General features: G+C 37.8%; 8 protein-coding genes and 1 long non-coding RNA gene across 10 annotated transcripts; 4 read left to right on the top strand and 5 right to left on the bottom strand.

The window, feature by feature from the left end:
• Positions 1–14325: 14325 nt before the first annotated feature.
• Positions 14326–15960, bottom strand: LOC137234016 (uncharacterized). Its single transcript, XM_067757663.1, has 2 exons — positions 15889–15960; positions 14326–15489 (listed from the first exon to the last, which is right to left on the bottom strand). Exons 1-2 carry the CDS (start codon positions 15889–15891, stop codon positions 14485–14487), a joined length of 1008 nt encoding a protein of 335 aa, XP_067613764.1. The 5' UTR covers positions 15892–15960; the 3' UTR covers positions 14326–14484.
• A 30337-nt stretch (positions 15961–46297) lies between these two features.
• On the top strand, positions 46298–171732 carry Herc4 (HECT and RLD domain containing E3 ubiquitin ligase 4). Its single transcript, XM_067789604.1, has 19 exons — positions 46298–46431; positions 48414–48715; positions 48790–49079; positions 149092–149167; positions 149634–149742; positions 149818–149986; positions 152076–152312; positions 152380–152960; positions 153023–153165; positions 155827–156085; positions 156154–156468; positions 156537–156710; positions 156791–156910; positions 157904–158041; positions 167657–168117; positions 168170–168257; positions 168459–168596; positions 168665–168778; positions 169121–171732. The coding sequence occupies exons 5-19, from the start codon at positions 149674–149676 to the stop codon at positions 169271–169273; spliced, it is 3159 nt and encodes a 1052-aa protein (XP_067645705.1). The 5' UTR covers positions 46298–46431; positions 48414–48715; positions 48790–49079; positions 149092–149167; positions 149634–149673; the 3' UTR covers positions 169274–171732.
• Positions 169697–172925, bottom strand: LOC137253155 (rRNA N6-adenosine-methyltransferase Mettl5-like). The gene is made up of 3 exons (XM_067789607.1): positions 172328–172925; positions 171663–171889; positions 169697–171288 (listed from the first exon to the last, which is right to left on the bottom strand). The coding sequence occupies exons 1-3, from the start codon at positions 172400–172402 to the stop codon at positions 171126–171128; spliced, it is 465 nt and encodes a 154-aa protein (XP_067645708.1). The 5' UTR covers positions 172403–172925; the 3' UTR covers positions 169697–171125.
• A 16-nt stretch (positions 172926–172941) lies between these two features.
• On the top strand, positions 172942–176674 carry LOC137253156 (probable E3 ubiquitin-protein ligase HERC4). Its single transcript, XM_067789608.1, has 5 exons — positions 172942–173059; positions 173112–173199; positions 173401–173538; positions 173607–173720; positions 174063–176674. The coding sequence occupies exons 2-5, from the start codon at positions 173194–173196 to the stop codon at positions 174213–174215; spliced, it is 411 nt and encodes a 136-aa protein (XP_067645709.1). The 5' UTR covers positions 172942–173059; positions 173112–173193; the 3' UTR covers positions 174216–176674.
• On the bottom strand, positions 174639–178965 carry LOC137253154 (rRNA N6-adenosine-methyltransferase Mettl5-like). The gene is made up of 4 exons (XM_067789606.1): positions 178832–178965; positions 177270–177401; positions 176605–176831; positions 174639–176230 (listed from the first exon to the last, which is right to left on the bottom strand). Exons 1-4 carry the CDS (start codon positions 178961–178963, stop codon positions 176068–176070), a joined length of 654 nt encoding a protein of 217 aa, XP_067645707.1. The 5' UTR covers positions 178964–178965; the 3' UTR covers positions 174639–176067.
• Positions 178966–178968: 3 nt separating this feature from the next.
• On the bottom strand, positions 178969–179537 carry LOC137253157 (SOSS complex subunit C homolog). Its single transcript, XM_067789609.1, has 3 exons — positions 179395–179537; positions 179231–179337; positions 178969–179163 (listed from the first exon to the last, which is right to left on the bottom strand). The coding sequence occupies exons 1-3, from the start codon at positions 179426–179428 to the stop codon at positions 178969–178971; spliced, it is 336 nt and encodes a 111-aa protein (XP_067645710.1). The 5' UTR covers positions 179429–179537.
• A 1285-nt stretch (positions 179538–180822) lies between these two features.
• On the top strand, positions 180823–186782 carry LOC137253151 (uncharacterized). Its single transcript, XR_010953746.1, has 2 exons — positions 180823–180917; positions 186413–186782. It is a non-coding gene; the product is annotated as an uncharacterized lncRNA (long non-coding RNA).
• A 1446-nt stretch (positions 186783–188228) lies between these two features.
• Nedd4 (E3 ubiquitin-protein ligase Nedd4) lies at positions 188229–263020 on the bottom strand. Its single transcript, XM_067789602.1, has 16 exons — positions 262722–263020; positions 262030–262184; positions 220094–220176; positions 215614–215695; positions 215519–215557; positions 213530–213699; positions 212842–212974; positions 212653–212780; positions 210814–210916; positions 210509–210749; positions 209651–209775; positions 209433–209574; positions 209214–209370; positions 207479–207772; positions 206982–207380; positions 188229–189463 (listed from the first exon to the last, which is right to left on the bottom strand). Exons 2-16 carry the CDS (start codon positions 262072–262074, stop codon positions 189361–189363), a joined length of 2244 nt encoding a protein of 747 aa, XP_067645703.1. The 5' UTR covers positions 262075–262184; positions 262722–263020; the 3' UTR covers positions 188229–189360.
• Positions 263021–275653: 12633 nt separating this feature from the next.
• LOC137253147 (putative RNA-binding protein Luc7-like 2) lies at positions 275654–277877 on the top strand. 2 transcript variants are annotated; one of them, XR_010953745.1, is made up of 5 exons: positions 275654–277019; positions 277143–277176; positions 277248–277423; positions 277496–277571; positions 277627–277877. XR_010953745.1 is itself a non-coding variant. In XM_067789597.1 (1 exon), the coding sequence occupies exon 1, from the start codon at positions 275755–275757 to the stop codon at positions 276862–276864; it is 1110 nt and encodes a 369-aa protein (XP_067645698.1). In that variant the 5' UTR covers positions 275654–275754; the 3' UTR covers positions 276865–277156. The 2 variants fall into 2 exon arrangements, 1 of the variants encoding a protein (XP_067645698.1); XM_067789597.1 differs by lacking the exons at positions 277248–277423; positions 277496–277571; positions 277627–277877 and having other exon boundaries at positions 275654–277156.
• Positions 277878–285420: the final 7543 nt, after the last annotated feature.

The following is a 285420-nucleotide window of genomic DNA, read 5'->3' as shown; positions in this document are numbered from 1 at the left end:
AAATAATTATTGAAAGTGATGAAGTACTATGAGCACATACTTTTTTTTAATTGTAATTTGTGCTGCTATATTTCCTATGGTCGCTTCTCTATGATGTATATTGGAAAACAAAACAAAATGAATATTGTTCTCATTTTTATTACAAACTAGCAGACACGGCAGACGTTGTTCTGCCCTAAATTTGGTCTATCTGCATACATTTTAATAACCTTTTTCCGTCTGACTCTGTCCTCCCCCTCTTCACTTTTTCCTAAACATTTTATTCACTCCTTTCGCCGTCTTTTTCGCTTCATCTATCTCTATCTTCGTCTCATTCTATCTCTTTCGCAGTCTCCTTCTCCTTCTCTATTTCCTCTTCTCTCAAGTTCTTCCTCTTTCTTCCTCCTTTCTCATTCCTCTTCATCCCTTATTGCCAGTCCCAGAGGGGGGTATATATTTTGTTCCAGTCCCATTCCGAGTCCCAGTCCCAGTACCACTTCGCGTCTCAGTCCCAGTCTTAGTCCTAATCCCAGTCCCAGTCCGTCTATGGTCTACTTCCCGGAAAAAAGGATCGTAAATACTAATATAGGCAAATTTATATACCTAATTTCAGGCAAATCTAATAGGACGTATGTAAAGAGGTATGTGGGTATTATTAATTCATGTCTTTATTTCGGCTTCGCATGCATATTTATCAGTTTTGCCAGGTTGATGCGACTAAATCGAATATCACAATGAAAATTACTTTAAAGCTCTCAGCAAGAGCTTTTATTCGACATTCATATTACACACACAATCTGGGGGTATCCGGGTCCACGCTTTGGCCCATATCTCTAGACTCCGGTCACCCAGCAGTAAAAAAATACTCTGTACTAAAGCACACATCAGCAGCTTCAATTTGATACCCGCCGTGGTGTGATGCTAGCGTGCTCCGCCTACCACACCGTATGCCCTGGGTTCAACTCCCGGACAAAGCAACATCAACATTTTAGAAATAAGGTTTTTCAATTAGAAGAAAATTTTTCTAAGCGGGGTCGCCCCTCGGCAGTGTTTGGCAAGCGCTCCGAGTGTATTTCTGCCATGAAAAGCTCTCAGTGAAAAATCATCTGCCTTGCAGATGCCGTCCGGAGTCGGCATAAAACATGTAGGTCCCGTCCGGCCAATTTGTAGGGAAAATCAAGAGGAGCACGACCCAAATTGGAAGGGAAGCTCGGCCTTAGATCTCCTCGGAGGTTATCGCGCCTTACATTTATTTATTTTATTTTATTTTAATGTAAAAACACATCCTGTTGTTACCCTGATCCACGTTTTGGCATATATCTGGAGACCCTAGTCACCCAGGGGTATGAAAATTTCCCTCTACTAAAGTACCAGCATAAACAGCTTTCATTTGATATCTATATTGCACAAACACATCCCAGGATTACCCAGGTCTACGTTTTGATCTCAAGACCCTAGCCAGAACGGGTTAAAAAATATCCTATGTCCGTCTCCTGGTTCTAAGCTACCGCTCCACCAATTTTCAGCCAAATCGGTTCATCCGCTCTTGAGTTATAGATAGTGTAACTAACACCACTTTCTTTTATATATATAGATTTTAGCAAATTTTGGCTTTATCTAATATGTTTGTTATTTTAAAATTTCTATTATTTCAAAAATTGTTCAATAAATATCTCTGCTAAAAATATTATGAAATTTAAGAAAAAAATATTTTTTTTAAATCTTTTAACTCCTTTTTTTTGCGCCAAATCGTGTTTATTTTACATGTGCAGATAAGCCTCGGCAATCATTTTAAAATGTTTACATACTCATACATACATATGTACACTCATTCTCAAGCCCACATCCTGCCACCTGCTCTTCTCCTTTATAAGAGAAATCAGTAAACGACTCTCACAAAGCGCAACAGCTGTCTGCCCATTGTAAATAAATAATTCAAAATAAATCCTAGAATGTACTCTCTGCTGCTTCTCTAAAAATCGAGAGTAAAATTCAGGCGCTTCACATGTTGCGTCTACAAAACCACTTGAAGCAAAGAAATGTTAAAACCACTTGTTGAGCGAATTGGAAACTTTAAATACATTAAGTGGCTTTAAATTTATTTATTTTTTAGATCACGGCACTTTAGTTAAATTCGCCGGATATTTAGTTAAATGAAATGGAAATTTGTCTAGCGGCATATTCTTAAGGATTAATTTATAGTGACATAATTATATATTATGTTTTTATTTTATTTATTTTTTTATCGCGCCATCGATTTTTCGATAGGATTTGGGCTCGGGAAAAAAAGTTCCATTACGCATACCCAAAGAAATAATTTTCGAGCCTGCAAAATTTCATTTTTTTTACTTTTTTCGACTTGGATTTTTAAGGTTTTTTTCATGACCTATTAATAATATAATATTTTTTTTGTTTTTTGAACATTTTTTTCCTGAGCCCAAATCCTATCGAAAAATCGATGGCCCGATATCGGTTAACTTTCGTCCATATAAATCGACCCGGGTTAATGTACATGTGTAGGTGGCAGTGTTGATATGAGTGAAAGAAAGCAAATTAAGGCAAGGCAAGGTGTGTTAACAATTTCTTATCGAAATGTTACCGGCTTGTTATCGACGGGTTATGGGTATGTTATCCATATCTTTAGGTGTTTTGTCGACGAGGTATATACGAATCATCGATTTGTTATAGAAGTGTTATAAATTTGTTATTTTCTATTTTTTATCCACGAGTCATTGGGTGTTTGTCGACAAGCTTATGGAATGTTATCGTTTTGTTATTGAAAAGCTATGGGTTTATTGTCGAAAAGCTATCCGTTTTTATTGAAAAGTTATCGATTACATATCGAAAAGTTGTCGGTTTAATATCAAAAGTAATCGTAATCGTTTTTTATCAATATGATACCGACTTATAACCGATTCGAGAAATAATCGATATGTTGTCGCAAAGTAATCGGTTGACTATCGAAAATTTATCGATGTGTAATTGAAAATTGGTCGAAAACTTATCGATTTCATTAGCAAAAATGTATAATAAAATGTTCTCAAAAAGTTATCGATTTCTTATCGGAGTGTTTTCGATGACTAATCGGTTTGTTGTGCAGCAGATACCGATAAATATTCAATATAAAAATATCAATGACACATCTGGTACCGGTCGATAACAAGCCGTAAAGAAATCGATCAAAGGGCGATGATACGGTGATAACAAGCCGATAACTCGACGATAATAATACGCTATCTATAATTAGCCGATAGTAAAACAGTAACTTGTCGATATCGGTTGTTACCGAAAAGAAACCGACAAGTTCCTATCAAAAAGCCCAAAATTATTTGTTTCTGCAAAGGTCCTCTGTTTTGGTTGAACTTATTGTATTACTATTACAATAAAATTAATGGCAAGGATAGGCGGTAAATTTACGTAGGCTGGTATATTGTTAAACAGCATTGAGACAGTCACGGTATAATGTCGACCAACTTCATTAGAAAATGACTTACATAAGAAATTCAAGAAAACTGCATGCGCTACGGATATCTGCAAGATAACCAAACAATCTTCCTGTTTACGGTAATAATATGCAATTTATGTCACTTTTTTGACGACAATTAGAAAGCAAAGCAAATCGCAGGCAGAGAAAATATAAGTTGAGTGAGAAATAGGTTCTCATTATGCTACAGAAAATTCAAAACGCTTTGCTATAGAAAGTTAAAAAAATATTGCTGCATGTATTCCATCCACAAGAGATGTCTCGTGCAGAATTCGGCCGGGAGGAGACATAGGGAAGCAAGGGCTCACGTCTTTCTTTTTAAAAGCACTGGAGAGTTTATTCGACATACACATAAGGGAACTTCTTGCTACCCCTTTTCTACGACACAGCAGATTTAAATAAGGGGAAATCCAAAGAAACTGTCCTACATGAAACGGTGCAAATAATAGAAAAGCTTTCTTTACCGAGGGAGCTAATACTGGCCTCGAAAGCCGCTTTCACAACGTAAAAGCGAATGCAATATAAACTACACTCAACCAAGCAGGAATGGAAGAACTAGTAATGAATTACATTTCACCTCTTCTTCTTAACCTAGTTTCTAGACAGGAATGGATGTATGAACCAGTGATTTGCATCTGCTTACGTATGATGTTATGGTGAAATGGCAAGCTCTTGGAAAGATGTACTATCTGATGAGCTTACAGAAAATTCAGAGCGCTGCGTGCTTGGCACCACCGGACCTTTCCGCTCTTGAGTCACATCGGCTTTAGAACCCTTTTTAAACCTACTTCCGATCGGCTTGCATATACCCTGTAATCTGGGTGCAAGTCGTATGAAATGGGGAACCCTGCTACGCTCTTTCACTTTATAAATTATTTAATTTCCAACACTTCTCGACCGTTATGGTTTGTCCAATTGAATTTCTAATGATTCCGTTACATACAAATACCGCGTATTTTAGAAGGTGATGCACGCAAGATCCACATGTTTGTAGAAACAATCACGTAAACCAAAATCCAGGGTATATAAGTGGCGAATTACCGGAGCATATGGATTACTTTGGTTTAAGCTCATTCTAGGCGAGCTGCTCTAATAAATTATAAAGTGAGAAATTGTACTCTTATTATAATTTGTGAATGAAGAAATTAATGGTACGTAATATTTGTGGTTATTTATTTGACAATTCAGTGACACGAACCGATAACATATAAGCCAGAAAAACAAAATCGTCACATAAGCACACATATGCAAACATACAGTTATGCAGCTAATTATTGCAGTGAGTTCTTAATGATTTTATGTAACTCCAAGTTTCATGGCTCATTAAAGTAAATATTGGGATAATATTAATCTGGCTCCATACTTCAATATATATAACATATTATCATATATGCATGCCCTTCCCATCTTTCTTGCTAAAATAAACTCTCAGCATTATTTAAATAACATTCGCAAACATGTAGAAGCACTTTGTGCTACTTTAAAATTTAAATCACTTTAAAAGCTGTACGCTTAGAGCTAGAAACAAACAGCGCTAATTAAATTAACAATATCATATTCATGTAGAGAGTGCAAATCAACTGACACATAACAGTGAAACTTAAGCGCTTGTAAACATTTTACTATATAATATTATTTATTTATTTATTTAAAAGAAAAACAATTATGAATAATTGTTCCACTTACAAACTAAAGCGCTGGCTGCCAGGGCCTTCGGCTTACTTTTTAAGTTAACAGGTTACTAAATATTAAGTTTTTATAGTATAAGATACTGGTTAAGCTTATATTTATAGGGATATATATACCCATATACACATACATATGTATATGGGTATGTATAAACTACAAAAGAAAGGGAAAGAAAAAAAAAAAAAAGTTAGTGTACATTTGAATTTGTATATAATATGGATATGATATGTAATCTATATGTATAATGTATGTATGTTATATGCTTAGATTACAAATTGATATGAATTTAGTGATGAGATCAATATTACGGTCAACTGTGTGGCTGAGAAGGCTGGATGGTTTACTGGTGCCAAATATTGAAGTTCTGTGTCGTTGCAAGTTCGGACAGCTGTCTAAAATGTGTGTTATGTTTAGATCGTTGCATTCGCAAAATCGGCAGTTGGGCTTGTTGGAGCCGTTCAGGAGGTAGGAGTGTGTCAAGATTGTATGCCCAACACGAAGTCGCACGAATGTTTTGATTTTATTGGTGGGGCAGTTTGTTGGGTAATATGGTTGTTTGCCACTTGGATTGTAGATTTTGTAATGGTGGCTGTAATTTCTCCATTCCTCTGATTGGGTATATTCAATTGTTTTTTTAGCTAGTAGCTTTAAATCTTTATCGGTGAAGTGGTCTGATACATGTAGGGGCTCGTTTGCTGCCTCCTTCGCTCTCTTGTCTGCATTTTCGTTACCAGGTATACCTACGTGTGCAGGCACCCACATTATTTTTATATTGTTAGTATGCTTCATCAGAATATTGCGGATTTGCATAACTATTGGTGTGTTGTTCGATCGGTTGAAAACTGCTTCTATCACGGATTTGCTGTCTGAGCAGATAACATTCCTCTTTCCATTTATGGAGGCAAAACGTACTGCTTCAAGTATGGCAGCAGCTTCGGCTGTAAATACCGAGCAGTATATCGGTAACGAGTAGACAGCAATAGTGTCACCTAGTTTATTTGTCACTGCAAATGTAGGACTGGTGTCGGATTTGGATCCGTCAGTGAAGATCAACTCCCAATCTTTGTTGTATGGGTGCACGGCTTCGGCGTATAGCTGACTATATTCACTGTTGCTTGTAAAGCGTTTGGAATGATTCTGTGAAATATTAATAAGTGATGTCGTAATTGAAGCGCAGGGCGGGGCGATCTCAGTTTCAACTAAAGCTGGCGTTGCTGCAATTTGTAATTTCACAGCCATGTTTAGACAATGCATGATGGCGGATGGCTTGCTGTAAGTGCATTGCTGGGCAGACATTACTTCTTTGAGTAAGAGCTCGTTTTTACAATAGAATAATTTTGGTATGAGCATCATAGTACTACGAGCAACTCTCTTGGGTATTTCTGGCATGCCCGCTTCCGATAAAATTGCCTTTGTTGGAGATGTGGGGAAGGCACGAAGACTCCTTTTAACTGCCATGTTGTAAGGTGCTTCTAGAAGCCGTATGTGGCTTTTCGCACAGTGACCGTAAATTGCTAGGCCGTAATCGATTTTTGACAATAATAATGCTTTTACGACATTTAAAAGTGTGTTAGGATGAGATAGACAATGCTTAGAAGATAAAAATTTAATTATATTCAATCTGTTGCTTAAGCTTAACTTTACATATTTACAGTGTTCTTTATAGGTGAGCGTTTTATCGAAAATTAAGCCAAGTATTTTTAGTGTGGGATTTGGATGTTAGAAAAGGAAAGGGTGGGAAATGAACATTTATATTTTTTACAGATGAGGAACGTTGAGCATTTCTTAGTTGAAATATTGGCACCAGAAATTTCAGACCATTTTTTTATTTCGTTCAGGATTTGCAGGAAAAGGTTTTGGACTTTGTTCATATTTTTAATTTTTGTAAATATAAGGACATCGTCAGCGTAAACAAAATGTTGGACAAGAGGATGAGAATTTATTATATCGCTGATTTTGGTAAAGGCTAAAGTAAAAAGGGTCACCGATAGCGGGGATCCTTGAGGAATCCCATTATGTAAATTGACTATTTGGGAGTTGTGTCCATTTACGCAGACTGTAAATTTTCGGTTACATAGAAAAGATTTTACTATGTTGAACATTTTGGTGCCAATTTTCCATCGTTTTAGTTCGCTAAGTACGATGTGAACCCCAATCCTATCAAATGCTTTTTCAAAGTCTAGACTTAAGACAGAAACATGGTTACGTGTTGCGATCGCAGTTGAAGAGAAGTGTTCGAAAAAAAGAAGGGGATCCATAATTCCTAGTCCTTTTTGAAAGCCAAATTGGTGAGGCGAAATAAGTTTATTGGTTTTGGCGTACCACATAAGACGGACCGCAATCATCTTTTCTAGTATTTTGGACATACAAGGCAGGAGAGATATGGGTCGATAGTTGCTAATGTGGGTATTGGGTTTGGTGGGTTTGGGAACGGCGATGATTGTGGCCACCTTCCACTGTTGGGGATATATTCCGGTGTTAAAGATTTTGTTGTATAGGTTTAGGAGTCTGGTTTTTAAGGTGATGGAAATATTTTTTAAGATAGGGTAGGATATTCTATCCGCGCCGGGGGTTTTTCCTTTCAAGGTGGATATTGTAAAGTCTAGTTCGTTTAGTGTGAGGTCAGCTTCAATTAGATAGGCTGAAGGTGTGGGTGACGTGTTTATATATTTTTCGGTGATGATTGCGTTCCTTGAATTGATGAAACTTGTATGGAAATTGGAGTTATTGGAGTAAGCAGACCAAGTATCAGCAAACTTTTGGGATATGTCTTGAGGGGAATAGAGAAGGCCTTCTTCAGTATGTATGTGGGAAATAGAAGTCCGTTGGTTTGATCCTGTAAGTGTCTTTATATCTGACCAAATCTTCATAGGGTTAGAAGATGGATTTATGTTAGAAGTAATAAGCTCTAGTGACTGTCTCTTGGCAGACTTCAGTTCTTTCCTGAAAGTTGCGTTGGCCTTTTTATATTCAATGAGATTAAAGTCATTTCTGTTATGTTTGAAGTTAGACCATAAAGCCTTCTTTTTATTCCTAAGGATTGTGAGAAGATTTGACCAGTAGGGCAATTTTGCTGAAAATTTACGAGTATTGGTTTGGGTTATTGATGAGTGGGCTGCAGAGCGAATAATAGACTTTATTGCTGAGGCTTCAGCATTTATATTCGGGTGGGGAGGTTTATTATTGGACAGCGAAGTGGCGAGGGAGGAAAAGGTAGGCCAGTCTGCCTTTTCCGTTAAGAATTTAGCTCTGGGTTTGATATGATATAGTTTGGGGAGTGTGAGGGTGGTGATGATTGGGAAATGGTCGCTATTGTGAAGATCATCTATTGTACAGGAGGAAAACTTGGCGGCTATTGAAGCAGAAGCTAGGACAACATCAGGATGAGTAAAGGTGCCATGGGTAGAAAAATGGGTTGGAGCACCGTCGTTAAGAACGATGAGGTCATTTGAAAGTACTAGGTCTTCAATTTGTTCCCCTCTTTTATTTGTGGTAGGGGAGCCCCACAGGGGACTCCATGCGTTAAAGTCGCCCATTAGAACCACTGGGGTGGAAAATCTTTGCAATATATGCGAAATATCGCTAGTAATGAATGGTTGGTGGGGTGGGATGTAGCAGTTTATTATAGTTATGGTGAAGCCAATGTCTACTTCGACTGCTATGCACGAGATATTGGAAACTATTGGAATATGTTTGTGATTAATTGATTTCTTTACGAATACAGCCACTCCTTGCTTACAAGAAGTGTTTTGGGCGCTGTTGTGAAAGAAACTGTGGTATTTATTTGGGGCATATGCTGTTTTATTAAAGGGAATATGCGTTTCTTGCAGAGATATAATCTCAGGGAAATTTTCATTAATTAAAATATTTAAGTCTGGGTAGTTATTTATTAGTCCGTTAATATTCCATTGGAGAACTTTCATCATATTTGCTCTGTCATGTCAGAGTCTAAGGATAGGGAAGGGAAAAGGGATTGGTTTATGGAAGTGAGAAGGGAGGGGTTTGGGGAGGTGGTAAGAGAGGGAGTAGTGAGGTGTGAGAGAAAGGAGGAAATCATTGCGTGCGCTACCGAGTCATCGACTGATGCCATTGTTGCTGTACTTGTTACATTTGGTGTTGTGTTATTTTTTTTTGTTTGTTTCATTTTCTTTTGTGTCGTCATTTGTTTTTTGAACGTTGTTGTTTTTTTGAATAGTTTGTTCGTTGGGAGAATGTTGATCAATTTTATTGTTTTCTTGAGTATTGCTTGAATTGTTTTTTGTTATATTAGCGAATGTAGTGGAAGCTACATTGAAAGTGGGGGGAATTTGTGACCTGTGAATTCTGATTGCTTCGCTCATAGAGCATTTGTTGTCTGTTTTTATGGTTATTATTTGTTTCATTTGTACAAATTTTGGGCATGATTTGCTAGAAGCTGGGTAATCACCAGAGCAGTTGGCGCATTGAGAGCGGGTACAAGCTGTCGGATTGTGGGGAGGGAGGGCGCAATTATCGCAAGTAGGAGTTTTTTTGCATCGCTTGATTGTGTGACCAAGAAGCTGGCAATTTTTGCATCTCATTGGATTTGCGTAGTATGGCCTTACCTTGGTAGTATACCAAGAGACTTCAATCTTCTCAGGTAAATGGTACATATCGAAAGTGAGTAGCACTACGCCACTGGGAACTTGTTTGTTATTGAAGTTCTTAGTAAATTTATAAATTGACACTACACCCTGTTCTCTCAAATTATCAACAATTTCATTGTCTGGTACTTCGTTAAGGCATGGGGCGAAAATTGTGCCTTTTGAATTGTTAAGGTTATTATGTAATTCGATCTTAACTTCACAAATTCCAAATAGCTTTTTTGTTGTTAAGAACTTTTGGGCGATTTGTTCGTCTTTTACAAATAAAAGAAGATTACCATCTCTGAGTTCAGAAATATTGAGGATTTCAGAACTTACGCCTTTTAGGGCTTTATGCACGGCGAAGCATGAATATTTATTTAATGGCTTATCTGAATTCACTGCACTTACCACCAAATACTTCGGGTTTTGTTGTTTTTTCTTGGGTTGTAAGGGTGGATAAGAATCAATGTCATTTAGACATAGAGGTTGGGGGTTTTGTATTTTTTTTCGCTTAGATTTGGGGCTTGAGGATAACAGAGCGAACCTGTTATCCCCAAGAGGGGGTCCCAGCTGGGACATTGCTTTCAAAGTTTAAAGTTTTAATTTGTATGCACTTGCTTGCACCTGCTTAATTGAAGGAAGTTCTTTCGCACGTTTTTTAGTTAACCTATAAACGAAGAAGGTGTAAAGGAGAGTACAAGAAAATTCACTGAGCGCACTTTAGACACAACCGTTCACGATGAATATCAGTCGATGACTGCATATAATATTAAATTTTCTCCATTTTCTTTCCCTTTTTGAAATTTGAAATTGATGCATTAAATTCGTTCCTTTATAAAAACTCTTAAAGCACTGAATTGTATGTTGGTGTGTGTGTCCGTTAAGGCCCGTTCTTTCAGTAGGTGGTTAAGCTAAGCTTAAACTAAGTTTGCTTAAACTCTAGTCAAATTTAAACTCCAGTTAAACAACTGAGCAGTTTTTCATCCACAGTTTAAAGCCGCCTTTGGGGTTCGTAATAGCATTTTTCGTTTTATAAAAAATTCGTATTTTTCTGAGTACACTACGATTCTCAAGTTGAGCCACTGCTTCGTAACAAACAACTCTTAGTTATCAACATGAGCTCTAATAGTCATAGTACTGGTTTACAAGTATGATATGTATGAGAAGGAAGCAATTCCTTTCTCTTTCTAACACACTGCAGTTTGACACTTCGGTCAGTGTCAAACTATTGTGGAACTCAGTGGGAACCTGCGTGGAACATGCGTTTGACACTGAACGAAGTGTCAAAATTACCGGGGTTGCTGTCGTGGAAAGCGACACAGGGAAACAAAAAATGGAGTGCAATATCAGATATGGGTTTCTGTGATGGTAAATTTTTTTGAGCGAATTTAGTATGAAAATGTATGCTCTATATGGGTCCTACAGAAAATTATACAAAAGTCTTCGATTGGGGTATCTGAGGACGTGTAGTTATTCCAGTATTAAGAATACAAACATGGGTGCTAAGTTTTTCTACCCGCTCAAAAGTTCTCCGCGAAAAACAGTTTGAAACCGAGGTCGACTGCAATAAGCCGTCCAAAAATGTGGAAGGAGAAATGAAAAGACCCGTTTTGTCCTGTTATCAATAGTCCAAAGGCGAAAAGGTATTCGAATTATTGGAAGCGAGGCAAAAACGCGTTTATTAATACCTCCCCGAGACGGTTTTGGTCGCGTTTTAGCAATCGTCCCGGGTAATAAAGTATCACAATTTGTTAATTAAAATTGTCCAAAACATATGGATTTTAAAGAGAGATGTAATTAAGTGCTCGTTTCAAAGTAAATAAGGATAGTTCTTTGTAATTTTACGATGAAAATTTTACGCAATTTTCGTTAGCACCTACTACACTTTTCTTGGATCTAAGAAGTACAACAGTGCCAAATAATATCCACAAAAAAAAAACGAACAAAAACAAGCATTTTATCAGGTGAGCGTGGCTGTGTATGTGCGTGCTGCTACATATCCTACATGTAGACCTGTACTATGTCTAATGGTACTCAAGCCCAAATGCTTGTTGGGTATATTCGACGCCATTTCGAAAGAACGCAAATCACCGATAGGTTAACTATAGTTTAAGCCTGCCAGATTGACCGCTTAAGCTAAGCTTAAACTTCAGTTAAAGTAGATTTAAAATTTGCAGAATAAGTTTAAGCGTAGTTTAACTGACAAACTGAGTTGAACTTGTACTGAAAACCCGGGCCTAAATAGCATGCATGAATTTCGGTTTCGCATAAGCGTCAATAATGATTCATACGTATTAGCTGTTTATTTACTTTTTATGTCATTTTATGTGTGATTATAAAATCATTAAACTTTAAGTTAATTAACAGCCAACGTTGTACGCCAGTTGTATGTTTGTCTGTATGTATATTTTGTTTTAGTTATTAATATGCAAACAGTGATAAACGCCGGAACTTTTTGATCCCCTTTGGCAAGCGAAAATATGATTAAAAATAATGTGACAATTACAAAAAGTTCACAGCATTGATGGCTGTCAAACTTTACAGTTATGAAGCAGATAAATTTGTATGTGTGTATATTATAGGAAAACTTTTGGAATATTGCATATGATAAATATTTTTCCTGTTATATACGCACATACAAATTTCATTGCCCTAATATTTTTTATCTCATATTATTTTTTTATAATTTGTTTACTATATTTTATTGACTTAGACCTGTATATGAAGATCATTTTAATTGGCGCCTAAGCAATTTTTAAGAGTGAGCAAAGCAATTCCTCTTAGCGCATTTCTTCCTCCCTTCCCTCTATTGAAATAGTTTTTTTTTCAATTATTGTAACTTTGAGTCCATTTAAACATAGATAGATGTCGAAGCAAATTATCAAAGTTAAGCTGTGGCACCCTCTGTTTACCTCTCTAAATCGTTATAACTCTGAGTCAGCTTAAACTAGACCAATGATATTTGGTATATGGGTCACATAAATTGACGGCTCACCGTTCCACTGAAAAGTCGTCGGGTTTTATTTTGGGTTCTGATAGCGTAGTTTTGTTTTTCTATAATTAAAAAAATGTTTCCAGAACACTTCACGATCGCATCAGAGTTGTTTATTAGATAATTTCGAGAGTATTTCGCGATTTATTTAGGATTATATAAACAATATTTCGGAATTTTTTTCGGTGTCAATTCAGCATGAGTCAGGCCTACTGTCGGGACTGTGTTTGGATTACTTCGGGAGATCATTTCGGAACAATTTCCATATCACTCCTAACTATTTTGGAACTAACTTCAGATTTCGGGACTAGGTTAGGTTAGATCAGGCTGAACTGACCGATCTATGAGAACCTCACATAGACTGAATGAGTCCGTAGTATTACCAGAAGTTAGTTTAACTACCAAACTGAAAACCCCTATCAAAAACCAGGACCTATGTTATAAAACAACTCCGTATTCTTTGCAAATACTAGAAGCTTTCTAGGACCAATGCCACTTGTTGCTTCTAGATTGACAACGTTATCACTTCTTATAGCTGGAGTCATAACCTGGTAAGCATAGGGCACAAGCACAGAACATGCTCGATCGTTTCCTCCTCCAACCCGCACTTCTTACATCTACTATCACTGACCGAGCCTAATTTAAAGGCATGTGACACCAGAAGGCAGTGTCCTGTCAGTATACCCGTCATGACGGTAAAGTCCTCTCTTTTTAATAATTTCGGGACTACTTTGGCACCATTTCGAGATTTCAATGTTCCAATATTTTCGGTGTTGTTTTGAATATCATTTTTGGATCCGAAATAGTCCTTATTTACAATCGTTGTAGCACTATTTCATATCAGAACTATTTCGGGACCGTTTCAGAATTGTGTTTGGAATCATTTCGGGACTATTTTGGAACAATATTGGAATTTTCTTTTTTAATAATTTTGATTTGGGATCTCTTAATAACCATGTTCGAACTAGTTTGGATTATCTCTGGATAGTTTTACGATTATCACATTAAACATTTCGGATTTGTGTTTTTTTCCTTTTGCGATTATTAGGGAATATTTCGGTTTGACATTGTAATATGATCGATGCAACATTAAAGCGATGTCACACGATATTAAATGCATGTCATATGACATGATAGGATGTAGCATGACTTATCACGCAACGTAAAATGAGGCAGCCTGGTCTAATAAATATACAGATTTGGCTCTTCTGGTTATGTGTCTGATATTACATCTATCATGTTATTTTTTGTTAATTCACAGCCTGTGACTTTCTATGAAGCTGCTAAATTGAATATACACACGAGCAAGATATGCTATAACACGATGTGACATGACATCATGTGATTTTTTTCGAAATGTTAACATAAAAATTTCCATGCACTTTCTCATATGTACATATGAATACGAAATCAGGGTATTAAATGAAATGCAAACAATTTGACGCAATATGGTATGAATCTCTCGATTTCACAAGTCAAATTTGTGATATCATATCACATTATGTAATGCATATAACAACAAAACATTGACAAGGAAACATCGATAGTTTTAATTAATTTTTATTTTAATAAACCTTTATTTTAATAAATATTATTAATAATTGTTATTTTCTGTCAAGCATACAATTATACAAAAAAAAATAATCAAAAGTAAGAAAATATAAGAAAATCGACTCTTGTGTTTTTGAAAAAATCACTCACATTCTTAAACTAAATTAACATAATCTTGGTCACATTTAAACCATCACACGATAATGATTGCTATCATCAAGTAGTGCATATGTCTCTTCACCGGATCCATTGGCTTGCACCATAAAGAATTCATGCGGAGGCAAATAAGCAAGCTCAGGTTCAGCAAGAGAATTTTGTGCGAACCCGTCAGGTGCAAGCGTTGGTTGTAGTTCTAGCGCAGGCGGAGTCACCTTTTGTAACGGAGCTTCACCCAAGTTCGGTAACACTGCTGGTTTTCTATAGTGATAACCGTCATCAGCGAGAATTGCCGTTTCTTCATGTGTGACTTCTTTGAGAATGGGGGTGCGTGTAACTGGTGTATCAGTGGTTGGAATTAGAGTGGTTGCTGGTTCAGAGTTGGCGGTGGGCGCCTCTGTGGTGGGTGCTTGAGTAGTTGTTACAAAAGTGGTGGTCACCTCAGTGGTGGGCACTTCAGTTGTGGGTGCTTCAGTCCCAGACTCTTCGGTCACAACTGATTCTGTTGTTTGTTCTTTTAGCACAAATTTTTCATTTACGGGTGGCAAATATTCATTTGATATTTGTGGCATCGCCTGTGGTAAATCCAAATGTGGAGGCAAATAGTTGAGCGCTAATTTTTGTCCCGCTTGCGTTGGTGGCAAATATTCGAGACTTAAATGCGATACATCACGTCGCTCACGCAAGCGCAGTCTGCGTATGGCACGATACTCATAGCCACTTTCGCCAAGCACAGCTGTTTTAGGTCCAGCTTCAGTCGGAGTGTCGAGAGCTTCAGTGTCTGCTGACGTATCGGTTGCACTTGCTAGAGCTAATGATGGGGAGTCGCTTTTCTTTACAATGGGCTCATCTTGTGACTGTGGCTCTTCTAATGTAGGTGGTAAATAGATGTTCTGTGGTTCGGGCGGTGGTAGATAAATTTTTTGTGGTTGAACGTCTACAATTTCGGAGACATCCCTTATGTGTCGGTGTTGTTCGTTAAAGGGAAGGGCGGTAACAGCTGCCACGAAGCATAAGATGATGATTGCGTATTTCTATGGTAGGTAGAAATAAATACGAACAATAAGTAAAAGATTGGCTAATTTTTTTTATTATGTAAATGTGTAAGTAACTATAATTTTTTTTTTTTTTTTTTTTTTTTTAATTTTATAAGATTTTTTCATTTTTTATTTGTATAGGATTTCTTTTTGTTCTGTTTCTAGATTAATAAACACAGAAACGCAATTATGTATTTTAGTTTTTTAATTACAAATTTAAAATATTGTTTTTTATAAATTTTTTTTTTTTTAATTTTCAAAGTTGTTTTTATGTTATTTTTTCTTGTTGTTTATGTTTTATTTTCATAAATCAACATAAAAATACAGATTTTTAAAACTAAATATTCAACAGCTCATATGATGCCATTATTTTCACAAATTTTTATTCACAATTACCATTTTGTATATCCACACTTGTAATTACCAAATGCTGCTTCTAAGCTTGTTACCGAACTAACTAAACTCAATCGTATGACTTTGCTGTTAAAATGTGTAAATCTATTTATATGAAAAATTAACGCTTGAACGCAACTATGCAAAAATAAATCAAAATTCAAAAAGATAAAATCAATAATCGAACTCTTTTGCTAATATTTACCAGCGGCTCTTCCGCCAACAAACTGTCTACGCCCAATCTCTTATCGATCATCTTTGCATGGTCACCGCTATTCACTACACCGTCTTTGAGCTTATTTTATGCTTCAAACTGACAAAAGATAAACAAACAAAAACCAAAAAGACGATAAAACTCATATGGCCACATAAAGATATGTAGAGTCTACTGGCAAAGATACAAAGAGCATAACACTGGAACTACATTGCAAAAAAACTGTGCACATGCGCTGATGTTGAGAAGTTCGATCATCGTCCACGCTGCTTACATGGAAACATATGCACATACATACATATATACAACCAAACAATAGTTTCCTAATGCCCGTTTTGGTAATGACAATTATTTACTTTTCTATTGGTTGAGTTCGTTGGTACCTTTAATCATTTCCAATGCTCTGTGGTTATTTAGTTCAAAAACGTTCCAAAAAATAACAAGAAAGGAAGGCTAAGTTCGGATGTAACCGAACATTACATTCTCAGCTGAGAGCTTTGGAGACAAAATAAGGGAAAATCACCATGTAGGAAAATGAACCTAGGGTAACCCTGGAATGGGTTTGTATAACATGGGTATCAAATGGAAGGTATTAAAGAGTATTTCAAAACGGAGTGGGCCTTAGTCCTATAGGTGGACGCCCTCTCGAGATATCGACATAAAGGTGGACCAGGGGTGACTCTAGAATGTGTTTGTACGATCTGGGTATCAAATTAAAGGTATTAATGAGGGTTTTAAAAGGGAGTGTTGTAGTTGTATATGTGAAGGCGTTTTCGATATATCGGCCAAAATGTGGACCAGGGTGACCCAGAACATCATCTGTCGGGTACGGCTATTTTATTTATATATGTAATACCACGAACAGTATTCCTGCCATGATTCCAAGGGCTTTTGATTTCGCCCTGCAGAACTTTTTCATTTTCTTCTACTTAATATGGTCGACGGCGTATAAAAACTGGGCGTAGCTTCAACCGATTTCGCTCATTTTCACAGAAAAAGTTAAGGATTGGTAAATTTTTGTTGGACTTATGGCATTAAAATAATTCTAGACAAACTAAATGAAAAAGGACGGAGCCACGCCTATTTTGAAACTTCCTTTTATTTTTGTATTTTGTTGCACCGTATCATTACTGGAGCTGAATGTTGACATAATTTACTTATATACTGTAAAGATATTAAATTTTTGTTAAAATTTGACTTACACAAAAAAATTTTTTTTTAAGTGGGCGTGTTCGTCATCCGATTTTGCTAAATTTTATTTGGCACACATATAGTAATAGTAGTAACGTTTCTGCCAAATTTCATCATGATATCTTCAATTACTGCCAAATTACAGCTTGCAAAACTTTTAAATTACCTTCTTTTAAAAGTGGGTGGTGCCACGCCCATTGTCCAAAATTTTACTAATTTTCTATTCTGCATCATAAGGTCATCCGTTTTTGATCGCTTTATCCGTTTTTGATAATGAATTATCGCACTTTTTCCGTTTTTCGAAATGTTCGATATCGAAAAAGTGGGCGTGGTTATAGTCCGATTTCGTTCATCGGGATGAGATGAGTGCCCAGGAACCTACATACCAAATTTCATTAAGATACGTCAAAATTTACTCAAGTTATCGTGTTTACGGACGGACGGACATGACTAAATGAATTTCTTTTTCGCCCAGATCATCTTGATATATAGAAGTCTATATCTATCTGGATTAGTTTATGCCGTTACGGATTACCGTTATGCGAACAAAATTGATATACTCTGTGAGCTCTGCTCAGCTGAGTATAAAAATAATTGAATGAATTATGTATTCATCTCGAAATAATTTAACCACGTGAGTTAGCTGTCCCGATACGGGTTGGTCCCTTCAAACTTTGGGTTTCATATATTTAAAAATTTCCGTTTCTCCACATTCCCTTCCTCTTCTTAAACAAGTTCATCATTTCACGCCATTCTCCTCTGCCTCTCATTCCCGCTCTCTTTTCTTTCACCTTGGATTCAAACTCATTTTCTCCTTCTCACTGCTCCCATCACCACCAGTGTCGAACCTAAAACTACTGTTTTCCTATTTTCAGACTTCAACCATAAATGGTTTCACTGATGTTCAGTAAAAGACCCGTTAGTGACTGACGTGCCACGCTTAAGGCAACAAGGCTTAATGCCTCGGGGCAGCTTGAGTGCAGGTCCTATGGTCACAGCAATATAGCGCCATCTAATATCGGTCAAATGGATTATATGGTCCCGTGCCTGATCTTCGAAAATGATCTTGGGCCCACAATTGAGCTGGAGGGTTGGTGCGACGGTGCAGAAATGGCAGAACATTCTATATCCGTGTATACGGATGGTTCCAAATTAATGGCAGGGGTTGGATCTGCTGTTTACTGTGTCGACCCCGAAATAAGTAGATCCCACAGGCTGCCAGATTACTACAGCGTTTTGTCAAGCGGAAATTAAAGCAGTGGAGAAAGCACCAGATATTCTGGAAGAAGCGTGCTTAAGCTGCAGTCGCGTCAATATATATATTGATAGTCAGGCTGGAATTAAGGCAAAAATCGCACACAGTGCTTCATCAAGAAGTGTTCTGAAAGGCAAAGAAGCATTAGAAACACTTCGTTCATGCCAGACCATACATCTTTACTGGGTTCCCAGTCATAAAGGAATAGAAGGTAACGAAAAGGCCGATGATTTGGCAAAGGAGGCTGCAACACTCGCTGAGTCGACGATAGACGTCGCAATCTGTTTGTGAGAAATCAACAGGAGACAGGAGTTGCATATAATCCATCAAGCAGGAAAGGCGTGGACAAAAGCGCGGGGTTTCAAAATTTCTAAGGTCATGTGCAAAGCCCACGATATTAGGCTCACAAAGTGGATCATATCTCTGAAGATAGAAGACTTAAAGCTCATGCTGGACATACTGACTGGACACTGCCTTCTGGCGTCACATGCTTATAAGTTAGGCCCCGCCAGTAACAGCAAGTGCAGGAAGTGTGAGCTGCAGGAAGAAGCGATTGATCATGTTCTGTGTTCGTGTACTGCGCTCGCCAGGTCAAGGCTCCAGCTATTAGGGCGGCAGAGTTGCCAGATCTCGCGGCAGCAATTAAACTGGGTACTAGAGAACTGCTAGTATTTTCCAAGGAGACGGAGTTATTCTATAACATATATCATGATTGGGGTTCTTCCGACCGGCCAGTCCAACCTAACCAACTTAGGGGCTAGGTTTCTTTTTCCCTCATCCCACATTTTCAGATCATCCAGTTTCAAAGTGGTTCCTAATCAGTCCCGAAAAAATTCGTATAATAATTCTTAAATTATCCTGAACATAATCCCGAACGCTCCAAAACATTCCGGAACTAATCCCGTACCTGATGCGAAAAAGTTCAAAAATTATCTTAAACGTAATCTCGAAACGGTCTCGAATCTACCCTGTAATAGTTCGAACATAGTTTCAAAGCAATCCCGAGATGAATCCTGAAATTTTCATAAGTAATCCTGAAATGGTCCCGAAAACAATCCCGAAATAATCTGAGGATAGTTCCATAATGATATTGAAACAGTCACAAAATAGTGTCAATATGATTAAATAGAAATTATGAAGTGATTTCGAAAACTATCCCGACAAAGTGTCGGAATAATCTCGAAATTATCCCAGGTATACATATATTTATATAGTTCAATTCCCAATGAAAATATGAAGAGGTGGAGCACGGATAGGGTGTTTTGTGAAGATATGTAAAACTGAAAATTTTAGGGATCTTTACAGACCGTAATAAGAGACTATTTACATAGAAGTGCACCCAAAATCAACTACAAGAAAGGAAATACTTAAAAAAAATTTAGTAACGATATATCTTAAAATCAAGATCTATTCTTAAACGAATCAAAACCTCTTAAAGATTCATTAATGGCCCCAAAGTTTTTTCACATACTCTCGGATACGATTCCAAATAGTTTCGAAAAATATCCGACAATAGTTTGCGTAAGATTACCACCATTTTATGGAATTGCCCACTGTGCCCGCTAAGATTTCGGTTACAACATACCAAACGACGATGTGCACACAAAATTTGTTTATTCACTTGTCATATGAAGAGCAGACACAGCATCAATTATTTTCAGCTTCAAAGCTTTACGAACATTAGCTACGGCCGCGCGCCTCTCAACAAAATGTGCGTAATAACGTGATTTCCAATTATCTAATGTGTTGTTTAAGCATATTAAACTGAAAATGATAAGGATTAATCTTTTAGAAAGATTGGTATATGTATGTATGGGTGCAAGAAAGAAATTAACATTTGCCACCAAAAGTGTAACTTTTTCATTTAGTTTTGTGCTATCTCCGAACCGCTCCTCCGCATTCACGAAGAAAATAAAACATAAAAATTTCGTTGCCTATTTAAAATAAACAGTTCTCAGGAAGCAAGAGCAGTACCGAACTGATAAAATTTCAAAAAAATCACGAAAAACTTGTTTTCCGAGACCTTTGAGTTTCTTTAAAACAGAAACCCCTATATTTTATACAAGTAAATTTTCTGCATAATTACAAAAATATGTAAATACTTAATTGAGAAAAAAAAATTTCTGTGGCGAAAAATCAATCCTTTTTTGCTTGTTCTGAGTAATTTTTTTTAGTTTAAATAATCGCAAAGCTATAACAATTCCGAAATGCTGAGAAAATGAGATTATCCGGGGTAACTGAACTGATACCTCAAATATTCCACATACGCTCGAAAACAAAACGGAATGGTGCCCAAATAGTCCCCCTACAGTCCTTGAAACAATCCCGTAATTATCTAATGATAGTCGAAAATGATCACGAAATGGTACAAAGAAGTCCCGAATCATCCCAAAAACAATATAGACATGGTACAAAGGAGTTACCGGAATGATATCGGAAGGGTCACGAAACTACTCCGATCGAAAATCGGAGTTAATTCCAAAAAAAAAAATGTCTGACATAGTCATGAAAAGATCCCAAAAACAATTTCGAAACAGTGCTTGCATAGTCCGAAAAAGCTTCGAAACACTACCGAAATTATTTTGTTTATTTTGAAATAAAGTCTTTGAAATTACAAATTCTTACAGATTATAAAACGCCAATATTGCGAATAAATAATCGCTAAGAAAAGTAAGTTCTTAGAAGGGCAACATATTGGCAAGTGAAGTCAGCACCAGAAAAATAAATTCATATCGTCACATGCCGTAGAGATAGGAGCATTTCAACCAAAATAGCATCGAAAAAGTCCTGAAATAATGACAAAGTTTCAAAAACAATACCGATACAGTCGAGGTATGGTCCCGAAATAATCTCAAAATAGCTTCGAAATATACCAGTTATATGTAATATCGATCCTGATAGTGAACACAATACCCAGTTATTCGAAGATAGTGCGAAATGGTGTCCAAATGGTCTCGAAGTTATGAAGAAATTGTCACAAAAATATCCCAAAAAAACCTTCCCAATATGATTAGGAGGTACATATTCTGATATTAAATCAAAATTGTTACGAAAAAATATCAAAATGATGCCGAAAACAATTCCGAATATATTTTGAAAACAATGCCGCAGCTGTTTGAAAAAAATATCGAATAAACATTGAACTCAACCCTAAAATAACTCTGGAATTATCGCTATTCGAAACAGTTTCAAAATTATTTACAAACAACGGCATGTCGCAATCACAAAATTGCTTCAAAGAAGGCCCGAAATAATAATGACCTTGCTAGGGAAGCAATAGCACAATGACACGAGGTTGGTCCGAAATACTATTGAAATGGTTTCGAAGTGGTCACGAAATTACCCTGAAAATATTTCGAAAACCAATTCTGAATTGATACCGGAATAATCCAGAATTAAATCAGCATGGTTACGACATAATCGCCATATGATTCCAGAAACCTTTTCGGAATAATTCCGAAAACAAAACCTACTTTTTCCGATTTAATACCAAAATGGTCCAAAAAATTATTCTGAAATGATTGGAAGATAGTACCGATTTCGTTTTAAAAGCAAGCCGGAAATGATCTGGTGATAATGCCGAAACAATCTAGAAATAGTCACGATATAGTTTCGAAACAACTTCGAAATTATCTCGAAAAAAAACAATATCACAATAAAGAGGTGTTTGCCAATTAACACAATTCAAAAAATTTCTAATTTCAACTTTCGCTTGCATGTATGAGTGCTGTCGGTTAGATGATTAGTGCGTGCACCTTTCTAATATTTCCTAAGAGCGGCGCACAGTTTACGAAATAACTGTGACTTTGGGTAGTAAACTACTTTAAATTTTATCCGATTACAAAACAAAAATATACAATGGGCATCAAGTAAAGAAAACAAACATAAGCTAGAACATAATTCCAGATAAAAGAAGCAAAATAAAACCCCACTTAAATCTAATGGAATAAAGCAAATCATGATGGTTTGTTTGGTAGACAAACATTACATGTGCGTAAATGTTACTTATGTAAACAAATAGGTAAAACGAATAAGTGTAATAAGTATGTACATATGTATATAACTTAATAGATTGTACATATTAAGATGAATATTTAATAAATGACACTTCATTTCCACTAGTGGCATATAAAATTAATAGGAGAAAAGTAGAGAACAAATGAGTATTGGCAGAAACTTCAACAAAAAAAACACCAACACAAAGAATTCATGAACTTTTTATACCATTCATGAAAATGAAATGGTATATTAACTTTGGCACGAATCTCAAAATTGTAAGTCCTTAAAGGAAAATAGATCACCATTAAGTATACCGAAATAATCAGGATGAAGAGCTCAGTGGATTTAGTCATGTCCGTCTGTCTGTTTGTATGCAAACTAGTCCCTCAATTTTTGAGATATCTTGATCGGACCCCTATAGCATATATCCTCCATACAACCGAAAAAGGATTTTTGTCATATCTTCCTCAATTTATCAGATTGAAGCTTCAAACTTCACCATATACTTCCTATATTGCACATTTTGTTGTCTGAAAAAATTGGTGACACATGCTCATATCCACCACAACCGATTTTTCAGATAAGAAACTTTTCGCAATTTCTACCCCATTTCAACAGCTAGAAGCTTTAAATTTCACCAAATGCTTACGTATATAGTATATATTGTTGTGTGAAAAAATCATAGAGATCGGTGGTATATATATTATATACCCCATATAAACTGTCATTTTTGCCCCTTTTTTACAGCTAGAAGCTTCAAATTTCATCAAATACTTACGTTTACCTCATATATTTTTGAAATACGTGATTCGTAGTCATAGTTTGTACATGCATACCACAAAAAACGTGAAACTTTGCATCCTCACACAAAGTACCTAGCTATTTTTATACTCAGCTGAGGAAAGCTCACAGAGTATATTAACTTTGTTCGCAAAACGGTAATCCGTAACGTCATAAACTAATCGAGATAGATATAGACTTCTGTATATCAAAATGATCTGGGCGAAAAAAGAAATTCATTTAGCTCTGTCAGTCCGTCCGTCCGTCCGTCCGTAAACACGATAACTTGAGTAAATTTTGAGGTATCTTGATGAAGTTTGGTATGTAGGTTCCTGGGTGCTCATCTCAGATCGGTATTTAAAATGAACGATATCGGACTATAAGCACGCCCACTTTTTCGATATCGAAAATTTCGAAAAACTGAAAAAATGCGGTAATTCATTACCAAAGACGGATAAAGCGATGAAACTTGGTAGGTGGGTTGACCTTATACCGCAGAATAGAAAATTATTAAAATTTTGGTCAATGGGCGTGGCACCGCCCACTTTTAAAAGAAGGTAATTTAAAAGTTTTGCAAGCTGTAATTTGGCAGTCGTAGAAGATATTATGATGAAATTTGGGAGAAACGTTACTCCTATTACTTTATTTGTGCGAAGTAAAAATTAGCAAAATCGGATGACGAACACGCCCACTTAAAAAAAAAAACTTTTAATTGAATATCTTTACAGTATATAAGTAAATTATGTCAACATTCAACTCCAGTAATGATATGGTGCAACAAACTACAAAAATAAAAGAAAATTTCAAAATAGGCGTGGATCCGCCCTTTTTCATTTAATTCGTCTAGAATACTTTTAATGCCATAAGTCGAACAAAAGTTTACCAATCCTTGTGGTTTGAAGCCACGCCCAGTTTTTATACACAGTCGACCGTCTGTCCTTCCGCTCGGCCGTTAACACGATAATTTGAGCAAAAATCGATATACCTTTACTAAACTTAGTTCACGTACTTATCTCAACTCACAAATGGCCGAAATCCGATTATGGCCACGCTCACTTTTTCGACAAAAATTACGAAAAATGCCATAATTCTATACCAAATATGAAAAAAGGGATGAAACATGGTAATTGGATTGTTTCATTGACGCAAAATATAACTTTAGAAAAAACTTTGTAAAATGGGCGTGACACCTACCATATTAAGTAGAAGAAAATGAAAAAGTTCTGCAGGGCTAAATCAAATGCCCTTGAAATCTTGGCAGGAATACTGTTAGTGGTATAAATAAATTAGCGGTACCTGACAGATGATGTTCTGGGTCACCCTGGTCCACATTTTGGTCGATATCTCGAAAACGCCTTCACATATACAACTAAGGGGTACTCCCTTTTAAAATACTCATTACCACCTTTCATTTGATATCCATATGGTACAAACACATTCTAGAGTCACCCCTGGTCCACCTTTATGGCGATATCCCGAAATGGCGCCCACCTATAGAACTACAGCCCTTTTAAAATACTCTTTAATACCTTCCATTTGATACCCATGTCATACAAACACATTCCAGGGTTACCCTAAATGGTGATTTTCCCTTATTTTGTCTCCAAGGCTCTCAGCTGAGTATGTAATGTTCGGTTACACCCGAACTTAGCTTTCCTTAATTGTTTATTTTATCTTTATCTTAAAAATCGTTTAGGTATGTGCATCGTTTCAGTATATATTTCTTATCTTATACATCCGAATATTTGGAGATTACAAACGAGATAAGATTATTGTTCAGCCCCATTCATGAAAGGTATGAAGTCTTCGACACAGCCGAAGACAGTCCCGTCCTTACTTGTTTGAATGACACTTAAGCGTACAAAATATGAATGTCATTGATATGAACAAATTATTGAATTATTGAATTGAAGTGATACCACTTTTGGTTTTCTTGCTTAGCATTCAATTACGTTTACACATTCGCTTCCTGATTATTTCATCAAGTGATAAAAGAATCAAAAAAAAAAAATGTGTGAGTCATAATAAGTAAACTATACGCAACCACCGTGGTGTGATGGTAGCGTGCTCCGCCTACCACACCGTATGCCCTGGGTTCACACCCCGGGCAAAGCAACATCAAAATTTTAGAAATAAGGTTTTCAATTAGAAGAAAATTTTTCTAAACGGGGTCGCCCCTCGGAAGTGTTTGGCAAGCGCTCCGGGTGTATTTCTGCCATGAAAAGCTGTCAGTGAAAATTCATCTGCCTTGCAGATGCCGTTCGGAGTCGGCATAAAACATGTAGGTCCCGTCCGGCCAATTTGTAGGGAAAATCAATAGGAGCACGACGCAAACTGGAAAAGAAGCTCGGCCTTAGATCTCTTCGGAGGTTATCCCACCTTACATTTATTTATTTTATGTGTAACCAGTGTTGCCAATTTAGCTTTTTTTCAAGCTAGATCTAACTTCTTTTTCTCCGTTTAGCTGAAAAGTTGCTATTAAGCCTTTTTTCAGCTTTTTTTAGAATTGTTTTATCTGTTTTTAGCTTTTTTTTAAATTTTAGAAAACTTAGATAAACAGTTTTATGTAGATTCAATTCAATCCAATGAATTTGGGATAGATTTAAAAAATTCTAGGGGCTAAAAAACAGATAATTTTGGCATTATGATAGGCAGAAATCGAGGCGTGGTAACTTTATTAAGGCAAAATCAGCATAATATCATTTTCGTTCCATGTTTTGCCTCTCTATTCTATGACTGCAGTGGCGCGGTGAGGTTTTCTTGCGGCAGGGGAAATATTTTTTGGCGCCCATCCACTTCCACCCCCTCCCATATTACCAAAACAAGATAATTATATATATTCAAAACTTTTTAGCAGAAATAACTGAACTTTGCCTAAGACAGATAAATATAGTTCCAAACATGTACGGGAGGATACTTGATCTGGTATTTGTTGATGATACTTCAAAATCCATTCTTAGGAGGGGTGAACCTCTTACTGTACCTGAGGATCCTTACCATCCTTCGCTGGAAATAGTTTACGAATTGGAAGAAAGTTCTCGGAGTTGCACTACCACAGAAACCGACTCTAGTTTTAGATTCGAATTCGCGAAGGCTAATTTTAATAAACTCAACCAAATTTTATCTACAATAGTTTGGCCCAAATACGGTGCAGATATTGACAAAAACGTTTCTGACTTCAACGCCGTCATTCACGCTATTCTGGACAGACATGTACCTAAGCGTAAACGTGTTTTCACTGAGCTAGTCCAAATATGGTACACCAAAGAACTGAAATCTTTAAAAAACAAAAAAACGCGTTCCTTCAAGCTGTACAAGAAGACGGGGTCACACTCCGACTACTTGAAGTACTCTATATTGCGTCATAAATATTTTGAATTAAATAAAAAGTGTTACAATACCTATCTCTGTGCCATGAAAAAGAAAATAACTTGCAATCCGAAAGCTTTCTATAATTTCGTGAACTCTAAACGTAGGGTTAAAGGCTTTCCTTCTGGTATGAAATACCGTGATGATTTCTCTAGCGACGATCAAGTTATTGCTAATTTATTTGCACAATTTTTCAAATCTAACTATTCCGCTGAATTAATTTCTTTGCCTAGTGAATACCCGTATGAACTTGACTCACTTAACGCAATTAATATTCCATCAATATCTCCAGAAGAGGTTCTTACATATTTAACTTCTTTGAAGGAATCTTATAAATACGGTCCTGATCTAATTCCCACATGTTTTCTCAAAAGATGTGCAGAACACATTTATCTGCCCCTAACTGATTTATTCAACATGTCCCTAAAACATGGAGTTTTTCCTTTTGCTTGGAAGGAATCTTTTCTAATACCCCTCCACAAAAACGGCAGTAGGTCATGTGTAGAAAATTATCGAGGAATTGCAAAATTGTCTGCCATCCCAAAGGTGTTTGAAGCCATTGTTACTAATCAGCTAACATTTTCCATTTCTGCATTGATTGCAAACTCTCAACATGGATTCTGTAGAGGCAAATCTACCATTACCAACCTACTTGAATTCACAACGCATGTTTCTAATGGATTTAGAGAAAATCTTCACACCGATGTTATTTACACTGATTTCAGTAAAGCATTTGACAAAGTTTCCCATTCATTGCTTATCCACAAGCTAGATCGACTTGGTTTCCAACCAGGTCTCACTCAGTGGATATCTTCTTATCTCTGCGGTAGAACGCAACAAGTAATTTTTAAAAATACTCTTTCAGAGGTCATTAATGTTCCCTCTGGCGTCCCACAGGGCAGTCATCTCGGTCCAATTCTGTTCTTGCTATTTATTAATGATATTTGTACCATAATAAAATATTCCAAAATTTTAATGTATGCTGATGATGTAAAACTTTTTAGGTCTTATGAGTCTATTGAAGAACGTCCATTGCTTCAAGCGGATTTAAACTGCTTAGTTGCTTGGTGCAACGCGAATTCAATGCCGCTGAACATCAATAAATGTAAGTTCATGTGCTTCTCTCGGAGATCTTTGCCAGCAGCCTCTTACGTAATTGATAATTTTTGTCTTGCATCAGTAAATTATTTTGTTGACTTGGGAGTTACGATGGATGCTAAACTTAGTTTCAACCTTCATATTATGACTACTGCCAATAAGGCTAGAGGTGTTCTATCATTCGTGAAGAGATGGTCTAAAGAATTTAGTGACCCTTATGTAACCAAAGCCCTTTTTACCACATTGGTTAGGCCGATACTAGAATACGGATCAGTAGTCTGGAATCCGCGATATCAAGTTCATGCAGATAGGCTTGAGTCAATACAGAAGCAATTTTTACTTTTTTCTTTAAGGAATTTTCATTGGGACTCTGCATATAATCTTCCACCTTATACTAGTCGGTTAAGGCTTATCAATCTTCCAACTCTCGCTAGCCGTAGAGAAATGCTAGGAGTATTATTTATGGCTAAACTACTGAATGGACTAATTTCTAGCCCCTTTCTTTTGAACGAAGTAAACTTCAATATCCCATCACGAGCGTCAAGACATTACAAACCTCTTCTTTTGAGGCAGTGTAGAACTAACTTCGAATTAAATGAACCTTTCCGGTGTTTGTGTTATGATTTTAACTCTCACTCGAATTCATTTGATATAACGGATTCACTTTTTACTATAAGGAAAACTGTCCTATCCTATCTTAACTCGTAACAAAATAAAAATAAAAATAAAAAATAAAAATCTTTATATGCTAAATCCTTAACTTATTTAACAATTTACTATATGTATAATTTTCTACTGTTATGTATATAATACTCAGCTGATGATTTTTATTCTGTAGCTGAGCAGTTTTAGATCTCGACGCTTAACAAACCTCCGCCTATCAACAACTCGGCAAAAACAAAAACAAATCCGTGCGTCATGCGGATGCGCCCCTCGTGTCGGTTGGGCGGGCTTTGGAGGGTATTAATCCGTTGGGTTTATTATTATTATTATTATTATTAATAAACCAGTAAAGTCGTAGGCTGAAGATATCATCTATAAGTGGACTCAAATACATATTTAATAATAACAAGATTATAATACATTAGTAAAACGGATATCTACGTATGTGTAAAGCAAATATATCGATGATATCATCAAAATGTATCATCTCAAATTTTTCTTTTTCCACACTTCAAAATGTTAGGTCACTTAGGCGACCTTGTCCCATCAAAATCAGTTTTAATTTGCTGAATCAACGTTCGCAGCTAGCAATTGATACTGAGTTAGTCAAAAGTATTTGAAGTGCCACTCGCAAGTTTGGAAAAATATCTTCTCCATACGAGATTATAAAAGTAATTATAATGGAATTTCAGGTTAAATTTCTTTTCTACTGCGAAGTAATATTTTCCAAAAATTAGTTATAATAAAAATACAAATTATCCAGGAAGTTCTGCTTTGCGGACCATTTGGTGCGCCCCAGTGAGTAGCGCCCGGGGCAAGATTCACCCCCCTCACTACGCCACTGCATGACTGTTTCATCTACTTCGAAACCGCTTCTGAGCGAAATTGAATTTTTGATTTCAGAAACATTTAACTGGGTTTCTATATGCACATGTGGACAAAAGAGCTATGCAATGATACATATATGCTGCGTAAAACGACGGACTCAACTCGTTGCAAATCGCATTCACACGAATGGGATAACTCTTTGTTTTTCTGTACTTATGTCAACAGGCATATTTATTTAAAGCTTATAGCTCATATAAAGTAAAACTTACATAAGGAATTATTATAAAATATAAGGTAGAATATAACTACTTTATTATAAGGCTTATGGACCAACAAAAATAAGGCTTACTTACTTAAAGCCCTATTAAAAGAAACTACCTGCTGTATTAGAACCTCTTATATATAGCTTATATATAGCCCACGCAAAATCAGGCTTACTTATAAGCTATTATAATAACGAGGTTGAATAAGGATTAGTGTACCATAGTATAATCTTATTATAGGTTTTATTGCACATATAAAGTTGCTTGGACTTATAATAAGACGCCATCTGACTTCAAATTCCTTTATTCATATTCATAACAACCTATTTCAAAACTTTATTTAACCGAGGGTTACTGTTGTTGTTGTAGTAGCAATTCTTCGCCCCATCCAATAGGTGCGACCGATCACAAATTGTCATCAACATCCTCTAACGGGAATCCAATGAAACTTGCTGTTTCAACAGGGGCAGACCATAATGAGAGGGGTGTTAGAGGCGTTGGTTCCACATTACAATTACAGAGATGGTTGGTTTCATTTGGGGATACATTGCAAGCAGGGCATACATTTTTATGTCGGTGTTGATTCAGGATAAGTAAGAGTTTAACCTGTTACAGTATCCATATCGAAGTTGAGCTAGAGTGACTCGCGTTTTCCTGGGGAGTATGCGTTCCTCTTCCACAAGTTTTGGGTACTTTTCTTTGAGTACGGGATTCACCGGGCAATTCCCGGCATAAAGGTCCGACGACTGTTTGTGGAGTTCACTGAGGACCTGCTTGTGTTTTTTGACTTCATACGGCTGAGTTCTCAGGTGACGTATTGCCTCATAATGCTTACGGAGATGACTCCTTAAGCCCCTGGGCGGTGCTGGATCATCAATTAGATGTCTGTTGGGATGCCCAGGTTTCTGGGTATTCAACAGGAACTGTTTGGTTAGCATCTCATTTCTCTCCCTGATGGGGAGTTTTCTCGCCATAAGCGGGCATAAGATCACAGCCCGTGGCGGTTCTGAGAGCAGTATTTTGGTAGGCCTGTACCTTCTTCCAGTGAGTAGTTTTTAGGCTTGGCGACCATATAGGTGACGCGTAGCATGCAATCGGCTGGCCAATTGCTTTGTAAGTAGTAATGAGCGTTTCTTTGTCTTTTCCACAAGTATTGCCAGCAAGAGATTTGAGGATTTTTTTACGGCTCTGGATTTTTGGTACAAGCACGGCTGCTGCTCACCAAAATGGAGATCCTGATCAAACGTCATACCCAAGATTTTGGGGTGTAGGACAGTCGGTAGCGTAGTGTCATCGACGTGGATATTCAAAATGGTCTACATTTGGGACGTCCATGTTGTAAATATGGTCGCAGAGGATTTAGTCAGTGGTAATGCCAGGTTTCGCAAGGCGAAAAAACTGGATAGATCAGGGAGGTAGCCGTTTATTCTGTTGCAAAGCTCATCGATCTGTGGGCCTGGTCCTGTGGCCATTATTGTGTAGTCATCGTCGTAGGAAACGATAGTAAGTCCTTCTGATGGCGAAGGTAGCTTTGATATGTAGAAGTTAAACAAAAGTGGGGATAGGACACCACCCCGTGGCACCTCTTGTTTAATTCCTCTTGGTTCTGATGTTTCGTTTCTAAATTGCACCGAGGTCTGCCGACCACCCAGATAATTTGCGGTCCACCTTTTTCTACATGGGGAAAGGGTAGACCCTTCCAAGTCTTGCAGTAACGTGCCATGGTTGACCGTATCAAAAGCTTTTTGATAGGTCTAGCGCAATGAGTACTGTTCTATGGTGGGGGTTTTGATTTAAACCGCAATTTATCTGGTGTTTATGGCATTTAGCAGGGGGGTCACTCATCGGTAGTGGTTCGGCCAGCCCAGAAAGTGTCATGAAAAAATTCGCTGCAAAAATTAATTTGCCTGATATCGTTTGGAGTCGGTGTAAAACACATACCAAAAACTTGAAAAAGAGGTTCTTAGACAGTGTGGAATGTAGAGTTTACCGCTTTCATGGGTAAAAAGTAGATTTCCTTATTGAAAATAGTTTTATCGGCGTTCTTATTTTGCAAATAAAAAACAATTTACCTCAAACATATTACGAAAACTTATAGACCATATTGTAGTTTTATTTATCATGTAGCCTTTCTAAATTAAAACAAAGATATCATCTGCTAACTATTTTTTTAATTTTTTATAAAATTGGAGTAAAAATTAATTTCAGTTTGGTATTCTGTTATGTCTTTTATGAAAAACATTAATAACACTCATAGAAAGTTACCTTAAACTTTTTGCTTTTTTTCTTAGCGTAAAAAATTCTTATTTAGCCTTTTTTAGCTTTTTATTTTTGTCAGTCTAGCCTTCTTTCTGAAAAAGCTCTGGCAACACTGTACGTAATGGATTAGCGACACAGCTTGTTTACATCAATAGTTGTTTACATCAATAACACTGGTGTACAAAATAGCACTTTTTGTGCGTTGCATAGAGTTTTTGTCTTATTCCTCGCTAATTTGGGGTCGCTGATTTCGAATGTGTACTCGAATTTGTTCTAGCAGCTCGAGTTTTCGAAATACGGTTATCATACAAAAAAATACTTCTTAGTTGACATATAACCATAGTAGGTGTAGTAATTGATGTAATCCATTACTTTATTTATTATGAGTTCATCAAGAAGATTGTGTGTAAACAATCGAAACAGTTTTTGTTTTATTTGTTATTCATTCAATTAATATATTCACGAATTTCGTTAGAATCCCTCAGACGTAGTGAAGCGAGCTTATATGAATTTATTCGGCTCCCCATATGAAACGGATAACAGACCCTGGACTCCAAGTTTCATATTTAAAAGCTGTATTAAGTCATTACGCTTATGGGCAAATAAAAAAATTTAACTCATTACAGGTACCAAAATTCTGTGATATGATATGAACCGTCGCACCATCAAAGCGTCTGTTTCTTCTTCTTCTATTTCTGTGTGATTAACATAGCAAGAATAAGACGCAGAAATCAGTCTAAATGGGTCTATCCCAACCTACTGACTACTTTCGTATAATATTATCTCCTCTGGTTCTTATGAAACAGTATGTAGAGACCTTAGATAAAATTGGTGAATGCTTCATATACATTCCTAAATCATTTCCAAAACTGAGTTCTGAAAAAGTGAAAGCTGGGACTTTCGATGAGCCACAGTTTAGAAAATTAATTTGTGATCCAGAGTTCACTAGCCACATGAAAGCACCTTAAAAACCTGCATGGGACGATTTCGTTTAGGTTGTAAAAAACTTTTTAGGAAACAGGAAGTTACTTAACTTCACTGAGCATACAGACCAACTGATGCTACACTTTCAACATCTGGGCTTAAACAAGAGTATCAAGATGCACTTTCTTCATAGCCATCTGAACCGTTTTCCTAAAATTTAAGGCGATCTCAGTGAAGAGCAGGGCTAGCGCACTATGAAAGAGGTATATCAACGACACTGGAACACGTATATTTTAGCTGATTACTGCTGGAGCATTCAGAGTAGTGCTCCTGAATCAACTCAAAAAAGAAAAGTTTGAAAAGAAATTTTAACTCACTGTAATTGAAATAGCAATGTTTATTTATAAAAAAAACTATTTTTACTAAAAACTTTATTATTAAATATTTCGCAAACTAGAGCTGTTGGGGACAAACGGCTTTACATTTGAAATTAAGATAAAATTTCAGTCATGCATAAAATCACCTGCATCAAAATTTGTGTCGACCAGTGTAATCAGTATAACGGTTATAGCACTGGAAACATATTTTAAATAAAAAAGTAAACAATGCTGGTACTATAAAAAACCACATTTGATCTCGCAAATCTTATATATTATTTCTAATTGCTGTTTTTATGTGCAAGTCCCTTTTTCGCTCTTATTTGGAATCCAAATCTATAAAAAAAGTTTTGGTTGTAAAGATGGAGATTCGTGCTATTAGCGAGCTTTGGGCATTATTGGGCGTAGTGCTTTTGTTTAGCTATATTTTGTTAAAAAAATTTGTTAAAAATAAACGATTGTGAGCACACAAAGAAATCTATTTGTACTATGGCACTATTGTGAATATTTGATAAGAACTAACACTGCATTACCGACAGTTGCTAACATTCACCAGATGGCAGTGTAAGCGCATGTAAGTTTTTATTGATAGATGATTGATAGAATAGCTGATTTCTGTTGATATTTGATATGGGAATTTTATATTTGTTGCGCAAGAAAGCGCACTGGTCCGGCTAGTTATTCAAACTATTAAAATCACTGCTGTCAACTTGTTTGTAAACAGTTAGCAAAATTTAACGGAAATAATTTATTAAAAAGCAATAAGCAAATTCAAAAAATGAATACCAAGTAGATACTCGTGAAATAAATACAGGTGTATCGTCCAGAAAACTAATGTTTGAAGGCTAACTACAAGAAGCAACTTTATCAGAAACAAATAATTTCGGGCTTTTTGAGATAAGCCGGCCAACGGCTTCTTTTCTTTCATAAACCATACTGACATGGTATTGTTTTACTATCAGCTTATAATCAACATCGAATTATTGTCGTCGACTAATCCGTTTGTTAACGGCTTGTCATCGCTGAGTCATCGGCTTCTTATTGGTTGCTTATCGCCTTATTACAACCGTATGACAAATTTGTTTGATTTTGTTTCATAATAAAGCGATGAGTCGTCGATAATAAATCGATAGTACAAAGGGTAACACTACGATAAACTTTTCGATAACAAATTGGTAACTTGTCGATAATGAATTGAAAACTTTTTGGAAGTAAATCGATAACTTTTCGATAACCCCATAACTTGGCGAGAAAATTTAGTAACTCGTTGAAATCCTTAATCAAATTGTAACTGCTCCTCGGAGGCATGGAAACCAGACCAGTAGATCCTTCCAAACTAAAAGTTACTTGTGGAAAAAATCATATTCAAATCATATATTCAATTATCATGGATCGATTATGTAAAAAAATACATATCATATTCCTCCCCTACTCAAAACTTTTTAACTTCAGGCAGCGCCAAAATTTCCTATTACTCCACGAAGAACATAAAAAAAAAAATGTAAGGCGCAATAACCTCCGAAGAGATCTAAGGCCGAGCTTCTCTCAAATTTGCGTCGTGCTCCTCTTGATTTCCCTACAAATTTGCCGGAGGGGACCTACATGTTTTATGCCGACTCCGAACAGCATCTGCAAGGCAGATGAGTTCTCACTGAGAGCTGTTCATGACAGAAATACACTCGGAGTGCTTGCCAAACATTGCCGAGGGGCGATCCCCTTAGAAAAATTTTCTTCTAATTGAAAAACCTTATTTCTAAAATTTTGATGTTGTTTTGCCCGAGGTGTGAACCCAGGGCATACGGTGTGGCAGGCGGAGCACGCTACTATCACACCACGGTGGCCACCAACGAAGAGCATAACTCAGTATATATTCTCTTTAAAAGCTTTACACTCTAAAAAAAAATTTAGTTTCAATTTCATCAGTTACAGTTGTTTCTTAAACTGTTTTTTTCTTAATTTCAAACCCTCTATGTTACCACTAAATTTTTATTTAATGATTCCGAAATATGCCATATCTTTGTAACAGCTCCGTAACGGTTACGTAAACAATTCCAAAACGTTTACGGCAATAGTGACGAAAGAGTTCTTATATGATATTGAACGCACTACCAGGAATAATCCTGGCAATTATGCCAAAAAAGTCTCCCATCATACCTAGAATAACCTCGAAATAATCCGGAGAGGGTCCCAATATTCAAATTATAACTGAACCAATCCCGAAACAGTAATTGTTAGAGGCGACCGAAAATATATACCAAAAACAATCATAAAACCTTCAGGATATTGTCTTGAAATTATACAGAAGCTATAACGAAAACAATCCAAAAGTATTCCCGAAATGATCTAGAGGTAGCTTCAAAATGGTAGCGACAATATTTCCGAAACTATATACGCAGATAAGTTCGAACTGATCAAGAAAGTAATCCAGAAACGCTCGCCCAATTTTTCCCAAGTGATCTCTAAATTAGTTTTAAATGGTTCAGATAATGATCCGGCAATGATTCTGGAAAAGTTTCGAATTGATTTGGAATGGTTTCGAATTCATCTCGAAATGTTCGCCAAATCTTAGCTAACAATTCTTAAAATAAACCAAAATAATCAAAAACTTATCTCGAAAATAATGTCCTAAAGCTCCCGCGTAGTCCCAAAATAGTTCTTAATTGGTAGAGAAAACAAATTCGAAGTGCTTTTCAAACGATCAGACAATTGTCTCGAAACAATAGCGAACAATAGCCATCATCTGGTGGCAAAATCCTGAGCCAGATAAATACTTTTGCATGTAAATGCAACAACAACGATTTGATCCAGATAAATCCAGATAGAAGTCTGGTTCAATTTGTGAGCTAGATAATTTCTTAATTACTTCTTTTTAGTTTGGCAACGCTGCACATAGGTAGATTTTCAAGTTTTAGGCGGCCAAAAATATTTTATTGCCTATATCTTCTTAAAACTGTTTATTAAATGAAAAATTATAATAATTTGTGTAATTAATCGGTTATATTAAAAAAATAGATATTACACTGTGTCACACTAAAAAATTTCTGCGCAGTGAGGCTATTTTTCTTGTTGTACAGCAAGAAGTGTAATAACTTAGTTCTGTCTTTATCTAGGGTAAATTTTTTATTTGTTTTATGAAAAATTATAATAAATTGTGTAACTAATCGGTTATATTAGAATAGACATTACACTGTGTAATACCTAAAAATACCTGCGCATTGAGGCTATTTTTCATGTTGTACAGCAACAAGGGTATATCAAACCCTCTATCTAACCCCCTATCTGCAAGTATCTGCAGCTAAATTTAATGTAGTTGGCAAGCTAATTGTACCAAGTACCATGTTCAAAACTAATTTTCACTTGGATGGACTTGGAAACATAACAAAACTGGTTTTGAAAACCAAAAATAAAAAAATTTTAATAAATTTTTTTAACATCCTAAATAAAATAGGTTCCTTATCAATTTATAACTTCTAAAAATCACAAATACCATTAATAATGTTACTATTTACCTGAAATATCAGAAACCATCACAATTACTTAATTCAATTGTCTTAAAACTTAAAATATTCACGTTAAAACATGCGATTTGACATAGTTAAAAAAAACCATAACACGCGTTTCAGAAATAGCTAAACTCCGATTACTTGGCAGCTAACGCCAGGTATGCGATGAATGGGTAGGGGTAGAATTATTGTTCCCCTATCTATTCTTAAGCTGTGGGAGTCCTTTTTTTTGTAATTGTGGCAACTTTCGGAAATTCAATTATGGCCGCCTAAATGTCTAAAATCTACCTATGTGCGCTGCCTTTAAAAAACCTACTTTTTCAAAAATAGATGTCGCTACTTAGCCTTTCGCCGTATGAGTTAAATGAAAAACAGCAGCGACATCTGCCTATCACATTTCACGTGTGCAAAAATTTCACGACATCTACTTCTTAAGTCTCTCAATGATCCAGAGCATTCCCTTGCGAATTGAGCGTGAGCCGGAGCAGTAAAATTCACTGGATGGCGGCAAATGATTGCTAAATATTCCTTTGCCGATATATTCACGAGGGCAATACCGAAATGTTCTACAATTGTATTTACACCGCAGTTTGTAAGAAGAGGGGAGACAGGTGAAGGCAGAGTTTACCTCCCTTTGTGCCCCTTATTGGCGACAATTATCGTGAAACAGTGATAAATAAGGTGACTTGCTACGAAACAAGCAAAATAGCTAATACCGATTTCACACAGAAACTTAATCGAATCACAGTTTTGTTTAATGAAATTATTAAGTATTCCTTTTCACACAGGGTCACTTGCTTCATTAAGAGGACATCTGTTAACAGTCCCAAAAAATTTTACGTTTTTAGAAATAATTATCAAAATGGATGGCAGCTGTGTCCTCTTTTACTGTTACGACAATCAAATTAAAATACATGTGCAACTACTCATAGATGTTGCACCTAACCAAATATGTGCCAGTTTTTGAATTAGCCATTTTATCTTTCGCTGCACTTTTTAAATTGCAAAATTTTAAATCTTTTCGGTGTTTTCCTATTTTTCGTAAATTAATCAAAATAATTTATTTTTCATTGTCATTTGTTACATTAACAATGAAAACCGTCCATCAAGCAAAACGTACTCTATTTTTTACCTCATTGGGCATTCAATAAAGCAATAATGAGATAGTTAAGAATTTGTATTTTGTATTGAAGATTGAGTTCAATAAGGTCTTTAATGTAGCAAAAATTTAATAATTATTTCATTAACCCTCTGTATGAAATTGGTATTAGACGGTTAAGCGTCCATTAATAATGATGATGCAGTCCCCAAATAATAAGGCAATAGTTCCAGCTTGCACCAGATTTGATTCCTAAATATGTCGAAACGATCCAGAAAATAATTCCAAATTAATCACGAAGCAATTCCAAAAACGTATAGTTTGTGAATGTTGAAACTTTAAAGTGGATGAATATATAAGGAATTAATATTTGGCATATTTTTGAGAGATGAAAAAAAACCAATCAACTTGTGGGAATAAAGGTGTTAATTCAAAACAAAGGTGATATTGGCTGAAAAAATTTTTTTTTACAAGCGCAGTAAGGCTTTTTTTAGATATTTCCTCGGAATTTTGTTCTCGCGAATCTTTTTATTTATGCGGAAAAATTCCCCCAATTCTTTTCTCCGAGGGAGAACAATAAATCTGGAATAGGAATTTCGAATTTTCGAAGTCAGCTGTTTTGTCAATTGAAACTTCTTTACGCACTTCTTATTTTGTTTAAAAAATTTAAAAGCTTAATTATTGTTGCGAATTTGTTTGAAAATAAGAAATAAAATATAAACAATGCACAGTATTGCATTTCATGTGGTATTCACTGAAATGAGTAATGAATTGGTGCCATAGCAACATCAACAGAGGAGCAAAAGAAGAAGAAGACGGCGGGATAACACAAATCCGCTGGAGTTGCCTGCTTCCATTTAGCAAAGTAATTTTCTGGCGACCAACTCGAGTGAATGCGTCTTTCGTCATATGCCAAAATCTATTCAAGCCTTTTTAAAAAAATTTTGCGCTTTTCTGGATGGCTACAATAAATATACCAAGAACTCTTCGGTTGCTTATGATATACTTTTCGACTTAAAATAAAGAATATTGTGGTAGACTGTAAATATTTAGCACAAATTTGTACAAATAAGTGTTCTTTCTTAAAAGAACCAATTCACTGTAACTATTTTGACGCATTCTCTTTAATTTAAGAAGTGAAAAAACTCTTAAGAAATGAAAAAGAAATCTCCCTCTCACTAACATTCATAATACCTACTTCTCTCCCATAACCGGTCTCCGCCTTTTCGAACGTTGTTCAGAATAAGAGGAAAGGGAAAAATGAAAAAACTCACAAGGAATCTTTATTTAGAATACGAGGAATGGGAGAAGGGAAAAAACTCGCAAGGAATTTTTGTTTAGAATTGGGCTGTATATTTTCTTTTTCATTTGCCGTACGTAGATTTTGCCAATTTAGCTTTTAATCTTACTTCATTTTCTTTGTGGTCAATTTTTGGTTGTCGCACTTTTTCTCTGAAAACTACTTTTCTTGCAACCTAAGCTACAAAAGGTTTCAAGTTTCTTCTAAAGACTCGCTGCTAGCAAATATACATACTTTGTTACTTATTTTGATTTAGCTGCGTTTAGATATGAAAGTGTGTTTGTGTGTACATTGTTCTTGCTACATATGTATGTGGTTCAAGCCCTTACGTAAGCAGCAATTTGTTACGTCAAAGCTGAATATAAGACTTTATGGGTTGGACAAAACAGTGATTTTAAAGTCGGTGTTGAATATGCTACTGTGATTTTAAAATCACTGTGATATATACCGTTGATTTCAAATCACTGTGAACACTGTACCAATCACCGTTTGAGGCTTTTTGATCTCTGTACTTTTCTACTACGATTCCGCTTCAATAATCCGTATTCAAAATTATTCACAGCTACTTAAGTTAGGTTAGGTTGAATTGGCCGGTCCGTGAGGACCACACATAGACTGAATGTATCGGAAGTGTTACCAGACGTTTGTTAATGATCAAACTGAAAAACCCTATCAAAAACCATGACCTATGTTATAAAATAACTCCGTCGTCTTGGCCAATACTAGAAGCGTTCTAGTACCTATGCCGCTTGCTGCTTCTAGACCTGACAGTTGTTTCACTCCTAATAGCTGAAGACTTCGCCTAGCAAGCTCATGACACGAGCACAAAACTTGTTCGATCGTTTCCTCCTCCAACCCGCAATATCTACTTTCGTTATCACTCACCAAGCCTCATTTAAAGACATGTGAACCCAGCACACAGTGTTCAGTCAGAATACCCGTCATGAGTATACATTCCTCTCTTTTTAATGATACGCGTTACTTTCTTAGTATAAAGTTATAAGGCTTACATATGATCTTCGACACTTTGCATCCCTGCGCTTTGGTCCACACCTTTCCCGCTTGGTCGAACAAAAAAACAAAAAAAAATTTGTTAAAAACTTGAAATTTTTTTTTATGAGGATGTATTTGAACATGAAATCAGATAAACTTATGATTTGTATGAAGGAGTGTGGCTCTACCCACTTATGATTAAAAGTTTTGTCTTAGTAGCAAGATTATCAATCTCCACCAAACTTGATAAACGCATTACTTCTTTTAATATGTTATACTCTTATAAAAGTGAAATATGTACGCTAGGGGATAAGTATATAAACATTGTTTGAAAATTCATTGTATAAATTTACTTACATATTTTTGAAAAATTCAAAAACCAAATATTTTATTAATACTTAAATAAGAAAAATTATCAAAAGTTGTTCAATATTATTGTATTTGAGCCAAAGATGAACAACTAATAAATTTTTGAGCACTGCCCACTTATGATAAACAGTTTTATCTTAATAACCGCTTTACCAATTTTATTGATTTCTGTAAAAATTTATTACTCTTCTTATAGCCAAAGCCTAAGCTTTAAAATAAATATACATAAAGGGTGCTTCAAAACTCATTTTAAAATCATATGTATTTAATTAGCGAGCTTTGCTCATATTGCTTTATACAATGGTTTTTGTAATTGATATTAGAGAAAAATTGTAAGTTTATAAACGGCGATGAAATTCCGAAACATGTCATAGTAACCATCGCCGTTTGTAAACTTACAATTTTTCTCTAATATCAATTACAAAAACCATTGTATAAAGCAATATGAGCAAAGCTCGCTAATTAAATACATATGATCATATTGATATAATAGTAACAGCGGAAGTATTAAAAACAAATACTGTAAAAAACCCGAACAAATGTTTCTAAGCTTTCAAAAGCGCGCCTAAAAATCATATCCACACCATTAGGAATAAACTACATACAGAGTGTATGTGCCTACATGGTGATCAAAAGGAATATAAACAAAAAGGCAACTCTTAGAGACCAATTGTACAGCGAACAACGGAACATTCATATGGCTCAGCAGCTAAAGGCATCTGCCTTTGCACTGATATAAATGTTGGAGATTCGAGTTCAACGCTCAGCTCCCGAAAAGCTAGCTGATGAAGAAATGAAATTCCGAAACATGTCCTAGTAACCATCGCCGTTTGTAAACTTACAATTTTTCTCTAATATCAATTACAAAAACCATTGTATAAAGCAATATGAGCAAAGCTCGCTAATTAAATACATATGATCATATTGATATTATAGTAACAGCGGAAGTATTAAAAACAAATACTGTAAAAAACCCGAACAAATGTTTCTAAGCTTTCAAAAGCGCGCCTAAAAATCATATCCACACCATTAGGAATAAACTACATACAGAGTGTATGTGCCTACATGGTGATCAAAAGGAATATAAACAAAAAGGCAACTCTTAGAGACCAATTGTACAGCGAACAACGGAACATTCATATGGCTCAGCAGCTAAAGGCATCTGCCTTTGCACTGATATAAATGTTGGAGATTCGAGTTCAACGCTCAGCTCCCGAAAAGCTAGCTGATGAAGAAATGAAATTCCGAAACATGTCCTAGTAACCATCGCCGTTTGTAAACTTACAATTTTTCTCTAATATCAATTACAAAAACCATTGTATAAAGCAATATGAGCAAAGCTCGCTAATTAAATACATATGATCATATTGATATAATAGTAACAGCGGAAGTATTAAAAACAAATACTGTAAAAAACCCGAAAAAATGTTACTAAGCTTTCAAAAGCGCGCCTAAAAATCATATCCACACCATTAGGAATAAACTACATACAGAGTGTATGTGCCTACATGGTGATCAAAAGGAATATAAACAAAAAGGCAACTCTTAGAGACCAATTGTACAGCGAACAACGGAACATTCATATGGCTCAGCAGCTAAAGGCATCTGCCTTTGCACTGATATGAATGTTGGAGATTCGAGTTCAACGCTCAGCTCCCGAAAAGTTAGCTGATGAAGAAATGAAATTCAGAAACATGTCCTAGTAACCATCGCCGTTTGTAAACTTACAATTTTTCTCTAATATCAATTACAAAAACCATTGTATAAAGCAATATGAGCAAAGCTCGCTAATTAAATACATATGATCATATTGATATAATAGTAACAGCGGAAGTATTAAAAACAAATACTGTAAAAAACCCGAAAAAATGTTACTAAGCTTTCAAAAGCGCGCCTAAAAATCATATCCACACCATTAGGAATAAACTACATACAGAGTGTATGTGCCTACATGGTGATCAAAAGGAATATAAACAAAAAGGCAACTCTTAGAGACCAATTGTACAGCGAACAACGGAACATTCATATGGCTCAGCAGCTAAAGGCATCTGCCTTTGCACTGATATAAATGTTGGAGATTCGAGTTCAACGCTCAACTCCCGAAAAGCTAGCTGATGAAGAAATGAAATTCCGAAACATGTCCTAGTAACCATCGCCGTTTGTAAACTTACAATTTTTCTCTAATATCAATTACAAAAACCATTGTATAAAGCAATATGAGCAAAGCTCGCTAATTAAATACATATGATCATATTGATATTATAGTAACAGCGGAAGTATTAAAAACAAATACTGTAAAAAACCCGAACAAATGTTTCTAAGCTTTCAAAAGCGCGCCTAAAAATCATATCCACACCATTAGGAATAAACTACATACAGAGTGTATGTGCCTACATGGTGATCAAAAGGAATATAAACAAAAAGGCAACTCTTAGAGACCAATTGTACAGCGAACAACGGAACATTCATATGGCTCAGCAGCTAAAGGCATCTGCCTTTGCACTGATATGAATGTTGGAGATTCGAGTTCAACGCTCAGCTCCCGAAAAGTTAGCTGATGAAGAAATGAAATTCAGAAACATGTCCTTGTAACCATCGCCGTTTGTAAACTTACAATTTTTCTCTAATATCAATTACAAAAACTCATTTTAAAATTTGATAAATTTTAAAAAGGCGTAAAAACGGAAAGAATATGATTATAATGACTAAATGAAATAACTGTATTAGTTATAATAAATAATAAACTTGTATTTATTGATTTCTTTTTTTTTTTCAATAAAATAACAAACTAGGCACTAAATAATTTTTTTGTTGTGGTAGAAAAAGGTGGATCATTTATTTTATCTTAACGTAGTCTTCGTCACTTGAAAATATATCTAACAAGGAAACCATTTCTGAGCTATAGATGTCTGCAAGATCTTTTTGTAATCTTGCATTCCTCATGGATGATATGGCTGGATAAGAAGAGATGACCAACATGTTGAAAAGGTCCTCGTTTTGTCTAACTCGTGAGATTTTGTAAGTGTTAGTACTTCTAAATCTTTTGTAGTCCTTGTTTTTAGATTCTTGAGCTTCTTCAAACAATTCTCCTATTGGTAAACACTGGTATGCTATTAAATCTTTTCCATGGGCCAAAATTTTATATACCGTTGGTGTGAGAGTTTCAAAACGAATTCCATGCACCTTATCCTCGCATGCAAAAGAGATATTCCATACTCATAACTTAGTTCGTCAATAATTGAATCATCAAGTTTCAAAGTCTTTTTGACTCTTCTTACAGATTGGACATTTCAATGTAGATGGTATGTTTGTTAGTAAGTTTAAAACTTTCCCATCGACCATTGTTAGAAGAAAATCCTGCTTTATTGTAATAACATTCCCGTCTTCGATTTCAATTATTGTTGGTTCTAATTTTTTATATCACTCACTGTAGCTTTTATGAGTTCAAAAGATTCCTTCTCGTATTTAAATAATATCGGCCGGCACAATTTAACTGATGACGGCCGTGGATTTTTCCAATATTCTGAAGCTTCATCTTTTAAACGGAGGGGAACAATAGAAGCCATAAACATATTACCATCTGTAATTGTTCCATCGTCTACATTTATTCTTTGTTTATATGCGCTTTTTCCTGACCATCCATCACAGCCCCATTTATTTATCAATGTTATGCTTTTTGGCAGTGATTTAAGAAGAACTTTTCAAGAGTCGCATAGACGTATGATCCATTAAGTTTTGGAGCTCAACTTCAGCTGATACTTCGGTTATTTTGGCTCTTGGAGGAACTGCTTCTTTCTTGGCTTGAGTAATTTGTTTGTATCCAGGTAAAAGATCGGCATTATATTGCAATAATGACTCACGCAATATATTGTATTTATCCTTCGATAACCCGAGATCTATAAACAGCGCCAAAGACTCTTTAGGAGTATATCTCCTAGATAGGAGTGTATCTCCCTAACGCAACTGCTCCTATGATATGAGACTTGGTGTTTTCTTCGTCCTTTTTATATTTAATATCCCATCCTTCTAAAAGATGAGTCGTGGCGATAGTTCTAGTATAATCTGACAGCTTTCTTTTCCTTGTGTAGGTTGAATATTCTTCTATGGGTTTTGTTGGTCTTCCTCTAGTTCGATTGGTTGATGTGCTAGGCATTTCTTCGTCCAAAAAACTTTTACCAGCTAGACAGCTTTCATGCTTACTTATAAAGTATTAAGTAAAACGACCGACTGCTTGCCATTTCCTTTGTATTGGAATGTAGAGGAAGCTAATTTTTTCTTTCAAGTCTTCGTCTTCTTTGTTGCATGCTTCATTTGGTAATTCTGTCATAATACCCTCTACGAACACCGCTTTTGTCTTTGAAGTTTTGAACACCTCAAATAGTTTGGAGTTTTCTAGAAACATATTAAAATTTGCCATCAAGTATATCTTACTAAAAAAATATGTGAGGTATATTTATGTTTATTTAAATAAACAGAATACTTTACTCTATAGACTCCAAAAAACAACTGACTTTGGCGTTGTATTAAACTTTGCTTTATATACGCAAATTATGGAAATGAGTTCTTTCAGGTAACTGAATATTTAGCAAATACCTACTGTAAATTTCACGGAGACTTTTTTGGCCTTTTTTTCCATCAAAGTTCGGAAAAGTCCTAAAAATGGGCTTTTCGAAAAACAGGTAGATCTGACAACTTTTATAAAAAAAAAAACAATTTTATGTTTTGCTTCAACCTAAAATGAAATAACAAGAAAGCAGTAGCAGGCCGTTTTATTTAGAGACAAAACAATTTTTAATACAACAAAAAGGAACAAAAACCACAAATTTTTCTAAGTGTTAAAAGTTAATCAACTTTGAGTAACTCTACCTCCTAAAAATCATTTTCTGTCTAATAAGAGTTATATATTTATAATCCCTGGACAATTCTCTATTAAATATATTTATTAGGTTTATCGAAAGCTTTCATGAAATTTTTTATTTTTGCCAGGCTTTTCGGCAGAGGCGCCATAGTGCGACGGTTCAAATTATCTGCGAATGCGTCGCTCTGGCAAGGCAACGAGGTGGTGTGACTCTTAATCCCTATGTAATATGGATTAAAAAGCCTGAAGAGGTACTTAGATACCTTAAAAGCCTCCACATACAAAATTAGGCTGAAAGGTCATACACAATAGATCTACATAAAGGTCGCAGTGCTTCCAAGCCTAATAATAATAATAATAATAAATTCCCTGTTAATGTTGGTTCCCAAATAGAAGAAGCTCTCAGTGCCTCAGTTTATATCCATCAACAGTTACGTGGCTGCCACAACTGCCGATTTTTTCTTGGATGAAAAAAATACTCCATTTTGTACGCCTCTTTATCCAATGTGAATGCCAATGATTGTACTACGATCATTAATGAGGAATAAAGCGACTCATTGCACGTGGTATTGAATATGATTTATTTGACAGTTTAGGGATACGAACCGGTAACAAATTAGCAAGAAGCTATCAAAATCGTTACAATGGACAGCAGTTAAACATCTTCGCTTAACATATTGCGTTACAATATAAACACTTTAAGATTATTTTTCTCATACTCTTTTTACAGCATCATTCAGATTCCCACTCACCCAACACTCGCCTATACAACTGAAACTTTTCAATTTACACTAATCCACACAAACAAATTTACCTAACTAATACACATAAAAGCAAACAATGTGCACGACGAAATTCATATTTGTTTAACTTTTGCTTTCTGTCATTTTTAGTAACGTTGTCGCGGATAGGATAACACTTGTCCACATGCATTTGTGCCCTCCCCCCACCCCCGCCCCCCCTAAAAAACAAATAGACCAACAACAAATCTAAAGTGAAAAGAACATTCATATTCTCTTTATATTTTCACACGCATTACGCGGTCGTGAGTCGCATGAAATTTGGTGTCTGCTTATATTTGGTTTATTGTATTTGAATAAAATTTTTCTCGTACTTATTTCAATTTGCTCGTAGTGGTGGCTCGTGATATTTTTTGGTAAAATATTTTGTGTGCTCGGTGGTTTTCGTGACAAAAAACAGAAAAGTAACTACAATAAATATGGAAATCAATTCAAGGAAAAATTATGGCAAATTTAATCATCCAAGTTTTTGCACGATTGAATTGAAATACGAGAGGAAAAATAATGGAGATACTTTTAGATTGGAAGATAAAGGAGAGGCTGCGGCGAGACAGAATAGTATTGTATGAATGGAATAGTGTGGATCAAGGCGATATAAATATGTTAGGAAAGGAGAAGGAAAAAAGAGCTAGGCCGAATGAACAGGATTAGCCTGGTGTTATTGGGCCACTTGAGGGCAGTGCGCTGCCACAACGTCCAGTTATTATTATTAAATTGGGTGGATATTTACAGCATAGAAGTTTCTACGAAAATTTTAAAGGGTATATTGAGCTTGCGGCGCCCACCGTGGTGTTATGGTAGCGCGCTCCGCCTACCACACCGAAGATCCTGGGTTCGCCCCGGACAAAGCAACATCAAAATTTTAGAAATAAGGTTTTTCAATTAGAAGAAAATTTGCTAAGCGGGGTCGCCCCTCGGCAGTGTTTGGCAAGCGCTCCGGGTGTATTTCTGCCATGAAAAGCTCTCAGTGAAAACTCTTCTGCGGCATAAAGCATGAAGGTCCCGGCCGGCAATTTGTAGGGAAAATCAAGAGGAGCACGACGCAAATTGGAAGAGAAGCTCGGCCTTAGATCTCTTCGAAGGTTATCGCGCCTTAGTACATATTTATTTATATTGAGCTTGCTAGGCTCGGAAAAGTTCTCTCAGGGAATCGGACGGTAGTCGTACAAGGAACGGTGAGTAATCCTTAAAGCTTTTGAAGGACACCTACTTTTCCGATGTCCCCGTTACACTGATGACTAGTATTGCTCCTGAGGGAAAAGCGCTTTCATGAGCTACCCAATCTGTAAAGCCCTACAAGTCTTAGGTGTCCGAAGGCATGCAGTTCTGCCGTTTGAAATATCTCTACGTATTAATTGTTGCTTTCTCACTCCTATCTACGGCAATTGTTTGCTGTTAGGTGTTTCTCTAAAATTTCGGATTAAGGTTATTGTCGCATTTACTCCGAAGGCAAGTAACGGATCCCACCTCTACCTCGAAGATTCTAAAGCACACTGTCTCTCTTTGCGCCCATTGAAAACGTTGGAACGCCTGATCGATCTGTACACAGAGGAGGACTGTTCGCAATTATTGGAATCGCAACATGCCTATTGTAAAGCAGGTCCACTAAAATTTTATTTACAAGAACCTTGCAGTCAGTAGGTGATATAGACTGCCCGACCACTGCAATGAGTTTAACATCTGCTTGGACTCTCAGGGGGAATCAATGAAAATCCCAAGTTCCTCGTGGAAGCAGTGGTTTGAATGACATAAAAGGTTAAAATTTTTCCCCAAAAGGTCGGGCAAGTACCTTAATGGCGCTTTTTTCAAAAACCTGACGTATAAATATCCGACAAGATGGTGGTGTCACCTTCAGGGGTTTATGTTATTTTATTGGAAGTATATATTGCTTTCCAGCAATTCACTTGATAATTAGCAATTGGTGTCGCCGATAGTTTCTGTAGCATTGCGGCGGTGGGTTCCACTTAGTTGGCTCAGCGGCCACCTACCCTTCTCTAACCTTAGAGCAAGACTTCAGGAAAAAAAGTGCGGATGGCGATTATCGACGTGACACGAAAGTTCCAAAGGTTAAAAAAAGATAATTCCAGCAGCCGAAGTTCTATTGCCTAAAGGTGCTAGTGGCTTAATCGCAACACACCGCTAATCGTTTGGGGATGCCTTTTTTACGATTGAAAATTGAAAAGGGTAAACAAGAGTGGAATACAAAAGAGAAAAGTAGAAGAGGGTGAAAGGTAAATAAGTGAGAGGAATGAAGAGAGACAAGGGAGGACGGAGAGAAAAGGGGAGAGGAAGACACCGAACTAGAAGAAGAAGTTGAGGAATGGAAAAGAAATGATGATGTATAGCGAAATAATATTTCGTCATCACGACTCAAATTTGGTTTTAGGACCAACCGTGTTTAGTGTTGTGCCATCTTCAATGTCATGTTTTAAATAAAAAATAGAAAGGAAAACATTCCGAGTACAAAAAAGAAGCTGAAAAAATAGAGAAAGCTTTCAAACTGGACCTTCACGAATTGCTGCTGGTTGGGGCTTTGGTAGATGTGGAATTATGTGAGACTGCCATTGAAAGTGTAGAAGAGAAAGCCGTCATGCCCATAGATCAGCCATCGAGTTGCACCCGTTTACTCCAATACATTTTTCTAGCAGAATTTCGCTCTTAAGGCTCTTAAGTAATAACCCACGAAAGGTAATAAAAACTGGACTTTATTACGAAAACTTAAGATGTTGAGCAGAATTAAATATAAGAGCTTATTTTTACAGTAAATAAAAAAGCATATTTATAACCTTCATGGAAAGTCTGGCGTTAAGTGTCCTAAACAATGCCAAAAAGATCTCAACATTTCGTTGATTATAATTAGTTAACGGACTTCAGCACTTTTTTTTACAATGCCGTTACTTCTACTAAAGTAAAAATATGTTTGCGCTATTTTACGTACAGTTGAATGCATTTTAAAGTCATTAACGAAAACCTGAAGCCAACTAAAGGGGGAAGAACAAAAATATTTAAAAGTACTGAACCCGACGTTGCATGAATAACTTAGGTGAAATGTGTAAGTATAAAACGAAGAACTTAGAAATTTTATTAAAAAATTAAAAAATATAAATAAAATCAGCAAAAAAGAGGTATCCAGCTTGCAAAGTACAAGTGACCAACAAAAAAGCGACAAAATATTTTAAAAAGAAAATTTTACAGGCTTCAAGTAGTCAGGTAAAACTGGGGCAAAGGGTGAAAAGAGAATTGAAAATGAAAGACGAAAAGAAAACAACCGCAAAGCTCACTAAGACATTTCGAGCGGAAAAAATTATGAAAGCAAAAAACAAATGCGGTTTCCAGCTAAGACCCTGACCACGTTTTAGTGAGAAATTAAATTTTGTTGAAAACTTTGTTGACAAAAGCCAAGATTTTCTCAAACTTTATGCTCACAACAATATAAAGTGAATTAAATGCTTATTAACAAAGATCAGGTGGTTTGTATGAGTGTAATGATTTGTGCAGTCAACTTAACAGAATCAAAGCCCTATAAAGGAGCTGAGAAAATGTACAAAATAAGATGAAACAAGTAAGGAAGGCTAAGTTCGGGTGTAACCGAACATTACATACTCAGCTGAGAGCTTTGAAGACAAAATTGTCTTTTTCATAGATACATACAAATGGTAATACTAATAAATGGAGCAACTTGCCCCTTGCTATTTTTCTTCAGCTATCAATTCGTTTTATTTGAATATTTTTTTTTAATATGAAAATTTGGTTAAATTTGAACGAATTTCTTTATCATTTTTCTTAAATCACCCCTGAAATATTTTCGAAGCGCTCTTAATTATGAGTCCGAAATTGTAGACCAAGGGTGAGGTTTTTTGGAACGATTTTCCCTCATCCTTTGTCAAATAAGGGAAAATCACCATGTAGGAAAATGAACTTAGGGTAACCCTGGAATGTGTTTGTATGACATGGGTATCAAATGAAAGGTGTTAATGAGTATTTTAAAAGGGAGAGGGCCTTAGTTGTATATGTGAAGGCGTTTTCGAGATATTGACCAAAATGTGGGCCAGGGTGACCTAAAACATCATCTGTCGGGTACCGCTAATTTATTATACTCAGTTGAGCAGAGCTCACAGAGTATATTAAGTTTGATTGGATAACGGTTGGTTGTACATATATAAAGGAATCGAGATAGATATAGACTTCCATATATCAAAATAATCAGGATAGAAAAAAAATTTGATTGAGCCATGTCCGTCCGTCCGTCCGTCCGTCCGTCCGTCCGTCCGTCCGTTAACACGATAACTTGAGTAAATTTTGAGGTATCTTGATGAAATTTGGTGTGTAGGTTCCTGAGCACTCATCTCAGATCGCTATTTAAAATGAACGATATCGGACTGTAACCACGCCCACTTTTTCGATATCGAAAATTTCGAAAAACCGAAAAAGTACGATAATTCATTACAAAAGACAGATAAAGCGACGAAACTTGGTAGATGGGTTGAACTTATGACGCAGAATAGAAAATTAGTAAAATTTTGGACAATGGGCGTGGCACCGCCCACTTTTAAAAGAAGGTAGTTTAAAACTTTTGCAAGCTGTAATTTGGCAGTCGTTGAAGATATCATGATGAAATTTGGCAGGAACGTTACTCCTATTACTATATGTACGCTTAATAAAAATTAGCAAAATCGGAGAAGGACCACGCCCACTTTTAAAAAAAATTTTTTTTAAAGTAATATTTTAACAAAAAATGTAATATCTTTACAGTATATAAGTAAATTATGTCAACATTCAACTCCAGTAATGATATGGTGCAACAAAATACAAAAATAAAAGAAAATTTCAAAATGGGCGTGGCTCCGCCCTTTTTCATTTAATTTGTCTAGGATACTTTTAACGCCATAAGTCGAACAAAAATTAACCAATCCTTTTAAAATTTGGTGGGGGCATAGATTTTATTACGTTAACTGTTTTCTGTGAAAATGGGCGAAATCGGTTGATGCCACGCCCAGTTTTTATACACAGCCGTTCGTCTGTCCTTCCGCTCGGCCGTTAACACGATAACTTGAGCAAAAATCAATATATCTTTACTAAACTCAGTTCACGTACTTATCTGAACACACTTTGTATTGGTATAAAAAATGGCCGAAATCCGACTATGACCACGCCCACTTTTTCGATATCGAAAATTACCAAAAATGAAAAAAATGCCATAATTCTATACCAAATACGAAAAAAAGGATGAAACATGGTAAGGTAATTGCATTGTTTTATTGATGCGAAATATAACTTTAGAAAAAACTTTATAAAATGGTTGTAACACCTACCATATTAAGTAGAAGAAAATGAAAAAGTTCTGCAAGGCGAAATAAAAAACCATTAAAATCTTGGCAGATATCACATATATAAATAAATTAGCAGTATCCAACAGAAGATGTTCTGGGTCACCCTGGTCCACATTTTGGTCGATATCTGGAAAACCCCTTCACATATACAACTACCACCACTCCCTTTTAAAACTCTCATTAATACCTTTAATTTTATACCCATATCGTACAAACTCATTCTAGAGTCACCCCTGGTCCACCTTTATGGCGATATCTCGTAAAGGCGTCCACCTATAGAACTAAGCCCCACGCCCTTTTAAAATACTCATTAACACCTTTCATTTGATACCCATATCGTACAAACATATTCTAAAGTCACCCCTGGTCCATCTTTATGCCGATATCTCGAAAAGGCGAACACCTATAGAACAAAGGCCCACTCCATTTTAAAAATACTCATTAGCACCTTTCGTCTGATATCCATATCATACAAACAAAGTCTAGAGTCACCCCTGGTCCACGTTTATTGCGATACCTCGAAAAGGCGTCCACCTATAGAACTAAGGCCCACTCCCTTTAAATTACTCATTAACTCCTTTCGTTTGATACCCATATTGCACAAACGAATTCTAGATTCACCCCTGGCCCACCTTTATGGCGATATCTCGAAACGGCGTCCACCTATGGAACTAAAGATTACTCCCTTTTAAAATACTCATTAACACCTTTCTTTTGATACCCATATTGTACAAACAAATTCTAGGGTCACCCTGGTCCACCTTTATGGCGATATCTCGAAACCGCGACCACCTATACAACAACCACCACTCCCTTTTAAAACCCTGATTAATACCTTTAATTTGATACCCATATCGTACAAACACATTCTAGAGTCACCCCTGGTCCACCTTTATGGCGATATCTCGAAAAGGCGACCACCTATACAACAACCACCACTCCCTTTTAAAACCCTGATTAATACCTTTAATTTGATACCCATATCGTACAAACACATTCTAGAGTCACCCCTGGTCCACCTTTATGGCGATATCTCGAAAAGGCGACCACCTATACAACAACCACCACTCCCTTTTAAAACCCTCATTAATACCTTTAATTTGATACCCATATCGTACAAACACATTCTAGAGTCACCCCTGGTCCACCTTTATGGTGATATTTCGAAACGGCATCCACCTATAGAACTAAGGCCCACTCCTTTTTAAAATACTCATTAACACCATTCGTTTGATGCCCATATTGTACAAACAAATTCTAGGGTCACCCCTGGTCCACCTTTGTGGCAATATCTCGAAACGGCGTCCACCTATGGAACTAAGGATTACTCCCTTTGAAAATACTCATTAACACCTTTCTTTTGATAACCATATTGTACAAACAAATTCTGGGGTCACCCCTGGTCCACCTTTACAGCGATATCTCGAAACGGCGTCCACCTATGGAACTAAGGATTACTCCCTTTTAAAATACTCATTAACTCCTTTCGTTTGATACCCATATTGCACAAACGCATTCTAGAGTCACCTCTGGTCCACCTTTATGGCGATAACTCGAAAAGGCGACCACCTATACAACAACCACCACTCCCTTTTAAAACCCTCATTAATGCCTTTAATTTGATACCCATATCGTACAAACTCATTCTAGAGTCACCCCTGGTCCACCTTTATGGCGATATCTCGAAAAGGCGACCACCTATACAACAACCACCACTCCCTTTTAAAACCCTCATTAATGCCTTTAATTTGATACCCATATCGTACAAACTCATTCTAGAGTCACCCCTGGTCCACCTTTATGGCGATATTTCGAAACGGCATCCACCTATAGAACTAAGGCCCACTCCTTTTTAAAATACTCATTAACTCCTTTCGTTTGATACCCATATTGCACAAACGCATTCTAGAGTCACCCCTGGTCCACCTTTATGGCGATATCTCGAAAAGGCGACCACCTATACAACAACCACCACTCTCTTTTAAAACCCTCATTAATACCTTTAATTTTATACCCATATCGTACAAACTCATTCTAGAGTCACCCCTGGTCCACCTTTATGGCGATATCTCGAAAAGGCGTCCACCTATAGAACTAAGCCCCACGCCCTTTTAAAATACTCATTAACAGCTTTAATTTGATACCCATATCGTACAAACGCATTCTAGAGTCAACCCTGGTCCACCTTTATGGCTATATCCCTAAATGGCGTCCACCTATAGAACTATGGCCCACTCCCTCATAAAATACTCTTTAATGCCTTTCATTTGATACACATGTCATATAAACACATTCCAGGGTTTCCCTCGGTTCATTTTCCTACATGGTTATTTTCCCTTGTGTTTTCACCATAGCTCTCAACTGAGTATGTAATGTTCGGTTACACCCGAACTTAACCTTCCTTACTTGTTTATTTATATATGTAATACCACGAAAAGTATTCCTGCCATGATTCTAAGGGCTTTTGATTTCGCCCTGTATTTTCTTCTACTTAATATGATAGGTGACACATCCATTTTACAAAGTTTTTTCTAAAGTTATATTTTGCTGTCAAAAAACCAATCCAATCACCATGTTTCATCCCATTTTTCGTTTTTAGTATAGAATCATGGCATTTTTTTCATTTTTCGAAATTTTCGATATCAAAAGAGGGGGCGTGATCATAGTCGGATTTCGCCCATTTTTAATTCCAAGATAAAGGGAGTTCAGATAAGTACGTAAACTAAATTTACTAAAGATATATTGATTTTTGCTCAAGTTATCGTGTTAACGGCCGAGCGGAAGCAAAGACCGTCGACTGTGTATAGAAACTGGGCGTGGCTTCAACCGATTTCGCCCATTTTTAAAGAAAACAGTTATAGAAGCTATGCCCTTACCAAATTTCGCAAGGATTGGTAAATTTTTGTTCGAATTATGGCATTAAAAGTATTATAGCCCTCATAACGTTATTTTGTACCCCTTAATTCATAACGATACGCCTGCCAGGCGTATAATGTTTAAGGACATCACCTGATGACTAATGAGTACATATAAAAAAAAATCATCATGTTTCAGATATTTCAATGTTATTTTTTTAATAAAAGTCATTTTTATAAAGAGCAATTGCTTTTTAATACTTTTTTTAAAAAAGTTTTATTGTCATCCAAGAATCAACAAAAAGGGCAGTATTCTCTGCGAGGAACTAAAACTTTCTTTAAAAATTAAATTACAATTTTTTTAAAAATTCAATAAGTTAGCAATATTTTATTTATTCAATGTTAATTCATAAAAGTACAATTATTAATTAATTAATTAACATTCTATAAACTTAATTAATTAAATATATATAATTAATTAACATTCTATATACATGAGTTGCAAATAATACTTTTATGTCCGTTACATACGGGCTTTGAACATTTCGTACAAGTCATTTTAGAGATATGTACGTCGAATTTTTGATGGGCAGAATGTACAATATCTCTTTTTTTACATATGTAGATGTTTCTTCGTTTATATTCCTGCCTTCGAAAGATCTTTCAGGTAAACTTGATTGTATACTGCTGCGCAAGCCACGTTTTAGAGATATTTCAACATTTGTCCACTGCGTAATTTCGGATATTATTTCATCCGTGAAAAAGGCATCAAAACACGAGATAGGTTCGCAAAAAGATTTACATGCTCGGGTAGGACCTCTGGCTGTTCGAACGATGTTCATTGACAGCACTCTGCCAGCATTTCTTTCCTTTGAACTAGTCCAGCAATATTGGCTTCTACTTCGTATTGTGGGCTTAGGTACTACAATTATGCGCTTATCGAAGGATCGTGTATCATTTAAGGCTTCATGTGGCTCATCCACGTCTGGTTGTGTATTCTCGATACTATCTTCTTCATCAACGTTTTCATCTTCTATGTCACTCCAAAGAACATCTTCTAATAACTCGTCTTCTACCTCACTATCCTCTTCCGAGGAACTATAGTCGCTGGAAAGGTTTTGCAGATACTTATCTATTTGCATGTCGTCTAGTCCTTGATTTCTTGCCATTTCTTAGTTAAAATTTCTACGAGGATGGCCTAGGCACATTAATTTTAAAATAAATTTAAAGCGTAAAAGTAACACAAATCATAACGATACGTCTCTCAAGCGTATATAACATCCATATTTCATGAAATACGAAACTTACTCTGCAAGATCAACCACCACCGCAAAGCTGTGAGTAACGACTGAGGCAAATGTGAGTATGAGTTTGCTGAGACAGCAATTGTAAGAAGGAGACCAAAAATAAAAAATGTGATACGCCTCGCAGACGTATGTTATGAAAGCAGGGTTAAATGAAAAAGGGCGGAGCCACGCCCATTTCGAAATTTCTTTTATTTTTGTATTTGGCTTTTAAAATTTCTTTTTTTAAAGTGGGCGTGTTCTTAATCCGATTTTGCTAATTTTTATTTAGAATACATATAGTAATCGGGCGGCCACCGTGGTGTGATGGTAGCGTGCTCCGCCTACCACACCGTATGCCCTGGGTTCAAACCCCGGGCAAAGCAACATCAAAATTTTAGAAATAAGGTTTTTCAATTAGAAGAAAATTTTTCTAAGCGGGGTCGCCCCTCGGCAGTGTCGGCATAAAACATACAGGTCCCGTCCGGCCAATTTGTAGGGAAAATCAAGAGGAGCACGGCGCAAATTGGAAGAGAAGTTCGGCCTTCGATCTTTTGGGAGGTTATCGCGCCTTACATTTTTTTTTATATAGTAATAGGAGTAACGTTCCTGCCAATCTTCAAAGACTGCCAAAACACAGCTTGCAAAACTACTTTTATACTCTCTGTTGCCTCGTCCGCATATTTCTCCAAAGGTTTCACCTCCTAGAACTCTTGTATCTCCTGCTTGGTAATTAGTTAAATGCGTGTGTATGTGTGAGTAAGAACTTCGGCTGATGAATACATGTGTGTGAGTGAGTTATCTCTTCGTCGCCCTCTATATATGTGTGTAAATGATAATTAATGTGTTCATGTACACAAGTGTGGCTCGCTTTAATGTTTACATGTTCATAAGAGTGGCTGCTTCATGTTTTTGTTGTTGCGTGATTATTTACCAACAGCCTGGTGATGTCAACATTCGCCACAATATTCTGTGAGCTCTGCTCAGCTGAGTATAAAAAGAGAGATTGTGAGTTTTAGCTCCATCTTGCTTACAAGATAAGAATAAATGCGCAGAGCGAAACAATTTCATTATAACCTAACTTAGCAGGTAAACATTTGTGTAAGTATTGTAGATTGTCATTGAAAATTCTCGCTTACACTTGGCTGTACTTGGTGGAGTTAAATGTTGTAAATTGATTTTTTTTTACTGCTACATAAGCGGCTTTTTTGCAAGTGAGTGGAAATAAAACGCGAGGTAGATTAAGAAATTGGACACAAAGCAATAACACAAAGTAAGCTAGTTGAGCTGGCTAAGGGGTTTGAGATGAAATCGCTTAAGCAACAGTCGACGAAAAAAGGGCACTATTGTGAACGTGCGAACGATATGCACATACGAATGTACAGATATACGAAATTAACAGCCATAATAATTGTTTTTGCAATTCTCTGGATTATTGTCAAACGCTTACTGAAGTAGAAATGTCAAAGCAGCTAAAAAAGTGCCAATGAACTGATTTCTTTACACCACCTGTATGGTTCCCCCAAGGTGAAACTGTTTAGCTAGTTAAAACGTTTTTTTCAAGCTCGCTTGCAAAAAAAAACCAACTACAGAAGTTGGTATGTTTATTAGATGGTTTGCGGTGGTGGCGTGTGAGCAACTTTTGCTAAAACTAATTGAGTTAAATGAATTTATTTTATTTAACTTAAAGGAAAATTGCGCGAATGGAATGAAAAGTATTGGTTGTGGTAGAATAATATATACATTGGATTATTTGAATTTTACATTAGCGCAATACAAAGATATCTTGTGTGGCGTAAGTCTATGAGCCCGTTTACATACAGTCAGTGTCACAAGAAAGTGTAAATACGCGGCTGTCCCCGCATAAATTCCGACCGGGGGCAATATATAACCACTTTATGTGAATTCATCATCTGTTGTCATAAATTACTTATTGTCATTCGCCAGACAATGGCAAGTCTTGATATTTCGAAGTGTAAACAGAGCTTAAAGATATCATTTCAGAGTCGATAAACGGATGGTATCGTTTGTTTGTACATATATCGAAGATTTTCATGAATGTGAGACACATACTACACTAAATGTAAACAATTCGTTCTAATGTTGGCCGATCCCGTAATTTTTTTGGAGCATCGTGGTCTGTGGTTGTGACCTTTCAGTAACAGAGGTTTTTATTCATGACTGTGACTGAATCAGAACAAATACCAAGGCAATGGGCGCTTTTTGAAAACACACTTTTTGTTGATACGTTGCAAACATGTTTTCATGAGTTGAGTGATAAAAATTTTGTTTTATGAACAGCGAGTTGACCCAACTGTCAAAAGAAATAATTAATCTTAAATTTTAAGGAAAAGAATTTCATAAATTATTTTTTATTTAATAATTTGGGAAAAATTTACACAACGTGACATCAGGACGGACAAGGCGACAGCTGTTTCGATTATACCTTGTAAATCTCTTCAAAGCCTTTTCTCCCGGGAGTGGGAGTCGAACTCGCACCCCTACGATAGTTGAAATGGTTGTAAACGCATTCAGCTACGTCATGCCTGTTGTGAAGTCTTTCCCAATTGCCTTCTTTTTGCATATTTTAATCTTTTACACATTGCATACTTCGTATGCAATTATGTGTTAAAGCTATGCTTGGTACGGCGGTTTTCAAAGAAACTTTGGTTTTGTTGCTGTTTTCGTTCTATTTATAGAACTACAACGAATTAACCAATTTTGTCTGTTTGTATGATTTTTAATAATCGGGGATTGCCCATATTGCTTTTTTTTTTTAAATGTATGACAACATTTATTTGAAGCAATTTTTTAATTTTATAATTTGTATAAAGTATGCAATGTGTAAAAGATTAAAGTATGCAATGTGTAAAAGATGCAATGTATGCAATGTGTAAAAGATTAAAATATGCAAAAAGAAGGCAATTGGGAAAGACTTCACAACAGGCATGACGTAGCTGAATGCGTTTACAACCGTTTCAACTATCGTAGGGGTGCGATTTCGACTCCCACTCCCGGGAGAAAAGGCTTTGAAGAGATTTACAAGGTATAATCGAAACAGCTGTCGCCTTGTCCGTCCTGATGTCACGTTGTGTAAATTTTTCCCAAATTATTAAATAAATTATAAAATTAAAAAATTGCTTCAAATAAATGTTGTCATACATTTAAAAAAAAAAAAGCAATATGGGCAATCCCCGATTATTAAAAATCATACAAACAGACAAAATTGGTTAATTCGTTGTAGTTCTATAAATAGAACGAAAACAGCAACAAAACCAAAGTTTCTTTGAAAACCGCCGTACCAAGCATAGCTTTAACACATAATTGCATACGAAGTATGCAATGTGTAAAAGATTAAAATATGCAAAAAGAAGGCAATTGGGAAAGACTTCACAACAGGCATGACGTAGCTGAATGCGTTTACAACCATTTCAACTATCGTAGGGGTGCGAGTTCGACTCCCACTCCCGGGAGAAAAGGCTTTGAAGAGATTTACAAGGTATAATCGAAACAGCTGTCGCCTTGTCCGTCCTGATGTCACGTTGTGTAAATTTTTCCCAAATTATTAAATAAATTATAAAATTAAAAAATTGCTTCAAATAAATGTTGTCATACATTTAAAAAAAAAAAAAAAAAAGCAATATGGGCAATCCCCGATTATTAAAAATCATATAAATTATTTTTTATACTTCAAAATGATATTAAGAGGAACAAGTAAGGAAGTCTAAGTTCGGGTGAAACCGAACGTTACATACCCAGCCTTAAATGCTGTTGTTCTTTGTTTTGAGTGCTTAATAGTGTTACAAGGTTGTGCAATAATACATATACATATTGTTCTATTCTGAACTAATTTTCATTTAAAGGAAGCAAAAAGGATACAGAGGCTAACACCAATGACCTTGAGCGGGTAATAATGCAGTTTTCCTTCAGTTATGGAGATTTCCCTACTGTATATTTTAAAATTAAGATATAACAGAACAATACACATAAACATACAAGTGCCATTGTAGTAAAAAGCGTTATTACAAAAAAAGGGCAGGTTTATTAATGAAATTTTCCAACTTTTACTAGAAATAGCTTATTACTTGCATCTACGCACTTTTACAAAATATTTTATATAAAAGAAGGCGCTTTAACCGATTTAGTTCATTTTTACTGAAAATATTTCCTGTTAATAGGCATATATGTATGTGCACCAAATTTTTCTTCGAGTTATGGCTCCAGAAACGTTGAGAAATGCATTGTAAGAAAGGGGCAGGGCCACGCCCACTTTTCAAGATTTCAATTTTTTCCCATTTCTTGTTATAATGGCACAAAATACGATTGGTACAAAACTACTGTTCGCTAATATTTAATCTATTATTTTTGCCTACGACCCTTTTTAAAGTCATTTATTATATAAAAGTGGACGTGGTCCTTAACCAATCTTATCCATTTTTACTAGAAATATTTTCTACTATAAGGAAAATTTGTGTACCCAAGTTTGTTACGATATGTAAATTTTTCTTCGAATTATGGCTCCCTAAACATAGAAAATTGCTTAGTCATAAAAGGGGCGGTGCCACGCCCATTTTTTAAAATTTGAATTTTTTCCTATTTATTGCTATAAATTCACTTGGGAAATGAAATACCATTGACATAAAGCCCTTTTCGCTAAGATTTAACTTATTATTTTCGTCCTCGACCCTTTTAAAAATCCTTTATATAAAACTGGACGTGGTCCTTAACCAATTTCGTCAATTTTTCTTCAAAGCATTCCTTATAGTAATGGCAACCTCTCTGCCGAATTTTGTTAAGATAGGTTTAACGATTTTTGATTTATGATTAATAATATTTGTAAAATTGATTTTATCACAAGTGGGCGGTGCCACGCCCATTTAAAAAAATTCTCAAGCTTTTATCAAGAGTCTCAGTAACAGTCCACACGTCAAATTTCAACATTCCAGGTGTATTATTTACTAAATAATCAGTTTTTTTGTGTTTTCCAAAATGTTATATATATAAAAAGTGGGCGTGGTTATCATCCGAGTTCGCTCATTTTCAATACCATACGGACGGACATGCCTCAATCAAATTTTTTTTTCGATACTGATGATTTTGATATATGGAAATCTATATCTATCTCGATTCCTTTATACCTGTACAACCAACCGTTATCCAATCAACGTTATAATACCCTATGTGCAAGTACAGCTGGGTATAAAAATGTTATTCATAGCCAACACTTTAAAATCAAAGAGCTGCCAGACAGCCGTATAAAAACGTTGGGCAAATATAACGAAAAAAATGTGTGCTCAGTAATTTGACCCAAAATTCCAACTATTGAGTGGATCGTAATTACTCAACGGTGCGTTCAGAAAGTTATCACTCAATGACTGATCTATTTTGACCCGATATTTTGTTAAACTGTGAAAATTAATAGAAAATAATCGAAATAAATATGAATGTGTATGTAATAAATATTGAATGAAAAATTTATAGAAATATGTACTGTTTTAATATTTGGGTTTTTCCCCCTAATAAACATTTCGTTGCGACGTCCCTCTTTAAGGTACTAGCCCTAGCATATCGGGAACATTTTAGTAAGACCACGTTGAACCTTCTAGGTAATAACGACCCCCACATCCTAGTTCCATGTGGATCTTTGGGTCGCCTGAGCCTCGGCTGCCAAAGAAACAGGATTCGCCAGGGCGAGGTGGACTGACAATTGAGGAGTTGCGTACACAAAGGGAACTTGAAAAATCTGTTTTGAGATCTTGTTTTTAAGCATTTGAGGGGATATAGCACTTTTGTTGTCGTAGTATTTCAAACATTTTATTATTATATAGTATATTTCATATATAATCTATATGTAAAACTGTGACGAAATAAATTGGGGATAAATGCTACCTTTTTGCATATAACATAGAAGCAACAGTGGTATATTATTGAACTTTTTTATATCACATTTCTTATGTAAAAAAGGGCAAATATGAAATTTCAACGAAATCGGAAGACGTTTACACAGCTTTTTAGATTTTTACATTTTTCGTTTTCATGAAGTAAGTTTCAGAGATATTTAAAAAATGTTTGGTTTAGGTATAAAAGTGGACCTCTTCTACCTATTGAGCTGTTTTACGCAAAAAGGGGTCTCTGACCCTAAACCCCTTTTTACTGCAACTCCTCAATTGGGTTGGAGAAGCTGTAAATTGCGCTGGTAACCTTTTGAAAGGGTTGCGCTACATAACCTCTTGAATCATTTGGGTATTTTAGTCGCCTCTTCCGGCAGGCATATCTGCCGCGGGTATATTCTGAGCACCCTAACTCGCTCGGGCACAAACACTCAATCTAATTGTAAGCGAAAGAATACGCACTGTAACGATAATAGTAAGTAATAGCCAACAACAAAAGATTAGTACTATATATAGTTGACAGCCTGATTTTTCTAGATTTTTTCAGCGCAATACTGCAAATTTAAGTATTGTAACAAATTTAGAGAAACTCCGATTATTTTAAACCTTCTGCTAACGTTCGAATAGCTAAACTGTTGAATAAATAGCTCAATATTCCATAATGCAAAATGGTCTTTATTACACTACTTTGAGCGTACTTCACAATAACTCTTACTTCACAACTAATTGCGTGTTTAAATCAAACTGCTTAGTCATGCCTCAGCTTGTGCTGCTTTTATACTCTCGGTTTCCTTGTTCAACCATTTCTCCTAAGGTCTAGTAATTTCGTGAACTTCATGCTTGTTTACCAGCTATATACATCTATATTTCTAGTTTGTATCCATATGCGTGTGTGTATGTGTCTACTACTTCGGCTGATGATGACATGCGTTTGTGAGTATCTCTCTGCTGCCTTGTATGTATGTGTGTACATGATGATTGATTTGTTTACGTAGATACGCGCGGCTGCTTAGTATCGGCTTAGTGATGTATTATCGCTTAGTGATCATAATATTCGTCAGAGTATAATAAATTATACCTACCATCTATGAAGATGTGAGAAAATCAGCATGCCGGAAACGAATATAGTAAAATGAGATACTAGACAATTTAAGTGTAGAGTTAGTTCAAAGTAAATACGATGGGTGACTTGCATCTGCCATCTTAATACGATATAACAGTTCCATGCAGCAGAATTTTCTAAACAGGCTCGAATCCCATGTCTTTAAGAGTAGGCTATGCATTCTGCTAAACTTCGAAGTCTGTGCAGTATGCCATATCAAAACTAAACATTAAACGTATTATCCCAAAAAGGGAAACGCATAATTTGGAAAATTGAGTTACCTCCCCAAATGCTTAAAAGAGTAACTGAAACTTTTACACTTTTAATTTAACTTTTCGGAAGTTATCTTAATTGCGCTAATTATAAGCGCAAGCTTTTGCTCAACCATTCCCACGCAACACACCCCATACATCTCCACGAAATAGCTGCACATTGTTCTAAGAGTAGGAGTTTGCAATTCTATATCAAGTTAAACAGTTCTTACCAACTGGCTGACTTATTTACCCTTCCAATTATTTAGTAATTCAATTCAATTTATTAATGGCTTATAGAATTATGAAAGCACAGAGTGATAATAAGGCAAACACCAGTTTAGCGGAAAAAACAAATTTGAGAAAGAAAAGTAAGAATTGAACCTCAAATTAACCAACACACAGCTGCGTTTCGCAAGTCGCTTTAATTACGGCCCATAAAAAAGATTTAAGGTCCACTCATAAATAGACAAAATTTAAGTAAGAAAATATTTCTGGTGAGAATGATTAATATCTTTAAAATGAAACTCAGTGCATAATGAGAGCTTTTTAGGCAATATTGAGCCGAGACTCGCCATCAGCAACTGGTCTTTATTTAGATTACTTTGGGCATAGTATTTCACAATTATACTTCACTACCAATAGCATGCTTAAATCAAAACTGGCTAATGCTTGCTCAGCTTGCGCTGCCTTTATACTCTCTGTTGCTTCGTTCGCATATTTCTCCTAAGGTCTAGACGTTTCACCTTCTAGAACTTTTGTATCTCCTGCTTGGTTACCATCTATATACATGTATATTTGTAGTTTATGTTTTCTACTGCCATATGCGTGTATATGTGAGTAACTACTTCGGCTGATGACTACATGTGTGTGTGTGTGTGATGAGATATCTCGTCGTCGCCTTCTACATAAGAGTGGCTGCTTTGTTGTTGTTGTGCATTTATTTAGTAGCAGCTTAGTGATGCTAATATTCATCACAGTATTATATATCTTTCACAGAAATTTCCAGTTGACTTATGCAAGGGTAATATCACCTTATCGTGTCACACATATCAAGTCAGGTATGATAAGATACTTATAATGCCGAATCTGTATGGGCTGGAGATGCCTAGCAATAAGACAGAAGTGGTTTTGCTGAGCTTAAAGCGCTCTTGAAATATCTAATACTAAACATTGACTCAAAATTTACTTTTAAGGAACACTTCAGGGCGATGGGGGAGAAAGTTTCTAGAGTTAGTGGAGCCCTACCGCGAATAATGTCCAACATCGGCGGCCCAGGCGAAGTTACGCGTCAGCTATTATCCAACGTAACCAGCTCGATAATATTATATACAGCACCAGTATGACGCGGATCTGAAATGGTCCACCAAAAAGATATACTAGCACCCTGCCATATATACGAATAGCATGTACTTATCGGACGGTGTCCGACGATGCGATACATGTTTTATCCAGGAAAATCCCAGTACATCTACTCTCAGGTGAAATGACTGATCTGTATGGCATTGGAATCAGCCGACCATCTGAAGATGCTAAGAAAAGCGCAAGGTTAGGTGGCAAGAACGGTTGGAAAGAAGTGAGAAAAGGGCGCTGGACCATCATGCAGGTTCGGAATATAGCAAAATGGTACAAGCAAAAACACAGCGAGCTAAATGACCACCTCACATAGATATTGATCTGGCGCCGCAAAAATATCTACATAAGCGTGGGATATAGGAGGATCATTTCTGTCCACACTGTCCCTCCGAATTGGAAAGCGCAGGACATGTAATATTTCACTGCCCTCGTTTTCACGGCGAAAGACTCTATGTACACAGAGTTTTTGGAGAGGAGCCTTCTATTATGAATTTATTTCCACGAATCTGCTGACAAATAAACTGTTGGACTGCTGTTAGCAAGGTGACCTTTATATTTATGACGAAATTTATGCATACTGATTTTACTGCGGATTTATTACCGCTAGCATTCAATACATGGGTTTCCAACTCCTTTTTCAGTTAAAAGATCTTCAATTCATTCAACTCGGCCATGTCCCTGCTGACCACTTGAATAATGGAAATTATTAAACAATTTCTGACACAAATTGTAGCGTTTTTCGACAAATTCTTGATTCGTCTGTTATCGGTCCATTCACTGAACTGCCAATTAGACAAACTCAAATGTTCCGTATACAAAATGCGTTTAATTCACCGCAACAATGCTAATAGAACTCAACAATGGAATATATTCACGTACTTCCCTTATGGTTAAAATCAAATTGATTTTGACTCCTTTGATTGCGCCGCAATTATACCCTTGAGTTGCCTCGATGGGATTCAAATATTAATTGGCGCAATACCAAGCTTAATAACTTCAAAGCTTCCGCAACCCAATCGTCTACCTCGCCTACGCGTGGGAAATCATGTTACAAATATGAATGTATCATACTCATATTTACCAGGCGAGGCTCTGGCGACCCCAAGTTTCTCATGCAAGTAGCGGGTGGGGTGCGGAATGGCCTAGAAGGTTTAAAGTGAATATTATTAATTGTTCCTGAGATCGTCGGGCTAGTACCTTAATGGTGCTTTATTACCGGAAAGTATCGGATCTATGTATATCCGGCAAAGGGCAATCAACATCGATAACACTCCCCAAAACCTTCGGGGAGTGTCTTTATCGTTAATACAACTACAGTTGCATCGTCATTATTTCCACCAGGGTCTAGACCATTCGTCTCTCTCAACGATCGCTTATGTTGCTCTCATATTCTGCATCTCGTATTCGCTAGCGTTAACATAATGTGACGAATATTAGCATCACTAAGCTGCTAGTAAATAATCACGCAACAACAAAAACATGAAGCAGCCACTCTTATGTACATGTACACATTAAAGCTAGCAACACTTATGTAGAAGGCGACGAAGAGGTATCTCACACACACAGATGTAGTCATCAGCCGAATTAGTTACTCACACATACACATACTTATATAGCTGGTAACCAAGCAGGAGATACAAAAGTTCTAGAAGGTGAAACGTCTAGACCCTAGGAGAATTATGCGAACGAAACAACGTTGAGTATAGAAGCAGCGCAAGCTGAGTAATTAGTTATCAGTTTGATTTAAACACGCTATCAGTTGCGAAGTAAAGTATAATTGTGAAGTATAATAGTACTGTCTAATAAAGACTATTTTGCAATACAGAATATTGGAGTGATTTATTCAACAGTTTAGCGATTCGAACGTTAGCAGAAGGTTTCAAATAAGCGGAATCCCCCAGAATTATTTTTACATTGTTATTGTGCAGCATTTATGGCCGCGTCACAATCAACTTTTTTATATAGACGCGTTCAACGCAATTTTATACGTGACAAGTAGATTACCTGTACTTTTATGGTGAACGTCAGATCGAGCGACACTACCACCATCATACGTTTTATTTTGAAACTAAAGAGGTTTTAAATTAAAAAAAAATGTGGTTTATATTATAAACCGAAAAGCTTACAATCCATACTAGGCTGTGAATATTTATTTTGGTCTTGTCTTATACTTATTTGGTTTGGTCTTATACTTATTGTAACGAATTTTTGGAAAATTCCGCTTGTTTGAAACCTTCTGCTAACGTTCGAATCGCTAAACTGTTGAATAAATCACTCCAATATTCAGTGTTGCAAACTGGGCTTTATTCAGATTACTTGGGAGTAGTACTTCACAATTATACTTCACAACCAAGATCGTGTTTAAATCAAAACTGATTAGTCATTCCTCAGCTTGCTCTGCTTTTATACTCTCTATTGACTCGTCCACACATTTCTCGAAAGGTCTAAACGTTTCACCGTCTAGAATTGTTGTATCCTCTGCTTGGTAATTTTAGTTATATGCATGTGTATGTTTGAACAAGAAATTCTGCTGATGACTACATGTGTGTGTGTGAGATATCTCTTCACTTCGAGCTGCTGGTTATGTGTGTGCATGTACTTCTCGTCGCCTTCCATGTATGTGTGTAAATGATGATTAAATTGATGTGTTCATGTACATAAGAGTGGCCGCTTCATGTTTTTGTTGTTGCGTGATTATTTACTAACAGCCTAGTAATATTAACATTCGCCACAATATGTATGTAGTACAAAAAAGTTTAAAATTTAGTCTCAAATTTTTTGACCGTGTATGCAACCGCTAGTCACTCTTGTACACCTTTGCTTGGTAAAGTTATAATACCATTGTGCTAGTGCAGCTGCATATATTTATTTACTGCTTTTTTTTATTATTATTATTATTTTTTTTTTTTTTCATAAACATTTTAAACATGTCCGGCCTACTTTCATAAAAGTTTAATTTCATTTGTTGAACTTAGCTCTGAAGTTAGATTTATTAGTATAATAAATGCAATAAATCTACATATTCAAGTAGGTGGAATACAAATTGTAAAACTGAAAACTAATATTAAATTAAAAGTAAAGTTAGCATCGCCTTTATTGCGAAAAGAAAAACTACTAAACATGCTTTACTTGGTACAAAGTAATGCAATAATGTTGCGAGAACTAAAGCGACATCATCATCAGTGGATTTACCAAAGGTGGGTAGAGTAAGGGAAAGGGCCATCGAGTGGCCATAGCAAGCAGCAACAACTACAGCGGCTACTGATGGCACTGCATTCGAAATTTAAATTGAAAGAAAAGCAATGAAATTCAAACTTGCCTTATGTAAGTACGGATCAATATACACCGTTACATATACATACACGGACTCATACATAGTCTCAAACATGTACACTGCTAGTCCTTAACAAATATCTTTCTGCCATAGTATGCAAGTTAAGCACAAACACACAAAAATCTAAAGTCATGTGACTAAAATTTTATATACAATGTAAGTATGCCCAATATGTGAGGGTATGCAGTTTTTCTTGTTAGATGAAAAACAAAAGTCAATGTATTCGAAATGGCTTTTATGCTGAACCGAAAAGCCTGTTACTAAATGCATTTACGCAAAACAAAGAGCTGGGTTGGCTAGCTAAGCTAAAGTATTAAACAAGAAGGTAAGAATGTTGACATAACTAGACTGTTAGTAAATAATCAGGCCACAACAAGAACATGAAGCAGCCACTCTTATGTACATGTACACATTAAGGGCCAATTAATGGTGACTTATAACCACATAACCACAACCCGATAAAACAGCTGATCGGACCTACCTTATGGAAATCAATGCAATCGATTAATGGTGCCATACCCTAACGCTAACGCCATAACCATACCATAGCCAACCATTTTGTTTTTGGTTTTTCGCCGTATCCATAACCTAAAAATATTTGAGTTGGTGAATTTAATAACTTTTTGTAGATTTTATTCATTGCTTTGGATATGTTATGACTAAGAGACTTATTTTTTGTGGAATATGTCTGTAATTTTTTGCTGTTTCTTCATTTTTATGAAATTTTCACGATTTTTAGGTTAAGGCACCACCAATCGATCACATTGGAGATGGTTATGGATATGGGTATGGTTACGACTATGGCGTTAGGGTAAAGGAAGTTTAATTAGCCCTTTAAAGCTAGCAAGACTTATGTACAAGGCAACGAAGAGATATATCACACACACAGATGTGGTCATAAGCCAAATTTCTTACTTACACTTACACACGCATGTAACTAAATCACCAAGCAGGAGATACAACAGTTCTAGAAGGTGAAACGTCTAGACCTTTGGAAAAAAAATATGCGGACGAGCCAACAGAGAGTATAAAAGCAGCGCAAGCTGAGTAATAACTACCAGCTTTGATTTAAGCACTCTGTTGGTTGTGAAGTATAATTGTGAAGTACTACTCCCAAAGTAATCTAAATAAACACCAGATTGCAATACTGAATATTGGAGTGATTTTTTCAACAGTTTAGCGATTCGAACGTTAGCAGAAGGTTTCAAATAAGCGGAATTTCCCAAATTTCATTACAATTCTTAACGGATGTTTCAAAACATTGTAAGCGCTCCTTCCAAAGCGTTTTTATCCATTTCCTTTGGAACACGCCATTGCCATCACAGCAAGGATCAAAAATCTTTCGAAACCCTTTATTCTCGCATACTTCAAGAGGCAACCTCACATTCTTTTGTCGCCATCCCTGAATCCTACACATACATCCCATATGGAGGAAATCCTTCACAGTTGCCGATCCATAGAAGGACACAAATGGGTTACACCTTCCGTTTTAGGTAAAGATTCGGCATGTTTACTATTCAAGTGTAGATCAAGCAATTCCGATGCCAAAGTATTTTATCTCAGAATAAAAACTAAATAAGTCGTCAATGGGTTAATACATGTCAGTGAATTATAAGGACTTTAAGCATTCACATACTTAGTGTAGATCCAGAGATTCTGATGCGAAATATTTGATTTTAGCATTAAAAAAAAACTACTGTCTAAAAAAAAATTTCGTCGACAATGGGTTAATAAATGGCCGGTAATGGTATTTGATTTTAGAATCACCGAAAGATAATCACCGAAGATTAAGAGTCGTCATATTTACTTTTCAAATATAGATCAAACAATTGCAATGCGCATTTGATTTCGGAATGAAAAAAGTCATGGCTGGGTTGATAAGTGGCGGTTAATGGGTTACGTAGCATTAACTATCTAAGTGTAGATAGGAAGATTCCAATGCAAAATATTTTATTTGAAGATGGCAACATGAAAAACCTTCCCATCTTGGATATTTCATCCAAAGAGTCGAATACGTGCTGAGCATCTGAGCATGAAGTGACTGGTTGATTTCACCTCGACGTCTTCCATAAAGCTAACAAAGTTGAGGCTCTGCAGATTATTAAGAAGGAACGCCGTGACTTCAATTTGGCATCCTCCTATTAGCACTACAATTTACAGAGATAATTATAGAACCTAATAAGCAAAACACTTGCTTAGCTGCTGACATCAAACCAAACAGTCAAAAATCAGAGAGCAAACGGCCAGCAATATCCCACCTCAGCACCAGCAATATCCTACCTCAGCATCAACAAGCCGCTTTCTTAGCAGACATGAAGCCAATTTGTGAAGAGTCAGAGAGCAAGCGGACAACAAACTACCAAAAACTCTACTGGCAGCCACGTTTACATAGATAATTTTTATCAAAAAGTAGTTTGATGCCACGAGGGAGGTCGTTCAGTAGTGCTTTGATAACCGACTGGCTAACTGAGTTAAGTTTTAAAACAGTTAAAATGGCGGATAGCATCCCTGAGAGGGAATCCCTTTCACCCAGCCTAGATCCATTGCCACATTAGCTTTTTAACCTTGAGAGAATGTGAGTGTAGAATCTGGCAACAGGGGCGACAGGTGGCGCACAGCATTCTGTCTTGTCAAGAATGATGAAGGCTTAGCACCCTTCGAAATGGATCTATCTGCGCAGCTATGGCAGGTTGTCTGAAAAATTTTCTACTTACTATTCCAAAAACAAAATACAATTTTTCAAATTTAGAAAAATTAAAAAATAACAATAATTATCATTAGAAAAAAATTATTTTTCTGGCCTTGAGCTCGATTCGAACCTTGAATGATTTATCAATAGGCCGATAAAAACAAAAACAATTCATAATTCATAAGTTTATTTCCTGCGTCTCTTATTGCCGTGCGCTCATTTCGCCTACAATGTCTATTTTATAGAGGTTTTATACGAAGAGCACTGCTTATTTCAACCACACAAATCGGTGCACAATTTTGACCGTGAAAGAAGTATCTTGGGCTATCCACGAGGCCAGATCTCCATAAAAGAGAATCGGTTTGATCCACGTATCATACGGCCAATTTCCCTCGACAACCGTACATAGCAAATGAAGTCTTCATAGCCTAGTCTCAATAGCTATTACCAGGTGTACCCCTGTGAAATATTCTAGGTATATTCAGCAAACTTTTCATTGCCAAGGATTTCTTAGTCATAATCGTACGTCCAACCCGCTAGACCCTTAAGCAAGTCATTCACGACCCAAAGTAGTTGAGAAAGAACTCCCTCCGTGTGGTATCCTTTTTTGCCTATCTTTGAAATGACTTTCAGTATAGGCAAATCAATCAGATAATCAAACTTTTCAAAAGAAAAAATGTCAAAGAAAAACAGCTGAGACATACTTTCAGCATTTTTTTCCAAGAATCATTGACTAGCCTAATAACAGCTTCAAGATATAAAGTGTTTCAGTGATTCAGTGTTTTAGCGCCAGTAAAACCCAGAAGTTTGGTTGCTTTAGCTGCATAAACGTCCTATAACTCTTGCTAGCTGGCTGTCAATCTAATGTTAAGGCTTTTCACTGGCATACTGATGAGTTTTGAAAGCGTGACTTTAATTTGAGGGCTATGTAGTCACTTTGAGTTCTGTGATGCGTGTCTAATTATGTTGATGTGTACGTAGGTATGTGTAGTGATAGAACATTTAAAAAAAAGTATCGATACAGGTACTAATATAAAATACTCGGATCAAAGTATCGATGCTAGTACTCATACTTAGTAAAAAGTATCGTGTATACTCAATCCAAGTGAGTACTTGGGAAGTTTTATCAATAGTGAAAAAACTTTTTTTCAATGAGATCTTATGTTTTGAATTTAGTAGAAAACAAGTAAGGAAGTTAAAATTTGGACGAAACCGAACACAATGTACCTAATTTTGTGCACTTTCATATATGTTAAAGAATCGTCACGAACATTAAATGAATTAAAGGATCTTTGGTTGACTTATGGCATTTAAAAAAAGTCTTTTAAGTCGGAAAAAATCTTTTCAAATGGGGTCGCTCTCGGCAGTGGTTTCGCAAGCTTGCCGAATATATTTCTGCCATGAAAGCTTCCCAGTGAAAATTCATCTGCCTTTTTCTTTAACTTGTGTACTTTGTACTACCATATCTGTTTAGGCCACCAGTCTACTGGAAATATATACATATGTGACCTGGAAACATGAAACGACCCTATTGCGTTTTCGAGAGAAACGCGTTTATATTTTTTTATTCGTCAAGTTCCCCCACTTCCTCAGTATTTGTTAAGGCATTGTTCCTTTCCCATTTCCCAAAGTGGGCGTGGATATAATCTGACTTCGAACATTTTCAATACCAATATATCGTCAACGATAATGTAAAAGTGGTTAACTCCATCCACTAAAGTTTCATAGAAGAACGAAAGAGCTCTATTGCACGACAAGTTTAAAGTGTAGGAGTTAGCAGCTTTTCATTATTTTGTTGCGGCTAGTGATTCTCGACAATAAACCCGTACTTTCCTTTTACCACCGTTATCAAAAAGGCGGTTTAAACTGAGTGCAGAATTTATGGCGTTAATGGACTGAACTTTGTTGATCTTAAACATGTAGAGCATCGGCACTTGGTAAAGTATCGGGGAAAAATATCGAGGTAGAGTATTGATACTTTACTCAGTACTTGGAAAAATGTATCGAGTACGAAATAATCGAGTATTTTTTGGAAAAGTATCGATACTACTTACTCAGTACACGTATCGTTCTTTCACTAGGTATGTGCTTATAACATGCATATGTAGATGAAGAGTTCACATTTCGGCAAATGTGCGAAAAAGTAATTTTCAATCAAACACAGTAAACAAAAGATTTTGTGAAAATATTTTCTTTTTATTGAAGCAATAACAGAGCAAGAAGCGGACGAGAAAAAAGTTAACGGTAGCAAACCTTCTTCAAATTACGCATTTTAAATTTTCCCTTCATGGAAAATGTATGTTATATGTAATAAGCTTTGAACCCTGAGTTAAAGTAAACCCAAATACATTACTAATTTTATATTTATGTTAATTAATAGAAACGAGAAACATAATGTGGCGAATATTAGGAGCTTTATACATCACTACGCTGCTACTAAATAAATGCACAACAACAATAAAGCAAGCAGTCACACATACATATAACCAGCAGCTTGTAGCAAAGAGATTATTTCACATACACATCACGTTATCATCAGCCAAGAGCAAAAGTTGTTATTCGCATATAGCTAAATAACCAAGTATCAGATACTACTGCTCCAGAAGGCATGTTCGTGAAAAGTCTAGACCTTAGGAGAAATAGGTGAACGAGGCTAACTGAAAGTATAAAAACAGTGCGGTGCAAGCGACAATGAATCAGTTTTGATTTTAGTGGAGGCTTTGATTATAGTGATGGTTTCGCTGGCTTTAAGGTCTATAGTTACGGATATTTTAACGATGATGGTTTCATGATAAATAAATAGAGTCCACAAAATGACGATTTTAACTATTTGTTTCCTTTTTCCAAGTCACAGCAGCCATCCTTGGTCCATGGAGAACCAAAGGGGATCATATCCTCCTCCACTTACCTCTACCAACTACGTTGAGATCTGCCCCTTCGCTTTTCCCAATTTCGGGTCTCGATTGAAATATTTCCTTTGCCGGATCGTCTTCTTCCGTTCGCATTACAAGACAGCAAAGCTCTTATTCGTTGTACTATCTTTATATCCACGTTCAACTGATACGGCTCAGAAGAGGGTACAATCTCACTCAATACTCGCCATCGGCGTCACGGGCAGGTATATAAATCTTCCGGAGGACTTGGTTTTTCCATATGGAAATCTGCCACGTCATCATCGCCAGGCAATTTTGTAATGTTTTTTTATAGAACATCTCAAGTGCCATCTAGTATTCTCTCGGCACCGCTCATAACTCCGAAACATAGTCAGACAGGTTTCACGACCGACATAAAAAGTGTAATTTTCATTTATCCAGAAAATACTTAACTTTTCAATTACCTAGTCAGTCCAAAAGAGCACTTGTTGGCAAGAGTTATTTAACATTTGATTTCTAAGCTGATATCGTTTTGGCTGTTAATGCTGGTTCCAAAATAGACGAAGTCCTTCGCAGTCTCGAGTTTATGTCCGCCAACAGTGACGTGGCTGCCATGTCGCGAATGCACCGCTTCTTTCTTTGAAGACAGTTAATAGTTCGTCTTGTCCTTATTTACCATAACACCCAATTTTTTTGCGTCAACAGCTATACATCGATCATTCCGTGGAAAATCGTAAATTTTGGCCGATGGAGTTGGGAAAATCAAAGTTTAAAGACTGAATTTTATATGTATCCCGTACATACAATTTACTTTTACATTATAATTTAGTTTATTACGAAAATTGTAAAAGTGCGTAAGATTTGTCACGTACTATACGGGAAATACCACATACATATACTATAAACATCGAAGGGTGTACAAATCCTTCATAAAGAACTTATGTAAGTATCTGTGAATTGTTATTGATTACTTTTATAAATTTTATGAAGAATTTAATTTCAGTCCCATACATTCCATTTGACATGTTTGAAATTGTATATACATATATACCACATTCAAATTAACAACAACAAAAGATGTCTATAGTTTGTGTTTACGACATTGAAATTTATATTAACAAGATACTTAGTTTTTTTATGTTAAAAATTTCCCCCAAGAAGAATTTCTCTTCGTTTATTAAGTAAAAAGGAAATTTACATATTAACGGCAGAGTTGGGGGGTAGTGCAAAAAAATCAGCCTCACTCAGCTATAGTGGTAGTAAAACTGAAAAATTGTTTACGCTTATCTAAAATCTGCGGCCGTATCATCAGTTACGATCACGGGTCGGAAACAAATTTTACTCAAATGATAAATATGAGATTTTAAAACTATAAAGAAAAATAGTTACAAACTATGGATGTACTGAGCACGCTTTGTCTCCAGTTCACAAATATTACTTATACTTATATGACCATTTCGGAACTATTGAGTTTTGAAACAGCTATTCGATGATGGATCGTATAACACGATATGCCCACTGGTAGTGAAAATATTTTGAGCCTCAGCTTGGGTCACAAAAAAATTGTTCGTCAATCATTTGAGTGGAGTACATAAAACTTCACTCAGCTTAGTGGTATTGGGAAAAATTGTGTTATTCGTGGTACATCAAATTTTTCCAACATACTGTTATGCTAATGAAAGTTTAATGCACTCAAAATTCAGTGCACTACCCTCAACTATGATCAACGGCATTCGCCGTCTTTTCTTTTGTTACTCAAATGCCATTGGCCACTCACACAAGCATATACGACGCTAGACTGGCCCGATTTTGCATCATATCTTTATATTTTTGATGCTGAATCGTCAAAACAAATAGGTCTCAGAAGTTATTTCCCAGTTTTTACAACTCCATTTTAGAGCTTCCTTGCAGAGAAGGCGGGTATAGTTGATGATAAAAAATTTATCCGATAATAGGCTAACTATATGTTCTCGAGGTCGCTGAACAGGATACCGGTACTAGTTTTTCTCTACAACCAATATATCTCGCAAAAACCAGGAAAAATTTACAAAAAATACCCTAAAAATAGGAAATTATCACTTTGAATGCTAAAATAAACTTGCTTAAAAATTTGTTTTCCAACATGTAATACTGCATAATGTAGGAGCTCACTCACTGGGGTGCTTAATAATTCGCTTTTTTTCTAGAAAACTCCAAAAATGATTACAACCATACAATATCGGAATTATTAACGAATTAAAAGTTTAAAAACTTAGAATTAACCTCAAGGGTTCATTCCCAAAATCATTGACCTTGATTACACGTAATATTACTGTTTTTCGTATTGGGATCATTTAAGTATTTTGCTCATATCTCGAAGCGAGTTGATTAAAATTGAGCCGGCTTGTTTGCATTTCAAAGCTCATCTCAAAGCGACATCGTATTCAGCGACCTCGAGAGCAACTATCCCCGCCTTCAACTATCCCCGCGTTCTTTGCAAGGAAACTCTAAAATGAAGTTGTAAAAAACGGACACTCGGATCTGGTAAATTTTCGAGATTCGCCTCCAAACTCTGGGAAATTACTTCTGAGACCTATTCGAAGGTTTTTAGCATTCAGCATCAATAATATAAAGTTATGATGCAAAATCGGGTCAGTCTAATATACGCGTAGGCTGGTTTTGTTTTTGACAGTTAGCTAACAATCGAATTAGTTGTCTTTTTATCTAGCAAAGTCAATCAAACGGTAACGCCAAATGAATAAGGCTGCGGGGCTAAAGAAAAGAGCCACTTGCCAGGCTGCCTATCAAGTCATAAACAAAATTTACATTTGAACCATTTGTGACGCAGGCCGACTGTAAAAGTGTTGATACATTTGTATGTCTCACCACTGCCGAGTACCTTCCGATTATTTCAAAATACTTCTGAAGTACACTGAAAGAAATGGTGCTAGTAACATCAATAAATCGGTTCTGTTGTATTTGACTTAACGGAGGTTCGGTGAAACTGATCGAATTATGGTTAATTTGACCGAGTTCTTTGGGTAGCGAACAAATTAGTTTGGTCATTTCAACAGAAGAGAAATTGTCGCTCTTAAGTTAACAAAATTCTGTAAAATTGACAGATTCCTAATCAATCTAACTGATTTTTATGTTAACACAACTGACCTCACTGGTCATTTGAACAGCAAATTTCAAAGAGAATTTTACGCTCACTGCGCTCTCTACTTTGTACTTATGACGATGGTGCCACTTGTTTAAAAAAAACACACCAAAATAAGAAAACCACCAAATCGAAAAAACACAGAAAATGGGAAAACAACAAAAAACTAGTTTTTCAGTTATCAATAAAAAACGCAAAACACTTTCTTGAATTTACTGTGCAAAAAATTATGAGATACCGGGACACCTTTTTATCGGGTACAATTTTCAACTTCTACTCCAAGTGAAATTCACAATTGCGCCCTCTTGTTGCAAAAGTTTTATATGAACGAACCGGATTTTTCCAAAGTTAGTAACATTTTATACAAGTTTTTACGAATTTTCACTCACGCGAACGAATCTACTAAGATAATAAAAAAAATCCTTTTTTAATGTTGATGTTTCCGACAACATAAAAGTTTGAGTGGTTTTGGAATCGTTTCAACTTAAAGTGTTACCAAAATTAAACTTGCATGTACAGTTACTTACTTACTTACTTAATTGGCGCTTAACCGTCTAAACGGTTATGGCCGTCCAACAAGGCGCGCCAGTCGCTCCTTGACCACACCAAGGGAGTTTAAATCGTTTTCCACCTGGTCCTTTCAACGGAGTGGGGCCCGCCCTCTACCTCTGCTTCCATAGGCGGGTTCCGATAGAAACACTTTCTTTGCCGAAGCATCATCATTCATTCGCATAACATAGCCTAGCCAGCGCAGCCGCTGCATTTTAATTCGCTAGACTATGTTGATGTCTGCGTATAGCTCGTACAGCTCATCATTAAATCTTCTTCGGTACTCGCCATCGCCAACGCGTAGAGGTCCATAAATCTTTCAAAGAACTTTTCCCTCGAACACTCCCAAAGCCGCTTCATCTGCTGTTGTCATGGTCCATGCTTCTGCCCCATATAGCAGGACGAGTACGATAAGTGACGTGTAGGGTATGATTTTCGTTCGCCGAGAGAGGAATTTACTTTTCAATTGCTTACCTAGTCCAAAGTAGCATTTATTGGCAAGATTGGTTCTTCGCTGGATTTCAGTGCTGATGTTGTTGCTAGTGTTGATGCTGGTTCCCAAATAAACGAAGTATTTTACTATTTCGAAATTATGGCTGCCAACAGTAGCGTGGTTGCCAAGGCGCGTATGCGCTGACTCTTTGCTCAATGACAGCAGGTACTTCGTTTTGTCCTCATTCACCATCAAACCCATCTTTACCGCTTCTTTTTCCAGTTTGGAGTAAGCAGAACTTACAGCGCGGGTGTTTAGGCCGATGATATCAATGTCATCAGCATATGCCAGTAATTGCACGCTTTTATAGTATATTGTTCCAGTGCGGTTAAGTTCTGCAGCTAGTATAATTTTCTCCAGCATCAAATTAAAGAAATCACACGAAACCTCGTTTAGTTTCGAACGGCTAGGAGAGGTCCTTCCCAATTCTGACTGAGCTGATGGTGTTGCTCAACGTCATTTTGCACAGCCGTATAAGTTTTGCGGGGAAACCAAAATCAGACATAGCGGCATATAGGCAGCTCGAAGAGGTGATGTGTGTCGATTCTCTTTTCACGGGTTTTTTTCAAGATTTGGCGCATTGTGAAAATCTGGACAGTGGTAGATTTACCAGGTCTGAAGCCGCACTGATAAGGTCCAATCAGCCGGTTCACGGTGGGCTTCAATCTTTCGCACAATACACTTGAAAGGACCTTATATGCGATATTAAGAAGGCTGATTCCACGATAGTTGGTGCATTTTGCAGTATCCCCCTTCTTGTGGACTGGGCAAAGAACACTTAGATTCCAACCGTCGGGCTTGCACTCGTCCGCCCATATTTTGCTAAGAAGTTGCTGCATGCGCCTTACCAACTCCTCGCCGCCGTACTTGAATAGCTCCGCAGGCAATCGTACAGTTACTCCAGTGATGAATTACCTTCCTGCGATTTGATTCTTTACTTTTCTTTAACTTACAAGTTCTCTATTTAAAAAGTTATGTCAAACATTTATACTACAAATTTTGTTCGAAACAATCAAGTGTGGCAACAACATGAGAGGGAAGAAATTGAGAATGAGCTGAGCTGCAACTGAAATAATTGAGAATCAGTTTTGTGACTACTATTTTCATTTCTATTTGCAAAGCGAATTTCAAAACTATAAATTAAAAAAAAAAATAATAAAATATAAAATTTGGTGAAAGTGCGTTTAATAAAACAAAATAATAAAGTGTATAATGTTTAATGTGTGTCAGCATATTCCATGTACGCCAAATTAGTAAGTGCGTACATATGTATGTAGCAAGCATGCGTATTTATGTATTCACATATTTAAGGTATATCGCGACATAGGTACTTTCGTACAAAGTTGTCGCAACAACTTTTTTTGTTAATTAGACTACTAAAACGGGCAATTACAAATCAACGATTTGTGCGCAGTTGATTCAACATCTTGTTGCGATGAATAAAAATTTACCGAAATTTCGGTTGAATTTACCCGTATTTCGGTTGATTTTACCACTCTTTTCCTTTCAGTGTATTTCCATGTTATATTTAAATTTTGATATGGCCGAAAAGCATACTTTCCACTATAACACCACGGCCGCATTACCGAAATTGATTATGTCCAAAAAATTTCCTGAAATAACTTTTAACTAATCTTCGAACAATTTGTTTCTAATAAACCCCATTTAATTGATATCTTATCATAATATACCTAACTTCAATTACAAACAAACAACAAATTAGTTTCGTGGCCCATTCCCGTGGGTTATCATAAAAGTTAATGAGCTAACTTGCGCAGCTGCTCGGGGCTATTTTCAAAGTAATTGCAAAAGAATTTAGAAAAAAATGCCAAGTCAAAAATGTATTGTACGAGTGTTGGAAGTTTGTGGTGAGCAAAGAAGCCAAATGAATAAATTGAATTTCAAATGCTGAATATAACAAAACGCAAATGAGGAAAGGAGTAAATTTAAGAAGCAAGGGAATGGAGCAAATTGAACGAAGGAAAATATAAGTAAGATTTTCAAGGGAACTTTCCTAATGCGAAGTTAGAAGCAAGTTAAACATAATTTTGAGTATTTAAATAAATGTTACTTAAAGTGTGTAAGCATGTGTGCGTGAAGGCATGTTTCATTCATGTCAATAGATAGAGAAAACAGGTACTTAACTTTCCAAGAGCTTCCAAGTATAATCAACTTAATTAGGACGGCGCCTTAAAATTAAATTGGAAATGGTAATAAGACAAATATTGACAAAATATTGAGTGAAAATACAATTGTTATTTTCATTCCTTGTTGGTCTTACAATTTATTGACCTTTTCAGAAGGTCGGTTGGCCGCCTTGTCACGAAGAATATGTTTAAACTTAAGTGATTCCCCAACACTCTAACCGGAGGCATGGAGGTACACATGCACAGTCACGAATGGGCAGCGGGCAATCATTGAATAGTTTACCATGAACGGTTCGCCTTAACGTCCGGTCAAAATCAGTTGTAATGGATACCTTATTTCGGCATGCTGACTCTGGCGAAGTGGTTTTAATCCCTTCAACAATAAGAGAGGAGAGTATTCAAGGACTATAAGTAGTCAGGAGAGTGTGATTGCCCTCTGGGCACTCTGAGTAGAGGTAGTAATGACTAAAGTTAGGCATCAGTGACGCCAAGCTAAAGATTTTTCCTCCCTAGGTAGTAACAGTCAATAATCTAAAGGATGTCAATGATGTCAAAAATCGATTTGTTATAGAAGTGTTTTTGTTTTGGTATCTGCTTGGTCGATTTGTGTGGCTGACTGGGGTAGGTAAAAATCCGTAATTTTAGTCGTCTGGCCTTTTTAACACACCAAAACAACAAACCCACAAAGAAGGTCAAACGACTAAAATTACGGATTTTTACCTACCCCAGTCAGCCACACAAATCGATTAGTAAACCGCCCTCGGATCTGAATGAACACACAGCACATACACATAATTAAATATGCACAAGCATCAATTTTGACAATACCTGCTCATGTACCTACGAACTATAAATACAGGACAAATGACAACAACAGATCAGAACGAAAATCGACACTGATGACGGATAATCGTTCCAATATACAACCTAATGAAAGTGTCACTGTATATGCAATGCGTTTGAAACAACAAGCAGAGCGATGCAATTTTGGAGATAAATTAGAGGAACATATGAGAGATCAGATTATTGAAAAATGTTCAGTTGCACTTACAAGAGAAATGCTAAAACAAGGTGATGAAAGTTTACAAACAATATTGACTACGGCTAAAGTTTTTGAGTCGATTTCAAAGCAAGAAAAGGCATTTACCAATAAAGAAGGAAAATGTATGCCAACATTTTCGGATGTGAATAAGATAAGCGCAAATGATGTTGCTTTAAAATCAAAGCAGAAAGTTAGTACAACTCAATGTTTCCGTTGTGGATATACTGGTCATCGAGCAAATGATGAGCGTTGCCAGGCTATTGGAAAAAAAATTGTAATAAGTGTGGAGGGCGTAATCATTTTAGCACCAAATTATGATCCGGTAATACGTCAAGTCATAAATAGGAAAGGAAGTGATGTAGTACTGCAAATAAGCAGTAAGAAAGCAGTAGAAATGTGGCGCATCTTAAGAAGGTTGCTGTTGAGCAAGCAACACCAGCATCTAATAAAAGACAAATACGGCTACCACAGCAATACATGCAGTAATTCTTATTATATCAAGAAAATTAGGATAGCAACATATTTCTTAAATTAAAAGAAACGAGTAATGTAGTAATCTAGTAATATTAGATTTATATAGCACTCTCAGAAATATGTCTTAGAAATATGAAAATTAAATAAATCAGTTTGCTGTGTAATATTTAAAGAGACAAGACGTGTTTGAGACTTAATAAAGTATTAAGAGATAGATCCGTAGTTCTTACAGTGTTAATGCTGGTTCCCAAATAATCGAAGTCTCTTACTATTTCGAAATTATAGTAGCCAAAAGTGGCGTGGTTGCCAAGGTGCATATGCGCTAACTCTTTGCCATCAAACCTATCTTTTCCGCTTATTTTTTCAGTTTGGAGTAAGTAGAACTTACGGCGCGGATGTTCAGGCCGATGATATCAACGTCATTAGCATACGTCAGTAATTTCACGCTTTTAGAGAATATTGTTCCTAATTTTCCCCAGCATCAAATTGAAGAAATCGCCCGATTTCAGTCTTCTAGCTGTTGAAATGAGGAATAAATGACAAAAACCGTCTTTTTCGAAAAATACGTTGTATGGGGGATATATGTTATAGTGGTTCGATTCAGTCGGCTTCGACGAATGGACACACGGACGGACAGACAGACATGACTAAATCAACTCAGCTCGTCATCTTGATCATTTCGGTATCCTTCTCCTTTAAGCCGGAGTCATTGGTGCCGTATGTCGTATCGCTGTATCCGTATCCTTAACGTAATCAGCTGTTTATCGTTACGACGGTAAACCAAAACCCAATTGGTTGGCTACGATACGGTTACGACCTTAGCGGCACCAATAATCGATTGCATTGATTCTCATAAGGTTGGTCGAATCAGCTGTTATAAGGTTACCGATACGGTTACCGATAAAGCACCAATGTCTCCAGCTTTAAGAACTTACAATTTAGAGATTCGTGACAAATTTATTCGCTGGCCGTATAATTTGACTAGTTTGAAATAAAGCCGACAACGCTCCTCATCAGCTTTGTTTTTTAAAGAAATCTGATTTTTTTGTATTTGTATTCAGCTGTTATTTAATAATTTTCAATACAAATTTTAAGCTCTCAACTTTTGCAAATTGGGAACCATTTAATGGCTTAATTAAAAACACAGACTGGCGTATTTGAAAACTATACAAATTTACCGCAGATTTAAGAAAAACTTTTTAAATTATAAATGAAATTCAATACGCCTAAAAACTTACCACAAAGGAGGAGGAATTTACAATTTAATATCAAATACCAACGTGATTTCCCTGGACACGGGCGGTTTCAATCAAACAAATAAATATACACAATTGGTAGGAAGTGAAGTGGAAGCAAAAGGAAATTTGTTGTCGATTGACAAACACTCCAAAGCAAAAAGCAAGTAATGAAAATTCTTTGAAATAGCAATTCTGACAGGCATGAAAACAAACAAATCTGCTTGCTTACATAATTGAAAAAGTAATCAATGCCTTAACAAGCTTTGTCGCCTAATTTAAGTGGAGTGAATTTAAATTTAGAGCATAAATCATTTATATATATTTTTTTTCTAGGTTTTTATACCTTTCATGAAAATGAGATATTATATTAGGTTTGTCATGAATCTCAAAATTGTAAGTCCTTAAAGGAGAAGAGATAGACTCGCCAATAAGTATACCGAAATGATCAAGATGAAGAGCTGAGTTGATTTAGCCATGTCCGTCTGTGTGCAAACTAGTCCCTAAATTTTTGAGATATCTTGATAAAATTTGGTGAGCGGGTATATTTAGGTGTCCGATTAGACATTTATCGGAACCGGTCGGATCGGACCACTATAGCATATACCCCCTGTACAACCGATTTTTCAGAAAAGAGGGTTTTTTGTCATATCTTATTCAATTTATTAGATTAAAGCTTCAAACTTTGCCATATAGTTTCGTATATTGCACGTATTGTTGTCTGAAAAAATGGATGAAATCGGTCGTATATATAGCATATATCCCCCACAACCGATTGTTCAAATAAGAAACTTTTCTTAATTTCTGCATTTATCAAAAGGCCGATAAAAACAAAAAAAATTGTTTATAAAGATTTTTTATTTTTATTTTTTTTTTTTTTTTTTGTTACAAGTTAAGATAGTATAGGATAGTTTTCTTGTAAAAAGTGAATCCGTTATATCAAATGAGTTCGAATGAGAGTTAAAATCATGACACAAACCCCGAAAAGTTTCATTTAATTCGAAATAAGTTCTGCACTGCCTCAAAAAAAGAGGTTTGTAATGAAGTTTACTTCGTTCAAAAGAAAGGAGCTAAAATGAGTCCTTCAATATTTTAGCCACGAATAATACGCCTAGCATTTCTCTACGACTTGCTTGGAAGATTGATAAGCTTTAACCGACTAGTATAAGGTGGAAGATTATACCCAGAGTCCCAATGAAAATTCCTTAAAGAAAAAATGAAAAATTGCTTCTGTATTGACTTTAGTCTATTTGCATGAACTTGATATCCCGGATTCTAGACTATTGATCCGTATTCTGGTATCGGTCTAAAAAGGGTGGTAAAAAGGGCTTTAGTTGCATAAGGGTCACTAAATTATATAGACCAACGTTTCACGAATGATAGAACACCTTTAGCCTTATTGACACTAGCCATAATATGAAGGTTGAAACTAAGTTTAGCATCCATCGTGACTCCTAAGTCAACAAAATAATTTACTGATACAAGACAAAAATTATGATTTACGTAATAGGCTGCTTGCAAAGATCTTCGAGAGAGGCACATGAATTTACATTTATTGAGGTTCATCGGCATGGAGTTGCGTTGCACCAAGCAACTAAGCAGTTTAAATCCGCTTGAAGCAAGGGATGTTCTTCAATAGATGCATAGGACCTAAAAAGTTTTACACCATCAGCATATATTAAAATTTTTTAATGTTTTATTGTGGTAAAGATATCATTAATAAATAGCAAGAACAGAATTGAACGGAGATGACTGCCCGGTGGGACGCCAAAACAAATAAACATAAAGTGTGCTTTAAGGTTATCGTAAAATTTAAGAAACTTTAGTAAAATGACGTAGAGCGTAAAATATATAGGCCCCGTTACGGCAATTTGTAGGAAAAATTAAAAGGAGCACGACGTCAATTGGAAGGGAAGCTCGATTTTAAGTATCTTCGGAGTTTATCGCTCCGCGTATTTATTAATTTTTCACATACAACTTTATTGAACAACTTTCAGTAATTTTACTTCAGTTATTAATCAAGTATTTAGTTTTTTAATTTTTCAAAAATATGTTTACTTTTACGATGAATTTTGATGCACTTTGTTGTTATGTTACCCCGTTTGTATATTCATTCTAAAACATGGATATTCCACTTTTATAAGACTTTGGTGGCGCCCCTTCATAAACATCATTGTTTTATCTGGGTTTATGCTTTAATACATCTTTATACGCTTAATTTCATTTTCCCAAAGTTTTTTACTAAAAATATAATAAAACAAATACTATAAAAATCCAATGTTACTAAGCTTTTAAGCGCACCTATAAATATCCCACACAATTAGGATTAAAGAGCATATAGCATGAGCATTCACCTAAATGGTGAATAAAGGAATAGCAACAAAAAGGCAATACTTAGAGACCAATTGCAAAGCGAGCAGCGGAACATTCATATGGCTGAGTGGTTAAAGGCATCGGCATCTAAATGTTGAAGATTTCGAGTTCAATACTCAGCTCCCGAAAGGCTAGCTGATGAAGAAGTGAAATTCTAAAACATGTCCTAGTAACCATCGTCGTTTTTAAACTTTGCAATTTTTCTCTAATATCAATAACAAAAACAATTGTATAAAGCAGGGACGGAAAATAATATATTTTTTTCGGAGTCGAAAAAGTCCTGGTCAAAAAATTGACCTAGGTGAAAATGTTTGAGTTCCCAGGTATCCCTATAGCAATTTCATGTCGAATCATGCATCCTTTTTATTTTTCGAACATTTTCCATAAAAGTCCACATATAAAAGTAAAATCTGTATTTTTATTTTTTGAGTCCGACAGAACTAGTTAAACTCGGACTTTTAAAACTAAAAGTTCGGAAATGAAAGTTAAACCCGGACTTTTATTTTTTTTTTTTTGGCCAAAATAAAAGTCCCGCTTAATAACAAAGAAATGGCTTATTCGAATTAAACATTTTTTTATTTCGGATAAGACGTTTCTTAGTTATCAAGTTGGACTTTTATTTTGGCCAAAAAAAAAATAAAAGTCCGGATTTAACTTTTATTTCCGAACTTTTAATTTTAAAAGTCCGAGTTTAACTAGTTCTATCGGACTCAAAAAATAAAAACCCAAAAATAATTTGTATCTTTATCCAAATATATTTAAAGTCCAAAATTAATAGTTTTGCAAGGAATTATAGTACAAAAGGAATAACAGTGTCAGCCCCTGGTATAAAGCAATGTGGCCATATCCCGTAAATTAAATAAAGATGATACAAAAATTTAGTTTAGCATATTTCTAAAATTTTCAAAGTTTCACGACTTATTATGAAGCACATTGTTGTTGTTCCACCTTGTCTTTTCAAATATTGAAAGTTCATTCAATAAGCTTTCAGGTTCAGTTTAAACCTTTTAAATATCTTCAATAGTTCAAAAGTAATGATTTTTGCAAAGAAAAATATCAAAAGGCGCATAGTGAGTGGTCACGATGTTTCGGGCTGCTTGCTTTGTGTCTGGCAAGTGTTATGCGGCAGTTATGCGACAGTTAAGCGGCAGTTACCCACCGACGTGTGCCGTACGTACGGACGTTTGTCGTACGAAACACGTTTGACCGAACTCTCAAGCCCGTATGAATCAATGTGTGCGTCTGTGTACATGTACTTAACATATTTGTGTGTGTATTGTTTACAGATAAGCACTGTTGCCATTGACCATTTTGCATGCATGCTTATGGAAACATCAACTTTTTCCAATTTAATTTTTGATATTGTAAAAGACTGGAATTAATATTAAATAAATACAAATAGATTACATATTTATAATCTGCACTCTTACATAATTAATTCGAATTATTTTCACAATGTGCAATGTAAACGAAAACTCACCGACGTGCAACTCCCGTACGTACGTAGCCCGGAACGTAGAAATCAAAACAATTTTGATTTTTTCCGTAAGAACGTGTCAGCTGATCGCTCGCTCACTAGACAGAGTTGCCTAGTAAACTTTTGTGCGCTAATTTTTGACCGTTTGCAGTTTTATGCAAAACACCTAATTAAAGTTTGAAAAATTGTGAAAATAATTCGAAATAATTATGTAAAAGTGCAGATTATAAATATGTGATCTATTTATATTTATTTAATATTAATTCCAGCCTTTTACAACATCAAAAATTAAATTGGAAAAAGTTGATGTTTCCATAAGCATGCATGCAAAATGGTCAATGGCAACAGTGCTTATCTGTAAACAATACACACACAAATATGTTATGTACATGTACACAGACGCACACATTGATTCCTACGGGCTTGAGGGTTCGCTCAAACGTCCGTACGTACGGCACACGTCGGTGGGTAATTGCTGCTTTACTCACGAACGTACGTACCAAAAACGTGTCAGCTGACACGACCTATCTTATGAGTGTGCAATGTAAACGAAAACTCACCGACGTGCAACGCCCGTACGTACGTAGCCCGGAACGTAGAAATCAAAACAATTTTGATTTTTTCCGTAAGAACGTGTCAGCTGATCGCTTGCTCACTAGACAGAGTTGCCTAGTAAAGTTTTGTGCGCTAATTTTTGACCGTTTGCAGTTTTATGCAAAACACCTAATTAAAGTTTGAAAAATTGTGAAAATAATTCGAAATAATTATGTAAAAGTGCAGATTATAAATATGTGATATATTTATATTTATTTAATATTAATTCCAGCCTTTTACAACATCAAAAATTAAATTGGAAAAAGTTGATGTTTCCATAAGCATGCATGCAAAATGGTCAATGGCAACAGTGCTTATCTGTAAACAATACACACACAAATATGTTATGTACATGTACACAGACGCACACATTGATTCCTACGGGCTTGAGGGTTCGCTCAAACGTGTTTCGTACGACAAACGTCCGTACGTACGGCACACGTCGGTGGGTAATTGCTGCTGTACTCACGAACGTACGTACCAAAAACGTGTCAGCTGACACGACCTATCTTATGAGTGTGCAATGTAAACGAAAACTCACCGACGTGCAACGCCCGTACGTACGTAGCCCGGAACGTAGAAATCAAAACAATTTTGATTTTTTCCGTAAGAACGTGTTAGCTGATCGCTCTCTCACTAGATAGAGTTGCCTAGTAAACTTTTGTGCGCAAATTTTTGACCGTTTGCAGTTTTATGCAAAAACACCTAATTAAAGTTTGAACAATTATGAAAATAATTCGAAATAATTATGTTAGAGTGCAGATTATGAATATGTAATCTATTATATATTTGTTTGATATTAATTCCAGCCTTTTACAACATCAAAAATTAAATTGGAAAAAGTTAATGTTTCCATAAGCATGCATGCAAACTGGTCAATGGCAACAGTGCTTTGCTGTAAACAATACACACACAAATATATTATGTACGTGTACACAGACGCACACATTGATTCCTACGGGCTTGAGGGTTCGCTCAAACGTGTTTCGTACGACAAACGTCCGTACGTATGACACACGTCGGTGGGTAATTGCCGCTTTAAGCTGGAAGTTTGTATGTTTCTACATACATACATATCCAACTACAGGCATATGAAAGTGAAAGTAGAAGCATTGAATTAAAAACTAACGCCAACAACTTCCGTAGAAAAGCCTTGAGCTTAAAATTACGTTACTAACTCACTTTGTAGAACAAAGGATATACGTAGCAACTGCTCCTTCTTAGATATGGCACTACAAACACGGTTTATTTGAATTTTTAAGTACCCAAGCAATTACTAGTGATTAGTTGGTGGGCTACCGCAAACAAAAGGATTTACTAACTAGACTAAGCGACGATGAGCTTTTGTGGTATTTTTTCTACTTTGTAGCGCATTAAGATGTCACGCTGTTGAAGATTAACTCGAATTATGGTGATGTGATGAATGATATTCAAGAAGGACCTGGAGAATTTGACAACATTTTCAGAATTATGTATATAAACTAAATATATTTATAATTTTTTTATTAGTAGGGCTTCGATGGATTTCGATTGACTAATTTAGGTATTTTATGCAAAATTGAGTTTAAGCTAAAATTTCGCTTCTGTAAATCATAATGTCATTCATACGAATACGAAGAGAAGCTGGCCAGCAAAAACTGGCATAAGCAGTGGTAAGCAATAAGGAATAAGTAGTTTAACTCCTGAAAAATAATCCTCAGAATAAGGAAAGAATACATCATACGCTTCATATGCTCATATCCTCCAAGTTATCGTGTTAACGGCCGAGCGGAAGGACAGACGGTCGACTGTGCATAAAAACTGGCGTGGCTTCAACCGATTTCGCCCTTTACCGATTTCGCCCTTTTTCCTAGAATCTAAGCCCCTACCAAGCATTGGTAAATTTTTGTTCGACTTATGGCATTAAAAGTATTCTAGACGAATTAAATCAAAAAGGGCGGAGCCACGCCTATTTTGAAATTTTCTTTTATTTTTGTATTTTGTTGCACCATATCATTACTGGAGTTGAATGTTGACATAATTTTTTGTTAAAATTTTACTTAAAAAAAATGTTTTTTAAAGTGGGCGTGGTCGTTCTCCGATTTTGCTAATTTTTATTAAGCATACATATAGTAATAGGAGTAACGTTCCTACCAAATCTCATCACAATATCTTCACCGACTGCAAAATTACAGCTTGCAAAACTTATAAATTACCTTCTTTTAAAAGTGGGCGGTGCCACGCCCATTGTCCAAAATTTTACTAGTTTTCTATTCTGCGTCATAAGTTCAACTCACCTAACAAGTTGCATCGCTTTATCCGTCTTTGCCAATGAATTATCACACTTTTTCAGTTTTTCGATATCGAAAAAGTGGGCGTGGTTATAGTCCGATATCATTCATTTTAAATAGCGATCTGAGATGAGTACCCAGGGTCCTATATACCAAATTTCATGAAGATACCTAAAAATTTACTCAAGTTATCGTGTTAAGGGACGGACGGACGGACGGACGGACATGGCGCAATCAAATTTTTTTTCGATACTGAGGATTTTGATATATGGAAGTCTATATCCATCTTGATTCCTTTATACCTGTACAACCAAGCATTATCCAATCAAAGTTAATATACTCTGTGAGCTCTGCTCAACTGAGTATAAAAAGGCAAGGTTATTAACGACATTTTCCAACTTTTACCAGAGATAACTTATTACTAGCATGTACGCACTTTTACAAAATGTTTTATATAAAGAAGGCGATTTAACCGATTTAGTCCATTTTTACTGCAAATATTTCCTGTTAAACACCAAATTTTTCGTCGAGTTATGGCTCCAGAAACGTTGGGAAATGCATTGTAAGAAAGGGGCCGTGCCCATTTTTCAAGATTTGAATTTTATCCCATTTCTTGTTATAATGGCACAAAATACGATTGGTACAAAACCATTTTTCGTTTTTTGGAAAAAACATTGTTTTATTCCTACCCCACATAAACTAGATCAGACAAGAGAAGGTAATAATCCGCATCATTTTTTGATCCTTACGAGCCGAATCTGCTAAGCTGTGCAAGTATATATAAAGAAAAATATTCGCATTTAAATATATTTGCAAACCACATACAAATCGTCGCATCGGAAATTTAAGTAGGTGTCACAATCTGACATTGGAAATCCGCCGTGACATTCATTTAACCGCTACCTCAGATTTCGATCTACGTTTTTTTCATCTTTTTTATCTTGTAAATCGTATCGCCTTTGAGTTACCCTCCGCAAGCAGCAGCAAACAAACCGCCGGAGAAATATATACATAGTACATAAATTACATACGTACATTATACTAGGTACAAACACACGCCATATTGGCAATTTATACCATTTGGGCAATTTATTACGCAATTTATCATATAATAAATTGTAATAACAAATTGCCAATTTAAAAAAAAAATTCGTAATAAATTGTTTCAAACTGTAAATACAACCTTGTAAAGTGTGTTTATTGAGTAGATTTAAACGTCAGCTGCGCATGGCTCAACTATATGGTTGGCTCATCTCATCAGCTGATATTATTTTATTCATTTCACTGGAGTAGGAATTGTCAAAAGAGGATGGCAAACTCAAAATGAAACCAAAACATTGAACACATTATCTTACAACACACAAAAATTTTAAAGTTTTATGTTTTCATTCCATTCCATTCACCTAATTCCAACACGCACATTTTGACATTCTGAACACAGGTATGTTGTTGCTGTAGAGATGAGCCAACCGGCCATCAAATTACTATTGTGTAAGCTAAATTGAGTTGTATGAACACCACTCAATTTGAATTGATATTGCCTCAATTTATTTTTCTGTTTGAACATAGCATTAGACCCTTCCATTTTTATAATTTTTTTTTGCTGCGAAGTACAATGTCTACTTTCGTCAAAACGCGTGACTCTGCCCTCAACGCCATTAAGCGGTACATGACGAAAAGTAAGGACGACGATTTTATTTTGGATGTCGATAATGTTGAAAGCTATCTGACATTGTTGAGTGAGCAATGGGCTCGTTTCAACACCGCGCAAGATGCAGTAGAGGTTTCGTGTGGAGCCGACAATATTGAGGTGGAGGAAAATGCTCGCCTACGGGCCGAAACCTGGTATTGCACGGCGTTTGCAAATTTTAAGCGCGTGCAGAAATGTAGAGCTGAATCTGTGTCGCAACCAATTTCGTCGTCAGCAAGTGTGTCTGCATCCATTCGACTGCCCAAAATGGATCTTCCAACATTCGCCGGCGATTCAACTGAATGGATCGCGTTTTACGATGCTTTTTGTTCGCTAGTCGAAAACAATACTACCTTGTCGGGCGGGCAAAAGTTGTACTATCTGCGTAGTTGTTTAAAAGGAGACGCCCTTAGCATAATAAGTGCTTTAAGATAAGCGACGCAAACTATACTGAGGCGTGGAACCTGCTCAAGGCGCGTTACAAGGTTATGCGCGTCATCGTTGAAGCGCATATTAGGGCCTTAGGTGACATTAAAAAGGTCACTAATGACTCTGCTGATGCCATCAAAAGCGTTCTTAATGCATTTCATCAGCACATTCGAGAGCTCAAAACGTTAGGTAGGCCGGTCGAGTTTTGGGACGATTGGCTAGTCCACGAGATCGTTAACAAACTAGCGTTCGAGACCCGGAAGCAGTGGGAGTTGTCGCTGGTAAGCGATGAGCCACCAACCCTTGATCAGTTGACTACCTTTTTAGAAATACGATGCCGCTCGTTAGCGATGCTAACTACGCCTGATACCCAGACCACAGTAGGGAAGGTAACCCCGTCAAAATCAGCTGGAAAGTCAACAAAAGTTTTGCACGCGATCTCGGAACGAGCCAATACGCGATGTCTATACTGCAATGCAAGTCACAGGATTTATGCTTGTGAGAAGTTCCGCAATCTAGATGCCACCGCCAAATCGAAATTCCTTAAAGAATCCAAAGCCTGTCTTAACTGTTTGAGTCCTGGACATTTCAAAGACCGCTGTAACAGTACCTCCGCATGCCGTATATGCCACCAACGGCATCACACACTGCTTCATGGTATGGGAGTATCAACCGCTAGCACTACAACAGCTCATTTCATCGCTGAGGCTGACTGCAATGCAACGACTGCTCCATCTGCTATCCCCCTTACAACTTTCTCGACTAGTACCGCATCCACTATCGTTAAACTACCATTAACTTCCGCTTCTACATCTGTTTCGTCATGCCTGAGCTCTAAGGCTAACCCGCTAGCCATAAGGCAACATGCCGTTTTGCTTTCAACCGCTGCCGTGAAGGTTCGCGATAGTTCCAATAGATGGCAGACAGCTCGTCTGTTATTTGATTCGGGTTCACATGCGACGTTCGTAACCGAGGCGTGTGTGCAGCGTTTAGGACTACCCCGAACATCGGCTTCCGTAGTGGTCACTGGGATCGGTTCATCCCAAGGAGATCGCTGTAAGGGTGAGACATCACTTTTACTCTCATCGAGTTTTTCGGATGACTGCTACTCAATAGATGCCTTGATTTTACAAAAAATTACAGGCGACTTGCCATCGCAAAAGCTGGACATCCCTGAATGGCCACATATTCGGGGGTTGGTTCTGGCAGACCCGGACTTCATGAAACCCGGACGCATCGACATTTTGGTTGGAATGGATGTCATGGGCCGTCTCATCTGTACCGAACTTCGCAAAGGTCCACCCGGCACACCAATAGCGCAAAAAACAGTATTCGGTTGGACTTTGTGCGGAAATGTTGATACTTCGCCGTCGTCAACCCAACAAGTACAAACGCTGCACTGTGATGTGCAAATCGATCGAGCTCTGACTAGGCTGTGGGAACTTGAAGAGTCTCCACGTAAACAGCATTTGACGTTCGAAGAGCGCTTCTGTGAAGATCACTTCGCATCTACGCACTGCCGGTTGCCTGATGGTCGCTTTCTAGTGGAGTTACCGCTGAAAGTTGACGTGCCGTTGGGTGACTCTCGCGACTTCGCAGTTCGCAGTCTGCTGCATATGGAACGGAGGATGACTCGTGACACTAAGTTGCAGGCACATTACAACGAGTTCATGCAAGAGCTTATGGAAATGTGGCATATGGAAGCCGTAACGGGAGCAACGAATAATGCTGTCTATTACATGCCGCATCATGCAGTGTTGAAGGAGTCCAGCATCACGACGACGCTAAGAGTCGTTTTCAACGCTTCCGCCAAAACTTCGTCCGGAAATTCTCTAAACGACGGCCTGTTTGTTGGACCGCAACTGCAACAGGATCTGTATTCCATACATTACGCTTTCAAACTCATCGCTATGCTGTAACAGCGGATGTTGCTAAGATGTATCGTCAGGTATGCGTATCGTCGAAGCACGTGGATTTGCAACGCATCGTTTGGCGTTCTGATCCATCTTTGCATATTCAAGACTACCGCATGCTACGAGTAACCTATGGTGTGGCGGCCGCGTCTCATTTAGCTGTAAAAGCCCTACAACAAACCGCTAAAGATTCGTCGAACAGCTGCGAAAGATCCGTTTCAGCGATTCTTAATGATTTTTATATGGACGATTTGCTCACTGGCGCATCCTGTAAAACTCATTTGCAATCATTACAACGGAACGTGTCGGAGATTTTGAAGGAAGGTGGTTTCGAACTGCGAAAGTGGGCAACGAATTGCAAAGAGCTGAACGAAAGTATCTCCGAGTCATCAGGAAGTATATCACACTACGTGGTGGATGGTAAGGACGTACATGCGCTTGGTTTAATGTGGGATACCGAGAAAGATCATTTCACCTTTGCAGTCAACCTGAAGGAGGAACCTACACGTTTGACTAAAAGATCGTTCTTGGCCGATGCCAGCACATTGTTCGACCCTTTGGGCTTACTCGCTCCGGTAACAATCAAATCGAGGATGTGGTTCCAAGACGTTTGGCGCTCTGCAGTTGGATGGGACGACCTAATCCCAGACTCGATCTCCAGAGCGTGGCTCGATCACCGGTTTCAGCTGCAGAAACTGAGAGAATTGAGGGTGAATCGCTGGCTTGGATCTGGAACAACCGGGGCACTCACCGAGCTACATGTTTTTGCTGACGCTTCGGAACGCGCTTATGCTGCTGTTATCTACGCTCGCACCTTGCAATACGACGGCACGGTCACGGTTTCTATCATTTCGTCGAAAACTAAGGTGGCACCGCTCAAAACGACCACACTGCCGCGTCTAGAACTTTGTGCGGCGCATTTAGCTTCAAAGTTTGTTCGTAGCGTGTTGAACAGTTGGTGCGATATCCGTTACCCGCTGTACGCTTGGACGGATTCGACGATCACGCTAGCTTGGCTGCAAGCACACCCTAGCAGATGGATGACCTTCATAGCAAACCGAGTTGCCGACGTTCAAGAAATCTTGCCTCCCGAGTGTTGGAATCATGTGCGTACAGCATTGAATCCTGCTGATTGTGCTTCAAGGGGTATATCGCCTTCTGATTTGCTTGGACAACAGCTGTGGTGGAACGGTCCTGATTTTTTGAAGGGCACAAACCAGTTCTGGAAGGAAGGTTCCTTGAAGCCGCACACAACCGATCTAGGCGTCCGCAACAAGGTCGTAGCCCACGTGATCAACTCGGATGACCACTGGCCAGTCATTAGGAAATATTCGTCGTTTTCCAAGTCGCGTCGTGTCATCGCTTACATATTAAGGTTTATATCAAACTCTCGTGCTGCTGTCAAACACCTCGATGAAAAACGAGCTGGGTCTTTAAGCGGTCTGGAGTTAATGGAAGCTGAACGCTGCTTAATAAAGTATTCCCAAACCCTTTACTTTGCTAACGAGATCTCCTGTTGCACCGCAAATCGGCCGATCCCGGTACGCAGTAGCTTGTTGCGCTTGCAGCCTCTTCTCGACCCGAACGGTATCCTTCGGGTAGGTGGACGACTAAAATCCGCAAAGGTCACGAATGATGTCAGGCATCCAATAATTTTGGCTAAAAATTCCCCGCTATCTCGATTAATAATTTCTGATATTCACCGTTTTACATTACATGCTGGGCCGCGCATAATGCAGGTCGTATTGCAACGTCGCTACTGGATAATTGGCGTCCGCAGTTTTATCCGTAGCATTTATCATAAGTCCATGGGTGACCGCACCAAGTGGTTTAGACCGACGCGTAACTTTGAAGATGGAGACGTTGTGGCTGTATTCGACGAAGCTACCCCTCCCACAAAGCGGACACTAGCGAGGGTAGTTCGATGTCATCCGGGAGCTGACGGTCGCACAAGGGTCGTCACGGTAAAGACTCCTAATGGCGAATTCAAACGGCCGATTACGAAAATATGCCTTCTACCTACGAAAGGTGACTTATTTTGCGAGAACAAAGAATCATGAAGACACATTTTTTAACCATGTTAAAATTGCTCACATTTTTTATATTTTAAACATTGTTTTGTTAACAGTCGAATCTGAACATAATAATCTAATTCTGTTAAACCTTTTTTTATATAATGATTAAATTCTGTTAAGTTTATTTTTCTATTTTGTAAACATAAGAAATGTAAAATCAAATGTAATTTAAAGTTGAACGTATCATACGTAACTAGATAGTTCAAGGGCGGCGGTATGTTGAGTTCGAATTTTCAACCATGCAACATATGTATTTACTTATTACTACAAGGGTTAATGCACAATCATGCCAATCCTGTATTTATTGACATTTGCATTATCTCTATTCCTTTTGTTCACAATTCTTTCTTACATTCTGGCATACAGTCCATTTTTATACTCAGTTGAGCAGAGCTCACAGAGTATATTAAGTTTGATTGGATAACGGTTGGTTGTACATATATAAAGGAATCGAGATAGATATAGACTTCCATATATCAAAATAATCAGGATCAAAAAAAAATTTGATTGAGCCATGTCCGTCCGTCCGTCCGTCCGTCCGTCCGTTAACACGATAACTTGAGTAAATGTTGAGGTATCTTGATGAAATTTGGTATGTAGGTTCCTGAGCACTCATCTCAGATCGCTATTTAAAATGAACGATATCGGACTATAACCACGCCCACTTTTTCGATATCGAAAATTTCGAAAAACCGAAAAAATGCGATAATTCATTGCCAAAGGCGGTTAAAGTGATGAAACTTGGTAGATGGGTTGACGTTATGACGCAGAATAGAAAATTAGTAAGATTTTGGACAATGGGGGTGGCACCGCCCACTTTTACAAGAAGGTAATTTAAAAGTTTTGCAAGCTGTAATTTGGCAGTCGTTGAAGATATCATGATGAAATTTGGCAGGAACGTTACTACTATTACTATATATGTGCTAAATAAAAATTAGCAAAATTGGATGAAGAACACGCCCACTTTTAAAAAAAAAAAATTTTTTAATTCAAATTTTAACAAAAAATTTAATATCTTTACTGTATATAAGTAAATTAAGTCAAAATTCAACTCCGGTAATGATATGATGCAAAAAAATACAAAAATAAAAGAAAATTTCAAAATGGGCGTGGCTCCGCCCATTTTCATTTAGTGTGTCTAGAATACTTTTAATGCCATAAGTCGAACAAAAATTTACCAATCCTTTTGAAATTTGGTAGGAGCATAGATTCTATGACGTTAACTGTTCTCTGTGAAAATGGGCGAAATCGGTGGAAGCCACGCCCAGTTTTTATACACAGTCCACCGTCTGTCCTTCCGCTCGGCCGTTAACACAATAACTTGAGCAAAAATTGATATATCTTTACTAAACTTAGCCCACGTACTTATCTGAACTCACTTTATCTTGGTATAAAAAATGGCCGAAATCCGACCATAACCACGCCCACTTTATCGATATCGAAAATTACGAAAAATTAAAAAAATGCCATAATTCTATACCAAATACGAAAAAAGGGATGAAACATGGTAACTGGATTGGTTTATTGACGCAAAATATAACTTTGGAAAAAACTTTGTAAAATGGGTGTGACACCTACCATATTAAGTAGAAGAAAATGAAAAAGTTCTACAAGGCGAAATCAACAGCCCTTGGAATCTTGGCAGGAATACTCTTAGTGTTATTGAATATATAAATAAATTAGCAGTACCCGACAGATGATTTTCTGGATCACCTGATCCACATTTGGTCGATATCGCGAGAACGCCTTCACATATACATCTAAGGGCCACTCGCTTTTAAACCCCTCATTAATACCTTTAATTTGATATCCATATCGTACAAACACATTCTAGAGTCAACCCTGGCCCACCCTAATGGCGATATCTATAGACCTAATGTCCACTCCCTCTTAAAATGCTCAGTAACACCTTTCCTTTGATACCCATATCGTACAAACATTCTAGAGTCACCCCTGGCCCACCCTAATGGCGATATCTCGAAAAGGCGTCCACCTATAGACCTAATGCCCACTCCCTCTTAAAATGCTCAGTAACACCTTTCGTTTGATACCCATATCGTACAAACATTCTAGAGTCACCCCTGGCCCACCCTAATGGCGATATCTCGAAAAGGCGTCCACCTATAGACCTAATGCCCACTCCCTCTTAAAATGCTCAGTAACACCTTTCGTTTGATACCCATATCGTACAAACATTCTAGAGTCACCCTTGGTCAACCTTTATGGCGATATCTCGAAAAGGCGTCCACCTATAGAACTGAGGATTACTCCATTTTAAAATACTTATTACCACCTTTCATTTGATACCCATATCGTACAAACACATTCAAGAGTCACCCTGGCCCACCCTAATGGCGATATATCGAAAAGGCGCCCACCTATAGACCTAATGCCCACTTTCTCTTAAAATGCTAAGTAACACCTTTCGTTTGATACCCATATCGTACAAGCATTCTAGAGTCACCCCTGGCCCACCCTAATGGCGATATCTCGAAAAGGCGTCCACCTATAGACCTAGTGCCCACTCCCTCTTAAAATGCTCAGTAACACCTTTCGTTTGATACCCATATCGTACAAACATTCTAGAGTCACGCTTGGTCCACCTTTATGGCGATATCTCGAAAAGGCGTCCACCTATAGAACTAAGGATTACTCCCTTTTAAAATACTCATTACCACCTTTCATTTGATACCCATATCGTACAAACACATTCCAGAGTCACCCCTGGCCCACCCTAATGGCGATATCTCGAAAAGGCGTCCACCTATGGACCTAATGCCCACTCCCTCTTAAAATGCTCAGTAACACCTTTCGTTTGATACCCATATCGTACAAACACATTCTAGAGTCACCCCTGGCCCACCCTAATGGCGACATTTCGAAAAGGCGTCCACCTATAGACCTAATGCCCACTCCCTCTTAAAACGCTCAGTAACACCTTTCATTTGATTCCCATATCGTACAACTAGAGACACCCCTGGTCCACCTTTATGGCGATATCTCGAAACGGCGTCCACCTAGGGAACTAAGGATCACTCCTTTTCAAAATACTCATTAACAGCTTTCATTTGATACCCATATCGTACAAACATATTCTAGAGTCACCCCTGGTCCACCTTTATGGGGATTTCTCGAAAAGGCGTTCACCTATAGAACTAAAGCCCATTCCCTTTTAAAATACTCATTATCACCTTTCATTTGATACCCATATCGTACAAACACATTCTAGAGTCAGCCCTGGTCCACCTTTATGGCGATATCCCTAAATGGCGTCCATCCATAGAACTATGGCCTACTCTCTCTTAAAATACCTTTTAATACCTTCCATTTGATACACATGTAATACAACCACATTCCAGGGATACCCTAGGTTCATTTTCCTACATGGTGATTTTCCTTATTTTGTCTCCATAGCTCTCAACTGAGTATGTAATGTTCGGTTACACCCGAACTTAGCCTTCCTTACTTGTTCTTATATATAGCGCTCGCTATCGAATAATTGCTTTTGTTAATACTTGCCAATATTTTTGAGTACATTAATTTGAATTAATAAAGTTATTTGTTGTTAAGAATTAAAGTATTCTCGAGTGTTGATTGATTTCGATTTGGAAACCACCGCATCAGAGCAGCAGAAGCATTTTTTGCCGTACTGACAACCCGCTACAGGTATTAGCCGCAGAAGGTAAATCTACAAGAGAAGGTAATAATCCGCATCAACCTCTCTACCGAATTTTGTTACGATAGGTTTAACGGTTTTTGATTTATGATTAATAATATTTGTAAAATTTATTTTATCACAAGTGGGTGGTGATACGCCCATTTTAAACAAATTTTTCAATTTTTTATCAAGAGTCTCAATATCAGCCGCACGTCAAATTTCAACATTCTAAGTTTATTATTTACTAAATAATCAGTTTTTTTGTGTTTTCCAAAATGTCATATATAAAAAGTGGGCGTGGCTATCATCCGATTTCGCTTATTTTCAATACAAATCTATTCTGGGTCTAAATAAGCTCGTGTACCAAATTTGATGAAGATATTTCAATATTTACTCAAGTTATCAGCCGGACGGAAAGATGGACAGAGATGGCTCAATCAAATTTTTTTTCGATACTGATGATTTTGATATATGGAAGTCTATATCTATCTCGATTCCTTTATACCTGTACAACCAACCGTTATCCAATCAAAGTCATACCCTGTGTACAAGTACATCTGAGTATAATAACCAAAATGTTGCCTAAACTTAAAGGATACATGATAAATAAAACTCAGCTCTAATCGATAAATTTTTGTAATATTTTTAAGGAAACAAGATTTACTTGTTATAAGATGGTATTCCTTATACTACCTGGTCCTTAACCTTATAATCAGGTTGTTGTTGTTGTTGCGATAAGAACACTCCCCGAAAGTTCTGGGGAGTATTATCGATATTGTTGGTCCTTTACCAGATGCAGCTCCGGTACGCTCCGGTAACAAACACCGTTAGTGTACTAGCCTGACCATATCGGGAACGATTTAGTATGACCACATGAAACATTTTAAAACCGCAACCAGACCTTATAATTAGGCAAAATATAAGTCTTATTTGATTTGGTCCATACGCTTTAGAATAAGGTTATTATATTCTTTCTAAGGATTGTATTAATACCTTATGTAAGCCTTATTTAACATAGACTTTAAGCCCTATACATAACGCTTTCTTTCAGATAATTCTTATGTCTTATGACATAAGTACAGAGAAATAGGGGGTATTTTAAGGAATAGGCCATACACCTAATATTCCTTATAGAGTTAAGGCCTCATACCAAAAGCCCTTTGGCCATATGAAATGAGCCTTATAAAAGGCTCAAATTAAATTCTGCGTGTTTGGTCAACGCTATTTTTCTAAGGAATAAAACCGACAACGTTTAAATTGTAAAACCGGGCCTGTAACCACTTTACACCGTTGAAATTTTTAAAGCGGAAATCAAATCAAATGAAATAATTTGAACAATTTCAATTTGTAAATCCGAAATGGAGTCATAACCATTTGGGGCAATTTTTTATACCCAGCTGTACTTGTACACAGGGTATTATAACTTTGATTGGATAACGGTTGGTTTTACAGTTATAAAGGAATAGAGATAGATATAGACTTCCATATATCAAAATCATCAGTATCGAAAAAAACTGTCCGTCCTTCCGTCTGTCCGTTAACACGATAACTTGAGTAAATATTGAGATATCTTCACCAAATTTGGTACATGAGATTATCTGGACCCAGAATAGATTGGTATTGAAAATGAGCGAAATCGGATAATAACCACGCCCACTTTTTATATATATAAAATTTGGAAAACAAAAAAAAACTGATTTAGTAAATAATACACCTAGAATGTTGAAATTTGACATGTGGAACGATATTGAGACTCTTGATAAAAATTTGTAAAAAAATTTTTAAATGGGCGTGGCACCGCTCACTTTTGATAAAATTAATTTTACAAATATTATTAATCATAAATCGTTAAACCTATCGTACCAAAATTCGGCAGGCTTAAGGAATGCTTTAGACTCGAAGAAAAATTAACATATCGTAATAAAATTAGGAATACATTCTTTGTTCATAGCAGGAAATATTTCTAGTAAAACTGGACGGGATAGGTTGAGAATCACGCCCACTTTTATATAAAAAATTTTTAAAAGAGCCGTAGACTAGAATCATAAGCTTTATCTTGGCGAAAAATAATTTTTTATCAATGATATTTTACTTACCAAATTGGAAGACATTTTTTGGGAATAGCTTGTGCTTAAAATATGCCTCAGTAGGACTAGAAAAGTAATATCTCTGAAGGGAAGTGTACAATTAAAACTCACGTTGAGTGTATAATTTTCGATCACACCCGAAGCTAGACACCCTTACTTGTTTCTTATTATAATTTGTTCTTTTCTGAAAAACTTTGTACATTTTCTAAATTCCTTTTCCTTATTTCATTTTCCCATTTCTGAATTTAATTTTATTTTCCTATATTTTCTGAATATCATATTTTTCTTGAATTTGCTCATTTCGCAATTTAATTCCGTTTCCTTGTTATCATTTGCTCTTTTCTGGAAAAAATTTCATCTTTTTTGACTTTCATTTGCCCATTTCTGAATTAAATATTTTTCTGATCCTCATTTGTTTATTTTTTTAAAGAACATTTGATCTTCTCTGAATTTTATTTGAGCTTTTCTGAATTTCACTTTATTCTGGTTGTTCATCTGCTCATTTCTGATAGACGCTTTTTTCTTATTATCATTTTTACTGAAATGTCTTTGACTTTTTCTTGGTTCCGTTTGCTTTTTTGAAAACACATTTGCCCCTTTCCGAATTTCATTTGCTCATTTCTGAAATTCATTTTGTTTTGTCATTATCATTTTCTCTTTTCTGAATTTCGTTATTTTTTCCTGGTCATCGGTTTCTCGTTTCTGGGTTTTATTTGTTCTTTATAAATTGCTTTTGCACTTTTCTCCAATACAGTTGCAAATAATGTGGTTTACTTACCCTGCGGGTTAGCGCTTTTGAAGTTTTTCTATTTATTATATTTCTTTCATATTTGGATACCAGTGTTCAGAATATTTAAAACTGTTACCTGTGTAAACGACTACGCTGGAAGAAAAATAAAATTTTCGGAGTATATTTTTTTTTCCTCTTTCAAATCGGGCGAACAACTAACATCAAATAGATTTGGTGGCTTGGCAAAACCTTCGATTGTGTTTTTGCCATGAAATTTTTCTCAGCAAAAAAGTTATCTGCCATATCAGATGCACATGGAGTCGGCCTAAAACGTGTAGGATGACCAGTTAATTTTCCTATTAGCACACCACATTCTGGAAGAAATGTGGGCTCTATCTCCCCGGATATTTATCGCGAAAAAATATTATTATTATTATGTTCGGTTTACCATACATATTTTATGCTCTTTTAATGACAGAAGGTTTCAATACCGGGGCAGATACCTGTAGGAACGATAATGGCGACCTGGTAATTGACGTACAGAGTGTGGGGAAGACGAACCCGATACCCCGATCGCCGATGATGAAAAATCACAAGTTGCCAAGTAATCACGGGATACCCGCCGGGCTGTTCAAACATGGAGGCAAAGAGTTGGTATAAGATAAAGAAGCAAAATAAGCGGGTCTCGCAGTAAAAGTGGACAAGATGAAGTACTAGCTGTCATCGTGGCTTTTAGCAGCATAAAAAGCAATAACAATGTCGGCATAGAAATCAAACGGAGCATAGCTCTTGCCAACAAATGCTTCTTTAGACAATTGAAAAGTAAAGTCCTCTCTCGACGAACAAAATTCTCGCTCTAAAAGTGACTGATCATACCTGTTATGGCTCGGAATCATGGAAGGTGTCGAGAGAAGATGAGATGGCTCTTGGAGTATTCGAGAGAAAGGTTTTACGAAAGATGTATAGTCCTATCCGTGATGTCGACGGCGAATATCGAAGGAGATATAATGATGAGCTATAGAGCTTTTCGCAGATATGTATGATGATAGTGCAGCGAATAAAAACAGAAAGCTTCGCTAGCTAGGTCATGTTATGCGGATGAATGAATACGCTCCGGTAGTTTGTAAACAGAGAAAATAGAAGTCCTTCACTGAGTTGGGAGAGACAGTTGGAGGAAGGTTTGACCTCGCTTGGTGCTCACAATTGGCGACTGCAAAACAGCTGTCCTCACGGACTCAACGTACTTAATTTTTATATAAAACTTCAATAAGTGCTGAATGTTGAATTTTGGAAGGATTTACAGATCGCGTCCGGACATATTTTTTACATATATTTTACTCCTTCTATTCTCATTCCGTACGAAAAAAGTATAAAAATTGTGAGTAAAATGTGAACAAACATGTCTTAAGACACGAACAATGAATTCACGCATTTCACCCAATCGTCACCTGTAAACAATCAGCTTTTCATACGTATGCAATGAAAATTTGAACCAAGATATTAGGTAGTAATACTGTTTAGTTTTCAACTCTACCCAAATAAACCTTTGAGAAAAAAAAGTAATAGGAGGTAAGAGCGGATCAAAATACTCCGATTGGAATAAAGTCTGAACACTGCATCAGCACTGAAACATGTTGTCAAAAGCGTTACGTCACGCCGAGGACATTTATTTCCCAGCTAACTATGATTATTTGCGCTCTAATTTTTTACTGCGAAATCTGTTTATTGGTTCATGAACCTTACATACATACCATGATGAAATGAATATTCAGGTGTTCTCATCCCGTTGACGTTTGCTCTTATTCTGACAAGTTTGGCATGCATAATTTAGAGGGTTGTCTATCATACAGAACTGCCTTTGAGTTCTACTACGATCGTACTAAATTTTACTATACGCTTAGAAATATTATAACTATATAAGCCGTTACTGGAATTGTGTAGCCAAAAAGATTAACGTAACTTTGTATTCCCTAACAGAATATAGACAAAATTTTGCAGAAAACTAATTTATTTGAAGATTTGTACCAAAAATTAAGCAATCCCAATTTTATACTTTTGAAATACACGTAAATACTGGCATTTAGAGCTGCCAAAAAAGTGAGGTTATGTTGTTGACATCACCTTTATTATTACATCATGATACATACAAAGATGTCTACATACATATGCCAAACAGCAAAGGTCGTTGAAGTTAATAACCATTGTTTACTATATAGTTTGGCAGCTTAACAAGCCAACCTAATATAAACGCACGCAAGTCATTTTCTGTCAAAAATGTCTCATGCACATACAACTTGTATGAGAGCAACCCAAATTGAATATGCTGCGTGAAAACCTAACTCGATTTCCAATTTTTGTTCTGCGTGACATTTAGATTTGACGCATTGTTTACTATATAGTTTGGCAGCTTAAGTAGAGGTTATGTTGCGAATAGAGTGGAAGGCAGTGGACTAGGCAGTCGAATGTCATATAATGAAGGAATGGTGTTCGGAGCTTTTTCAAAGTTAAAAAAAAAAATTATAAAAGCTTTAATATAAATAAAACTATTGTTTTAATAACAACAAAAACGCCATATATATTCTGTATACATAAATTTGTAAAGATTATCCCACTTTAAAATTTGAATTAAATAATCTAAAGTTTTGTTTTGAAACTGAGTCGTGAACTGTGCGTGTGAATGTGCGAATTTTCACCGATCAGCTGTTAGTTGCGCTACTTGGTAAAATTTAAAATGATTTGACGTTTGCACACATGCTTTACATAGTCGCAACGCATGCTTATTTGGGTTAGGGCAAAAAACGCCGGTTGTTGGCGTGCGCTAAAAAAACACAGTGCGGTTTTATTAGGTTGGCTTGTAAATAGAGGTTATGTTGCGAATAGGGTGGAAGGCAGTGGACTAGGCAGTCGAATGTCATATAATGAAGGAATGGTGTTCGGAGTTTTTTCAAAGTTAAAAGCTTTAATATAAATAAAACTATTGTGTTAATAATAACAAAAAGGCCTTAATATTCTATATACATAAATTCGTAAGGATTATCTCACTTTAAAAATTGAGTCAAATTATCTAAAGTTTTTTTTTGAAATTGAGTCGAGAACTGTGCGTGTGAATGTGCGAATTTTCACCGATCAGCTGTTAGTTGCGCTACTTGGTAAAATTTACAATGTTAATAACTTTAGCATACAATTTTGTAACTTTTTACATACTTTAAAGTTAATTGGTTAAAATTACAACCAAACTTCTGGAGGTGTTACGATGATGTAAGTATATATGTATGTATACTAAGGTGGGTTGGTTTGCATGGACGAAAGTTAGCCCATATCGGGCCATCGATTTTTCGATAGGTTTTGGGCTCAGGAAAAAAAAGTTCCACTAAGCATACCCAAAAAAATAATTCTCGAGCCTGCAAAATTTGAGTTTTTTGACTTTTTTTTCTTTGATTTTTAAGGTTTTTTTCATGACCTACTTAAAAAATTTTAATTTGATTTTATAATTTTCATGTATACCCTATCCGACTCAAAATTGTCCGCTAAAAACTTTGGCGATAACAGTTTTTCTGAAAAAAAAATATTTTTTTGGTTTTGAGGAGTGTTTTGGTGTAAAAATTTATTTTTTCGCCATTTTTTTTTTTATGGGTTTCTTCAGAAACGTGCAAAAGTGTTGCCGATGAAAACAAATTTGTCTCATAGTTCCTGTCCCACTTAAAATTATGCGATAAAAACGTTGGCATTAACAGTTTTTAAAAACAGTTTTTTTTTTGGTTTTAGGGACTTGTTTTGGTCGAAATCGATTTTTTTCATTTTCAAGGCTCCAAATCATTTTTTAAGTATATGTTTCCGTTAGACCCACCAATAAGTATACCAAAATGATCAGGGGACGAGCTGAGTTGATTTAGCCATGTCCGCCTGTGCGTCCGTCCGTCCGTCTTCCGCCCGTCTGTCCGTTTGTTTGAACGCAAACTAGTCCCTCAATTTTTGAGATATTTTGATGAGGTTTGGTAGGCAGGCATATTTTGATGGGGGATTTGACATTTGTCGGAATCGACCTGATCGGACCCCTATAGCATATACCTCCCATACAACCGATTGTTTAATAAGAGGGTTTTCGCCATTTCTGTCCCATTTATGCCTCATTTCAACAGCTAGCAACATGAAATTTTACCACAAGCTTACGTATTCGGCATAGATGGTTGTCTGAAAAAATCGTCAATATCGGACATATTTATGATATATATCCCATACAACCGACTGTTCAGGTAAGAGGACGGACGGACGGACAGACGGACATGGCTAAATCAACTCAGCTCATCCCCTGATCATTTTGGTATACTTATTGGTGGGTCTAACGGAAACATATACATAAAAACTGATTTGGAGCCTTGAAAATGAAAAAAATCGATTTCGACCAAAACAAGTTCCAAAAACCAAAAAAAAATTTTTTTTTAACTGTTAATGCCAACGTTTTTATCGCATAATTTTAAGTGGGATATGAACTATGAGACAAATTCGTTTTCATCGGCAACACTTTTGCACGTTTCTGAAGAAACCCTTCAAAAAAAATGGCGAAAAAATAATTTTTTTTCACCAAAACACTCCTCAAACCCAAAAAATATTGTTTTTTTTTTTCAAAAAACTGTTATCGCCAAAGTTTTTAGCAGACAATTTTGAGTCGGACAGGGCATACATGAAAATTTTTAAATCAAATGAAAATTTTTTTAAGTAGCTCATGAAAAAAACCTTAAAATCAAAGAAAAAAAGTCAAAAAACTCAAATTTTGCAGGCTCGAAAATTATTTTTTTGGGTATGCTTAGTGGAACCTTTTTTCCTGAGCCCAAAACCTATCGAAAAATCGATGGCGCGATATAGGTTAATAAATCGACCCAGCTTAATGTATATTGATCAGTTCAATTCAGTTACTTGTTGCTTAAAAGGATTTTCGGGTTTTCATTTGATTTGTGTGAGCTATGTTAGGTTAGGTTGAGGTGGCTGCCCGAGGGCACACTTAGGCCAGTAGTATTAGGCCCGTTGTGATACCACGAAAATACACCGTTACCTTTCCTCTTCGAACCATTTTGAGGACCTGATGAAAGCTAACAGGTCCTTGACGTCATGCTCCAGGACCTTGCTCAGATTATCAAGAAATGGAGCAACTAGAAAGCGTTGCCGTGCTCCTCTTAGTGCTGGGCAGTGGCGGATCTAGGATTTGGTACTGGGGGGGCTTGCAATTTTTTCACTTTAAAATTTGGTCCCTAGTCTTTTTTGCCCTCTTTAAAATGTTTGCCCTTTTTTGGCTCCAAATCTATTTGGGCAACTCGGATTGTGACATTTGTAATGTGTGTATCAAATGACATCGACATTTTATTTTATTTTTTTCGTTATGATGATGTGGCAGCTTGGTAATCAGCTGATAATAAAACATTAATCGATTATCAAGTGTCATCACTTACACAACGTAGAAATGAAAAGGTAAGGAACTATTTTGCATAAAACGCCACTAAAGAATTTTTTTATCATTTATTAATAAAAAATCAAGTGCCAGCAACAGCAGAAAGCTTCGAAAATGAAGAAAGCGATGAAAGTGAGTTTTTCTTATATTTGGCGGAACAAAGTAATTATAATAAATTAAAGCAATATGGGCAATCCCCGATTATTAAAAATCATACAAACAGACAAAGTTGGTTAATTCGTTGTAGTTCTATAAATAGAACGAAAACAGCAACAAAAACCAAAGTTTCTTTGAAAACCGCCGTACCAAGCATAGCTTTAACACATAATTGCATACGAAGTATGCAATGTGTAAAAGATTAAAGTATGCATAAAGAAGGCAATTGGGAAAGACTTCACAACAGGCATGACGTAGCTGAATGCGTTTACAACCATTTCAACTATCGTAGGGGTGCGAGTTCGACTCCCACTCCCGGGAGAAAAGGCTTTGAAGAGATTTACAAGGTATAATCGAAACAGCTGTCGCCTTGTCCGTCCTGATGTCACGTTGTTTAAATTTTTCCCAAATTATTAAATAAATTATAAAATTAAAAAATTGCTTCAAATAAATGTTTTCATACATTTAAAAAAAAGCAATATGGGCAATCCCCGATTATTAAAAATCATACAAACAGACAAAATTGGTTAATTCGTTGTAGTTCTATAAATAGAACGAAAACAGCAACAAAAACCAAAGTTTCTTTGAAAACCGCCGTACCAAGCATAGCTTTAACACATAATTGCATACGAAGTATGCAATGTGTAAAAGATTAAAATATGCATAAAGAAGGCAATTGGGAAAGACTTCACAACAGGCATGACGTAGCTGAATGCGTTTACAACCATTTCAACTATCGTAGGGGTGCGAGTTCGACTCCCACTCCCGGGAGAAAAGGCTTTGAAGAGATTTACAAGGTATAATCGAAACAGCTGTCGCCTTGTCCGTCCTGATGTCACGTTGTTTAAATTTTTCCCAAATTATTAAATAAATTATAAAATTAAAAAATTGCTTCAAATAAATGTTTTCATACATTTAAAAAAAAGCAATATGGGCAATCCCCGATTATTAAAAATCATACAAACAGACAAAATTGGTTAATTCGTTGTAGTTCTATAAATAGAACGAAAACAGCAACAAAAACCAAAGTTTCTTTGAAAACCGCCGTACCAAGCATAGCTTTAACACATAATTGCATACGAAGTATGCAATGTGTAAAAGATTAAAATATGCATAAAGAAGGCAATTGGGAAAGACTTCACAACAGGCATGACGTAGCTGAATACGTTTACAACCATTTCAACTATCGTAGGGGTGCGAGTTCGACTCCCACTCCCGGGAGAAAAGGCTTTGAAGAGATTTACAAGGTATAATCGAAACAGCTGTCGCCTTGTCCGTCCTGATGTCACGTTGTTTAAATTTTTCCCAAATTATTAAATAAATTATAAAATTAAAAAATTGCTTCAAATAAATGTTTTCATACATTTAAAAAAAAGCAATATGGGCAATCCCCGATTATTAAAAATCATACAAACAGACAAAGTTGGTTAATTCGTTGTAGTTCTATAAATAGAACGAAAACAGCAACAAAAACCAAAGTTTCTTTGAAAACCGCCGTACCAAGCATAGCTCATAGCGGAATGATACAGGTGGCAGCATGGTGACATACCTACAAACATAAATAAAAATTCCATGTACTTTGTTTTTGTAAATTCGATGGACAAATGTCAAAATCGTACTGCGCCGGAAGTTGATGTATCAAATCAAATAAAAAAAGTTTGTAATCAGCTGTTCCATGCTGCCACCTTGTATCGTTGCGCCATGGCATAGCTTTAACACATAATTGCATACGAAGTATGCAATGTGTAAAAGATTAAAATATGCATAAAGAAGGCAATTGGGAAAGACTTCACAACAGGCATGACGTAGCTGAATACGTTTACAACCATTTCAACTATCGTAGGGGTGCGAGTTCGACTCCCACTCCCGGGAGAAAAGGCTTTGAAGAGATTTACAAGGTATAATCGAAACAGCTGTCGCCTTGTCCGTCCTGATGTCACGTTGTTTAAATTTTTCCCAAATTATTAAATAAATTATAAAATTAAAAAATTGCTTCAAATAAATGTTTTCATACATTTAAAAAAAAGCAATATGGGCAATCCCCGATTATTAAAAATCATACAAACAGACAAAATTGGTTAATTCGTTGTAGTTCTATAAATAGAACGAAAACAGCAACAAAAACCAAAGTTTCTTTGAAAACCGCCGTACCAAGCATAGCTTTAACACATAATTGCATACGAAGTATGCAATGTGTAAAAGATTAAAATATGCATAAAGAAGGCAATTGGGAAAGACTTCACAACAGGCATGACGTAGCTGAATGCGTTTACAACCATTTCAACTATCGTAGGGGTGCGAGTTCGACTCCCACTCCCGGGAGAAAAGGCTTTGAAGAGATTTACAAGGTATAATCGAAACAGCTGTCGCCTTGTCCGTCCTGATGTCACGTTGTTTAAATTTTTCCCAAATTATTAAATAAATTATAAAATTAAAAAATTGCTTCAAATAAATGTTTTCATACATTTAAAAAAAAAGCAATATGGGCAATCCCCGATTATTAAAAATCATACAAAGTAATTACTGCTTACTTAACATATTTTTATTATTAAAAAATATAAATAGAATTATAACAAGTAAAGACGGGGCTGACAATATGCTGTTAAGTTTTTAACGAGTAGAGCCATCTATGCTACTTATTTCAACTTTCAGAGCTTCCTAACCATAAGAAAGTGAATTTAATTCAATTTCAAAAAAAATGCGAGATGCATTCGGTAAAAATATTCACAGTAGACAATTTTGAGGGGGGGGGGGGGGGGGGGGGGGGCTTTAGGCCCATAGGCCCCCTCCCTAGATCCGCCACTGGTGCTGGGCGGTTGCAAATGAGGTGAACCACCGTTTCCTCCTCCTCATCCTCTTTTCAACTCCTAAATCATTGACAATAAGGCGCTCCTAACGATTTTGCATGCCTACATATGAGGCAATGACTAGTTAGTGCCCCCACAAGTGTGGAAATTGTATCCCTTCTTAGGTTGTACGCGTGTCGGGATCTTTTAGGATCCCATTTAGGCCAGGTTTCTTTCGATCTTCGACACCCACGTATTTGTAGCCATATTTTCTCGGCTTGACGGTGGATGTGCTCTTTTAGCATTAGTTTGCATGTGGACAGGGGCATACCTAAGCGTCCTTGGCCAGAAAGAACCTGCTTGGTTGTACCCTGCCTAGCGAGTTCATCTGCAATGCAGTTTCCCTCGATGTCCCTATGTCCAGAGACCCATGTGAGATGTACACGGTTCTGTTGAGCCATCTCTTGAAGAGATCGGCGACAGTTTAGTACTAGTTCAGAATTGAACGAGTAGGAGCCAAGAGATTTTATGACAGCTTGGCTGTCGCTGAAAATAAAAATTTCTTTGCCGACGGTGTGTATCCCTATCCTAGCTGCGGCTTCCATTATGGCTGCAACTTCTGCCTGGAATACACTGCAGTAGTCGGGTAGTCTGAAGGAGAGCTGGAGGTCAGGGTTCCTTGAGTATAATCCACCTCCAACTCTATGGTTTAGCTTGGAGCCGTCCGTGTATATGGAAATGCTGCTGTCAATAGCAAGGCACCTATTCGACTTCGCCCAGTCATCCCTGCTCGGATGTTTATCTTAAAGTTGGTTTCCGCAACTGTTGTTGTCGATCCGTGCTAGGAGGAAGAAAACTGCATTTGTTTAGTATACTTGAGTGTCCTGTGGTCTTGTTGTTCCACCACGACAACTCCCTTAGACGCAGGGCTGACGTTACCGCCGCTCGATAACCAGCTAGATCTAAAGGAAGGATGTCAAGAATGACCTGAAGAGCTTCGCTAGGCGTTGTTCTTAGGGCCCCGCTTATGCTTATCATGCTGGATCTGTGGACTTTACCCAACAAGTTTAGGTTTGACACCTTGCTCAAGGCTGGACGCCATACGACTATCCCATACAGCAGTATGGATCGGATAATCGCTGTATAAATCCATCTGCATATGTTGGGGGTGAGTCCCAATTTTTTGCCAATCGCTCTTTTACACGTATATAATGCAATGTACGCTTTCTTTTGTCGCTGAATGATGTTGTCCTTCAAGTTCACCTTTTTGTCTAAAACTACGCCTAGAAATTTGGCCTTACCTGCCGGGCTTAGGCGCAACCCATTTAGTTCTGGTTTGTGTGAGCGTGTAAAATGTATAATTTTGAAGATATTTAAATAGCAATATGTATGTAAATATGTGTGTATTTTAGTAAATAATGAAATAAACATAATTTAAGTGCTTCCATGTTTTGTTGAAAAATTTCATTCAAGGTTAACCGTAATAAAGTATTCAGCCGGAATTTTTTCCAGAACAATATTTCAGAACCCTTTACAGCTCTATTGGCTCTCACCGGCTCTGAACAACAAATAAATAACTTTTTGTAAAATACCACGGTAATTTATCACAGCATGTTTTGTATTGCGTTGGTTTTTGCTTGGTTCTCTTGTTGTAGATTAGGTGAGATAAGGCTAATAAGAGTGGGGCGAGAAGTTGCAACCCAGCCCGACACTAAGGCCACTAATAGGCCCATTTTGATGTCCTAAACGAATCGAACCATTTAGTAGAATCATTAATTGTAACTATCGCCTTAATTTTGAGCTTGCAAACCTTCACGAGATCATTCAAAAATGTTTGTCCGATAGCAGCCAAACTCCTCCTACTTAATGCCGGACTGTGGCACTGGAAATTCTGCACGCTTCCCACCTCCTCAATGCATCTGCAGCTGCAGCAGTAATCGTAAGAATCAATTCAATTCAATTTCCAGCAGCGCGAGTGCCTACCAAACAGTGAACAGTAAGGACCCTTACTAAAGACGAACCCCTGACTTATTCATAGAAAGGCCAAACCAACCTTAGTGACTCGAACGTAGAAAGCGCGAATTAGAGCATATTAGCTCTGCTTATTGAGGTCATAGGTATACCAACCGAGTCAGCTTCGGTAAGGATATGAGCAGTCGTAGCCCTCCTGATGAACTCATCAGCTATGTTGCCTTCAATATCTCTGTCATTAAGAGATCTGCGGAGTTCAGTGATCGACTTTGTATTGTTGACACATGAGTTCAAAACCTTTAGCGCGGCCTGCAAACTATTGCAAAAGCCATTAAGCACTGGTATTGAAACTGGGGCTTTGGTGCTCAGGTTATTATTAGCATGGGCAATTTCCTCACTCTTCCAACTCTCAGTTTCTCTAATTCGCAGAGCCGCTATAACCACTATTTGAGGTTCGTGGCCTTTGTAACAGAACACCATGCAGCAGAATTGGGCGTACAATGGCTGTATAACTCCAATGTACTACTTTTGTAGAAAGACCCACGAAACAACAATTGCTCTTTTACAGAAGAGCAACGCAGTTGTGCTTTCTTTACTCGAACCGCTATATTGTCACTAGCGTAGTTTCCTATCCAGAACGATTTCCAGATACTTGACTTTGTCGATGAAAAGCTAGCGTTTTCCGTCCACCTTACGTGGTTCAAGATTCGATGTTTTGTACCTTCCTGTAAAGAGGACAGGCTCAGTTTTCTCCGTGTTGGACCCAACTCCCAAACTTCTTGCCCAGTTACATATTGTCCATTAGATTGCAGAGAGTTTCAGGTAATTTTTCTCGCATAATAACACATATATTGTTCTGCCCCAAATTTTTGGTCTATCTGCATACATTTTAATAAGCTTTTTCCGTCTAACTCTGCCCTCGCCCCACTACACTTTTTCCTAATCCTTGTATTCACTCCACCCTCCGTATTTTTCGCTTCATCTATCACCATCTTCGTCTCATTCTATCTCTTTCTCAGTCTTTTCCTTCTCTCTTTTCTCTTCTCTGAAGTTTTTCTCATTCTTGGTGGTATGTATTTTGTTCCAGTCCCATTCCGAGTCTCAGTCCCAGTCCCACTCCGAGTCTCAGTCTCAGCCTCAGTCCCAGTCCTAGTCCCAACCACAGTCCCAGTCCGTCTCTGGTCTACTTCCCGGAAAAAAGCATCGTAAATACTAATATAGGCAAATTTATATACCAAATTTCAGGCAAATCGAATAGGACGTATGTAAATAGGTATGTGGGTATTATTAATTCATGTCTTTATTTCGGCTTCGTATGCATATTTATCAGTTTTGCCAGGTTGATGCGACTAAATCGAATATCACAATGAAAATTACTTTAAAGCTCTCAGCAACAGCTTTCATTTGATATCCATAATAAACGCACATTCTAGGGGTATCCGGGTCCATGTTTTGGCCTATATCTCGAGACCCTAGTCACGCAGCGGTGTAAAATTTACTCTGTACTAAAGCACACATCAACAGCTCTCATTTGATATCCATAATAAACACACATTCTAGGGGTATCCGGGTCCATGTTTTGGCCTATATTTCGAGACCCTAGTCACCCAGCGGTGTAGAATTTACTCTGTACTAAAGCACACATCAACAGCTTCAATTTGATACCCATAATGTAAAAACACATTCTAGGTGTATCCGGGTCCACGTTTTGGCCTATATCTCGAGACCCTAGTCACCCAGGGGTACGAAAAATACCCAGCATCAAAGTACTCATAAACAGCTTCCATTTGACACCCATACTCTACAAACATATCCCAGGATTACCCAGATCCACGTTTTGATCTCAAGACCCTAGCCAGACAGGGATAAAGAGTATCCCTTGTTCGTTCCCTGGTTCTGAGCTACCTCTCCACCAATTTTCAGCCAAATCGGTTCATACGTTCTTGAGTTATGCGTAATGTAACTAACACCACTTTCTTTTATATACATATTTGAATTTTTTCTAAAAAAAAATCATAACTCAAGAATGGCTAAACCGATTTGGGATTTCAAAATCAACTAACCATCATGTCTCCTTCCTGTATCTTTCCTAAAAATTTCATGGCAATCTTTCTTTCTCGAGTTATGGAGTGACAATCAAAATGTACACTTCTTTTTATATATATAAAGATAAGTGCCTTTTGCCCAATTGTATCAGTTAATATTTTTGAGGAGACGAACTTCGTATGCAAAAACAATTTACCTGCGAATGCAAAAATTAAAATGGTAGTCAATTCGAATGGATATAAGTCGCAATGTATGGTAAAGAGCAGTCAAAGGTCAGAAGATGTTTACTGCAACAACAACGCCAACAGCAGCAACATTTATGCAAATCGGTCATGACATTTATATGAGTGAAAGCGCAAAATTATTTTTCATACTAAAAATTTATTAGATTTGACCGAATTTTTTTATTTTTTAAATACATAAATACATTAATATTTGCACTCAGTATTTTCGCATGCTAATTTCCGAATTTAGAAGCGAAGCAATTTCCATTATTAATTAATTATGTATTTGTGCATAAAATATTTGGGTACTCAATAAATTTGTGTAAATGCATTATACCCACAGGAGCGTGTGCAGGAATTGTCTATGGGGGAGGATTTTGAGCATATGGAAGCTCATAGTAAGCATCCGTTATTGTCAAGACTAGTTTTGCGATAAAAATTTATAGAAACGGGAGTAAAGAGAAACCTTTACCATATCTATTGGCTATCAGTCAACAACTGCACTCTTCCATCCCCAAACCCCCCCCCCTTGCGCACGACCCTCAATACCCACAAATTTCCGCAGATGTTTATTATTTAATGAGGTTTTAATTTTTTTATAGCATTTCGATGCCTAAAATGAATTGTTTCAAATTCAATTTGCAGTCAGACATTTTTCTGAAGAGTATAATCAAGGCGAATCTATACAAGGTGACGGCAAAGCGAATTCAACACAGTTCGCCGTACAGAAGAATGTCAAATCAAAAGAAAATGCGTATTGAATCTGTTCAACTGACTTATTGCTCTACCAAGGCGTTGCTTGGAATCTATCAAGAAGAGGCAATCAGCTGATGGGATAACACCACCTGGTACTGAAGTCGCCTTGGAGTAAAATAGAATTGCAATAGTTATTTAGATGTTTCCTTCTCTTCTCTCGCAGTAGGAATTTTCATATGATGCCCAGAAATGTTTGCTAATTTGACAATATACGCCATATCATTAAGAAATAAAGTCCTCTTTTGGCGGCCGCCGTGGTGTGATGGTAGCGTGCTCCACACCGAAGATCCTGGGTTCACGCCCCAGAAAAAGCAACATCAAAAACTTTAGAAACAAGTTTTTTTTCAATTAGAAGATAATTTTTCTAAGCGGGGTCGTCCCTCGGCAGTGTTGGGCAAGCACTCCGAGTATATTTCTGCCATGAAAAGCTCCCAGTGAAAACTCATCTGCCTTGCAGATGCCGTTCGGAGTCGGCATTAAACAAGTAGGTTCCATCCCGCCAATTTGTAGGAAAAAAATAGGAGCACGACGCAAATTGGAAGAAAAGCTCGGCCTTAGATCTCTTCGGAGGTTATCGCGCCTTACTTTTATATATTTTTTTAGGCCCACTTGCAGAACGGCAAGTTATATTTCTATTGACCTTTTGTCCGTTGACCTTATGTCCCCTAATCTTTTCAGCCTTGTAAAGAAAAATGTTTTCCGTGTAATGCGTGGGTAGCCTAGGTAATTCGGGAAGGCCAAGTTACCCAAGTAATCTTCGGGTACTCTTTTATATGTGTAATGCCCGGTTATTCACGAGTAATTAAGCAATTGTATGTTTCTTACAGTAATTCAAGATCCGATTGATTAAAGCGCGGAAAGAAAATCGTCAGAGTCAACCGAAAATCAATTTTATTTGGCATTATCCATCCTATGGCTTCTTCTCACACGTATTTTTGCACTAACTTTCCTTTAAATAAAGGTATCGTTACGAAATGTGGCGTACTACTTCAATAGAAAAACTCACTTCAACGAAATATCTGAGAGTGAGGTTCTCGAATCACATAGCAAGAGCCTGCGAAAGAGCTGCGAGCACGATAGCGTATTTTAATAGATTAATGGCATGCGTTGGCGATGGCGAGTACCGAAGAAGATTTAATGATGAGCTGTACGAGCTATACGCAGACATCAGCATAGCGCAGCGGCTGTGCTGGCTAGGCCATGTTATGCGAATGAATGATGATGCTCCGGCCAAGAAAGTGTTTCTATCGGAACCCGCCTATGGAAGCAGAGGTAGAGGGCGGCCCCCACTCCGTTGGAAGGACCAGGTGGAAAACGATTTAAAATCTCTTGGTGTGACCAATTGGCGCCGGTTGGCGGAGCGAAGGAGCGACTGGTGCACCTTGTTGGACGGCCATAAGCGTTTAGACGGTTAAGCGCCAATTAAGTAAGTAAGTAATGGCAAACACAGGTGGTCCAAAGCCATGCACAAGGAAGCTGCTTGCATCAGCCTCTGATTCTATACTCTTATACGGTGCAGAAATCTAGGCGAATGCAATGAAATACTGGAAGAGCCGAGTCGCCCTCACCTCGGCCCAACGCAGAGGGCGATGCGAATAGCTTCGGCTTTCCGCACGGTCTCGGCGGAAGCTGTCTTGGTCGTTGCGCGAACCATACCGATATATCTTCTCGCTGAGGAAACTTGTATGAATTCACAATGGTAATAAATGAATAGACGATTCAATCAGAGATCATGGGAACTTAAAGCTTATCACATTGACGTTTGCGATCATAAAATTGACAAAGCCATTCATTTGATTTTAAGGATCACCCCAATGTACATATCCATAAACACATAATTTAGCAATTTACTGCTCGCGGCCTTAATTATTTATGTTTTGTAGCACTGCATGCCGTGAGCATTAAGGAGAGTGCATCACATTTGAAGAGGAAAAAAAAAAACAAGCAAGAAAATAAAAAGTACAATAACAATAACGAAAGAAAACTAAACAAATCAAATCAAAATCGCTGTAGGGTAATTATAAAATTAAAGACAATAATAACAGACATATCACTCATACGCCACGTCGCACCAGCGTCGCACAACTTGGATGGTATGCGGTAGCTAAATGTTTTTGCTTGTAGCAAGTATGACCGAGTGTGCGTGCAGCTTTCTGTATGAGTGATATGACTGTAAGTTAAATCGACTCCGGGTCTTGAGTGTTTTCATTTTGGTTTAAATTGATTCGAAAATTTAATTGTAAAACTGTGATTTTTGCCGGCTCAAGGTCCAATGTAATAAAACACTTTTTTAAATATTTCCCAATATATTTCAATCTCCTTCGGAGATCGTCTTCAGGGGCTATAACAATAACAAACAAATATTCACATATAAAACTGAATACAATTTTTCCATACATACATACATTAATTATCTTGTATAACACACATACTAAAGATGAATGACTTCCCTCCTAACGCAATACAGAGGTTAATAAAAGAATACCCGAAAGATAAATGCCGGAAGAACAGAGAGAACACGACTACAAAATATAGATCTGTAGTATATATACCAGGTTTTTCAGAAAGATTGCAGGGCTCAGACATCTATGACAAGGAGAATATAAGAATTGCACACAAACCATCGTACACAACAAACATATTTTTTAATAACATGAAAAGCAAAATAACAAATTCAGACAAACATAATGTAATATATAAGATTACGTGTGCGGGAAATGAAAATAATAACTGTGAAAAAGAATATGTGGGTACAACAAAGAACAAATTAAAAACAAGAATAGCAGGACACAGATCGGATATTAAATGTAGATCATCGGGCAACATTCATAAAACAGCACTTGCGGCCCACTGTACAGAGAACGGACACCAACCAGATTTTAAAGCGGTGAGCATACTAGAGCAGGAGACAAATTATAGCAAAAGGTTTACGTTAGAAATGCTACACATAGCAAATACATCACCAAGCAAGAGACTAAATTACAAAACGGACACAGAAAATTGCTCACATATTTATAGACACTTACTTGACTCACAAAAGAACACAAAAAAAAAAAAAAAAAATTAGTTCTGAACTGCATGGCGAATTAACAAGTGTCGTGTATCGGACAAGATAATTAATGTATGTATGTATGGAAAAATTGTATTCAGTTTTATATGTGAATATTTGTTTGTTATTGTTATAGCCCCTGAAGACGATCTCCGAAGGAGATTGAAATATATTGGGAAATATTTAAAAAAGTGTTTTATTACATTGGACCTTGAGCCGGCAAAAATCACAGTTTGATAAAGTCAAAGTAAAAAGGTCGTTACAATCAAATTTTAGATTTAATTGTAAATTTATTGTATGAAATCTCAATTGCCTTTTATTTACTAAGAAATATGTATGTATGTCTGTAGATATATGTAAGAATGAACGAGAATACGCTTAAGTGATTTGTTACACTGAAAGAAAAAGACTGGTAAAATCAACCGAAATACGGGTTAATTCAACCGAAATTTCTGTTAATTTTTATCCATCGCTACAAGATGTTGAATCAACTGCGCACAAATCGTTGATTCGTAATTACCGTTTTAGTAGTCAAATGAACAAAAAAAGTTGTTGCGACAGCTTTATACGAAAGTACCTATGTTGCCACATAAATAAATAAATGTAAGGCGCGATAACCTCCGAAGAGATCTAAGGACGAGCTTCTCTTCCAATTTGCGTCGTGCTCCTGTTGATTTTCCCTACAAATTGGTCAGACGGGACCTACATGTTTTATGCCGACTCCGAACGGCATCTGCGAGGCAGATAAATTTTGAATAAATCTTATTTCTATAATTTTGATGTTGCTTTGCCCGGGGTGCGAACCCAGGGCATGCGGTGTGGCAGGCGGAGCACGCTACCATCACACCACGGTGGCACTTACTAACCGAACGTCAATTGGGCTTACATCAAATATGCTGGCACACATTAAACATTATACACTTTATTATATTGTTTTATTAAACGCACTTTCACCAAATTTAATATTTTATAATTTATTTAATTTATAGTTTTGAACTTCGCTATGCAAATAGAAATGAAAATAGTAGTCACAAAACTGATTCTCAATTCTTTCGGTTGCAGCTCAGCTCATTCTCAATTTCTTCTCTCGCATATAGTTGCCACACTTGATTGTTTGGAAAAAAACTTGTGTAAATGTTTGGCATAACATTTTAAATAGAGAACTTGTAAGTTATAGAAAAGTAAAGAATCAATTCGAAGGAAGGTAATTCACCACTGGAGTAACTTTACATGTAATTCGGCAAGTTTAATTTTCGTAACACTTTAAGTTGAAACGATTCCAAAACAACTCAAACTTTTATGTTGTTGGAAACATCAACATTAAAAAAGGATGTTTATTATCTTATTAAATTCGTTCGCGTGAGTGAAAATTCGTAAAAACTTGAACAAAATGTTACTAACTTTGGGAAAATCCTGTTTGTTCAAACAAAACTTTTGCACAAGAGGGCGCAATTTTGCATTTCGGGATTTTCGTTTTGTATTGATAACTGAAAAACTAGTTTTTTGTTGTTTTCCCATTTTGTGTTTTTTTTTTTCGATTTGGTGGTTTTCTTATTTTGGTATTTTTTTTTTAAACAAGTAGCACCATCGTCATAAGTACAAAGTAGAGAGCGCAGTGAGCGTAAAATTCTCTTTGAAATTTGCTCATGTATTGACTGTTGATCGCTGTTGAAATGACCAGTGAGATCAGTTGTGTTAACAGAAAAATCAGTTAGATTTACCAGGAATCTGTCAATTTTACAGAATTTTGTTAACATTAGAGCGACAATTTCTCTTCTGTTGAAATGACTAAACTAATTTCTTCGTTTGACAAAGAAGTCAGTCGGATTAACCGTACTTCGATCAGTTTCACCGAATATCCCTTAAGTCAAGAACAACAGAACCGATTTGTTGATTTTACTAGCACCGTTCTTTGCAGTGTAGTAATCATAAACCACACAGCAATTAAAAAACAATAATTGTTAGATGTTTTCTTGGAAGATGTTTTATCACTCATATCTACATATTGTGGAGAATATTAGCATCACTATGCCGTTAGTAAATAATCACAACGACAAAAACAGCAAGCTGCACCACTTATGTACATGTACATATTAAAGCAATCAGCCACATTTATGTACAGGCAATGAGGAGCTTTCCATACACATAACCAGCAGCTTGAAGCAGAGAGATTATTTCACATACATACATATATGTAGCCGGCAGCTAAGAGCAGAGGTTGTTGCTCACACATGCATATGGCTAGAAGAAAAACATAAACTACAGATATGTATATGTACATATATATAGCTAAATAACCAAGCATAATATACAGCTGTTCTAGAATGCATGTTTGTGCAACGTCTAGACCTTAGGGGAAATAGGTGAGCGAGGCTAACTGAGAGTATAAAAGCTGCGCGGTGCAAGCGATAATCAATCAGTTGAATTTAAACACGCTATTAGTGAAGTATAGTTGTGAAGTACTACTCCCGTTTTGCCATACTGAATATTGGAGTTATTTATTCGACAATTCAGCGATTCGAACTTTAGCAGAAGGTGCATAATTATCAGAAATCCCCCAAAATTCGTTACAGTTACTGCATAGCCTACATCACCTTATTCATATCAAAAAGCGGAAACTAATCGATGCGCACCGTACGTGGTCCAAATATTGACTCAGATTATAATGACTGCTAATACACTTACACGCCTCTGTTCGCCCATGATCACAAAGAACGTTTTGCAGCCTCGCCTCGCTGAATTACGTTACAATCATTTAGAAGTCACAGTAGCACAGTCATTACTTTCCTTTTCAATTATTTTACGCATCGTCATAAAAAGTTACAGCCTTCAATGTGTGTTGTGAATACTTAAGAAACCCACTTACTTATTTGGCTGCAGTCGCCGCAGTGTGTTTTATAGGACCATCAGTATGGTTTTGTTTTTATAGGTGTATATTTGCATAATTATGTGTGTGGATATATTGTTTGTGTGTACTGTAATCATTATGCCATTTTCTCCAAACCTACCTTAAGGTTTGTACATATAAGCGTATGACATGAAATATGTGCATTTGATTGATCATTTTATTCCAAGCTTTCTAAGTCGATAAAGACCACAGGTACGCATAGTGCTAATATATTGTGGCCAATATTAGCATCACTATGCTGTTAGTAAATAATCACAACAACCACAAAAACCATCAAGCAGCCACTCTTATGTACATGTACACATTAAGGCAAGCAACACTTACGTGCATAGAAGGCGACGAAAAATATCTCACATACACATATGTAGTCATCAGCTAAGAGAAGAAGTAGTTACTCACACATACACACGCATATGGCTAGAAGAAAAACATAAACTACAAACATACATGTATATAGATGGGTAACCAAGCATGAGGTGCAGCTATTCTAGAACACATTATCGTGAAACGACGAGACCTTAAGAGAATTTACGAACGAGATAACCGAGAGTATAAAAGCAGCGCAAGCTGAGGAATCAGTAATCAGTTTGATTAAAACACGCTTTTGTGAAGTACGTGATATTGAAATACAATTATACTACTCCCAAAGTAGTTTGAATAAAGACCATTTTGCAACCTGAATATTGGAGTTATATGTTCGTCAGTTCAGCGATTCGAACGATAGCATAAGGTGCATACTTATCAGAAATCACCAGAATTCGCTACAATATCAAAGGAGTTTTAATATTGGACCGCTGTCAGCCATGGTATCTGAGACTGACCTAGATTTAAAAGAACACCAAATGAACACATTTGGCAGCCTTTTAACAGTCCAATTACTATTCCAAAATAAACTTTCGTACACCCTTATATCTCCGCCGAGCGCTAAGAGTCAAAAATTGACCATAAAGAAGTTGACCCTTGGAAAGAGGTTGTGTCAACCCAGCGCTTCAGTTTGCACCAAAATTCATCATCATCACCAGCGGTGGGCACCACTACATTTACACGGTTACCAAATTGAGAATGTGTTAGTAAACACGAACGCGTAGCGAGCACGAAAGCAAAATCAATTATTTATTTAGTTTGATTTCTATGCTTGAACGGTTAACACGTGTCACACGCACTCTTTGGTACTCTGTTTTGCGCGCGTACGAGACTTCCTCACTGTACGACCATCGAAATCAAACTAAAAGAGCTGTCGTTGATTTTGACGAAGTAGCCGTTGTGCTCTCGCTTATCGTATACATATATGGTCGCTTAGTAGGTGCTAAGTTTATAAAGGTTCATTGTATGAACCTCCGAAAAATGGACGTGCGCTTGCACGTCGAAACGCACTCCACATAACACGTATTTGTTGTTTAAGTTCTTGTTATTTTATTTATCAAAGTTTTTGTATAATAAATGTTCTTCATTTATTTGTACACTTTATTTAGTTTTATTTCTAGTTTGTATTTAGTTTGATTTTAACTTTTTCACTTAATTCGTGTTTTACTTGTGTCGTCCAAAGTTTTTTAATGAATATCCAGAGCCGAATTGCTCTGGGTTCAAGTTGTTCCACACCCGTGGGTAGACAACGAGTTTTGCAGCAACTTGAACACAGAGTGACATTTTATTATTTATTATGGCTCTGTTACATCATCCTTTTTGGGGAAAAGAAGAATTGACAAAGTGATCAATTTTGTCACATTCTTCTTTGGCCAAAAACTTATAAAAATTGTTGCGAACAAACGAATATATATTTATATTAGGGTGTACCTCCCCTTTTTAATGCGTTGGTTCGGAACCATTTTTATTATTAATTGAGAAAAGATTTTATACATCGAATACTCAAATTGTTGTTACCTTTTTATGGTTTCCCTGTAACTTAAATTAAAGGTATAAATATTAATTTACTACAATATATGTTGAATGTTTCTTTGTAAATATTTAAGTTTGATATATTCAATTTAAGGTTTTACATTTTTATTACATATTATATATGTTTTTTTTTTTTTTTTTTTTTTGTTGTTTTAGCAATTAAGAAATACCATTTTTTTTTTTCTTAAATATACAAAATTGGGTGCTATTTTCCTTTTGTTTTACAAGTTTTTGTGCCTTCGTGGCTGCTTAATTACTAGTAAAAAAAATTATTTTTGGATTTTTTTTTTAATTTTAAGTTTAATCAAAGTATTAAAATAACGTTAATTTACTTTACTAAGGCGGTTTTTATGTACCACTTTTTCTTTGTTTTTAACTTCATCGAAAATAGTTACATTAGGTTCGTTAATTTTAGTTATAATAAAAGGACCTTGATAAATATTTTCGTGCTTATGATGTGGTTCTTTTTGTAAAAGTACTTTATCTCCGATTTTTACAATTAAACGTCGTGCCGTTTTATCGTACAGATTTTTACTTTGTAATTTATTTTTATTAATCAGATTTTGTGCCATTTTGTGCGTTTTCTGCATCCTAAACTTAACTTCTTTGGCATAGTTTTTGCCATTATAGATCGGGTCAATTTTTCTTTACTCAATTCATTAGGCAAAGTTGCCTTTTTCCCAAAGACTAACTCATAAGGCGAAAATTGGTTGTCGAAAACTGTGCTACTCGTAGTATTGTGTAGGAAAGTAAAGTATTTTAAATAAACATCCCAATCAGAAAAAGTGTCTTTTAGATATGCACTTAAGTATTCATTAAAAACTCTATGATTACGTTCAATCGATCCAACAGTTTCATGATGGTATGCAGTTGAAAAATTATGTTGAATATTTAAAAGTTTAGTTAATTCTTCGAATAATTCATTTTTAAATTCAGTACCTAAATCTGATTTTATGGCATTAATTGTGCCGTAAGTTAAAATGAATCCTTCAAAAATAGCTGAAGCGATTGTTTTTGCCGATTTGTCTGGTACAGCGACTGTTACCAGGTATTTAGTCATCTCGCAAATCATGGTAAGTGCGAACTTGTTACCATATTTGGACTCAGGTAGGGGTCCTATTGTGTCAATTACTAATATATCAAATGGTTTACAAGGAGTTGATGTTAAAACAAGTTTTTCTTTTGCTTTAGGTTTAACCTTGTTTAAAAGACAATCTTTACAATTTTTGATATATTTCGATATATCACGAGTCATGTATTTCCAATAAAATTTTCTTCGCAATTTTGCGTAAAGTCTTTTCATTCCGCAATGTCCACCAGAAATGGGATCATTATGGTAAATTTTTCATAAGTTTTAATTTTGTATCCTCATCTATTACTGTCTCCACTGCATCTGTTAGTATAATTTCTAATGATTTTAAAATTTTATTTCCAATATTTTTGAAATTTGTAATAGTATAATGTTCGAACATAATATCGTTTTTAGGCCATTCAATTTTCTTAATCTTGTGTTTTCCGGCTTCTGATTCAAGCCTCGAAAGTAGTTTCTCTAAAGTCATTATTTCGTTAACAAGCTCAAAACTAAGTAACTCGAGTTTCCTATGTTTAATATGCGCAAAAATTCTTAAATTTGTTGTTTTATTATTTTTATCGTACGTAATTGCGGATCTTATTCGTGGGACTTTTTTCGAAAAATTAAATGAAAATTTGTCGTAGATATGTAAAGTAATCTGTTTTTCGTCGTTTTTGTCTGTTTTCCTATGTAAATTTTTTGTCGTTTGCCTTGTTTGTCATGGCTCTTGTCTGTACTGCCAAAATTTGTTTGTTAGCTTCTTTAATCTCATCGATTGTTATACGCGATAGTGCATCAGCACAAACGTTTGATTTACCTTTTATATATACAATAGTAAAGTTATATTCAGATAGTTCCAGTCTTATTCTTGAAAGTTTTGAAGATGGGTCTTTCATGTTGAATAAGTATACTAGAGGTCTATGGTCTGACTTTACAATAAAATGGGTGCCATAAACGTATGATCGAAATTGCTTGATTGAAAAGTAAATAGCTAAAAGCTCTAATTCTATAATGGGTTTTTTCTGTTCGGCTTTATTAAATGCTTTAGAAGCGAAACAAATTGGTAAATCACTACCTTGTTGTTCTTTACTCAAACTAGCGCCACATCCAGTTGTGGAAGCGTCAACTGTAATAATGAATTGTTTAGTAAAATCTGGATATTCACCAAAAAGTAACGCTGCTTTTCAAAGATAAAAATGCTCTTTCGCGCTCTACATCCCATACAAATTCAACTCTTTTTCTGCTTAATCGATTTAGAAGCGAAACAAATTGGTAAATCACTACCTTGTTGTTCTTTACTCAAACTAGCGCCACATCCAGTTGTGGAAGCGTCAACTGTAATAATGAATTGTTTAGTAAAATCTGGATATTGAAGTAATTTTGGTGAAAGTAACGCTGCTTTTCAAAGATAAAAATGCTCTTTCGCACTCTACATCCCATACAAATTCAACTCTTTTTCTGCTTAATCGATTTAGAGGCGCTGCCAGAGACGCAAAATTAGGTATAAACCGTCTGTAATAGTTTGCAAACGCGACGAATCGTCGTACCGCGTCTTTATCAGTCGGTTTCGTATACTTTTTAACTGCGTTTATTTTAGAGTCGTCTGGCAACAAACCTTTGGCTGAACATTTGTGACCTAAAAATGTAACTTCCGGTCGTAAAAAGTTGCATTTATTTGGGTTAAGTTTGAGATTAAAAGACCTACAAGTATCAAAATCTTTTGAAAGATTTTTAATATGGTGCGCTTCACTACAACCTATGACGATAATATCGTCGACGTACAAAAATGCGACATTGGGTGGTATACCCGAAAAAGCTATTGTCATCATTCGTGAGAATGAATTTGGTGCTATATTTAAGCCGAATGGAAGCACTTTCTATCTAAATGCGCCACGGTCAGTGCTGAAAGACGTAATGTCACGAGAGTCAGGATGCAAGGGGATTTGATGAAATCCTGAAAAAAGATCTAATGTGGAAAAATATTTTGCTCTACCGAGATTGTCTAAAATATCGTCAACTCTAGCTAGTGGAAATTTATCAGCAATGAGTTTTTTGTTTACTGCGCGAAAATCTACGCACATACGATATGCTTTTTGACCATTTGTATCTTTCTTTGGGACTACAATCAAGGGACTATTGTAATTGGAATAACTGGGTTCAATCAAATCATTGTCTAACAATTTATTTACTTGGCGATTTATTTCTTCGCGTTGAGAGTATGGCAATCTATAATTTGTAACATATACCGGTTCGTTGTCTGTCAGTCTTAATTTTTGCTCGTAGAAGTTATTTAAAGTCATTTTGTCCGTGTCAAGAGCGAAAATGTCGGCATAATATATGCAAAGGTCGAGTAATTTGCTTGGAGCATGTTGAGGTATTTGATTTTTTAAAATCGAAGTTAGTTTTTTCGTACGGTTGTCTTCTGTTTCTGTCTTGTTAATTGTATAAACATTGTAGTTTGAAAGTTTTTCTGTCCGAATACTTTTTCTTTTCACATACTTTATATCATCCGTGGTATTTATAACTTTAGTTATTGGGTTACTGGAATTAACAATGCACCTAGCTGAGAAAACGCCTTTTTCAATTTCCTGCGAGTCCACGAAAAGTGGCTCGGGTGAATTTCCTAAATCAAAAAGTCTGAATATTTCGCATCTTGGTGGAATGATACAACTGTCGCCTTCTGTTCCGTGTAGGATTGGTATCGCGACTTTTTCATTACCTACCCAAAAGGAAATACTATTTCTTTCATAATTAATAATGCATTTGTTAATTTTCAGAAAATCTTTACCCAGTATGCCATCGGATGGAATATTAAAGTCCTCATTTACTACATGTAAAAAAAAATAAATGTAAGGCGCGATAACCTCCGAAGAGATCTAAGGCCGAGCTTCTCTTCCAATTTGCGTCGTGCTCCTCTTGATTTTTCCCTACAAATTGGCCGGACGGGACCTACATGTTTTATGCCGACTCCGAACGGCATCTGCAAGGCAGATGAGTTTTCACTGAGAGCTTTTCATGGCAGAAATACAATCGGAGCGCTTGCCAGACACTGCCGAGGGGCGACCACGCTTAGAAAAATTTTCTTCTAATTGAAAAATCTTATTTCTAAAATTTTGATGTTGGTTTGCACGGGAGTTGAACCCAGGGCATACGGTGTGATAGGCGGAGCACGCTACCATCACACCACGGTGGCCATTTACTACATGTAAAGTATGTTTAATAGAAAAGTTAGAAAAATTTAAATTTACTGTAATTTTACCTAAAGTGGAAACTGAATTGGAAGTGACACCGGTAATGTTAATAATGTCGTTCGTATTTAAGGAAATATTTTTGTCTAAACATGATATCTTTATTAAAGAAATGTCCGCTTGAGTGTCTACTAGGAAAGAACAAAATTTTTCTGACTCGTTAAGTTGTAATTCTATGAAATCAAAGTAATTTAAATTTAAACAATAGATGGCTATTGGTGAGGGAAGTTCGCTTACTCGCTTAATTTTTCCTTCCTCAGTGTCGGCTCCTGAGGGGCACTGGCGTTTAAAGCGCGAACGTTTGCGTTTCTACCTCTACCGTTGGATGATCTAGAATTGTAATTGTGAATAGAGGTAATTGTTACCGCTGTTTGTATTTGAATTGGAATTTGGATGTATATTATTATTGTTGTTATTTTGGTATCTATTTCTGTTATCATAGCGATATCTCTGATTATTGTTACCGTTATAGTTACTATTATATGAAAATGAACTATTATTTCTATAACCAGTATAGCCGCGGTTTGGGTAAGAGCCTCGATAACTACCACGTGAATTTCTGAATGTGTTGTTACCACGTGATCGAAAAGCTAAAACCTGACGTTCAGTTACTTCATTGTTTTGTTCTATAATTAATTTTGCTACCACGTCTTTCGGATCTGTAAATGCTGTTGAGGCTAAAATGGTTTTTACTAAATTTGATTTTGCATTTAATCTACACACGTTAACAGTTTGTTCGACTGCCATTTCATGAGCTTTCGCTTGAGTGATCCCTTCAATAATAATAGACCGCTCAAGTAAGTCAGCTAAATCTTCCACTTTTTTGGCAAAATCTGTATAATTGTTGCCGTTAACGCGCAACGCTGCAATTCTCCCTGCTACAACTTTCGAGTTGTCTGGTTTGATCCTATTACGTAGAGCTGTTTTAATTTCGTTAACAGAAGTTACTTGTGTTGGTATTGCTTCACGAGCTTTACCCTCTAATTTTGATTTTAAGAACGCTATAAAAGTATCGGTTAAATCTGCAGTAGCGAATTGTTCAAGTAATGCAATTTTGTAATTAAAGAATCAAGTGCAAGAGGATCACCACTGTAGTTTTCTCTAATAGAATTAGCACATGTGTTAATGAAAATTTTCTTTTCCCCAAGTGTTGCCATGATTTGATCGTTAAGATTTGGAGCTGAATTAGCAGAAGGTGAGGCCACGTTTGTACTATTTGGATCGTTAAGATCTGATTTTAAAGTAGAAGTTAAAGTTAATATTTCACTATTTGAATCGTTAAGATTTGAAACTAAATTAGAAGTTAAATTTTTACTTGAAGAATTTTCGAATCCTGGAAAATCTATTGACAAGGAAAATCTATTTTCCTGGTTTGTAACTGCTTCTGTCGAAGATGAAGCTAAACTTTCGTAGCTTGAGGCTGAATTATCGGAATCGGATTCTGAGTCTGAATTTTTTTGCACTTGCTTACCACTTCTAAGGTACATATGTAGTTGTCAGAATAGCACCAATAATTCAGTTCAAAATATGAAATTAATGAAGTACTTATTTGAATGTCTGAAAATTTTTTTGCACTTGAAATGTTGAGGAAAAAGAAAAAGGAAATTTTGTATAAGAGAACTGATTTGCATGTGAATAGTCACTAAGGGGGTATTTAACCATGTATCGGAAGAATTAATTAAAACTGCAGTAAACTTGTATGAAAAAATCTATCAAAAGTGATTGATTTTAAAATGGCTCAAAAGTATGTGTATTAATTGGTAAAATTCTCAAAATGTATTCACGGACGCACCGCTTTATTCAAAAAAATCTCAATTTGGTTTTTCACGGAACCACCGCATGTATTAAAAATCGAATTGGTTTTGCACGGAACCACCGCATGTAATAAAAAAATTTTAATTGATTTTTAACGGAACCACCGCATATTTAAAAAAATTATTTGGTTTTTTCGAAAACCACCGTAATATCAAAATCCAAAATGTACACGTTACAACAGTCTTATATGGTGAAAATTAATATTATGTTGGAAAATGGGCGTATTTAAAAAAATTTCCCTTTTACATGTAGTAAATAAAAGTCTAAAAAAAATGGAAAATCCGAAATTTGAAATTTTAAATAGGTTTGTGAAATGAATTGCAAATTCGAAGAATGGAAGCTTGTAAATATGTGAATTTGTAAAATAGATTGATGAATTTTTAATTTAGAATTTTGAAAACATGAAAAATTTGAAGAAATTGGTGAAAACGTTGGAATTTATAAAATGCTTCGAAAATTTAAAAATTGTTGGAAACTGAAATAGTTAAACTTAGAACGCACCATATCGCATCACTTTATCGTTTTAGTAAAAATCCAAAATGTATATATATTGTAACGCACCGCATAAAAGAAATTTTCTGTTTTCTATACATACATTTAAGTTATAAAAAAAACCGTAGGCAAACATTTATTAATACATATACATATATACTTGTTTCGCTGCTGGCGTTGCTGCTGCCTATTTCCGCTATTGCTGCTGCTGCTGCTAGTGTCCGCTGTTGTCGCTAATGCTGCTGATGTCGAGTCGTTATTGGTGCCGAAGTCGCTGGTGGTTTCGCTGCTGCAGATGTTGCTGCTGAGGGCGTGGAGTGGGTATTTGTGTGCCGTTATGCGCGTTATATTTTGATGGTGTGACAAAATGCACCGTTTGTCATGTAATGGTACAGCACCGCTCAATTTTTACCATATTTCTATAATAGATGATTCGATTGGAATTTTCCATAATTAAGGAAGAATTCCGTTTAAAAAACTTTATTTGCGTTTTAATTAAAAATTTCTTCTTTCCCCTTTTTCTCCACACTTGGTATACCCACTGCCACTGCACCACTTTTTTGACCAGGCTCCAACGTCACGGTCGCCACATAAAGGTTCATTGTATGAACCTCCGAAAAATGGACGTGCGCTTGCACGTCGCAACGCACTCCATATAACACGTATTTGTTGTTTAAGTTCTTGTTCTTTTATTTATCAAAGTTTTTGTATAATAAATGTTCTTCATTTATTTGTACACTTTATTTAGTTTTGTTTCTAGTTTGTATTTAGTTTGATTTTAACTTTTTCACTTAATTCGTGTTTTACTTGTGTCTTCCAATTGCTCTGTGTTCAAGTTGTTCCACACCCGTGGGTAGACAACGGGTGTTGCAGCAACTTTAACACAGTGTGACATTTTATTATTTATTATGGCTCTCATGCCCACCCCGGATCATCACTATTAATTGGCGCTTAACCACCTAAGCGTTTCGTAACAAATCACGCCAGCTGTCCTCGTTTCGCGATAACTAGCGCTAATTGATAACACTAAGGGGATCATATCTTCCTTCACCTTCCTCTCGCAACTCAGTGCACAACAGCTTCCAAACTGCGACTTCGGCTGAAATACTTTCTTCCATAAATCTACCCGAGAACCTTTCTCTCAAACACTGCAAGAGCTATCTCATCGTCTCTAAACTCGACTTCTGAGTAAATATTAAGTTACCTTACAGTTAAAACGGTGGATGGCATCCCATCTACCGCATTTTTAATAGCGAAAACCTCTGCCTGCAAGGCTCTGCAGTAATGGGGCGCCTGACCTTGCGGCTGACAGTGAGCTCCACGCATACATCTTGAAAGCGTGAACTAGTTCACCAGGCTGGCTCTCCAAATTAATTTTAAGGAAATATGAGTGGTAATTTTAGCTAGCAAGAGCGAAAACTAACGCGCAGAGTAGCCTGCCACATATGAAGTCAGCATTGCAAATCAATCTTCAAACCCATCACCTCCGGCAGAGCTTAGGGCGCCGGTCGAGCTACACCTAAGCTTGAGGAGCAACAACAAACAAAAACCAACGTCGGTAATACATAACTAACATTCTAGTATTTATATGAATGTATAGGGTATAACGTGGTAATATTGGAATTTTACGTTGTGCAATGCTTGCCAATTAAATGCAACAACTTGCTTTTGTACACTTTATGCTATGTAATTTCGTCGTTGTTGTTCAATGATGTCACAGTAGTTAGTAGTGAACAACACCATCTAACTGTTGCGCATCCAACATTTTTATTATAGCTCAAGATAAACGAACATAAAACTTAGTAATGCTCTTGGTGAATATCAAGTAAAGCCATATGCATTAGGGTGGGTCGATTTGTATGGACGAAATTTAACCAATATCGCGCCATCGATTTTTCGATAGGATCTGGGCTCATGAAAAAAGTTCCACTACGCATACCCAAAAAAATAATTTTCATATGCGTACCTGAAAATTTTACAATGAAATGAAATTTTTTAAAAGGTTATGAAAAAAACCTTAAAAATCAAAGTCGAAAAAGAGTAAAAAAAATGAAATTTCACAGGCTCGTAAATTATTTTTTTGGTATGCGTAGTGGAACTTTTTTTCCTGAGCCCAAATCATAGTGTACCTATACAGGTGTGTCAACTAAGCGATAAACGTCAAAACTACAAACAGCCTCGCTCACCTGATGCAAATCTCAGGTCTAGAGTTGAATTTTTGGTACGTAAGAGAACTTCAAGCTGAGTTGCATTTGACAGTTTAATAAACCTTTGTAGTATTTACAGATGAAATAGCTACATATATTTCCGCGGAAATAAGAATACTAGAAGATTTGTAGCCTGCAACAATGCGGAAACATACGGAAAGCAAAATTTATTTAAATTAGAGTCAAAATATAAAGCGCCACACGTGTAGCATGGAAAAATTTCACTTCTAAGGATGTTTACACAAATGCATAAGGCCAAAATTATATAAACGCTTTGGTTGCTTTAAAGCAAAGATAACGTACGGCGTTTCATTGTTTTTCGTATAAAGCGTAGGCACGCAACCAAAGCATTTATGTAAATTTTTCGATACTTCGCCCGCCAGATGAATTAATGAATGCAACACAACCAAAACGTCTCTGTAAATCCGCCTTAATTTTTGTAGCTGTGAAATTATCCTGCAAATAAAATGGTGCTGTAAGTGCAAACAAATCAAACTGCTATATGACACTTGTTTAAGCCGCCTCCATCCCCATTAGACGGCGGCAATTCCTATGCGCAGCCGTGCGCGGCGAATGGAAAGGCGCCAACGAACACCCACCACTGCCATCGCGCATGAACAAGATTCCGGTCGCTAGTCTTGCACTATCAATCGGCAACCGCGGACGCGTCTTCTGATATATACGTTTATTTCGAGTTTACCTCTTGTATATAATTTTAAAAGTTAATATCGTGAAGTTGTGAAGAGCGAATATCTAATTTCAATATTTATCAAAACTAAAAGGATAAACCTTAATTATTAAATAATATTAAAGAAATTTATAACGTTTTAAGAAAAACCCTAAATCTTTTATTTAGTGAAGAGTGTAGCGAAGAGAGGCCAATTGTTCATGGTCCTTCGCAGCCATCCTTGGCCCACCCTTAAAGTTATAACAAAACTTATCAATTTAATTCGAATTTTCGTTCGTGCAAAAAATTAAAAATAAAAATATAAAACAAGAACTACACAAAAGTGCCACAAAACAAAACTACAGTGTGTACATAAAAATATAACTATAAAACAAATGAAAACTGAGGAGTGAAGGAACTTCAAAGTGCTTTGTTGGAAAACAAAAAAAGAAATATATAAAATAAAAGTGACAGAGTGTGTTCAATATATATACACATACATAGCTACATATATATTGACAAAACAAATTTGGAACAACAATTTTTTTCCAAAAAGTTACGAAAAAAAACAGCCGAGTTTTAAAGTGCTTGCTTAAAAAGCAAATAAAAAAAAATATATATAAACACATACACTTATACATTTACAAAAAAAATTGCGAAAAAATTTCAATTTTCAAAAACAAAAGAAGAAAAGTTTTGCAATCATCAAAAATCATCTTTACCCACAAGCCAAGCAGCAGCAACATCAACTAGCTAATAATCACCAGGCGAGCAACAACAAGCAGAGCAGACAGCAACAACCCCACAAGGAACAGAATACAGGAATTGGTGAGTAGGCAGTTTTTTTTTTATTTTTTCATAAAAACCATAGAAAATAATACAACTTTTTTCCGCAAAAGTTATATTATTTTTGTAAACTGCAAAAGCATATATATATATCCACATATATATATATCCACATATATACATATATACACATATATACCTGAGCGCTGCAATTTCTCACTCCTCTTTTCCACAACAGGAGTAGACTTTGCAGGTCCATTCCAAATAAAAGCATCGGTTCTGGGGTCGACCACTATCATAAAAGGGTACGTGGCTGTATTCGTCTGTTTTTCCACAAAGGCAGTACACCTCGAGCTATGCTCGGACCTTACCACCGAAGCCTTTCGCGCAGCATTCGCCCGATTCGTTGGCAGACGAGGTTATCCCTCAAAAATGATGAGCGACAATGGTAAAACGTTCATTGGCGCTCAGCGCGCACTCGAACGCGACTTCGTTGAATTTCTTAACGAATGCTCCGCGGACATTGTGCAGAAATAAGCCCCCCAGGGAATAAACTGGCAGTATATTCCACCCAGTGCCCCTCATATGGGCGGCTTGTGGGAATCCGCAGTAAAAAGTTTTAAAACCCACTTCAAAAAAACCGCTGCATCCCACAAGTTTACATTTGAAGAATTCACGACGCTGTTGGTGCGTATTGAAGCAGTTCTCAATTCGAGGCCTCTAACCTCACTATCCCAGGACCCAGCTGACTTTACAGCGCTCACTCCGGGTCACTTCCTTCGAGGTGCACCGCTATTAGCCATTCCTGAGCCAAACGCGGAAAACCTCTCCTGGATAAATCGATGGGAAAAACTCAAATCGCTTCATCACCAATTCAGTCGACGCTGGAAAGAGGATTATCTGAAGGACCTTCAGAAGCGCTATAAATGGCAAACGCCACAGCGAAATCCTCAGCCAGGCTACCTCGTCGTAATTAAAGAAGAATCGCTCCCACCCACCGAGTGGCGTCTGGGACGAATCGAGAACGTTCGCCTCGGCCCTGACAACCATGCTCGGGTTGTAGAGGTTCGCACCCAAAATGGGCTTGTCATGCGCCCCTTAGTAAAACTGTGCTTTCTTCCAAAGGAGCACTCTGCGCGCCCGGCGCTATAGCTTATATACGCTTTCCTTGTATATCAAAATTTCCGTATTAAATGTCCGCTTATCATTTGCTGTATCCAACTACTTCTCGTTTCTCTGTCTGCTCTTATACTTCCAGGACGACACCCATCCGGCTCCCACAGCAGAGACCGACAGCTGCCTTCAGTTTCCGCTCTGCCCCTGCTACCACGCGCAGCGGATCGCACAAGAGTAGAAACCAGCGCCAACCCCTAAAACCGAACGAACGGCCAAGCGCATGATCGGGCGCACCCCGCAAAGTCTGCAAACAGCGCAGCACGGCCAGTGGCGCCATAGATACCACTGACGCGCCTTACAAAAACTACAGAAGGTGCTTCCCAGCACCTCCCTGCAGGGCGGACAGGATGTTTAAGCCGCCTCCATCCCCATTAGACGGCGGCAATTCCTATGCGCAGCCGTGCGCGGCGAATGGAAAGGCGCCAACGAACATCCACCACTGCCATCACGCATGAACAAGATTCCATTCGCTAGTCTAGCACTATAAACCGGCAACCGCGGACGCGATCCTTTTGGGTATTTATTTAAAATACGCAAACATATTAATATTTTGAATTTGAATTTTTAAAGTCAAGTTTTTAACGAGTTAATTACTTGGTTATTAAATTATAAATAAAGTGAATTTATAACGTTTTTAAAGAAAAACTATTGACCTTTTTAATTGGAATTGTTAAGTGTAGCGAAGAAAGACCACACAGTTGTTCAACACTACTTTATTTTCTATGTATTTTCTCTTATATTTTTTATCGAGGGAGCCAATAAGGTTTCAGTACTGGTGTAAGTGTGTGAACTATATTTAACAAAACTATCGAAATACAAGAAAAAAATAACGTATTTCATTAAAAACAAACAAGTCAGTTTGTAATTCGATAGGGTTTTTTGACATTAGGTCGTTTTTTCTTTATTTTTTCTGACAAATGAAAATTTTGTTTTTAGTTTCAAAATTTTGTGCATAAAAACAACTAAATTCAAAGTGTAAATTGTGTTTGCAAATGAGTTTTCAATAAGTGTACATTTTTCAGTTTTTCATAGTTAAGGAATTGACCTCCAGATTCTTGTGTTACACAAATATAGTGAACTTGGGTACAGAAATTCAAATTAAAAAGTTTTTCACAATAATTTGAAAAACTACGTTTTCTCTGCCTTTTACACTTTTAATCATGATACAAAAAAGAGAGTAGTTCCACTCAAAATTTGTTGACGTATATGGGGATTTTTGAAGTTTCATAATGTTTGTTTGTTGTTCCAGAAGCGTTGCCATACCGTTACTCTTTAAGGCGAAATTGTGGTTTTTCGAAATGGAATTTCCTTCAGGATAAACACGTAATGGTCATCTGAGACAATAATAATATGCTTTAGCACAATTTATGTGCATAGAGAATACAGTAAAACATCCAATTTTATTGAAAAATAGTGGATAATGACTCATATCTATATGGCAGCTTGACCCATAGACAGAAAAAAAAATACACGAAAAATCCTGTTCTTCTAGCATGGCCATATTATCATGCCCTTGCAGTCGATATTTCTCAAGACATGTTGAGAAAAAGTGTACCTCCAAAGTCTGCACATCTATGTCAATGCTAAAACGGCACAGAATATGTATAGGAGGGGCTTTTCCAAGGGGCCCCTTGACTCCCGGACAAAAACACTCTCATAACTAGTGGCTAACCTGCAGAGCTACATGGTAATGTTCTCCCTAAAAATGGTTTAACAATTCCCTCGCAACGCTTGAATTATACAAAAAATAAAAAAATAAAAAATAAAGACTTGTAGCCAATTTGTCAAGAAATTGCGGTGTCGGTTTATAAGGACCTCCTATGAACAAGCAATTGGCAGACGAGTATGTTTTGTCAAAATGTTCTAAGCAATCGTACGGACACTTAAGAAGGCTATATTCCCTTGCTTTGCATACTTCGATCCAAAACAATTTTCGAGAGCTCGAAAAACTTATTAAAAACCTTTTCTAGGCTGACATTTCGTATTAAAATATTTCGAAGGCATGGGGCTCATTCTTTTTCTTTTTTATTTAAAATAACTATGAAAGCAATTTAGTCGTATTCGTTAATATGAAATCCATCAAAATTAGAAAAATTCGTAACATCTTTCAATCTGGTAGCTTGTTTATAGTGAAATTGTCATTGTCCCCGCAAAAGTCAAGTGGCAAACGTCACACGAAATGGAACTTCCATTTTTTGTATCATGCTTTTAGTGAAAATCAATAACTCTGAACTGAACACTTTTCGCTATGATATAAAATTAAAATGCTGTGGAACAGGAGCAACACTTTTGTGACTACATAAACCCTGTTTCAATCTTTTACGTCTCTGCACAGAACCCTAATTGAACGTTTCCAACCGAAACAACAATGGCAACCCAGATTTTCTTGTTATGCTCACTTAATTAAGCGAGTGCCTGTCAGAAAGAAGTCAACACACTTGTACTTGTACACTATGATGGCCCAAATTCTATTGATAAATCGATGGCGCGATATCGGTTAATAAATCGACCCAGTCTAATATACATACATATGTATGTATAGGTCTGTGTATTCGTACCTGCGAATACTAATGGCTTTTCCAATAACACTGGTCGACGGCCAAAATTTACCAGAGACGCCGTTATGAAATTTGTATGTAAAACCACCCCCTGATTTCGAAAATCGAGTTCATTTTTGATTCTATGGTACCGTTTTTGAGATATTTGCAATTTACCGTTATTCGAAAAAATCAAAAAGATGGCTCCATTTAATTACGTATATCTCACGAACGGGTCAAGCAATTGCAAATAACTTTACAGAATCGGAAAGACGATAAAATTTGCTATAAATGCATCATACATTGTTTTTTGCTCAACCAGATAGTTTTCGAGATATTAGCTCATCATTTCAGATTTTTGTTTTTTTTTATGAAAAAATATGAAAAAAATTACTCTTTGCGAGGGCAGCATTCCAAAACCACAACTTTTTTTCAGATATTTTTTCTTTACGTAAAGCTCCGTTTAATTAGAAAAAAGATAAGCTATCACTGAAGATAATCGATGTAAATCTACGTAAGTTATAAGCGATCAAATAAAAATACCCAGGTTGCGCAACTTCAATGTATGTATACATACATATATAAAAGGTATAAAGTGCAAATGGGATATTATCCGGATAAACGAATAACACCATAGCAATGATAATACTTTTTCTTTAAATAAATCAAATAGTAATTTTAATACTCGAATTGTTTTATAGTAGGTAGAGTGGTTGCATCGAAAGGAAGAGTGGTTGGGTTCGAAACCTGCTGTAGGCATGTAGTTATAAACATGTATTTCCGTCACTTATGGGTAAGTATGCAGGTAGATTTTCAAAATTATTAGACACAGAAAATTGTTAAAGCCTACATCTAAAGCAGGTAGTATTTTCTTTTCCCGACTTCGTATAAAAAGGAACCTTTCTGTCTAGGTAAGATTTAATTTTTTCAATTTTATTCTTGTTCCGACTATAAATATGAGTTAATGCGCCTTTAAACTTCATAACATCTGCAAGGCTCGCCGGAGATAGTTCAGTTCATAAGTCAAATTACAAAACCGTGATTTATTAAAAAAATAATAAAATGAGTAAAAGGACGCGAGAATTTGAGTGTAATAACGATCCAGATATGTTCTGTTTCATGTGTGGCCAATATACTATCATAAGGCGACGACGAGTGTTCTCAGATCATATCAAAACTTTATACTCGAAGTATTTTGGCATTGAGCCTAAAAATGCTGAAAAACCATGGACACCGAACACTTTGTGTACATCGTGTCGAGTAGAATTGATTCAGTCGGAATCAAGACAACAAATAAAATTTGATACACCAATGATATGGAGAGAACCTACTTGCGATTCAATAGAGTGTTATATTTGTCAAACAAAAGTACTTGGCGTTGGAAGATCAAGAAGAGTAACCTATGCCAGCGTACCTACAGTGACATTACCAGTACTACATTCAACGGCAGTTGCGGATCCAGTTCCATTGTCAACAGTAATATCTGAGTGCGGGGAATCAAGTTGTACTGAATTTCGCATGTGAAACGAGAGAAACGTTCTGTCACAAGCACAACTTAATGATTGGATAAGAGATTTGGAACTATCCAAGGAATAGGCCGAGATCCACACTTCTCGTATGCAACAATTTAAATTTGTGTCATCCGATGTTAAGGTGATATATTGTAGAACTCGTCACGAACCATTTTCCAAACACTATACCAAGAAAGACAGTATATGCTACTGCAACGACATTCCTGGTTTATTCAAAGAGTTTGGTCAAATATATGATTAAAAAGAGTGGCGATTGTTCATAGACAGCAATAAACTGAGTTTGAAGGCTGTATTATTGCATATTGGTAACAAAAAGCCTTCTATCCCGATCGCACATGCAGTAAATACAAAGTAATCCTACGAGGAAATGCAAAAACTACTCAAATTTATCAAATATGAAGAGCATGATTGAAAAATATGTTCTGATCTCAAAGTCGTTGCAATGCTATGCGGTCTACAAAGTGGCTACACCAAGCACTGCTGCTTCCTCTGCAAGTGGAATAGCCGAGCTCGTAAGGACCACTACGTCAGAAAGGATTGGCCGGAAAGAGTCGAGTTTACCGTTGGTATGGATAACATCAAATACACTCCTCTTGTCAAGAAAGAGAAAATCATACTTCCACCCTTACACATCAAGCTCGGTCTCATTAAAAACTTTGTTAAGGCTTTGGACAAAGAAGGCGAAGCATTCGACTATTTGAAAACAATTTTTCCAGATATTTCTCAAGCCAAGATAAAGGAAGGTATTTTTGTCGGACCACAAATAAAAAAGTTGATCAACAATAATCAATTCAAAGGACTACTCTCATCAGTTGAGGCAGCAGTGTGGGAATCCTTTGAAAAGGTCGTTGCTTTTTTTCTCGGTAGACACAAAAGCCCTAACTACGAGCAGATAGTGAATGACTTAATCAATAATTATGCGAAAATGGGTAAATATTAAAGGCCTATTAAAATTAATTTCCCAAAATTCTATAACTTGTTTACCTAACTAATATTTTCTTTCCAGGCGTAAATATGTCGTTAAAAATTCACTTTCTGCACTCACATTTGAGCTTTTTTCCGGCAAATCTTGACGACGAAAGTGACGAACATGGCGAAAGGTTTCATCAGCAAATGAAATTAATTGAAAATTGATATCAAGGATTCTGGGACGTCGCAATGATGGGTGATTACTGCTGGTTTCTCATAAGAGATCTCGATCCTAAACTGAATAAGCGTCAAAGTCGAACACATAATTATTTCGACTACATAGTAAAATAAAATTAAGATAAAGATTGTTAGAATATAGTACAAACATAAATAAATTTAAAAAAAAAAGTTAAGAATATGGGTAATTTCATTTATAAATTGAACTTTTAACTAAATAGAAACAGAGCATAGCTAGATATTTCACTCTTCTTTATACCATACATACGTTTTGAGGTATAGGTTGAAATTGCGCAACCTGGGTATTTTTATTTGATCGCTTATAACTTACATAGTTTTGCATCGATTTTCTTCGATGATAGCTTATCTTTTTTCTAATTAAACAGCTTTACGCAAATAAAAAATATTTGGAAAAAAAGTTGTGGTTTTGGAATGCTGCCCTCGCAAAAAGTAATTTATTTCATATTTTTTCATAAAAAAAAAAACAAAGATATGAAATGATAAGCTAATATCTCTGCATTTATAGCAAATTTTATCGTCTTTCCGATTCTGTATTCCATTTTGCAATTGCTTAACACCTTCGTGAGATATACGTAATTAAAGGGAGCCATCTTTTTGGTTTTTTCGAATAACGGTAAATTGCAAATATCTCAAAAACGGTACCATAGAATCAAAAATGAACTCGATTTTCGAAATCAGGGGGTGGTTTTACATACGAATTTCATAACGGCGTTTCTGGTAAAGAGAAAAAGTTGAAATTCGTGGTCCAGTGTAATTAGACGTAATTACTTATTTACACAGTTGCATTAGTGTAATGTTATTTGGTTTCAGTTTTTATATAAATCTTTTTGCTGTGCGAATGTTTTATAAAAAAAAATTATGGGTTAACACTTCAGCGACGGGTTTCTAACACAAGCCGCAAAAAAAAGTCCAGAGCCATATTTTTCACTTTCGTTCTTGTTTTCGAGTGTGTTTGTGACACCGAAAATTCTGGGTTAGAAACTAGTTTTTTCAACTATACAAAATTGTTTTTCTAAACGGGGTCGCCCCCAGCAGTGATTTGGCAAACACTCCGAGTGTTTTTATACTCAGCTGAGCAGAGCTCACGGAGTATATTAACTTTGTTCGCATAACGGTACCCCGTAACGGCATAAACTAATCGAGATAGATATAGACTTCTATATATCAAAATGATCTGGGCGAAAAAAGAAATTTATTTAGCCATGTCCGCCTGTCCGTAAACACTATAACTTGAGTAAATTTTGAGGTATCTTAATGAAATTTGGTTCCTGGGCACTCATCTCAGATCGCTATTTAAAATGAACGAAATCGGACCATAACCACGCCTACGTTTTCGATATCGAAAATTTTGAAAACCCTAAAAAGGCGGATAATTCATTACCAAAGACGGATAAAGCAATGAAACTTGGTAGGTTGGTTGGCTTTTGACGCAGAATAGAAAATTTGTAAAATTTTGGACAATGGGCGTGGCACCGCCCGCTTTTAAAAGAAGGTAATTTAAAAGCTGTAATTTGGCAGCCGTTGAGAATATCACGATGAAATTTGGCAGGAACGTTACTCCTATTACTATATGTGTGCTAAATAAAAATTTGCAAAATCGGATGACGAACTTAAAAAAAAAAATTTAAAAGTCAAATTTTACAAAAAAGTTGAATATATTTACAGTATATAAGTAAATTATGTCAACATTCATCTCCAGTAATGATATGGTGCAACAAAATACAAAAATAAAATAAAATTTCAAAATGGGCGTGGCTCCGCCCTTTTCATTTAATTTGTCTAGAATACTTTTAATGCCATAAGTCAAACAAAAATGGACCAATCTTTGTGAAATTTGGTAAGGGCATAGCTTCTATGACGATAACTGTTTTCTGTGAAAATGGGCGAAATCCGTTTAAGCCGCGCCCAGTTTTTATACACAGTCGACAGTCTGTCCTTCGGCTCGGCCGTTAGAGCAAAAATCGATATATCTTTACTAAACTTAGTTCAAGTACTTATCTGAATTCACTTCATCTTGGTAATAAAAATGGGCGAAATCCGACTATGACCACGCCCACTTTTTCGATATCGAAAATTTCGAAAAATGAAAAAAATGCCAAAATTCTATTCCAAATACGAAAAAAGTGATGAAAAATGGTGATTGGATTGGTTTTTTGACGTAAAATATAACTTTAGAAAAAACTTTGTAAAATGGGTGTGACACCTGCCATATTAAGTAGAAGAAAATGAAAAAGTTCTCAAGGGCGAAATCAAAAGCCCTTGGAATCATGGCAGGAATACTGTTCGTGGTATTACATATATAAATAAATTAGTTATACCCGACAGATGATGTTCTGGGTCACCCTGGTCCACATTTTGGTCGATATCTCGAAATCAAAAGACCTTGGAATCATGGCAGGAATACTGTTCGTGGTATTACATATATAAATAAATTTGCTATACCCGACAGATGATGTTCTGGGTCACCCTGGTCCACATTTTGGTCGATATCTCGAAAACGCCTTCACATATATAACTTAAAATACTCGTTAACACCTTTCATTTGATACCCATATCGTACAAACACATTCTAAAGTCACCCCTGGTCCACCTTTATGGCGATTTCTCGAAAAAGCGTCCACTTATAGAACTATGGCCCATTCCCTTTTAAAATACTCTTTAATACCTTCCATTTGATACCCATGTCATACAAACACATTGCAGGGTTACCCTAGGTTCATTTTCCTACATGGTTATTTTCCCTTATTTTGTCTCCAAAGCTCTCAGCTGAGTATGTAATGTTCGGTTACACCCGAACTTAGCCTTCCTTACTTGTTAACTTTTGAAAATAAAACGCCAATAGTTTTATTTCGAACTTGCATGGTTTGTTGAGCCCGCCTACGTAGTTATTAAGTGACAAATGTGCCTAGAAGTAGATTTCAAATTTGTGAAAAAATTTAGTCTGGAGAAAAAATCGCAAACCTGAAACAGTTTAAAGAACAATACCTCAACCCGCAATGAGAGTTTTCCAAAAACAAAAACTACATTTTCAGGGAAAATTAATTTTCAAATTTGATATGCCGATTTCTAATGACGAAAAAAACAGATACAACAAAGAGAATTGATACACAAGAAAGCGCACTGTTGAGTAGCGAAGAGTTTATGAAACCCGTAGTTCCCATCACAAAAGAGATTTGGCAATGCGTTTGTAAACTTTATATCAGCTGTTTTGATGACGTATGCATTGACCCTTTTCATTTAGCGCCGTTAGAGAAGGTCGATTTTCTCTGTGACAGGCCAGTCTGGTGCGGACAAAATAACAAAACGCATGGTGAACTCCTGTTGTTGTTGTTGTTGTATTAACAGTGCTTTCCCCCTTTAATGGGCACGACCACTCACAAATTGTCATCAAAGTCCTCTAATGGGAGTCCAAGGAAACTGGCTGTTTCAACAAGGGCGGACCATAGGGAGATAGGTGTTAGATGCGTAGGTTCCACATTACAATTGAAAAGATGGTTGGTGTTCTGTGGGGACACATCGCATGCAGGACATACATTAGGTATGTCGGAGTTGATTCTGGGCAAATAAGAGTTTAACCTGTTACAGTAACCAGAACGAAGTTGGGTCAGGGTGACTCGTGTCTCCCTTGGTAGTGTGCTTTCTTCTTCTGCAAGGGTGGGATATTGCATATTAATAACGGGGTTCCCGGACGCATCCTGGCAAAGGCACTTACCGATTCTGTGTGGATTTGGCTTAGGGCCTGCTTATGCTTGTCTGGACCACAATTTTGTGTTGGCAGGTGCCGGATCTCGTCATAGTGCTTATGGAGATGTTCCCTAAATCTCCGTGGAGGCGGTGCTAGATCAAGCAGTTGGTTGCTAGGATGTCCTGGTTTGTGACAATTTAGCAAAAACTGCCTGTTCAGCATTTCGTTGTGCTCTTGAATATTCAGCTCTTTGGCCTCACTATGTTGGTGGTGTTCGGGGGTAATAAGGAAACACCCGGTGGCAGTTCTGATTGCAGTATTTTGACAGGCCTGTAGCTCTTTCCAGTGTATATTTTTAAGACCAGGCGACCAAACTGGTAACGTGTAGCTCATGAGCGGCCGGCCAATTTCTTTATACGTGGTTAGCAACGATTCTTTATCTTTTCCTCAGGTGCTGCCGACTTCAGGCTTTCGTTGCGACTTTGTACTTTAGGTACAATTTCGGTGGCATGAGCCTTGAAGGTTATAGTATTATCGAACGTTACCCCTAAGATCTTTGGGTGACTGACGGTCGGCAGTGTGACACCGTGTACGTCCAATATTTTCGACATCTGTTCCTTCCACGTCGTAAACAGATTTGCTGTGGATTTTTCCGGTTATAATACCAGGTTGCGCGAGGTGAAAGAACTAGAAACTAATTCATCAATTGAAGGGCTAGGTCCTGTAGCCATAAACGTGCAGTCGTCAGCATAGGAAATGATTGTAACTCCTTTTGGTGGGGAAGGGAGTTTTGATATGTAGAAATTAAACAGAAGCGGGAATATGGCCCCACCCTGTGGCACCCCCTGTTAAATATTACTAGGTTTTGAGATTTCGTTCCTAAAGTGAACCGAAGGCTGCCGACCATTCAGATAATTGGCGGTCCATCTTTTTAGACAAGGGGGAAGGTGTGAGCCTTCTACTGTGTCAAAAGCTTTTGACAGGTCAAATGCCACGAGCACTGTCCTATGAGGGGGTTTTTCCTGATTTATAAATTAAATAAATGCAAGGCGCGATAACCACCGAAGAGATCTTAAGCCGAGCTTCTCTTCCAATTTGCATCGTGCTCCTTTTACTTTTCCTCAGAACGGCATCTGCAAGGCAGAGAGCTTTTCTTGGCAGAAGTGCACTCGGAGTGCTTGGCAAATACTGCCGAACGGCGACCGCGTTAGAAAAAATTTCTTCTAATTGAAACAATTTTTTCTCACATTTTGATGTCGTTTTGCCCTGGCGTGAACGTTGATTAATCCCTAATTATTTTAAGTATTTATGGCATTGAGCGATGTGGTAGTGCTGTGCATTTTGCGAAAGCCATGTTAGTGTGTGGCTAGGCAAAGATTTGCCGTGAAATGAGGGAGCGGTTTCCAATGTCTTTGCTGCTGGCGAAGCGAGTGATATCCTTCGATATGACTCGCCTTCGTTAGCTGGTGTGCCAGGCTTTAGTAGCGGAATAATCCTTGCCATTTCCCATTGTTCGGCAATGACAAAGGATTTCAGCGACAGATTGAAAACGTGTGTTAGGTAGTTTGTCCACTCAGCGCCAAGGTATTTTAGCATTAGCATGGCTATTCTGTCACCCATCACACCGTGCAATAAAGTCTATTTCAACCTAACATCAGCCGCAGGGATAACACCATAGAAAGTCAATGCATGACCATCCGCTCAGGTGATATTGACCGACCACCAGATTTGCAGGTAACTGCCACAGCTCGCCTGACATGTTGTTGTTGTAGCGATAAGGTTACTCGCTGTTAGTGAAACGGGATCCGCCGCTCGAAGGTGAGGTTGACAATTGGGTTTGAAGAAGCTATATATTGCGCTGGCAACCCGAAAAGGTTGCGCTATTCCCTAACCCCCTAACCCGCTGGGGGTGCTCGCCTGACATCTCAATCGTTAGTGCAGGGCGTATAAATTACGTTGAATGGCAGCCGATGCTTAATTTAGCTTCCGACCACCTGCCCATACTATTTTCAATAGAGCGACCTGCCAATTTCATCACCTCTGAAAAGTGGACTTTTATTAATTTAAAAAAAGCCAATTGGGAACACTACAGTGCGCTCTCTTGTATATCTATCCTCTTTGTTTTACGCAATTTCCAGTATACACTTCAAAAATAAATAATAGTTTAAAAAAAACTAAAAAAAACACGCTTTTATAGCTAGGCTGGGCGCGGTCTTTCGCCGAAATTGCCAAGGGTCGGCAGATCATTGGCATTATAGACGAGAGCAGCGAAGATGGCAGGATCCCGAAACAACAGTGGAAGTGGATCGAGGCCCCGATCGCTACGGTGGCCGTTAAGGTTAAGAAAGACAACCCTGGTCCACCGCCATCTTACACCGATGCAGGGTGGTTCCAGGGCTATGTCAAGCTAATTGCCTGTGACGACGCCAGGTCGGTATACCTCTATAAGGCCGCCGTCACGCTGATCAGGGTGGTATAGCCGGGCGCGCGCCTCAAGGTAGTGGAGGCGCGTGACATCCCCTCACGACCAATGGCTAGAGCCTTGGTTCCAGTGACGCCAACGGACCCAGCTGACATCCTGGAGCTGCTCCAGGAGTACAACCCGCCACAGGGTTGGAAGTCAACCCGGATAAAACAGAGCTTGTCCTCTTCACGAGGAGGTACAAAGTACCAAATCTTACACCGCCAAGAATTGGGGGTACGTTTTTAGCGTTTAGCGATCAAGTCAAGTATTTGGGAGTCATTCTGTATAGGAAGCTATTATAGAGTGACCATATAGTGGAGAGATCCAAGAAGGCAGCAGCAGAGCTGTTCACCTGCAAGAGGGTAATTGGCACTTCCTGGGGATTCTCCCCTAAGGTGACCTACTGGATTTACACAGCCATTGTGCGCCCGATTCTTCTTTATGGTGTCTTGGTCTGGTGGTCTGCATTAGCTAAAAGTACCTATCTTAAAATGCTTCAAAAGTTGCAACGGAATTAGGAGCTCTGCATTACCGGGGCTCTCGGCTCCACTCCAGATTCCGTTACATACATACATGGATACATAGATACATAGATAGATACAGGCCAAGCTAATAAAAGCGTGTTAAAAAGGGCTCCAGTATGCTCTTTCGTAGATGTGTCATGCATACACTTCTATCGTTAATAAAGAAATGCGTTTTTCGCATTATGTGCAAGGTTTCAAATCTATGGCCATTTAGGGTGGTCATAAGTTCAATTGACCTTTTGTCCGTTAACCTTATGTCACCCCACCATCACATTATTGCATTGTCATCGAGCCCCGTTACGTGTGCAAAGCTTCAATCAAACTTATGGCCGTTCAACGTGGTAATAAAGCCAATTGACCTTATGGCCGTTGACCTTATGTCACCAGACCATCACATTAGCGCATAGTTATCGAGCCTTGATACGTGTGCAAAGTTTCAATCAAACCTATGGCCACTCAAAGTGGTAATAAAGCCAATTGACCTTATGTCCGTTGACCTTATGTCACCACACCATCACATTAATGCATTCTAATCAAGCCTTAAACGTGTGCATAGTTTCAATCAAACTTATGGCCATTCAAAGTGGTAATAAGGCCAATTAACCTTATGGCCGTTGACCTTATGTCACCACACCATCATATTAATGCATTGTCATCGAGCCTTGATACGTGTGCAAAGTCTCAATCAAACTTATGGCCATTCAAAGTGGTAATAAGGCCAATTGACCTTATGGCCGTTGACCTTATGTCACCACACCATCACATTAATGCATTGTCATCGGTCCATGATACGTATGCAAAGCTTCAAATTAATCAGACTTCTAGAAACCGGTGAAAATTAAACTCAAAGATTCCGTTACATAGAAATAGGCCAAGCTAATAAAAGCGTGTTAATTAGTGAATCCAGCCCCAGGCTTTATTGGAACGCAACTATTATCATCCAAAAAGCCCGGTTTATTTATTTAAAATCCCGGTATTGCAAAAGATATTCAGGATTTGAGCATTTAGGGTTGATTAAACTTCCTTAACCCTAACGCCATAGTCGTAACCATATCCATATCCATAACTATCTCCAATGTGATCGATTAATGGTGCCTTAACCTAAAAATCGTGAAAATTTCATAAAAATGAAGAAAACGCAAAAACTTACAAACATATTCCACAAAAAATAAGTCTCTTAGTCATAACGTGTCCAAAACAATGCATAAAATGTACAAACAGAGATTAGGGGGACTCATTAAAGCATATAAATGTATAAGGTGTAAAATTATATGAACGCACCTAGTAATATTCTTGACAAACTTAATTGTCGATCAGCTGTATTATTGCCAAAAATTTTTTGATTGTTATACAAGTTTAAAAATGCCAGGAAAAATCAAAACTAAAACATCTTTACTAAGAAATTCTCATAAATTACTTGCTGATGTCGGAGATTTCTGATGAAAATGAATGCTGCTATGTTTGAAAGGTTGCATTCCTTTGAGTTTACCGCGTTTACACCATGAAATGTACGCGTAAATTTATACAAATTTTGTAAATGATTTTTCATACAAAATTTTACAGTTCGTTTACGAACTAGATAAATTTATACGTTTACACACTTTATAAGGCATTCATAAGGTTAAATGAGTCCCCCTATTAAATTCAGCAACTCAAATATTGTTAGGTTATGGATATGGCGAGAAACCAAAAACCAATTGGTTGGCTATGGTATGGTTATGGTGTTACCGTTATGGTATGGCATCATTAAGCTCCCATTACAGATACTTAGCATAGACTTGACTTGACTTGGCGTAAACTTGGCAACTTAGCCACGATTATACTCCACTTGGCGCATAAAATCTGGCATCATAATCAGCGTTGAAATTTATTTTTAAATAAATGTCAATTTGTATGACAAAATGTCAAAATGAAATGGAAACAGACAAATGGCATCTCAAAATGTAAACGTCACTTAGAACTTACATAGAAAATCAAAATTCAACAGACTTCTAAGTCAAGTTATGTTTTGAGTAATCAGTAACATGCAATGTTCATTTAACAGAACTGTAAGTGACAGTTCGCAAGCCAAGTCAAGTCTATGCTAAGTATCAGTAATGGAGCCTTTAATCGATTACATTGATTTCCATAAGGTAGGTTCCATCAGCTGTTTTATCTGGTTATGGTTTTATCCATAAGTCTCCATTAATTGGCCCTTTAACCCTAACGCCATAGTCGTAACCATACCCATATCCATCACCATCTCGAATGTGATCGAATAATGGTGCCTTAACCCAGATGTACCGACGGACCGCCTGGTGAAGCAATTTCCACAAATTTTTTTATTACCGCTCATTTAACATAAAATATTACAGAAATTAATTTAAATTTTAAAAAAAAATATTTTTTAAACGATTTTGTAGGGCGTACTATATGTAGTACGCTCGGCACATACACAAGGAAAAAGTAGTAATTTTTGGTTATATAGAAAAAATAGTTTTTATCCTTCTAGAGTACCTACTTATTATTTCATTTAAAGTTAAAAGCTGAAACAAAAAATGTGTGGTTTTTTTAATTTTTTTTCTACTCTAGTGCCGAGCGTACTACATGTAGTACGCCAGCAAATAAATCAACAAAAACCACATATAATTGCTTTTACACCTTCACTACTGGTGTACCTCAATTTCTACAACTATTTTTAATAAAAACATACAAAAAACAGAACAAAACAAAAGAGGCTTAAACATTTTTTTCTTACCGATTACGCGACATCTTCACACTTTTGACAATTTCACAAAACTCGCATTTTTGATATTAAAAAAGGCAATCAAGGAATTGCAGCAGACATTTTTTTCAAATCCAACTATGGTGCCTGTTTTGTACAGTAGCACAGCGACAGGTTGGTTACTTAGTTTAAATTACTGTTTACGAAATATATTGAAAATAACAGGCGTACTACATGTAGTACGCTCGGCATATCTGGGTTAACCTAAGAATCGTGAAAATTTCATAAAAATGAAGAAAACGCAAAAAATTACAAACATATTCCACAAAAATAAGTCTCTTGGTCATAACGTATCCAAAACAATGAATAAAATCTAAAAAAATTTATTAAATTCACCAACTAAAATATTTTTAGGTTATGGATATGGCGAGAAACCAAAAACCAATTGGTTGGCTATGGTATGGTAATCGATTACATTGATTTCCATAAGGTAGGTTCGATCAGCTGTTTTATCTGGTTATGGTTTTATGGTTATAAGTCTCCCTTAATTGGCCATTTATTGCTGCTCTATACAAAAAAAAACTGAATGGCAATCCATTCAAATATAACATTTTCCCGATTGTAATGCTGTCATATGTTTTTTGGTTTGTTTTTATTTCAAAATTATCAGAAAAAATACGAAAGTCATTTTGCGTGAATGTTTGTGTGCTTTGTGGATTAGGTTGTCATCTTTGATTAATCATTATCAACTATATATTTAAATTCCGCGAACTTTACGGTTTACATTGCTTTGAGCATTATAATTTGTTTAAACTAGTACACAAAAGAAAGCAAAGGCAAAATTATTAATTTTCAGATAAAAAACACATTAGATCACAACACCAAACCAGTAAAATAATATAAAAAAATTGAGAGAAATGGTTATGAGCGTTTTAATGCTAAAAATATTTTAATAGTTTTGCATGAAGTTAAGGGATTGACAATAAAAAGAAAAACATGTCCATATATTGTTGGGGCAGTGCAGAACATGGCGAACTTGCATTGGGACAAATTGCAGTTGAGACGGTGCGCTTAATATTTCTTAAATAATTCGATTAGTTTATACACTAATGAAATTTTATTTCTGGGTCACACCAACAGGTTTCACATCCCGTTGAAGTACCATGGAACCCAGAAGCCACTGTTGTGCGTATTAGCTGCGGTCTCGAACACACAATCTTCTTAACTGCTGACGGTAAAGTTTATACTTGTGGCTATAATCAATTTGGGCAATTGGGTCAGCCAGAAATGTCGTCGTCGGGTCAGCCACGTATGTAAATAAATAAATTTTATTTCAAAAAAAGAGTAAGCACTTGCGTAAGTTTGCAGTGGTTATGCTGTTTGTTGTATATGTGTAATATAGCTGGAGACATTTTAATTAAACAAATATTGAATCGGAAATACCATAAGTCGATATACAGTAATGAGTAAAGGGATCAAAATATATAACCTGCCGTATGGACTAACGTCCGTGCCATACAACCAAACCCCCAAAATAAAATTCGCAAGCCAAATAAAAAAATACTGACATAGTAGAGTAAGAGATTCACAATTAAGTCAGGCATAAGTTTGGGACCGACTGTATTACCCTCAAGGATTGGATGTTGTCAAAGCGCATATTTTCTCTTACACAAACTATGCTTATGATATAAAAGAACGATTTGTTCTTTCTGTGTAGTCTAAAGATACACTCCCTAAAGCCGAACGCCATTCTAGACTTCTTCACTTTGCTCAACTCGGAATTTCGAACGAAAAATGTCACTGATGATGGTGCAACGCCGAGACCGGTCCGTCACCAAACCAAATTTGACAAGGGATGACGGAAAATCGTTCCAATATACATCAGTTCAACTCTTAGATATCCAAAATCAACCCCAGCATATGCAGCCCTGCATGTAATGAGTACCCACTTGCCACCAACCATCTGTTCTGCGCCAACCATCTTTTCAACGCACATGCTCGTACAATGAACCAGTGCAAGCCTGGTTTACTAATGAGCTATTGCAATTTGGAACCAACGCCTCTTAACACCCATGTCAATTTTGTCCAACCCTTTTGTAACTGCAAGCTTAGGGCCTGAAATATTTCAATGAACTTCCTACTCACATAAAAAGTAGTAATAACTTGAATACTTTTAAAAAAGGTTTACTGGAGCATTGTAAATCTCTTCCAATAAGATAAAGTTTTTCTCCTTTTATATTTTACATGATATATCAGATACAGGAGCGCGAAAAGGGAATGGTAATATCGAAAGCAACAAAATACAATGCATCCGGCCCTAAAGAAAAGAAAATCGGTCGCCACCTGTAACTCCAGACAGTTCCAACAACTAATTTCGCTGGAATTCGGTACTTTCAGCCGATATTTACTGTTGCTGATCGGAATCACTCGCATTCCGACAGCATTAATATAACAATAAAATTATATGATTTTGGTACCTTAAGCTGGGAGCACTGAAGGATTGGAAACACGTCCTTTCCAACCTCCCTTAAATAAGTGGCTCCCAGACTCGTCCATTTGTCACGCTAGTAAATATGCTGATATGAATCGCATGGCATTCCAACAGCATATTCAATAAAAATAAGTGATTGTAATAATTAATTGTACTTAGTAGTTTAAGTTTTGGGCCTAAACAGCAGTAATAATAAATTAAATTCCTGGAACTTCCATTGGATGATATCGATAACATTTGTGAGTGCTCATACCTATTGGGTGGGGAGACGCACTGCTACACGAAGTGGAAGAATAAGACGTAATTACATCTTATACCGTCTTATTGCGTAATTACATCCCCCAGCGGGTTAGGGGGTCAGAATATACCCACGGTAGAGGCGACTAAAATACCAGATTCAAGGGGCTGTGTCAGGCATTGGCCTGAAGGTTTAATGTGGCCCCATAAATCGTTCCCGGAATGGTCGGGCTACCACCTTAATGGCGCTGTGTTACCGGCGCGTACCGGATCTGTATCCTGCATCACATCCATAACACTCCCCAAGCCTTCAGGGAGCAACCTTAACGCTACAACAACAACGCAATTACATTGGATATACAAGATATGCTTAGGTAAAAGGTACCTGGTTTTGCCAGTGCTTCATTATCAGCGGAAATAAAAACAGTAAAATTTTAAAACCACAAATATTTACACTAGATTTGTACAAATCTATCAAAAGAGGAAGTTTACAAAATATGCTCCATGTACTATTTGATTAAAAGTCACCACAAAGACCACAAATTTCGATAACACTCCCCAAAGCCTTCGGGGAGCAACCTTATCGCTACAACAACAACAACCAGAAATTTCGTTCATATCTCTAATGTAGCCATGCACACACCAACCAATTTTTTTTTATATATTTCAGAGCTCGTCCTTGATTTGGGAAATAATGTTATAACAGAAATAAATACAGGAGCAAGGCATTCATTAGCGCTTAGTGAATGGGGTCAAGTATTCAGTTGGGGTCACAATGACTACGGTCAATTGGGACTACCAGATGCAACAGAAATTGTGCGTACACCAAAAATAATCAAAAAACTCGCTACTCAAACTATTACACAAATTGCAACTGGTTATAATCATAGTCTGGCATTAACTAATTGTAAGCAAACAAAACAAATTATTTAAAAAAGTTCAGTTTCATTTTAACTATTTTTATGTACTTTTAGGTGGCGCTTTATACTCTTGGGGTTCAAATGTATACGGCCAACTAGGCGTATCTGCACCAAATGATTTAGGACACACTGCTGTACCTCGCTTAATAGATTCACTCCTTGGAATCCCTATTGCTTTTATTGCATGTGGTGGTAATCATTCTTTTATTATAACAAAATCCGGTGCTGTATATGGTTGGGGACGCAACAATAGTGGGCAATTGGGCTTGAATGATTGTACGCATCGTAATTTCCCAACCCAATTACGGACATTGCGTAGTTTATGTGTACGTTATATTGCATGTGGGGAACAATTTTCAACATTTCTAACACATGATGGTGGTGTATTCACATGTGGTAAGGGCACGTACGGGCAATTGGGTCATGGTGGTGGTAATTTGAATGAAGTTCTACCAAGAAAAGTCACCGAGTTAATGGGTAGTACGGTAACACAAATTGCATGTGGTATACGGCATACTGTGGTATTCGTGCCATCACGTGGCCGTTTATACGGTTTCGGTTTAGGTTGTGCTGGTGTATTGGGTACACGTAAGGTGACAAGTTGTTCATTGCCGCAAGTCATAGCTGGACCATGGGTTGGTTGTTTTACTTTTTTTATAAATATGAAAATAAAATGCAATTATTTTTTTAACTTTAGATATCTCCTAGCAGCTCTAGTTTAATGAACACTGATGCCAAAGAAAATGTTGTACGTCAGATATTTAGTGGAGGTGATCGTTCATTTGTTACAACAACAAAATTAAGTGCTAAAATATCTGCGGTTGATTGCCGTGTTTATGAGTAAATATTTTTTTGTATAACCTTATTATTTTTGTAGATTTAATGTTTGAGATGAAAATTCTTCAGTATCTAACACACTTCATAATAGCCTGTTTTGGTGATGTTGTTGTTGTTGTTGTTGTAGCGATAAGGTTGCTCCCCGAAGGCTTTGGGGAGTGTTATCGATGTGATGGTCCTTTGCCGGATACAGATCCGGTACGCTCCGGTACCACAGCACCATTAAGGTGCTGGCCCGACCATCTCGGGAACGATTTATGTGGTCACATTAAACCTTCAGGCCATCCCCTCCCTCCCCAACCCCAAGTTCCATAAGGAGCTTAGGGTCGCCAGAGCCTCGTCTGTTAGTGAAACAGGATTCGCCGCGGATAGGTGAGGTTGATAATTGGGTTTGGAGAAGCTATATGTTGCGCTGGCAACCTGCAGGGTTGCGCTACACAGCCCCTTGAATCTGGTATTTTAGTCGCCTCTTACGACAGGCATACCTACCGCGGGTATATTCTGACCCCCCCTAACCCGCTGGGGGATGGTGATCATAATTTGTTATATCATATGATAAGACCAAGAGTTTAATTGATCAAAAGCCATTATTTAAATCATATTGAAATAACTCAGCATTTAGAAATAATGTCTAGACTAACCAACGATATGTTTCGAACCGATTCAATGTAACATCCGTTGAGTTTCCTTCACTTATTCTATGTAGTCTCATTTGATATTTGAACTTTGTTGTAAATCCCTTCCAATAAGATAAGATCCATCCGTCGGTAACCGCGGCATAACCAGTTGTCAACTCATTTGGCTCGTTGCTATGATGTTGTTGTTGTTGTTGTTGTTGTTGTTGTTGTTGTAGCAATGCTCGCCCCACCTAATAGCCGCGACCGATCACAAATTGTCATCAATATCCTCTAACGGTAGTCCAAGGAAACTTGCCTTTTCAACAGGGGTGGACCATAAGGAAAGGGGTGTTAGAGGCGTTGGTTCCACATTACAATTAAAGAGATGGTTGGTGTCATGTGGGGACACATTGCAAGCGGGGCATAAATTTTGTATGTCGGGGTTGATTCTGGATAGGTAAGAGTTTAACCTGTTACAGTATCCAGAACGAAGTTGAGCAAGAGTGACACGCGTTTCCCTGGGGAGTATGCGTTCCTCTTCCGCGAGTTCTGGATATTTTTCTTCAAGTACTGGATTCACCGGGCAATTCCCGACATAAAGGTCCGACGCCTGTCTATGGAGTTCATCAAGGACCTGCTTGTGTTTTTTCGCTTCATACGGCTGTGTTCTTAGGTGCCGTATTTCCTCAAAATGCTTACGGAGATGACTCCTTAGGCCCCTAGGCGGTGCTGGTTCGTCAATCAGATGTCTGTTGGGATGCCCAGGTTTCTGGGTATTCAACAGAAACTGTTTGGTCAGCATCTCATTTCTCTCCCTGATGGGGAGTATTCCCGCCTCATTATGCAGATGGTGTTCTGGGGACATAAGAAGACAGCCCGTGGCGATTCTGAGAGCAGTATTTTGGCAGGCCTGTAGTTTCTTCCAGTGGGTAGTTTTTAGGCTTGGCGACCATATGGGTGACGCGTAGCACGTAATCGGCTGGCTAATTGCTTTGTATGTGGTCATGAGCGTTTCTTTATCTTTTCCCCAGGTACTGCCAGCAAGGGATTTGAGGATTTTATTACGGCTCTGAATTCTCGGAACAATTGCGGTTGCGTGCGCACCAAAATGTATATCCTGATCAAACGTCACACCCAAGATCTTGGGGTGTAGGACAGTCGGTAGCGTAGTGCCATCGACGTGGATGTTCAATATTGTCGACATTTGGGGCGTCCATGTTGTAAATAAGGTCGCGGAAGATTTAGTCGGTGACAATGCCAGGATTCGCGAGGCGAAAAAACTGGAGAGATCAGGGATGCTATGATGTGATATATGTATGTGATCTTAATGAGTCTAATATGATGTCGCATAACATGACCAGGTGCTTGGTGGTTTCATTATCGAAAACCTTTTTTAGTCGTATTGTTTTTATTGTTAATGTTGTTGTTGCTGTTGTCGTAGTAGAGATAACGAAACTCCCCGAAGGTTTTGAGGATTGTTATCGATGTTGATGGTCCTTTGCCAGATATAGATCCGGTACGTACCGGTAACAAGCACCATTAAGGTATAAGCCCCAAGTATAAGCCCTACCATCTCGGGAACGATTTAGTATGATCACATTGAACTTTCTAGGCCATCCTCCCCCCCCCCCCCCCCCCCCCACGTCCTTGTTCCATGAGGAACTTGCGGTCACCTGGGCCCCGGCTGCTTAAGAAGCAGGATTGAGGTTGACAATTGGGTTAGAGAAAATATAAATTGCGCCGGCATCACCTTGAAAGGATTGCGCTACGCAAGCCCTTGAATCAATTGGACGTTTTAGGTGCTTCTTAGGACAGGCATACCTACCCTAGTCATCTAACCAAATGTGAACTAATTTAATGCTGCAATGTGAATCACATGAATGATCATAATTGGTTTGATATGATCTCACATCATGTGATCCCTTTTTAAATCCCAGTGAAAAGTTTAGCACTAAATAAGAATTTGTATCGAAAAACGCTGAAAAAAATTATAAAAGGAAGATCTTTTTCTAAAATTATGTTTTGAAACTATTTTTTTATATTGCAGTACGAAATCTCAAATAATGTGCTTAACAAGTGAACTGGCGCAACAGTGTGCACTAGTCGAAAAAGATTCCTCAATTGATATGGACTTACTGACAGCCATTGAAGTTGTATTTAAAAGTCAGGCATGTCTAAATGGTTCATTTTTATTAGAAAACGACCATTTTTGTTGCACCTCAAAGCAACCTGGTGTTGATTGGAAAGAAGTTAAACTTACATTTGATTATATACGCAAAGTAGAGCATGAAAGTCTGAAACAAATTGTAAGCACTTTTTCATACGTTTCAAGTCATACCCTTATTTATTTCCATTTTTTTTTTCATTTCTTAAGATTTGGGAAAAATTAACAAATGAAATAATTACATCGCTAATGCCTTCGCCGGCCGACGTCGAAACTTTAAGACTTTATTTAACATTACCATCATATCATGAATTTGTCAATACGAAAAACTATGAAAATCTTCACACCCCATTCAGCAATGCTGTGTTACGTCTCAAAGATATACCAAGAAAAATTGTTGTTATGTGGTGGTCTCAAGCGCCAATAGAATGGTTTGAAAATTTAGTATCGAATTACAAAAATGTTGTAGCTCATATAATCAGTTTTAAAGTTGCTGCTAATAATAGTGGACATTTCGAAAAAAAGGTAAATCAAATATTTTGCAATCCTTTTCTGCATCGGCAAATAATTTTTGGCATTTATTTTGCATGCAGCTTGTAACATACAATTCCAATTTGTCGGCAGCATTAAATTTACTAGTAGTGCTACATCGCATTAATCATAAAGAACGTGTGGAGAAAATTGATTATGAAATCTTCCACTGGCCAGAGTTGACAGACTATGCTGATATTCAACAAGATTATATACATTGGCTGTTTGAGAAGAATGTAATTATGTTTTTTTTTTTTTTTAATATTTAAAAAAAAATGTTGATTTGTATTTATTCCTCTATTGCTTCTCTTTGCAGCCAGAGGCATTTAACATTTGCAATTATCCATTCCTATTCAATGCATCGGCTAAGACAACACTTTTGCAAACTGATCAGGCAATACAAATGCACACTGCCATGCAAAATGCCGCCAATTCGGTAGTATTTGATTTATTTATTTCTTTTTTGTTTATACCCAGCTGTACTTGTACACAGGGTATTATAACTTTGATTGGATAACGGTTGGTTGTACAGGTATAAATGAATCGTGATCGATATAGACTTCCATATATCAAAATCATCAGTATCTAAAAAAAATTTGATTGAGCCACGTCCGTCCATCCGTCTGTCCGTTAACACGATAACTTGAGTAAATATTGAGATATATTCACCAAATTTGGCACACGAGCTTATCTGGACCCAGAATAGATTGGTATTGAAAATGAGCGAAATCGGATGATAACCACGCCGACTTTTTATATATATAACATTTTGGAAAACACAAAAAAGTGATTATTTAGTAAATAATACACCTAGCATGTTGAAATTTGACGTGTGGACTGATATAGAGACTCTTGATAAAAGTTTGAAAAAAAATTTTAAATGGGCGTGGCACCGCCCACTTGTGATAAAATCAATATTACAAATATTATTAATCATAAATCGGCAGAGAGGTTGCCTTTACTATAAGGAATGCTTTGAAGAACAATTAACGAAATTCGTTAAGGACCACGCCCACTGTTATATAAAAGATTTTTAAAAGGGTCGTGGACGAATAAAATAAGCTATATCTTTGCAAAAAAGAGTTTTATATCAATGGTATTTCATTTCCCAAATAGATTTATAACAATAAATAGGAAAATTCAAATTTAAAAAAATGGGCGTGGCACCGCCCCTTTTATGACTAAGTAATTTGGTATTTTTCGGGAGCCATAACTCGAAGAAAAGTTAGTTCAGAATAGAACCATATGTATATGTATTATTGCGCAGACTTGTAGCACTATTAAGCAAACAAAACAAACAACAACAGCATTTCAAATGTACAGCTGGGGATGTAATTTTCGGTTTCACCCGAACTTAGACTTCCTTATTTGTTTTAATATGTATTTTGCAAAAACTTACGAGTTTACTTCTCATATTTCTTCCTTACAGGGCATATTTTCATTTCTCACGTCTGGCACACCAATTTCACAATTTATTGTTTTGAATGTTTCGCGTGAGAATTTAGTGCAAGATACTCTACGTGAAATAATGCAATACAATCATACCGATTTGAAAAAGCCGCTTAAAGTAAGTTACAATACTTTTGAATTAGACTGTGTTCTTGTGTGCAAATTGTTCCTGTGTACACTTCCCCATCGTTTGCAAAGAGCTTTGTATTCTAATAACCTCTGCATTTTCTAGGATTTAGTTTAATTCCTGCCTCGAGATCTGGCAACTATGCCGCCCCTAATAACTGTAGTCTTGACCTAGTGAGCGCAGGACACGAACACGAGACATGCACTACCGTTTCCACCTGCAGCTCGCAATTCCTTCACCTGTTGTTACTGACGAGGCCAAACTTCTAGGCATGTGACGCCCGAAGGCAGTATCCAGTTATTATCCCCATTGGTGAGCCTTAAGCCTTCTCTCTACAGAGATATGAGCCACTTTGTGAGTCTAATGTCGTAGGCTTTGCACATGATCTTAGAAATTTTGCAGCCCCTTTGAGGACATAAGAAGACAGCCCGTGGCGGTTCTAAGCGCAGTATTTTGGCAGGCCTGTAACTTCTTCCAGTGGGTAGTTTTTAGGCTTTTAGTCTCTCATTGTTGTTGTTGTTATAGAGATAAGGACACTCACCTAAGGCTTTGGGAAGTGTTATCGATGTTGATGGTCCTTTGCCGGATGCAGATCCGGTACCTTCCGGTACCAAGCACCATAAAGGTACCAGCCCGACCATCTCGGGAACGATTTGGTATAACCAGATGAAACCTTCTAGGCCATACCGCCCTCCCACCCCCTAGATATATCAGGAGTTCGGGGTCGCCGGAGCCTCGGCTGTTAATGAAACAGGATTCGCCAGGGGTGGGTGAGGTTGACAATTGGGTTGGAGTAGCTATAAATTGCGGTACACAACCCCTTGAATCAATTTGGTATTTTAGTCGCCTCTTACGTGAGGCATACCTACCGCGGGTATATTCTAAGCCCCCTAACCCGCTGGGCGGAAACGTCTCTCGTCGTTTCAGCGAGTGTTGCAGCCTCCTTTGCCAACTCATCGGCCTTTTCATTATCTTCTATCCCTTTATGACCGGAAACCCAGTGTAGATGTAGGGTTCGGCCTGAGCGAAGTTTTTCCAATGCTTCTTTGCATTCTAGAACGCTTCGTGATGAAGTGCTGTGTGAGATTAATGGCTCAATTGCCGTCTGACTATCAATATATATATTGACGCGACTGCAGCTTAAGCACGCTTCCTCCAGAATTTCTGCAGCTTGCTTTCCTTCTGAAAGACGCTGCAGTAAATCTGGCAGCCTGTTGAATCTATTTATTTCTGAATCGACACAGTAAACAGCAGACCCGACCCCTTCCATTAATTTGGAACCATCCGTATACACATATATAGTATGTTCTGCCATCTCTATTTCTACACCCTGACACCAACCCTCCGACACAATTGTGGCCTCAAGATTTCTTTCGAAGCTCAGGCACGGGACCATATATTCCGTTTGCCCGATATTAGATGGCGCTATACTGCTATGGCCATATGACCTGCACTCACACTGCCCCGACGCCTGAAGCATTGTTGCAGTTGTTATACGTGATGTTTTTGGACATTAGTTGTGCCAGAAGAACTAACTCTGAGTTAAGAAGATAACTTGCCGTTTTGCGAGTGGGCCTTAGGATATTAACTTTTGGAAAATTTTTTACAACATACCACAAAAGAAACCACCATGGTGGAATTCACAAATCGAAAGCCTTCGCAGGTTAAGTAGGACAGTTTTAATGCAGCTAAAGCCTCTGGCGATGAACAGCATTGGGAAGTATAAAAAGAACTTAGAAATTATAAGTTTGAGCTAAGGAAAGCCAAAAGATCCTTATGGCGTGATTTCTGTAGCAACATGGAAACAGGGTCTGAAGGGGGGGAGACTCAGGAAAGTACTTTCCAGATCGGCTAATACGGCCCCAGGATGCTTGCAATGGCCTGATGGTTCGTGGACCGAAACTGGGGAGGAAACCCTGGACATACTGCTGCGTTTTTCGACTCCATTGATTGGAATTTAATCTTTGAGCAATTAGACTTAACAAATATGTATATGAAGTTCAAGAGCGTAGTAGAAGAAAGCCTTAACTTATACGTCCCAGCCCACAGAAAAAAGAGATCTTTCAATCTCCCATGGTACACAAAAGAACTTTTGAGGTTAAAAAACCAACGAAACAAAGCGCATAAAAAATGTAAGAAAACTGGCTCTGCTGACGACGAGGCAAAATTTGCTGAGTGCAGGAAGAAATTTGAATGCCTATCCAAGTTCCTTCATGATAAATATATTAATTCGCTTGAGACTAACATAAAAGCCAACCCGAAGTCTTTTTGGGTTTTTGTTAACTCAAAACGAAAATATAACGGTATGCCGAAATCAATGGAGTTTGGAGGCAAAGGTGCTTCCTCAACTCAGGAAGCATGTGAGCTCTTTGCCGACTTCTTCGGGTCGGTATTTAACAGGTTCCGGACAGTTAGTACGTCATGTGATACATCTGCCATAGTGGAGTCTGTAAATATTGGTCAGTTCACGGTTACAGAGGAAGAAGTCCTGGAGTCCCTTATGAACCTTGATGTATCTAAGGGTGCTGGATACGATCTTCTGCCACCCTTGTTCTTAAAGAATTGTGCGGCTTCACTCTATCCGCCTCTTACTAAAATCTTTAACAAGTCCCTTGAATGTGGTAATTTCCTTGACGAATGGAAAGTGGCATTCTTATCGCCAATTTATAAGTCTGGCCCTCGAAACAAGGTAGACAACTATCGACCCATTGCTAAGCTATCCATCATCCCAAAGCTGCTAGACAAAATTGTAAATGACCAGCTATTTGCAGTTTTTAAAAACTATATTGTCCCTCAACAGCATGGTTTTTATCCAGGGAGATCCATCAGCACAAATCTCACAATATTTGTTAATTTTGTGGTTAATGCGATTGAGGACGGCGAACAAGTGGACACTTTGTACACTGATTTCGTAAAAGCTTTCTACAGTCTCAATCATAATCTTTTACTTAATAAACTCGAGAAACTCGGAATCCACTCCAACGCTCTAAGTTGGCTTGAGTCGTATCTCCAAAACAGGAAATTAATAGTAAAGATCGGCAGCAATCTCTCCAAGGCTATAATCGTTACATCAGGAGTACCACAAGGTAGTCATCTGGGCCCTTTACTTTTTTCTTTATTTATAAATGATATCTGCCAATGTTTTAAATTTTGTAGTTGCTTGATGTACGCTGATGATCTAAAACTTTATTACAGAGTTAAACACAATAGCGACTGCATAGAGCTACAGCAAGACATCTTGGAATTGATAAAATGGTGTAATAGTAACGGTCTTTTCTTGAACTTCTCCAAGTGTAACATTATCACATTCACTCGGAGAAACGCATGCATAATGAACAGCTATTACTTTAACGATAGCGACTCATTCAATCGTACAACTACTGTTAAGGATTTAGGAGTATACTTAGACTCGAAGCTTAGATTCGACTTTCATAGGGAGTACATAATCAGTGCTGCCAATTAAAAACTCGGCTTTCTCAAACGTAATTCCAAAGACTTTTTGATCCGCTAACGCTGAAAAGTCTTTACATTAGCCTTTTAAGATCCACTTTGGAATATGCCTGCATCATTTGGGACTCAGACTTTGTAACACATTCCAGCCGGTTAGAAAGAGTTCAAAGGAGATTCACTAAATTCGCCCTTCGACGAATGTTCACTTTTGAATCGATGCCATCTTATGCACTAAGATGTAGAATTTTAAATATTCAGTGCCTTAATATTCGAAGGAAAATTTGTGGTATTTTCTTTATCAAAGACATTTACGACAACAAAATCGATTCTCCGGAACTACTTTTTCTTCTCCCCTTCTATGCACCTGAAAGGTGTCTAAGGGACAAATACATTTTCTACGTTCAAACGCGTAGAACGAATTTTGGAAATAATGAACCTATTCACAGAATGATCTCCTTATGTAACTCTGTTCGCAATCATGCCGATTTTAACTCATGTAAAGAACATTTTAAAGCTGATGTTATTGATTACTTTCTTTTCAATTAATATTTTTCAGTATTCCTATTAATATATAAATGTTTTTACATGTAGTTTTATTTAAGCCGTAGCGAATTTTTTACAAAAATTTTTGTTATAATGTCTTTGTATTTATAAATTGTTACCATATATTTTTCTATCTCGATAATTTTTGTTTAAGTTGTTACATATCTGTGAGGACTATGTCCGGTAGATAATAAATAAATAAATAAATAAATACACACTTTTCAGGTGCAACTAGGAACGAACCAGGTGATACACAAAGCTTGACACAAGCAACAGTACAACCTATACTACACAACCTAATTACAAGAGATAAGATATCTTGGGCCATGCAATCTATTGAACCATTCAAAACTCCAGGGCCGGACGGAGTTACACCTATACAACTGCAACAATCACTGGAATGCAGCACTAACTGGCTATACGCTATAATAGGAGGAGTCGTGGCACTAAACAACATCCCACTTATATGGAAAATATCTAAGGTGGTATTTATTCCCAAGGCAAGCAAAGCGTGCCACGCGAAGCCTAAAGACTGCAGACCCATCATTCTATCTTCGTTTCAACTAAAGGTGATAGAGAGGCTGATGGAAACATATATCAGGGAGGCAGTGAATGACCAACTCTCTGAAGCACAACACGCCTATATGAAGGGTAAATCAGCGGAAACGGCATTGCACGAAATTAATCGTGCATAGAGAGATCGTTCTCCTTCAAGGAATACTGCGTGGCAGCCTTCCTAGGCATAGAGGGAGCGTTCAATAACATCAAACCCGACTCAGTCATTAAGGTACTGACTGATCTGGGCATCGAATCTCAGCTGGTTGGTTGTTGTTGTTGTTGTAGCAATGCTCGCCCCACCTAATAGCCGCGACCGATCACAAATTGTCATCAATATCCTCTAACGGGAGTCCAAGGAAACTTGCCGTTTCAACAGGGGTGGACCATAAGGAAAGGGGTGTTAGAGGCGTTGGTTCCACATTACAATTGAAGAGATGGTTGGTGTCATGTGGGACACATTGCAAGCGGGGCATACATTTTGTATGTCGGGGTTGATTCTGGATAGGTAAGAGTTTAACCTGTTACAGTATCCAGAACGAAGTTGAGCAAGAGTGACACGCGTTTCCCTGGGGAGTATGCGTTCCTCTTCCGCGATTTTTGGATAATTTTCGTTAAGTACTGGATTCACTGGGCAATTCCCGGCATAAAGGTCCGACGCCTGTTTATGGAGTTCATCAAGGACCTGCTTGTGTTTTTTCACTTCATACGGCTGGGTTCTCAGGTGCCGTATTTCCTCAAAATGCTTACGGAGATGACTCCTTAAGCCCCTAGGCGGTGCTGGTTCATCAATCAGATGTCTGTTGGGATGCCCAGGTTTCTTGGTATTCAACAGGAACTGTTTGGTCAGCATCTCATTTCTCTCCCTGATGGGGAGTATTCTCGCCTCTCATTATGCAGATGGTGTTCTGGGGACATAAAAAGACAGCTCGTGGCGATTCTGAGAGCAGTATTTTGGCAGGCCTGTAGTTTCTTCCAGTGGGTGATTTTTAGGCTTGGCGACCATATGGGTGACGCGTAGCACGTAATCGGCTGGCTGATTGCTTTGTATGTAGTCATGAGCGTTTCTTTATATTTTCCCCAAGTACTGCCAGCGAAGGATTTGAGGATTTTGTTACGGATCTGAATTCTCGGAACAATTGCGGCTGCGTGCTCACCAAAATGTAGATCCTGATCAAACGTCACACCCAAGGTTTTGGGGTGTAGGACAGTTGGTAGCGTAGTGCCATCGACGTGGATGTTCAAAATGGTCGACATTTGGGACGTCCATGTTGTAAATAAGGTCGCGGAAGATTTAGTCGGTGATAATGCCAGGTTTCGCGAGGCGAAAAAACTGTAGAGATCAGGGAGGTAGCCGTTTATTTTATTGCATAGCGCATCGATCTTTGGGCCTGGGCCTGTGGCCATTATTGTGCAGTCATCGGCGTAGGAAACGATTGTGACTCCTTCCGGTGGTGAAGGTAGCTTAGATATGTAGAAATTAAACAAAAGTGGGGATAGGACACCACCCTGTGGCACCCCCTGTTTAATTATCCTTGGTTTTGATGTTTCGTTTCTAAATTGCACCGATGCCTGCCGACCACCCAGATAATTTGCGGTCCACCTTTTAAGACATGGGGGAAGGGTAAACCCTTCCAGGTCTTGCAGTAACGAGACATGGTTGACCGTATCAAAAGCTTTTGATAGGTCTAGCGCTACGAGTACTGTTCTATGGTGGGGGTATTGATTTAAACCGCAATTTATCTGGGTGCTAATGGCATTTAGCGCGGTGGTAGTGCTATGGAGTTTTCTGAAGCCATGCTGATGAGGGGCTAGCTGCAAATTTGCTTGGAAATAAGGGAGCGAACTGGCTTCAAGCGTCTTTGCCACTGGCGATAGGAGAGATATCGGACGATACGACTCACCTATGTTAGCTGGTTTCCCAGGCTTTAGTAGCGGGACCACCTTGGCCATTTTCCATTTCTCAGGTATGACAAAGGTGGAAAGAGACAGATTAAAGACATGCGCTAAATATTTGAAACCCTCTTTCCCTAGGCTTTTAAGCATCGGCATGGCTATGCCGTCTGGGCCCACTGCTTTGAATGGTTTAGCACGACCAATGGCGTCCTTAACCTCTTTAGCGGTGATGGTGATTTGTGACGCGCTGAATTTGTGTTTATGTGCGTCTCTATTGGCTCTCCGTCTATCTTTGTCGACCGTAGGATGCATTATATATTGTCGGCAGAAAGCGCTCGCGCATTTTTTCGCGTCCGACAGCACTTTGTCGCCAAAGGCAATGGAAACTTTGTCTTTGTGCTTAGTCGAATTCGATAGGGACTTTACGGTGGACCAAAGTTTACCCACACCGGTAGAGAGGTTACAACCTCTTAGGTGCTCCTCCCATTTCGCCCGCTTGTGTTCGTCCACAAGCAATCTGATGCGTTGGTTTATATCCCTTATTTGGGGGTCGCCTGGATCAAGCTGTCTTATAAAGTCACGTTCTCTCGCTAAGTTTGCGGCCTCCGCCGGGAAGTGGGGCCGGATTTCGGGAATTCTCCCAGCGGGAATGAAATGTGCCGAGGCGGATTTAATGACCTTACGGAAGGCACGCTCCCTTGGCGGGCATCAGTCGGGATAGGGAGGGCAGAAAAGCGGTTGTCTGTAAAGGATTTATATTCTTCCCACTTTCCTTTTTTGAAGTTTATGAAAGTGCGTTTTTCAGTAACGATGAAGTCGGCGGTATGCTCAAGCGAAATAAGTATGGGCAGGTGGTCGGATGCCAATGTTACCATCGGCTGCCAGTTGACGCAGTTTACGAGTTCTGCGCTGACGATTGAGATATCTGGCGATCTGTGACAGCTTCCTACCATACGTGTGGGGGCGTCTCCGTTTATTGTGCAGAACGTCGCTTCTTCTATTTGATCCGCCAACATCTCACCCCTACTGTCCGCCCGCAAGTTTGAATGCCATAGATCATGATGGGCATTGAAATCGCCTAAGATAATGCGATTGTTGCCAGTGAGTAAGGCCCTGATATTAGGGCGGTATCCACTGGGGCAACAGGTGGCAGGAGGGATGTAGATGTTGATGATTTCTAGGTTTGCATCGCCTGACCGGACAGATAGGCCTTGACGTTCTAAGACATTGTCCCTGCGGTCGATGCCAGGATCAAATATATAATATTGCACAGAGTGGTGTATGATAAACGCGAGACCGCCTCCATTTCCGCTCTCGCGGTCTTTCCTGTGGACGTTATACCCAGAGCAGGTCTGCAATGCAGATCTTGCTGTGAGTTTAGTCTCTTGAATCGCAGCAATGCGGATGTTGTACCGCTTCATGAAATCGACTATCTCCGTAATCTTCCCAGTTAGTCCATTACAGTTTAGGCGTAGACTACGGGACGCCCTTGGGCGTGAACAGCAAGGAGCCACAAAAGACTTATAAAAGTTACGTGGACGTCGGGTTTTGGGATCATGCCCAGAACAACCTGTCCGATGCAACCATCCCTTGCACGAGACACACTGAACAGAGTATGACCGTCCTAAAAAGATTCTTTTCCGGCAGATGCAGCAAAACCATTTCTCAGGACCGGGGTCAGGAGACGGACCCGGATTGGATTCGATGCCTTCCCGGAGTAAGAGAATATGGAGCAGTCCTGCTGCAAGGAGCTGCTGGGAGGATGACAATTTGTGGCAGGGACGAAACAAATTAGATGGGGTCACACTGAAATGACAGTCCTTGGTCGGGAAAAATCCCGAGTCGCTCCGGTACATAGAACCGACTGCCTTGGGAAGCGTCAGCTGGTTGGTCTTGTGCACCAATTGCTGCTATGCAGGGTAGTACAGGCAGAACTTGCAGGGGTATCGGTGAGCAGGTTCGTCAGGGGAACACCCCAAGGTGGAGTCCTATCCCTCTGCTGTGGGTCTTGGCGGTGAATCAGCTGATAAGGGCATGGAGGAGGAGAGGGGCTGTAAAGTTATAGCATATGCTGACGACCTTGCCTTGGTGATAAGGGGGAAGTTTCCACAAACTCTGCGATATGATGCAGGTGGAATTAAGAAGGGTCGAAGCATGGGCCGTTGATAATTGTCTGGGCTTGAACCCAAATAAAACTGAGATGGTGCTCTTTACGAGGAGGTATAAGATACCACCTCTCTCAGCTCCAGTGCTGGCAAACACAGTGCTTAAGTTAAGTGAGTCCGCCAACTATCTAGGGCTCACACTTGATAAGAAATTGAACTGGACACAAAACACCACGGAACGTGTCCGTAAGGCCACGGTTGCCCTCTACACATGTAAAGGGGCAATTGGACGGGAATGGAATGAAAAGAGATCGCGAGAGCTTCTCACCGTCCGTAAGAGGGATATTTCCTTTGTTGTAGGTCTTCTCACTGGTTATGTTTGTATTGGACCGCATGCGGAAAGGATTGGCGCTCCATTTAATGATTATTGTAGAAGCTGCGGCAAGAAGAAGGGCCTGAAACTGTTAGGCATCTACTCTGTGAATGTCCAGCGCTCCGTAGAAAAAGACAATGTTTCTCGTAGATCTGACTGATATAGCTGAAGTCAATACGCGACGCTTAGTTAGCTTCACAAACTCAACGAAGTGGTTTGATTAGGAGAGTAGGAACAAATCTATGTGGTTTCACAATGGGCCTATAAAGGCCTAAGTGTGGCGCTCCGATGTGGACGGCAGCCACTTGAACCTAACCTAACCTAACCTAACTTTTTGTGTGCTCGGATAATAACAGAGTAATCGAAAAATAATCCTGAAATGGTTTCAAATTATATTAAAATAAAGATGAAATGTTCAAAATAGTGTTCCAGAGACATTCCGTAGTAAGCCCGAAAACATTTCTAAAGTGTTACATCTTGACAGATAAGTTCAATGTATGGTTTAAATACGATTTTGCTACACAAAGTTTGTCCTGCGTGAAGCGAAGCAAAAGGTTGAGATATTTTTAACATACGGCACACTTATCATTCATTCCCTTTTCCGCGAACTAAATTTGTAATTTTGGAAGATATTTTTGTATAATTCAAAATTTAAATACATTTTTTCTCCCAATTTCTCAACAGATAAAGTTTCACGGTGAAGAAGCCGAAGATGCTGGCGGTGTACGTAAAGAGTTTTTCATGCTCTTACTACGCGATCTTTTAGATCCAAAATATAGCATGTTTAAAGAATTTGAAGATTCACGTTCCCTATGGTTCGCCGATGTGACATTCGAAACTGAAGATATGTACTTTTTGATTGGTGTAATTTGTGGGCTAGCGATATATAATTTTATTATAATCAATTTGCCTTTCCCATTGGCTCTATACAAGAAATTACTTGATGAACCTGTTGATGTAAATGATTTGCGTGATATTTCACCTACCTTGGCAAATTCAATGGAATCGATTTTAAATTACGAACAAATTGATTTTGAAGAAGTTTTTAATTTAAATTTTGAAATATCACGTAATATTTTTGGTGAATCCAAGACGGAACCACTAAAGCTAAATGGTAGTCAAATACCTGTGACATTGGAAAATAAGTGAGTTTTTGTTTTACGAAAAATAGTAGTTAATTACATGTAATCTTTACAGAAAGGAGTTTGTAGACTTGTATGTGGACTTTATATTTAATAAAGCAGTAGAAACGCAATTTACAGCGTTTCGAAAAGGTTTCATGAAGGTAAATATTGCTTGTTAAATCAAAAATTCAAACAAACTGGTTTTGTAGAAGTAAGAATGGCGCTTGTTTGAAAAAGGTCAAAATTTTTTAAAATTTCAGCACTTTCAATAAAAAAAAAAAATAGATCTAGCCATTCTTTTGTGGCTGAAACCAAAGTTCGAACTCTATTTATAATTTCCTACATTTCCATTTGCTTTAAAGGTGTGCTGGGGTCGTGTACTACAAATATTCAAACCCGAAGAATTGATGGCTGTTGTTGTAGGAAATGAGGAGTACGATTGGAAGGCGCTTGAGTTACACTGTGAATACAAAAACGGTTATCACACCGGCGATCAAACGGTTAGAATTTTTGCTTTTATTAAAAAATATAAATTTTCATGAATTTTTACTAATTGTTATTGTTATAGATAAGATGGTTTTGGGAAATATTTCACGATTTGCCAGAAAGTGAAAAGAAAAAGTTTCTACTATATTTGACAGGCAGTGATCGTATACCAATTCAAGGCATGAAGGCCATCAAGGTATTTTGATTGTTTATGCTTAATCGGCCGATATTACAAATTTTTTGTTATTTTCAATTCGGATGAATGTTAGTAATACTATTATTTCGTTATAGAAGAAGGTTTCTGTAAAGGAGTTGAATTTTTTTTTTTTTCTTAAAGTTATGAAATTTTGATTTTCGATAACTTAAAAACAACAAAATTCAAATATCTTGCTTTAACAAAACTCCTCTTCTGTGATGAAAGAAAAGTTTTTAATAAAAAAAATCAAAATCGAGTGTGATTGATTCTCCATAATCTCTTGATTTAAGTAACATTTCTTCATTTACAAACATAAACACATATTATTTTATATTATTGCAGATTTGTATACAACCAACAACAGATGAACGATTTCTACCTGTCGCGCATACATGTTTTAATCTACTCGATTTGCCACGTTACAATACTAAAGAACGTTTAAAATATAAATTGTTGCAGGCTATTCAACAAACTCAGGGTTTTAGTTTAGTTTGACTTGGATAAACATGCATACGATGTATTGGAAAATAGATAAAAACAAACTTTATTAAGAATAATGAATCAAATATTCATCAGGCAATAAAAAAAACGTCTAAAATACTACAGAAAGCAATATCGCGCTTGTTTTTGCGGTGCTCTTTTGTATGTGAAACACTAAGGCAATTTGTTTGTATGATTAGTAAATTTCAACTGTGTTTAATACAAAATTTTCAAAAGAATGTGCAAACAAATACATAATATTTTTGAAAGCCTTGCTTTGTTTGAATGAAAGTAATTTACATATTTATATATGTAGTATATAGATAGAGATATATTCATAATTGTGGTATATTTTGATTTATCATTTGTATATAAATAAGAAAAGCTGGTACCTGTTGTTAAATAGCTTATGCTAATACAACAATAAAACAAAAGAAATTATGAAATGTAATTATCAATCACAATTTATTCATAAACATACTTATAAAAAAATTATAAGAATTGTTGTTAGTAAACATATCACTATTGTAAGTAAAATCGTTTTTGATACTTTTATAAATGCCTTGAAAAAGAAATGCGTTGTTAAAATGTTCTGAAGAAATAGCGAGTGTTTAAAAGAAAAGCAAAATACATAAATTGTTCCATAAAACTATTTAGTTTAAACAAATATACATACATACAAGGTGATAGCAAAGCTTGACAACAGAAATGTAAAGCAAATTAGCGCCGATCGTAAGAACAGCTGAAGGCATAACCACATCTTGTACTGACTTCGCCTCGACTGGCAGCAAAACCGAAAAAACAAGCAATCAGCTGATGAATAACACCGCTATGTACTGAATTTGTATTTAATACATGCAGCTGCGAGTAAAAAATAACAGTAAAATTTGTTTGTAATTAAAATAAGTTATTTCCTTTATTTTTACTATCGATAATTAAAAAAAAAAAAAACAAAACATAAATACTTTTTAAATCATCTGCGGAAACTTTATTCCTCTAAAAAATAAATATAAAAAAATAAATTTTACACGATTTGAAAGTTTCCTCCGTTTAAGCGCGTTTGCAGACTTAAATTCACAATGATTTATTTTATTTTTATTTTTGGGGTGTTCCAAATTTTCTGCCATAAAAAATAAAACTTTACAAACTTAAGACACCTTTTGAGATACTTCGAACTTATACTTTCTTATAAAAGAATAAATTTATGCGCGATAACTTCCGAAGAGGTTTTGCGGCTTAATCCTTTTAATTTTTCCTTCAAATTGGCGCGACGGGACCTACATGTTTTATGCCGACTGCGAACGGCATCAGCAAGGTAGATGAGTTTCCACTGGGAAGCGTTTCATGGTAGAAATACACTCGGAGTGCTTGCCAAATCAGTATCTTCGGTGTGGTAGGCGGAGCACGCTACCACCACACCACGGCGGGCGCTATACTTTCTTACATGTACTATTATGAATTTGACTACAAGTCTATTCTGCATAAAATTTCATCGAAAACGTTTTCGAAATTGTATTACATTATATCGTTATACAAAAAGAACAAAATATCTAATAAAATTTGTAAGCCATTTTTCCTGTTATTTTTTTATCCGCAAGTTTATACATTTACTGTGACGAAAGTGATGTACCTCTGATACTCATTAACTCGAGTATGATTAGTATAATAAAGTGAGTTAAAATGATACTACAATTTAATTAAGAGCATAAAATCAAAATTTGTTTAGAGCATAGACATGTGCTTCTATCGTTTTCGTAGTCCACTTTGCACTGTTGATTATTGTTTAACTAAAGTAAATGTTTAATGGGTTTACACTTCTTTCATTTAATCTAAATTTATAGTTAAAAAGGTTATCCTAGTTGCAGGTTCAGCTGACATTTTTCTCAGACACATCGCAACGCCAGAAATCAACGTCGATATCAACACTCTTGTTTTTGTGAAATGAATAGCTTGTATCAATATTATATTTAAGTTCTGCTACCACATTGCCTTTGACGCCCCAATCTTTAAACTTTTTATGAACATAGTCACTATAATATATGGAGTTAAGAAAAAAAGCAAAAGAAAGTGCTATTATAGTTAATCAATTTTAAATCATGAATCAAAAGCAAATGTCAATAGTATTTATTAAATGTACATAATATGCATTGCTAAAAGACTCATAAGTTAAAAATCGAAATGGTGTAACATTCGAAAATGAGTTCAAAGTGTAAAAAAATCTTTATAATAAAAATGCATAACTCCATAAGAATTTTCTAGAATATATTGCAAACTTTTTCTATAAAAATTAATTTTGATTATTTTCTTTTTTTCTTTCGAACGTGTGAAATGATTATGAGTCTTGTAGCGTATCGACAATATATTCAATATGTATATACACAATTATATGTATTTTGATTAATACCGTGTTGAGCTTTTATGAAATGAATAAACTGCTGCCGTGGCTAAGCTTATACCAGTTTTAACAAAACACATATCGATGCCACTGTTTTTTTTCGTTCCAAATGGCGGATTTGTAATAATTGTATCGAATGCATTTTCCCATTTTTTACTATCGGGCAAGGTCAGTACATCGCACAGCACACAATCTAAGCCCGGGAGTTCCATTTCGGTTATGTTTGTGTGAAAATTCTTAAAAACAGAAATGCAGTAAGTGAAACAACAATCACGTAAGTAAATATTATATTGTCGGCTTAGTGTGTAAACCTGCTGTATTAAAACAAAAAACTTTTACATGCCAGACAAAAAACTCTTGGGAGTTTTTAAGTTGGTATACTTTGCGTGTGGCCAATATTTGAAGTTAATATTACATTAGCTCCTGCTTTATCAAACTGCAGTAAAAATGCATTCTTAGAAAATATGGCAGTTAGCAGATTTATAGTCTAAGCCGACGATGTGCGTTTCCCATATTAAATCTTCCCATAATTAGTTCTATAAAGTTATTGGTGCTTTGGATAAATTTTGTTTTACTCTATTTTTTCGTAATCAAAAATATTTTTTTCAAATTTATTTAAAGATTTATGATAGGGGTTTCCCATTAAGCATACATATTTAAATCTACATCTTTACATCTAATGCATCTTCATCGATTTCAAATCCAGTAGTCATACCAGCGCCAAGAAGAAATGAGCCTACACTCAGCATACCACTGCCGCAGCCTAGATCGCCAACGTATTTACCTTCAATATCGCCATATAGTGTCTGTGGAATGTATGAATTTATAATTATCACTTATATCTTTTATAATTACAACAACAAGACATTTAGTACAAAAAGTGTTAGAACACAACCAGAGTAGCTTGAAAATTTAGTTTAACGTTTCAATGTAAAACATCCTAAGCAAAATCGTTTCTAAATTTTCAAGGAATTTGTTACCAAAACACATTTTAATTAAATATAAAATATACAGGAAATGTTATTAGACTCTGGTTTAACAAACGAGGGAACTAACATAAGTACTCCGATAAGAAAAAAATTTAATCGTATTGTTGCTGTAACAATACTTCATTGAACCATTGGACCACAGTGAAGTTGTTGACAGAAGAATTTGTTCCGCTGAACAGTATCAGGATAACGCCCTACTTAAGGGGCATACACATACATACAATGTATGAATTCTTTTAAAAAGGCACATTAGGTTTGTCAATGTTTAGTCTAGCCTGAGAGACGTTTGCCCTAACAAATTGATTTTGAAGAAGTTTTTAATTTAAATTTTGAAATATCACGTAATATTTTTGGTGAATCCAAGACGGAACCACTAAAGCTAAATGGTAGTCAAATACCTGTGACATTGGAAAATAAGTGAGTTTTTGTTTTACGAAAAATAGTAGTTAATTACATGTAATCTTTACAGAAAGGAGTTTGTAGACTTGTATGTGGACTTTATATTTAATAAAGCAGTAGAAACGCAATTTACAGCGTTTCGAAAAGGTTTCATGAAGGTAAATATTGCTTGTTAAATCAAAAATTCAAACAAACTGGTTTTGTAGAAGTAAGAATGGCGCTTGTTTGAAAAAGGTCAAAATTTTTTAAAATTTCAGCACTTTCAATAAAAAAAAAAAATAGATCTAGCCATTCTTTTGTGGCTGAAACCAAAGTTCGAACTCTATTTATAATTTCCTACATTTCCATTTGCTTTAAAGGTGTGCTGGGGTCGTGTACTACAAATATTCAAACCCGAAGAATTGATGGCTGTTGTTGTAGGAAATGAGGAGTACGATTGGAAGGCGCTTGAGTTACACTGTGAATACAAAAACGGTTATCACACCGGCGATCAAACGGTTAGAATTTTTGCTTTTATTAAAAAATATAAATTTTCATGAATTTTTACTAATTGTTATTGTTATAGATAAGATGGTTTTGGGAAATATTTCACGATTTGCCAGAAAGTGAAAAGAAAAAGTTTCTACTATATTTGACAGGCAGTGATCGTATACCAATTCAAGGCATGAAGGCCATCAAGGTATTTTGATTGTTTATGCTTAATCGGCCGATATTACAAATTTTTTGTTATTTTCAATTCGGATGAATGTTAGTAATACTATTATTTCGTTATAGAAGAAGGTTTCTGTAAAGGAGTTGAATTTTTTTTTTTTTCTTAAAGTTATGAAATTTTGATTTTCGATAACTTAAAAACAACAAAATTCAAATATCTTGCTTTAACAAAACTCCTCTTCTGTGATGAAAGAAAAGTTTTTAATAAAAAAAATCAAAATCGAGTGTGATTGATTCTCCATAATCTCTTGATTTAAGTAACATTTCTTCATTTACAAACATAAACACATATTATTTTATATTATTGCAGATTTGTATACAACCAACAACAGATGAACGATTTCTACCTGTCGCGCATACATGTTTTAATCTACTCGATTTGCCACGTTACAATACTAAAGAACGTTTAAAATATAAATTGTTGCAGGCTATTCAACAAACTCAGGGTTTTAGTTTAGTTTGACTTGGATAAACATGCATACGATGTATTGGAAAATAGATAAAAACAAACTTTATTAAGAATAATGAATCAAATATTCATCAGGCAATAAAAAAAACGTCTAAAATACTACAGAAAGCAATATCGCGCTTGTTTTTGCGGTGCTCTTTTGTATGTGAAACACTAAGGCAATTTGTTTGTATGATTAGTAAATTTCAACTGTGTTTAATACAAAATTTTCAAAAGAATGTGCAAACAAATACATAATATTTTTGAAAGCCTTGCTTTGTTTGAATGAAAGTAATTTACATATTTATATATGTAGTATATAGATAGAGATATATTCATAATTGTGGTATATTTTGATTTATCATTTGTATATAAATAAGAAAAGCTGGTACCTGTTGTTAAATAGCTTATGCTAATACAACAATAAAACAAAAGAAATTATGAAATGTAATTATCAATCACAATTTATTCATAAACATACTTATAAAAAAATTATAAGAATTGTTGTTAGTAAACATATCACTATTGTAAGTAAAATCGTTTTTGATACTTTTATAAATGCCTTGAAAAAGAAATGCGTTGTTAAAATGTTCTGAAGAAATAGCGAGTGTTTAAAAGAAAAGCAAAATACATAAATTGTTCCATAAAACTATTTAGTTTAAACAAATATACATACATACAAGGTGATAGCAAAGCTTGACAACAGAAATGTAAAGCAAATTAGCGCCGATCGTAAGAACAGCTGAAGGCATAACCACATCTTGTACTGACTTCGCCTCGACTGGCAGCAAAACCGAAAAAACAAGCAATCAGCTGATGAATAACACCGCTATGTACTGAATTTGTATTTAATACATGCAGCTGCGAGTAAAAAATAACAGTAAAATTTGTTTGTAATTAAAATAAGTTATTTCCTTTATTTTTACTATCGATAATTAAAAAAAAAAAAAACAAAACATAAATACTTTTTAAATCATCTGCGGAAACTTTATTCCTCTAAAAAATAAATATAAAAAAATAAATTTTACACGATTTGAAAGTTTCCTCCGTTTAAGCGCGTTTGCAGACTTAAATTCACAATGATTTATTTTATTTTTATTTTTGGGGTGTTCCAAATTTTCTGCCATAAAAAATAAAACTTTACAAACTTAAGACACCTTTTGAGATACTTCGAACTTATACTTTCTTATAAAAGAATAAATTTATGCGCGATAACTTCCGAAGAGGTTTTGCGGCTTAATCCTTTTAATTTTTCCTTCAAATTGGCGCGACGGGACCTACATGTTTTATGCCGACTGCGAACGGCATCAGCAAGGTAGATGAGTTTCCACTGGGAAGCGTTTCATGGTAGAAATACACTCGGAGTGCTTGCCAAATCAGTATCTTCGGTGTGGTAGGCGGAGCACGCTACCACCACACCACGGCGGGCGCTATACTTTCTTACATGTACTATTATGAATTTGACTACAAGTCTATTCTGCATAAAATTTCATCGAAAACGTTTTCGAAATTGTATTACATTATATCGTTATACAAAAAGAACAAAATATCTAATAAAATTTGTAAGCCATTTTTCCTGTTATTTTTTTATCCGCAAGTTTATACATTTACTGTGACGAAAGTGATGTACCTCTGATACTCATTAACTCGAGTATGATTAGTATAATAAAGTGAGTTAAAATGATACTACAATTTAATTAAGAGCATAAAATCAAAATTTGTTTAGAGCATAGACATGTGCTTCTATCGTTTTCGTAGTCCACTTTGCACTGTTGATTATTGTTTAACTAAAGTAAATGTTTAATGGGTTTACACTTCTTTCATTTAATCTAAATTTATAGTTAAAAAGGTTATCCTAGTTGCAGGTTCAGCTGACATTTTTCTCAGACACATCGCAACGCCAGAAATCAACGTCGATATCAACACTCTTGTTTTTGTGAAATGAATAGCTTGTATCAATATTATATTTAAGTTCTGCTACCACATTGCCTTTGACGCCCCAATCTTTAAACTTTTTATGAACATAGTCACTATAATATATGGAGTTAAGAAAAAAAGCAAAAGAAAGTGCTATTATAGTTAATCAATTTTAAATCATGAATCAAAAGCAAATGTCAATAGTATTTATTAAATGTACATAATATGCATTGCTAAAAGACTCATAAGTTAAAAATCGAAATGGTGTAACATTCGAAAATGAGTTCAAAGTGTAAAAAAATCTTTATAATAAAAATGCATAACTCCATAAGAATTTTCTAGAATATATTGCAAACTTTTTCTATAAAAATTAATTTTGATTATTTTCTTTTTTTCTTTCGAACGTGTGAAATGATTATGAGTCTTGTAGCGTATCGACAATATATTCAATATGTATATACACAATTATATGTATTTTGATTAATACCGTGTTGAGCTTTTATGAAATGAATAAACTGCTGCCGTGGCTAAGCTTATACCAGTTTTAACAAAACACATATCGATGCCACTGTTTTTTTTCGTTCCAAATGGCGGATTTGTAATAATTGTATCGAATGCATTTTCCCATTTTTTACTATCGGGCAAGGTCAGTACATCGCACAGCACACAATCTAAGCCCGGGAGTTCCATTTCGGTTATGTTTGTGTGAAAATTCTTAAAAACAGAAATGCAGTAAGTGAAACAACAATCACGTAAGTAAATATTATATTGTCGGCTTAGTGTGTAAACCTGCTGTATTAAAACAAAAAACTTTTACATGCCAGACAAAAAACTCTTGGGAGTTTTTAAGTTGGTATACTTTGCGTGTGGCCAATATTTGAAGTTAATATTACATTAGCTCCTGCTTTATCAAACTGCAGTAAAAATGCATTCTTAGAAAATATGGCAGTTAGCAGATTTATAGTCTAAGCCGACGATGTGCGTTTCCCATATTAAATCTTCCCATAATTAGTTCTATAAAGTTATTGGTGCTTTGGATAAATTTTGTTTTACTCTATTTTTTCGTAATCAAAAATATTTTTTTCAAATTTATTTAAAGATTTATGATAGGGGTTTCCCATTAAGCATACATATTTAAATCTACATCTTTACATCTAATGCATCTTCATCGATTTCAAATCCAGTAGTCATACCAGCGCCAAGAAGAAATGAGCCTACACTCAGCATACCACTGCCGCAGCCTAGATCGCCAACGTATTTACCTTCAATATCGCCATATAGTGTCTGTGGAATGTATGAATTTATAATTATCACTTATATCTTTTATAATTACAACAACAAGACATTTAGTACAAAAAGTGTTAGAACACAACCAGAGTAGCTTGAAAATTTAGTTTAACGTTTCAATGTAAAACATCCTAAGCAAAATCGTTTCTAAATTTTCAAGGAATTTGTTACCAAAACACATTTTAATTAAATATAAAATATACAGGAAATGTTATTAGACTCTGGTTTAACAAACGAGGGAACTAACATAAGTACTCCGATAAGAAAAAAATTTAATCGTATTGTTGCTGTAACAATACTTCATTGAACCATTGGACCACAGTGAAGTTGTTGACAGAAGAATTTGTTCCGCTGAACAGTATCAGGATAACGCCCTACTTAAGGGGCATACACATACATACAATGTATGAATTCTTTTAAAAAGGCACATTAGGTTTGTCAATGTTTAGTCTAGCCTGAGAGACGTTTGCCCTAAGTGTGCACGGGATTAAATATTAGCCTAGGATTATTGTCTGTGTGTCGTATGTTGGTAGCAATTCAGCAGATGTCTTTAGGAACAAACGAAAACCGCGCTTAGAATCTTAAAAACCAATTTTTAGTAGTCTGTGATTTGGTTTAATTATCCCCCTATTGCGAGTGTCGATTGCAGTTGATAGTCGACCGCTGAGCGATAATCGATTACCTTTATAATGTATACAAATTATGTTATATACATTGAAAAGTTGAAAAAATAGCAAAATCTGTCTTGTGTAAAATAACTGTTTATAATAGATTTGGCGATTAATTTGTATAGTAATAATATTAAATGCAAAAAATGGAATCGACAAATTGTCGATTCTATTCCGATCGACACTCGCAATAGGGGGGTATATATTCACGAGGAATTTGGATGTAGGACATTCTCAACTGGGAAAAATCGTTCTTCAACTGATTTCTGAGAAAAGCATTTGGAAAAAAGTTAATGTATAGTTATAGCAAGTTTCTCTTTGACTTGGCGTAGGTGTTAAACAAATTGTTTCATTCACAACTATTATGCATTTTTTCATATCGATTTTAATAGATTATACTGAAATTGTGAAGACGCTTGTTAGACGAAATGCAAGGAATTCGGTTTGTATTTTTAATGTCTCCAAAAATTTTAGTTGTTGTTGTAGCAGTGGTTACACTGAAATGACAGTCCTTGGTCGGAAAAATCCAGACTCGCTCCGGTACATAGAAGCGACTGCCTCGTATGTATGTATTTTAAACGCTGTTCTTAGGCACACAAAAAATATTCCGCACTGGGAAATCGAAACATTGCAACCCAGGTCTGCACAGGCATACATATGCACAAACAAAATGTTTTAATATAATAATTGGCTGTGTTCTTACTCAATATTTTGTTTGTATATTTTGTTATTTTCTAAATGTGTTCGCAATTTCTTGACCTGAATATTATACAGCACACAACTAGCTATGTGCGGTGGTGTTATATATTGTTCTAACTTAATTTTTGGTTTTTCAAAATTATCCAAACCATGCAAGTACTCTTCTAATTTCTTTAGTTTAATACACGCCATCGTTTTTAGTTGATTGTTGTTGTTGGCGTTGGATCAAGACGCGGCAGTACAGGTATAAATGTATTTCCGTAATATGAATCTTGTGATACAAAGAACCCCAAAGTTGTTGATGTTGTTGCATTAAACACCGAACGTGGTGCGCTTGCTACGCTAGCACTTTGTGAAAAATCTGACGATTGCAAAAGTTGACTGGCAGGAATCTAAATTTCAATTTTACATGTATATAAATTAATGTTGATGCGTTCTATAAAGACCTTAATCACATACCTGATAGAGTGTGGTTGGTGATATCCCTGTACCTAAACCAGGTATGTTGCCTTTTTGCAATAGTTGTTTCTTCAGCTGCAAATCCTCAAGAATTTTACGATTTGTTTCTGTTTTAGAGAGCGCGTTTGTTTAAATTTATCTTATAAATGCATAGGTAATTTTACCTTGCTGAGCACCCAATGTTGGAAAATTCGCCATTAACTTACGGTAGTTTTATTTTTGTACAATAATCAATAAAATAATTCATATAAAAATCTACTGAAAAAGCGACGAGAGCAAAAACAGCTGATGTGTTCTTGGGTATCGATGTTTTTTACAGCCGGCTTAAAGGGCTAATTAAACTTCCTTAACCCTAACGACATAGTCGTAACCATACCCATAACCATCTCCAATGTGGTCGATTAATGGTGCCTAAGCCTAAAAATCGTGAAAATTTCATAAAAATGAAGAAAACGGATATATTACAAATATATTCCACAAAAGATAAGTCTCTTAGTCATAACGTATCCAAACCAATGAATAAAATCTACAAAAAGTTATTAAATTAACCAACTTAAATATTTTTAGGTTATGGATATGACGAGAAACCAAAAACCAATTGGTTGGCTATGGTATGGTTATGGCGTTAGCGTTATGGTATAACACTATTAATCGATTACATTGATTTCCACAAGGTAGGTTCGATCAGATGTTTTATATGGTTATGGTTATATCACCATTAATTGGCCCTTAAGGAAGTTTAATTATGCCTTTATGTAAATCACTGTAATCGATTAATGGTGCCATACCATAACGCTAACGCCATAACCATGCCATAGGCAACCAATTGGTTTTTGGTTTTTCGCCATATCCATAACCTAAAAATATTTGAGTTGTAGAATTTATTAACTTTTTGTTGATTTTATTTGTTGTTTTGGATACGCTTTGACTAAGATACTTATTTTTTGTGGTATATCCTTGAAATTTTTTGCGTTTTCTTCATTTCTATGAAATTTTCACGATTTTTAGGTTAAGGCACCATTAATCGATCACATTGGAGATGGTTATGGATATGGGTATGGTTACGACTATGGCGTTAGGGTTAAGGAAGTTTAATTGGCATCTATATGAGAAACTTCATATTGCCAAATATGTTCAAGTTTGTGTGTATTAAAGCACAATGTAGCCATATGATCAACCCTTCACAGTCCACTGAGACACATTTATCAAAGAGCAGGGTAATTGCGGATACCATTTCAAATAACAAAGTCATAGTTTGATTTTTGCCTACAGGTGCTTCTTAGTTAAAGAAGGAGAGGGTTAAGCTTTGATTTCGGAGTCGTTTCCGGAATATGCCTTGGTCATTTTAGCATTATTCGGCTCATATCGTGAATACTTTGAGAGTTCCTACAAATTGGCGGGGCGGGACCTATATGTTTTACGCCGACTCAGAACAGCATTTGCAAGGCAGATGGGTTTTCACTTAGAAGCTTTTAATGGAGAAAATACACTCGAAGTGTTTGCCAAATCACGGGCAAGGTCCGACTCCGCTTAGAAAAACTTGTTCCTAAATTGTTGATCATTCGGACTTTAATCGTGGAGTAAAGTGGATCGTCCCGCGTTTTTCTTTAAGTGTTGCGTGTTAGTGACTGAAAAGTTTTGTGTGTGACAAATATATTTAGAACTGTTCTCACGTTGAATTTATTGTGTACGATACATATATTAAATTGGTGAGTATTTTGGTTGTGTGACAAAAAATATATAGTATACTTTTGGATAAATTAATAACAAAAAAAAAAGAAAGAAGCAATTTATTACAGTGCCCAAAGAAAAAAAGGCAAAGGTGTCTTACAAGGCACCTAGAAATCTTAAAGACACTATGGCGTCGCCGACCCGACGGTCGGTGACGTCCACGGATGCAAAGGATGCACCTAGTGCAACCGGAGCTAACAAAAAACCTAAAATAGAAAAAAATGAAAATGTAACTGGTTTCTTTGAGCTTAGTAGTGAGGGTTTGGTGAAATATAAAGGTGAGGATTCCATGTGCAAGGCAATGTCCAAAATCAATGAAAAATCGAGTGTTGCATCCATCAAAGCAAATGAAAATTCTAATGTTAATTTCAACATGGCTCAAGCCATGGATATAGAATTGAAGTTTGGGGATGATGAAAGCAAAAAAGGCGCCAAAAACGCCAAAAATGGCGGGAAAGAAGAAAGCAACAATAGTAGTGTGACATTAGGCAATGCTAGTGGTAGTGTAGAAATGGAAGGAAATGAAACAGACACAGCTAAGGGCACGAACCCAAACATAAGTACAGTTACAACCACAAATATAGGTAATGCACAAAACAGTGCAAGACAAAAATATGAGGACAGACCATTAATACAATACCCTCAAAATTTCCAAGGTGAAATTTTTGTGCTAGTAGACTCTTCGTCACATGCCACATTGAAAAATGAAAAAATGACAAATGGTCTCACACTATTCAGTCAAATAAGAGATTTGCGTATAAAAGACATTGACCACATCCAAGCCATTGGAAGAACGTTATATAAAATTATCTTCAAAAGTACATATCATGCTAATAACTTTGTTATAGACCAACGTGTCATCCAAAGAGACTTGAAACCATTCATTCCAAGAACTGCCTTGGAAATATACGGAATTGTAAAAGGAGTACCACTCTGCTTCTCAGATGATGATGTTGCCAAAGAAGCAATCACGACTATACCTATAGTGTCGGTGAAACGATTTACACGAAAAGACCCCAACACTGACAAGTATATTGCGACTATGACTTTAAAAATTGGGTTTTCAGGAAATAACATTCCAACCCACATTATATACAACTACACAAAGCTAAATGTTGAGTTTTTCATTCCTCCCCTCAGACAATGTGAAAATTGTGGCAGAATTGGTCACACAAAGATGTCGTGTAAAACGAAGACACGTTGCTTAACATGTGGTAAAGCTGAATGTCAAAATACAAAATGTGAATCTAACACCTGCATTCTATGCAACAATCAGGGCCACTCTGCCAGAGATAGGAATATATGCCCACAGTGGGAAAAAGAAGGAAAGATTGCCCGCGTCAGGGCTGTCAAGAAGCTAACAAGAAAGGAGGCACTGGATTTGTACTACCCTCGTGGTGGTAACAGATTTGAAATTCTTGAAGTTGAGGAAACAGACTTCCCTGCGTTGGAAAATGAATATTTAAATATTGTTGATAAAGACACTGAAATAAATAGAAATTTCACCAAAAAACAATATAGCCATGTGGCCAAAAAGGGCAATGAAAGATACAAAACCCCACCTCCCAGAGAATCTCCTCCCAAAATAGTTAGACAAAAAAATCCAATTAATCCTGTATTCAACTCTCCTGAATACCAAAAAGGATTAGTATCCCAATTTGAAAAGTTCATAAATCAATTAATTAAAATCTCCCAAAAAATATCTCTAGAACATAACAACTCCAACGCTCTTGAAGAAATTCAAGGCCTCAAAGGCCAATTTGAAGCAATAATTGCTCAAAAAGATACCCTCCATATTCAACAATCAAATCCCTTCAAAAATCATGAAAATAATGCAATATAATTGTCAATCATTAAAAGCTAATATAAACACAATAGAATTTTACCTAAACAAATACAATTTTGACTTCGCTTGCTTAAGCGAAGTATTTTTATCCAGAACCACATCTCATAGAAAAATACTCAATTTTAATTTATGTAAAAAACATAGGAATGATGGCTATGGTGGCGTAGCCATAGCTGTCAAAAGAGAAATCAAATTCCGCAAAATTAATTTCAATAGTGAATATGATGTTTTAATTATACAAACAAAAAACTTAAGTCCAAACATAATAATTTGCAGCGTATACTTCCCTCCAAATATAAATACCAGTAACTTCACTGGTGAAATTTCCAGAATTTTAAATTTTTTAGAACGATACAACAATGTTTTTTTAATTGGTGATTTTAATGCAAGATCCACTGCTTGGGGTGACACATGTGAGTCAAATAAGGGAAAGCATTTAAATCATCTCATACAACAATCCAACTTTACCAATATAAATGATGGCACCTACACATTTAAAAGTGACATCCGTACAAACAACGGATCAGTACTCGACTTATGTTTCGTCAATAACAATTTCATATACAAATTTTCTGTAGATCAAACCAGAATTGGAGGAAGCCATCACTTTCCTATTACAATAGAAACTAACAACATTAGCACATACATCACTAAATTCATTTCCAAAAAAAAACTCATCAAGTCACTAAGTGAACTCGAATGCGACTCGTCTCTAGGTGTTTTTGAAGAAAAAATCAAAGATGAAATCAAAGATGCTACATATGTTGTTAAGAATAGCAGAATCCCCAAATCGTGGTGGAATGAGGAAATAAACAAGTCATACAGACTTCTTATTGTGGCATTCAAGAAGGCCAAACTCATCCCCAATCCCGAAAATTTTGAAAATTTAATCACAACCAAAAAACAATGGAAAAAAGATGTGAAAAGGGCAAAAAAAAACAATTTCAATAATAAAATTGAAGAATTAGATCTGAGTAAAGGCAAAGGTGCGTGGAAATTTGTAAAGGCCCTTAGAGGTGACTTCAGTCAAAATATCTCTCAAACATGGTGTGATAACTACAATAAAGATTTCTTGAATATGTTAAATGACCAAGTACCAAGTAACTCTGTAAGACTTGCAATAAACACTGAAGTGGAACCAAACCTTGACTTAGCTTTCACATTTGAAGAAATCCAACTAGTTTTGGCCAATAAAAAAAAGGACTCTGCTGCGGGTATTGACGGCATCTCATACAATATGATCAAAGCGTTACCAGAGCTGACACTAAACAATTTAAAAACAATACTAAATGACCTTTTCTTATCAAATCAAATTCCTGACCATTGGAGAGCAATTAAAGTAGTTCCGATTCCAAAAAAAGATGCTGATCTCAGTCAATATCAAAATTTCCGACCGATTTCCTTAATACCTGTACTCTTAAAAATTATTAATTCATGTATAAAAAACAGATTATACAACTTTCTAGAAACCAACAATTGCCTTCCCAAAAATTCCTTTGCTTACAGGAAAAACAAATCATGCTCTGTATGTCTAAATTACATCCTACACAATATCAGTGTATCAAAAAATGATAAAAAACATGTAATTCTCTGCTCCACCGACATATCCAACGCATACAACTGCGTCGACATAAGCGCTCTTAAAGATATGCTTTCTGAACTACAAATTGATCAGCTATACATTGAATGGATAACAAACTTCCTAGCCCTCAGAACTCTTAACATAGGCAAGGAGGTCACTAATATTTACAATGGAATTCCCCAAGGTAGCTGTCTATCTCCCATACTGTTTAACATTTATACATCCAAACTTCATGATACTACTAATACCAACACTCAAATATATCAATTCGCAGACGATTTTTTCTTTGTTGCTTCTGGTGAAACCATAGATGCCGCCAAGATAAATCTACAATATACCTTAAACCGGTTTGCAGACAAGTGCTCTGAACTGAACCTAAGCTTCAATTCAAGTAAAACAAAAATTATGCACCTAAATAGAGGCCCGATAAAAGATATTCAAATTAGTGTTCACAACCAAACACTCCCACAAGTTCAAAACTTAAAAATTTTGGGAAGAATCATAAACAGTTCCCTCACAATCAAAGATCATTACGGTTCTGTAATTAAAAAAACAGACAACAACATTAACTTTTTCAAATATCTCACCAATATTAAATCAGGGCTACATCCACAAAAAGCTTTAAATATATATAAAACGTTAATTAGATCAAAAATAGAATACTGTGGTACCACGGCATCCAATAGCCCTAATTCAAGTACCAAGAAAATAATTACTTTGCAAAATAAATTTCTAAGAAGGTGTTTAGGAGTCACCCCTTCCACACCCATTCCCCTGCTTTATGCAATTGCAAATGAACTTCCTGCCTCTGAACGTGTAACGTGGCTGACAGCTAAAGAGTTGGTAAACATTTTTGCATATGATGATCCTATCAAAGATTCCATTTGCAATAATGCTAGTCTCAATTCTAGCTACTCCAAAACCTACAATCATTTCTCTGCGATTCTTGACAGCCTTGACGTGGTGAATCCCCATGTACTGTGTCCAGTTTCTGACCTGGTGGTACTAGATAAATTGTTTTCTGGAAAGAAAGCAAATATGACAAGTGAAAGTGTTCAGGCCAATTTCTCAAGCATTCTAAACGACTACAGAGCCAATCTTTTTCACATAATGTTCACCGATACATCTCTTTCACACAACACGACTGGATGTGGCATATATAACTATTCCTCGAATCTAGAACATAGCTTTAATTTTAATTTTAAATCCTCATCTATTTTTGGCGAATTGATGGCTATACAAGAAGCCATCAACATAGCCATAAATAACAAATGTGATAAACTGGTGATATTTACGGACAGTTTGGGTTCGTGCCAAGCACTCCTAAACCCAAAAGCAACCAATAGCATTGTATATAATATTCATCAAGACATCATGAATTATAGTTTTAGACAGATCCACATTGTCTGGATACCTAGCCATAAAGGTATCCCAGGCAACGAAAAAGCTGATGAAATAGCCAAAAAAGCAACGATTAATAGTCCGAATAAAAATTTTAAACTTACAATTGACGAAGCTCTCAAGCTAATAAAAACTAATATTCATGATGACTGGTATGAAGAATTTTTAAATTATGCGAGTGATAAACCCAACTTATTCGCAACAACATACCCCATTAGAAAAAACAAAACTTGGTTCAAAAACATAGATATACCTACTACAGAAATTAAAACAATAAATAGAATCCTCACCGGTCATACCTATGACAAGCAATACTTACAAAAAATAAAGGCAATCAACTCGACACGGTGTAGCTGTGGTCAAACAGACAGCTACTATCACCAAACCTTCCTATGCAGAAACCTAAATGATATAAGATCTAAATTCAATTTATTTAACAACAACTTCAGTTTTGAAGATATTTTTAGTGGTAACAACACAACCAAAATTACTCAACTTGCCTCATTTTTAAAAAAGGCACAAGTTAAATTCTAAAATCTGTGATCAAAAATTACAAGAGCAATATACACTTTTGTATACTTTTCTCATTTTTAATTATATTATTGTAATATAAAACTTCAAGATACCAATATCGATAATTATATGTATATGTACATACAGAACTTGCATTTAAACGAACATGCCAAAATGGGCATTCATACGTATCCACTGATCTCATTCGCGATACAGTATAAATTCAAAGCACTTAAAAGTCAACATATGTGCTTTCGCTTTAAGACAAAAACCAAATCAATAAAACAGATATAAAAAATGCAACCCTACTTAGTACATGAAAGCTATCGTTCAACATACAATCTTTGTAATTTCGTTACAAAGGCAAAGCAATCATTGTAAAGATTCATCCTGGCAAAACTAAACCAACCTCTACAAAGAAAACAACAAACGGAAAACAGGAACAATCTGAAGACAACAACAAGCTGAAGAAAAAACAATCTGATATATAACCTGGCGTTATGGACTAACGTCCGTGCCATTCAACCAAACCCCAAAAAAAAAAAAAAAAATAAATTGTTGATGTTGCTTTGCGCGGGGGTCGAACCTGGGGCCAAATCGTAACATACGTGATCGTATAACTCGTCACGTAAAACATGATTTTCGGACTATGGCATACGTGAACGTACTACTTTGATGGTAATTTTGGATCGCAACATACGTGACTAGTGACTGAACGTAAACGTCACGTTCCACTTTCATTCGAACACAAATTCGCGATCGTATACACAAATTTCATTAAAAATGTAAGAAAATTGTTTAAGTAGATGAATAAATATAATATAATAACAATTTTCAAACTTATTATTAACAAAGGTAGAATTAAAAAAAGATTAGGCAAAAGGAAATATTGGCGGAATTCGCGTTGGTATCGACTTGCTTCAAATTTAACTTCTCCAGAAAGTAACTAAAAGCTTCTTAAGTTAAGCGAAATCTTTTCAAGAAACTGCAATAATTTATTGGAGCTCAAACGAAACAATAAAAATAAAATTGGATCCATCGCAGTTATCCTTCAAAAAACGCGAGTACTCCAAAAAGAGTATAAGGAATACTCCTTTAGGAGTATAGGAGTGTTCCCAAACTAATCTGCATTCATACAAAAAATGTGCTCCAATTAACATTGCGATGTCCTAGGAGAGGAGTAGGTGATCCCACTATCGCTTTGTTTGTGAGTATTCCATAGAGTACATACGTGAGAGTACTTTCCAAAGTACTTTCACTGTAGTACTCCATGGAGCACCCACAGAGGATCATATGCCAAAGTACTAGAGGAATTGTGTCGAAAAGAATTATCGGAGTGAATTTAATTTAAAATGAAAGTAAATGAAGAGGGGCAATACATCTTTTATATTTTATACTAGGAATATTCTTATGTTATTTAGCATTTGCGTGAATAAACTAATATTTCTCTATACTATAGTATGTAAACATAATCCAGTGCGCGGTTGCATTTTATCAGTGTTGACATAGTAAAATTTTATTATCAGTTATTTGTATGCAATATTTTACTTTTGCCAACTCTGTTTGATCGTCATCGTGTCGTGATCACGGTCGTTAAATAACGAGCAGTGATCGGCTGATGGGGGTCCACAAACGCATTGCAAAGGAGTATTGTTAGAGTACTCCAACGTGAAGAAAATGGAACACGTAATCCAACAATTTTTGCAGGGTATTTACTTTATTTTTTTTTTTTTTGTTTTGGCAACCAATTTGACAGTTCAAAATCTATTGTGAACTAAAAATACAATCCAACCTAATGTGGATCGTAAAATTCATTGTGAATTGAAAATAAATTACGTTCCGTTCGTTATCGTATGTTATAATGTGAATTGAAAAATTTTATTTTTTCTTTTGTCGTATCCACCTGTTTCTTTTCATTTATCCGATTATTATTATTATTTTTTTTTAATAATTTAATATCATATATATATACATTATATTTAAAAAATTAAATGGCCAACTTGCACTGGATATAAAAACAAGGAAGAAGATTTACAAGAAGAATATCAAGCTTGGAATTTGTGTCAAGAACTATTTCTATAAATAATATAAGAACACAAGAACATTTTTAATTTTTCAAGATTATTCGAAACATATCAAGATTGGAATTTTTGTCAAGAACTTATTCTACAATAATATTTTTTGAATTATTTGTCAAGTTTGAAGAATTACCCGGCAGTGGAATCAAACGTTCCAGCCATTATATCAAATCTCAAAAAAAAAAAAAATTATGTGAATTGAAAATAAATTACGTTCCGTTCGTTATCGTATGTTATATTCACATTTTCTTTACACGTTTGACGTATTATGTAATTTTCTTTCGCATAGCTGCCGATCCGTGATCGTATGTTGCGTTTCGAGCCCAGGATCTTCGGTGTGGTAGGCGGAGCACGCTACCACCACACCAAGGCAGCCGCAATTCTTATCCGATACATAAGTTAAATACCGTTTTTAACGAACATGTTTCCGCACGTTTTATGGGTCTTATTTAATCCTGCCACTTTGTCTGCCGCTTAAACTAAGATGAGCAGAAAAATTTTGTTAGCGACCAAAGTGTCGACTTTAGCTGACGTTTAAATTCGAACTGAAAACCCGGACTTAAAGCCAAATACAAAATAAAAACATTTTCACCACAAAAATTTAGAAGCATAATAATATAAAATTATAGGTATATTTCAGTGACACAGAGACCACACTTAGTATTTGGAATGCACGCATTTGATTTATGTAAAGGAAATTGAAATAAACAACTTTAGTTCTTATCTAGTTCAAACATTTAGAAATTTAAATTTAAAAACACTTATCTATACACGGATGTAGCATGATATAATTTGGTATTTATAATTTTTGTTTTTATAACGAGAAGTTAATAAAATTATTATTTTTTTTTTAAGATAGTATGTATAATAGTAAACAGAAAAAAATAAGTACACAAGTCAACGTTAAAGGCCTCGAATCCACTGTAAACTATTTTAAATTTTCGTTGCTATTTGGGTTGTTTTATCGCTGCTAAAGTCATTAATCGACGCCAGCGAATCCTTGACTACCTTCAATAGCTTTAACAAGCTTATCCTTTAATTGGACATAACCTTCATAGGGTGGTAAGTCCAGCCGATTAAAGCTGAAAAGAATAAGAAAAATATTTTAATTTTAAAATATATCAGTCTATCATAAAACAATTTTAAAATTTGCATTGTATTCAACTACCATATTAAAGTATACTGAAAAGTCAATATATTTAAGTAATTATTGATAGTTCTAAAATTAAACGAATTTAAAAAATATAAGTGGGGTTTTTAGATTATTTAAAATCTTATAAATGAAAATGGATGTGTGTGTGTACAACACTTAAGTGTGAATTAAACTTCCTTAACCCTAACGCCATAGTCGTAACCATACCCATATCCATAACCATTTCCAATGTGATCGATTAATGGTGCCTTAACTTAAAAGTCGTGAAAATTTCTTAAAAATGACGAAAACGCAAAAAATTACAAACATATTCCAAAAAAAAATAAGTTTCTTAGTCATAACGTATCCAAAACAATGAATAAAATCTACAAAAAGTTATTAAATTCACCACCTCAAATATTTTTAGGTTATGGATATGGCGAGAAACCAAAAACCAATTGGTTGGCTATGGTATGGTTATGGCGTTAGCGTTATGGTATGGCACCATTAACCGATTACATTGATTTCCATAAGGCAGGTTCGATCAGCTGTTTTATATGGTTATGGCTTTATGGTTATAAGTCACCATTAATTTGCCCTTAAGGCAGTGGTCGGCGCGCCATAGCTCAATTGAGGGCTCGAATCGTAACATACGATTACGGATCGGCAACCATACGAAAGAAAATTACGTGATACGCCAAACGCATAAAGAAAATGGGATTATAGCATACGATAGCAAACTGAACGTATTTATTTTCAATTCACAATGAATTGTACGATCCACATTAGGTTGGATTGTATTTTTAGCTCACAATAGATTCTGAACTGTCAAATTGGTTGCCAAAAATATAAAAAAAAATTAAATAACTGCGATGGATCCAATTTTATTGTTTTGTTTGAGCTCCAATAAATTATTGCAGTTCCTTGAAAAAGATTTCGCTTAACTTAAGAAGCTTTTAGGTAGTTTCTGGAGAAGCAAGCCGATACCAACGCGAATTCCGCCAACATTTCCTTTTGCCTTGGATTAAGCTTTTTTTAATTCTACCTTTGTTAATAATAAGAGTTTGAAATTTGTTATTATATTACATTTTTTCTTCTACTTTAACAATTTTCTCACATTTTTAATGAAATATGTGTGTATACGATCGCTAGTTTGTGTTCGAATGAAAGTGGAACGTAACGCGTACGTTCAATCACTAGTCACGTATGTTGCGATCCAAGATTATGATAAAAGTAGTACGTTCACGTATGTCATAATCCGAAAATCATGTTTTTACGTGACGAGTTATACGATCACGTATGTTTCTTCAGTGGTTAGCGACAGCCACAAGTGTGTTGACTTCTTTCTGATAGGGACTCGCTTAAGTTAGCATAACGGGAAAATCTGGGTTGCCATTGTTGTTTCGGTTGAAAACGGTTCTTGTTGTTGTTGTTGTAGCAGTGCTTCGCCCCACCTAACAGCTGCGACCGATCACAAATTGTCATCAATATCCTCTAACGGGAGTCCAAGAAAACTTGCTGTTTCAACAGGGGTGGACCCATGGTTAAATTATGTACAGGTTGGCTCATCTCATCAGCTGATTTTATTTATGTCATTGCATGGTCGAAGGGATTGTCAAAAGGAGATGGCAAACTCAAAATGAAACCAACACATTGGCAACATTTTACTTACACATACAAAAACTGCTAAGTTTTATGTTTCCATTCCATACCATTCGCACCAACACCAATACACAGATTTTGACAATTTGAACAGACATATTTTGTTCCTTTACAGATGAGCCAACCTGTATATAGTTGAACCATAGGGTGGACCATAATGAAAGGGGTGTTAGAGGCGTTAGTTCCACATTACAATTAAAGAGATGGTTGGTGTCATGTGGGGACACATTGCAAGCGGGGCATACATTTTTTATGTCGGGGTTGATTCTGGATAGGTAGGAGTTTAACATGTTACAGTATCCAGAACGAAGTTGAGCTAGAGTGACTCGCGTTTCCCTGGGGAGTATGCGTTCCTCTTGCGCAAGTTTTGGGTACGGTTCTTTGAGTACTGGATTCCACGGGCAATTCCCGGCATAAAGGTCCGACGCCTGTTTGTGGGATACGCCAAGGACCCGCTTGTGTTTTTTTGTTTCATACGGCTGAATTCTCAAGTGGAGGAGGATTTTATTACGGCTCTGGATTTTCGGAACAATTGCGACTGGGCCCACTGCTTTGGATGGTTTAGCATGACCGATGACATCCTCAACCTCTTTGGCGGTGATGGTAATTGGTGACGCGCTGAATTTATGTTTATGTGCGTGTCTGTTGGCCCTCCGTCTATTTTTGTCGACCGTAGAATGCATTATATATTGTCGGCAGAAAGCGATCGCGCATTTTTCGCATCCGACAGCACTTTATCGCCAAAGGCGATGGAAACTTTGTCATTGTGCCTGGACGGATTCGATAGGGACTTTACGGTGGACCAAAGTTTACTTACACTGACAGAGAGGTTACAGCCGCTAAGGTGCTCCTCCCATTTCGTCCGCTTGTGTTCATCCACAAGCAATGTGATGCGTTGGTTTATATCCCTTATTTGGGGGTCACCGGGATCGAGCTGTCTTATAAGGTCACGTTCTCTCGCTAAATTTGCGGCCTTCGCCGGGAAGTGGGGCCAAATTTCGGGAATTCTATCGGCGGGAATGAATCGAGCCGAGACGGATCCAATGACCTTGCGGAAAGCACGATCCCCTTGGCGGGCATCAGTCGGGATAGGGAGGGCAGCAAAGCGGTTGTCTGTAAAGGATTTGTATTCATCCCACTTTCCTTTTTTAAAGTTTATGAAAGTACGTTTTTCTGTGACGATGAAGTCGGCGGTACGCTCGAGCGAAATAAGTATAGGCAAGTGGTCGGATGCCAGTGTTACCATCGGCTGCCAGTTGACGCAGTTTACGAGTTCTGCGCTCACGATTGAAATATCCGGCGAACTGTGATAGCTTCCTACCATACGTGTGGGGCGTCTCCGTTTATTGTGCAGAACGTCGTTTTTTCTATTTGATCCGCCAACATCTCACCCCTATTGTCCGCCCGCAATGGATGTTGTGCCGCTTCATGAAATCGACTATCTCCGTGATCCTCCCAGTTAATCCATTACAGTTTAACTGCAGAATTCTGAAGAGCAACGGGGAGACGTCGTCACTCTGGGAGTAAGTGACGGGTGACTACGCCTGGGTTGTGGAAGGCCAGGACGCAACTGATGTTGTGGCCCTGGGACTGGACGTCCTTGGGTAAGCTTGGGGTACCTGGTGTATTTGGGTATGCGGTCTGGCAACATGGCGCAATGAAACCCGTCGAGGGGTTGCCGTCGCGGAGACCAGAATTTGTATTTGTATTTGTATTTATTAGACAATTCATGCCAGCACAACAATTTGACAAACATTATTTTACAGTGCTAGTCGGTAAAAGGCATAAAATAGGAACAATCTAATCTTGAAACTTAAAGCTAATGACTATGGCTAAGAAATGGTTACAACAAATAATATATTTAATAAATAGTAAATAGATAAATAAAGGAATGATAGAGTACATTTGCTTAGAAGGAATCAGTATTTTAATTGTCTAGGCTATTATCGAAACTTGTTAATTCTTTATTGAAGAGCAGAGCATTGCTTATAAGCCTAAGTCTAGAAGGGAGCGAGTTCCAAAGACGTATGGAATTAATGAAGAACTGGCGATCAGATATTAGCATACGATGTCTGAAGTGGGTAAGGAGAACAGATCTAGACGACTGGAGAAAATTTAGCCTCCGATACAGATAGTCAGGTTCCTTCATATATATTAATTTATGTAGCGTAGTGAGCGTTTTAAGTTTAATAAGGTTATCGAAAGAAATGTTTAGCAACCTGTAAGCATGTTGAGAGACGTGGTCAAGTCTTTTCAACCCATAGACGTATCTAGCAATGTTGTTATACACAACATTAAGTTTCCTATTACATACATAGTCACAACTGGAGTAAACCTCACAACCATAAAGGAGCGTAGGTATTAAGTACGCTTTTGCTATTAGTAGACGAATACGTAACGGAGTAAAATATTGTGTACGCCAGAGTGTACGAAGCATCCCATACACTTTTCCCACTGTGCGGAAGATGTGATCTTTCCATGTCAGGGTTTTGTTAAAAGCTATACCTAGATTTTTTGACGTGTCAACGTATTCTATAATAGTGTTGTCTAAAATTAAATTTTCCATTCCACTTTTATCTAGTGACCTTCTATGAATGACTATACATTTCGACTTCTTAGGGTTAAGACAGAAGCCCACGTACCAATTTGACACAAATCGTAATTTAAGTTATTAATACATGAACTGGTACGATCACTAGGACAGCACATATACAATTGTACGTCGTCAGCATAAATGTGAATATTACAATACTTGAGAACACCAGGCAAATCGTTTATATACAAAACAAATAACAGGGGACCAAGGATTGAGCCTTGTGGGACTCCTCTTAAAACACTGACGAAGTCAGACTTTCTGCTACCAACACTTACTGCCTGAGTTCGGTCGGCCAAATACGATCTGATTAGGGCTGTTGCACAGTTGGAGAAATTAAATAGGTTGTCCAGCTTCTTGCAGAGAACGGTGTGGTCGACCGAGTCAAACGCTTTTGAATGGTCGAGAAGAGTCAGGAAAGCAGTAAAATTTTTGTCAACTTGTTCTCGAATATCCTCTATCACCGATAGGAGCGCCGTTTTACAGCTACGATTTGACCTGAATCCAGACTGGGAATCTGTGAGAAGGTTATTATTCTGCACATAAGTATTTATCTGGCAGTGCAAAACTCGTTCGACGACCTTGGAAAGGAAAGGCAGAATAGCTATAGGCCTATACTCCTTGTTTTGCTTGGGGATTGGGATTACCTTAGCAACTTTCCAACATTTGGGAAATACACAGGACGTCAGCACAGAGTTAACCAAGTAGGTTAAGTGAGGAAGGATTTTAGGAAGAATTATTTTTAAAAATTTCGGACATATACCATCGAACCCCATAGCATTAGACTTTACTGAAAGAATGGCTTGAACGACATCACAATCATCGACACTAGCAAACTCAAGAGGACCAAAATCAACATTAGCGCGAATACAATAATTATCAGCACATATATTGTCAGTTGAGATTGGCAGATTTACAAAATTTATATTTATCTCATTAATGTCTACATCAGGGAGGACAGAAATATCACATTTGGATTTTCCGATACCAATATGTTTAATCGACTTCCAGGTTTCCTTCGAACTCAAAAGCACTAAACTTGTTATTATAAAATTTCTGCTTAGCTGACCTAATGGCTTTGTTTGCAGCGATCCTAGCTGTTTTGAAGCAGTTGTGAGCCTCCAGGGTTTTGTATCTTTTCCATCGTGAGTAAGCAAGGTTACGCTGGTGAATTAAGTGTTTTAGATTGGCACTAAACCAAGGGGTATTATTGTGTGTAGCAGCTTTGAGTTTCACTGGCACATAGTTGTCGAAAAGCCTAATAATATGGTTCTGTAGGAATGATGCCTGATCATCGACCGATGTCAGTGTACGAATCAAGCTCCACTCAACCGACTCCACCGCTGCATTAAGGGAACTGTAATCTATGCTTCTAAAATCACGATATGTAAAGGAACATTGTATGTGTGACGTTTGAAAGTTGTAACTAAGAAATATCAGATCGTGTTTTGAAAAGCAAGATGCCGACAATTGATCGTAGTGGAGCAATTTCAGGGGATCATTCACAAAAAATAAATCCAGCAAAGAAGAATTTGAGTCAGTAAAGTGTGTAGGTGAAGTTAAATTGGTGGGAAAAAGTCCAAGAGACTCCATACTTAGCTTTAGAGTTGAGTCGACGAGAAGGTTGGAGTTGAAATCCCCAGCGATGATTATATTATCATAGCTTATAAGTAGAGGCTCGAGAAATTCAATAAAGCCAGAGAAGTCAACTCCACGATTAGGTCTGTATGCACAGCCGATAAGAAGCCTTTCATTATTTACAGAGAACACGTCTACGAACACATATTCGACAAAATCACTTGGACTAGCACTGCAGCAAAGTTTACAGGATAAACTACTTTTAACATATATAGCAACACCACCACCATGACCACGTCTATCAGCCCTGAAAAGTTGATATCCATTTAGTTGCACCAAATCATTTTTGTGACATGAAGAAAACCAGGTTTCGGAAATACATATAACATCTATATCAGAACCCTCAGATATGAATCTCAATTCATCCAGCTTTTTGTATAGGCTTTGCGCATTAAGATGGATGACTTTGAGCCCTTTAGTACGTTTGTTGAATACGCGCAACAGTGTATGTAAGCAGTCTTTGGAACTAGACAACCTATAGTCTAGGACCATCACTATATATGGGATATAAAGAATGCTCTCCGATGCGTGACAATAAAGACAACATAAGTGATTGTTTACAAGTATGATAGGGAGAGATAAAGACAGAAACGAAGAGACTCAAGAACTTAAGTAATATACCATACATAGAAATTAATTTATTGATCATTATTCGTTGGCGCATCAACTCGAAAGGAACTCGCGCTTTCTTCGCCGGTATTCTCAAGACGCTCTAGAAAATCCAAGCTATGTATTGCTTCAGGGCTGGCGTTGGCTGTTCGTCTGATATGTACCAGACCCTTCTTAGAAAAAACCGCCACTACCTTCCTTTTCTTCTTTAGACGGATCGCTGCCTTGAAGATCGCATAGTTTTGCCTAGACAGCGAAGCATTTACATAAATCGGAGCATTTGAATTTATGCCCACATGAACTAATTGCAGACCCTTGATGTTTGGATTGTTTTGGCTCCTAAAGGTGCCTATACTTTTTAGCAATTTGTTTCTGTCTGTCGGCGACTGAAATTTGATTATTACGGCCGGATCTGTCACGCTGTTGTCTATTTTCCGTAGCCGAAAAATGCTCATTATAGGTATTGGTTGCAATCTAAGAGTGGAACAGAGGTGATGAAAGACACTTGCTAAGTTTTCTCCTTCCTTAAAGGGAATTCCGTGTACACGGACTTCACTTGCGGCAATATGACTCTCTTGCTTTGACGCATTGTTTTTGAGTTTTTTTACTTCCTCTTCGAGATAACCAACGCGCTCGAACACACTCTCCAGCTGAGTAACTCTTGCATTAAGCTCACTGACCTCTTTCTTCAGCACCACAAATTTGTCTTCTAGTTTTTTGCATACGAATTCGATGAGCCTTTTTCCGAGTCCAAAATTTGCTTAGCAATCAGATCGTTGAACTTAGCAAATCGCTGATCCATGCTTTGCATTAAACTAGGAGAGAAGCCGCTGATCCGTTGCACCTTTATGGCGCTATCAACCTCGTTATTAAGGTCGTCACCACGACGTTTACCATTGACTTGATCCATGGTGTTCGAAAAAAACGGGCCAAAAAATATTGCTCCAAGAAACTGGGTGGCAGCTCTAACGCAGCTTAGATTATTATGACGCAGGCTTTTAGCATAGACGCAAACCACAAAATAAAGCTTGAAGCACAAACAAACTTCAGTGACTACAAAACTTTTAGCGGGAAGATACACAGTTGATGAAGGTGTCAAAGAAAAACAAGTTGACTGACAACAACAAAGCAGGAGCACCAATCGCAATATACTGCCAAGTTAGTAAAGTTGAATTAGAGATCACCTGGACAGAGGATCTTACTTTCCACAGACAAATGTCACGTTTATCTAGGAAAGTGGCATCGTCCATGGCAGGAGCTGCATTGGGCGGGTGTCGCAAACATATTGTAACGATTTTTACTTGTAAATCCTCTTATTTGCCCTTTTGCTAGGATCGTATCGCTAAACTGTTGAATAAATAACTCCAATATTGAATAACGGAAAAATGGCCTTTATTAAAATACTTCACAATAACACTCAAACTGTGCAACGAATAGCTTAATAACCAAACTGATATCTTAAAGGAAACTGACTTTCAAAATAATAGTGCTATTGCTCGCTAGATATCGTCTTACTCGTAACTGCTTGACAATTCAAATCAAACTGAATTACTTCTTACTCGCCTGCATCGCTTTTATAGTTTACGCTGCATACTTCTAGGCTCTTCGATTTCCAGAAGTTACTAGTTGTTTCGGCTACAAAATCGCCAGCCACAACTACGTGCACAAATTATTGCTCTCTCTTGTGACAACTCAGATAAGGTATATGCATGTGTTTGTAGTTTACAGTCTCCCGCACACACATAAGCGTATAAGTAAATTCATCGGTGTGTGACATCTCATCTCTCGCTGCCTTGTATGTAAATGTTGCTCGTCGGAATGTGTACATATGTGTAGACGCAATTATTGATTCGTTTATGTAGATACATAATGATTGAATTATTGATGTGCATTCACGTCACTGCTTAGATCGGCTTAGAGCTGGCAGCACTCCTTAGTTTTGCTAATATTCGTAACACTGCCCTCCACCTAAGTCTGATCGTCCCGAACAGACAAATCTCTCGATCTAAACGCTGCTAATCTCTCCAAATGAACCACTTTCATTTTGGTTCGTGGTTTGGTAGTGGTTTGTATGCGGTACACTACATCGTTGATCCGTTTTACAACTTTGTATGGGCCTTCCCAGTTACACTGCAATTTCGGGGACAAACCTTTTTTTCGTTGTGGGTTGTATAGCAGCACCAAATCTCCTTCCTGAAACCCTTCCGAATTAATTGCTTTATCGTACCTCGCTTTCATCTTGTCACTCATAATCTTTGCTCGTTGCCTTACCAGATCGTGTATCTCTCTCAGCTCTTCTTCTAAGACATCAGTGGATTTCTTGACATTCCTCTCCGCATCGGCATCTATCCCATACTTCAATTCAGCTGGCAGTCGAAGGTCATTGCCAAAAATTACCTTTGCGGGAGTTTGGCCCGTTGTGTCATGTACTGCCGATCGGTAGGCCATCAAGAATAATGATATGTGTGTATCCCAGTCCTTATGGTACTTGTCGACTACTTTCCTTAAATGCTCCTCCAATGTTCTATTGAAACGTTCCACCATACCATCGGACTGAGGATGCAATGCAGTTGTCCGTGTTTTTCGAATGCCCAACTTCTTGCACAGTTCTTGGAACACAGCTGATTCAAAATGCCTGCCTTGGTCAGAATGTAACTCCATTGGTACACCATACCTTGCAACCCATTCGTTTTTAACCACTTCTGCTACTGTTTCTGCTTCTTGGTTTGGGATTGGGTATACCTCTGGCCATTTACTGAAATAATCCATAACCACCAGTACGTATTTGTTTCCGCGGTTGCTAGTAGGAAATGGACCTGCGACATCCATGGCGATCCTTTCAAATGGTGCACCTGAAATATACTGCTTCATGTGGCCACGACTTCGGGTTTTGGGCCCTTTCGCTCTGTTGCATACCTCGCAATTGGCAATCCACTCGGTGACCGACTGACGGCAACCAACCCAATAGAATCTCTGCTTAATTTTCTCGAGTGTCTTCGTGATTCCAAGATGGCCTCCACTTGGACCATTGTGCAACTCGCTGAGCACGTCAGGAATCCTCTTTCTGGGAACAACTATAAGTTTCTTCTTGCACTGACCATCCTCACTCTCCCATACTCGATGCAAGCAACCGGATATCAATTCCAAACTGTTCCACTGTGCCCAATATGACTTCGCAATGGGACTCTCTGCTGACATATCCTCTCTGCTTGGTCTTTCGTTTCGTTCGAGCCCTTGCATAACATGTGACAGATCTGTATCTTCTAGCTGACACTTTCTTAGTTGTTCCTTGTCCCATTCATCCGTACACGTTATAGTCATTAGCCGGACATCTATAATGTCTTCTTTAGCCTCGGCCTTTGAACAGTGCTTGCATTCCAAACTACATGGCCTTCGTGACATTGCATCGGCATTTCCATGGGTACTACCTTTTCGATGCTCAATGGAAAAGTCATAGCTTTGAAGTCGCTCGATCCACCGTGCCAATTGTCCTTCCGGATTACGGAACTGCAGAAGCCATTTCAATGCTGCGTGATCTGTCCTGACATGGAATCGCTGGCCGTAGAGGTATTTGTGAAAATGTTTAATGCACTCTACCAATGCCAACAGCTCTCTCCGCGTAACACAGTAGTTCCTCTCTGGTTTTCCAATCGAACGGCTGTAATATGCAACTACCTTCTCCTGTCCATCGACCAGTTGTGATAAAACGCCTCCTATAGCATATCCACTTGCATCTGTATCTAGAATAAATGTTGCTCCTGGAATCGGATATGCTAACATTGGGGCAGTGCACAAACGCTCCTTCAATGTTTGGAAAGCCACTTCTTGCTCCTTCTTCCATTCAAAAGCTTTGTTTTTTTCTTGTAAGCTCATGGAGGCTATGGGCTACGCTGGAAAAATTTGGTACAAATCGGCGGTAATATGTGCACAGCCCAAGAAAACTCCTCAATTCATGTAGATTCTGTGGTCTTGGCCAATCCTGTACAGCCTCTATTTTTTCCTTCGCAGAGCAGATGCCCTCTGTCGTTACCTTGTGACCCAAATAATTGACTTCCTTTTTAAACAGCGCACACTTTTTGGGACTTAACTTCAGACCAGCGCCAGCTATTCTCTGGAAAACTTCCTCCAAGTTCTTAAGATGTTCATCAAAGTTCTTGCCCAATACGATGATGTCGTCCAGGTACACCAAGCATGTTTTCCAATGTAGTCCTTTCAGTACCTGGTCCATGAGTCTCTCAAAAGTAGCTGGTGCATTACAAAGTCCAAAAGGCATCACTGTAAATTGCCAAAGACCATCACCGACACTGAAGGCTGTTTTCTTTTTATCTTCCTCCTTCACCTCCACTTGCCAGTAGCCGCTTTTCAAGTCCAGCGTGGAAAACCATTTCGTACCAGATAGCGAGTCCAGAGTGTCGTCAATTCTTGGCAATGGGTAGCTATCCTTTTTCGTTACGTCATTCAACTTCCGGTAGTCCACGCAAAACCTCATTTTTCCATCCTTCTTTTTTACAAGTACTACCGGTGAGCTCCATGGACTAGCTGATGGTTCGATGACGCCGCTGTCGTTCATTTCTTGAATGATTTGACTCACAACTTCCCGCTTCGCCAGTGGAACACTACGTGGAGCTTGACGGATCGGTCTCGCATCTCCAGTGTCAATTTGATGTTTCACAACGTTGGTGCGGCCTGGTTTAGAATCATCCTGGTCAAATATGTTCGCGTGCTTTAGGAGCAGTTGTTTTGCCTTACTCTGATAGGCTTCCTCTAGCCCATGCGTCCATGCCGTGATATCATTTGAAAGATCAGTATTACTAGATGAAACGTATTCCTGGAGCTGTTCACAGTTAATAACTACTTCGGCCTCTTGGCATCTTCCCAAAATAGCTCCTTTGGTCAAATTGAATGGTGACTTGAACTCATTGAGTACTCTTACCGGAATACGTCCATCTTGTTTTGTCATAGCCAGGGTTTTTCCTACAAGTATGTTCAGTGCTGATTTATTTGCTGCTTCGACAACCCACAATTTGTTTGTCCCACAATCTCCATCTACCTTTGCCCAGATGACTGCTTCTGATTTTGGTGGTATTTGCTGACTCTCTTCCACCAGCACTCGTTTACTGCTGTAGCCTCTCTCGTAGCCGAAATTAAGTGGCACATCCATGTTTTTATATCGCATCGTCTTGCTTTGCATGTCGATCTTGATGCCCTGGTCGATTAAGAAGTCCACTCCAATTATGATTTCATCAACAATTTCTGCCACTATAAAATTGTGTACTACCATGACGTTCCCAATTGCGACTTCACATTCTACTTCTCCAATTACCTGGGTGTCCTCTCCCGTGGCTGTACGTAATCTTGCTCCAAGCAATGGTCTTATCTTTTTGTTGACTAAATCCGCTCGAATGATGGAATGAGATGCACCCGTATCTACAGTCAATAACCGTTCCTTTCCGTCCACATGTCCTCCAACAGTAAGGTTGCTCGATCTTCTTCCAATCTGCGAGATAGAGATTATGGGGCATTCAATTGCGGGAGCCAGCTGTCGCCCCTTGCGGCTGACTCGATTTAGTTTAACGATTGAGTGGTCTTGGATATTTGCTCATCACCTTCTGCTCTGCGTTTACGACCACCCACATTGTCGGAGCTATTGGGACCGCTGCTGCAATGTCGTGCAATATGATCTGGGTTGCCGCACTTGAAACATTTAATAACTCCGGCATTTTTCTGTTGTGATCCCTTCAGTGCTTCCAAAATAGTGTCTACCCAATCTGGTCTTTCCACTTCCACACGATGAGCTTTGTATGCTGGTTTACTCAATAGTGAGGCCGTTTCCTGAGTCAATGCATGTGATACCGTTTCAGAAAATGTCAGCTTTGGGTTTGCGTATGTAGCTCGCTTCGTTTCCACGTCCCGTATGCCATTTATGAAACTCTGGATTTTTACCCTTTCAGTGTATTCCACGGGTGCGTCCGCATTTGCAAGATGAGCCAATCTTTCAATGTCAGAAGCAAACTCCTGCAAGGTCTCGTTAGCTTTTTGGTAGCGGTTTTGCAATTCTATTTGAAATATCTGTTTCCTGTGTTCGCTTCCGTATCGCCGTTCTACAGCAGCCATCAATGCGTCATAACTGTTCCGTTCGTACTCTGGAATAGTCTGTAAGATTTCGGCAGCTGGTCCTTTCAATGCTACGAAGAGTGCAGCAACTTTATCTTCCACATTCCAGTTGTTCACTGCTGCGGTCTTCTCAAACTGTAGCTTAAAGACCTGGAAAGGAACAGAACCGTCAAAGGATGGTGTTTTTACCTTTGAATTACTCGCTGAAACTGCTGGACGATTTAATTGTAACTGCTCCATACGACCCTTCAAATCATCGACTTCTGCCTGAAATTGAGCGATTTTTGCATCCTGCGCTTCCAGCTTTGATGTTACCCTTGCTTCCTGTGCTTCTAATTGTGAAGACATTTGTGCCACCTGCAATGATAAGCGCTCCTCTTGTTCTTCCATCTTTGATGTTATGCGTGTCTCCTGCGATTCCAGTTGGGATGCCATATATGTCTTCTGTTCTTCCAATTGCGTTTCCATCTTGGATGTAATCTGTGTCGACATTTCTGACATTCGCGTTTCTTGTGCTTCAATCTTCGATGTTATCTGTGTCGACATTTCTGACATACGCGTTTCTTGTGCTTCAATCTTGGATGTTATGCGTGTCTCCTGCGATTCTAGTTGTGATGACATTGTCGATGTTTGAGCAGATATTGCAGCCAAAATCATGTTCAAGTCTGTGCTCGTAACTGTCTGCGATGTTTCGTTTTTCTCTTCAACTTTTGTTACTTCCTCGCCATCAAGATGAAAGTCATACTTTTCCACATCAATTCCTTCCGCTTCCATTGCCTCTCGTAGCCGTGCCTGAAGTTCAAGTTTAACGCCGCTTGTATTCAATCCACGGCTCTCCAACTCCTTCTTTAGTTGCTGGATCTTCAATTCACTGAACTTTGCCATGTCGTTGTTGTCCTCTGGAATTTATTCAACAATCCCACTTCTGACACCAATTGTAACGATTTTTACTTGCAAATCCTCTTATTTGCCCTTTTGCTAGGATCGTATCGCTAAACTGTTGAATAAATAACTCCAATATTGAATAACGGAAAAATGGCCTTTATTAAAATACTTCACAATAACACTCAAACTGTGCAACGAATAGCTTAATAACCAAACTGATATCTTAAAGGAAACTGACTTTCAAAATAATAGTGCTATTGCTCGCTAGATATCGTCTTACTCGTAACTGCTTGACAATTCAAATCAAACTGAATTACTTCTTACTCGCCTGCATCGCTTTTATAGTTTACGCTGCATACTTCTAGGCTCTTCGATTTCCAGAAGTTACTAGTTGTTTCGGCTACAAAATCGCCAGCCACAACTACGTGCACAAATTATTGCTCTCTCTTGTGACAACTCAGATAAGGTATATGCATGTGTTTGTAGTTTACAGTCTCCCGCACACACATAAGCGTATAAGTAAATTCATCGGTGTGTGACATCTCATCTCTCGCTGCCTTGTATGTAAATGTTGCTCGTCGGAATGTGTACATATGTGTAGACGCAATTATTGATTCGTTTATGTAGATACATAATGATTGAATTATTGATGTGCATTCACGTCACTGCTTAGATCGGCTTAGAGCTGACAGCACTCCTTAGTTTTGCTAATATTCGTAACAATATATATTCTGTGCTGGCAAACGGCGCAAATGGCGGTAGGGACTAAGAGTCTGTTTCCCTGATCTACACAATTGCTGCCGGAAAAGAGGGGGAGAAGACGGGGGCAGGGGCTGATGCTCGGCATTGTTCCCGACTCTACTACGGAGATTGTAGGTATGAGTGGGAGCAGCCGTATGAGTTGGTGGCGCCGTGGGTCGCGAGCAGCAGCGGGTACTTGTTATGGTTGCTGAGCAGCGGGGCTGCTAGAAGGTAGTGGGGGAGGGGGCGCTAAGGCGCAGACTACGGGACGTCCTAGGGCGTGAACAGCAAGGAGCCACAAAAGATTTATAGAAGTTACGCCGGCGTCTGATTTTGGGATCTAGCCCAGAACAACTTGTCCGATGCAACCATCCCTTACACGAGACACACTGACAAGAGTATGACCGTCCTAAAAAGATTCTTTTCCGGCAGATGAAGAAAAGCCCATTTCTCAGGACCGGGGTCAGGAGGCGGACCCGGATTGGGTTCGATATCTCCCCGGAGCAAGAGAATATGGAGCAGTTGCAAGGAGCGGCTGGGAGGATGACAATTTGTGGGAGGGACGCAACAAATTAAATAGGGTTACACTGAAATGACAGTCCTTGGTCGGGAAAGATCCCGAGTCACTCCGGTACATAGAACCAACTGCCTTGGGAAGTGAAAACGGTCAATTAGGGTTCTGTGCAGGGATTGAAACAGGGTTTATGTAGTCACAAGTGTTGCTCCTGTTACACAGCATTTTAATTTTTTTCATGGTGAAAATTGTTCAGTTCAGAGTTATTGATTTTCATTGAAAATTTAATTTATTACATGAGGTTACTCCTCTAAGTGTAAAAAGAATAGAAAACGTAGAGTTTTTCAAATTATTGTGAATAACTTTTTAAAGACAATAACAAAGTATATCGGTAAAATATTTTCTATGATTTATGAATTTCTGTACCCAAGTTCAGTATATTTGTGTAATACAATAATCTGGTAACAGCATTTTTAAATGAAAAAACAACAATTTTACACGTGTGGCGCTTTATATTTTGTTAAGTTTTTCTACACTTCTTTGACTCTAATTTAAATAAATTTTGCTATGTCCGTATGTTTCCACATTGTTGGAGGCTAAAGGTCTTCTATTATTTATATTTCCGTGGAAATATATGCAACTATTTCAACTGTAAATACTACAAAGTTTTATTTAACTATCAAATGCAACTCAACTTAAAGTACTCTTGCGTACCAAAAATGCAACTCTAGACCTGAGATTTACATCAGGTGAGCGAGGCTGTTTGTAATTTTAACGTTTATCGCTTAGTTGACACAATTAAATAACTTTTTAATACAATATTGAGTTTTTAAAATTATTTTAACAAAAATGTTAAAACTTTCTTTCTGGACTCCTTTTTTTTCTCACCCAAAAAAAATTTAACTTCTGCACTGCAAAAAACTACTATAGAATGGTAAAAAAAAACAACTTGGCGAAATAATAAAAAAAAAATGACATGAATGTATCTTTATGTTTATGTTTTTTAAGTCAGCTAAATATATTTTAAACATTCTGTATTTCCCCGGTTGCGGCAAATGTATTAGTCTCAGAAATATGATTTTTTAAGCGAGTGATCGCCTCTATTTTTGCGATATTTGAGGGACTTGAAAATATTTTAAACTGTTTTTGAATCAAAAATGAAAATTTCCAAAATTTTTCGTATAAATGCATCCTTTGCATGTTGTGATTTTAACTTTAGTTTCCTGCTGGATTGCTCATGCTCTCGCTCTTACTAATACACCTAAATATTAATTTTTGCCGATCACTACACTAAAGCAAGCAGCCACACTTATGTACAAGGCAACAAAGAATATTTCACACACATAACCAGCAGCTCGCAGTGAAGAGATATCTCATATACACACATGTAGCCATTAGCTAAGAGCAGAAGTTGTTACTCAGGCATACACACGCATATAGCTAAATAACCAAGTATGCGATACAACTGTTCCATGTTCGTGAAAAATCTAGACCTTAGGATAAATATGCGACCGAGGAAACAGAGAGTATAAAAACAGCATAACTTGAGCAATAACTAATCAGTTTGATTTAAACACGCTACTAGTTGTGAAGTAGAATTGTGAAGTACTACTCCCAAAGTAGTCTAAATAAAGACCATTTTGCAATACTGAATATTTCCTTTTCTGGGTATATAAAATTTCGGAAAAGTGGGCCGTGCCACGGCCACTGACAACAGACAATTCATTGCATCGAAAATCCGATTATCTGGCCTTAAATCATTTATAATTGAATATATGTACCCTATACATTAATCTGTATAGAATTTTGGAATAGTTAGTTGAGAGAGGTAGTGGGGTGGAAGGAGTAAGACTGAGAATGGGAATGAGAGTGGGAGTGGGAATGGGTTTGGAAGTGAGATGTAGAATTATAATGAGAAGCGAATGGAGTTAAAGGTAATTAGGAAAGGACAGAAATAAGAAAGAGGAATGTAAGAAAAAGTAGTAAAGTTGTAGTCTATTCGATGATATAGAGGGTGATAGAGGGAAGGGAAGTCCGCTTTTCATATATGGCAGGACAACGTCTGCAGGGTACGCTAGTTAAATATATTTTTTTTTGTTTTTTAGATTGATTGTCTTCAAAGAATGTTTTTTTTCGCATTACCTTTTGAATGCGCATATCACACGTTTGCTCTATCTCTGTAGCTCACGCTGATGAGTTTCAATAGTTTACGTGATACCTGGTCCCCCACTTCCATACGCCTCCTACCTACGCCAATGAACTTATCATTTATTATATTGCATTTTTTATCGATCCTTGAAAGGTATACAACGCTTTAAATCTTACCAATTGAGCCAATCTGAGTTGGCCTAGAGTTTCCTAGTTCGGCCTTAACCTCAAGTAACACTCAATCATCAACAAATTTTTGAGGTTATGGTATTGATGGTTGACTCGGATTCATCGCCTAAAATGTATAGAAATACATAAGCCGAATTTCCAGATCCACCAACGTTTTTATATAGTCGGAAATTTATACAATTCAAATAAGAGAACGTAGACCACACCCACTTTTTTCTGGTCCAATACCCAGCCGATTATTCCACAGTGTTATGAATAAGCTTTAAAAAAAAATGTGCCCGAAATTCATGTATGTAGATGGAAAATGTTTGACTTAATAATAATAATAATAAACGCGCTAGAATAAAGCGCTTTTTTCTAATTAAATTTATTTACCAGGTATGCGCTCGAGGGTAGTTGTTAGGCGTGCCCCATTTTTCTATTGTAAACATTTGTGGACCGTTTGAACCATACAACTCTTTAAAGCCATTCATTGGAACGCGTGATGTACCAGTCACAAATTGTAATAAACGCGAACGCATCTCATTTGAGAACGATAATACCGCACGCCAAAACCATTGAATTATTATATGATTTTGATGATAGTCTCCCTTGTAAAGTGTATTTTCACGCCAATCTTTAACATCAATATTTTGTATGCCACACATCAGCAACTCCAATTCATGTTCATCAAATATTTTAATCAAATTTAATGGAATTATTGAACCAAATCCATCTAAAAATGATGACATTTGTTCTTTGACTCGTGCAACAAAACGCCATTCTATAACAAGTCTGCAAAAAAAAAATCGAAAGCATTTGATGTAAATTTAGATAGGACAAGTTGCCATGATTATCTTTTTGCGTCTTCTATTTACCAAAAATTAACTTACTTAATATATTCATCTTTGTTTTCGTCAGTAACTTCAATATTAGAGCCACCTGGCTTTAGTTCGTGTTGACTCTTGTGGCCAAACGTGTCTTCATCTAATGAAAATGTCAATTCCAATTGTCTAGGATCATTCTCTTTTATCCACATTAATGAATTATAATACTCGGTATCAACTGATTCCATATCTTTTAAATCGATGGCTTTTTGCAGCATCATTTTATAAAATGGACGTATGAAAAACGCATCCAGCAATTTTCCATGATAAACAGCCATGCCAGCAATGCGACCAATGAATCTGGTGAAATATTCGTCATAAATCAACGTGCCATACGAAAATTACCACTTTCAAAATTGTTTACAATGGAATTCGTATGGCACGTCGAAATATAGTTTAGTATGAGTTAAATAGAGATTTTGGGTATAAAACAATCTACATATATATCGACTGCTCAGTGAAGTTTCACCATATCTCGGCGGTCATTTAAAAAACGCTTATCAAATTAAAACAAGTAAGGAAGGCTAAGTTCGGGTGTAACCGAACATAACATACTCAGCTGAGAGCTTTGGAGACAAAATAAGGGAAACCGCCATTTAGCAAAATGAACCTAGGGTAACCCTGGAATGTGTTTGTATGACAGGGGTTTCAAATGGAAGGTATTAAAGAGTATTTTAAAAGGGAGTGGGCCATAGTTCTATAGGTGGACGCCATTTCGGGAAATCGCCATAAAGGTGGACCAGGGGTGACTCTATAATGTGTTTGTACGATATGGGTATCAAATTAAAGGTATTAATGAGGGTTTTAAAAGGGAGTGGTCCTCAGTTGTATATGTGAAGGCGTTTTGGAGATATCGACCAAAATGTGGACCAGGGTGACCCAGAACATCATCTGTCGGGTATCGCTAATTTATTTATATATGTAATACCACGAACAGTATTCCTGCCGTGATTCCAACGGCTTTTGATTTCGCCCTGCAGAACTTTTTCATTTTCTTCAGGTAGGTGTCACACCCATTTTACAAAGCTTTTTCTAAAGTTATATTTTACGTCAAAAAACCAATCCAATCACCATGTTTAATACCTTTTTTCGTATTTGGTATAGAATTATGGCATTTTTTCATTTTTCGAAATTTTCGATATCGAAAAAGTGGGCGTGGTCATAGTCGGATTTCGCCCATTTTTAATACCAAGATAAAGTGAGTTCAGATAAGTACGTGAACTAAGTTTAGTAAAGATATATCGACTTTTGCTCAAGTTATTGTTAACGGCCGAGCGGAAGGACAGACGGTCGACTGTGTATAAAAACTGAGCGTGGCTTCAACCGATTTGGCCCATTTTCACAGAAAAAAGTTATCGTTATAAAAACTATGCCCTTACAAAATTTCACAACGATTGGCAAATTTTTGTTCGACTTATGGCATTAAAAGTATTCTAGACAAATTAAAATGTATTTTGTTGCACTATATCATTACTGGCGTTGAATGTTGACATAATTTACTTATATGCTGTAAAGATATTAAATTTTTGTTAAAATTATCTTTAAAAAATTTTTTTTTTAAAGAGTGGGCGTGTTCGTCATCCGATTTTGCTAATTCTTATTTAGAACATATATAGTAATAGGAGTAACGTTCCTGCCACATTTCCGGGTACCGTTATGCGAACAAAATTAATATACTCTGTGAGCTCTGCTCAGCTGAGTATAAAAATAAAAACTGCAGGCAAAACATACATATACTTACTTAAAATAACTTAAATGTTCCTCATTGCACAAACCGCTGCCATTATTAATTTGTAAAGTATAGTTATCCATTGCTGAATACTCAAACAGTCCATAATAAGGGTTAAACATTTCCTTCGATAATAAATAGAACCATTCCCTTGCAAGTCCGCCATAGTCTAAACAAAGATACATTATTTTTGTTTATTATCTCATTTTTCAAATGCCGCATATAACTTACCTAAACCCGTTTCACCCTCAAATTCTACCCATAACTTAGTTTTTAACAAATCTGTTTTAGTCACAGAGCTTATAATTCGATAGGAATCCTCCAAAATAGAATTGCGACGTATGCGAATTTCAAATTTGTTCGGAACATTAGTCTGGAAAAAAAATAAATTTCGTGAAAGGGTATTGTATACATATGCACAAGTTGTAAAATATCTGAGGTGAGCTTACCGGTTTTCGAATGTGACTCTTGAAATATTCATACTTTTGTTTATAGTCTCTGGAATACGGTACCGCTTGGCCGGCTATATTAGGATTTGATAGTCTAGGATCTTCCCACTGTGTGGTGCGAGTGTCTGCAAACATGCAGGTAAATACATTAGAGTACTCTTTTGATAAACACATTTGTACAATTGTATTATCTAAGACATTCAATTGCCCAAGATGAAATCTAAACAGACCTCGTAACGTTTCAAAAATAAACCCGACTGACACAGAGATAGTGTCGAAATGATCCCGAAATAGGCGATCTTGAATACAACCCGCAAATTATTCACAAATTTTGCCGAAGCAGTTCCAGAGTTATCCTTGAACAATCCCGATACGGCCCCGAAATAGTAGCAAAAATATACCGAAAACTCCGAAATATTCCCGAATCGATACCAAAACGGCCCCGATATTATCTCGAAATAATCCCGAATTGATACCGAAACAAATTTCGGAACGGGCCCGAAATAATCGTTCTGAAACTGCCGTTTATAGTTATATATAATAGTTCAAATAATCCCGAGGCCACGAATTATCACGAAATCTTCACGAAAACGTTCTCTAAATAGTAGAAACTATCCAATGATAGTCTCGAAATAGTACAGCAATCTTCCCGATATACAATCAAAATGATTCCCAAATAGTCACGAAATAGTCCGGCAGTTCCCAAATTATCACGAAATAGTCTCAAAAGTATAGTGAAAACAATAACAATAAAATTGTCTTGGAAATATCTAGAAAGAATTCCGAAAACTATTTCGATATTATTGCGAAACTGTTTTGAAATGATGATGGATATGTAGCATATAGACTTTAACTTACTATGATCAATATAAAAAACTCGTCCATCAGTATGAACGCGTTCTTCCCATCCTTCTGGTAATGGACCCAAATCGTCTTCAACTCTACGTGTTTGATTTGGCATAGGACTAGCGCGACCATTACGTGGATCTATCCACGTCGTACGTCGTGCAGCATGATCAATGAAAAATGTTCTACCATTTGGTGCCACTTGCATAGACCAATTTGGGGGTAATGCATCTTCTTCCGATCTGGTTGTAGTCTGCAATACATTCGTGCAATGAAATGAAGTTGTGTAAATTATTAAGCTTCAAATATTTACTCACCGGTGGTCTGCCAGAATCAGATTCATCGACACTAATATGAAAACGTCTTTGAAAATCAGAAGCTGCTGCCTCAACATTAACATTGCTATTGCTTGTAGCGGAACTAATTTGAAAATAGAAAGAAATATTTTAATATAAATGTACAGTGGTGGCCATATCATACGCAACAAACACGGTATTTACGAAAAATGTTAAGTACTTTATCATCAAGAATGTTAATTGAGAATGTTGTTTGAAAGTTAATTTACTTTAGTTTGGTATGTACACTTTTAATTTATATTTTTAAATTAAATAAAATTTATTCTGATATAAGAGAAAAATTTTACCTTTATAACAACTTAAAAAATACGTGGACAAAACAACTGCAACTTTTTGAAACTTATTGTGAAAAATAGTAAAACTAGTATTTTGTTGCAAACCCATTGGATTTTATGACCTCTGCGCATCGTTTCGGGATTGCCGCAATTAAATTATCGATGGTTTTCATCGGGATTGATTTTCAGGCGTCTTGAAGTTTATTCAAAAGTTCATCGCCATTTCTAATGCTAGTCCTATCTATACGCCTATTAACCAGTTCCCACAAGTTCTCAATCGGGTTGAGATCCGGGGACTGTGGTGGCCATTCCATAACATTAACTTTATTTGCTGTAAACTAAGACTTAACATATTTTGCGGTGTGCTTCGGATCATTATCCTGTTGGAATATCCAACACACCGGCGTTTCCCACTCAGCATATGGCAGCATTACTTCTTCCAAAATATTTTTGTAGCCGTAGCGGTCCATAACTCCATTAATTTTATGTAATGGTCCAACTCCAATTGCAGAAAAGCAGCCCCACACCATTATATTGCCGCCACCATGCTTAACTGTTTTCTTGCAATAACGAGGATCGTGCCGTTTATTCACTGGTCTTCTCACATAAGACATTCCATCCCTGCCTATCAAGTTAAATTTTGACTCATCGCTGAAGAGGACTGTTTTCCATTTGCTGATCGGCCAATTTAGATGCTCCTTGGCAAATTTCAAACGCTTTGCCTTGTTCTTCATTGGAATCATAGGTTTGTGTGCAGGACGGCAACCTCGCAGTGAAGCATTCAAAAGGCGTCTAGGCATACTTCTCGCGGATATTTGCAAATCTATGTCTTTTATTATTTGTCTTGGGGCAATTTCAGGATTCTATTTTGCCAGTTGTACTATCGAATTGTCTGTCCTTTCACTGGTTTTGCGTATGCGCCCTCCTCGGTGAATAACAGCACCCTCTTTTCTTGTAACAAACCTTTTTATTATTCCCGAAATGGTACTTTTGTGTGTGCTATATTTTGCAGAAATGTCGTTCTGTGCCATTCCTGTCTGAAAATCTGCAATAATTCTCTTCCGAAGTTCAATTCCAAATTTGTCTCTTGCCATTATCAAAACCGCGAAACTTTATTTAAATAAACACAATTATTTATTTGCAGGAACGATTGATATTATATTATACGCAGCATACAATCTATTTTGAGTGACAGTTAAAGCAAAAGCAACGAATAAAATACCGTTACGGTAGTGTTACTTAAACTATTTTGAAAAGTTGCATTTGTTTTGTCCATGCTCCTTTAGGGTTGATATAAAAATAGGAGTCTATCTCCTTTAAGGGAACAAATACTTTCCGTTTGAAAACGTAAGATAAAAATTTACATTCGAAAGTAATATAACATCCCATTAAATCAACATTCTGTAAATTTTAATGATAAAACATGTACACATTTTTGTAAATAGCATGTAAGTTGCATATGATTTGGCCACCACTGTATATTACATTAATCCATGGAAGAGAATATTAAAGCTCTTTTACTCACAATAATGGTCGCTCCCATTGTGTAGTACGTGCAGTATGATTAACATAATACGTGCGGCCATTTGCATCTTGTCGCTCTTCCCAACCGGACGGCAATGGCTCATGATTAGCCGTGGATGATGCTTGGCCCTATATTAAAACAAAATATTACAAGAATCATTGAATTTTTCAATAGATAAAAAATGCATACCGTTTGAGTTCCACAAACATTGTCCATATGCTCCCACTCTCCATCAACGGCATCATTTTCACTCGGCTCCCCTCTAGTCTCATGTATGAATGCATGATAGATCTCCAGTGTGCCCTTTATTCGTGACTTTACGCTGCATGAACAATATTCGTATGTAAATACACCATATTTCGTTAGGAATTAAGTAATCACTTATAAACCAATTTTAAATATAAAGGAAATATATTCAATATTTCCTTTGCGTATCGATTTTTTTGAGTTATTCAAGCACGAACTTGATGGTTTTTCATTTTACATTAATATAATAAGAGATTCTTGTTATTAAACAATATTTTTTATACAATTATAATATAATAATAATTAAAAAATGATAAAAGTAATAATTGGGCGTGATATACCACCGTAGAGATTTTTCAACAAATTGGTGGAAACTACAGAGAATCTTTTCATTGCATAGCCCCCTTTTTTCAATGTTTGTGAAGTGTTTTTGATTTTAGTTACAAACCCGGGGATTTAACCCGAAACATACATTATGGTTAATATGCACACTAACCACGTGTCACTTTGGCCGCCAAGGAATATTTAAATTTAAAATAAACTTTTATTATGCATTTAGTTAAGGCATTTATAGCTTAGGTAAAACAAATAATAAAATATAAAAATTGAAAATCAAATCAATTGAACATACCCTACTGACCTTCTCGGTCTTAGTGAGTAACTTTGTGGACTTATGGTTAAATCTTCTTGTTCTGTGGGTAGATTACTAAGCGTTAATTCAACCATGCCCAGAAAATCATCACGTGTTAATCGATTCTCATCGAATACTTGAAACACTAATTTGTGCTCAGATGGTTTGACCTGAAAGAAAACAAGTAAGGAAGGCTAAGTTCGGGTGTAACCGAACATTACATACTCAGCTGAGAGCTTTGAAGACAAAATAAGGGAAAATCACCGTTTAGGAAAATGAACCTAGGGTAACTCTGGAATGTGTTTGTACGATATGGGTATCAAATTAAAGGTATTAATGAGGGTTTTAAAGGGGAGCCAGTTGTATATGTGAACGCGTTTTCGAGATATCGACCAAAATGTGGGCCAGGGTGACCCAGAACAACATCTGTCGGGTATCGCTAATTTATTTATATATGTAATACCACGAACAGTATTCCTGCCATGATTCCAAGGGCTTTTGATTTCGCCCTGCAGAACTTTTTCATTTTTTTCTACTTAATATGTATGGTAGGTGTCACACCCATTTTACAAAGTTATTTCGAAAGTTCTATTTTGCGTCAAAAAACCAATCCAATCACCATGTTTCATCCCTTTTTTCGTATTTGGTATAGAATTATGGCAGCTAAAGGCTTGCATTGATATGAATATTGGAGATTCGAGTTCAACGCTCAGCTCCCGAAAAGCTAGCTGATGAAGAAGTGAAATTCAGAAACATGTCCTAGTAACCATCGCCGTTTGTAAACTTACAATTTTTCTCTAATATCAATTACAAAAACCATTGTATAAAGCAATATGAGCAAAGCTCGCTTATTAAATACATATGGGCATTTTTTTCATTTTTCGAAATTTTCGATATCGAAAAGGTGGGCGTGGTCATAGTCGGATTTCACCTATTTTTAATACCAAGACAAAGTGAGTTCAGATAAGTACGTGAACTAAGTTTAGTAAATATATATCGATTTTTGCTCAAGTTATCGTGTTAACGGCCGAGCGGAAGGACACACGGTCGACTGTGTATAAAAACTGGGCGTGGCTTCAACCCATTTCGCCCATTTTCACAGAAAACAGTTATCGTCATATAAGCTATGCCCTTATCAAGGATTGGTAAATGTTTGTTCCAATTATGGCATTAAAAGTATTCTAGACAAATGAAATGAAAAAGGGTGGAGCCACGCCCATTTTTAAATTTTCTTTTATTTTTTATTTTGTTGCACCATATCATTACTGGAGTTGAATGTTGACATAATCTACTTATATACTGTAAAGATATTAAATTTTTTGTTAAAATTTGACTTAAAAAAATTTTTTTTTTAAATTGGGCGTGCTCTTCATCCGATTTTCCTAATTTTTATTTAGCGCACATATAGTAATAGGAGTAACGTTCCTGCCAAATTTCATCATGATATCTTCAACGACTGGCAAATCACAGCTTCCAAAACTTTCAAATTACCTTCTTTTAAAAGTGGGCGTTACCACGCCCATTGTCCAAAATTTTTCTAATTTTCTATTCTGCGTCATAAGGTCAACCCACCTGCCAAGTTTCCTCGCTTTATCCGTCTTTGGTAATGAATTATCGCACTTTTTCGGTTTTTAGAAATTCTCGATATCGAAAAAGTGGGCGTGGTTATAGTCCGATTTCGTTCATTTTAAATAGCGATGTGAGATGAGTGCCCAGGAACTTACATACCAAATTTCATCAAGATACCTCAAAATTTACTCAAGTTATCGTGTTTACGGACGGACGGACGGACGGACATGGCTAAATGAATATCTTTTTTCACCCATATCATTTTGATATATAGAAGTCTATATCTATCTCGATTATTTTATGCCGTTATGCGAACAAAATTAATATACTCTGTGATCTCTGCTCAGCTGAGTATAAAAATAAATAAAGGTTCAATGTAGGCCACGATACATAAGTAGTATAAAAACATTTCTAACTTACCCTGAATACGAACTCCTCATTCCAGGTAGGGTTAAGAGTCTTATAAGAAAACATAATTAAATCAAAGTTTTAAATGATTTTATACAAAAATGTACCTTCTTTTTGGTCTTAGTCAAAACTGAGTCTATGTTTATATCACCATTAATTGTATTTAAATCAATCCTTACGTATGGATCACTGCAGAAGAAAACAATAAATAGATAACAACTAGAATCCTACGAATTTAGTAATAACAAAAAAAAAAATAGCAGGTCCTACAGACGTTTTTTGCACGAACTTTGGTTACCATGCATAATTTAAAAATAATTTTATAAAGTTTGAATCTTTTTATCTTCTCCCTCCTCTTCCAGTGCCTCTTCTCACAACTCACACTCTGTCTCTTTCATGCACTCTATCCCTTTAGCCGTTCTTTCCCTCTGCACCTTTCCTTCCATAGATCTAACTCCTAGTCCCTATCGTCGATCTCTCTCTATCAGTATAATTTCTCCGTAAAAGGATATCTATCCGTGGATAGTCCTAAATAACCATTGTAAATTTTACCAAGTAGCGCAACTAACAGCTGATCGGTGAAAATTCGCACATTCACACGAACAGTTCTCGACTCAGTTTCAAAACAAAACTTTAGATTATTTAACTCAAATTTTAAAGTGAGATAATCTTTACGAATTTATGTACATAGAATATATAAGGCGTTTTTGTTGTTATTAAAACAGTAGTTTTATTTTTATTAAAGCTTTTATCAATTTTTTTTTTAATTTCGAAAAAACTCCGAACACCATTCCTTCATTTTATGACATTCGACTGCCTAGTCCACTGCCTTCCACTCTATTCGCAACATAACCTCTGTTTAAGTTGCCAAACTATATAGTAAACAATGTAAATAACAACTAGTTCAGAAAGTCCAGTACCGTAATGCTACTAAAAACGGCGTGGAAATAATTTGGAAGTAAAATACAAAAGGGCACAATTATTTGGCGCTCTTTTATCTCTACCTTTTATTGTAGGTCTACTTTCAACCTTTTTCTTTACCTCATGCTCGTCATTATTTTGTCCTTTCTGATACTCTTTTGAACTAGGAATAACTTTCAACATTCCCGTAGGTATTATTTTTTTTCTATTCACTTAAAACGTGTGTCCTCCTACTGACTATTTCTATTTATTAGAGCTACAATGCAGCATATTTTAGCAGGTTTGCTATTTGTTCTATCTAAGTCTTCAAAATACAACAAAACAGGGTTTTCAAAAATTGCCCCTCAAAACGTTATATGCGATGACTCTTCAAATTTGACTATGGGCTGGGTAGGCATATTTAAAAGTGAAATCCTCTCTCTGCAAAGATCAAGCACTCCAAGTTACTGAAAACATAAGATTGGCGGTTTTGGGAGTGTTGATAGAAAACTTCTACAAAACACGTTCTAATTAAGAATATGGATACCTTCATTTTTTTCGAAAAATGAGTCAATAACATAGGCATAGTCTTGAAAATACGAATTTATTCGTGAAAAAAGTTTTTAAAATTGCAGATAGACTTACAGCTATAGTGGTTTTAAATTCACATTTTTGCAGTATCTACACAGTTTTTCCACAAATCCTAAATATATACACACAAAATTGCAGATACTGCTCCTGAATAGTTCTAGCGTACATTCTGCGCCTTCTGTCATTGTTCGAATCGCTGAACTGTCAAATAAATAACTCAAATATTCAGTATATTTAAAGCTAGCAACACTTATGTAGAAGGCGACGAAAAGCTATCTCACACACACAGATGTAATCATCAGCCGAAGTTCTTATTCGCACATACACACGCATTCAATTAATTACCAAGCAGGAGAGTTCTAGAAGGTGAAACGTCTAGACCTTTGAAGAAATATACGGACGAAGCAACAGAGAGTATAAAAGCAGCACAAGCTGAGTAATAACTGTTCAGTTTTCATTTAAGCACGCTATTGTTGTGAAGTATAATTGTGAAGTACTACTCCCCAAGTAATCTAAATAAAGACCAGTTTGCAATACTGAATATTGGAGTGATTTATTCAACAGTTTAGCGATTCGTACGTTATCAGAAGGGTTGAAATAAGTGGAATTTCACTAAATTCGTTATAATTGGTGTCAGAAGAGGAATTGTTGAATAAATGTTGAATAAATAAAAGATTTCGGATACAACTTGGACATGGGAAAGTTAAGTGAATTAAAGATCCAGCAACTGAAAAAGGAGTTGGAGAACCGTGGGTTGACTACAACCGGTAATAAAACCGAACTTCAAGCACGACTACGAGAGGTTATGGAGTCGGAAGGAATTAATGTGGACGAGTATGTCTTTCATCCTGATGGGGACGAGACGTTAACAAAATTGGAAGTGAAGAACGGAAGTCCGAAAGCAGTCACAAGCGCCGAGAATAATGCGATATTGGCTTTGTTATCACAGCTATCGACAAAAATGGAATAACAGGATACACGTATAACATCCCAACTGGAATCGCCGGAGACACGCATCACATCGAAGATTGAAGCACAATTGGATAAACAGAAAACATACATAGCGTCATAAATTGATTGAAAGAACAAGACGCGCGCATAACATTACAACTCGAAGCACAAGAAGAGCGTATCTCAACGAAGCTGAAAGCACAGGAAACAAAGGTCTCATCGCAGCTGGAGGTTTTTAGTGAACGCCAAGATAAAATGGAGGCCGAGATGGATGCTTTGAAAGATCGGATTGAGGAGTTACAACTGAACCGTCCAATCACTTCACCGTCTTCTCTGAAGTTAAAATCTCCAACGTTTGATGGTTCTGTTCCCTTCCAGGTATTTAAGCTCAAATTTGAGAATACGTCAGCAGCGAACAACTGGAATGCCGAAGATAAAGTTGCTGCATTGTTCGTGGCGTTAAAAGGATCTGCTGCTGAGATCGTATAGACCATTCCAGAGGGAGAACGAAATAACTACGTAACATTGATGGGTGCTCTAGAAACGCGATACGGAAGCGAACACAGGAAGCAGATACACCAAATAGAATTGCAAAACCGTTACCAAAAAGATAATGAGACTCTGCAGGAATTTGCTTTGGATGTTGAAAGGTTGGCTCATTTGGCAAATGCGGAAGCACCGTGGAATACACTGAAAGGGTAAAGATTCAGGGCTTTATAAATGGCGTACGGGACGTTGAAACAAAGCGAGCTACATACGCAAACCCAAAGCCAACATTTACAGAGACGGTATCACATGCTTTGACTGAGGAAACTTTCTCACTATTGAGTAAAGCAGTATATAAAGCTCTTCGTGTGGAAGTGGAAAGGCCAGACTGAGTGAACACAATATTGGAGGCGCTGAAAGGATCGCAAAAGAGGAGTGACAGAGTAATCAAATGCTTCAAATGCGGGACGCCAGGTCACATTGCACGCCATTGCGATGTTGATTCTAATGGTTCCAACAGCATGGGTGGTCTTAAGTACAAAGCTGGAGGAGATGAGCAAGAGCGAGCCAGATGTAAAGATCGAGAACTACGTATGTGAAATATTCCATTTTGCTGTTAGCTTCGCCGTTTACATGTATGTGTGGCTGCTTGCTTTGATGTTTACATGTACATATGTGTGGCTGTTTGCGTTGCTGTTGTGCATTTATTTACTATCAGCATAGTGATGTATCGAATGGCGAATTAAGATAGGGTTACAAGCAATAGAACCGGAAGTTTATAAAATTTAACCCTAATTGTTGACTATCTAGAACAAGCCCATATGACCTGATCACATAACCCAGCGGGTTAGGGGGTTAGAATATACCCGCGGAAGGTATGCCTGTCGTAAGAGGCGACTAAAATACCAAATAGATTCAAGGGGTTGTGTAGCGCGACGCTTTCAAGGCGTTGCCAGCGCAATATATAGCTTCTCCAAACCCAATTGTTAACCTCACCTATCAATGGCGAATCCTGTTTCATTAACATCCGAGGCTTTGGCGACCCCGAACTCCTCATGGATCTAGGGGTGGGAGGGCGGTATGGCCTAGAAGGTCGCATATGGTCATAACAAATCGTTCCCGAGATGGTCGGGCTTGGTACCGGAGCGTACCGGATCTGCACAGGTAAACTCTAAATATTCCCTCGGAATTTTGTTCTCACGGATTTTTTTATTCCCGCGGAAAAATTCCTCTAATTATTTTCTCCTAGGGAGAACGATAATTGGTGAATAGGAATTTCAAATTTCCGACGTCAGCTGTTTTTCCAATTGAAATATTGGTGCGCATTTTTATTTAATTATTGTTGCGAATTTGTTTAAATTTGAGAAATAAAATATAAACAATGCACACTAATGAATTTCATATGGTATTGACTTAAATGAGCAAAAAATTGGTGCCACAGCAACATCAACAGAGGAGTATAAAAGAGGAAGACGGGGTGATGATAATTGTGCTGATAGTAAAGTGATTGCTTATCCTTATATAAAGAATTGCAGGGTAGTGCAGCGGTAAATTGTTTGTATGTATCCATTATTAATTGTCAAGAGTACGTTAATAACCGGTCGGTCGGTTGGTAAGTAATTCAATGAGTAATTTAAATGTATATGTGTGTATATTTACCTTGCTCCAAATATATCCTTTTTCGCTAAAGATTTTCCGTTAATAATTATTATGCGCAAAAGGCATGTATCACTTGAGTCCGTCTAAATAAAGTATATAAGAAAATATAAGGAAGAAATTAATAAAAATATTCAAGCAATATTTTTTTTTTTTTACTGTGGCGAATATTAGCAGTTCTATATACAACTATGCTGTAGTAAATAAAGCAGTGGTCGTCGGCTAGTAAAATAATTATTGGCGCCACTTCACACGTATTATTCACCCCTATTCTGCATTTCAATTACGTTCCCGTTCTACTCTCCGCTTTAAGCTGGAGACATTGGTGCTTTATCGGTAACCGTATCGGTAACCTTATAACAGCTGATTCGACCAATCTTATGAGAATCAATGCAATCGATTATTGGTGCCGCTAAGGTCGTAACCGTATCGTAGCCAACCAATTGGGTTTTGGTTTACCGTCGTAACGATAAACAGCTGATTACGTTAGGGATACGGATACAGCGATACGACATACGGCACCAATGACCCCAGCTTTAAGCTGAAGACATTGGTGCTTTATCGGTAACCGTATCGGTAACCTTTTAACAGCTGATTCGACCAACCTTATGAGAATCAATGCAATCGATTATTGGTGCCGCTAAGGTCGTAACCGTATCGTAGCCAACCAATTGGGTTTTGGTTTACCGTCGTAACGATAAACAGCTGATTACGTTAGGGATACGGATACAGCGATACGACATACGGCACCAATGACTCCGGCTTTAATCGAAGTTTGGTATTCTGCATTACGACGGAATCGTAAAAAGAGGCAGAGCAAATGATTTTTCGAAATCAGCTGTTGGTACGGAATGTGTGAACATTGGAACAAAATAAATTGAAGAAAATTTGTAAAAAACACTGAAAAACGTTTATATTTTATTATCCACGCCATTTTGTACAAAAAAAAAGCAATAGAATATATTGCCGCAGTGTTATAGTTTTTTGAGTGAAGTGCTTTCATAATTAATTGTAAGTGTGTTTTTGTCGTTCTTTTGGCCAATTCCCTGCCGTGGCTACCAAGTTTTGTTAAAACGGATTCCTGCACGAATATAGTTGGCATTTTCTGAATTTTAAGGATGCTAATTTCATTGCACTGGCCTAAAATACTTTATAAAGGTTTATTTATTCTTTCCGCAAGGACTGTTTACGTTTTCGCTTCACCTTCCTCTACGCGGGCAGCTTGCTTTGGCATATAACTGGACCCAACGAACAGACACAAATTATAGCTGTCTATTATAATGGAATCAATAGTCGCGGCATTATTTATGGAGTTGGAAAGCAACGCATACGAAAATTGCCAGGCGAGAATGGAAAGGCAAATATTGCGAGATTTGTGTAATCCATTTGAGATGAGTGACGAATTGTAAGGAATTGAACTTAAAAGTGGTGAAGTTTAATGATTTATGCTTTCAAGTATGTGTTAGATACTTTTGCGGGGCAAATACATCCAAGGACTTCGACATCGGCATGTTGTTTTTGACCTGGAAACATATAAAAAACAATCATCATAAAGCCTTCTACGTTTCTTAACAAGTTTTACTTACATTTTTGTTAAAATTCTGTTATAAATTAATAAAAAAATAAAAAGAAAATATTCTTCCGCCAACTAATTTGCAACTTAGAAAAACGGAACCATTGTACAGGTTTACAAGTATGATATGTATGAGAGGGAAACAATTTCTTTCCCTTTCTAACACACGGCAGTTTGACACTTCGGTCAGTGTCAAACTAGCGTGGAACCCAGTGGAACCTGCGTGGAACATGAGTTTTGACACTGAACGAAGTGTCAAAATTACCGGGGTTGCTTCGTCGAAAGCGACACAGGGAAGCAAAAAAGGGATCGGAATATCAGATATGGGTTGCTGTGATGGTAAATTTTTTTGAACGAATTTAGTAGGAAATTTTAAGTGCACCCATATGAGTCCTTCAGAAAATTATAAAAAAGTCTTCAATTGGGGTATCTGAGGACGCGTAGTTATTTCAGTATTAAGAATACAAACACGTGAGCAATAACCCGTCCAAAAAAGCGGAAAGAAAAATGAATAGACGCATTTTGTCCTATTGTCAATAGTCCGAAGAGAAAAGTATTCGAATTATTGGAAGCGAGGCCAAAACGCGTCTATTAATACCTCCCCCGACGGTTTTGGTCGTGTTTTAGCAATCGTCCCCGGTAATAAAGTATCACAATTTGTTAATTAAAATTGTCCAAAATATATGGTTATTAAAGAGAGATGTAATTAAGAGCTCGTTTGAAAGTAAATAAGTATATTTCTTTGTAATATAAGAAAAAAAAATTTTAAGCAGTTTTCGATAGCAGCTACTTAACTTTTTTTGGTCCTAAGAAGTACAACAGTGCCAAATAGCATCCACAAAAAAAACGAACAAGAACAAGCATTTTATCAGGTGAGCGTGGCTGTGTATGTGCGTGCTGCTACATATCCTACTTGTAGACCTGTACAATGAACGGAACTACGATCGAAATGCAGAATGCAAAAAATTGAACGATTCGAAGTTGGATCGAAAGAGATTGGAACACAGAATACCAAAATTGCCAAATCGAAAAAATTCCAATCCAAGTCGAAATGCAGAATAGGGCTGATTATTTTTTTACGTTTAGTTGTCGCTGAACAAGCAGAGTAGCAACATCGGATGAGGCTATTGTTTATTTGCGCATTTGCGAAAATATATTTTTCAAACAAACGCTCATGCGCATAATGTTTTCATGGTTTAATGTTAACAATTTATTTTGTTTAAATTTTTCCTTAGACTCAAGCAATAAAGTAGTATTAGTATAGCATATTTACGAATTACTTTTTGTGTTTTAAGGCCCGAACACATACGAATAACCTATTTGACGTTCTCCATACAAACACACGCAGTCAACTGCAGCATCGTGCGCTAACAGTTGAACCAGCTTGGTTCTGGGAATGCATGAAGAAGTTTCGGCATAGCAAGTGTTCCTATCGGCACCCAGACGAAGCGGAAGACCTCCGCCAAGAAGACTTAATCTCCCTTGTTGTTCGCAATTCATGTCAGTTATATTGAAGCCGGGATAGCTAGGCTGACTTGCGCAACTAAGACAATGCCAAAATCTCCTATGCAGCTAAGCGCCAATTGTTAGTGATGATAAAGTTTCTTCAGATTTCTCGTTTTACTCACAGCGAAAATCATACTGGCGTATAGTCATAGTTCATGGTTTTTAACAAAGTCGTCTGTGAATATGCGCCAACAAAGCCAAATCTATAAAAAATTACAACAAATATATTTTCTGAACGTTTTTATCAACAAATATGAAATTGTACCTATTGTTGCTGAAAGATGGTCAAAACTTCGAAGGCTAAAAACCCAAACGATTCTAAAAAGAAAATCGATTCTTCATTTCTTAAAAAAAGATCGATTGAATCGATTAAAAAAAAAATCTATTGAACTCATTAAAAATCGAATCGAAGTCCATCTCTGTACTGCCGTCAAAAGATTTGAGAATTTTATTACTGCTCTGAATTTTAGGTACAATTTTGCGGTTCGCTCGCCAAAATTTAGATCAAGGTCGAACGTCATATCCTCTATTTTTGGGTGTAAGACAGTCGGTAGCGTAATGCCATCAACGTGGGTTATTACCGCGTTTGTAAACCCCATTCTTTACTTTTAGGAATTCACAATGGCTATAATCAAAAATGTGTCACGGGTGGGACAACACTTGCCACGGGCATGCTGGAATTAAAGGCATTTAATGCGCTTGTTTATAGTATATAAAGTTTTCCAAAGCTTCAAAATATGATTCACGTTATGGAATAGTTTCGTTGGCTAAATAAATTTGAGCTATGGAGAATTTTAAAAGTATTTAATTTCTAAGGCTTAGACTCAGTTTCAAAGCCTATGAATAAACCTCCTTCATATATGTCTATATTTTATTGAAATTCCTGCTGTAAGTAACTGGTTCATATCTCTTTATAGATTATAGTACCATTATTACCAGCTTCAAAGAAGTCGAGACTGAATTTTACTTCCTTTATATTAGGTCGGTTGAATGTCTGTCCGCTTTTCATACAAATCTGGAAATCGATTTTTAAGTAACTTCTCATTGAGCTACAAACGTGAGACTTTACACATACATAGGTTAGAACACCGTGACAATGCAACAAAAGGAAAAAATCCGTTAGGTGGCGCACGAATCGAAATAATTAGATAAGAATTTGAAAATTTTCAAACCAGCTTTTAAGTAACTTCTCGATGAGCTAGAGAATTGAAATTTCAAACTTAATTCAGAAGTCGATGACAGCCGATGACACAATACAATGGGTTTCCCTATCGGACTGAGATATTTAGAAAAATCTTACGAAACGGAGGGAAATTTGGGATTGATTTTTATATAAGTTCTCATTGAGCTACAACTGTAAAACTTCACAGATAGGATAAGACGCCGAGAAAATTTAAGAAAAGGAGAAAAAAGAATCCGTTAGGTGGCGCACGGATCGAAATATTTAGATAAAAATTTGGAAATTTGGTGTTTTGAGATCGATTTTAAAGGAACTTCTCATTGAGCTACAAAAATGCAACTTCAGAGACAGGTTGAGACACCGTGACCAAGGAACAAAAGGAGAAAAAAATTCCGTTAGGTGGCGCACGGATAGAAAAAATTAGATAGATGGGATTGATTTTTATGTAAGTTCTCACTGAGCTACAAGCGTAAAATTTAACAGATAGGTTAAGACACCGAGGAAATGTAAAAAAGGAGAAAATAAAAATAAGGTAACGAATTTCGGGAAACTCCGCTTATCTTACACCTTCTACTAACGTTCGTATCGCTAAACTGTTGAATAAATAACTCCAATATTCAATAATGCAAAACGGCCTTTATTAAAGTACTTCACAATAACACTGATAACTACTTCACAATCAATAGCTTGCTTAAACCAAACTGATTGATTCTTACTCAGCTTTCGCTCCTTTTATACTCTGTGATGTCTCGTTCGCATACTTCTAGGCGTTTCTTCTTCTAGAATTTACTACTTGTTTACCAGCTATAAACTCACCAGCTATAAACTACAGATGCACGTTTATAGCTTCTCATATGCGCGTTTATATGTGAGTGATACTTGCACAAATGATTGCCTACTTTTGTGAGCATTTCAGATATATGCATGTGTATGTGTGAGAAATACTTTGCTGATGATTGCATACTTTTGTGAGCATCTCTCCGCTGCTGGCATGTACATATGTGTAGACATAATGATTGATTTGTTTATGTACAAACAAGTCACTGCTTAGTATCGGTTTAGAGATGATAGTATCACTTAGTGTTGCTAATATTCGTCACACTGCCCTCCACCTAAGTCTGATCGTCCCGATCAGACAAATCTCTCGATCTAAACGCTGCTAGCCTCTCCAAATTAACTACCCTTCTATTTCGTGGTTTCCCAATTGTTTGTATGCGGTAGATGACATCACTGATCCTCTTCACAACTCTGCACGGGCCTCCCCAACTGCACCAAAATTTGGATGGAACACCTTTCCGCCGGTGAGGGTTGTATAACAGTACCAAATCTCCCTCCAAGAAACCTTCCGAATTATTGTTCTCATCGTACCTGCGTTTCATCTTACTACTCATTATCCTGGATCGTTCCCTTACACTCTGTTGTTTGGCCAATGAACTACTTCGTAGGGCTTGCTCTTGACGGATTGGCTTCACATAATCAGTATCGTTCCGACGTTTCCCAACAGTAGTGCGCCCTTGCTTGAAACAACCCTTGTATTCTTTCGTTCTTTGTAGTGCGTCCATTAGGGGTTTTCAATGCCAGTGTTTCTCTCGCAGGTACCTTCGGTTTTGATTTGTTTGGCCCATTCGTTCCATCAACCTTTACCTTTGACTTTCGTGGTCTTTGTCGAGTCTTCTCCACCAGTACTCGATTACTGCTGAACCCTTTCTTCAAACTGAAGTTAAGTGGTATATCCTGGTTCTTATAGTGCATGATTTTTCTCCGCATATCGATCTTAAATGTCATGGTCAACTTAGAAGTCCACTCCCAATATGACTTCATCAACAATTTCCGCCACAACGAATTTGTGTAGAACCATGACCTTCCCAATTAAGACTTCACAGATCACTTCTCCCCGGACTTGGTTATACTCGCCAGTGGCCGTACGCAACCTTGCTCCAGGTAATGGATTTACTCTCCTGTTGACCAAATCAGATCGGATTAAGGAATGAGATGCGCCCGTATCTACAGTCAGTACACGCTCCTTGCCATCCACATTTCCTTTTACGGTAAGACTGCTCGAGTTTCTTCCAATTTGCGAGATAGATATCACAGGACATTCAGTTGCTGGGGCAAGTTTTCGATCTTTACATCTGACTCGCTCTTGCTTATCTCCTCCAGCTTTACGTTTACGACCATCCAAGTTGGAACTACCAGGACCGGTGCTGCAATGACGTGCAATGTGCTCTGACTTTCCACACTTAAAACATTTGATTGCATCATTATTCTTCTGTTGAGTTCCTTTTAAAGCTTCCAAAATTGCGTCTACCCACTCTGGTCTTTCTACCTCCACACGGCGTGCTTTGAAAACTGGCTTACACAGAAGCGACGCTGTTTCCTGAATCAGAGCATTTGATACCGTTTCTGCGAATGTAGGTTTTGGGTTTGCGTATGTCGCTCGCTTCGTTTCGACATCCCGTATTCCATTAATAAAGCTTTGGATTTTTACCTTTTCGGTGTATTCCACGGGTGCGTCCGCATTCGCTAAATGTGCCAGCCTTTCAACATCCGCCGCAAACTCCTGCAATGTTTCACCAGCCCTCTGGAAGCGGTTCAGTAACTCCATTTGGTATATCTGTCTCCTATGCTCGGTACCGTATCGTCTCTCTAGAGCGCCCATCAATACTTCATAACAGTTCCGTTCGTCCTATGGAATGGTCTGTAAGATCTCAGCTGCAGGCCCTTTCAATGCCGTGAACAGTGCAGCAACTCTATCATCCGCATTCCAGTTGTTCACTGCTGACGTCTTCTCAAACTGAAGCTTGAATACCTGGAAAGGAACAGAACCGTCAAAGGATGGGGGTTTTACCTTTGGTTTACTCGCTGTTGCATAAGACCTTTCAACGCTTCTATCTCGGCATCAATTTTGTCCTCGAGTTGTAAAATTTTTGCATACTGCTCTTCCAGTTTCGCAAAGAGCTGCGAGGATACCTGTTCCGAAATTTGTGTGGACATTCCAGATATGCGTGCCTCTTGCGCTTCCAGTTGAGATGACATATATGTCTTCTATTCTTCCAATTGAGATGACATTTGAGACGCTATTTCTGAAATGCGTGACTCCAGTTGAGATGCCATTGTCGATGTTTGTGCAGATATTGTTCTCGTCACTGTCTGCGGTGTTTCGCTTTTTTCTTCCATTTTTGTTGTTGTTTTGTCGCTATCAGAATGAAAGACATACTCCTCAGCATTGATTCCTTCAAATACCATAACTACACTTAGTCGTCTTTGTAGCTGGGGTTTATTGCCAGTAGTAGCCAATCCACGGACTTCCAACTCCTCCTTCAGTTCCTGGATCGTCAATTCACTCAACTTTGCCATGTCCAAGTTGTATTCCCAATCTTCGGAATTTATTCAACAATTCCTCTTCTGACACCAATTGTAATGAATTTACTGAAATTCCTCTTATTTGCAACCTTCTACCAACGTTCGTATCGCTAAACTGTTGAATAAATAACTCCAATATTCAATAATGCAAAATGGCCTATATTAAAGTACTTCACAATAACACTGATACTTTACAATCAACAGCTTGCTTAAACCAAACTGATTGATTCTTACTCAGCTTTCGCTCCTTTTATACTCTGTGATTTCTCGTTCGCATACTTCTAGGCGTTTCTTCTTCTAGAATTTACTACTTGTTTACCAGCTATAAACTCACCAGCTATAAACTACAGATGCAGGTTTATAGCTTCTCATATGCGCGTTTATATGTGAGTGATGCTTGCACAAATGATTGTCTACTTTTATGAGCATCTCTCCGCTGCTGGCATGTACATATGTGTAGACATAATGATTCATTTGTTTATGTACATACAAGTCACTGCTTAGTATCGGCTTAGAGATGATAGTATCCCTTAGTGTTGCTAATATTCATCACAATAAAATAAAAAAAAATTGTAGGCACTTCCTTTATATACATGGACAACAATCAGCGAAAAATTACTCCTTATATAAAGACATATTCTTGCTAAACTTTGATTTTTTGAAATAGAAATTGAAAAAATATTTATGAGAAGTAAAAATATAAACGTGGAGCTCAATTGATTGACTAATAATATCTCCTTTCCTACCAACTTTCCAATCCAAGTAATGTGCGCTCCACTTTAAAAATCAAAGTTTAGCAAGAATATGTCTTTATATAAGGAGACATTTTTCGCTGATTGTTGTCCATTTATATAAAGGAAGTACTTAAATGTTTTTTATTTTATTTTTGTTTAGATATATTTAAAATGATGCGCTCTACTTTTATATCTGTGTTTCTTATAAGAAGTTTACAATAGCTATTGTTAAATTTTAAAAATCAAAATTCATCAACATGATGTATGTGTTCAAGAACACAATTTACGCTGCGTTTCGATCCATTTTTATTTATTAAAGAATTTTTATACAGAGAAAACATTTGAGACTACCTTCCCTTATATAAGTATTGATTAAAACGTTTTTCCATAACTTTAAGGGAAAAGGAACTGAAGCCAATTGATCGGGCGACGACCCCAACCTTACCCGTGTTTGAAGCATTACAAGTTCTCTTTATAAATTGGATAATCTTGGGGTTTTTTTCCTGCGGCCGCCGTGATGTGGTGGTAGCATGCTCGCCTACTACAACGAAGGGGCTGGATTCGCTGCCTTTAAAAGCAACATCAAAATCTTTAGAAAAAAGTTGTTTCAATTAGAAATTTCTAAGCGTGGTCGCCCGTCGGCAGTGATTTGGCGAGCGCTTCGAGTGTATTTCTGCCATGAAAATTCTTCTGCATGAAGATGCCATTTGGATTCGGAAATAAAAGTGAAGGTCCCTTTGCTCCAATTTGTAAGGGAAAATTAAAAGTAACATGACGTAAATTAGAAGATAAGCTCGGCCTAAATCTCCACGGAGATTTGTGCTTATATCGCGCTTCGTATTTATTAATTTTTAACACGCTTTTATATTAGCTTGGCCTGTATCTATGTATCCATGTATATATGTAACGGAATCTTTGAGCTTAATTTTCACCGGTTTCTAGAAGTCTGATTAATTTGAAGCTTTGCGTACGTATCAGGGACATTAATGTGATAGTGCGGTGACATAAGGTCAATTGGCCTTATTACCACTTTTAATGGCCATAAGTTTGATTCAAACTTTGCACACGTATCAGGGCTCGATGACAATGCATTAATGTGATGGTGTGGTGACATAAGGTCAACGGCCATGAGTTCAATTGGCCTTATTACCACTTTGAATGGCCATAAGTTTGTTTGAAACTTTGTACACGTATCAAGGCTCGATGACAATGCATTAATGTGATGGTGTGGTGACATAAGGTCAACGGCTATAAGATCAATTGGCCTTATTACCACTTTGAATGGCCATAAGTTTGATGGAAACTTTGCAAATGTATCAAGGCTCGATGAAAATGCATTAATGTGATGGTGTGGTGACATAAGGTCAACGGCCATAAGGTCAATTGGCCTTATTACCACTTTGAATGACCATAAGTATGATTGAAACTTTGCACACGTATCAAGGCTCAATGACAATGCACTAATGTGATGGTGTGGTGACATAAGGTCAACGGCCATAAGGTCAATTGGCCTTATTACCACTTTGAATGGCCATAAGTTTGATTGAAACTTTGTACACGTATCAAGGCTCGATGACAATGCAATAATGTGATGGTGGGGTGACATAAGGTTAACGGACATAAGGTCAATTGAACTTATGACCACCCCAAATGGCCATAGATTTGAAACCTTGCACATAATGCGAAAAAACGCATTCCTTTATTAATGATAGAAGTGGATGCATGGCACATCTACGAAAGAGCATACTGGAGCCCTTTTTAACACACTTTTATTAGCTTGGCCTGTATCTATGTATCCATGTATGTATGTAACGGAATCTGGAGTGGAGCCGAGAGCCCCGGTAATGCAGAGCTCCGAACTCCGTTGCACCTTTGCAGCATTGTAAGATAGGTACTTTAGCTAGTGCAGGCCACCAGACTAAGGCACCGTAAAGAAGAATCGGGCGCACAATGGCTGTGTAAATCCAGTAGGTCACCTTAGGGGAGAATCCCCAGGAGGTGCCAATAGCACTCTTACAGATGAACAGCTCTGCTGCTGCCTTCTTGGATCGCTCCACTATATGGTCACTCCATAATAGCTTCCTATCCAGAATGACTCTCAAATACTTGACTTGATCGCTAAACGCTAAGAACGTACCCCCAATTCTTGGCGGTGTAAGATTTGGTACTTTTTACCTCCTCGTGAAGAGGACAAGCTCTGTTTTATCCGGGTTGACTTCCAAAAAATAAAAAAAATAAAAAAAAAACCTGTGGCGGGTTGTACTCCTGGAGCAGCTCCAGGATGCCGGCTGCGTCCGTTGGCGTCACTGGAACCCAGGCTATAGCCCTTGGTCGTGAGGGGATATCACGCGCCTCTACTACCTTGAGGCGTGCGCCCGGATATACCACCCATATCAGCGTGACAGCGGCCCTATAGAGGTTTACCGACCTGGCGTCGTCACAGGCAATTAGCTGGACATTGTCCTGGAACCACTCTGCATCGGTGTAAGATGGCGGTGGAACAGGGTTGTCTTTCTTAATCTTAACGGCCACCGTAGCGAGCGCAGCCTCGATCCACTTCCACTATTGTTTCGGGATCCTGCCATCTTCGCTGCTCTAGTCTATAATGCCAATGATCTGCCGACCCTTGGCAATTTCGGCGAAAGACCGCGTCCAGCCTCCCTGCGTCTTGGCCATTTTCGGTGCCGTGGGGTTGGATTCATCCATGGACCGCTGGCGTTTCGAGGTTTCATCACTCTCGACTAAAACTTTTAAAATTACTTGAACTTAAAAATTGAAAATAAATAATAGTTTAAAAAAACTAAAAAAACACGCTTTTATAGCTAACCGAACTAAAAAATAGAAAATAATTTTCAATTAAAAAGAGTTTATATAACAGTAATAGAAGGTCAAACAATCATTTATAATTAATCACCTCAAAATATATTATATTATATTAACAGAATAATTTAATTCAGATTAAAAAGCGTGGGGTGCATTTGACTACATTTCATATCTTTCCTCTCAGATAGTTGCCAATAGAATGATTGTAACATTCAATATCAAGCACCCCACGCTTTTTATTGTGAATTAACTTATTCTGTTAATAACTTAAATTTTATTATAATTTTATTTTGAGGTTATTAACTATAAATGATTGTTTGACCTTCTACTACTGTTATATAAACTCTTTTTAATTGACAATCATTTTCTATTTTTTAGTTCGGTTAGCTGTAAAAGCGTGTTTTTTTAGTTTTTTTAAACTATTATTTATTTTAGGTTTGTTTCCTGCTGAGATTAGTTCTAATATTATATGTATTAGGGCGGGTCGATTTAAAAATCGCTCATTGCTCTATGAAAATCGTATTCTAGGGAGCAAAATAAGAAACTTTGCCGAAGGAGCCATACCTCTAAAACGAATTCTGATGTCCCCCCCTTTGGGTCGAACTTTTGACTAGGGGCAATTTCAATTCTACCTGCTGTGTCTTGTGGTGGCTTAAAAAAAACAACACAAGCAATTTTACGATCTGCAATTGTGTCACAGTGATACCTTCATTTTTTAAAACGGTTGAATAAAAAACCCACACAACTATGTTTACGACATGCAAATGCATCACAGTGATGCCTTGGTTTTAAAAGGGGGTTGTAAAAACGCTAATTTCTAATAATTTTTTTTAATTTCTTTTCTATTACTAAGTTAAATTCATTTACATATGTTCTGACTAAATAAATTTCTAAAGAGAAAAATAAACTCCAAAAAGAAAAAACATAGGCTTTTCAAAGTGGGATTTTTCAAAATTTGCCCCTACGACCCAAAGGGGGGGACATCAGAATTCGTTTTAGAGGTATGGTTCCTTCGGCAAAGTTTCTTATTTTGATCCCTAGAATATGATTTTCACAGAGCAATGGGCGATTTTTTTGCCCCCCACAAATCGACCCGGCCTAATATGTATATATTATTTAATGAAAAATCATTTAATAAAAAAGTTCTGATAGTCATTAAACAGCGCTTAAAATGAGTTGGAACTTAAGGGTAGCACTCCCCTAAGGTTTTGGCAAGTGATGCCGCACGAGCTTTGCAATATATAAACCCGGTACGATCGGGCAGTAACACCTTTACGATCTTGGATTACTGATATTCCTACAACCTGATTATTATCATATAAGTATATTATTTCTAATTGCTGTTTTTATACTCAGTTGAGCAGAGCTCACAGAGTATATTAAGTTTGATTAGATAACGGTTGGTTGTACATATATAAAGGAATCGAGATAGATATAGACTTCCATATATCAAAATAATCAGGATCGAAAAAAAATTTGATTGAGCCATGTCCGTCCGTCCGTCCGTCCGTTAACACGATAACTTGAGTAAATTTTGAGGTATCTTGATGAAATTTGGTATGTAGGTTCCTGAGCACTCATCTCAGATCGCTATTTAAAATGAACGATATCGGACTATAACCACGCCCACTTTTTCGATATCGAAAATTTCGAAAAACCGAAAAAATGCGATAATTCATTGCCAAAGGCGGTTAAAGCGATGAAACTTGGTAGATGGGTTGACGTTATTACGCAGAATAGAAAACTGGTAAGAGTTTGGACAATGGGCGTGGCACCGCCCACTTTTACAAGAAGGTAATTTAAAAGTTTTGCAAGCTGTAATTTGGCAGTCGTTGAAGATATCATGATGAAATTTGGCAGGAACGTTACTACTATTACTATATATGTGCTAAATAAAAACTAGCAAAATTGGATGAAGAACACGCCCACTTTTTAAAAAAATTTTTTTTTAAATTCAAATTTTAACAAAAAAGTTAATATCTTTACTGTATATAAGTAAATTAAGTCAAAATTCAACTCCAGTAATGATATGATGCAACAAAATCCAAAAATAGAAGAAAATTTCAAAATGGGCGTGGCTCCGCCCATTTTCATTTAGTTTGTCTAGAATACTTTTAATGCCATAAGTCGAACAAAAATTTACCAATCCTTCTCAAATTTGGTAGGAGCATAGATTCTGTGACGGTAACTGTTCTCTGTGAAAATGGGCGAAATCGGTGGAAGCCACGCCCAGTTTTTATACACAGTCCACCGTCTGTCCTTCCGCTCGGCCGTTAACACAATAACTTGAGCAAAAACCGATATATCTTTACTAAACTTAGCCCACGTACTTATCTGAACTCACTTTATCTTGGTATAAAAAATGGCCGAAATCCGACCATGACCACGCCCACTTTATCGATATCGAAAATTACGAAAAATGAAAAAAATGCCATAATTCTATACCAACTACGAAAAAAGGGATGAAACATGGTAACTGGATTGGTTTATTGACGCAAAATATACTTTGGAAAAAACTTTGTAAAATGGGTGTGACACCTACCATATTAAGTAGAAGAAAATGAAAAAGTTCTACAAGGCGAAATCAACAGCCCTTGGAATCTTGGCAGGAATACTGTTAGTGGTATTGCATATATAAATAAATTAGCAGTACCCGACAGATGATTTTCTGGATCACCTGGTCCACATTTTGGTCGATATCGCGAGAACGCCTTCACATATACATCTAAGGGCCACTCGCTTTTAAAACCCTCATTAATACTTTTAATTTGATATCCATATCGTACAAACACATTCTAGAATCACCCTGGCCCACCCTAATGGCGATATCTCGAAAAGGCGTCCACCTATAGACCTAATGCCCACTCCCTCTTAAAATGCTCAGTAACACCTTTCGTTTGATACCCATATCGTACAAACATTCTAGAGTCACCCCTGGCCCACCCTAATGGCGATATCTCGAAAAGGCGACCACCTATATACCTAATGTCCACTCCCTCTTAAAATGCTCAGTAACACCTTTCGTTTGATACCCATATCGTACAAACATTCTAGAGTCACCCCTGGCCCACCCTAATGGCGATATCTCGAAAAGGCGTCCACCTATAGACCTAATGCCCACTCCCTCTTAAAATGCTCAGTAACACCTTTCGTTTGATACCCATATCGTACAAACATTCTAGAGTCACCCCTGGCCTACCCTAATGGCGATATCTCGAAAAGGCGTCCACATATAGACCTAATGCCCACTCCCTCTTAAAATGCTCAGTAACACCTTTCGTTTGATACCCATATCGTACAAACATTGTAGAGTCACCCTTGGTCCACCTTTATGGCGATATCTCGAAAAGGCGTCCACCTATAGAACTAAGGATTACTCCCTTTTAAAATACTCATTACTACCTTTCATTTGCTACCCATATCGTACAAACACATTCTAGAGTCACCCTGGCCCACCCTAATGGCGATATCTCGAAAAGGCGTCCACCTATAGACCTAATGCCCACTCCCTCTTAAAATGCTCAGTAACACCTTTCGTTTGATACCCATATCTTACAAACATTCTATATTCACCCCTGGCCCACCCTAATGGCGATATCTCGAAAAGGCGTCCACCTATAGACCTAATGCCCACTCCCTCTTAAAATGCTCAGTAACACCTTTCGTTTGATATCCATATCGTACAAACATTCTAGAGTCACCCTTGGTCCACGTTTATGGCGATATCTCGAAAAGGCGTCCACCTATAGAACTAAGGATTACTCCCTTTTAAAATACTCATTACCACCTTTCATTTGATACCCATATCGTACAAAAACATTCTAGAGTCACCCCTTTCCCACCCTAATGGCGATATCTCGAAAAGGCGTCCACCTATAGAACTAATGCCCACTCCCTCTTAAAATGCTCAGTAACACCTTTCGTTTGATACCCATATCGTACAAACATTCTAGAGTCACCCCTGGCTCACCCTAATGGCGATATCTCGAAAAGGCGTCCACCTATAGACCTAATGCCCACTCCATCTTAAAATGATCAGTAACACCTTTCGTTTGATACCCATATCGTACAAACACATTCTAGAGTCACCCCTCGCCCACCCTAATGACGATACCTCGAAAAGGCGTCCACCTATAGACCTCATGCCCACTTCCTCTTAAAATGCTCAGTAGCACCTTTCGTTTGATACCCATATCGTACAAACATTCTAGAGTCACCATTGGTCCACCTTTATGGCGATATCTCGAAAAGGCGTCCACCTATAGAACTAAGGATTACTCCCTTTTAAAATACTCATTACCATCTTTCATTTGATACCCATATCATACAAACACATTCTAGAGTCACCCCTGGCCCACCCTAATGGCGACATTTCGAAAAGGCGTGCACCTATAGACCTAATGCCCACTCCCTCTTAAAATGCTCAGTAACACCTTTCATTTGATTCCCATATCGTACAACTAGAGACACCCCTGGTCCACCTTTATGGCGATATCTCGAAACGGCGTCCACCTATGGAACTAAGGATCACTGCTTTTCAAAATATTCATTAACAGCTTTCATTTGATACCCATATCGTACAAACATATTCTAGAGTCACCCCTGGTCCACCTTTATGGCGATTTCTCGAAAAGGCGTTCACCTATAGAACTAAAGCCCATTCCCTTTTAAAATACTCATTATCACCTTTCATTTGATACCCATAACGTACAAACACATTCTAGAGTCAGCCCTGGTCCACCTTTATGGCGATATCCCTAAATGGCGTCCATCCATAGAACTATGGCCTACTCTCTCTTAAAATACTCTTTAATACCTTCCATTTGATACACATGTCATACAACCACATTCCAGGGTTACCCTAGGTTCATTTTCCTACATGGTGATTTTCCTTATTTTGTCTCCATAGCTCTCAGCTGAGTATGTAATGTTCGGTTACACCCGAACTTAGCCTTCCTTACTTGTTATGTATGGGTCCCTTTTTTCGCTCTTATTTGTAATCCAAATCTATAAATAAAGTTTTGATTGTAAAGATGGAGTTTCGGGCTATTAGCGAGCTTTGAGCAATTTTGGTCGTAGTGCTTTTGTTTAGCTATATTTTATTAAAATAATTTAATAAAAATAAACGATTGTGAGCACGCAAAGAAATCTATTTGTACTATGGCACTATTGTGAATATTTGCACTGCATTACCGGCAGTAGCCACCATACACCAGATGGCAGCGCACGCTGTAAGTTTTGGTTGATGATTTCTGTTGATATTTGATAAGAGACTTTTATATTGGTTGCGCAAGATGCGCACGGGTCCGGCTCGTTATCTAATATCTAATATATATTATAAATGGGAAAGTTTGGATGTTAAGATGTTTGGATGTTTGGATGTTTGGATGTTTGGATGTTTGGATGTTTGGATGTTTGGATGTTTGGATGTTTGGATGTTTGTCCAGACGTTTGTCTTTGTGACTCAATAACGCAAGAACGGCTGGACCGATTTGGATGAAATTTTGCACACATATAGCCAATAGTCTAGAAGGATCTACTAGCTATATATTTTCCAAAAGGGGCGTGGTCCCCGCCCCCTAGGAACAGTTATAATTTAATTATTATATTTTTTCGTCTTTGCGACTGAATCACGCCAGAATGGCTACACGGATTTTGATGAAATTTGGGACACAGACAGTAGTCTACTAGCGAAATTTTTTTCGAACATGGAAAGAGGGGCGGAGGTCCCACGACCCCTTCGAGAAATTATTTTTCAATAATTTTTACACATTATAACTTTACGTATACTGGCCTTCACCAATATCACAGACTCAAGGCGTCAAATAAGTCGAGGGCTTACAAAGTAAGCAGTGACACCCTCCGCCCGCCCCCCTTTATCTACCCCTCTGGTGTAAAATCTATAAATTGTTATAACTTAATATAAATTTTCTCCTAAATCAATAGTTTTTGGTATCTGGTACATACAGAACGAGATCTAGACAATTTTGGAGGAACGATCAGTGGTCCTCTCCTCTACTCCCGCCATCCGCCCTCCATCAATTGTTTTTATTAGCACGCTTTTATTAGCTTTACCTGTATGTTTCTATGTAACTTTTTATTCGCTCCAATGCGTCTGCTGCCTTATTAACATGGTTTTATAATTAGCTTCACCGTATTTGTAATCCCGTAAGGGTCATATCGAGACCCTTACGGGATCATTTCTGGATGGTTTTCGGGATCGGTCCGGGATTACGCCGGGGTAATTTCGGGACTTTTTCGGGACTATTTCGGGATCATTTTGGGACCCTTCCGTGATCATTTCTGTATAGTTTTCGGGATCCGTCCGGGATCCCGTCGGGGTTATTGAGGGACATTTTCGGGACTATTCCGGAATCATTTCGGGACTATTTCGCAATCATTTGGGGACCCTTCCGGCATCATTTCTGGATGGTTTTCGGGATCCGTCCGGGATCCCGTCGGGGTACTTTCGGGATCATTTGCGTACCTTGGAGAGATAAATTCTTGATGGTTTCCGGGATCATTACGGGACTTTTTCGGGGTTATTTTGGGTCCTTTTAGGCATCATTTCTGGATGGTCCTCGGGATTCGTCCGGCATCCCGTCGGGGTCATTTCGGGACTTTTTCGCGACTAATACGGGATCATTCGGCATCATTTCTGGATGGTTTTCGGGATCAGTTCGGGATCTCGTCGGGGTCATTTGGGGACTTTTTCGGGATCATTTCTGGATGGTTTTCGGGATCCGTCCGGGATCTCGTCGGGGTCATTTGGGGACTTTTTCGGGATCATTTGGGGGATCTTCCAGCATCATTTCTGGATGGTTTTCGGGATCCGTCCGGGATCTCGTCGGGGTCATTTGGGGACTTTTTCGGGATCATTTGGGGGCTCTTCCGGCATCATTTCTCGATGGTTTTCGGGATCCGTCCGGGATCTCGTCGGGGTCATTTGGGGACTTTTTCGGGATCATTTGGGGGCTCTTCCGGCATCATTTCTGGATGGTTTTCGGGAACCGTCCAGGATCTCCTCGGGGTAATTTGGGGACTTTTTCGGGATCATTTTGGGGCTCTTCCGGCATCATTTCTGGATGGTTTTCGGGATCCGTCCGGGATCCCGTCGGGGTCATTTCGGGACTTTTTCGCGACTAATACGGGATCATTTGGGAACCCTTTCGGCATCATTTCTGGATGGTTTTCGGGACTTTTTCGCGACTAATACGGGATCATTTGTGAAACCTTTCGGCATTATTTCTGTATGGTTTTCGGGATCCCATCAGGGTGATTTCGGGACTATTAGGGGATCATTTGGGAACCTTTCCGTTATCATTTCTGGTTAATTTTCGGGATCTGTCCGGGATGCCGACGAGGTCATTTCGGGACTATTTCGGGATCATTTGAGATACCTACCGGCATCATTTCTGGAGGGTTTTTGGGATTCGTCCGGGATCCCGTCGTGATCATTTCGGGACTTTTTCTCGACTAATACGGGATCATTTGCGGACCCTTTCGGCATCATTTCAGGGTAGTTGTCGGGATCCCGTCACGGTCATTTCGGGACTATTAGGGGATCATTTGAGGACCTTTGCGGCATAATTTCTGGATTGTTTTCGGAATCCTTTCGGGATCCCGTCAGGGTCATTTTGGGACTTTTTCGGGGCTAATACGGGATCATTTGGGGATCCTCTAGGGGTCGTTTCGTGACTTTTTCTGTTTTATTTCGGGATCATTTGGTGACCCTTCCGGCATAATTTCTTGATGGTTTGCCGGATCCATCAGGGTCATTTCGGGACCATTTTGGGATCATTTCTGGATCCGTCCGGGATGCCGTAGGAGCCATTTCGGCATTTTTTGTTACTTTTCCGGAATAGTTTTTGGACCCTTCCGGGATCATTTCTGGATCTGTGCGGGATCCCATCTGGGTCATTTCCGGACTATTTCGGGATCATTTTGGGATCCTTCCGGAATCATTTCTGTATGGTTTTCGCGATCCGTCGTTGATTCCCTCGGAGCCATTTCGGATATTTTTCTGGAGTATGTCGCGGTCATTTCGGGACTTTTTCTCGACTAATACGGGATCATTTGGGGACCCTTTCGACATCATTTCTGAATAGTTTTCGGGATCCGTCCGGGATCCGGACGGGTCATTTCGGGACTATTTCGGGATCATTTGGGGTACCTACCGGCATCATTTCTGGATGGTTTTCGGTATCCGTCCGGGATCTCGTCGGGGTCATTTGGGGACCTTTTCGGGATCATTTGGGGCTCTTCCGGCATCATTTCTGGATGGTTTTCGGGATCCGTCCGGGATGCCGTCGGGGACATTTCGGGACTTTTTCGCGACTAATACGGGATCATTTGGAACCCTTTCGGCACCATTTCTGGATGGTTTTCGGGATCCGTCCGAGATCCCGTCAGGGTAATTTCGGGACTATTAGGGAATCATTTGTGGACCTTTCCGGCATCATTTCTGGATAATTTTCGGTATCCGTCCGGGATGCCGACGAGGTCATTTCGGGATCATTTGGGATACCTACCGGCATCATTTCTGGACGGTTTTTGGGATTCGTCCGGGATCCCGTCGTGCTTATTTCGGGACTTTTTCTCTACTAATACGGGATCATTTGCGGACCCTTTCGGCATTATTTCTGGATAGTTGTCGGGATCCGTTCGGGATCCCGTCACGGTCATTTCGGGACTATTAGGGGATAATTTGAGGACCTTTCCAGCATCATTTCTGGATAGTTTTCGGAATCCTTTCGGGATCCCGTCAGGGTCATTTCGGGGTTTTTTCGGGATCATTTAAGGATGGCTTTCGGGATTCGACCGGGAACCCGTCAGGGTAATTTCGGGACTTTTCCGAGACTATTTCGGGATCATTTTGGACCTTCCCAAGATCATTTCTGGATGGATTTCGGGATTTGTCCGGGATGCCGTCAGGGTCATTTTGGGACTATTAGGTGAGCATTTGAGGACCTTTCCGGCATCACTTCTGGATGGTTTTCGGTATCCGTTCAGGATCCCGTCGGAATAATTGCGGGACTTTTTCGGGATCATTGGGCTCCCTTCCGACATCATTTCTGGATGGTTTTTGGGATTCGTCCGGCATCCCGTCGGGGTCATTTCGGGACTTTTTCTCGACTAATACGGGATCATTTGCGGGGCCTTTCGGTATAATTTCTGGATAGTTGTCGGGATCCGTTCGGGATCCCGTCAGGGTCTTTTCGGAACTATTGGGAGATCATTTGAGGACCTTTCCGGCATCATTTCTGGTTAGTTTTCGGGATCCTTTCCGGGTCCCATCAGGGTCATTTCGGGACTTTTTTGGCATCATTTAAGATTGGTTTTCAGGATCCGTCCGGGATCCCGTCAGGGTAATTTCTGGACTTTTCCGAGACTATTTCGGGATAATTTTGGGACAATCCCAAGATCATTTCTGGATGGATTTCGGGATCTGTCCGGGATGCCGTCAGGGTCATTTTGGGACTATTAGGTGATCATTTGAGGACCTTTCCGGCATCACTTCTGGATGGTTTTCGGTATCCGATCAGGATCCCGTCGGAATCATTGCGGGACTTTTTCGGGATCATTTGGGGTCCCTCCCAAGATCATTTCTTGATGGATTTAGAGATCTGTCCCGGATCCCGTCTGGGTCATTTAGGGGTGCGTTCGAGATCCTGTCAGGGTCATTTCGGGACTTCTTCGGGTCTATATCGGGATAATTTCTGGATGGTTTATGGGATCCGTCCATGACCCCTTAAGGGTCATTTCGGAATCAATGCGGGACTTTTTCGGAATCATTTGGGATTCCTTCCGGCATCATTTCTGGATGGTTTTCGGGATTTGTCCGGGATCCCGTCGGGGTTATTTCCGGACCTTTTCGGGGATAATGCGAGATCATTTGGGGATCCTCTAGGGGTCGTTTCGTGACTTTTTCTGTATTATTTCGGGATCATTTTGGGACCCTTTCGGCATAATTTCTTGATGGTTTGCCGGATCCATCAGGGTCATTTCGGGACTATTTTGGGATCATTTGGGGACCCTTCCGAGATTATTCCTGGATCCGTCCGGGATGCCGTAGGAGCCATTTCGGGATTTTATATTACTTTTCCGGGATAGTTTTGCACCCTTCCGGGATCATTTCTGGATCGGTGCGGGATCCCAGCTGGGTCATTTCCGGACTATTTCGGGATCATTTTGGGATCCTTCCGGAATCATTTCTGTATGGTTTTCGCGATCTGTCGTGGATCCCCTCGGAGCCATTTCGGAACTTTTTCTGGAGTATGTCGGGATAATTTAGGGACCCTTCCTGGATATTTTCTGGATGGTTTTTGAGATCCGCCCGGGAACGTTTTCGGGATCATTTTGGAACACCTTCAGGGATCATTTCTGTGTGGGTCTCTGGATACGTCTAGAATCGTGTCGCTGTCATTTCGGGTTTTTTTGGGACTATTCGGGGAACTTTTGGAGACGCTTTTGGGGCATTTCTGGATGGTTTTCGGGATCCGTCCGCGATAGCGTGGGGGTCATTTCGTAGCTTTTTCTGGATAATTTCGGGATCATTTGGGATCCTATCAGGATATCAGCTCATTTAGTTCTTTTTTTTACTCAATTACAAAAATAAAATTTATTAGATAGAAAATAAAATTTTAAACAGATAATAAGCAAGCTAACGCGAATAGCCCATATATTTAAATTTCTCCTTGCGGACGAGGCCGCGGGTAAAGGCTAGTATATTATAAATGGCAAAGTTTGGATGTGAAGATGTTTGGATGTTTGGATGTTTGGATGTTTGGATGTTTGTCCAGACGTTTGTCTTTGTGACTCAATCACGCAAGAACGGCTGGACCGATTTGGATGAAATTTTGCACACATATAGCCAATAGTCTAGAAGGATCTACTAACTATATATTTTTGAAAAGGGGCGTGGTCCCCGCCCCCTATGAACAGTTATAATTTAATTATTATATTTTTTCGTCTTTTCGACTGAATCACGCTAGAATGGCTACACGGATTTTGATGAAATTTGGGACACAGACAGTAGTCTACTAGCGAAATTTTTTTCGAACATGGAAAGAGGGGTGGGGGTCCCACGACCCCTTCGAGAAATTATTTTTCAATAATTTTTACACATAACTTTATGTATACTGGCCTTCACCAATATCACAGACTCAAGTGGTCAAATATGTCGAGGGCTTACAAAGTAAGCAGTGACACCCTCCGCCCGCCCCCGCCCCCCCTTTATCGCCCCTCTGGTGTAAAATCTATAAATTGTTATAAATCAATATAAATTTTCTCCTAAATCAATAGTTTTTGGTATCTGGTACATACAGAACGAGATCTAGACAATTTTGAAGGAACGATCAGTGGTCCTCTCCTCTACTCCCGCCATCCGCCCTCCATCAATTGTTTTTACTAGCACGCTTTTATTAGCTTTACCTGTATGTTTCTATGTAACTTTTTATTCACTCCAATGCGCCTGCTGCCTTATTAACATGGTTTTATAATTAGCTTCACCTTATTTGTAATCCCGTAAGGGTCATATCGAGACCCTCCGGGATCATTTCTGGATGGTTTTCGGGATCGGTCCGGGATTACGCCGGGGTAATTTCGGGACTTTTTCGGGACTATTTCGGGATCATTTTGGGACCCTTCCGGGATCATTTCTGTATAGTTTTCGGGATCCGTCCGGGATCCCGTCGGGGTTATTTTGGGACATTTTCGGGACTATTCCGGAATCATTTCGGGACTATTTCGCGATCATTTGGGGACCCTTCCGGCATCATTTCTGGATGGTTTTCGGGATCCGTCCGGGATCCCGTCGGGGTACTTTCGGGATTATTTGCGTACCTTTGAGAGATAAATTCTTGATGGTTTCCGGAATCATTACGGGACTTTTTCGGGGTCAGTTTGGGTCCTTTCCGTAATCATTCCTGGATGGTTTTAGGGATCCGTCCGGGATCCCGTCGGCGTCATTTTGGGACTTTTGCGGGATCATTTGGGGTCTCTTCCGGCATCATTTCTGGATGGTTTACGGGATCCGTCCGGGATCCCGTCGGCGTCATTTTGGGACTTTTGCGGGATCATTTGGGGTCTCTTCCGGCATTATTTCTGGATGGTTTACGGGATCCGTCCTTGATCGTCTCGGGGTCATTTTGGGACTTTTGCGGGATCATTTGGGGTCTCTTCCAGCATCATTTCTGGATGGTTTTCGGGATCCGTCCGGGATCCTGTCGGGGTCATTTTGAGACTTTTGCGGGATCATTTGGGGTCTCCTCCGGCATCATTTCTGGATGGTTTACCGGATCCGTCCGGGAACCTGTGGGGGTCATTTTGGGACTTTTGCGGGATCATTTGGGGTCTCTTCCGGCATCATTTCTGGATGGTTTACGGGATCCGTCCGGGATCCTGTCGGGGTCATTTTGGGACTTTTGCGGGATCATTTGGGGTCTCTTCCAGCATCATTTCTGGATGGTTTTCGGGATCCGTCCGGGATCCTGTTGGGGTCATTTTGAGACTTTTGCGGGATCATTTGGGGTCTCCTCCGCCATCATTTCTGGATGGTTTACGGGAACCGTCCGGGATCCCGTCGGCGTCATTTTGGGACTTTTGCGGGATCATTTGGGGTCTCTTCCGGCATCATTTCTGGATGGTTTACGGGATCCGTCCGGGATCCTGTCGGGGTCATTTTGGGACTTTTGCGGGATCATTTGGGGTCTCTTCCAGCATCATTTCTGGATGGTTTTCGGGATCCGTCCGGGATCCTGTCGGGGTCATTTTGAGACTTTTGCGGGATCATTTGGGGTCTCCTCCGGCATCATTTCTGGATGGTTTACGGGATCCGTCCGGGATCCTGTCGGGGTCATTTTGGGACTTTTGCGGGATCATTTGGGGTCTCTTCCGGCATCATTTCTGGATGGTTTACGGGATCCGTGCGGGATCCTGTCGCGGTCATTTTGGGACTTTTGCGGGATCATTTGGAATCTCTTCCGGCATCATTTCTGGATGGTTTACGGGATCCGTCCGGGATCCTGTCGGGGTCATTTTGGGACTTTTGCGGGATCATTTGGGGTCTCTTCCGGCATCATTTCTGGATGGTTTACGGGATCCGTCCGGGACCCTGTCGGGGTCATTTTGGGACTTTAGCGGGATCATATGGGGTCTCCTCCGGCATCATTTCTGGATGGTTTACGGGATCCGTCCGGGATCCTGTCGGGGTCATTTTGGGACTTATGCGGGATCATTTGGGGTCTCTCCCGGCATCATTTCTGGATGGTTTTCGGGATCCGTCCGGGATCCTGTCGGGGTCATTTTGGGACTTTTGCGGGATCATTTGGGGTCTCTTCCGACATCATTTCTGGATGGTTTACGGGATCCGTCCGGGATCCTGTCGGGGTCATTTTGGGACTTTTGCGGGATCATTTGGGGTCTCTTCCAGCATCATTTCTGGATGGTTTACGGGATCCGTCCGGGACCCTGTCGGGGTCATTTTGGGTCTTTAGCGGGATCATTTGGGGTCTCCTCCGGCATCATTTCTGGATGGTTTTCGGGATCCGTCCGGGATCCCGTCGATGTCATTTCGGGACTATTTCGGCATCATTTGGGGTACCTTCCGGTATCAATTCTAGATGGTTTTCGGGATTCGTCCGGGATCCCGTCGGAGTCATTTCGGAATTTTTTCTCGACTAATACAGGATCATTTGGGGACCTTATCGGCATCATTTCTGGATGGTTTTCGGAATCCGTCCGCGATCCCGTCAGGGTCCTTTCGGGACTATTTCGGGATAATTTGGGGTACCTGCCGGCATCATTTCTGGATGGTTTTCGGTATCCGTCCGGGATCCCGTCGGTGTCATTTCGGGACCATTTGGGGTCTATTCCGGCATCATTTCTGGATGGTTTTCGGGATCCGTCCGGGATCCTGTCGGGGTCATTTTGGGACTTTTGCGGGATCATTTGGGGTCTCTTCCGGCATCATTTCTGGATGGTTTTCGGGATCCGTCCGGAATCCTGTCGGGGTCATTTTGGGACTTTTGCGGGATCATTTGGGGTCTCTTCCGGCATCATTTCTGGATGGTTTACAGGATCCGTCCGGGATCCTGTCGGGGTCATTTTGGGACTTTTGCGGGATCATTTGGGGTCTCCTCCGGCATCATTTCTGGATGGTTTCCGGATCCGTCCGGGATTCCGTCGGCGTAATTTCGGGACTATTAGGGGGTTATTTGGGGACCTTTCCGGCATCATTTCTGGATAGTTTTAGGGATCCGTGCGGGATCCCGACGGGGTCATATCGGGACCATTTGGGGTACCTACCGGCATCATTTCTGGATGGTTTACGGGATCCGTCCGGGATCCTGTCGGGGTCATTTTGGGACTTATGCGGGATCATTTGGGGTCTCTCCCGGCATCATTTCTGGATGGTTTTCGGGATCCGTCCGGGATCCTGTCGGGGTCATTTTGGGACTTTTGCGGGATCATTTGGGGTCTCTTCCGACATCATTTCTGGATGGTTTACGGGATCCGTCCGGGATCCTGTCGGGGTCACTTTGGGCCTTTTGCGGGATCATTTGGGGTCTCTTCCGACATCATTTCTGGATGGTTTACGGGATCCGTCCGGGATCCTGTCGGGGTCATTTTGGGACCCTTCCGAGATCATTTCGGGATCCGTCCGGGATCCCGTCAGGGTCATTTCGGGACTTTTCGTGACTACTTCGGGATTATTTTGGGACCGTTCCGGCATCATTTCTGGATAGTTTTCGAGATTTGTCCAGGATCCCGTCGGCATCATTTCGTGACTATTTGGTGTCATTTAGGGACACTTCCGGGATCATTTTAGGTCTCTTCGAAACCGGGAATTCAGCACACATGGCCGTGGATTTACGGCAAATTATTCGTAATTAAAATTCGGTATGTTTTATCTTTAATATATCACAGCTTTTTCGTTCTATTTTTAAATGAATCCTGTAACGAACTATTACAACTATAATTAAAATTTTTGTAATATTTTAACCAACTAAATACCCGAAAAAGCAACACTGCTTTCATTTAAAAACTTCTTTTTGGTTTTAGCTAATTGTAGTTTCACTCCTTTGTTCTATGAGTAGTAATTCTTTCACCCCTGTCATATCAATTAATTTAACTTAGAAACAAAATGTATTTTTTTTAATTCGAAAAAAGTGTATTGTACTATTCATGTAAGCGTGCCCATAAGCTCAGTTAGTTCTTTTTTTTACTGTATTAAAAAATAAAATACATTGACAGAAAAAATTTTTAAACAGACAACTTGATAAGCAGGCTAACGTGAATAGCACATATATTTTATTTTCTCCTTGCGGACGGGGCCGCGGGTAAAGGCTAGTCTATAATATAAAAATAAGTTGGGTTTTCCTTCCTGACGCTATAACTCCAGAACGCACGAACCGATTTCCATTGTTTTGCATTCGTTGGAAAGGTCTCAGGCTCCGTGAGGTTTATAGCAAAGAAAATTCAGGTCGACGCACAGGGTCTCGATATACAGGCCAAAACGTGGACCCGGGTACCCCTAGAATGTGTTTATAAGATATGGATATCAAATGAAAGCTGTTGGTGAGAGCTTTAGCAGAGAGTAATTTTCACACCCCTGGGTGACTAGGGTCTCGAGATATAGGCCAAAACGTGGACCCAGATACACCAAGAATGCGTTTTTACACTATGGGTATCAAATTGAAGCTGTTGATGTATGCTTTAGTACAGAGTAAGTTTCACACCGCTGGGTGACTAGGGTCTCGAGATATAGGCCAAAACATGGACCCGGATACACCTAGAATGTGTTTTTACATTATGGGTATCAAATTGAAGCTGTTGATGTGTGCTTTAGTACAGAGTAAGTTTTACACCGCTGGGTGACTAGGGTCTCGAGATATAGGCCAAAACATGGACCCGGATACCCCTAGAATGTGTGTGTATTATGGATATCAATTGAAAGCTGTCGCTAAGAGCTTCAAAGTAATTTTCATTTTGATATTCGATTTAGTCGCATCAACCTGGCAAAACTGATAAATATGCATGCGAAGCCGAAACAAAGACATGAAGTAATAATACCCACATACCTATGTACATACGTCCTATTCGATTTGCCTGAAATTTGGTATATAAACTTGCCTATATTATTATTTACGATGCTTTTTTCCGGGAAGTAGACCAGAGACGGACTGGGACTGGGATTAGGACTAGGGCTGGGACTGAGACTAAGACTCAGAGTGGGACTGGTACTGAGACTCGGAATGGGACTGGAACAAAATACATACCACCCTCTGGGACTGGCAATAAGAAATGAAGAACAATGAGAAAAACTTGAGAGAAGGAGTAAGAGACTAAGAAAGAGATAGAATGAGACGAAGATGGAGATAGATGAAGCGAAAAATACGGGGGGAGGAGTGAATACAAAGGTTAGGAAAAAGTGTAGAGGGGCGAGCTTAACGTTAGACGGAGAAAACTTAAAAAAATGTATGCAGATAGGCCAAATCTAGGGCAGAACAACGACTGCCGTGCCTGCTAGTTATTATTATTATTGATTGCTAACTTACAATTAAAATTACAAGGTAGCGGCTTTTAAATCGAAGCAATGGCAACTAAAGCCTTCAGCTCACAAGGTTTTAGTTTTGCAACCGTAAATATGGTATATACATAAATGTAAATGACTTAGATAATATGACTTAATGTCTATTGATATATGTATGAGATGGTGTTTTTATTTTATAGTACTGATTGAAATTTTTAAATTGTTATTTAAATAACGTAATGAAGACGAGTGGATTTTAAGAGTGATATAATTTTTTAATTGTTTTCTGTGTACGAGATTGAGTCGGTGCAGTTCGATTAGTATATGCTGACCGCCTTATGTATTACCGTCTACTCAAAGTATCATCTCTATGTGTTTTTCATTGTCATAACAGAATAATAATCATACGATTGTGCCGTTGTTTTCTTTGCGTATAAAAGGCCGGTTGGCTACAATAAAGTGTTCAGTTATCTTTTTATCTTGTCTAATTCGCTTCTTTGGATTTATCATACATTTTTTGGTGCCTCCTGTGAGCAGTGCAAACGCGTTAATTGTTTTCAGTATTTTTAAAATTGTATATGTTTGTATAGTCGCGTTTAGTTTACTTGTTTAATTTAATTAAAATTTGCGAACTACCAAATTTGCAAGCGTACAACCATGGCAGCAATCAACATAAGGAGATCCGCAAGGAGCAGTATTTTGCGCATCAAAGCAGAGGTGGACGCTGAAGGGTATAGCCCGGACGATGTACAGGTAGAACACACAATCACTACGCTGGCCAGCCATTACAATCGCTTTATGGAAAACCACATGATTTTAGAGAAGCCACCTCAGAAGAGCTTGATGCACATAAGCAGCTACTAGCGCAGGTGGAGACCATATATGGCAGCATAGTTACAAAACTGCAGCGTATTCGTGTTGCTGCAAATACAACAACAAATTTTGCGTCTAGTCGTTGCCAAATGGACCACCGGCTCGATCCTGTGAAGCTACCTACATTCGATGGTAAGCAGTAAAACTGGCTGATGTTTAAAGACGTTTTCGAATCAATGCTGCACAATCGTACTGAGCTAGACGATACCTACAAACTCGGCCGGTTGAGACAGTGCGTGGATGCCCAGGCCGTGCCTATGGTTGGTGGCGTATACACTGAAGGTTATGAACAGCTATGGGCAGAGTTGAAGCGGCGGTACGACAATCGAAGGCGGTTGGTTGAGTCTCATGTGAATCGTTTATTAGACTTGCCAGAGCATCCAGCTCTAACGCAACGTAATCTTCGAAATGTTATCGACGTGGTACGAAGCACACTACGTGCACTAAATGTGCTGGGATTGGCAACAGATCAATGGGATGCCATCGTATATCCCATAGTTTTGAGTTTAGATATTTTCCAACTAATTAGAATTTTCTTTTTTTGAAGTTATTCAAAATTTTAAGTTAACACGAAAACTCAATTAAAATTATTTTAAAAATTAAAGTAAAGAGTACAAAGTAGTTAACACTTTTTTAACATTTTCGAAAGCTGTTGTGGTTTCATTTGTCCAATTTAATTGTTTGAGTTTGTTTTTAATTGCATGTGTTAACATGTCATGAAGAGGACTAAGTTCCGTTGCTAACATTTTAATATATCTGTGATAGTAATTTATCATACCTAAAAATTTTTGTAATTAATTAAACTTTTAGGTTCTCATAAAATTCATACATCTCCTTACCATCCCCAAGCAAATGGCATGATAGAGAGATTTCATCGAACTTTAAAAGCAGCAATTATAGCATCAAACGACTCGGTTCATTGGTCTGACATTTTACCATTCATTCTACTTGGTTTACGAACTTCTATTAAGGAAGATTTAAAATGTTCATCTGCTGAACTTGTTTATGGGCAAACACTTAGAATACCTGGTGAATTAATTATTTCAAATAGTAATAAAGAACATGATTTTTCTAATGACGCTCTTCATAAAATAAGAGAATATTTTTCGCTTGTTCGTTCTAAAGTTTTTCATCATAACAAAGAAAATGTTTTCGTTCCTAAACAATTAGAAAATTGTGAGTATGTTTTTGTTAAAGTTCTTCGTAAATCTAATTTAGAATCACCTTATGAAGGACCTTTTAAAGTTATCTCTAAGAAAAATAAAACATTTACAATTCAATACAAAAATACTATTAAAAATATTTCAATTGATTTACTTAAACCAGCAAACATACTTATTAACACTAATTTAAATACAAATACATTAAACAACAAAAAACAAAAAAAGGTTACTTTTAATATTAATTAATAATTTGTTTGTTTCAAATTTTCTTGGAGGGGGAGTAAATATAGTGTTAACTACTTTGTACTCTTTACTTTAATTTTTAAAATAATTTTAATTGAGTTTTCGTGTTAACTTAAAATTTTGAATAACTTCAAAAAAAGAAAATTCTAATTAGTTGGAAAATATCTAAACTCAAAAATAAACAAAAATAAATTTTATATTACAAACAAAAATAAAAGTTTTATCTAAACTATAGCCAGTACAAGCATTTACATGGTATTCCACTTGCGGATCCGACATTTCACACACCAGGTATCATCGATGTGCTCATTGGAGCTGATATTTTGGCTATGCTTCTCCTGGGTGATACTATCATCGGTGGGCCCAAGGAGCCATGTGCTCTTCACACGCGTCTTGGTGGGGTAATTTGCGGACCTACGTCACCACGCTGTTCGTCACTTGTAGACTTGGACACCCAGTCCGAAATTAGTATAGCGGAAGAGCGGCTTGATGAGCTTCTACAACGCTTCTGGGAACTGGAGGAAGCACCTCGTCCCAAAGCTACAGAAACCATCTGCGAAGAGATTTTTCAACAGACCGTATCACGTAAACCTGATGGTCGCTATAGTGTTCAAATACCGTTCGCTCCAAATGCGCCACGACTCGGGGAGTCGTACATCAATGCAATTCGTAGTATTTTCAATCTTGAGCGGCGTCTGGGCAAAGATGAGCAATTAAGAAGTAAATATGTGGAGTTTATGCGCGAGTACGAGGGACTCGGGCACATGGAGAAGATCGCACACGAGGGGCATGACAGCTCCCATGGCTATTTCATACCACACCACGCCGTCACTGCGAAGTTCCGTGTGGTTTTTAATGCTTCGGCAAAGACCAGCAATGGTATATCCCTGAACGACACTCAGCTGGTTGGACTATCAGTTCAAGATCCACTATTCGATATTCTTCTACGCTTTCGCCGGTTTCGTGTGGCTATTACGGCAGACATCGAGAAGATGTTCCGAGATTGAAATCGACCCGAGGCATCGCTGTTGGCAACAAATTATTATTATTATTATTTATTTATTATTCGGCGTTTTAAGCCTAAAACTTAGATTATTACAAATTTTAAATACATTTTAGTAATAATAGGATTTCTAGGAACTGGTGGTCCCAACGGGCGAGTCTTGGAGTCATATCATTGGGAGGTTGGAAGGACGTGTTCTCAATCCTGCCCAAATCCTCTGGCGAGAAAATCCAAAGGACCCTTTATGTACGTATCAACTCAAGACAATAACATATGGTATGGCCTGCAGCCCTTTCAATGCGACTCGCGTTCTCAATTTGTGCGCCGTTGACAACCAATTCGCTGTGCCTGACGTAAAGCGAGCCAGTCGAGCACGGGAAAGTATTCTTCACAATTTCTACGTAGATGATCTACTTGATAGCGCTGATACACCACATGAGGCAATCCTTTTTGGCGCGTGATATTTCTACAATATTGAATGAAGGTCAGTTTCGGCTTTGTAAATGGAAATCCAACATTTCCGATGTGATTGCAGCTATATCTAACGCTGAACTATCCACCTCAGCACTCAGCTTGGGCGACGCCGAAGCCAAGGTTTTGGGACTTCACTGGGAACCTTCTAATGATAAGCTTCTTTATCGAGTATCGGTGCAAGATGGTAATCTTATTGCCACAAAGCGACAGGTGTTGAGTGAGGTGGCTAAAATCTTCGATCCTCTTGGACTCTTGGCTCCAATATCAGTGACAGCCAAGATAATGATGCAACTAGCATGGGCAGCCAAGATCGATTGGGATACGCCCTTACCACCAGAACTCCGAGAAAAGTGGCTCAAATTTCGAAGCACTCTACCAACGATCACCTCATTGCGCATACCACGATGGATTGGGATGTCAAGATCGGCAGCTATCATGCTCCACGGTTTCTGCGATGCCAGCGAGAGAGCGTATGCTGCTGTTATATATTCGCGCAGTTGCGGCGCAGATGACGAGGTTAAGATCAGACTAGTCGCAGCGAGAACAAAGGTGAGCCCACTCAAGACGATGACGATTGCACGGCTAGAATTATGTGCCGCACACTTACTGACAATGACTATGGTCAGCGTACGAGAGGCGCTTCAGCTCAACAAAAATCAATGCGTTTATTGGAGCGATTCCAGCATAGTTCTGTCCTGGATCCGCAAATCACCTCATACGTTGATGCAATACGTCTCAAACCGGGTGGCATACATTCAGAAGCACTCTAATATTCCAGACTGGCATCACATTCGTACAAAGGACAATCCAGCCGACTGTGCCAGTAGGGGCATGACACCAGCAACGCTCAAAAATTGGCCTTTGTGGTGGAACGGGCCAAGCATAATTTATAATGGTAATTACGATCAGGAAGAATCCCACACATTCGACAACGTAGAGCAACAGGTACACGATTCTGAGCTGAGTTCAATTCTAGCACTCATCTGCACTACCACAACTCCGACAATACAGGTTCGGTATGCCAACGATTCTTCAGCCTTCATTCCACTTGTTGACCGGTTTAGCACACTACAGCGAGTTTTGCACACAACAGCCTATGTATTACGATTTCGACCAGCTGGTAGATCCCATTGGCGTACACCAGTGATATCAGCAGAAGAGATTCGCCAAGCATTGCTGCTGCTCGTTCGCGAAGCACAAGGTAAATATTACATGTCAGAAATTATTCGTTTGCGAGCTTCTTCCAGTGTTTCTGCCTCAAGCAAGTTGCTCCCTCTGAATCCCATGCTGGGTGACGATGAAGTTCTACGTGTTGGTGGTCGACTGAGAAACGCAGTTCTCCCCTACGAGCAGCGTCACCCCATAATTTTGCCAAAGGAATGCACATTGGCTACCCTCTTGGTGCGCAACGCACATAACGTAACTATGCATGGTGGTATACGAGAGATGCTACAGTATCTTTGTCGGGAATTATGGATTGTGCACGTGAGAGCTCTTGTAAAGCGTTGTATACATCAGTGTAAAGTTTGCAGGTTACATCAACGGGCTATGCAACAACAACAAATTGCTGATCTTCCTCGTTCCCGCGTGTTAGTTGCTCCACCATTTTCCAACAGTGGGTTGGACTACGCTGGGCCTTTTCTAGTCCGTCATGGCGGCAAACGCTCTAAGACCACCACAAAGACATATGCAGCGATTTTCGTATGCATGTGTAGCAAGGCTGTGCACATTGAATTGGCAGAGGACGTAAGCACCAGAGCATTTCTTGATGTCTTCGATAGGTTTGTCAGTCGACGAGGTTATTGTACCAATCTCTATAGTGACAATGGCAGTCAATTTGTCGGTGCAAATCGTCTACTCCAATCTGACTTGGCGAACTGGAGCAACACGTATTCCAAACAACGACTGTCGGATGCCGGTGTCCATTGGCATTTCATAACTCCCTCAGCGCCACATCAAGGAGGTTTATGGGAGGCTGCGGTCCGCTCCGCCAAGAAGCATCTTAAGCGCGTCATTGGTGACACAGTACTCCCCTACTCTCAGCTTAGTCCATTGCTGGTGCGCATCGAGGCATGCCTCAATTCGCGACCGATTATCGCTGTCCATGACGATCCTGAAGGTGCTGTTGCGCTATCGCCTGGGGATTTCCTTATCGGTCGTCCATTGAATTCACGACCAGACGCCAGTGATTCAGATGCTCCTGACAACCGTCTCAAGTATTATCAGCGACTGCAGCGCATGCTCCAACATTTTTGGCAACGGTGGAAGGAGGAGTACTTGGTACAGCTGCAGGTTCGTAGCAAATGGGCGCGACCTACCCCTAATATGCAGGTTGGTGACATCGTAGCTATTCAAAATGAGCAACTACCACCTTCCCGTTGGCGAATTGGTCGCATTACTGAGGTAAATCCGGGGAGCGATGGATTCGTACGTGTGGTCACCTTAGAATTTAGCACATTCGAAAGAGGTTTACATCGCAAACATGTGTGTCAGCGCCCAGTCCAGCGGGTATGCCGCATTGTCGAATCTAGCTAAGGAATCCTAAGACCACAGGACCCAGCCGGGGAGGATGTACGAGATTGAGTCGGTGCAGTTCGATTAGTATGTGCTGACCGCCTTATGTATTACCGTCTACTCAAAGTATCATCTCTATGTGTTTTTCATTGTCATAACAGAATAATAATCATATGATTGTGCCGTTGTTTTCTTTGCGTATAAAAGGCCGGTTGGCTACAATAAAGTGTTCAGTTATCTTGTTATCTTGTCTAATTCGCTTCTTTGGATTTATCATACATTCTGTATTAGGAGTTGATAACATAATTAGGGGTTTGTTGTTAGAAAAGTCTAGGGTATGTTGTGTTGGAAAGCGTGGACATTCAGTTAGGAGGTGGGGAATAGTGATAGGTACTCTATAGTTGCAGTAGTTACAGTATTTTGGAGGTTGGTTTTCTATGTGATAGCAGTGTGTAATAGAGGTTTACGCCGATCACTATATCGGCGGCGGCGGCGTGGGCGGCGCGGCAGTGTACGCCGGTGTTCTTGCTTTAAAACGCTTTTTTTCTATTTAAAAAAATAATATCTAGGAAAGGTTTTGTTTGTATGTATTGTTACGAATGTTAGCAACACTAAGGGGTGCTGCCATCTCTGAGCCGATGCTAAGCAGTGACGTGAATGCACATCAATAATTTAATCATTTTGTCTACACCTATGGACGTGCACGCAGTGGAGAAGAGATGCACAAACACATGCAGATATCTTATCTGAGATGCTCCTAAAGGTATGAAATTGTGGTTGTGGAAGTGTCGCTCACACATACAAGTGCATGGGGTATGAGAGAAGCTATAAAAATTATACATCTGTAGTTGTAGCTGAGAAATTTATAACTAGTAAGTTCTGGAATTAGAAAAGCCTAGAAATATGCAACGAGGAAATCAGACAGTATAAAAGGGCGACAACAGTAGAGGCGAAAATCAGTTTCATTTAAGCTATCAGTCAGTTTGGTTATTAAGCAAGCTAGTTGCAAAGTATAAGTGTTATTGTGAAGTACTTTAATAAAGGCCATTTTCCATTATTCAATATTGGAGTTATTTATTCAACAGTTTAGTGATTCGAACTTGGCAGAGGGTTGCAAATAGGAGGATTTGCAGTAAATTCGTTACAATTGGTGTCAGAAGAGGAATTGTTGAATAAATTCTGTAGATTTCAAATACAACTTGGACATGCCAAAGTTAAGTGAATTGAAGATCCAGCAACTGAAGAAGGAGTTGGAGAGCCGTAGATTGAATACAACCGGCATTAAACTAGAACTTCAGGAACGACTACGACAGGCAATGGAATTAGAAGGAATTGACGTGGAAGAGTATGACTTTCATCTTGATGACGAGGAAACAACAAAAATGGAAGAAACACCGCAGATAGTTACGAGCACAGACTTGAACACGATTTTAGCTGCAATATCTGCTCAAACAAAGACAATGTCATCTCAACTGGAAGAACAGAAGACATGTATGGCATCACAATTGGAAGTACAGAAGACGTATATGTTATCCCAACTGGAATCCCAGGAGAACCGTATAACAGCGAAGATTGAAGCAAAAGAGGCACGAATATCCGAAATGTCGGCGCAACTTTCAGCACAGATATCATCGCAGATCTCTGCTCAACTGGAAGAGCAAGAAGGACGTATTTCCTCGAAGTTGGAGGCGCAAGATATAAAAAAATTTTACAGTTTGAGAAAAAAATCGAGGTCGAGGTGGAAGCTTTGAGAGGACGTATCGAGCAGTTGCAACTGAATCGCCCAGCAGTTTCAACCAGAAATCCAAAGGTAAAAACACCATCCTTTGACGGTTCTGTTCCTTTCCAGGTCTTCAAGCTACAGTGTGAGAAGACCGCAGAAGTGAACCATATGCCTAGTTTTTAAATATTGGTTTTGAGTATGCAATGACCTGTGAAAATGCATATTAAAATCTCCCAATCCAGTGTTTTTTTCTAAGGCATGCCCCTTCTACCTTAATTGCGAACACTCCTCTGTGGCTCGGTACCCAAGTATGAAAAAGAGTTCAAGGGTTCACTATAGTAAGGGGATTGAAGGCAAGGAGAAGACCGATGAGCTGGCAAAAAGGGGCGCAGAAATCAATGAAATAAGAAAGTTGTGGAGTCAGGCGCCGAAATGAAAAAATCTCTAATATCAGGTGCCAGTCATACTAACGAAGTTGCTATTTCTAAAGAAAACAGGCTTGGGGTATACGGATAGGCCTCGTCCGTCACGGCATGTTAGCAAGTGCGGGATGCAGAAAAAAGATGGGTGAGCAGATTCTGAGTTTATTTCTGCCCTCGAGAGGTCAAGGATCCCCTATGAGGAGCTGGGTGCAATACCACTTCTAGTATTTGCATAGAGAGCGAAATTAAACCCCCAGCGGATTTGGGGCCCAGAATATACCCGCGGAAGGTATGCCTGTCGTAACAGGCGACTTAAATATCCAAACGATTTAATGGGTTTTGCAGCGCAACCCCTTCAAGGGGTTGGCAGCGCAATTTATAGCTTCTCCAACCCAATTGTCAACCTCATCTACCCTGCTGATGCGGAATGGGCTAGAAGGTTTAATGTGGTCATATTAAAACGTTCTCGAGATGGTCGGAATTGTACCTTAATCGTGCTTGTTACCGAAACGTGTGGTATCCGACAACGGTCCATCAACATTTTTGTTCTTGTATTAACGATAAACACACTCCCGAAGGCTTTGGGGAGTGTTTTCGATGTTGATGGTCCTTTGCCGGATATAGATATGGCAAGTTCCGGCAACAAAGTACCATTAAGGTACTAGCCCGACCACTTCGGGAACGATTTATATGACCATATTAAACCTACTTGGCCATCCCGCCCTCCCCATCGCCTGGTTCCATGAGGAATTTGGGGTCGCCAGAGTTGTTGTTGTTGTTGTAGCAGTGCTTCGCCCCATCCAATAGGTGCGACCGATCACAAATTGTCATCAATATCCTCTAACGGGAGTCCAAGGAAACTTGCTGTTTCAACAGGTGTGGACTATAATGAGCGGGGTGTTAGAGGCGTTGGCTCCACATTACAATTAAAGAGATGGTTGGTGTCATGTGGGGACACATTGCAAGCAGGGAATACATTTTGTATGTCGGGGTTGATTCTGGAGTTTAACCTGTTACAGTATCCAGATCGAAGTTGAGCTAAAGTGACTCGCGTTTCTCTGGGGTTCCTCTTCCGCAAGTTTTGGGTATTGGGGTCAGTATAACCCCATTTAATTTGGTTCGCCAGAGTCTCGGCTGTTAATGGAACATTATTCGCCACGGGGTTGCGCTACACAACCCCTTGAATTAATTTGGTATTTTAGCCGCTTCTTACGACAGGCATACCTACCGCGGGTATATTCTAAGCCCCCTAAGCCGCTGGGGTGACCAAAACCTTCGGGCTGTGTCTTTATCGCTACAACAACAATAACAAGAGAGCTAAGTGAGGTAAATCCTGGTGCTTAAATGGGGTTCTCCGTTTGATCCAAAACTTTAGATACGCTCAGTATATGTGAGGTCTTTTCAATCTAACTTAACCCTATACGGTCCCTTCGTTCTAGCATAAGCAACTATATGCATATGTATTAGGCCGGGTCGATTTGTGGGGAAGCAAAAAAATCGCCCATTGCTCTGTGAAAATCATATTCTAGGGATCAAAATAAGAAACTTTGCCGAAGGAACCATACCTCTAAAACGAATTCTGGTGTCCCCCAATTTGGGTCGAACTTTTGAGTAGGGGCAAATTTTGAGAAATCCCACTTTGACCCATTTAGAGTGCTCCAATCGAGTCCAAATGTATGAACGACCCTCACTAACTTTGGAGGCCCGACCCACCGATGCCAGTGGCACATCCCCTGGAACCCCCCTGGGGGTTCACCATACAAACATTTCAAAAAATCGCCGGTTTTGCACTTTACATGAAAAAATCTGCTAAATGACTATGTTTTTTCTTTATTTTTATTTATTTATTTATAATAATATTTATTATTTATTTATAATAATATCTATTTTTTCTCTTAAGAAATTTATTTAGTCAGAACATATATAAATGAAAAAATTAATTTAAGTGAGTTATAGAAAAGAAACTAAAAAAAAGAGATTTACAAGGTATAATCGAAACAGCTGTCGCCTTGTCCGTCCTGATGTCACGTTGTTTAAATTTTTCCCAAATTATTAAATAAATTTAAAAAAATTATTGTTTGAAGTCTTTTACTTTCAAGTCTGGGCAATTTCGCACGGCTCTCTAATGTCGTCGCCATAACAGCCTCTACATTTTCCGGTATAACCCGTTTGGAAACGCTAGCTAGCAATTGAACATGTCGTTCCGTTCCTTTTATGTGTGATGGAATTTTTGGATCATTAAACGGTGGATCATCTTGATTTAAATATTCTTTCAATGTATCGTACGGAATGCTTCGCGTGAATGGTGGTTCAAATGCGATACTTATATCATTCAAATTGATCATTTCCGTATAACTTGTGCAATTAAAGTTTATATCTGGTTTTTTTTATAAACTCAAAGTTCCGTTGGCTCGTCAACATCGGTTCGATAGCGTAGAAAAATGGTTGACAATTATAATAAATGAGTGATAGCAATAACTTACCGGAAGAGTTTCACAAGTTTCGATTTGACGGCTCAGTTTTCCGGTTGCCGATCTTGGTCCAGTGCTGGTTGATTTATCCAAAGCTTCAAACAAATGCCGAAACGGAAGTTCGTTGAAGTGTAGAAGGCAAACGAACCAATGCAATGGTCTTTTTAACAGCAATTCGAATCGTCGTATAATTCCACCGTGTGGGCCAGTGTTTGTTGACTCACCGTCAGTGCATATTCCAATTAATGCATCCAGTGATATATTTATATCGTTGAAAAACCCATTTAATTTGGTTCTGTTGTATTCAGCGGTTTCATCTTCCAGTCTTACGTAACCAATCAATTCAGAATTGGGTTCTCTCAAAATAACAAGATGAGGTTGCGTATGTTGAATCATCGGGATCTTGGTATGTTGGCATTGATGACATAGACGTTGCTCCTTGCTCTTCAGTTTCCATCATAAAAGCATCCATTGTTAGTCTTCTCTGATTATGTTGATCGTGCATGAACTCTTTGAGGCGTTCGAGAACCCAGCCGCATGCACATGAAGCTGCCTTCAAATCGCATTTACATGTTCCAATGTAAAAAATTGTTTCCAGAGATTTTACATACTCTGTAAATTGTTGGGTGTTGTTTCTTCTCTTGATTTGCTCATTATACTTGTCAAGCAATTTATTCAATTTATTAAATACACTTTTTTTCAGCATTATTTCCATACCAAGTTTTTCTCAAATTCCAATCAACTTATCTTGTACTTGAATAGTGAATGATTTATGGGAAAATTTTTTTGTTCTGTTTTAGCACGTTCGCTTAAGTAAAAAAAATTATCTCAAGATATCCAGATGGGTTGGTAAATTAAGATCAGTTAAATCAGTAGACACACCAAAAACAGTAACATCATGCTTGGGTATATGACTCATTGGGTTTTCGATAGTTGTTGATGTAGTTGCTTCATCTAGCGGTGTAGAGGATGGTGGATTCATTGTAAACTTTTTGATTTGGAATGGTCACTTCACTTATTATTTTTTTTGAAATATTTTTTTATCTGAAATTAGCACTTCACACTTTGAATTCTTCACAACGACTTAATGCTATCACAAAAATTGTTGCGTTATATATGGTCTACGAGACGAGGTAATAAGAATGAAATGGTAATTTCAATTCTACCTGTACAATTGTGTCACAGTGATACCTTCATTTTTTAAAACAGTTGAATAAAAAACCCACACAACTATGTTTACGACATGCAAATGCATCACAGTGATGCCTTGGTTTTAAAAGGGTTGTAAAAACGCTAATTTCTAATAATTTTTTTAAATTTCTTTTCTATTACTAAGTTAACTTCATTTTTTCATTTACATATGTTCTGACTAAATAAATTTCAAAAGAGAAAAATAAACTCCAAAAAGAAAAAACATAGGCATTTCGCTGATTTTTTCATGTAAAGTGCAAAACCGGCGATTTTTTGAAATGTTTGTATGGTGAACCCCCAGGGGGTTCCAGGGGGTGTGCCACTGGCATCGGTGGGTCGGGCCTCCAAAGTTAGTGGGGGTCGGTCATACATTTGGACTCGATTGGAGCACTCCAAATGGGTCAAAGTGGGATTTTTCAAAATTTGCCCCTACCCAAAAGTTCGACCCAAATTGGGGGACACCAGAATTCGTTTTAGAGGTATGATTCCTTCGGCAAAGTTTCTTATTTTGATCCCTAGAATACGAATTTCACAGAGCAATGAGCGATTTTTGAATCGATATATAATATAATATACATACATATTAGGGCGGGTCGATTTAAAAAACGCTCATTGCTCTGTGAAAATCGTATTCTAGGGAACAAAATAAGAAACTTTGCCGAAGGAACCATACCTCTAAAACGAATTCTGATGTCCCCCCCTTTGGGTCGAACTTTTGGGTAGGGGCAATTTCAATTCTACCTGCTGTATCTTGTGGTGGCTTAAAAAAAAACAACACAAGCAATTTTACGATCTGCAATTGTGTCACTGTGATACCTTCATTTTTTAAAACGGTTGAATAAAAAACCCACACAACTATGTTTACGACATGCAAATGCATCACAGTGATACCCCAGCGGGTAAGGAGGTCAGAATATACCCGCGGTAGGTATGCCTATCGTAAGAGGCGACTAAAATACCAGATTCAAGGGGTGTGTAGCGCAATCCTTCAGGTTGCCAGCGCAATATATAGCTTCTCCAAACCCAATTGTCAACCTCACCTATCCGCGGCGAATCCTGTTTCACTAACAGACGAGGCTTTGGCGACCCCAAGCTCCTCATGGAACTTGGGGGTGGGGAGCGAGGGGATGGCCTGAAGGTTTAATGTGGCCACATAAATCGTTCCCGAGATGGTCGGGCTATCACCTTAATGGTGCTGTGGTACCGGAGCGTACCGGATCTGTATCCGGCAAAGGACCATCACATCGGTAACACTCCCCAAAGCCTTCGGGGAGCAACCTTATCGCTACAACAACAACAACAACAACAACAACATGCCTTGGTTTTAAAAGGGGGTTGTAAAAACGCTAATTTCTAATAATTTTTTTTAATTTCTTTTCTATTACTAAGTTAAATTCATTTTTTCATTTACATATGTTCTGACTAAATAAATTTCTAAAGAGAAAAATAAACTCCAAAGAGAAAAAACATAGGCATTTCAAAGTGGGATTTTTCAAAATTTGCCCCTATGACCCAAAGGGGGGGACATCAGAATTCGTTTTAGAGTTGTGGTTCCTTCGGCAAAGTTTCTTATTTTGATCCCTAGAATATGATTTTCAGAGAGCAATGGGCGATTTTTTTGCCTCCCCACAAATCGACCTGGCCTAATATATATATATGTGACGTCTTAACACAATTGGAGTATCCGTATTAAATGCTATAAAACATGAATGATTACGTAGTCAGAAGATAACAGGTGTTCTTAAATTAAGATGAAGCCTCATGAAAAAAGAATGACATATATGTGCGTAAATGTTATACAGCTATGTAATGTAATGTATGGGATATTGCGTATGGCTCAAATAGGAATTTTACATTAATTCAGCTAATAGTAAATACTGCATACATTAGTGCTTTTATAATATGTAAGTAGCTATATTGATATACACTTGTTGCTGGTCCATACACATTTCTGGGAAATGCTTTGGAGTGCGGACGTGTGTATATCTTACGTTTTTTCTGTTAATTTACTATTCTGAATAAGATTTTTCGTTGAAAAAATGGAAAAAAATGTAGGAAAAAACGGCAGCCTTCACCAAACTGAAGAAATTTAGCATCTAGTAGATATGTTTAGTAAACAAATATATTAAATTTCATAAATTTCACTTACATCATGATAACCGTGAATTTGCTCATTCGCTGCCGCTTCAGCCATATTAAGCTGTAATTAAGTGCTTTATTGTTGTTGATAATACAATAGAAAAGGTAGTTATCACTTATAGATTGTTTTAGTCCTTCGTTTAAGATATATTTTTTTCACATTAACTAATGAATCACAAACATTGATAATTTAATTAAAATTGTTGCTTTACAAATATGGGTAATTCTATACGACAGCTAATACGCCTCCAAAAATATTGAGAGAGGTGTCAAGACGCGTATTGACATCAGTATTAACAATCCGAAACAGGAAAAGAAAAATTGTATCTGTCTGGAGATATTTGCAGTTGAAGTTGGCGATTTTCATGTGGTTGTTGTAATGTTGGGGTGCCCACAAAAAAAATTGTGAACATAAGTGTTTTGCGCGGATATAATTTTGGTCTCCAAACCGGTGTTGGACCCACCCAGGGTAATTTTGTATAAGCGCGGCCGAAGGCCCCCAGTGCAGAAAGGTGTTCTGCGCAAAAATACTGTGGATCCCACCCCCGTTTCGGAGGGACCCGTGGGTAGTTTTTCGTTAATATCTTTTGAACGACTTAAAATTTTTCTTTTCCGGTTTCTGATGTCAAGACGCGTCGTTTGACACCTCTCTCGATATTTTTGGGCGCGTATTAGCAGTGTCATGCTGTCGTATAGAATTACCCAAATATGCATTTGATTATATTTTTCTTTAGTATGTTTACAAAATTTTTTAATAACTAATTTGACAATAATATACGTATGCAAATTTTTAATCACTGCACACACTTCATATTTGTTAACACTTTTGGCGTAGGGAATTGCAGTTAAGCTGAAGATAGTTTCACGTTTTAGATATTAATTTTTAACAATGCAAACGTTTTTAACGTTGCAAATTTCTACGCCCATAGTTAATTAAACATTGCTCATTTGATTTTAATTACTTCGGTTGTGCAAATTAATCTGACAAACTATAGCCGCATACCCACACAAACATATAGTAAATAGAGCTGGATTTCGATTCGATTCTTAATCGATCTTTTTTTTATAAATGTATAATCGATTTTTTTAATCGTTCGATTCTTTAGGCATCGAAGTTTTCATGACGGTCTACTTTACGGAATCTTCAGGAAATACACATTCTGTAATTTTTGTTTTTATAAATTTAGCTTTATTGTGTTGGTGTCTTCGAGAGAAAAGTAAGCAATATATTGAACATGTGTTTATCTATTTTGTGGTATGTTTTTGTGTTCAGTACGAAATTAATAACACAGTTTTAGATTCTAGTAACCCTTCAAAAACGCGGTTACTCTATAAATAATATAAGGAATACCCTTTGGGAGTATAGGACTGCCCCAAATCTAATCTGTATTCATACAAAAAATGTGCTCCAATTAACATTGCGATGTCCTAGGAGAGGAGTAGGTGATCCCACTCTCGCTTTGTTTGTGAGTATTTCATAGAGTACATACGTGAGAGTACTTTCCAAAGTACTTTCACTGTAGTACTCCATGGAGCACCCACAGAGGATCATATAAGTATTAAAGAGGAATTGTGTCGGAAAGAATTATCGAAGTGAATTTAATTTAAAATGAAAGTAAATGAAGAAGGCAATACAACTTTTATATTTTATACTACGAATATTCTTATGTTATTTAGCATTTGCGCGAATAAAGAAACTAATATAATACGCATACGCATAAGTGAATAAAGAAACTAATATAATATGTATACATAAAACCATCGCGCTGTTGCATTTTATCAGAGTTGCCAAAGTAAAATTTTATTATTAGTCATTTGCATGCAACATTTTACTTCTGGCAACTCTGTTCGATCGTCATCGTGTCGTGTTCACTGTCGTTAAAAAACGAGCAAACGTATTGCAAAGGAGTATTGTTGGAGTACTCCAACATGAAGAAAATGGAACACGTAATCCAACAATTTTTGCAGGGAAGCCAATTGAAAGTGACTGAAGAGGAGTTCAATCTTATTATAAGTAATCCAAAGATTCGCAGTTCTTTTGTCTGGAAGTATTTTAGTCAAGTGCAGGGCCATTCTGCGAAATGCAAATCGTACGGAAAAAATGCAAAACAGGTGGAAATACAACCAATTTATTAAATCACTTGAAGCGGTCACATCCAACGTTGATGAAAATGTCTTCATCAACAGCTCTTATTGAATCATTTTTTGAACCTAATAACAACAACATAAGGAAGTCTCAGTCTGTAGATGAGCGAAAAAAAATCAACTAGATTGTTTTGATTGGAATGATTGCGAGGATAACGGATTCAGATCTTTTATACAATGCTTGGATCCTCGGTACGTTTTGCCGTAACGAGTAACATTAAGAAATACACTTTTAACAAATATAAGATCAATACTTTTTATGACATAGATAGCACCAAACACGAAAACGGAAGTGGCAATTATTATGAAATGTCGTCAATTAAATTCCTTATTCCTTTTTATTTTCAATAGGCTAAGAAAATACTTCCATAAAGTTTTTAACTGAAACTGCGCAAACCATGACACAAATTGCCGTATGTTGGCAATTGAAAGTTCCGTATACCTCACTGGTTAAAAAGCTGCAAACGTATACTGAGAACATGTTACATTACGTATGGAATAAATACTTCCATTTTATATGACGCTGAACATAGATCGATGGCGTTAACGAAGCGAGAACATTATACATATTGTAACGAATTTTCTGCAAATCCTCTTATTTGCAATCCTCTGCTAAGTTCGAATCACTAAACTGTTGAATAAATAACTCCAATTTGTAGTAATGCAAAATGGCCTTTATTAAAGTGCTTCACAATAACACTCAACTGTGCAACGAATAGCTTGCTTAATAACCACACTGATTGATAGCTCAATGAAACTCTGCTATTCAAAATAATACTGCTATTGCTCGCTAGATATCGTCTTAATCGGAACTGCTTGACAACTCAAATCAACTGAATTACTTCTTACTCGCTGGCGCCGCTTTTATAGTTTACGCTGCATACTTCTAGGCTCTTCGATTTCCAGAACTTACTAGTTGTTTCGGCTACAAAATCGCCAGCCACAACTACGTGCACAATTTATTGCTCACTCTTGTGACAACTCAGATAAGGTATATGCATGTGTTTGTAGTTTACAGTCTCCCGCACACACATAAGCGTATAAGTAAATTCATCGGTGTGTGACATCTCATCTCTTGCTGCCTTGTATGTAAATGTTGCTCGTCGGAATGTGTACATATGTGTAGACGCAATTATTTATTCGTTTAAGTAGATACATAAAGATTGAATTATTGATGTGAATGTTTGTAGTTTGCGCACATAGGCATGCATCTGTGTGTGACATCTCTCTGGGCTGCCTTATATATGTGTATACTTGATTTAATTATTAACGTAAATACTGCTTGGCATGGCCTTAGCATCGCCTTAGTGATGGGATAATTTAGTGATGCTAATATCCGTGACACTGCCCTCCACCTAAGTCTGATCGTCCCGATCAGACAAATCTCTCGATCTAAACGTTGCTAGCCTTTCCAAATGGACCACCTTCATTTTGGTTCGTGGTTTACCGATGGTTTGTATGCGGTACACTACATCGTTGATCCGTTTTACAACTGTGTATGGGCCTTCCCAATTACACTGCAATTTCGGGGACAAACCTTTTTTACGTTGTGGGTTGTATAACAGCACCAAATCTCCTTCCTGAAAACCTTCTGAATTAATTGCTTTATCATATCTGGCTTTCATCTTGTCACTCATAATCTTTGTTCGTTGCCTTATCAGATCATGTATTTCTCTTAGCTCTTCTTCCAAATCACTAGTGGATTTCCTGACATTTCTCTCCGCATTGGCATCTATCCCAAACTTCAAATCAGCTGGCAGTCTAAGGTCATTGCCAAAAATTACTTTTGCAGGGGTTTGGCCCGTTGTCTCATGCACTGCTGATCGGTAAGCCATCAAGAATAATTGTATGCGGGTATCCCATTCTTTATGGTACTTGTCCACTACTTTCCTTAAGTGCTCCTCCAATGTTCTATTGAATCGTTCTACCATACCATCGGATTGAGGATGCAATGCAGTTGTCCGTGTTTTTCGAATGCCCAATGACTTACACATTTCCTGGAACACAGCTGATTCGAAATTCCTGCCTTGGTCAGAATGTAACTCCATTGGTACACCATACCTTGCAACCCAATTGTTTATAAAAACTTCTGCTACCGTTTCCGCTTCTTGATTTGGGATTGGGTATACCTCTGGCCATTTGCTGAAATAATCCATAACTACCAGTACATATTTGTTTCCGCCGTTGCTAGTAGGAAATGGACCGGCGACATCCATAGCGATCCTTTCAAATGGCGCACCTGAGTTATATTGCTTCATCTGGCCATGACTTCGTGTTCTGGGCCCTTTCGCTCTGCTGCAAACCTCGCAGTTCGCAATCCAATCAGTGACCGACTGACGGCAACCAACCCAATAGAATCTCTGTTTAATCTTCTCGAGCGTCTTCGTGATTCCAAGATGACCTCCGCTTGGACCATTATGCAGCTCGCTGAGCACATCAGGAATCCTCTTTCTGGGAACAACTATCAGTTTATTCTTGTATTTACCATCCTCACTCTCCCATACTCGATGAAGGCAACCGGATATCAATTCCAAACTGTTCCACTGTGCCCAAAATGACTTCGCAATGGGACTCTCTGCTGACATCTCTTCTCTGTTTGGTCTTTCATTTCGTTCGAGCCCTTGCATAACACGTGACAGATCTGCATCTTCTAGCTGGCACTTTCTTAGCTGTTCCTTGTCCCATTCATCTGTACATGTTATAGTCATTAGCCGGACATCTATAATGTCTTCTTTAGCCTCGGCTTTTGAACAGTGCTTGCATTCCAAACTACATGGTCTTCGTGACATTGCATCGGCATTTCCATGGGTACTACCTTTTCGATGCTCAATGGAAAAGTCATAGCTTTGTAGTCGCTCGATCCACCGTGCCAATTGTCCTTCTGGATTACGGAACTGCAGTAGCCATTTTAAAGCTGCGTGATCTGTCCTGACACGGAATCGCTGGCCGTAGAGGTATTTGTGAAAATGTTTAACGCACTCTACCAATGCCAACAGCTCTCTCCGCGTAACGCAGTAGTTCCTCTCTGGTTTTCCAATCGAACGGCTGTAATATGCAACTACCTTCTCCTGTCCATCGACCAGTTGTGATAAAACGCCTCCTATAGCATATCCACTCGCATCTGTATCTAGAATAAATGTTGCTCCTGGAATCGGATATGCTAACATTGGGGCAGTGCACAAACGCTCCTTCAATGTTTGGAAAGCCACTTCTTGCTCCTTCTTCCATTCAAAAGCTTTATTTTTTCTTGTAAGCTCATGGAGGCTATGGGCTACGCTGGAAAAATTTTGTACAAATCGGCGGTAATATGTGCACAGCCCAAGGAAACTTCTTAATTCATGTAGGTTCTGTGGTCTTGGCCAATCCTTTACAGCCTCTATCTTTTCGTTCGCAGTGCAGATGCCCTCTGTCGTTACCTTGTGACCCAAATAATTTACTTCCTTTTTAAACAGCGCACACTTTTTGGGACTTAACTTCAGACCAGCGCCAGCTATTCTTTGGAAAACTTCCTCCAAGTTCTTAAGATGTTCATCGAAATTCTTGCCCAATACGATGATGTCGTCCAGGTACACCAAGCATGTTTTCCAATGTAGTCCTTTCAATACCTGATCCATGAGTCTCTCGAAAGTAGCTGGTGCATTACATAGTCCAAAGGGCATTACTGTAAATTGCCAAAGACCATCTCCGACGCTGAAGGCTGTTTTCTCTTTGTCTTCCTCATTTACCTCCACTTGCCAGTAGCCGCTTTTCAAGTCCAGTGTGGAAAACCATTTCGTACCAGAGAGCGAGTCCAGAGTGTCGTCAATTCTTGGCAATGGGTAGCTATCCTTTTTCGTAACGTCATTCAACTTCCGGTAGTCCACGCAAAACCTCATTTTTCCATCCTTCTTCTTTACAAGTACTACCGGTGAGCTCCAGGGACTAGCTGATGGTTCGATGACGCCGCTGTCGCTCATTTCTTGTATAATTTGACTCACAACTTGCCGCTTCGCCAGTGGAACACTACGTGGAGCTTGACGGATCGGCATCGCATCTCCAGTGTCAATTTGATGTTTCGTTTTTCTCTTCAATTTTTGTTGTCTCCTCGCCATCAAGGTGAAAGGCATACTCTTCCACATTAATTCCTTCTGCTTCCATTGCCTCTCGTAGCCGTGCCTGAAGTTCGATCTTATTGCCGGTTGTATTTAATCCACGGTTCTCCAACTCCTTTTTCAGTTGCTGGATCTTCAATTCACTGAACTTTGCCATGTCCAAGTTGTATTCCCAATCTTCGGAATTTATTCAACAATTCCTCTTCTGACACCAATTGTAACGAATTTTCTGCAAATCCTCTTATTTGCAATCCTCTGCTAAGTTCGAATCACTAAACTGTTGAATAAATAACTCCAATTTGTAGTAATGCAAAATGGCCTTTATTAAAGTGCTTCACAATAACACTCAACTGTGCAACGAATAGCTTGCTTAATAACCACACTGATTGATAGCTCAATGAAACTCTGCTATTCAAAATAATACTGCTATTGCTCGCTAGATATCGTCTTAATCGGAACTGCTTGACAACTCAAATCAACTGAATTACTTCTTACTCGCTGGCGCCGCTTTTATAGTTTACGCTGCATACTTCTAGGCTCTTCGATTTCCAGAACTTACTAGTTGTTTCGGCTACAAAATCGCCAGCCACAACTACGTGCACAATTTATTGCTCACTCTTGTGACAACTCAGATAAGGTATATGCATGTGTTTGTAGTTTACAGTCTCCCGCACACACATAAGCGTATAAGTAAATTCATCGGTGTGTGACATCTCATCTCTTGCTGCCTTGTATGTAAATGTTGCTCGTCGGAATGTGTACATATGTGTAGACGCAATTATTTATTCGTTTAAGTAGATACATAAAGATTGAATTATTGATGTGAATGTTTGTAGTTTGCGCACATAGGCATGCATCTGTGTGTGACATCTCTCTGGGCTGCCTTATATATGTGTATACTTGATTTAATTATTAACGTAAATACTGCTTGGCATGGCCTTAGCATCGCCTTAGTGATGGGATAATTTAGTGATGCTAATATCCGTGACAATATTGTAATAATAAGTATTAAAGAAAAAAGTGTTATGTACCCTTCAAAAAACGCGAGTACTCCATAAATAATGTAAGGAATACTCCTTTGGGAGTATAGGAGTGTTCCAAAACTAATCTGTATTCATACAAAAAATGTGCTCCAATTAACATTGCGATGTCCTAGGAGAGGAGTAGGTGATCCCACTCTCGCTTTGTTTGTGAGTATTCCATAGAGTACATACGTGAGAGTACTTTCCAAAGTACTTTCACTCTACTACTCCATGGAGCACCCACAGAGGATCATATGCCAAAGTACTAAAGAGGAATTGTGTCGGAAAGAATTATCTTACTTACTTACTTAATTGGCGCTTAACCGTCTAAACGGTTATGGCCGTCCTGGTCCTTCCAACGGAGTGGGGGCCGCCCTCTACCTCTGCTTCCATAGGCGGGTTCCGATAGAAACACTTTCTTGGCCGGAGCATCATCTTTCTTTCGCATAACATGGCCTAGCCAGTGCAGCCGCTGCGTTTTAATTCGCTGGACTATGTTGATGTCTGCGTATAGCTCGTACAGCTCATCATTAAATCTTCTTCGGTACTCGTCACCGCCAACGCGTAGAGGTCCATAAATCTTTAGAAGAACTTTTCTCTCGAACACTCCCAAAGCCGCTTCATCTGCTATTGTCATGGTCCATGCTTCTGCCCCATATAGCAGGACGGGCACGATAAGTGACTTGTAGAGTATGATTTTCGTTCGCCGAGAGATGGCTTTACTTTTCAATTGCCTACCTACTCCAAAGTAGCATTTATTGGCAAGATTGATTCTTCGCTGGATTTCAGTGCTGATGTTGTTGCCAGTGTTTATGCTGGTTCCCAAATAAACGAAGTCTTTTACTATTTCGAAATTATGGCTGCCAACAGTAGCGTGGTTGCCAAGGCACGTATACGCTCACTCTTTGCTGGATGACAGCAGGTACTTCGTTTTGTCCTCATTCACCATGAAACCCATCTTTACCGCTCCTTTTTCCAGTTTGGAGTAAGCAGAACTAACAGCGCGGGTGTTTAGGCCGATGATATCGGCGGGGGGACACATATTCCATCATCATCGATTGCGGGATCGGGTTCTTCATCTCTGCGCGGTGAATTGCTGCCTCCATTTAGGAGAGCAGAGAATTATTCCCTCCATAATCTAAGCACTCTCTGAACATCAGTTACAAGGTCGCCGATTTCATTCCTACAGGAGTTTTCCCCGGTTTTAAACCTTCCGTATGTCGCCGTATTTTTTGGTAGAATTTTCGGGCGTTATTCCTGGTGGCTACAGGAGTTTGGAGTAAGCAGAACTAACAGCGCGGGTGTTTAGGCCGATGATATCAATGTCATCAGCATATGCCAGTAATTGCACGCTTTTATAGTATATTGTTCCAGTGCGGTTAAGTTCTGCAGCTAGTATAATTTTCTCCAGCATAAAATTAAAGAAATCGTACGATAGGGGTCACCCTGTCTGAAACCTCGTTTAGTTTCGATCGGCTCGGAGATGTCCTTCCCAATTCTAAGTGAGCTGATAGTGTTGCTCAACGTCATTTTGCACAGCCGTATAAGTTTTGCGGGGAAACCAAATTCAGACATAGGGGCATATAGGCAGCTCCTTTTCGTGGTGTCGAAGACGGCTTTAAAGTCGACGAAGAGGTGATGTGTGTCGATTCTCTTTTCACGGGTTTTTTCCAAGATTTGGCGCATTGTGAAAATCTCGTCGATGGTAGATTTACCAGGTCTGAAGCCGCACTGATAAGGTCCAATCAGCCGGTTCACGGTGGGCTTCAATCTTTCGCACAATACACTTAAAAGGACCTTATATGCGATATTAAGAAGGCTGATTCCACGATAGTTGGTGCATTTTGCAGTATCCCCCTTCTTGTGGACTGGGCAAAGAACACTTAGATTCCAACCGTCGGGCATGCACTCGTCCGCCCATATTTTGCTAAGAAGCTGCTGCATGCGCCTTACCAACTCCTCGCCGCCGTACTTGAATAGCTCCGCAGGCAATACATCAGCGCCCACGGGCTTGTTGTTTTTCAATCTGGTTATTGCTATTCTAACTTCGTCATAATCGGGCGGGGGACACATATTCCATCATCACCGATTGCGGGATCGGGTTCTTCATCTCTGCGCGGTGAATTGCTGCCTCCATTTAGGAGAGCAGAGAAGTATTCCCTCCATAATCTAAGCACTCTCTGGACATCAGTTACAAGGTCGCCGTTTTCATTCCTACAGGAGTTTGCCCCGGTCTTAAGACCTTCCGTATGTCGCCGTATTTTTTGGTAAAATTTTCGGGCGTTATTCCTGGTGGATAGTAGCTCAAGCTCCTCGCACTCATGCCTTTCTGCTTCTGCTTTTTTCTTCCTGAAAAGGCGCCTCACTTCTCTTTTCAACTCACGATAGCGTTCACACACTCCTCTTGTCGCGCTCGCTTTTAACGTAGCCCTGTAGGCAGTGTCTTTTCTTTCGGTTGCAACGGGGCATTCTTCATCATACTAGTTGTTTTTTCGTGGCCGCCGGTAACCAATTTTTTCCTCGGCGGCAGTACGAAGTGCTTTGAAGATATGCGCCCACTGCTCCTGTATTCCTTCAGGATGAGTTGTGCTCTCAGAGAGCAGGTGTGAGAGTCGAGTTGCGAAATCATTGGCAGTCTGTTGTGATTGAAGTTTTTCGACGTCTAGCTTTCCTTGTGTTTTGTTTCCTTGGTTTTAGCCGCGTTGAGGCGGGTGCGTATTTTGGCTGCAACGAGATAATGGTCCGAGTCGATGTTAGGTCCGCGGATCGTGCGCACATCTAAAACACTGGAGGTAGGCCGTTTGTCTATCACAACGTGATCGATCTGATTGCGAGTATTTCGATCAGGAGACAGCCATGTAGCTTGATGTATCTTTTTATGCATGAACCTCGTGCTGGATATGACCATGTTTCGAGCACCGGCAAAGTTAATCAGCCTCAGTCCGTTAGGAGAAGTTTCATTGTGTAGGCTGAACTTTCCGACTTTAGGGCCAAAAACACCTTCTTTGCCCACCCTGGCGTTAAAGTCGCCAAGCACGACTTTTATATCATGACGGGGGCAGCGCTCGTATATGCGTTCTAATTGTTCATAAAAAGTGTCTTTCACCTCATCGTCTTTCTCCTCTGTCGGCGCATGGGCGCAGATGAATGATATATTAAAAATGTTTGCTTTTATTCGGATAGCGGCGAGACGCTCGTCCACAGGCGTGAACGCCAGCACTTGGCGACAAAGTCTCTCTCCCACCACGAATCCGACGCCGAAACTGCGCTTATTCGTATGGCCACTGCAATAGATGTCACAATTTTTGATCTTCTTTTTTCCTTGCTTCGTCCAACGCATTTCTTGGATGGCGGTGATGTCAGATTTTGCTTTGACGAGGACATCAACCAGCCGGGCATCTGCACCAATCCCATTCAGGGAGCGGACGTTCCAGGTGCATGCCCTCAAGTCATTGTCCTTCAAACGTTTGCCATGGTCGTCATCAATAGACAGTGTTTTTATCCGAGGCTTGTTGTTATATTTCATTGGAGTATGGTTTTACGTGGCGGGTCCCAAGCCCAGCGCACAACCCGCTCAGCAGGGGGTGAAAATATTACTTGCACGTTTATATAGCGAGCCGCTTGCACCAAAACAGACGCCCGCTTGCAGCCGCACCTAGAGGTGTACAGACGCTGCCGATGAGATCTCCCCCGGCTAGCCCTTGAACCGATTATGTCAGAGTGGCCTAGCCAGGTTGTCGCCTTCTCACATTAGCTCACCGCTAAACGGATGTTTAGCGGCTACCCAGAGGATACTTAGCCGCAAGCGACCGGCAGTAGTGAGCTGCTTGAACCGCATGCAAAAGAATCGCTCTGGTCATTCCCAGGTGAATGGCGGTCAGAAGCTTTCCCCACTTTCGTGGACTTCTACACACGGCTCCACCCTCTAGATAAGAATAATCAGAGTGAATTTAATTTAAAACGAAAATAAATGAAGAGGGGCAATACAACTTTTATATTTTTTACTACGAATATTCTTATGTTATTTAGCATTTGCGTGAATAAAGAAACTAATATAATACGCATACGCATGCGTGAATAAAGAAACTAATATAATATGTATAAAACCAGTGCGCTGTTGCATTTTATCAGAGTTGCCAAAGTAAAATTTTGTTATTAGTTATTTGCATGCAATATTTTACTTTTGGCAACTCTGTTCGTTCGTCATCGTGTCGTGATCACTGTCGTTAAAAAATGAGCAATGATCGGCTGATGGTGGTCCGCAAACGCATTGGAAAGGAGTATTGTTAGAGTACTCCAACATGAAGAAAATGGAACACGTAATCCAACAATTTTTGCAGGGAAAGAAACTAATATTTCTCTATACTATAGTATGTATACATAAAACCAGTGCGCGGTTGCATTTTATCAGAGTTGCCATAGTTAAATTTTATTATCAGTTATTTGTATGCAATATTTTACTTTTGGTAACCCTGTTCGATCGTCATCGTGTCGTGATCACGGTCGTTAAAATACGAGCAATGATCGGCTGATGGTGGTCCGCAAATGCATTGCAAAGGAGTATTGTTAGAGCACTCCAACATGAAGAAAATGGAACACGTACCCTGCAAAAATCGCGAGTACTCCATGCATGCATGTATGGAGTACTCGCTATGGACCAACCGAGTGCTCCAAAATTAACCACAATTCATACAAAAAATATGGTCCAATTAACATTGCGATGTCCTAGGACGGGACCATATACTCCAGATCCGCATTACATCAGAGTAATCCATGGAGTACCCACTGTCCAATAAACATCGTGTTGTGATTACAATCGTTAAAAACGAGCAATGATCGGCTTACAATATGTTTGTGTAGAAATATGAGTTGGTCCATTGCTGCATTACAGTGGAGTACAATGGTAAGTACTCCAGTGGACCACATTATCCAACGATTTTTGCAGGATACGATACGGTAACGACCTTAGCGGCACCCATAATGATTGCATTGATTCCCATAAGGTTGGTCAAACCAGCTTTTAACCTGTAGTCATTAGTGCCGTGTGTCGTATCGCTGTAGCCGTATCCCTAACGTAATCACCTGTATATCGTTACGACGGTAAACCAAAAACCAATTGGTTGGCTACGATACGGTTACAACCTTAGCGGCACCAATAATCGATTGCATTGATTCTCATAAGGTTAGTCGAATGAGCTGCTATAAGGTTACCGATACGGTTACCGATAAAGTACCAATGTCTGCAGCTTTACAAAGGGTCTCTTTTTGTTCCCCCATTCTCGTGTACCTCCAATACACAACCTGGGGGTCAATTTCCTAACTATGAAAAACTGAAAAATGTACACCTATTGAAAACTCATTTGCCCACAAAATTTACATTTTAAATTTTCATGCGATTCTGTAAAATATTGTGCACATTGTTTTGCTGAACGAGCGCTGAATGTAAAAGTCATATGTCTGTGAGAAGCGCCATGAAAAGAGAAAAATTATTCTGCAACAGTGCATATGAGTTTTGAATATCACAATAGTGTACACTGGCTGTCAAGAAAACTCACGAAGTTTTTATCAGTGAGTTTTCTTGTTCACAGTTTTGCTTTACAGAATCAGAATTACAAAGTTACACAATTTCATGTGTACATTTTAAAATTCACAGATAGTGAATAGGAAAGTGTGTTCACATAGCACTCAAAACACTTCGGATAAACTTTCAGTCATTTGAGATATAACAAGTGTGATTTCTTAAGCATAGATGTCAAAACTTTTATTTTAGATGTCACCCGATTTTTAAAGATACTATCACGGTTTCATCCTGCATGTCCTTCAATCAACCTCTGAAAATAGCCGGTCGTATTGGCAGCTATAGAGAACAACCTGTCACAAGCCATCTTGAAGATCTTATCAAGTGGCCAACGGGTAAGGAATCCCGTTTGTTTTTACACAACGCTATCAGCTTCGGGCAAAGAGGACAAGTTATGATAAAAGACGTCATTCGTTACTCGCAGCCATTTGCTCGAGGTTTTCTAAGAGATAGTCGCTAGCTTTTTTTTTGGGCGAGATGTGCATAAAATGTCTTATATATACATTTTCGTGGGGTATTTGTGTTTATTTTACCGACTGCATTTAATTAATTTCTTCATTCTCGTTCCAAAAATCACAGTTGCACAAGGTGCCTACACCGCATGGATAAATGCGAGACAATTCAAAAATGTTCCTCCAATTTTTTGATTTTCAGTGAGTTACTCGCCACTCGTAGCAGACTGGTGGCTCTTATTATACTTATCAACCTTGCTTCGGGATCAAAGACGGTGTGGACCTCATGCTACTACGGTAGCGATAATACAGTATTTGTATCGATTATTTAATATAACGCGTTAAACACCATCTTCAGAAAAGATTATTCAGTGTATGTACCAACCAGGGGAAAAAAATTATTTTTCAACTTAAAATTACTATTTCTGATCGTAAAAGCAAAGTAAAATGACGGCCACGGACCAAATGAGGGCAATGCTCGATCAATTGATGGGCACAACTCGTAATGGCGATGATGGACGCAATTTGAAATTTTCTGATGCTCGTGTATGTAAAAGTTTTTTGCTTGATTGCTGCCCTCATGAAATACTCGCTTCTACACGGATGGACCTAGGCGATTGCCCCAAAGTACACGACTTGGCTTTTAGAGCAGATTATCAAGCAGCGGCAAAAAATGAAGATTTTTTTTACGACATAGAAGCAATGGAACATCTCCAAGCTTTTATAGCGGATTGTGACCGTCGTACAGAATCTGCAAAGCAACGCCTCAAGGAAACACAAGAGGAATTAACTGCTGAGGTGGCTGAAAAGGCAAATGCTGTGCATGCGTTGGCTGAGGAAATTGGTAAAAAGTTAGCTAAAGCAGAAGCACTTGGTGAAGCAGGCGAAGTGGAACAGAGTATGTCTTTAATGAAGGAAATTGATGAATTACGCGCTAATAAAATTAAAGCAGAACATGAGTATCGCACATCAATGCCCGCATCAACTTATCAACAACAAAAATTGCGAGTATGTGAGGTATGTTCGGCTTATTTGGGTATACATGATAATGATGTACGGTTAGCGGATCATTTTGGTGGTAAATTGCATTTGGGCTTTCTTTCGATACGTGAAAAATTAATTGAGTTGGAAAAAACTGCTGGTCCACGTAAAGCCGAACTTAAACGTAGTGGAAAAATGGATGAACGCTGCGACGATAGGCAAAGGTCACGTTATTTTGTAGGTGGTCGTGAATTAGATCGACGTTCACGCGTACATAGGTCCAGATCTAGAGATCGGGAGCGTTCACGTCGTAGTGATCGTGAGAGGAGCGATCGTGGCGATAGGAGTGACCGTGAACGTAGCGATCGATCAGATCGTGGTGATCGTAGCTCAGAGTCTCGGTCTGAACGGCGCTCAGAAAAAGACAAAGAAAGGGCACGCGACCGTGATCGACGTGGAAATGCTATGTCACCAATCAAAGAAGAGAAGAAACGTTCAAGATCACGATCACGTGCTAGTACAACTAATTATAGTTCACGAAGAAGGTCACCATCACGTGAACGTCATCGCCGTTAAATGGGATTGGAAAGGAGCACAAGCACTTAGTACTTTAGTAAAAAAAAATTAATGGAAAGAGCGTACTGAGTTCGATATTGCATACATACATAGATATGCATTTCATTCGACTCCAATAACATTACATATGATTTAAATGACGATTCCGGTTGCACGTATGTAATTACAATACATTAATAATTTCCGTATTTTATTATGTAACTAATCATAAATTCAATTAAATGTCTTTCTTTCTTTCTTGCAATATATCTTGAATAAAATCTCTTTCTCGATTATAGAAATAATCCGTATACCACGATTGTTCAGTTTTTGGTATGTAAAAAAATTGCATATTCATACATTTAATTAAAAAAATATTAGTACGAAAACAGTAAACTATTTAGGTAAACTATTGAATGACCCGAATCAGAATTGTATGTGTAAGCTGTATGGACTATTAAGTGAAGTCAAGGTCAAGGTGTCAGAAAAGCATGTGGTTTTTTGATTTCAAAACAAAATCCGTTGACAAACATACTCCTCTATAAAATGCTTTGCTTTGGTAAACATATTTCTCTAATGGGTATGTAGTAACTTGAAAGTAACACTTCATATAGATTTACATATAATGAAAAGTGATTTTAAACACAACTAGCCAAACAATTGTCATCAGCTACCCAATTGATCTTTGAATCAAATTCAACATAGTATCCACTTTCCTGAGAATTTGGGTATGTATGTGTAAAGTACAGCAGTTATTTTCAAATAACTGACATTTTTTTATAGCTCCCCTGATTCTTTCCAAACAATAATTGAAATATGATTGGGAAATGAGTTGCCTTCCTGGGTTAACATATATAATTTTTTACACTCTATGGACCTGATTAATCTTTTAAAAATGTCACAATTGGCTTTGGTATGTATTTAAATAAGAATTTATAAGACGATCTCCTTTTCTGTATTTTTAATATAAATCATATAGATAAATTTATTGATTAAAGCATTTAATAGCATAACTTCAAAAAACAAAAAACGATTAATACAATCAAATATGATGTCTTATTGTTTGCAACAGTAGTTGATTGAGTGCAGGAAGAAGGTAAAAGAGGCAACACAGAAAAGATCTAACTCTTGGACCTCATACAAATTGCATATTGATAAAAATACCTGGAGTTAATATTATCCCTTTCAATAAAATGTAAGTAAAAACGCAGTTTTCACAAAGGGTAAGCAACCCCAGCGGGTTAGGGGTTCAGAATATACCCGCGGTAGGTATGCCTGTCGTAAGAGGCGACTAAAATACCAGATTCAAGGGGTTGTCCGTTCAGGTTGCCAGCGCAATATATAGCTTCTCCAAACCCAATTGTCAACCTCACCTATCCGTGGCGAATCCTGTTTCATTAACAGCCGAGGCTCGGGCGACCCTGAACTCCTCATGGATCTGGGGGGTGGGAGGGCGGTATGGCCAAGAAGGTCGCATGTGATCATAACAAATCGTTCCCGAGATGGTCAGGCTTGGAACCGGAACGTGCCGGATCTGCATCCGGCAAGGGACCATCAACATCGATAACACTCCCCAAGGCCTTCGGGGAGTGTCCTTATCTCTACAACAACAACGACATATTTGAATTTTTTGTTGTCTTTATCCTTGAATACACTGAAAAAAAACGGACTAGCAAATAAAAGTTAGTTGCTAGACCTGTCTAAAACTAATAGGAAATATTCAAAATCAAAATTATCTGTGCAGTTAAAGTTGTTCTTTTAAAATGTTTATTCCCGGGTGAGTAAGAGTTGAAAAATGCAATTGCAAAGATAATAGCACTGATAAAGGAAACTGGACTGGCAGTCTCTCACCACCTAGGGGCAAATAATCAATCTCAAAAGACGGCTAAACAAAAAGGATCGAGATGTCTGGGGTCTTATTTAGTAACTCGATTCGAAAAAAATTTCTTTCGGATTTGGAAAAAGGTATATGCAATTTAACAGCTTCTGAATCTCATTTTCTTTCGAGTCGAGTTACAGAATAAGTCACCCGATTGTTGATAAAATAAATCGTTAATACTCAGGACCGAATTAACCCTCAACGGCGCCCTAGGCTCAATTTGGGGGCCCTTTTTTCACGCCCGTTCCCTTTTTCGATTAAAAAATACAAACTTATATACCAGCAGCTCGAAGTGAAGAGATATCTCACGTATACACATGTAGTCATCAGCCGAAGTAGTTACTCACGCATAAACTACAAATATACATGTATATTGCTGGTAACCAAGCATGACTTACAACTGTTCGCGAAGTTACTAAACCTCAGGAAAGATGGGTGAACGAGAAAATTGAGAGAATAAAAGTAGCGCAAGCTGAGGAATCAGTAATCTGTTTGATTTAACAATGTTTTTTTGAAGTACGCGATATTGAAGTATAATTGTCCTAGTCCCAAAGTAGACTAAATAAAGACCATTTTACAATACTGAATATTGGAGTTATTTATTCGATAGTTCAGCGATAAGAACGTTAGCAGAAGGTGCAAAATATCAGGAAATCCCCAAATTCGTTACAATACATTCATTAATTTGTCATCCATCATTAATCATCCACTCATTCATCATTCTAGTTGAAATTTCCCCTTGAAGGCTGCTACACCCTCTGTTCCAAAAATAACTGAAACTTTTTCAAAATAACAACCAGTGTACATTTTGAGATAATTCTTTTTTGTTATTCAATATACTCTCCTTCACTTCGATACACTTCTTTGCACGCTCATACAATTTGTCAAATGAGTTGGAAATATCCTTTTTAGGAACCTTGTCTAGTTCGTCGGTCATCGCCTATTGAATGTGGCCAATTGAGTTTTATTTATTTGAGTAAAATTTATTTTCAGTTCTGATTATATTTTTCTTTCAGTCTCTAGAATTTTATTTTTGTAAGAAAATTTTAAAAGTCTTTCATTTTTGGGGGGACCCCAATATCGGGGGCCCCAGGCAACTGCCTATTCTGCCTACTTGTTAACCCGGCCCTGTTAATACTCATGATAAAATGAATATTCAGGTATTCTCATCCTATCGATGTCTTCCGTTATTCTGACAAGTTGGCATGCATATTTTAAATAACTACTTTTGAATTATACAACGACAGCGGAAGATTTTATCATATTTTTTTATTAAAAGTTTGATGAAACTTTATATTCCAAGCTTAATATAAAACAAGTTTTGCGGGAAAACTAACTTTCAGAAAATGTGTACGAAAAGTGTAGCAACCAAAATTTATTACTTTTGTAATAAACGTCATTTCTGGCAATAGAGCTGCTGTGAAAGTGAAGTTCTGCGATTGACCACCTTTATTATTACATTATGGCTAATGCTGAGGAGCCAATTAGTACCCGCATAAAAACTACAAGTAGCCTAAAACTGTGATGAGAGAAATCTAGAACTACCTTACAAATACACCATCACAAATAGCGCAATTGATAGAGAAAATTTAAAATTTGTGTCTAGGAAAAATGAACTTTACAAAAACAAATCTACATCTAACACCCAAATTATAAAGACACAGAATGTCTCAATTCTGTTGTTAGTGTTGAAATGAGATAAACTGAAATAAGCTAGAAAACAAATACAAGCAGAATAGCCTAGTGGTTAAGGCAACTGCAGTTTCACCGCCTGATTCCTGGTTCGAATCTCGGTGAAACCTTTGATAACATTACGAAATTGCCTGGTGATGATTACGTAGCGGTTTTCGAAATGGTACCATCACAATATGCCAGTAAATGTTTCTTTCTTTTCGTTTTCTCTTAGAAAGGACATAATAATTGCATACTCAATTATTATAAGCTGGTGTTAAGCTCATGAATTCTCAAATAATAAGGAAAAATTAGCAAATTTGTATCATTCTATTTGAAAAAGTTGTACTTGTAGATATCAATAAATTTTGTACAAAGTACTGGTAAAAAAAACCAAGAAGAGCATATAATATAAATACCCTACATGAGCAAAATAATGGAGTTTTTAAACAATTACATCTAGACTTGAGCGAACCCCGTGCGGTGGTGTAAAAAAAGTACATTTCAATTAAAGTCTTTTTTTTTTAATTAGAATATTTCTGACCGGAGTCGGCCCTTGGCAGTGCCGTTATCAAGTGCGCAGAAAGGTATGCAACATTTCGAACCATATAGTCATTGTAAATTTTACCAAGTAGCGCAACTAACAGCTGATCGGTGAAAATTCGCACATTCACACGAACAGTTCTCGACTCAGTTTCAAAACAAAACTTTAGATTATTTAACTCAAATTTTAAAGTGAGATAATCTTTACGAATTTATGTACATAGAATATATAAGGCGTTTTTGTTGTTATTAAAACAGTAGTTTTATTTTTATTAAAGCTTTTATCAATTTTTTTTTTAATTTCGAAAAAACTCCGAACACCATTCCTTCATTTTATGACATTCGACTGCCTAGTCCACTGCCTTCCACTCTATTCGCAACATAACCTCTGTTTAAGTTGCCAAACTATATAGTAAACAATGCATATAGTCATAAAGAATAACCGCATAGGTCTTATGTTAAAGTGTAGGAGTTAAGCTGGTATTCCTTGTGACCATGTGGTACTAAATGTTGCATACTTTTCTGCGCTTTTGATACTGCTTTAGAATTTTTTGGCGATTGAGTATTAGCGTAAGTGGTTAACATGGAAAAAGTCAAAGATTTTTTTCTTTTTTTTTAAATAGTTTTATTTAGCTTGACAGGCAGGCCGCATGCACAGCCGTTGTGAACGAATTTTGTAATTGAAATTGAAGTAACTTCCCGATAAGTATAGTTCAGAACCCGCTGACAATGCAATAATAAGAAAAAATCGCCGCTAGGTGGTCCGGTTTGGCACATATTTGGAACACATAAAACCTACAAGAATAGAAAGCCCCCTATGAGAAAAATCGCCGATAGGTGGCGCAAGAATCGATATATTCACAAAAATCGTATTTTTGGTCCGATTTGGTTCATATTTGGAACACATCTACTATATATTTGTGAAAGTATGTCTGTATGTATGTTTGGACTTGCAGCCTAACCGCAGAATGGAATCGAACGAAATTTTGCCATGACATACCCTGAGTGCGTCAATCCATGCTAGGCTATATAAAAAAGTTTTCGACAAGGGAGCGTGGCACCGCCCATACAACTGGAATTTTTCGTAGTCAATATATCTGAAAGTATTAAAGCTAGACGACTGAAATAAGGTGAGGAGGTATATAAGACTAATCTTTACCCCCTCGGGAAAAATTTGGGATAGCGAAAAAGGGGCGTGGCATCTCCCATACAAATGGGGGTTGGGATTAGTCTATATAGTACTGCTTTTATTTATACCAGAACGACGTCGGGTACTCTGCTAGTAATACATAAATGAATAGAAAGCGACTCATTGTGTGTTAAGCTGGAGGCATTGGTGCTTTATCGGTAACCTTATAACAGCTGATTCGACCAACCTTATGAGAATCAATGCAATCGATTATTGGTGCCGCTACGGTCGTAACCGTATCGTAGCCAACCAATTGGGTTTTGGTTTACCGTCGTAACGATAAACAGCTGATTACGTTAGGGATACGGATACAGCGATACGACATACGGCACCAATGACTCCGGCTTTAAGTATACATCTGCTGCTCAAATCACGTCCATTCCGATAGCACTAATAATCAATTCCGTTGCTCGGCATCACAGTCCATCCCGATATATAGACATATTTTATAATATAATTTTCCTCACTATCAAGCCAACCTAATAAAACCGCACTGCGTTTTTTTAGCGCACTTAAACAACCGGCGTTTTTTACCCTAACCCAAATAAGCATGCGTTGCGACAATGTAAAGCATGTGTGGAAACGTCAAATTTAAATGTCACGCAGACTTAAAAATTGGAAATCGAGTTAGGTTTTCACGCAGCAAATTCAATTTGGGTTGCTCTCATACAAGTTGTATGTGCATGAGACATTTTTGACAGAAAATGACTTGCGTGCGTTTATATTAGGTTGGCTTGTATGTTGTTACGGTCTACGGCGACGATCCACTTGGGAGCGTGTTCACGCGAACACACCTAGCGATGTGGCGAAAGTTGCGATAAAAAGATATCGAAAAACAAGAAAAAGACAGACCGGCGATCACTAGCGAAAAAAATGCATGCGTTTCCGGGCTTAAAAACGAGAAAGGTGGAAAAGTTTTGTGAAGCTAGAAATACAGAAGACATCCATATTTCCTTTTTGCTTCACGACAACGCAAACGAAGAAATATTAGAAAAGCTACATTCACCGAAACAAATAAAGAAAAGAAGCGACATTTAAAGCCGACGGCAGTGAAATACCTATTAATTGCACACTGCTTGCCGCTTAACTGAGTCCCGCATTCTTATCGACCAACTACCCGGTCAGCACATTGGTAAAATAAGTGTTGTGAATAATTTTACGCCCTTTAATTGTGGCGAAGCTTTTAACCAGTATCGAACAGTTTGGAATCTTCCGTTTTTTTTGCAATTTCCTGCGGACCAAAAAGGACATTTAAGGAACATTTAACGAATCTTGCTGATACGACAGCATCGAAAAGTCCGAATCCAAATAACAACCTTTTAGTAGTACAGGGTCAAGCGAATTACTAGAAGACTTTTAAACCAACACCTCCGCCTTCAGGGCCAGCAGTACGCTGCAGCGTAATACAACGAACACCCAATTAGCACCAAGTCATCCAGGCCGTAAAAGTCAACACGAAGTTTTTATTGTCACCAGGTTCACTCGATCACCTCGAACCACGAGCGCAACAACCACCAGGCGGTACCACCGACTCCAATACTACTAGCGCATCCTTATTAGCTGCGTTCATACCGGCTATAACAATACTAGCACAACCCTTATCAGCTACGACCAGATGGGCTACAATAAACCAGCTACCATGACAATCACAGGGCAGCGAATATAGGCATGAGGCCAGTCCAATTGCGATAACGAACATCAGCGGTTAAGCGGTGAGTTCGTTCCAATACTGAACTAAAATTATGTATTTGTAGCCTTAACCTTGTCTTTTATATTTTTGACTCCGCAACATTATATAATGTCAATATACCAACATACTCAAGTTTAAGGCTATCACCCTAGTGTAGAATTAAAGCGAATGTGAATACGAATGCAATATGCACAATGACCAAAGGAAATGAAAAGTTTAGAAAAAAAAAGCAATTCTTGTTGTACGTTCAAAATTGTTGCATACAAAAAAAAAATTACCCAACAAAAAAACAAAGCATATTTTAATAGTCATAGGTGTGCAATTTATACTGCCTGTGAAACAAAAAAAAAGTGTTTCAGGTATTAAAATTTGCTTTGCGGTACGGTATAATTTTACCATTACATTTTTTTAATTGATGCAATCGTTGCGAATATGATTTTGGAATGAGCAAAAGTGTTGATATGGTTTCGGTAAGGAATAAAGTTTTATTGGTAATTCAGGTTCAGTTGCATTATCAGCTAAAATGCATTAAATCTATATTAAGAGACGCAAATAACAAGTAATGCGGATTAGCTTGCATTATCAAAACAAAACCTTCTTTTGTATAAATTTTTTGTTGACTGAGTTGAACTAAGCCCGAAACAATACCAACCCTGACTGTTACATGTAAAACAGTTTACGTTTCACTTGAACGAGTAAAACGATCTCATTAATTGTACTATAAGTTTAAAAGGTTCATGTTTTACCTGAACCTGTAAAACAATTTCGTTGAGTTCACAATAAATTTAAAAGTTCACGTTCTACCTGAACAGGTGTATGACTCCCGTAATTTTTCCATGAATTTAAAAGCATACGTTTTACTTGAACTTGTGAAACAATATTTTTTTGAGGGGTAGGATTTACCCCAAGTTTAGTCCTAGTTGCGTTTATAATAAATTTCCTAGTGCATAGTACATATTAGTGTCATTATACTATGTGTAATACCAAATTGATGTTCTGTTAAACTCAAAGTAAATCTAATACAACAACCTATTAATTTTGTAAGGGGGCCCCAATTATCAGAAGTTGTGTCCAAACTGTACAGCCCTAAGATAGATTTGTGAAAAGAAAGGAGAAAAGGGCATTTAACCAAATTTCTACAAAAAAAAAAAAAAGATTTTTTTTTATTACACATATAGTATAGTAGATTATAAAACAAACCAATTATTATTACTTTCAATGGACCGTCGCAAAACGCGGCTCACAATAAATTTTTCTAAAAACTTACAAACAGGAATAGAGTTCCTCTTTAATTAGGCTCGCATTTTCGATTGCTATATTTTTTTTATAAAATTATTTATAAGCTTAAACATATTCAAAAACCTTGCAGTAAGAACAGAAAAAGAAAGCTATGTTAGTAATAATGAATATTGAATAAATTTGTTAACAATATGGGAATGCTGGCATCATTATTGATTTAGAAGGCACGTAGGGTGATCAGGTAAGGGGCCACCGGAATTTTAGGTGCGACGGTGGCCATGGATTTTGAGGGTGGGCATAGCACCGGGCGTCGCAACACCACCCGCGGCGCCCCTATATATATTCGGCCCTTTTTGTTTATTTTCC

The sequence above is a fragment of the Eurosta solidaginis genome, chromosome 5, assembly GCF_040869045.1.
Source record: "Eurosta solidaginis isolate ZX-2024a chromosome 5, ASM4086904v1, whole genome shotgun sequence".
NCBI classification, from domain to species: Eukaryota; Metazoa; Arthropoda; class Insecta; order Diptera; family Tephritidae; genus Eurosta; species Eurosta solidaginis.
Note: the sequence above shows the minus strand (reverse complement) of the source record. Positions and strands in the feature narration are given on the sequence as shown.

What these genes read in the sequence shown, in the direction of transcription:
- Herc4 (XM_067789604.1), top strand. Translation starts at nt 149,674, where the DNA reads ATGTCCATATATTGTTGGGGCAGTGCAGAACATGGCGAACTTGCATTG. An exon ending in ATGAAAGTCTGAAACAAATT is followed by an intron (nt 156,086 to 156,153) that starts GTAAGCACTTTT and finishes TCATTTCTTAAG; the next exon opens with ATTTGGGAAAAATTAACAAA. An exon ending in ATTGGCTGTTTGAGAAGAAT is followed by an intron (nt 156,711 to 156,790) that starts GTAATTATGTTT and finishes TTCTCTTTGCAG; the next exon opens with CCAGAGGCATTTAACATTTG.
- LOC137253157 (XM_067789609.1), bottom strand. Translation starts at nt 179,428, where the DNA reads ATGGCGAATTTTCCAACATTGGGTGCTCAGCAAG. An exon ending in AACATTGGGTGCTCAGCAAG is followed by an intron (nt 179,338 to 179,394) that starts GTAAAATTACCT and finishes TCTCTAAAACAG; the next exon opens with AAACAAATCGTAAAATTCTT. An exon ending in CACCAACCACACTCTATCAG is followed by an intron (nt 179,164 to 179,230) that starts GTATGTGATTAA and finishes ATTGAAATTTAG; the next exon opens with ATTCCTGCCAGTCAACTTTT.
- LOC137253155 (XM_067789607.1), bottom strand. Translation starts at nt 172,402, where the DNA reads ATGCTGAGTGTAGGCTCATTTCTTCTTGGCGCTGGTATGACTACTGGA. An exon ending in TCGATGAAGATGCATTAGAT is followed by an intron (nt 171,890 to 172,327) that starts GTAAAGATGTAG and finishes TCTGTTTTTAAG; the next exon opens with AATTTTCACACAAACATAAC. An exon ending in TTTCATAAAAGCTCAACACG is followed by an intron (nt 171,289 to 171,662) that starts GTATTAATCAAA and finishes CATATATTATAG; the next exon opens with TGACTATGTTCATAAAAAGT.
- Nedd4 (XM_067789602.1), bottom strand. Translation starts at nt 262,074, where the DNA reads ATGGCTGAAGCGGCAGCGAATGAGCAAATTCACGGTTATCATGAT. An exon ending in AAGGATATATTTGGAGCAAG is followed by an intron (nt 215,696 to 220,093) that starts GTAAATATACAC and finishes TTTCTTCTGCAG; the next exon opens with TGATCCATACGTAAGGATTG. An exon ending in AACAAAGATGAATATATTAA is followed by an intron (nt 207,381 to 207,478) that starts GTAAGTTAATTT and finishes TTTTTTTTGCAG; the next exon opens with ACTTGTTATAGAATGGCGTT.
- LOC137253154 (XM_067789606.1), bottom strand. Translation starts at nt 178,963, where the DNA reads ATGGCGTGTATTAAACTAAAGAAATTAGAAGAGTACTTGCATGGTTTG. An exon ending in TCGATGAAGATGCATTAGAT is followed by an intron (nt 176,832 to 177,269) that starts GTAAAGATGTAG and finishes TCTGTTTTTAAG; the next exon opens with AATTTTCACACAAACATAAC. An exon ending in TTTCATAAAAGCTCAACACG is followed by an intron (nt 176,231 to 176,604) that starts GTATTAATCAAA and finishes CATATATTATAG; the next exon opens with TGACTATGTTCATAAAAAGT.
- LOC137253156 (XM_067789608.1), top strand. An exon ending in ATCACACCGGCGATCAAACG is followed by an intron (nt 173,539 to 173,606) that starts GTTAGAATTTTT and finishes TTATTGTTATAG; the next exon opens with ATAAGATGGTTTTGGGAAAT. An exon ending in AAGGCATGAAGGCCATCAAG is followed by an intron (nt 173,721 to 174,062) that starts GTATTTTGATTG and finishes ATATTATTGCAG; the next exon opens with ATTTGTATACAACCAACAAC.
- LOC137253147 (XM_067789597.1), top strand. Translation starts at nt 275,755, where the DNA reads ATGACGGCCACGGACCAAATGAGGGCAATGCTCGATCAATTGATGGGC.